Source organism: Parasteatoda tepidariorum, chromosome 4, assembly GCF_982258835.1.
Source record: "Parasteatoda tepidariorum strain Cologne lab strain chromosome 4, Ptep-v5.0, whole genome shotgun sequence".
Taxonomy (NCBI): domain Eukaryota; kingdom Metazoa; phylum Arthropoda; class Arachnida; order Araneae; family Theridiidae; genus Parasteatoda; species Parasteatoda tepidariorum.
In genome coordinates, this window is record NC_141758.1 from 25710426 (window position 1) to 25998783 (window position 288358).

Consider the following 288358-nt stretch of genomic DNA (forward strand, 5'->3'; position numbering starts at 1 on the left):
GTAAATGAAATTCAAAAATACTATATCGCGATACATCGCTATATCGCGATGCAAAACTGACGATGCATCACGATATATAATTTCTAACATCGCCCAGTCCTAGTCATGATTCATTAAATTTTGATTTTTTTTCCTTGCCTAATTATTAATTTATGACAATGTGTGTACTCGTTTTTTTACTTAAATTTCATCAAGGATTTTAAAAATATACATTATGGTTGAACTTTATGAAATGCCCTGTTTAAGTTGAAACCTTTTATTGTTTTTAAATGAAATTATTATGACAACCAGTTTCGACAACAATGACTGGAGTAGGATGATTTGAATGCAGTCATCCAACTCCATCCAAACTCAAATATGTTATGCAGTTTAAGTAATGATATTTAAGAGCTTTAAATCTGACACTCAAAAAAAAAAAAAAAAAATCGGGATATTACTGAAAAATGTGATTGGAGTGCGTGATTTTCATTTTATTTCATAATCGTCGTTCAACAGCCGACCCAATTTCGGGTGTACTGTTACCAATGTTCAACAACGTCGCCTTGTAATTTTGTACCCAATCCAGAAGACCAGGGAACTCTTGGATCAAGTTTTGGGGAAAATTTTTTTATTGAAACTAACTCGCGTTTGCGTTACACGAAGAAAAAAAACACGAAATCCCATAATCCGTCTACCGTGGAGGATATTCTGCATCAGCACTGTAGTAGGTGCGAGCCGGGTGCGGAATTCGTATCGACCAGCCATTATTGGGATTCGAATCTGGTTCACCTCATTCGGAGGCGAATACTTTTTCCCTTGGTTCCATCTTCACTGAGTATTAACTCTACAGGATGTTCCAATTTTATTGATTGGTACCAATTTTATTGTTTTGTCTAAATTTAGTCATCTTCAAAATGTAAATAGCAATTCAAGCGTAATTTATGGAAATAAACGGGTTTTTTCTCTTAATCCGCAATGATTAATGAGAAGCAAACCATGAGGGTTGATCAGCAACGTAAGCAAGGGGCGGAACTTTCCAGTTTTTAATTATAAAATTACAAAACTACGGAGTTGAACATTAGTGGTTGTAAACCCAAAAATTGGGTGAGCTGTTCTACGACGGATATAAAATAAAATAAAATCTATCTATTATGGGCCTGGATAGTAGGGCACTGAACCCATGCCCAAGAGTTCGTGGGTTCATCCACAGCCGGCCGAAGACTGCCCGTGTAGTAAATGGTGACTGATGCAAGTTAAATCTATCGAGTTGCAAAGTCCTCCATGTTCCTATAACAAATCAATATCTCTGAGGGTACTGAAACAAAAATTTCCTTGTCTTCTGAATTTGTTCAAAATTACAAGGTTACAGAGTTGAACATTAGGAGTCGTAAACCTAAAATTGGGTCGGTTATTCAACGACGGTTATAAAATAAAATTTATATTTTAAATAAGGCGGGTGAAAAAGTCTTTCTCACAGTTCAAATAAGGGGGAAAATCAAAACTGTTACTCATTGCATGATTTGAAACCAAAAGTAGATTACAAGACAGGATGTGAATATTACAGTGCAAGAGCGTTTAGTTTAGAATAGTAAATTAAGAAAAGGACTTCGACAAAGGAATAACATAAAAAGATTAGTTGAAGCGTTTTATGTTACACACGCACACACATAAATATAGGGAGGGGGAGAGACTCCCCCCACTCTATAGGCACTGCCGCGGTCATAATTTTACTGCTTATAATCTTAGCTTAACTATACGCTGAAGGAAAAAAACGTAGCTTTAACTTAAACTAAACTCAGTGGCGCGACAGCCCCTAGGGGGCCAGGCCTACTGGGCCCATCTCAATTTTCTTGACATTGGGCTCTGGGGTGCAGGAGCAGATGTTCCAGTTAGGTGGTCAGCCGAACGCGGAAATCCCAGTGTTTAGTTCCCAAGCATGCTTGGTACTCATTTGTCTACCCACTTAAGGGATGAAAGGCTGAGTCAACCTTGCCCGGCCTGAGGATCGAACCCAGGACCTGTGGCACGGGAGCGCGAAGCACTACCACTCAGCCACCGGGCGTCTAGCTTTAACTTACGATAATTTAAAATCTGTTCTCCTATTTATATCCAATTATGTTAGAGGCCATGTGTCCTTTTCGCTCGCACTCACTTGTTTTTTCCTATATTTTAAAAACATGAATGTAATTATAAATGGATGCAGAATTTAACAGAATATTTATAGTTTGTCTAAGCTAAGAACTCCCCCCGCCACATGGTCTGAGACCGTCTGCTGCTATGGATACAAGAATAGCGTATTTCAGGGAAGGTAGCTAGCCGACCGGCCTGTGGAAGGGTTAGGGAACTGCCCTTGCACCAGAAAGGTTCTGGGATCGAATCCCGGGCAAGTCATGGATGTTCTTTTCTTCTCTGTACTATCTGTCCTTACTGTGGGAGCAACGTTGGCCCACCTAATATGGTGCCCTGTTAATGTCCGAATTGACGAAAAATGTTAACACAGGCGGGCATTGGGGGGGGGGGAGGGAAGGTAGCTTCTCTTCACTCTAGGGCTAACACGATAGACCGAAAAAAAAGTCCTCTTACTCTCGCCGAATCTTAGCCAAAATCTGTCCTAAGCAATGACCCCACACCCCTTGAAATAGTTAGACCTCGTTACCATAGTCACCGCCAAGGGTCTTGACAAATGGCTAGGCGAGTTTTTACTTTAGACAAACTATACGTTAACTAGTTCATTAAACATTTTTTTAGAAAAAATTGCACGTTGAGACATAAAGGTTTGCCACCCCTGGACTAAACCATCCGACAGAGAGCAATGAAATTTGGCATACTAATAGTTCGTCGCACGAAGGTTACTGTTGACATTAAAACATTCTATTACAAACCGTTCGAGTGAAAAACGGATTGGAACTTTCTTGCGTTATGTCCACTTAATTGCATGTCGGATAATCGAATAACCCGCTTACACGAATGGAACCAAATCATTTTGTATGCAACTAATGTTAAATTTCCCCGTTTAAACTGACATTCTTTGTTTTTTGTCCCAGCCTAATTGCATAAAGAAAAGGTACTGAAATGAAAAAAAAATTTTATTTTGGAGAAATGCTTCACTAACTAAAATGAAATTTTCGTTTTTCAGTTAAGATAAGGATACAATAGGTGGTCACTTAAAAAGGGTCCTGTTCATTAGTTGGTCTAAACAGGTGTTAAGGGTAAAATTGAAAAAAAAAAAAATCAAATCTTGCTGCTAGTTATACATTGAAGTGAGCGACGAGTGTTTTACATCTCATTGACTTATAGTTTGTTTACGGTAAGAACTCCCCCCGCCACTAAATCTGAGGCCGTCTGCTGCTAAGGAAACAAGAATAGCGCATTTCAGGGAGGGTAGCTTCTCTTTACTTTAGGACAGTGTTTCCCAAACTTATGACTTTTGTGTACCTTTTCTAAATTTTTCGTAACGCTCTGTACCATTAATAAAAAAATGAGTGCATTTTTTACTATAAAAAAATTGCACAAAAGTTAAAAATCACAACTGGCTGTTGACACCACTAATTATTAATTGCTAACTCCGTAAATTTTCATGGCTAGCTTTGTTTTTAAATAAGTTTGTTTGAAATTTTCGTTTATTGCAAGATATTTCGCATAAGGACGCGTACCCTCGCTAAACTGTTCCCGTATCCCTGGGAGTACGCGAACCACGCTTTGGGAAACTCTGCCTTAGGGCAATATGAAGAAAAAGATTCCCTTTTTCTCTTCCACCCGAGACAAAATATATCCTAAATAGTGACCCACACCCCTATTTGAAATAGCTATACCTTGTTACCATAGTCACCCCCACGGGTCCAGACGAATAGGGGAGTTCTTACTTTAGACAAATTGTACTTACTTCACATCATTTAGAATTTTAAAAAGGCACAGAGTGATTTGTTTTGTAGTCAAGATTTGTGGTCCCCTCCTGGTGCACTATTAGCTTTCATAAGAAATAATTTCAAAAACGTAACACATCAGTATACAGTGTGTCTTTCTCTTAAGTAAGAATAATTATTGCTTAATCCAGAGAATAACTCTGAGAATGGTTGCAAGTTCAGCGAGAAAAGGATGGACCTGAATTAATCGGGGGTGGGGGGGGGGACAATGAATCTGGGAAACGATATACTTAAAAAAATTCCAAACTAAAATAGCTCATTAATTTGGAAATTCTCAAGACGAGGTTAGAAAAAAAAATAATCTGAATATGCGTTTGAAAGGAATAATTGCGTTTGAAAGGAATACGCAATTATTCATGAAAGTCTTAATAGAAACTGAAAATCTAATTTTGATAAATTGACGAATTAAACGAGTATAAAAATAGTCTTGAATTATAGATTTTTTCGGAAGGGATCAAATAATATTTTAGTACCTATATATTATACTATTCACTAATATTGATTTATTTTTATATAACTTTAAATGCCATTTATATTTTATGATACTAACACAGATACTATTAATCAAAATTGTTTATTGATCATAAAACTAAGTTTATTTAATCAAAACACTATACTTTGCATTAAATACCATTAAAAATAAAATTTCGCAGAAATTTAGGATAGAATATTGCACTATCCTTTTAATCGAATAACCCGCTCAATTGCATAGATTTCGCTGGAACTGATGATATTTTTTTAAGCGGGGTTGACTGGTTAAGCCTTAGCCGTTGTTTCCTCAAAAATCTTAAAGATAACATCATTGATACTTTATAGCTCTATTTAATAACAATAAAAAAGAGTTATTGCTTGTACTTTATTTAGTTTTTTTTTCGCTATGTCATAATTTCAATCAACAACAGTTTCGCAATTGACTGATTGTTGACACGTTCTCAGCAGATCACCGAAGTCGAGCATCACTGGCCGCTGTCAGCGTGCGGGTGAAAAACTACTTGGATCAATCTGTGAAGGGACCGAGGGTGTGAGGTATTGGTTCTCGCTAAAATGTTATACGTAAGTACTTGACTTCACGCGCATGTCGTCGGTCTATCGAAGCGAAGGGAGCCTCACCTGTGCAGAGTTCAAAATTGTGATGGCATGTCTTCAGATGATTGTCAGGAATGTTTTCCAGACCGTTACCAATAGCCCATTGAGCAGCTTTAGTGCGACGTAAACAACAACAATGGAAAAAAAATTTACGTGGTAGCACTATGTCACCAAATTATCTCTAAAGTTATCTGAAATCACGTATTTAATTTGTCACGTCTGTCAAAATGTGTTTCGGTATAAGTAAATAATTTAAAAACAGCGGTAATTAAAATAAAATAAAAATTCTTTTGCAATGAAAGGCAAAATTAATGGGAAAGTGGTACTAATTTGCTTAGGAAAAACGTAGAAAATTACTTCAGTGTTATTAACCGCTGTTCCTCTTTTCTTTTTCTTTGACCTTTTAATTCCTAGTAAGAATATATATATTTTTTTGGTATTCTCTCTTTAAAAATAAGAAGATACAGCTGATAAAAAATATTTGATCAAACAGCTGATAAAAAATATTTGTTAGATTACGGAATTATAGATTTTACTGAAATATAAAATTCAAAATAATTAGTTTGGAAAAATCTTTTTTTGATTCATATTCAAAAATGTATTAATGATTTTGTAAATTAAAGAAGTTTCAATTATAAATAACTGCTTTGCTAAGATTTAAATAACTGCATATTAGTTAAATTGTTTGAAAGTGAGCCGCGTTTGAAATATTTGACTTTTTATGCAGAAAAAAACATGGTGTTTCACGTTATATTTCATCTCACCAAATATTAAAATTCTTAATTTATTTCTCACTTATCCTGACATGAATAAATACAAAGAAATAATGAAAAAAAAATATATTTAATGAAAATTCTGAGTCAAAGTGTTAATGCTGACACTCAGTTCATTTAAGTAATGTAATAGATGCATATTGAAATACTAAAAAGTAAGCCATTATGTTACAAAAAGCAACATTTATGGAGTTCAGGTACTTATTCGTTTAGATTAATCGTAAACAAGCGCCATACTATTATTGCCGCCAATGATGCTTAATTAATATAGGTAATTCCTTTTATATAAATGAAAAATATTACTTATTTACAAAAATTTCAAGTTAATGGTAAATTTCGATATTATGCCTAGTAATGCTGAATACAGTTAATCTTAATTTTAATGGGCTGAACTACAAAAAACAGGTTTTGTTATGTTTTTGCTTATTAATTTTGCCAGTATATACCGTTCAGTTTTGTCCACGATTTCATTGGGTTGTTCAGTACCGAGATATTGTTTTTTTAATTTTATTAATCCTGTTCGAAGAGTGAATATTCAGCTAGTTGAAAATAAAAAAAAGTTGAATTACAGTTATAAAAATTAGTTCGTTAAAAGTAAGTTAACTAACGCTTTTCGTTTCCCAAAACTCTGGTTTTTTTCTCAGGTCAAGAGCTAGCTCTTGTTCAATACTTATCAATATTTTAGTCAAATGACTTCTAAACGTACTATTGGACGTATTTTCAAAATTTTAATTAAATATAGTAGCATTAAATTCTAACTTGAGATTAATTTAAATTGAAATAGTTGCAGCGTTAAAGTAGTAGCACCTTGGATACATATGTACTATAAAATAGTATCTTTCTCTTGATATACATCTTCAAGAAAGAATAAATAAATGAGATATATTTTCTTTTGAATATATTTATTTTTAGTGGTAAGAGTACAGCATATGTAAAAAGTATAAAATAGGAAAAAAAAATTTTATTCAAGTTGGATCTGAGAATTTGAAGCACGTATATTTGTTTTTATTCTTACACAATAGACAGAATATGGTAGCTAGCTTGACTCTATGAAGGTGCTTGCAGATGCAATCATATAAGGTCTATGACCACTACTAGTGGCATCATCCTGAGAAAAAAAGCAGTTAAGTCTTTCTTTATAACTATTGCATAGCTGCCAACCTTAGGAATCAAAAATTAGGAACACTATATGCGACAAAATTATATGCACTAATTACGAGAGTAAGATAAAAATGTAACTATTAAATCATAACATTAATAGACATATAGTTAAATATGTAAATTAGTAAAACAAAACTATAAATGCTATCTTTTGTGGGAAACTTATAATATTAATATTTTATAATTAGGAATACCGGTATAATATATTAAAAACAAACATTACCTATTAATATATAATTATTTATCTGCACTGCATAAAACACAGGTAATTTATCTGCATAAAACACAGTTAACAATTATTTATCTGCATAAAACACAGGTAAATAATAATCTACATCATAAACAAATATTTCTGATGCAAGTGTTTAAATACTACAAAAAAAAAAATCCAAAAATAATAATTTAGTGAAATAATCAGCAACAGACAGCTATTGGAAAAATATTTTCCAATAAAAAGCTACTAATTACTAATTACTTTAGCACAATAATCACAGGATGCGTGCTTTTGGCGATCAGAAAAAAGGATTGGTTTAAAATCAAAAATTTTATGAAAATCCAGATTTTTTATAAAAATATCAGATTGGATTTAAAGATCAGGAACAAATCCCAAAAAATTCTGAATGGTTGGCAGCTACGCTATGGTCTGCTTAGTCAGCTGTAAAATAAAAGCATTTTTCTAGATAAAAAAATAGAAATCATGTTACCTTAAAATTCTACAGTGGATCAGAATCCAATCAAAGACTTCAGTTATATTAATAACTGACAACCGTGCCAGAAAATAAAGAGCTTAATTATTTTTATGAATTTTAAAAATATACAATTATATTTAATACATATAGCAAAATCAATGACTGAAATGTTATCTTGTTACGGTACAGAGATATTCTTCAAACTAAATGAGAATCTGCATAAACCATTGTAGAAAATCGAGTCCTGGTAAACATATCTCACAGAAAAGCTTTAAGCAGACAATGCTGTGAGACTATTCCCCGGGACAAACATGAATCATCAGTAGAATCCAGGCAAAAGCTAGAAGAGAACAAGTTGATTCAAGCTTCAAATTAATATTGTAATCAAGATACCTTTTTAAGATTTCAACCAATGGTTAAGTATATAGATAAAAGCACAACTCTTCTAGATAAAAGCACAACTCTTCAACTTGTGAATCTAATAAAGGATTGCATACATTAGTTTGAATCAATTTGAATTACAGAGTGAAAGAACATTTAGCACAGAAGTATACGTTTTAAGTTATAAGCACAGATTAACAGAAAAAAAATAATAATTATTAAACCTGGCATATCCATCTTTTTCCATGCATATGGCATACTTGCGACACTTTCAGAGTGGTCTCACAACTCTTTTGGGTGGAAGCATCACTCAAACTCATACTCGGGGATTTGACACATATGTCACTTTAAAATCAAGACATAAAAAAGGAGTGTAAATTATTGCAACGTTAGGTTTGTTGCTCGATTTTTTCTTTTAAATTCTTTTTGCAGATCCCCAATTTAGTCTACTTACATCTGAAAGAGAGGGGAAGTGTCTGATTAATATTATTTAATATTTCTATTGCAGCATCAATAAGGGTTTACACATAAAGACTAATGGCTTTAAGAACAAGACAATCACAGGACATCACAGCATTTAATAGTTAGTCACAGGACAGATTTTTTTATAATTTCTTTACACAACATAAATGACCCCACAGCCAATTGTTCAGTTGGTGTGTGCACTGTTGAGTAACTGTTTACCCTAGAGACAGCCACGTAGGCTTCTTAAAGGCACGAGTTCATGATGGATCATGGAATGTGCATGTTGTGTTATCCCCACGCTGACTTTTATTGATGAGCCAGTACATGTTGATGTGTTTGTCTATTGTTCAGGTTTGATTGCACTGCTCCCAGTTTTTTAGTATCTAATCATCTAAATTCTGTCGACATCACCAGTTCTTTAATGAATATTATTTTCTAAACTTTTTTCAAGAATAAAAAATAAAATCATAAATTAATTTTCTAAACTTATTAGTATCTAGATCAAACATTAAATTAGTTTTTATTTAGAATGCAATAAATGCCACTGATAAAAACAAAAGTAATAAATATTTTTGAAATAATCAAATTAAAAAAATATATATTATTAATTTTATTAATAAAATGAGGAATATGCTAACTGGAAGGGCACCGTCTTTTTCTTAACCAGGGTTTGATTAAAGACAAATACTGATAAACATTAAAAGATCATTTAATTCATTCTGACTTTAATTATTTTATTACCACTGTAATAATTTATAAACAGTGCTGTACTAACAGTAAACAATCCATACTCTGACAATACAGTTGGGGAAAAAAACTCTGGTAAATGCCACTGTTAATAATATACAATTCTCTGAATAATCAAAACAAAAAACATTATAGTAATAATACAGAAAGATACTAACTGAGACACTCGTATTAGCTTCTGTTGAGTCTACATCTCATTTAAGCTAACAAAGAATAGAATTAGATTAATCTCCGTGCAATCGGAAATTTTTTATAATCTCTTTTAGTGTTGAACAATATACCCATTGCTATTTTGAAATAGCAATGGGCATTATTCATTAGCGTTATTAGCATTATTCATTTAGTATATTTTACCAAAGGCGTTTAAAGTGGAAGAGAATTTATAATTCAGGGACAATGCTCTAAACAATCTTCCCTCTGTCCTTTAAGGGTAGAACCAGAATCATTGAGAGAGAGAACTAGTCATAAAATATTCTATTGCATCTAAACATTTTTCTGCATTGTGTAAAGTAGCACAGATAAGAATATTAGAAAAAAAAACACTCTCTACTGAATACATTCTGAATATTTTTCTTTACAGTATCATAGTACTAAATCTGTTCAAGTACTGTCAGGGATCTGTCCAGACATTTTGTGAAAGGTCCGTATTTGCAAAATTGAGAAAAAATTACTCGTAATTTGTGAATATAAAATAAACGTTAAGTCACATTCTTTCAACCAGGGTCCTGCTTTTGTGAATTTGTGCAAATAGGGTCTGTTATTGCAAAAAAAAAACTTTTTCAAGGAGTTCCCAACATTGTAAAATTATAATTAAAATTTAAAAAATAAACAGCAATTGCTGCTACTAAATTAGCGATGCAACATACAAATATTTGGTATTTTGCCTATACCGCTGAACGCAGAATATTCATTTCGGACGAATAAAGGAAGAAGCGTCTGCCGAAGACAAAATTTATTTCGTTTACATCTGACATTCTCCCCCCTCTCCTGGGAAGGGTTTATTCGATTAACAAAACAATAATGAAGATAAACGAATTTGTGAAGGGCCTGAGTAAAAGATAAATTATTTTGTGAAATGTCCGTTTTTATGAGAAGATATTTTGTGAATAGTTTGTTAACGGACCCAAATTTCTTCTAAACATATTTCTGACCATGACTACTCTTTCTTATTTGTATGGGATGAGTTCTGGTTATCTGGCTAAATGTCAAGACAAGATTACAATATTTTCATATAATTAGTATATAAATACACTTCCTTTTTTTAGCATTCTTCAAAGATGCTTGCCAGTTGAATATGGCCCAGGCAGTTTAAATGTATGTGATCTTAACCAATACATTCATCCACAGATAAAGCTGATTCACAGAACATTAGCCCAAGTAAAATTCACAAAGTTTTAATTACTTCATCTTCATTGAATTGCTTTACAGTGACATTTTCAATATCAACAAAATGTGGATGCATATGCTGATCTTTTAGCAAGAGAAATTTCTAAACTCTTCGTTCGAGAAAAACAACTCAGGAATATTTCTGTATTGTGATCCGCCGCGACAACTACAATCGCCATGGTGTTCAACAGATTTTAAACTTGCAAATTTAATAACAAACAAATAAAAAAAAATACATGTCGACAGTTGCTCGGGGGTGGTTACGAGTTATACCTTCCGAGTTCTCTTCACTTTTTTTTAGACTGGCGGCTGGCTGCCCTGAATTATTCTTCCACAGATCACTAAACAAAATCTCCCCAATAACCCCACAAATTTTATTAACCACAAAAGCCAGTTTTTTAAAGTTGGGCATTGTACCCAATTGCACATCATTAGTTCCTTTATTTTTAAAAAAAGCAAAATAAATTATTTTTTTATAGCACAACCATAAGTAATATTAAAAAATAAATAAATCAGTATCTGAATTAGAATAGTAACACAAGATACAAACAATGCCAACAAATGGTTTAGATACATAATCATTGAATATGTAAATAAATTACTTTTTAACTTACCAACATGAATTAAGACAAAAACACTATCGTTCCTTCACAACTGCATACTTAATTTGTCCACACCGATTCCAGGGTGTGCAAACATCGATATCCCATTTTCATTCAGCATTTAAGTAATTAGCTAAATACTTCTCCAGGGAATCACCTAATAAAAAAAAAATAACAAAGTATTTTATTAGTTTGTATTTTATGAAGAGAAAGAAGAAATATGAAAGGTTTGCTTTACATTGTCCATTTATACGTAAACTGTCAAAAATCTTAGGATAATGAAAAAAATACAATTATAGATATAGTTTGAGAAGTTAAATAATTGAAAAAATTCAATTTCATATTAATATCCAATAAAGATAACTTAAATTTAAGATAACTTGCTAATCTGAATTATCTTCTAATTTAGTATAGTATTTGTATTATTTATTTTAAATAAAACAAATTATTGAGTACAAATTGATTTGCACATAAATGTGATACACCTACAGAATAAAATTTTTTATTGAAAGTATGCATGCTCATAATTTATTCAATAGTTAAGACAACCTAAAAGAATAATAATGAATGCAGTAACTGTGAATGAAAATGATAAATATTATCTAATTTTGTTCCATTTCTCTCAGAATTTGTTTTTAGATTAGTTTACAATAAAATTGAAACAAATTATTTTAGACATGATCAAAAACTCTTCACTATTTTTAAGAAAATTCAATATTAAACTTTCTATATAAAATAAATTTTAATTAGCAATATATTTCCTAGAAAAAAAAGATACCTCTGTATTATGTCACTAAAATAAACATAAATCAAGTAATTTAACTAAATGAAATTTCATTACTAAGCTGCTTCACACATTTTCGACAGATCAAACAAAGGATTTCTAAGGAAGCAGAGAAAAACTTTGATAAATGAATTTTTTTATAACGATTTTCTTAAAATACATACATTTTACAAACTATTTACTTCAAAATCAAAAGCGTGGTATTCACAGATATTTAATAAAATTCATTAATCTTTCTTAAATTTCATGTAATTTTTTTAATATACTGCTATGAAACGTACACTAATATTATAAATCTTTAATTAATAAGAATTACCTGTAATTAAAACTTTCATGATGATAAAATATGAAATCCCGCGCAGTCTAATACAGAAAATGGCTTCCTCTAACAATAGCTTTTGTTTAAACAACGCCAATTGCTTTGGCGAAAAAGTTTGTAGGGTCAATCAATGTAGGGTTATAAAAAGATTGATGGATAAAAGCTAGCGTCAAGCTCACTCCGCCCAGTTACCAATTCCTAAATTGACCAAATATCGAATATTTTCAAGCTTTATTTTCACTAGATATAATTTACGCACTTCCAACCACCATAGAAAGAGAATTAGAGACTGATTGGTGAAATGGATGCCCTTGTGAAAAACTCTCCAATCAGCGATCGGAGAAAGCGACACCGGTTTTATAGAATCTATAATATACAATACTTAGAATGGGTAGAAAGAAGTATTAAAAAACGTAAATAAATATTTATTGCGTAAAAAGTTCAAACTTCAAATTTTATTGAACAAGCAGAGCCAGTTGCTGTTATAACTTTTCGTAAATAATTCAGTCTCCTTATGCTTTCTGGCAAGATTCCTATAGATTTTGTTTCCCCTACTTTTTGTGATCCTCGTCATGAACAATGTATTAAAAAAGATATAGGTTACATTATGGACAACTTCTGGTGTTTAAAAATTGCTAAATCACCGAACAAGGAATCATATGCTCCTTTTTTATTTTTTGAACGAGATAAACATCATCCTAATGTCCGCATTCGCTTTCAACTGCAATTTATTAATCTGGATACAAAGGAAGTATGCTCAACGGAAGGCAAACGTGTATGTAAAAAAGAGGTTAATTTCAAATTGAAAACTCAAAAGATGTTTTCCGGTAAATGTACACTATGTGTTAAGGGGGAGTTAGAGGTTCATTTATTGCAATTTTCACAAATTCAACCAGCACCCCAATTCCAAAATTTGCCAGTACCCCAAGCATTGAATACATTATCGCACGATTTCAAGAATCTGTTTTGCAACCAGAAATTTTCAGATTTAGTCATAGAATGTGGTCCTGACGAATTTCCTGCTCATAAAAATATTCTTATTGTCAGATCTTCTCTTTTTTCTGAAATATTACTGAAAAATCCCCAAAAAGCCAGACTTAATATTAGTAACATGGACCCTACTGTTTTTAGAGATGTTTTACTTTATATTTACTCTGGTAAGACTCCACATTTCACTTTCCAATCAGCATGTGACCTTCTTGGTGCTGCTACTAAATATGGAATGAAGGATTTAGAAACGATTTGCGTTGATTTCATTAATCGTTCATTTACACTAGAAAATGTTTTTGGTTTATTTTGTAAGCATGAAATGGCACAGTGTTATGCTTCAGACTTTATTGTTAAAAATATCGAATTTATTGAAAATTCTGAACAATGGAAAATCTTTAAACAAGAGAAGCCAGACATAGCAACAAATTTTCTTAATTTAAAAAAAGAACAGATAAATGATGTCTTTCCTGTTTTGTCTGAAATAAAATAGAAGTATTTGACAATACTCTTTATAGAAATGATGTAGATTAAATATTTTCTACACGCCGTCTACACTACTATAAATTTTATATTGATAAACTTTGAAGATATTTTATATTCTTTTGATATAGTTGGTATTTTACATGCCATCTTAGAGTTCATAAATAAATTTACTACATCAATAACTGTTTAAGAAAAAAATTTTAAATCTTGCATTGAAATTTTTTGAAATAACTGGAAAAACATGACTTTTCTGCTTTGTCTGAAAAAATTAAATTAATGGGAACTCATTTTGTGGAAATGCAACGGATTAAACTTTTCAACAAGCTACGTGAGATTTATAAATTTTGTGTTAATTACTTTTTAGAGATATTCTACATTCTTTTAAAATTGTTATTTTAAATGCCTTTTTGGACTTGGAATTCATAAATAGATTAACTATATCAATAACTGTTTAAAATATATATATGAAATTTATTTAAAGCAACTAGAAAATTATGTCTTTTCTGTTTTGTCTAAAAAATATATTTACAATTTATTTTGTAGAAATGATTCAGGACAAATTGAAGTTGTGTAAATATTATAAATCTCATATTTGTAAATTTTGCAGATATTTTGCATTTTTTTGAAGTGGCTGTTAATTTTCATGCCTTTTTGGATTTAAATTTCGTAAATAAATTTAATATGATTTAGTTAAACTTGTTTAGTATTGTTTGAATGAATTAATTGTCGAATTCAACAAGACACGATTTATGATAATTCTGTTTTTATTATAGCATATGTTTTTGATTTTTTAAAAACCCTTCTTTAAAAAAAAGACAGATATTGAACTTGTATTTTGTTTGAAGATATTGTATCTTATATTTTCATTAATTTTCATGTTAATTAGTGTCCCTACAAGTCGTTACATCAACACCACTTCTTAGATTAATCTTTTCATGTACCTTGTTATTTGGTTAAAAGGTTATTTCATAAACAATGATGTTTTGTCTGTATTAAATTTTGGTTAAAATTCCAGTTGTTATTACTTAAAACATTATAAACAATTTTAACATACACAAATTATTTCAATTTTTCCATTATTACTTTCTTTTTTCAAAATTTGCACTAGTAAATAAAGTAATTGTCTGCAAAATTCTGTATCTGTAATATTTTTAGATTTTCATTTTTATTTCGTTTAAACTTTCATTCATATATTAAATTTACACATTATTCATTTTTCGAAATGGAAGTTCCAGTTTAGTCACACATGAAAAATTCATTTTTTATTCCATTTTTGAATACATAATCAATGTACAATGAAATCTCCAGGAAGGACCACCTCTATTTACGATAACTTTTGGGAGACACGTAATTTTTCTCATAGAATTTGTGTTGAAGAAAACTTTTAAAAGAGACCATTAAAACCTCTCCCAGCAACCGGGAAATCACCTGCACCAAATGCAGAGAAGGTCAAATAAGTAAACATGAAAAAATATAAACACAAAAAATTTAGCAAAACAAATAAGTAGATTAAAATGTAGTCAAATTATTTGTGAAAGGCTCTTATTTAGATAGCTCTTTTTGACGATACAACCTCGTGTTGCAAACAGAGTGCACTAAAGACGATGCTATCAATGATTCACTTCAGCTATCAATGATTCACATCTCTACACAAACCTCTTCTCACCTTTTAAAGCTAAATATTTTATAATAATATAAAATTAAATGCAAACTTAAACAAAAAACATAATTGTTTATTTATTTAAAATAACTTTATCATTCATAATTGGTAAATTTGTTTTTGCACATAATTATATTAATTGGGATTATTTTTAATGACGCTAAATTTTATTCATGGATCCATCTTTTCATGACACCAACAGAAGTGGCATTTCCGCCCCTAGAAAAGGACACTAACTAAAATTAAAATCATTTGCGAAAAATCATGTACCTTCGATAACAATTTTGAAGTCAATAACGGTAACCTCATAGAGCAACCACCTTCCATCATTTTATTGTGGGAGAGAGTGGTTAGAAAATTCCCTTTAAAAGCTAATACACTTTGACTTAAGTGTATCTATCTCTTAAAACTTTTGTGGCTGTTTAAAAAATTGCAAAATAAAATTTCGAAATTGCTGTTGACTTGATGTTTTTTTTCTTCCCCCATATGATATGATTCATAACGCATATAAAGGAGAATTTTTCCCAGTTCTTTTCGTTGAACTCAAAATTCAATGAGAGATCATTATAAAAGAGATATTTAAATGAAATTGAGAGAACTAGTTCTGAAATGTATTGGTTCCACAGTGAACTGACTGTAAAGCACGATTCAAAGACAGCGGGTGCTTGACCACTTTGATCAGCCTGTGAAGAGACAGAGGTGCACGGTATTGCTCTTTGTTGAACCATTCTACCATAAAGTGCTCGACTGCTCCCGCAGGTCGTCGGGCTACCAAAGCGGAGGTAACTATCACCTAAGCAGTGGATTGTGATGGCAAGTCCGATCATTTTCAAGGAGGTTCTGAACATAGCCAATAACTCATTATGCATCTCTAGAACGACGTAACTACTACTTTTACTTTACTAAAATAGCAGTCTGCTATTCATCTTTCTATACTGAAACCAAGCGTCTCATTCAAAGCCTTTTAATGTAATAATAAATCTTCTATATTATCAGTAATTCATAACATTAACCTGAAACAAGGAAATCATATTATATCATATGTTAATAAAAGATCCCTAGCATATTTTTCTTATACTACAGCTCCGCAGTTGAAGAAATTAGTGAGACAAAATTCTAAGTGTAATTGAAAAAAAAAAATGGTCAAGAATTTTCGGCAAAGTTCTAATTTTAACTTAACAATATTAATTTATTCTGCCGGCCAGAATAGTCTGGTTGGCAAGGAACGTTTGTGAGAACGGGAGTTCGAATCCAGCCGGCTGAAGATTCCCCGTGTAGTAAATGGTGATTGGTGCACGTAAAATCTATCAGGTCGCAAAGTCTTCCATGTTCCCATAACAAATCAATGCCTCTGGTGGTATTGATTTGGAGATTGATCGTTCTCTAGTTCAGATCAAAATTACGATATGTGGTTGAATGAGTGGGGCCGTCCTGTAAACGAGTATGTCGTACGGATGTTGCAAAAGTTGAATTTTTGGCCATAGATGGCAGCACTAGAAAACAAGAGCAGTTGCTCCCCCGCTGCCTCAATGGCCGACGACAACAACAACTTATTTTGGCCAATTCTTTTAATTCTACAGATCTTATAGATGACAATCTTTGAGTATTTTCGGAGTGAAAGAAGAATTAAAGTGCATCGTATTTATTTATAACCAGCGTTGAACTGCCGACCTAATTCTGTGTTTATGACTATCAATGTTCAGCTCCGTAGCCTTGTCATTTTGAACCCAACCCAGAAGACAAGGGAGCTCTTGGATTAAGCATTGGGACAAAGTAGCCATGGAAAACCACGAAAACGTCCCACGGTTAGTCTGATGACAAGGGTACTCTAACCTATGATCCGTCTACCCCTGATGATATTTTGAGTCAGCACAGTTATGGGTTTGAGCCTGAAGTTGAATTCAGATCAATCAGCCACCGCCGGTATTCGTACACCTCATTGGGAGGCGAATGCTCTATCCCTTGAGACTCTTTCAAGTGCATTTGGTAATAAGCAGTCAACATGCGAGTGGGAAAAAATTTTGCAGCAGACTAAAAAGCCATGGGGTTAAGAAATATGTAATAGACGACCCTTACGGAAAATTCGAGGTATTTTTCAAAGGTAAGAAGGAGGTTGTTATTTAAATATGCCGTTAAGTTGAAAAGGGTGTAAATGTGCTCCTCAAAATTTACCTCAAATATACCTTAAATATACTTCCAGTGGGATATATGTATCAACCTGAGGTGTTTCATCTTATATCTGTGGAGAGGTAGATAAGATGTTTCGTTTTCAACCTACTTATCAACTTGAAGTATACTTTTTTACACTCGTGGAAGTATTTACTCAATAACCTAAGGTGTTTCATTTAACACTTCAGGTCATTTTTGATCCATCTCAAGTGTATTTTTTTGACAGTTGGAAAGGTAATTTTTTACTAACGTGAGGTGTTTTATATTCTACCTCACGTTATTATACTTCAACCTCGAGTATATATTTCTATGCTTGTAGAGGCATTTTTTTTTTTTTTTATCAATTTAAGGTGCGTCATTTTGCACATCAAGTTATTATACATCAACCTCAAGTGTATTTTTCGGCCGTTGGGTAGATTGTTTTTTATGAACGTGAGGTGTTCGATGTTCTATTTTAAGTTATTATTTTTCAACCTTAAGGGTGGATTTATATTGTTTTTGAGGTATTTATTTATCTACCTGGGGTATTCCATTTTATTCTTCCGTTTATAATAAATCAACTTCAAGTGTACTTTTTGACACTTTAGAAAGGTTATTTTTTATTAACGTGAGATGTTCCATGTTCTTCATTAGGAGTTCAAGTATAAAGTTTTGTATTTTTAGAGGTATTCATTTATCAACCTAAGATGCAACATTTTACACTTCAGGATTTTATAGTTCAATATAAAGTTGCTTTTTTTAATTCTTGCAAAGGTAATAAATCACAAACATCAGGTGTCATACGGTCCGTTTAGTTTTTTTTTTTAAATTTTGAACGTCAATATTATTAATATTATATAAAGAATAAAGTTTATACCTTTCCTTTTTTTTTCACTAGTAGAGATCGTCATTCTTCAACCTGAAGTTTGTAATATCGATATTTCACCTTCGGAAGTAATTGATTATTTTGTTAAGTTATAAAATGAAGTTTCAAATACATAATTCTTCTGTGATTTTAATAGATTCAATTAACTTATCTTGAAATGACACTTATCCGAATTCCACAGCTAAAAAAATTATTTGTGGGAACTCACATTTTTATAAGGTAGATGTCAAAGGTGCTTGAATTTTTAAAGCTATAAAACTGCGAATTTAAATAATTAGACAGCTGTATATTCAAAATACTTTTATTTAAAACTAAAATTTCAGTTTTATTACAAACCAACAAAATTATTTTTAATATTAATTCTGTCCCTCTGTTGAAACTTGGAAGTATTGGAACCTAAAAGAGAAAAATAATAACAAAAATGAAAATCATATTTACAATAATAGCGGCAGGTTTTAAAATGTTAGAAATTGTTTTTTTCATGATTTAAATTGACTGGAGGAAATTAATTTTTTTTCTTCAGATAAATGGAGTTCCACTTCTGTCATTTCTATTCAATCCTTGTAACTAAAAGCATTTAAAAAGTGTGACAGGTAACACGAAATAAAGTACATCGAAGACAGTACTACCACTAACAAACTTTATAGAAATTCAAATATATAATTCCAATCTTAATAGGAAATTTTAACACCTTTTATTTTCTCATAATTGAACCTACATCTTTCATTACGGTACTTATAAGTTTAATAATTAGATTTTCTTTCTTTTTTCTTTCAAACCTTAATAAAAACTCAATAAGATTGGACAATAATTTTAAACTTTTTGTCAGAAAAAGTCACTTTTTGTCAGTTTCGCAAAAAATAGTTATTTTAATCAATGCAATCGTGAATCAACAATAATTTAATAACATAAAATTTTAAAGTTAGGTACCAATTTTTATGCATTTCTTACACCCAGTCGAATAAAACTAACCACAAGCTGATAAGGAGCATTTGTTTTAAAGTTGTGAGCAATTTTATGAGAGGAAAATGTCTAAAGAAAATGATTTGAAGTAATGCTTTTAAAAGAGGTCGAGTAAAAGATTTCCTGTGTAACTTATAATACCGAGCAGAATAAAATTAAATGTTAGTGGCTACCATATATGGCAACGTTACTTTTAAAAAGTAACGAGTAAAAGTACAAGTATTTTTAAAAAAAGTAACGAGTGAAAAGTAAAAAGTTCTTATTTTAAAAAGTAACGAGTAAAAAGTACAAGTACTAAACAAAAAAAGTAACGATTTAAAAGTACATTTCTAGGAAATCGAAAATTCAAAGTAACCTAAAATTTTATTGAATAATATTCTTATGTTCGTTAATGTTTTTGCAAAATTGTTGTTATTTATTTAATTATTTTTAATTTTGAAAGTTATGGATATTAATTTATTTTTAAATTTGGAAGAATATCATAATATAATTTTATAATATAATCGTATAATATAATTTTAAAATCAAACTTTTTATGGATTTGCACGAAAAAGAAATTTTATCTATTGATTTTAATTTTTAGTTTATTATTTTTATTTATTTAAATTACCATTGATTTAAAATTGTTTTACTCTTTAGAAAATATAAACAAAGCAAACACGGGGTTTCAGATAGCTTTGTGATCTTTGAGCTAGTAAAAAATAATTGAATGTACAGTATAAGTTGAAACAGAAGGTATTTATTCACAGCTTTTTTCTTTTTTTTTCTTTTAAGAAAGCTTACCGAGTTTTAGAAAAAAGAAAAAAGTAACGATTTCATTCGATATTTCCGTTACAAATACTTTTAATTTTTTCCCTAAAAAAGTAACGAAAGTACAAGTAAAAGTACTAAATTTAAAAAGTAACGAAGTACAAGCAAAAGTACGTACTTTTTACTTGTACCAGCGGTACAAGTAACGAAAGTAAAAGTACTGCCATATATGGTGGCTACAATCATTTGCTTAAATAATAAAACATATCTCTTAGGGTGAAATTAAAAAATAAATTATGTAATTTTCAAACAATAAATGCTTTTATTTGCCATTGATTTTATTCGATTCAGAATTAAAATGACATAAGAAAAAATACTGACTTATTTCTACAAAATTTAAGATTTCTGAAATTTGCTAATTTAAGTAATGAACTATACGCAGCTGAATAAAACCTCGGAACCTTGAAACAAATTATCATATAAATTTGAAATCGGGTTTTATTTAATTATGCTTAGTATTCGAATTGGTCATAACAATCTGCTTATAAAATAATAAGCATGGGTAAATTGCGAAAAAGTAATATGTAGTGAAAAATAACAGTTTGTGATCAAACATAAAAAAGTGAGCTAGTACAGTTACTAGTTCTGAACTATCAAATATCAGACAAACTATTGTTATCAACAATTACATAAATTCAGTAGTTTAGTATGAGAGATTACGTTTTATTCTTGGTATAAATTCTGAACTATTTCCCAGGAAAAGGTAAGTAGCAACTTCATCCTCTTTGCTGAACATGTGCTATATACAGCCTAGATCATCTCAGCAATATCCCGGTACTACTTGTGGATAAGCTCTGTATTACTAATAATTCGCATGTTAATCAAATTTAGAATGCAGTGTTATTATACATATTTTCACTCAGAAACATCAATATAAACTTTGCATATACATAAAATTGTCCAAGCAAACGATCACCATATAGCTGTAGTAGAATTTCAAAGCAAAATAGCTATTTTAAAAATTTTCACTTTTTAATGATTTATTTATAAGAGAATTTGTGGACATTTTATTCAATTAATCAGCTTGCATAGTGCTAAGGTAAAACATATACATTTAATCTAAATAGAATAATAGTTATATTTGAATAAATGGCAAACAATAAAATATACTGTGCGTAACCTGTTCGAACGATTCACTGATAACGTTAACCTATGCAACGACGAGAAACATTCCAATTGTTCTCCCTTATTGCTAAGCCTACAACAATAACTTCTAAGAATATCTTCCGACATTAATTATTTAAACCATCTGGACGCGTCTTTAAAACAAAAATAATTAAATTTAAGTTTGAAAATTGAATTATGTTTGATTAAAAGTGATAAAACTAAATCAATAAACGTCCTTACCGAGTTTCTCAAAGACTTTCGATTGTCAACACACATGCCATTTCGCTGGCCCACACGGAGCTCTGGGAAGTGAACTAGTTAATATGAGATGTATTTTGAACAACCTCAAAATAAGCTTAGGTATAAATATAATGACTTCATACATCTCAATAAATACTTCACTCTTTTTAGTTGAAATAAGGTAAATTCTTTTATACCTCATAAATACATCTTTTGTTACAAGTGTCAGAAAGACAACATGGTATACCTTAGAAATCACCTCATCAGTCTGGTTGATATGAATTGAATTTAAAACAACCTCAAAATAAGCTTATATATGAATAAAATGACTTTATATACCTCAATAAATACCTCACTCTTTTTAATTTAAATGACGTACATTTTTTATACCTCATAAATACCTTTTTTTGTTATAATCTGTAAGAAAAACAGCCTGTATACCTTGAAAATTACCTCAATCAGCCTGGTAACTGGTTGATTTGAAGTGAATTTTAAACAACCTCAAACTGAGCTGAATTGTATGTAAAACAACCTCGTACACCTCAATTGCAACCTTTATGAGGTATAATTTTTATGATTGTTTTCTCAGCAAACTCAAATATACCTCATTTATATCTCAAAACAACCTCAAATATATCTTAAATTTACGTAAGAGGGCAGATTTAATGCAAACTAAAACTTCCATGACGTTGTCATTTGAAATGGGGATTAACAGATTTTGCCAACTGAAAGCTTCAGAACAAGAAATAAAAGTTAGGTATATTCTTTATTTTTCCTTGTCAAGCGTATAAGCATGGTCATTTACTAATATTTACTAATATTTTTAATTACTATATATTTTTGAAAGCTGGCAAGTTGCCTTTCTAATGTACTTGCAAGCAATTAATCAATCACTCCTATTAATCATAAAAGATGCAAAGAATAATAAAAAAAGTATTAGCTTGTGTTAAAACTAATTTAGTTTAAAATTCGTACTTAAAAAGTATACGTACGCCATACGCTATCGTTCAAGTCATCCATGCTAATTCAAAAAAGAAATCCTTTCGGAACTAATAAAATCAAAAATAATAAATTATATAAAACAAAAACTGCAATATTGACGAGAAAAATTATGTTTTGTGATAAAAGGTTCGTGAAAGATGATCAGAATCAGATTTTTGGGCATTTCTCAATAAGTTCGGATTATTATTTCCGAGGATAATGAATAAAGTATACTTCAAAGTTTTTAAACAATTCATTCACGTATCCATTTTCTGGTATAACACTTTTTAATTTTGATTTTCTTAGCTTTGCAATTGAAGCCTTAATTAATTTTAAATCTATTTTTATTCATTTTTTTTATTTTTCATATAAAACAGCTTTCTCATAAGTAACTAAAAAAATCTGATAGTACTTGTTGTTACGAATATTTTTGGATGGATATGACATTTTTGGAATTCTCAAAGTGATAAAAAAAAACTTTAATGATTCATAAAACTACGTATATAATGTACTATAATTTAAGTAAGATAATTTTTGGTCGCATTTCGACTATTTCTGCTTTTGGTCAAAAGACTTTCCGAATTCGCGAATCTCTCAAATTTTTTAGTTTGCATGCAAAATATGTACTTAGAAAATTCGGATTATGTGTTAGAAACCAGTTGCCATCTAGTTAACCGACAGAGATCTTAGGAGTTTTCCTTTCCGTGCAACGCAGATGTGAGTTAATTACTTCATAAATTCTAACAAAAGGCAAGTTTCCTTGATATAAGAGTTTCCTTGTCTTCTGGGTTGGGTTTAATATTACAAAACAAAACAGTTGAATATTGATAGCTGCAAATACGATATGATTAAGCTGCTCCTTGCTAGTGCTAAAAAGATAAATTCAAAATGTCTGGCTCAGTCTGTAACATATATAATACAATGGAAGAATAATTTAATAAATAAATACTTTTGACCTTTTATAATCGTATTTTTCTATAATGCCATCTTGTTTTGTCAAAAAAGAAAATCTTTAAATAGAAAATAATGGATAAAATTTAAAAAATTAATTAACCTGACATAACTAAAAATTTCAACCTTAGATAAATTTAGCTACAATAACTATGTGATTTCCAGTTTATGATGGTTCCAGATGGAGAGAAAGTAAGGGAAGGAACTGCACTTAACGAATGTAAAAAATAAATTAGTAAATTTAGAACTGAAATCACATAAAAAATAAAAAAATTCATTATACAATCTTCGAAGCTAATTAAATGGTTTTTCTAATCTGGATTTATTAAGAAAGTAACTGTTTAAAACTATTTAAAAGGGAGAATCGTGTATATATATAACTTTTTTTTTTTTTTTTCGCAGACGATCAATGTTACGTTTTTGACCATAAATTATCATTGCTATCATTAATTATTTATTTAACGATACGCGATATCATTATCGTTAATTTTTTAAATAGCGTATGTTACTTTTTTTTTCTTGTTTCCGCTAACAATAAAACATAATTATTTAATAATCATCTTCCGCTAGAAATAAAACAAAATTATTTATCGTCTTCCGTTAGAAATGAAACAAAATTACTTATCGTCTCCCTCTAAAAAGAAAACATAATTATTTAATAATCGTTTTCAGCTTAAAATGAAACATAATTATTTCAGAGGGGGTTCATTAAATCAGAGGGGGTTAGAAAACCCCTTTACTTTATTTTCTCCTCAATGAATTGTCATATTTTTGAAGTTCACGTTTACCTCAACTGATGGCGCTGCGATCGTCGCACAAGTTGTGTTTACCTGCCAACTTGTCGAAATCGAAAAAGAAAAAACGCGGCAAGCAGCGCGGTACATTGACACTCTCGGGTCTTGACCGTGGTCAGTTTGACAGGTGAACATATAAACATAAACCCCTTGCCGTTAGATCGGAGGGTGAAAAATAAGTTTTCCAACCCCCGTTATGTAATAAAAGCGAGTTACAATTTAATATAAATCTGTTCTATCTTCTGATTGGAGCGTCTAGCCTCGGGCTATGTTGGGGCGAAACCTGCAAATATCGTTGAATTCCTTACTTTACGCTGTCTAAACACAATCTACCTGATGCATCGGTCTTGTTTCAGGTGAGTAATTCAGAACGTTTTATTTTGAATTTAAATTGTTAAATTTAAACTTTTCTTTAATTGTGTTGAATTAGTTACTATAGTTGAATGATTACAGATGTTATTCTTATAAGGAGGGTATAAAAACAGATTTCATTCATTATTTAAATTGAGAGTTTTTGTTTTTAAATTGTGCGGCAAACTGTTTGGGCGGTGCCACTGCGCGTGAAAAAATGTGTTTTTTGTTGAAAGTAGGGTTACATTTTATGAAATTTAGAGTGATTTGCGTTAATCAGCTTCATGGAGTAAATAAAAATTTCTAAAAATAAAGGTTTGATTTTTTTTCTTTTCTTTTTTTAAAGTTTAATTTCTAGTCCTCATTTTATGACCTTATTATTTACTTCCACTTTGTTGTTATAGCTGAAAATTAAAACTGTATTTGATTGAAAATAACTGACTTTGGTTTAATAATCGTTTTGAACGATTTGAGTTTAAATATTTTTAAAATTTTTCTTTCGATCAAACCATGTGGAGTAAACCGCCCCGAGAAGTTTTCATCATACAATTCGCGGAAGGGCACCACAGTGTTTTGCGTTTCTTTGTTATTATTATGATAATTTTGTTTATAATCTACATTCAGTTTTAAATGCAAATGAAATTATTAAATTCTTCAAACTTTTTGTCATCCGATATTTTGCAAAATATGAATAAAATAAGGATCATTTAAAATTGATACAACAATTTAATTTTTAATTTATACAATAATAGTACAGTCAAACCTCGTTAATTCGACACTCTCTGGACCTCTGAAAAACTGAAGAATTAAGCGGAGTGACGAATAAACCGGAGTTGCATCGTTTTTCAAAAAATTGGGAAAATACCCATAAATTAACATAATTGACTGACATATTATCTAAAAATACAACTTTAGGTAAGGTATATTTCATATTACCTTACCTAAAAATACATACCGAAGCGCTTTGGTAACAATTTTGTTAAATTTAACTATAAAATATGATTTTATAATGTGTGATAAAATTTGGTAAATGGGGTGAAATATGATAATTTTATCATATTTCAAACCATTTACTGTCTTAAATTTTCTTTTCAGTTTTGTATTTTTTAATAAATGTGTGGTGATAAAAACTACAGTTTTTAAAACCAGAATTTCTGGTTAACCTCCTCATTATTAATATCATCTCATAATCAATATCATTATTATTATCATCTGGTTAACCGCTTCATTATTAACATATACCGCCTGATTGTTAATATCATATCTATATTATTTTCACCTCATTATTAATATCATTATTATTATTATTATCTTGTTAACCGCCTTATATATATGAATGTAAAAATTAACAAATGAATAATTTAAACACCGTATATTTTGCTTTTTATTACCAAAATTATAGCTTTTTTCACCAGAAATGTTATCACCGTGCAGAACAGTAATTTTACCAGAATTTTTTTTTCATTGTGTATATGGTAACTATGGTAAAAGTGAATGCAATAAATAATTTTTAATTGCATATTTATATTTAAGTTTGTTATGTTGAAAAATTAAGATAAATAAAAAAAAAAGAGCCAACTTTATCGGTTTTTAAAAAGTTGTGAATTTTTCTAACAGATTCATCTTATGAGTCCAATTTAAGTGGGTATATATAATACGTTTCGTGTATCTTGTTTTACAGTAAAATAGTTCAATAAAATTTTTTTCAATAAAGCTTCTTACAGAGACATAATGCAATAGAGAATTTTTTTACAAATTCAATGGAAAATGTCAATCGATTCCACAATAGGAAATTAATAATAATAGAATAAATCTTTGAAAACACTTGGGCATTGTATATCCAGTAAAATTTCCGGAAAATATATATTCCTACTATAAAATTTACCAGTTAATAGTTTTTTCAATGAAAGAAATATTTTGCTTATTAGAAATAAGGAAAATGTTCTTAACTTAATGCACTAAAAACGTAACTAAATATTTTATGAAAATACTTCTTGACAGTGTTTTTATATTATAAGTATTTTATTGTTGTTCAAGGTGTTGGTAAATGCTTCATAATTCGGCGCAGTATTTTAATTTTTTTAAACCAGTTTTGATAATAAAAAAAAATTTGTTTTAAATAAATCTTTTGATGATAAAATAAAATCTTTTTGCAACCTACAATTAAAATTTAGTTGATTTTATTTTCGCTACCAGAATCTTTTCTAAACCTTAAGTTGTTTTAAAAATTGAAAATCTAATTTCGCACATTATTTAAATAATAGACTACCTAGTGCTTGATAATTATAAAGACTTTAGTACCCTGTGTTTAATAAGTTTAAAAAATTTTCATGACATTATCTTTTTTAAATTTTTGGAACATGAGGATTTTTAAAAACTGTACTTTATGTTTTTAGTTTTTATTTTAAAAAATGACTTATTTATGTATGATAAAATATTTAGGAAACAAAATCGAACTTTCTCAGGAAATTAATGTTGGTAACCGTTGAAGACATTAAAAGGTTACACTTTGTAAAAAATTCCGGATCAATTGACTGTAAAAAGCACCGGCACTCAAGGTGCCGGTACTTTTTACTTGGAAGATGTTACAGATAATATGATATACCATAATTTTTACAGTAATAATTATCGTAAAATCATTGAATTATTCTAATTAAATGAATATTACTTTACAAACTACGGTATGGTATTTTATGTTAAAAGTGAATTTTACGGATGATGCTCCTTAAGTGCAGGTACTTTACCGTAATTTGATCTGGGATTTTTTACAGTGTATATCAAGATTTTTTATTGTTTTTAAATTCCATGGAAAACTGCTCTTTATCGTAATAAAATGTTTTTTTTTAAAAAAGGAAAAATCTATTCAAATCTATTGTCTTGTCAATTTCCATGGTACACGATAAATAATATTTGATCTCTTTCTACCTTTTCATTCTGAATTCTTTTAAGTTCACATCTGTTCTCAAATCTGAACATCTACACTTGCCGAGCATTTTTATGACGAATTATTAATCGAACTACTCTGTTGTTAATTGAACATAGTTAACTAATTGTTGAATTTTATAATCAAAACACAGAGAATCTTTTCGAAAGTTATTCAATTTGTTATATTTTTAATTTGCTAACTTTATTATATGCATATTTTAAAATGTGAAAAAGGAATTTTTGCTACACTGTAAAAAATTCCGAATTAAACTACTTTAAAAAGTTACGGTACTCAAGGTACGGATACTTTTTACAGCAAAATCCATTTTTACTGTGTAACAAAACAAAAAAAATAATAAACCGTAATTTTTGCAGTGATAAGTAGCGCATAATCACTGAATATCTCTAATTAAATAAATGTTACCATATTAACCTGCGTTATGTAATATTTTATGAAGAAAAAAAAGGATTTTAGGTAAAAATGAATTTTAGAAATGATGCGCTCATAGTGCCGGTACCTTATACTGTAATTTGATCTTGAGTTTATTTCGGTGTGGAAGCTTTTTGATGGCGATGACTTATTATATTTTAAAAACAAAATTTCTTTTAAAGAAATTCGCCAATGGAAGAACGTGAAATTTAAGATAATAGTTAAGTAAAACAACTAAAAATTTAAAGTAATAATTGAATAATCCAGTATTCGAAAATGTTAATTTCAAATTGGTACAATTTTCCACTAGTAATGGCTTTGTAGCCTCTTAATTGCCAAAGCAAAAAATTTAAAAAAGTACATTAAAAACATTTAGATTAAATTTTTTACAACAGAGAAAAAATTTAAATTTTCTTTGAGTGAAATATCTTAAAATGACAGTATTTTTTTATTTAAATAATCATTTATTTATTTATTTATATTTGTACAAAAACGGAAGGTTTATCTGATTAACAGTTTATCTGGGTTAAATAGTTTATCAGAAGGTTAAACAGTTTATCCGGAATACTGCAGTAAGGAAAATAGTTTAAAAGGATAAATTTTTATATATTAAGTAATTAACGGTTAATATCAGCCTCAGGTTTTAAAATAAGGTTTAACTTTAGTTTAATCAATAATTTAGCTTAACGTTGAACCGAAATATCGATACCCTGAATCATAATCAGTTGCTAATTTACTGATGCCAATTCAAATTACACAGTGTTTTTATTTAAGTTTAATTAAAGCATAGTAATAACAAGTTACAGTATAAACAGGTACCATATTAAGGTTGCCAGAAATTTTAAGAATATTATGGTTCAAATCGTTCGGAAATTTTTAACTCTGCTGGTAAAAAATGTTTAAAAATTTTACAGAAACGATAAATTACAGTCATTCGTGGAGAAAGTTTTTTATTGCATTCTTCGAAAAGAAATTATGTTTTAACTAAGTATTCGAATTTTCCTAAAAAGATCATGGAAAAATAAATTTTAATTTATAATATTAATTAATAAAACTTTCATTTAATAATATTAAAGTGACATTGAAAAATATATTTCATTATCACTTATCTCCTATATAACTTGATTTTAAGATTTAGTTTAAAGCAACGGTAATTCAATTTCACTGTTGCCATTTAGAAAAAAAAAACAACGTAATTTGAAAGAAAACCATGTTGGCAATCGACGTGCAAATCGAATCAATGAGAAATGTGAATTTAGGAGAAGCGTTACGAATGAAGGAGAGGGATATTTTTGCCAATCGCAAGACACTTTTTCTTATCAACTCTATTGCGAGTTGATCTCTCATGAAAAAGATACTGTTTATTTGCACTCTATTATTTTAAGATTCATATAAAGAGTAAATGTGTATCATAGTTTTAAGTTATAGTATTTATACATGTATAAATTAAGTTATGTCATACATTTAATAATTAGGAGAATTCCTCTAAGATTAAATGGTTAAAATTGCTAAGTGTAATTCTATTATTATTTTATCATTCATGTGAAGAATATTTTAAATGTATTTTAATTTCAATATATTTTATTTATAATGAATTACATTTTAACAGATATTCGATAAATCTTACAATTTCTTTAAATTTAAAAGTTATTAATTGTCCTTATATGTCCTATTTAAAATATATATTGATGCCATTATTTTACGACTAATATGTCAGGTGAAAGTACATTTTAGTATTTATTTATATATTATACTTATAATGAATTAAATCAGGTCTAACATTTGATAAGGTGGAGAAATTCTCTAAAATTGGAAGCGATTATACAAATTTAATATTATTTAGTTTGATGCAATTCTCTTAAAGTCGACATAAGGAATAAAGATGTATTTTTGTTTTAATTCATTGTATCCACGTATTGTGATAGTTGTTTGATAAGTTAAAAAATTCTCTAAAGCTAAAGCGTTATAACATAATAACTAAATTCCAGGGGAAAGAAAAATGATTGATGTTTAACAGTTCGTAATTCTTCCACGTTGAAAGATTGCAGCAATTGCTGATTGTTTCAAGTAGAACTTGCTGAGACAGTGACTGAATGAAATTCTGTTTAAGGGATTGGGTTGTTCGGAAAGTAATTTCGTTTTTTTCCCAAAAAAGGACTTACGCTAGTTAAAGCTGATTAAGACACAACAATTGCGTTAATTTTTGCAAGCCGTCGAAGAACAACTCGTGAGATTGCTGAGAGATTAAATTTATCGAATTCAACAGTTCATGATCATTTCAAAATCCTAAGGTCGAACATTATGCCTCAAAGCTCGACATTATGGGTTCCTTATTTTATAACCGTCGTTGAACAGCCAACCTAATTTTGGGTTTACCACTACTTATGTTCAACTCCGTAGCCTTGCGATTTTGAACCCAATCCAGAAGATAGGGGAATTCCAGCATCAAATATTGGGAGACATTTTGCCTTCGTGGAGGACGTTTGGCTGACACTAACCCGCAAATGCGCGTTATATGGAGAGGAAAACCACCCACGGTTAGCCTCATGACGAGGGGACTGCATCCCATGATCCATCTACCACTGAGGATATTTTACGTCAGCACTGTGGTCAGTGCAAACCAGGTGCGGAATTTGCATCGAGCAGCCATCGCTGAGATTCGAACCCTGTTCACCCCATTGGAAGGTAAACGCTCTGTCTCCTGAGCTACCGCGGCTCATCGGTTCTTTCCGTTCGAATGGAAAGAAATTTGTGCCGTCGTGTAGACGTTTGTGATTTGCCTCTCAAACGCCAAGAAAATTATCAATTTTTGAAGTTTATCATCACTAGGGACGAGAGATCAGTTCTCTACAATATTTGTTTGTGTCTCTACACATTTTTTTAACATGGTAAAACCTTTACTTTAAATAAACAAGTCTAAACGCACATGGAAAAAAATTTTTTTTCAGCAAGAATAAACATTTTATGTTCCTTAAATCCTGCTACTGCCAGAGAGATGGCAAAGATGGATTTATTTGTTGTAAGTTTCATAAATATATATGAATGTTTTATCTACTAGCTTATGCTGCATGTGGGTTATGCAATTGAGTATCTATAATTTCATAATGGCAATTCAAGATATCTTTATTAGTAGCATTCGATTCACGTTTGGTACATTATTATTTAAGGAGTGGCTATCTTTAAATCAGTGTCGAAGAGCTGTTGGAAAATGAAATGATTTCACAATGTAAAATAAATTACTCCAGTTTGGAAATTTTAAGATATTTCTTGATGCATGATCATGTCACACGCTTTCATTCAGGATTTAATTAAAATATATCATCTTTTTTTCCTGCGATTAAAAATAAATAATGTATAAAAATGTCCTTTTTTTCTGTGATGACAAATAAATAAGTGTAATAATATCCCTTTGTTCTGAGATGACAAAAAAATAAAGTATAAGTATGCCCTTTTTTCTTTGATGCCAAGTAAATAAGGTATAATGCCATTTTATTGTGTGATGAGAAATAAATAGTATAGAGCCGCGATGGCTCAGGGGATAGAGCGTTTGCTTTCTAATGAGGTAAACCGGGTTCGAATCCCAGCCGATACGAATTCCGCATCCGGCTTGCACCAACCACAGTACTGACGTGAAATATCCTCAGTGGTAGACGGATCATGGTTTAGAGTCCCCTTGCCGTCAGGCTAACCGTGGGAGGTTCTCGTGGTCTTCCTCTCCATGTTACGCAAATGCCGGTTAGCTCCATCAAAAAGTCCTCCACGGAGGCAAATTTCTCTCAATGCTCGATCCAGGAGTTCCCTTGTCTTCTGGATTGGGTGCAAAGTTACAAGGCTGCAGAGTTGAACATTAGTAGTCGTAAACCCATAAAATTGGGTCGGCTGTTCAACGACGGTTATAAAATTATAAATTAAATAGTATAGCATAAATATAATAGCTTTTATTATAATATTCACAGTTAAGAATGCCAGTTATAAATAGTTTCTTATATAAAAATATAATTATTCATCACCCTTTTTTTAGTATATGTATCATAACTTCTTAATCAATTTACTACTTCTTTTTCAATTAAATTTGAAATGCAGAAAACATTTTATGTAACAAACATTGCATAAATTTTTTATCCAATTTTGTTTGATGCCTGTTACATAAGATAATATTAAGAATCTATTAGGGTGCGGAAATTATATCGCCCGGCAGAATCGAGTCATGTAAGAATTTCCCTTGGACATTTATTTTTAACCATTCAACGCTCGACTTGGCATGTGAATATTTAATCAGAAATACCATAAATACCAAGTAAGCGTTTTCTAAAGTTTTGACGAAAATTGCGGACACATTAGTGTTTAAATATACATTCACCTTCTTATACGTTTGAATTGAGTTTAAGCATTATTGATTAAAATCAAACACATGTTTTTACAAGTTTTTTTTTAATATTGTGTTTTAAGCACGTTAGGTTTAAATTATTGTTTCAAATTTTAGTACGTATATTGTTATAAATTCATTCGTGAAAGCCTAAAAAAAAGTTAAATGATCACAGCTTGTATGTCGGATTCATGCGCTCAAAGCTTTGTATACAGTAGACCATCTGTTCGCGATCTTCTATTTAAACACACAACTTTTTGTTTGATGGAATGAGTAAATATAATTATTTTATTGTTTTATTACATTAACATTTGCCTAAAATAAATTGTAGCTCGGACCTCGAATTTTTTTTATTTTTATTTTAAAAAAAGGCTTTACAGAGTGCATTAAAATTTTTCGTTTGAACTTTAGTTAATGATTATGGGTTTAATATGTTAGAATTGCATTTACAAGCATCAAAATTATTACTTCTTTTTTACCTTAATTATTTTTTATTTTAATAATTTTTACCTTAATAACAGAAATATAACATAAATATTTTAAAAATTAAAATGCATTATATCTGACGTTAGTAACTGTAACTTAACGCAGTTATTAAAATCACAATTTTTTTTTTAAATCGAAGATGTAATGATTGACAGAATATAAATTTTTTTTTATTTCCTTCGAAACTTTAACCGTGAGTTGTTATTAAAACAATCATAAAAATTGAAAGATAAATGTGTTTTAATAAAATTAAGTTTTTTATTACAATTACAATGAGACAATTACTAGTTAATTGATTAATTAAAATTTTAATCAAATTTTATTAAACTAATTCTTATTGAAGATTATAGGGTTAAAATGATAAAATTGATTGTTAACTCATCTAATTTATAACATGCATTTTAAGAAAGTAACTGCAAAATCGGGGGCTGACTTTCATTTATGATAGTATTACATTTTATTTATTATTTTTTAATTAATTTTTTCTTTAGTGTATCAAGCTAATATTTTTTTTTTCGCACATTGAAGCACGTATTTTTTACGAGCAAGACCAGTTACGGCTTAGCATACATTTATAAAACATTAATTGAATATTATGAATAATGTGATTGAGTTCCTATATTACGGACAAACCCATAAAATATTTATTTCAAAATATATAAAAATTCACAGGGAAAAAAATTCAAGGCATTATACAAAGTCATATAGTTAAAACTAGAACAGTATAGTAAAACTTTAAATTTTTTATTTATTTTCGAGCATATTTTTTAACATTATTTTCTTCGAATTTGAAATAATACTGTCAAAAAATTTAACGGTTTTTTCCAGGTAATTTTACATTCGAATTTTTTTCTTCGAATAAAGGAATTATTATACAAATAAAATGTTTAAATCTTTGTATTCTATTTTTAAAATGTTTGAATTGTTGTATTCTAAAGAGTTAAAATGCATAAATCGTAGTTCTTTTAGTCTAGATAGTGCAGGATAATATAGAAATTTCAATACCACAATAAATCGTCATGAAATATAAATATTCAATGATAGATTGTAATATTTCGAATTTTATTTATTTACAGTATTTGTTGCCTAGTGCTAACTGGACATTAAATATTGTAATAAATAAAATTTGAAATATAACAATATATCACGAATTACGAATATTACAATTATTACAATATATTGCGAAATATTACAATAGATTACGAATTTATTGTCTAGTGTTAACTTTGCAATAAATTCGATCGCCAACTAAGCATAATCTTCTTTTCTTCTTTCAAAATTTTCCTAAATAATTTTAATCATAAAATTATTTTTTTTTCAAAATTTTCCTAAATAATTTTAATTATAAGATAATTTTTTTTTCAAAATTTTCCTAAATAATTTTAATTATAAAATTAAATTTTTTTCTCAAAATTTTCCTAAATAATTTTAATCATAAAATTAATATTTTTTTCAAAATTGTCCTAAATAATTTTAATCATAAAATTAATAAGAACTATCAGTGAAGCTAACAACCACATGATAATATCGTATCCTATAGTTAGCGCGATATTATCGTTATCCATATTAATCACTATGTTATCGTGTATTATATATATCGTTGATAGAAATGATCGTCATTTTGTGAACTCGATTTCCATCAGAATACATGAATAAATCTTGGACATAAATTTAAATTTTTTATTCTCATAATATATGGGGAGATTATATATTAAATTATCGTAATCACGATATTAAAAGTTATCGATCAATTGTTACGTTTCCCAGCTTTATTTTCGATTTTTTTTCTTTTTTAAATCAATGTATGCTCCAAAATTGAAAAAATAAATTACTGTTGTTGAAATGATGAAACTCTTCTGAAATAGAACAACAAAAGTTCATAATTTTGCGAACTCTCTGAAAACAGTCTCTCTTTTTTTATTAACTATTGGATATAAATCTCATTTCCTGTGTTGATTTAACCTTGACATGCTCTCGGCTTTAGTCAACCGAGTAGGTAGGTTCAGAGTCGTTGAAAATTTATTTTTTCAAAATTTCTATTCGGTAACTATTTTTTTTAATAAAAAAAAGTAAAAGAAGAAGAGGAAAGTAAGAAAGACAAAGGAACATTAAATGCCATTTAAAATGCGATTGCTTTATAAAACAAGACATATATTTGTTTTATAACTAATTTTATGATCGGCAATGCACTCTCTTAATTTCAACTTAAATTAATTTGAATTACTTTTCCAATTACTGCTCATTACTTTCGATGTCGAAATAGGAAAGTAGACAATTTTTTTTTCTTAATTGAGATATTGTTATCTCTGATACTTTTCTCTTTTTTTTTTATCCTGCAAGGTTATCTGCTGAAAATAAATATGAATATACAATTTCTCATTCCAATTGATCTAGGATTATTTATTCTTTTCTGAAGTCTTATTTGCAAAACTTTCACAAAATATTTCTGTGATAATATTAAGACCTCTTCAATTTCTTAAATAATATGGAGATGTTTTTAATACTTTTTAAAGATTTGCTTATGTAGAAAAAAATTCTGGTAAAGTTACTGTAATATTACCATACACTAAAAAAAACATGATTCTGGTTAATAAAACAAACTATACGGTATTTAAACATTCTGTTGGTAATTTTTCCATTCATGTGATAACGGTTTACTAGAAATTTAGGTTTAAAATCATGGTCCTTATTAATGCATATTTAGTAAAAAATATAAAACTGAAAAGTAAATTTAACACTGAATAACTGAATAAATGTTTATGTTATGGTTCTATAAGGCATCATGAAAAATTATCAAATTTTATCACAAATTATAAGACAATGTTTTGTTGTGAATTTTACCAAAATCATTACCAAAGCTCTTCTGTAAAATTTCCCTTGCTTTTTGGTGTTCCCATAGAACCAGAAACATTATTAAATTTACCAGATTCCATTAGATTTAACTATAGTTTTTTTCTCAATGCGATATCAGAATTTAATAAAACAAAGTAACGCCGGAAAATATAAATATTTAACGATATACACAACATATTTTTAGGTTAAATGTGTTTTTTTATATATATTAAAGAATATTTCCGTTACCTAACAAAAAAAAATTATCTTGAACAATATAGATAATTGTCGTACTTGGACCCGATCATTATTAATAATTATCGCGATATTATCAACAATATTCTGGTTACCCAACTGAAAAAAAGTTATCTTGAACAAATTTGATAATTATCGTATTCGATAACAATTGTTATTAATAATTAATGCGATATATTGATAGTTATTTCAATATTTATCGCAATATTATTGGATACAATACTTATCATAAGGTATTACTTCACCATCTGTGAACCACCATAAATGCGAGCTGTAAAGAGATAGCTCGTTCATAATAAGTGTAATCATCTTGTGGTTTAAAACTATAAAAAAACAGGTTCTCTATAAAAAAAAAATAATAAAATAACTAAGTAAATTTTAATAAAATCTCTTGTTGTTTAAACGTCAAAAACTAGTTTTCATTTTTATTCTCAGATAATGATATGTCTATCAAGGACATTTAAGACTGAAAATAAGTACACAAATAATTTCTTTCACTGTCAATTAAATATGCATTTACAATTAGTAAGTTATGATTTATTAATTAAACAAATTTTATGTGCATAATTTAAACGAATTTAAAATATATAATTCGAATTTAATATACAATATTTTTTTATTAAATGATTTATTGTTTTTAAGGTAGCAATTTAAAACAAGAACGAAATTTACTTTTTTAAACAAATTTTATAGTTACTGTAACTTGTGTTTATTTATTTTGAATAAAATTGTTTTAAGATTGAGAGTAATTTTTTTTACATTATGAATGATGTAGTTTTTTTTTCGTGTAATTTTTCAAAACAGTTAACAGAGCTCTGCAGTATATGACTCTGTTTTAATATAGTAATACATTTATAATTAATTTCAAAATTCTCTTTTATGAATTCAAATATAAATTAACTAAGAAAGTGATCTTGAAATGTTAATTAGTTGCCTAGAAAATTGGAGTTACTTTAAATATTTTGTCACATTTTGATTCTTTAACAATTTTACCCTTCTTCTTCATTAGATATCAAAGTATCTATATATATATTTCTCTTACACGGCGACAAAAAAAAGCCTCATTACAACTCCCCGAATTGCAACGCTAGAAAATAGACCAATGATTGCCGGTAAAAATGTCACATGCCAAATCTAGCTAAGATGGCTCAACATATAGCGCTTTTAAAAACGGAAACTGAAATGACCAGGGAGAGCATAAGCTAGGCAGAAGTCTTTGTCGATAGATCTCTATTTTAGTTTTTTGTCGAAAGCGTTTTTTTTTTCACGAATTTATGTATTACGAATTTATTTGACAATTTTTTATTTATATCACGAATTTATTTGTTTTACTAGAATTTATTTGTTTATGCAGGTTTTTCCATTGCAATTTACTTATTTCAATTTTTAATAGACTTAATTATAACCGAAATTTTAACCTTTTTAAAGAGATATCAGTTTTAGAAATTTTATCTTAAGATTTTATACTATAGCACATTTCTAATAGATTTAATGAATTACATGTCATTTATTTGAATTCAAATTTATTTTAAGGACTCAGTATTTACTAAAAAGATGTAATTTTTTTTAGAAAAAAAAGTTGTTATATGGATTTGAATGATTGTTTTGAATTCTTAGAATTTTGTGCATTTGCAATGTACCTTAGTTAGTAGCGAGCGAAGCGAGCTTGGTTCGCGAAGCAAACCATATAACATTGCGTAGCAATTTTCGGGGGTTGGCGAGCGTTAGCGAGCAGAGGGCGCAGCCCACTAGTATCACTCTAATACCTCTTTACGTCCTCAAATATTGGAATGAACATGCCCTCCAATCATAGCATTTTTTGTTATAAAAGTGTGTGCTGTGTATGAAAACAAATAACGCCACAAGCGTCCTAAGTTCTCTCACAAAATTCCCGATACTGTAAAAAAAAAATTATTTCTCATTGTAAATACAACAGCTATGAAAGTTCATATTTGTATGAATTGTATTTTAAGGATTTTATAAATAACATAAAATTTATACGAGCTTTTTAAGAACAAATTTCTTAAAAAGTTCTTTGTAAAATACAATAGTTTACATTGTTCTAAAATAACAGGCAACAGTCTGCCTCTCCAATTAACCGTAAAGTTTACAATTAGGAATATTTTTTTTTGCCTTTACGGTCTTGAAACCTTTTACAACTGGTGCGGTTAACAAACCGTAAATACAAAACTATTCGTTATTCTAACTACTTACAACTAGCACGATTTCTAAATCGTGAAAATGAAATTTAACTGGTCATTGGAGTTAGGTTGCGGTTGAGTTGTGTTTTGTCAAATGAACCGTGTGATGTGGCTTAATTAGTTTATCTAGTGGTGCCACCTACTGTATTAAATAGGAAATACCAGACTTTTATGAGATGATTAGCTCTATGGTGCTACGGGAATGAGTGTTTCTTATTCTCATAGTTAAAGGATTGGGAAGCGTAAGAAACTGGAAACTCTTCATGTGTTGAGAAAGAGGGAGAAATATTACTGGGTCAACCAGGGATTCGAACTCACAACGCCCTACGATATTGATAGATTTACCCTCTCAAAAAATTGTACGTTCCCAGCTGCAGGGAATTCAGTGACATTCTAAGGTGAGCCCAGTTGGCGCGGATAAAATTCTGGTTGTTGAACCGTATTACGTGAAAACAATCAATAAATTATTTTTCTCACAGTTGTCAGTTTGAATACTATCTTTTTTTACGGTTATTTGACTGTTTTGGTTGAATGTGGCAAAATAACAATTAAATAAATCATTATTTGAACATTTTTTTTGAAGAATTTCTTGCAGGGTTATAAAGCGTTTTGATTAAGGACAAATATAATTATAAGATTATAATTTCGGAAGAAAAAAAACGAGTGGTTGTATCAAACTTTATTCTGTATTCTAAATTAATAAGCCTTGAAAGGTAGAATCACATTAAATCTTCAAGAGCTTTTAAAAGAAAATATAATTTATTATCTTCTTATTTTATTCATCTATGTTTTCCGATAATTGCAATCTAATGAGATTGAAAAATTTTAAATACGGCTGGCATTTACTACGCTTATATTCTTGCGATTTAATTTCTGTTAGAGATTTACAAATATTAAATATTTTACAATCGAAAAATTCTAGTTAAACATTGAACTATAATTTCGGTACCTTGAACCATGATATCATTTAACCAAGCTTAGATGGTTTAATTTGCCCGATTATAGTGTCCAATTGGGCCGGGATAGCCTGGTCGGTAGGACGCTGGGCCCATGTCCGAGAATTCGTGGGTTCGAACCCAGCCGGCCGAAGACTCTTCGTGTAGTAAAGTGACTGATGCACGTTAATTACGATCTGTAAATGAATGAATGGATCCGCCCCATAAACGGGTGCGACGTATGGTGTGGCAGAAGTCGAATTCTTGGCCATAGATGGCGCCACTGGAAAATAAGAGCAATCGCACCCCCTCTGCCTAAACAGGCATACGTCAACAACAACAAAGTGTCCAATTCGGTCCCATGTTAAAGTCATTGCAAATGTGCTCGATATTTTAGTTCTAAATGGAACTAAATTTTTAACATTACATTTAATATTATATTATGCCACGAATAGAAGTATAGAAATGGTGTGCTAAAAAAAAATTTCTTTTTAATTTTTTTTAATAATTATCACCATTTGTATAAATTTAGAAAGCCCTGCTGTAAGTGATAATATTACCTTTATACGCTTTTAGTAGTCTATCTCATTTCCCTTTGAAAAAAAATGTGCTTAATCAATTCAAGCTATTTAATATTGAAAAAAGTTATTTTAAGGTTTTTTTTATTTACATTTATTAAACTTGTTATATTTTTTAAAGGACTTTAATGAAAAATATCTCTATTTTTTAAGTAAAATTATGTATTTGTCTGAAATATAATATAAAATTGTGTTATCGTTATTATTTAATAATATAATTATATCATTGAATAATAACAATGTATGTAAATTATTTAAAATTGTAAAGATCTATTTATTTTATAAGAAATCGATCGATTACTTAAATCATTAAAAATATAGAAGTTTAAAATAAAAATTTTAACAAAAAATATTTATCTCAGTAAAAATCAAAGGGATATTTTACATAATTTAGCAAATTCAAACTAGCATTTTGTTTATCAATATCAAATACTCGCAAATTATAATAAATTACACTTATATACATGATAAACTAAGAAACGCTAAACATTGTTGTATGAAATTTTAACTTACATTATTAAGATATTTTATTAATTGCAAAAATTTCTTTTTCTCGCTTAGTAATAAGTTATATAGAATTCATTTAATAACTTATAATGACAGAGTTATGATAACGATAAAAACTTTTGAGACTGAAAGTTTGAATCAGGCCATGGTTTTTCCCATGACGAAAAGTGCTTTTGGTCGAACTCAGATCGCGTGAATATTTAGTATAATATTTCTTTGTTTGGTTGGGCGCGTTTCGAAAAAAAGCGGTTTTTTCTCTCATGATTCATAACTTTCGGAATATATTTTTATTACATCGTGTGTTTTGATGAGAGTAAAATCATAATTCTAGAAACCTAATTCAATTGAACAGGAAAAAAATTGACTTGCGTTTTGAAATCAAATTTCTAAACTATTTGAACTTTCTAACTTATTTAAATATTAGTACTTAAAATTAGAGAAACGTGTATTTCAAATAAACAAGTTTAGAATTAAATTTTTTGGCTGGGATAGCTGGTTGGCAGAGCGCTGGACTCACGTTTGTTAGAACGTGAGTTCGAATCCAGTCGGCCGAAGACTCCCTGTTTTAAGTGATGCACATTAAATCTGTCGGGTCAGAAGGTCCTCCATGTTCCCATAACAAATCAATACCTCTGGGGGTACTGAAATGGAGATTGATAGTTCTCTAGTTTACATCAAAATTACGATCTATAGACAAATGAATGGATCCGTCCTACAAACAGGTGTGACGCATGAGCGTGGCAGAAGTCAAATTCTTGGCCATAGATGGCGCCACTGAAAAACCAGAACAATCGCACCACCTCTGACTTAATACCCGACGGCAACAACAGCAAAATTAAGTTTTTAACTTATGATATTCACTTTAGACTACTCCAGAACTCAACCGAAAATAAAAATAAAATTTGTGCATTTTTGTGTTGTGTATCGAATTTTCGCCACTGTGCTGTTATTTCTCAATGAATTGTACTTCGTATTCAGGAGTCTGTCCAGGGCCTGATTACCGAAAAGGCACAGGAAGCAAGTGCTTCCCCTGTAAAATTCTAGGGGGCCCCCAAATGACTGAAATTAAGGGCCCAATTTCTTATTTTTTGCAAAAGCAGAAAATAATAATTAAGGAAGTAAGAAAAAAATTGGCGTTAAAAAAAGAGACTAATCTTGCAAAGAACCTTTCGTATAACAACAAGAAATTTTATAATTTAATTTAGTGAAATATTTAAATTTTTTTAACATATGTGCTAGCTACTCCCTCATGTTTTTGTTACTATAAAGCACGTAAAGAAGGGTCCAACATGATTGCATAAGATCTCTGTATTCCTTTCTAAGGTTCTTATAGTTTTCACATGGTTCTTGTCTCTTTAAAATGTATTGTTTATGGGCGAAAAATATCAAAAGTTTCTTTTGCTCAAGTTAGGGGGAGGGCCCAAAATCCAACTATGCTTCCCCTATTTTCAGAGGTTAATCGGGCCCTGAGTTTGTCCAGAAATTTTGTGAAAGGTCCGTTTTAGTAAAATTGTGAAAAAAATGACTCGTAATTTGTGAATATAAAATAAACGTTAGGTCACATTCTTTAAACCAGGGTCCGCTTTTGTGAATTTGTGCAAATAGGGTCCGTTATTGCAAAAAACTTTTTAAAGGAGTTTTTTAATTGTAAAGACATACGAGATTATGCTCAACACTGTAAAATTATAATTAAAAAAAATTACATTTTAAAAAATATACAGCAATTGTTGCTTCTAAATTAGAGATGCAACATACAAATATTTGGTATTTAGCCTATACTGCTGAACACAGAATATTCATTTCGGACGAATAAAGGAAGGAGCTTCTGCCGAAAACAAAACTTAGTTCGTTTTCATTTGTCTTTCTCTCCCCCCCCCCCTTCCTGGGAAGGATTTATTCGATTAACAAAACAATAATGAAGATAAACAAATTTGTGAAGGATCCGATTAAAAGATAAATTATTTTGTGAAGGGTCTGTTTTTAAGTTAAAATATTTTGTGAAGGGTCCGTTTTTATGAAAAGATATTTTGTGAAGCGGACCCAAATTTCTTCTAAACAAACCCCTGGTATAGTATATACTATTAGACATAGAATGAAAGTTTCCTGTTTTATTTAAGTGTTTAGTGTTTGTAACAAGCATGAGTGTATGTTTAATGATTTTAACTTTATTTTTTTCATCTTGATATTTTATCCAAATAATTTACCACCGTCAGTTATAGTTTGTCTATAGATGGAAATCTCGTCTGCAGTCCATGACCGTCTGCTGCTATGGGAACTTTAAATAGCAAATTCAAAGAGGGGAACTTCTCTCTCTACAATTCCTATCTCTTTGCCGACCAGCTCCAAATTATTGACCTAACCCCTTAAACATTGACCTAACACCCCAACTTGATACAGTAAAACCATGTAGCTTTAGTCTGCACCACTGATACAGACGAATAGCTAGAGGAGTTCTTTCTAACATCTTATAATAACTCAGCTTTTGTACAAAAATTCTATTTCTTTTCATATTATTGCAATTTTTAATAACCAGTAGGATAAGACAATGACCCTCATTGTCAATATCGTCTTGCACTGTAAAAAATTTAATATCTAATTACAGTAAAAAATACCGGTACTCAAAGTGCTGATACTTTTTACTATAAACTGTATTTTCCCCGGAACATGTCACGGGACAAAAATTTGAAATACCGAAATTATACCGAATTACGGTATAATATTTTACGGTAAAAATGGATTTTACGACTGATGTATCCAAATTGCCGATTTTTTACCTTAATATGATCTGAAATTTCTTTGATTGTTAGTGAATCAAATGCACCTTTCATTATCTGGGGAGGAAAATTATAAAAGTCTGCGATGATCGGTATGACAGTAACATGACGTTTTTCTGTGATCTGTCTACACCAGGGATTTCCAACTTACATGAGGCCGGGGGGGCACAATTAAAAACACAAATCAAATGACGGGCCGCAGCTTTATCAAAATTTTACGTAGGACTCTGTTATGTTTGAAGGAACTTTAAATATTACTGTTAGATTTTTACCAAAATGTACAAAACAAAAGTATTGAAATACAAATTAAAATGAGAAGTAGATTTTTAAATTTTTTTTATTGTTATTAATAATATTTTTTAAAATATTAAATGAATAATAAAAATTCTGGCTACAATAACTTTAATGTGCACCTATGTATTAAACAATTAATGTGCAACAGATATCTAATTGTTAAGAAATAAAACTTTAAAAAGGTTGGCAATTAAAACTTACATAGTAGCACACAAAATATTCAATGAGAAAATTGAGGTTTGACTGCTGCAACCACCAGAGAATAGATATTTACATTTTAAATTTATGTGTGTGTAAATATTTTTGTCCAAAATGAGTGGTTTCAAAAATTTAAATCGGAGAATTTCTTCGATAAAATTTCTGATACACACATTCTAAATTATATTCACAAAATACAAGAAAGTTAAATTAAAAAAACAACATACACGATTATTTTTGTATTTAAATAAATATTATCTTGGATGTAAAACTTGAGAAATAAATTTCTTTGCACCGTTGGTATGTTTAATTTCACAGAAACGAAGAAATTAGTTTTTAATTAACGAGAAAAGTATTTTAAACCCATATAGATTTTTAGCGCAAAAAAATAACTAATATATTTTAGTTCGCGGGTCTAAAAAAAAGGCCTCGTGGGCCGGATGCGGCCCCCGGGCCGCCAGTTGGAAACCCCTGGTGTACACTATGATCAGTTTATTTCGCATACTGCTTTTTAAACAGAGAGACCATTTTTCTTGAAACAGCATTAAACAAAATGGAAATATAAAAAATGGGGAAAATATGTTTTTTTTTAAAGGGAAATGTTAAAAATGGAAACATATACTAGTAATCATAAATATAATAATGATGCAACATGTGAATAATAAATAAAGAGATGACCAGGAAAATAAAATAAAATGATGGACTCAAAAACCGAACGAATATACGTTATTAACGAATAGGATTAAGATGTCGCTTTAACTTCATTTGTCAGAGTTTAGAACATCTGGCCACCCAACTTCAGTCGTAAAGAAAAATGTCGTTTTATCTGTCCTATTCGTTTTGAAAAGTAAATTAATGTATTAAGCTACTATTTTATGAGGCTTAAGTTCTATAAATATACATAGTTAATATCATTCAAAAGTCCTGAGTATTATTTCAATACTCTTCTAAATCTCCGTTGGTGGCGAGCTATGTTAAATTTCTTCAAGGGCATTCTTGTTGCCAATCCTTGGTTTAAAATGTTTACAAGAAAAATGCTCCGTTTATAAAGTGCAATCTCTTTGGCAATTACAGCTATTATTGTAAAGCAATTTTTTTTTCTTCTCAAGAGCATTTAATGATCTTCTGTACAACGTTGGTTTAATAAGGTCTTTCATCAGATAAAGATGGAACAGAGACTGCGAATTGCTGACAATCTCATCAAAATGCTCGCTTGATATTCTTGCAAATGAGCGAGGGCTTCGTATAAATGAGCTTTAAGTTAATTGGTTGCCGCATAAAGTGAATCTGAAAGTAAAAACGAAATAGTGTTTCACGTTCGGTTAATGTGCAGGTGGTTTTTGAGTGAGGTGGCTGGAATGAGATTATGTTATGCAACCCATATCATTACAGCGCTAGTGCGGGAGATAAATGTTTTGTTTTTAAAGATTCTTCATTCTTATGATAAATAGATTACATGTTGTATACACTTAATGTACTTAAGAGGATGCCATATCGTGGGAGAAATCTTCCATGGCAAATTCTCCCTCCTCTACATAACTAATTTAAAATATATAGAAAAAGTGAGTTTAGTTACATTTAGAATAAATGACGTTTCATATGCTGAGAAAATTTCTAAATATCAAAATTTAAAGAAATTATTTAGGATTAGAATTGGATTATTTAGGATTAGGATTGGTTTATTTATTGGATTATTTAGGATAAGGATTGGATCATTTAGGATAAGGATTGTATTATTTAGGATAAGGATTGGATCATTTAGGATTAGGATTGGATTATTTAGGATAAGGATTGGATTATTTAGGATTAGGATTGGATTATTTAGGATAAGGATTGTATTATTTAGGATAAGGATTGGATCATTTAGGATTAGGATTGGATTATTTAGGATAAGGATTGGATTATTTAGGATTAGGATTGGATTATTTAGGATTAGGATTGGATTATTTAGGATTAGGATTGGATATTTTAGGATTACACAGTGGGGAAGTTATCCTGCAATAATTTGTCTGCATTTTGATATTTTGAAGTCATTTTTTTTTCAGTATTTGTAACTTTTTTATTCTAAGTTAAACTGAACTCACTATCTCTCTTAATTTTAAATTTTAATATACTCATGAATGTAAAATAGAATTTGCCATGAAAAGTTTTTCCCGAGTTATACTGTTTTCTCAACTATGCCATATGGTAATTTTTGTCGTTGTATAGAATTACTTGCTTGCATTCTTCAATTTGATTTTAAATGTAAATATTTGTTTATGTCATATTTCAGTTTTATATCTATATTTCCCTAGACGTTGGGTCGGTGGCAATTCGTTTTAGAAAATAGGTTGACAATAAGTAAAGAGGAAAAATTTCGAAAAATGTCCAATATTTTTTTGTTTTAAACAATATTTAAAATTTTTGATTTCTGTTTGGTTTTCTCAAATGGCTTATAATCCTTTTCCGCGTTATTAATGTATAATGCAATAAATATACTATGAAATAATTTCATACCCTTTTTTTATTGAAATATTTCTTTAAAAGGTTTTTTTTTTAAAAAAAAAAAACCTTTTTTGTTTACAAACTGCGCTGTACGAAATTCCGGATTAAATTATGGTAAAAAGTACCGCATTCATAGTGCCAAAACTTTTTACTGTCAAATCCATGTTTACCGGAACTTGATACAGAACAAAAAATCCGACATACAGCAATTTGTTTAGTAATAATTACCATGAAATCATTGAATCACTCGATTTAAATATTACGGTATAAAAAATCTAATAAATCTAATAAAAAATATTTTGCGGTAAAAATGGAGTTATCGGATGATGCAACATAATTTATACCGTAATTTGATCCGGAATTATTTACAGTGCATGCAGCAATAGCATAGCACTATAAATCTCAGAACGTAAAGTATAATTTTTATATACAAAACTGCGTAAACAAATAATAGAATGAAAAATAAATCCCAATTATATTGCACTAACTCTTCTGCGATGAGGCACTACTTCATCAACATAAAAGTGCTTTCAAACAACATTTATCTATACGAGGCACAAAATACAGGAAACTTACTAATGAAATTGGAGGAACACAATGCCAGTGACTCACTTTTAAAACTATCCCCGAATTTATATGTCATGATTATGCCTTGTATGCATCCATAATCCTATAGACGTAAAATGTGCATGTATGGGTATAAACGTGACTGAACCTTCTTCCACTATTAATGCCCGAGACAAAAGTGCCATAAAATAACCACTCATTCAGGGAGATAAGAGTCAAATAATAAAAATGGCTAAATAAAGTATACGGAGGCATTAGTTTATTAATACTCTGACAGATTTTATTGGGCGGAGAAAATTAGGTTAATAATATTTATTTATAAGATTCTATCTTATATTTCAATATGAGGATTTCTTTGAATCTCTTTATGAAATTTTAGTGCGTATTATTTGTTTTATGCATAAAGTGATTGAATTTATAGAATTTCGCATTTTACGGGTATAAACGAGAACAATAATTTGACTTAAAGTGTTATGTTGTGTTAAATATTTAAACTTGCGTAAAATAATTAAACTCTCATTCTTATATTTTAATTAATTATCTCCTTAAAATACTTAAAAATTTCACCCTCTCTCTCTCTTATAATTTGATAACATGATTTCTCAGAATCATTTTATATTCAAAGAAATTATAAGATTTAATTGTTTTTGTGCATGAAATAATCGAATAAAAAGAATTGTTTATTTTACTGGCATAAAATATAATTTAACTTAATAGAATTTATTTAACTTAACATAATTTAACTTAATTTGTATTTAATATTTAAATAAATGCTTTGGTGAAAAAGAATCTATCACAAGAGTTTCACTTAAGTTATTTAACATATTAGTAGAAAGTTATTTAACTTACAAATGTTAAATAGCTATTATTTATCCATATATAACTACTACTTAAAAGTAAAAAAAAAATATTAAACAGAACGATAATCAAAATCAACAGTAAGAAATTCTTTTCTAAAATATTTTAGAATTCTTTATGTTTCGGAAATGCAAACAGTTATTATAAACTTCAGAAAGCTTAAATTATATTACAAAAAGCGAAATTATATCTCAGAAAATATCCATTTAGGTAAATATTAGCAACACGATGTTTGAATATTGGAGGACATTTGGGCAATATTCATAAGTAGCAATCGTGAAAATAAAATTGCAGAAAAAATTTTGACTATTAAAAAGTTTTCTTCTAGATTTCACCCGAGAAAAATACATGAAATAAATCTTTAAAAGTATTATTTTTTTCCAGCTTAATAAAAAATATTTCATCAAAAGTTAGATTTGTTTATTAATGTTTGAATTGTAAATGTTAATTATAATTATTTAACTTAACAATTTAATTATTAATAAACAAATTATGCTTTCATTAATATTCAAAGGGCAAAATTTGCTTTTTCCGTTACATTTAATTCACTAGTATGCTAAAACTGAAAAAAAAACACACTACTATTTTATTCGTAAATTTGAGAAATAAATATTTTCATAATTATTATTCTCAGAAATAATAATATTATACTTAGAAAGGGGACTAAGTTGAAATCATGTTCTGAAAAAAATGTTTAAAACAGCTTAGAATGGAATAGAACAAGTTTTAACTTTGTAAGAAACTATTAGAAGAAGCAGTTTTTGAGGGCATACAATTTCAAAAAAATTTATTCAAAGCTAATATTGAATATCAGCATCATAAACCATTACGATTGTGCTGATTCGCTGTAACCGTAACAAGGCATTAAATTGAATCATATTTATAATCAAGTTGAACTAAAACATAGTGTAATGTAAGTTAAGAAGTTCGATTATGTGGTTTAACTTCGCACCATATTGAGGTAGCTGATAATTCGAACTATAGTATGGTTCAACGCTCTCCAAAATGTACAACATTGCATGAAAGAGTTTTTCAAGGATATGTTTTAAATGTCTAACTAATTTTTATACTCTTTCGACAGTTTTTTATTTTGTGAAGAAGCGTTAACAAAAATTTAAATGCAATAATACTTGTAGGTTTGTTTATTTTAACTTATTTTACGAACTTTTAAACACATCCAACAAAGCCCTTCAACCACTACCTTAAAACCAACGCTGATCAGAAGAGTTAGGCTTAAGATTTGCTGAGCAAACCTTTTACTTAAGGAGATTGCTAACAAGCATGTCGAAAAAAGAAAAAAAATTCCATAAAATATTTCTTAAACTACTCTGTTTTAGCACAAAAATATAAAACGCCAACGCCCAGTTCTATTTTCTTTACAAAACTAAAGCAAATGGTGACGTTTCAAGGAAATTTCTTTTATTCACCGGCCGAAAATTTCAAAACCGAATACTTAACTGCGACTATATTTGTTTATGACACCTACGTTTGCGTGGACGAGTACGGAAGCAATTTCTTTCTCTCTTCTACGGAATATGTCACGTTTGGAACAATGGTCCGTATAATGTCTCTCAATGAAGGTTTTGATGTGAAAGAAGAATTGCTTCAGAACCCGTGAACGGTTGACGATTTGATGGAATTTATTAATAATCGATACTGAGCGCCATTTTTTAGATTATAATATCGTTTGGTGATACGAACATCTATTTTTATAGGTTTTATTGAACTAACAATAAATTTATGCGTTATTTGGCTTTACGATGAATTTTGTTTAGGAATAATGATCTATACGTGCTTAAGCTAAAATTGTTTTTGTTAATGTAAATAATATTTTATTTATCTCTAAGTTAAAAAACTAAGGGTAAGTGATGACAATTCGATAGAATTTATTAAGAACTGATATTAAGTGTCTTTCTTTCATTACAATATCATTAGGAGATGGGAACATGTGTAATGAGTTTTATTGAAATGGCAAATAAGTTATGCGTCACTTGGGTTTTTAATAAATTTTGCTTGGGAATTAAGAAATTTACGTGTTTTAGCTAAAAATAATTTTGTTACTAGAAACACATTTTTATCTCTCAGGTAGAAAATTAAGAATATATACGGATATTTCGATGAAATTTTTTAATAACCGATATTAAGCGACATTTTTTAAAATTATAGTATCATTTGATGATGAGATCATGTGTTACAGGGTTTATTTAAATGAAAAAACTGTTTTGCATCATTTTATCTTTTTAATGAATTTTGTTTTGGAATAATAAGCTTTACGCGTTTCGGCTAAAAACAATTTTATTACTGTAATCGCATTTTTTTTTCACCTCTAAGAAGGAAAAGTTAGAATATATGCGGACAGCTTGATGAAATTTATTAAGAATCGATATGGAGCGACATTTTTTTTTATGACAATATCATTTGGTAATAGGAAAATGTGTTATAGGTTTTGATGAAAATGCAAAAAAAAAAATCCTGCGTTATTTGGCTTTTTGATGAATTTTGTTTAGGAAGCATGAACTTGTATGTGTTTTAGTAGAACATATTTTTGTTACTGAAAACACATTTTTTTCATCTCTAAGGTAGGAAATTAGGAATATGATAGACTTTAAAATGAAGAATTTTCCCCGCACACAAAATCTCAATTGAAGAATTTTCAGCAAGCATTGATTAACTATTGTAACTAGTTTCAACCTTTCATCGCCACCTCATTTTGGAAAATTTATTTAAAATATCAGGGATTTTTCTTAAAATGTTTAATTTTTATAAAACTCTATACTGATTCATACCGCAGGAATGAGTTAGATGAAAAGCCAAAAAAGCTGAAATCCAAAAATGTTATATGCGAAAACACTTTTAAATTATTGAAAAAATGCCTGAAATTTAAAAAAGAAAAAAAATGTGTATAGGAAACATTTATCCTCAGAATGTCATCATTGTTTTAATAAAAGTCTCAATGCAAGATTTTACTTAAATTGCGTGAATATGAATCACAATGTGTGCATTTTAAATCACCTGAATATGAATCTCGACATTTAATTTGAAAATCACGTAAATAAGAATCTCGATGTTTAATTTTAAAATCACGTTAATAAGAATCTGTATGTTTGATTTTAAAATCGCGTGAATACGAATCTCGATGTCTGATTTTAACATCCAACGCCGATTTCAGTTAGTTTCCATCATATCATTTCTAGTTTATGTTAATGATAGTTTATATTTATATGAATGCAGTAATTGCTTACATGTATGGAATGCTTCGCAATATGTAACAGGGTGCGTAGCGTTTGTAAAAAGTACTTAAAGGTGCTTTTTGGGGGATTTCGTTTTTAAAAGCTTCTAAAGGTGCTTTTTTCAGCTGGCGTTTTTAAAAAGTGCTTTTTCCGAATAATTTTTTTCTTTCCCTTCAGTGATATCTGGTGGATCCCATGAATTTCACGAAAAATGGGGAGTTTGCTACGTAATCATTCACGCAGACCCTCATGTCGTACCCATGTTATGACTTGCGCTTGCGCGCACACTTGAAACCGAAACCAGAGTGCTCCAATTCGGATAGAGAATATCAGATCCTTATGAAATGTTTTTCTTTTTAATTTATTTTAATTTTATTCTTGTTTATTTTATTTTACTTCTTACACTTTTTTTGACGTAGGGGGTAAGGGTACTTTTGTTCTGAGTTCAGGGTCAAGTTGAATTCACTCGGTGATGTGGGAAAGTACTGATTGTTTCGATTTAAGCCCGTTTCTTTTTGGGTTTTTTTTTAACGCTAAAACTGTTTATAAAAGTTTGTTTTTCAATAATATCCTTGATTGAATATTAATTTTTTGAGTGCTTGAAAATTTTTGTGAAGTGCTTGAAAAGTTTTTAAAAAGTGCTTATTTTTGATTCAAAGATTTGGCTACGCACCCTGTGTAATTAGTACATATTATATATTGCGAAGAATACAAAGGTTGTAGTTTTTTTTTTCAATAACTCTCGACCAATGTTGCCTTATATTCGATGTTTAAAGGTGATTCTTTTATCTGTTCCAGCTGCGCAAATAAAACCTTAAAAAAATTACATTATTTAATGTAACTCTCATCCCAAAAACATTGTTAATATTCAGGCAAAAAGAACAAATGCGACTGTGCTCGCTTAGATAAAGATAAATGAAGATATACTTTTGTCTAGTATGAAAATCTTGTAATACAACTTTCGTCATATGATTTTGGTATTTAATTACGACACTTATAGAAAAGATAACCAGTCATTACAAGTCGTAGTAGATTAGGAAAGATTGAAATTATTTCCGACTTTTTAATTACTATCAGACATCTTATTTTCCACCATTATTTGAACTGGTTTCCATTAGTGGTTGGTTTTTAGATTTCTATCTGCCATTTGAAAGCTGAAGAGTACAGGTTTCTTTTGAAGTAACCGATTTGATATATCATCCATAATAGTGCGTCACTAAGTAGAAAATAGTAGGGATTCCTAGAAGATAAAAGAGATTTACTTTAGTTATGATGTTTGCTAGATAGGGTTTTTTGTTTTGCTATTGGCTTTCGTTTTTCAAATTATTTCTTATAAGTATCGCAGTCCAGTACGATATACATTTGTTGCAATATTTTCTATTTGCTTTTTTATCATCTAAAGAACCTTGTTTTAATGTTATAGAAAACTATTATATTATCTAAAATTCTTGTTCAAAATAATTGTTTTTTAATAGCAGGTACTAATGATTTTTTTTTTGCAGTTTGTTAACCACATGTCACGCGCAAGAATATTAAACATAATTTTGATTTAAGACCATTTATCAATATGAATAAAGATATTTGTATTTATTAACATTTGCACAATTGTATATTAAGTATAAATACACCATTGCAAAAAAAATTTTTATTAAAATATTAATTAAATTGCTTACATTATGTTAACGATAAATTACGTCACCAATCAAAGTATGATTTATGTTTTTACGTATTAAGGTTCACATATTGGTGTATAAAGTTTTTTTTCTTCTTCTTTTTCCTTAAATGATCCTTAAAATTAATTTTAATTTTGCAGTTTTGTTATTTGCAGACAAAGGAGGATGCAACAATTAGACATTAAATCCATGCCATTTGCGTGGCAATTACACAATTTATTTTGTTATACGGCTCAAAGTTTTTATTAATACGTTTAAAACTATTTTTATTCATTCAAATGTAATAAAATATTTTTTAATCAAAGTTAAAAATTTTCAAAAAGTGCTTTTTTTTACTAAAATATTAACTAATTTGCATGTGTCACGTGTTACGTATTTGCTACGTACAATCGAATTACAGGTTTATGTCTCATGATTCAATTCTAACCCTTTTTTGTCTGTAAAAATACTTCTTTTTATTCAAACAATAGGAATAATTTAAAGAGATCACATTCAATCCTTATTATTAACAAGATAACAAAATAACAATTGTTTAAAAGAATCAGTGCAAATACATTACTAAAAATGTGCTTCTTTAAACGAAATGCTTTTGCGTCTTAGCTATAAATTGATTCGATATGCACATGAAAATGTGTGTGAAAAGTTAACTATCGAATAAAAAGCGAAAAATAAGGAAATGGACTATAAAAGTGAAAAAGTAAATAAGAAAATAAAACTAAATGCGCTGTAAAAATTTTTAGTTTATCGCAACACCAAGCATGGGGGCAACTATACGCTTTTTACAGTAAAATTTTTTACAGCTCTTATAACATCTCACCTTCTGAGTGAGATTTTTTTTCTTCACATTAACAGCTTTAAAAAGCTTAGATATAACCTTAACACCATACATTCCTCTATATATGGTGTTAAAGTGGTCATGCCCCACTTTCAAGCGAAGACATAATTTTAATTTCAATTATACAATCAAAAAATATATAAATACGTTGAATGTCACGCTAATTTTGCATGGCTTGCCTGTCTGGTCACAACGGTAAATAACTACAATCTAAATTTGCAAATATTGACAGATTTTGCTAGTTTTTTTAAAAGGTTTAGCATGACGTAGCTGAGAAAGTGGTGAATTATATAAGCTTACGAATTATTTAGAAATAGTGGTGGATAAAAATCTACTAAATTGAATTTATTAAACCAAGAATCACAATTAACAAACTACCACTTGAAAATATTTATTCTCTGTCCGGAGCAACTTGGCATCTCTGTGTATATAAATAAAACTATTTTTGTGTGTTCTATATTGAATTAATTTTTTCAAACTATTTTAGTAACGAAAATAATATTAAAAAATTAAAAATTTACTCGAATTATGTGTTTCTAATAATCTTGGCTTCACCGGTCACTGTTGACCCCCGTGGCGCTACAAACAAACTAAGTACCGGTCACCGGTGACCCCCACGGCATTCAACGTGTTAAAATCATCTATTATTTAAGCAGCGAAAACATCACCTATTTTACAACGCGTGAAATTTAAAGCTACAACTTAAAACATCTCACCTTCTGTGTGAGATATTTTTTTACATTCTTTTTTGCATTAACAGCTTTATAAAGCTTAGATATCACCTTAACACCATGCATGCATCTATTAACAATGGAATACCGAAGGGGAAAAAAAGAGCATTAAAAGTCTATTACTAATAGCTTAATGAACAGTTATTCAGCTGTCTCTATAATTAAATATGAACAATTTGTAACTTGATCATCATTACTTAAACGGCAAAATATAGAGAGAAAAAATATGTTGAAAGAAAATCACCTTTATTATGTCAGGTTTCGAGACATATTACAGAATTATTATTCTTTGTATTGTCAGTGAACCTTTTTAGCTGTAAGTAATACCATTATTATGGAAACGTGATAAATAACGTGATATTGTTGTAACAAGTCAACGTCTATTTTTTTTTTTTTTTTTTTGATTCACTAAGAAGGATATTCACAAACTGAATAGTTTTAAGTTATATTTTCAAATATTAAAAACTCGTCTTATATTTTCTTTTTATTTCATTTATAACAGCTGTATGTTTTAAAATTTTTAATTATTTTATTTATTTCGTCTCTCCAGTTTTAATTAATTCGTATATCTTAATTTAATTTTTTTTGTCTTATAAAATACATACAATGAGTTTAATTAGCACAAAAAAACTTAGTATTTTTTGTTTTTCTCTATAAAAAAAGTTAGCTATCAGGGGTCTGTTCAGAAGAAATTTGGGTCCGCTAACGGACCCTTCACAAAATATCTTCTCATAAAAACGGATCCTTCACAAAATATTTTAACTTAAAAACGGACCGTTCACAAAATGATTTTTCTTTTAATCGGACCCTTCTCAAATTTGTTTATCTTCATTATTATTTTGTTAATCGAATAAACCCTTTCCAGGGCAGAAAACAAGAAAGATGGATGTAAACGAATTAAGTTTTGTCTTCGGCAGACGATTCTTCCATTATTCGTCCGAAATTAATATTCTGCGTTCAGCAGTATATTAATTTCGCTAAATAGGCTAAATACCAAATATTTTTATGTTGCATCTCTTATTTAGAAGCAGCAGTTGTTGTTTATTTTTTAAAATTTAATTTTTTTAATTAAAATTTTACAGTGTTGAGCATAATCTTGTATGTCTTTACAATTTAAAAACTCCTTGAAAAAGTTTTTTTTTTTTTTTGCAATAACGGACCCTATTTGCTCAAATTCATAAAAGCGGACCCTGGTTGAAAGAATGTGAGTAATTTTTTCACAATTTCACGAAAAACGGACCTTTCACAAAATGTTTGGGCAGACCCCTGGCTATATTGCTCTCTAGTTAAATATTGCAACCAAAAAAATAATAATAAATGTTTTAAAAAATTAAAGAAAATAATAAATGTTTTTCAATAATGAATCTGACATTTTTATGGTCCTTTAAGTAGCATTTGACAACTCAACATACAGTTTGAGATAAAAACATTATAACTTATTATAAAGCTTAAAGTTTTTGTATAAGTATAAATAAATCTATTTTTTTATAGATTAACATATATACAACAACATATATATAACAGAGATATTTTAAGCGTCAGTGACATCGTTACAAAATGTGTTTTTTTTCCCTTTCAAATGAGAAGAAAAACATTAGTTAATTTGCATTTATCATGTGTGAAACTTACTGTGGAATTGCCATGCTCCTAAAATTACCTGCAATCACGTAAAAATCTGCATTTTTTGATAATTACCTTAAAAATATATTTCTTAAATTTATTATAAGAATCTAACAATGTTACAAACTTGTTATAAAGGTTAAAGTTTTCGTATGAGTATAAATAAGCCTATTTTTTTTATAGATTAACAACCAGTACAAAGATATTTCAGACATTAGACACATGTTTACTAAATCTGTTTTTTTTTCTCATTTGAGAAAAAAAATCATTAATTTGCATTTGTCATGTGTGGAACTGCCATACTCTTAACATTACCTACAATTACTTACAATCTGGTTTTATTTATAATTATCTGAAAAATATAGTTCTTAAATTTATTAGAAGAATCTAATGATGAAGAAAAAATCCTAATGGAAATTTTCTTCATTAATATATGAAAGATTTATTATGAAACTATAACTTGCAATAAGTGAAAGTGGAAATTAGTGTTTTATTAATTTAAAAACTATAAGATCATATATTTCTTACAGATTAATACTTTAAGCTTTTCCTGATTGATAATTATCATAAAACTGAAATTAATAATATGTATAAAAATTTAAATTATGGAAAAAATGGCTTTTAATGTAATTTCGAAAGATGACTTATTATATGTTTATTACATTAAAATTATATTTATGAAAATGGTAAACAAATTTGTAGCCTGTCATAGTTTCGCCGTAAATAATTGTAATTGATCTTTGTTATTATTTATATCGTGCTTTTATGTGTAGGTGTTATTAATTATGTAACAAAGGAAATTCACGACTAAACCTCAGAAATAAAACTCACAAAATATTATTTTCTTAAGCTTTTCAGTTCTTAAAAATGTTTAAAACTTCTATATCAACTATTGAATTTAAAACCAATTTTTAAGAAATTGTTTAATATTAATAAAAACTGCTTATTATATTTATATAAAAAACAAAAAAAAAATATTACGAAAAGAATTGAAATATTCATATGCATGTGCTATATTATATTTTGAGAACAAAAATAGTACATTTTTAAAAATTATAATTGTAAGAGGAAATTTGATTTCGACATATGCTAATCAATATGAATTATGACTTTTAAAACTAAGTTAGTTAATTTTCAGTTTCATTAAAATGATGGTTATTATTGAAACTTGTTAAATTTATAAAATATGTATTGAATAATATAACAGTAATTTTTCTTTTTGTCAAATTACACGTTAAATTATTCGTTTAGTAGACACATTTAGTATTTTTTAAAGGTAAATCGAAAAGTTTTCTGGGAACAAAGTCTGTTGCAATTAAATTATTAATCTAAATTAATAAAATTAGCTTAAAAGAAAGTTTAATATTCCAAAAAAATACAATAGAATAAAAAATGATTTTTTGATCTAAATAATTAGCACATTATTTGTTACATAAAAATTACATTTGCCTTTTGTTTGTTTTAAAAAGTCCTTATAAAATCTTATTTTAGCTATAATATATTATTCAGTACAATTTGTTTAAAATATGATATAATGCATGTAAAAACTAAGTCAAACTGCTTTACTTTTTGATTCGTAAATACATAAGTATTTGGAGTAATCATATATTGTGATTCAATGCTTACAGAAACAACACAAAAACCTACAAAATCTCACCATTTTCATCTAAAAATGGAATAAAAAGTCATTTCAATTCTTGTCATTCCCTCAATAATTTATAAAGTAGTATTCTAAACTGGATAGTCAAGTTTTTTGTCTTTTGTATGACGCGCTTGCCGCACACATACTTTACAAGGCACGTGCTGTTTTTATAGAAACCAGAATAGAAAGCGAGAGTACATTTCGCGTGCCTAGTTAATCTCGACTCCTGGGGCGATATGGATTAAAAAAGACTGAGTTTGATAGATGTAATCAACCTCTCTCTACTCTACCCTCTGGGTTCATACGACCCCACTAGATAGAAACCTTGAACCCACAGCATCAATTCTTTATATTACCCATTATAATTGGCTTATTCTGAATTGAAAGTTAACAACGGAAATAATATACAAATGTATGTTACCCCATACCTGCCAAGTCTCCTATTTTTAAAGAAGACTTCTGTATTTTGCGACTATCTTTTGTTTACCCGTACATTCTCAAATTTATCCGTATTTGCTGAAGAAATTTTAAAAAAAATATTTCTTTAATAAAATATCCGCTGATGTCAAAAATAAAATTAAAAAATCTTCTAAAATCTTTAATTGATATTTTTTGCTTATTATTTGAAAATATGAGCAAAAAAATCTTCTTCAGATTAGGATATATATATATATATATATATATATATATATATATATATATATATATATATATATATATATATATATATATATATATATATATATATATATATATATATATATATTTACTTCGCTAAATATAAGTCCTTACATTATTTCTAATCTTGACTTACATGATTATGCATGATGTATCAAAACTAAAAATGTGGCTAGTAAAATCTCCGTTATTTTATTTTTCCAATGTTTTTAGGTATGTTACCCTATAACGAGGAAGGCATATTGTAAGGAATCCGCTGTTACTCTATTTTTTTTTCCAAGTCTCATTTGCGTTGCGAATATTAAAGTTACAGAAATTGTAGGTTTATAACAAGTCAAAAATTCTTTGATATCCGCTTCTGCGGCTTTTTTTTTCCCTTCCTTTTTCTTAAAAAAATAAATAAATTTTCTACTTCTTAAGTGAGGAATATTATACAAAAAGCAACAAAATGGAAGCTATTTTCATTATTTTTTCGTTGGTATTATTTATAGAATGAGAAAATTAGCGTAATTTCACATATTTCTTACCAGTAATCTCAAACCTTTACGTTTACAAAATAAACATGCATGGGTGACAGACGGCCAAGATATCTTCCACTTTACGGAATAAAAACTATCCCGATAATTTTAGGTAACTTGTCTCACTCTTCAAAAAAATATCCTTTTCGTTGATCACGTACTAATAATGGAAAAGTCACTTTCAGTCTTTGATATTTTTTTCAAATTCTTCAAAATATACTTAGAGAGTTATTTTAACTTATCAAATATTTAAGTCATGAAATTTCTCATACTTATCAATAAGGTTTAAATCTTACAGACTTTTGAGGAACCCGCAACAAATTATAAATGAAAAAGAGTGTTTTTGAACACCTCTGCCGGAAAATATAGCTATAGGCTTGTAACTTGTATAGATTACTTTGGTTATTCAACGCAATAACTGCATAAAATTTTGTAATCCTAAGTTTCAATATTCATAGAAAAATGGACATTTTTGTTCAAAAAAAATTATTTTTTTGCTTAACATTTTCTTATTATAACTGTAAAAATATTCTATAAAATGAAACAAAATTTCTGACGCAATTTTTAATTAGTAGGAATATCTTCATTTTAAAATTTGAGAATGATATAATTTAAATGTTCCAAAATTTCGTATCATATTTAAAATAGTCAATTCGTGAATTTTCAGTTCCAGTGTAATTTTATAAAAAGGAATATAACTATACCCGAAGGCTAATTATTATTCTTTAAGTCAATAATATTTCCTACATGTGTATGTTTTAGGTATTCAAAAACTTATGTCAAGCATTGAAAAGAATGTAAAGTGAACTAAATTATATTTTGAAGTTTTTATTTTATATTTCCAAAAAATATATTTGAGTAATTAAACTTTTGTAATGAATCAAACAATGATAACCTTATTTTCTTATGTGTAAATTTTTAATTTAACTTAGATAGTTCTCAAAGTGTCTTTATTCCTGATTTCCTGCACTAACATTGTCCTTATTCCTGATTTCCTGCACTAATATTGTCCTTATTCCTGATTTCCTGCACTAACATTGCTCTTATTCCTGATTTCCTGCACTAACATCAGCATGAAGTTTACTAGGTCAATGTGGGTAAGAATCATAATAAGTGACGTAAAAAGCAAAATTTTAAAAAAAAAGTGGCTTTTCTACGTGGGTAATTTTTTAAATGTACTCGTTAAGTATAATTCAATAGTTTTAAAATAATCAAATTTCATTAACGATTTTTTTTATGATTTAGTGTTTATAGATACTTCATGCAATAAAAAACATAATTAATTTTAACATTTAATTTTTGTTCAAAATATTTATTGGTTCCATACAGTTTTTTTTCTCATTACTTTTTTAAATTATAAGAGACACAAATTTATAAGCATTTCATGCAATCATTTTTATTTATTTTCTTACTTATTATTTAAATGCATTCAGTAACAAATTCTATTATGTCACGCACCTATATTTATTCAATATTTCTTTGGTATAGTGATTATTAATCAGGAGTTATGGTCATCGGAAAAATAACACACGATTTGACCCATGCCCCTAAATCCGTATAGGGTTATCTCAACGATCAACCCTTCCGTGTCACGATCATACGATATTGTTCCTGAAGCCTAACTACATTTTGATATTGAATCAAATGGGATAATGATAAAAGTTAAGAAAGTTTATATATTTATTTACCTTATTCATCAGTATTCAGTTTCTTTATCTTGAATCATTCTAAGTACCTTATTTTAACTTGTCAAGTGAAAACAATGTGCAGAAATAGTATAAGTGGTTACATTGTGACTATTTTAAAGAGATTATAATCTAAAATTCCAAATCATCCTTTAAAATTGTCTAGAACTATCATTTTTTATTATTTAAAATGTAATGGCTTTCTTCATAAACTACAAATTTGAATTAAAAATATATTATTTCGTAATTGGATTTTACCCTGATATTATGTCAACATGTTTTTCTTTTACATCACTACGATGTTATAATGTTTTGTTTTGTACCACTACTTTGTCATAATTTAACTTTGTAACTATAGTATGCCATAATTTTTAATGCATCATTAATATATCCTACTGATTTATTTTACATCACTCTTGTGTCGTAATTTCACTTTGTAAGAATGGTATACAATAATTTTTAATGCATTATTAGCATGACATTTGTGACATAATGTTTAATTTTGCATCATTACTATGTCATAATTTGACTTTGTAACGATAGAATACCATAATTTTTTATTCATCATTAGTATATCCTAATGATTTATTTTACATCATTATTATGTCATAATTTGACTTTGTAAGAATAGTATACAATAATTTTTAATGCATTATTAGCATGACATAATGTTTAATTTTGCATCATTACTATGTCATAATTTGACGTTATAACGATAGAATACCATAATTTTTTATTTATATCCTAATGATTTATTTTACATCATTGTTATGTCATAATTTGACTTTGTAAGAATAGTATACAATAATTTTTAATGCATTATTAGCATGGCATAATGTTTAATTTTGCATCATTACTATGTCATAATTTGACGTTGTAACGATAGAATACCATAATTTTTATTCATCAGTAGTATTTCATAGTGATTAATTTTGCATTATTACTATGTCATAATTTTACTTTGTAACGATAGTATGCCATAATTTTTAATGCATCAGTAGTATGTCATAATGATTAATTTTGCATCATTGTTATGCCATTATTTGAATTTTTATCTGTTTAATTTAACTGTTTACCATGACTGTTACGATATGACTACTTTAATACTCATATTATGATTATCTTAGATCCAACGCAACCATTTTAATTTTAATATCAATATCTATAAACTTTGGTGTTATAATTGAGGTTGCGAATATAATAATGTTTAGTTTATTCTTCATATTCAGATATAAATTTTTGTTGTAGACGTAAGCATAGTTTTTTTAATGATAACCAATTACTAAAATAAGCTTTACTTTAATTTCTTCTAATTAATTACAGATGTTTGAGTTCCAGTTTGCGAAATGGCGTGCAGTTAATTGAGACCAATATGTTGTTACCTCATTTAAAGTGTTGTATTGGGCCTCTTAGCAACTTGGGTGGCTTCCAACTTGAGTACAATTTGAACACCCAAGCCTAGTCTTAGTCATCTGATCAGTTTTGGATGTTCTGCTAAAATCCCAACTTTAATTGCAGCTTTCTAGTTCTCAATTAATGGATTTGTTCCATCGACGCCTCTTCACCTCTTGGCGGAGTTGGCATAAAACCTTTTGTCATGATTTTGGTAGGATTTAGATTAAGGGGCACTTTAAAGGATGCCTCACTTACAGGATCTACCCATTATTTTCTTGTTCGGAGGGGATGAGCAGGAGCCTTCAGGAGTAACCTATATTCATGATTCACTAAAACTTATGATTTTTGCCTAATGGAATTCATACCAAAAATAAAGGATGCAATGTTACAAATTTAGATAAAATTTCATTTTTATTATAAACATAAGGATCATGTATTTTCAATGATATTTAATATATTTACATTCGTAAACTGGAATAGAATCTCCCTTAATCGGACCCCTCGGGATATCATAACCCCTCGGGATATCACACGCTAATTTCAAAATTAAATACCTCACTTACAGGATCTATCCCAGGGCTCGAAAAAACTCAGAAATTTTACCCGTCCCCGAGGACGGCTCGTCCAACAATGCACCCGTCCTCCGTTGAAATTAACCCGTCGCTTTTAAATAAATAAAAAAATAAATTTCTCCAATTTATTACAAACATTTATATAAATTGCACAATGAATTAGTCGTTACTAGGATTACATTATACAGTAATAAAAGAAATACTAGGTTACTAATAGTAACCAGTATTTCTTTTATGAAATAACTTAAATGACAAGGGTCAAGTTATCTGGAATGTCAAGTTATCCGAGGGTACTGCGTTTTTTAAATGAATCAAATATGACGTTTGCCAGTTCCACAATCAAGCCAATGATTTACAGAGGTTTCTGAACAGAAATCTGAAAGGGGTTTTCCATTTAGGTAGATGTTCATAATTGTTTTTAAAGCTTCTTGTTTAAGACCAGTACGTATTGTGCTTGTGCTTTTTTGTAAGTTTATTGCTGCAAAGCCCCTTTCAACCGTTGCAGTACTCCCAGACAGAGAAAACATCAATATATGCGCAGTATGTTGCTGTATTGTGGGTCATTTTGCTGCCTTGTAGCTTACAAGACTCTTGTAACATAACAAAAATTTAAAATGTATCACGAACATTAACGGGAAAATGGCCGTCCGCGCGGACGTCGGATTCGAGAAATTCGTTGTCCGCGGAAAATTTTTGACCGTCGAGGACGGGCGGACGGGCTGTTTTTCGAGCCCTGATCTATCCATTATTTTCTTGTTTGGAGTTGATGGACAGCAGCCTTCAGGAGTAACCTATATTCCTGATTCATTAAAACTCAAGATTTTGTCTCATGGAATTTATACTAAAAATGGGGGATGCAATGTTACAAATTTAAATAAAATTTCATATTTACTATAAAAATAAGAGTCGTGTATTTTCAATGATATTTATTATATTTTGAGTCATAAACTAGAATAGAATTTCCCTTTATACACGAACTTATACACTAGTTTCAAAATTAAATGCCTAAAATTTAAACCTAATTCAACTAAACGAATTATTTTATACAATGCAAGAATAACCTTGCGCAGTTGCTCCCAAAATGGGGAATACGTTCTTTTTAAAAAGACGCCATACGACGGGAGAAACTTTTCGTCGCCAATTCTCTTTCACACCTCCATATAACTAATTTGAAATTTAATGTATATAAAAAGTGAGTTCAGGCAAACCTAGAGTGAGCCATGAAGTTTTTGAGTACTGAAAAGAAATTTAAAAAAAAATCAAAATGGAAATAAATTATGTGAAGATAACTTAAGATTGCACAATCGAGAAGTTTTCTTCCAATAATTTGTTCGCATTTTGATATTCTGAAATTTGTTTCAGGAATTCAAACTTCTAGGCTTGCTTGGACTCAATTTTTCTACAGTTTAAATTTTAAAATAGTTTTGAAGGTGTGAGAGAATTTGCCACGAAAATTTTCTCACGTGGCATGGCGTCCTCTTAAGCGATACCCCAGAACCGAAGCTAACCGTAAAATCTGTGCTATTAAAAATAAAGAACGTATATTCAGCATTTCTTTCTTTTAAAAAAATGAATTTTTTTATGAATTTGTCATTAATAAAACACCCCTTGTTAAAAATATTATAATAAGTCTCAATTTTATTTAAATATATTAGTATCTATATATATATTTCTCTTACACGGCGACAAAAAAAAAAAACCTCATTACAACTCCCCGAATGGCAACGCTAGAAAATCGACCAATGATTGCCGCTAAAAATGTCACATGCCAAATCTAGCTGAGATGGCTCAACATATAGCGCTTTTAAAAACGGAAACTGAAATAACCAGAGAGAGCATAAGCTAGGCAGAAGTGAGTAGTCTTTGTCGATAGATCTCTATTTTAGTATTTTGTCGAAAGCGCTTTTTTTCACGAATTTATATATTACGAATTTATTTGATGATTTTTGATTTATATCACGCATTTATTTGTTTTGCTAGAATTTATTTGTTTATGCAGGTTTTTCCATTGCAATTCACTTATTTCAATTTTTAATAGACTTAATTATAGCCAAAATTTTAACCTTTTTAAAGAGATATCAGTTTTAGAAATTTTATCTTAAGATTTTATACTATAGCACATTTCTAATAGGTTTAACAAATTACATGTCATTTATTTGAATTAAAATATATTTTAATGACTTAGTATTTACTAAAAAGGTGCAATTTAAAAAAAAAAAAAAAAAGTTGTTATATGGATTTGAATTATTGTTTTGAATTCTTCGAATTTTGTGCATTTGCAATGCACCTAAGTTAGTTGCGAGCGAAGCGAGCTTGGTTTGCGAAGCAAACCATATAAGATTGCGTAGCAATTTTCGGGTGTCGACAAGCGTTAGCGAGCAGGGGGAGCAGCCCACTAGTATATAAATAAAAACAATGCACTGTACAGTCAGTTTTTTTATATATTCACTAATCTTTGTTCTTATATATTTAACTTGAAACAAAAATGGGGATGATTTTATAACCATGTAGTTATTCATGTATCTTCTACAATTGTTTAAGCATTATTTGATTCCTAACTTTTAATATTATTTTTTTGTGTTGCGATAGCAACGATGTATATTTGAAACCATCTGAAATTAAATCAACAGATGGTTGCTGACAAGACCTAACTGAAAATTTTTTACCTTTTACTCATTAACACTTACAATTATACAATTGAATTCCTTTGATGCAAAAAATAAAGAATTAATATCATTCAGTGAATTAGGAGAGATATGACAACTCCATTCTTCTAGATTTTTTTCTATTGAAGGATGTAATATGAAATGGATAGAATATTCAAATAAGTAGAATACAAAAAATCTCCGTCAAATTTATTATTTTTTATTTAGTTTTTAAATGAATGTAATTTGCAAAATGTTTGTAATTTACAATTGGTGGAAAGTTTGTGATTTATAATTGGTCAAATGTTCGTAATTTACAATTGCTGAAATGTTTCAAATTTACAATTGGTGCAACTCTGGTTTACGAAATTTAAAATATTTATATTTGTTTTCATCCCTTTTATTTTATTTGTATTGCAGATTCTATTACCTCAGCAGTTTTAATGGTGCTAGATGATCTTTTATCCAAATTTTATCCAGTATTATTCCAATTAAGGTGAGTAATTTAATTATAAATTAAAATATAATAAATTATTCTGAATTTTATTGTAAGTTAAAATCCAATTAGTAATGATAAACAGTAAATATTTAAAAAAATATATGTTTCATGAATTGCAAGTATCTTGCGTTATATATGAATTTAATCCTTATTTAGAAGTAACTCAATCAATTTCATGACACAGAATCCATTTCAAAGTTTATAAATCAAGTAAAAAATGCTAAAAATATCACTATGTTTAATAAGAACATAGTTCAGTATAGCATAGTTGCAAAATTAATAATTTTCTTCCAAATTGAATTAATTTATTGTATGAGCAAAAATGAAAAAAAAAAATCTGCTTGATAGTTTTCCCTAAATTATTCAACTACGTTTATAGCGAATGTAAAATATCATTCAATTAACATAATATAATGGCATGAAATATTCGAATTATTTAAATCTTAAAGAATATTTAACGCGAAGAAACATTTTTAATAAAGTCAATTTTCATTAAAGTCATTTTTCTACTTGATGAACGCGAATAATGTTTCAAAGACCTAAAAGTGGGTAGTGAATCTTAGATTAAGAAGAAATGGTCTAATATGATTCAAGAAACCAACACACATTTCAGTTTTCAAAGTAACTTCTGTTTCTAAATCCATACAGAAGCAACATGTAATTAAAAGTCGTAAACTTTTATGTTCCAGCTGATACATCTTGCTATATTTTTATTTACTTATAGAAGTAATATGAATGTTCCAAGCAACATTTCACTTGTAGTTGTGAGATACAGCTTCACAAATTGTTGGTCTCATTTAGTATTTTGTATTCACAAATATGTATACTGAAATTCTTGTACAATAAAATTGTCTACAATAGTGACTTTTCAGCATTGGAAAGCAAATATTTCCAATTCATTTTATACTAAAGTAGACTAATTATGAAAACAAAACCTGAAATATAATTAATTAAATAATGGTTTTTTTTAAACTTATAGCTATAACTAAGTTATAATGACTATAACTATCTTTAAGCAATTTTTCATTTCATGAATTTCAACCAACGCCAATTTAAGAATTACAAAGTTGTCAGAGTGCAAACTCTCGAGTTTCAAATTGTTCCACCTTCTGTCCGATTAAGTGGATTGCCGCATGGCCTACACGGTTTTCAGTTTGTTTTAGGCAGACTTTCTACCTTAGGGACTCCATTTGGAATACATATTACGCGTGGGTATTGCTGTTCTTAGCACTCTCTTAATATTTTCAATGTATTTCAATTATTTTGTTATTCACCAGAGAGCTGTTGTTCTCTGTATGATTGCAAGACACCGAATCTATTCATTTTGAAACTCACATGGTAAGATTAAATTATTTCTAATGTTTGTAGCATTGTATGTTTAGCATGTTTATCAACAGATTGGTTATTCTCTTCTATAGTTTTTATTTAACCTTTATCGAAAATTTCATATGATTTTAAAGTTTTGAAGTATTTCTTACTTTTCTCTAGTTGGTGTATTAATCCATGGGCTAATTAATACAAGTGATTGCTTAAGAGGACGCTATACTTTTACTCTGTTTCAATGCTATATCTTGCAAAAAAAATTTAACTTTTTTATTATTAGTCAGTTTACCATAATTTTAAAACACAGAGCTGTCAAATTAAGTTTAATTATTATTGCGTTTAAAATTTTTTAATTCAGTTTCTTTTTTTAGGATTTTAAATCAGAAATTTAATTGCAATTTAAATTAAAATAAAAGTTGTTTGAAATTTCCTATTTGGTATTTTCTAATAATTAATTTAGATTTTATAAAATTTTGTCTTAATTAAAACAAACGAAAATTTATTAATGTGTTCAATCTTTTGAATTCAAATTCAAAGCAAATAACATTAGCATTTTGATGAAAAAATATATACAAAATTTTAGAAAAATAGTTTTGAAAAATCAATACACGGAATTTTAAAGAAAGTTAGCATTTTTAACAAATTCTTGCCTATAAAAATTTTGACTCTAAAGTACAATGAAAGAATTGTAAAATTTTGTTATAATTAAAGCAATAAGCTATATATAAATGTTTCTATTCATTCAAAAGTTAACTATTAATTCAAATGAGCGAAAAATAATATTATGATTTTGATGATAAACTGTATGAAACTTTATTTGTTGTTAATTTTTCCATTAAAATCTTCAAAGCAAAATTGACTTTTTTAACAAATGGTTATCTAAATGATTGTTTCCCAAGTACCGCTTCACTGACCAGTGCCGGTAGCAACTTAATATTTGCATTAAAAATAAGATAATTTTTTTAAATATTTAATGAGGTTTAGGCTCAAGTATTTTTCATTGTAAAGAGTTTACGAATGATCTGAAACAATCTGATCAAAAAATTGTTTAAGTTCCACAATTTTGTGTACATAAAAATTAAGCTAATAATCCAAATTTCTAACCTTACTTGTCAGCGATAAAACCATGAATTCAGCTGAATAAATAAGATTATGATAGTAAAATATACAAAGCTCTATTTGTTGTTAAATTTTTCATCATAAGGGTTAAGTAAAATTGGCATTTGTAAAAAATCTAAATAATTGTGATTCTAAAGAATTATAAAATTCTGTATTAATTAAAACAAAGAGAAACATATAAATTTTTCGCCGTCGATTGAAATTCGTCAGAAAATATTAACAACCAAAGCTATGATTTTGTTTATAAAAATCTTTTAGCGTTTTTAATTTATAATTATCTTTAAGTTTAGTAAAAAAGTAGTAAACAAGAAATATAAATGGTCTTTTTTGTATCTTGAAAATATGTGATAAATCCTAAAAGTTTCCTTGGAACTTGATAAATTTGGTTTAATATAATATGCATAATTTTCAAGTGCGAACTCTATTTCGAATTTGTTAGCTTAAAATAGCAAGAACTTGTCATAGAAGACTAAAAAGTAGAAAACGATAATTATTTTCATTAACTATTTTTCTATACGCATCTAAATGGTGTTTTAACCGTGAAAAATAGCATCGAAACTTGGATTGCTTATAGTTTCCTAAGTACTGTTTAGCTTTTGAAAACAATTTAATTACCTACACAGTTATCGTGTCCAAACATACAATTGGTTTGTTTAACGGTGTTGCCATTCTCTTGGAACTAAAAGGCTTTTACCTATCACCGGCAAAACTCATTCATCTTCACTTCAGCTTTCAGATGGTGTCTCTATTATGCAGGCATAAATCTTCATTAACTTTGTGTTAAACAAAAGCTCAATATCGAAATGAGTCAAGCATAAAATAGCGTGCAATTTTTCTTTATTAAGAATCCCTGTGTTAGTTGAATTAAAGCTATGGGGAAGAGTATGGATCGCGACCTTATGATTCTAAATGAGATTGAAAAACTTGATTAAGTTGATTTCCTGGGGTCCTAATATTCTCTTGAGTTACACAAGCATTATTTTTTGAACATCGAGTAACGGGACTTATAAACTTTTATCTTTGGGAAAGAATACTAATTTTAGAATAACGGGACTTGTAAACTTTTATCTTCGGAAAAAAATACTAATTTTAGAATAACGGGGCTTGTAAACTTTTATCTTCGGGAAAGAATACTAATTTTAGAATAACGGGACTTGTAAACTTTTATCTTCGGGAAAGAATACTAATTTCAGAATAACGGGACTTGTAAACTTTTATCTTCGGAAAAAAATACTAATTTTAGAATAACGGGGCTTTAAAATTTTATTTACAGGAACTTATAATGGTTATTAAATAACAGATCTTGTAAATTGTTAGTGCATCAGGTTTCCTTGAAACTCTCGCCAAGAAGAGAAAAGAATTCTCTGAGTATACCTCAAACTGTAAGCTAATCTATAATTTCAAGCTGCATACTGTTTTAACATAAAAACATAAAGACTTAAACGTACAAATATCTTAAACAGTAAAAAAATGAATAAACTTCTTTTTTTTTAAAAAAAAAAAGAAATTCCTATTCTGGCAAGCCTTTTTTTGCCAAGATGAAAATTAAAAAAATTAATGAGCAGCTTTAAATTTTACGAGACATAGCTATGCAAATTTGGTCGTAATTTTTCAAGTTCTAGAAAAGTTATATAGCAAATGATTTTTATTTTTTAAACACATAAAGATTATCTCCATATTGATTTTGGTCTAAATTTTCTTATTTAGCACATAAGGTGCTGATAATTATGTGCCAAACTGAACCTAATTGTCATGAATAACTGCTTCACACTCAAAAGTATTCTGCTTTTTTCAAATTGAAATACGGAGAATAATATAAACGCATTTTTTGTTTTTATTAAATAAAAAATATTTTATAAAATATTTTTTGAATCATTTTATTTATTGAGATACATAATATTGAAGAAAAATTACTTAAATTTAAGTTTCAAGGTTGAAAGTATTTTAAAACCTTTTAAAGGCTTTTAAATACTTACAATGTTTAAAAATTAAAACTCTTACAGTTTTACAAACGACATTAATTTTTTTCTCATAAAAATCTGTTCCATTGAATTATTCAATTTTCAAATTTAAGATAAGTCATCTTGAAACTTATTCAAATTTTTTGTCTGCAAGTTAACATAAAAAGCAGCATTAAATTTGACTTATGTTTAAATAACTGCCTTAAATAGTCAAACTAATTTTATCTAATTTTTCCTTTTATGAAATTCCATATTCTAGGACTGTGGGGTTTTTATTTTTGTTGTAGTTTAAGTAGTAAACTACATTTGAGAAAACGAAAATATTCGAAAAAATTTTATTTTATTTTACGTTATTCCAACAATTTTTTTCAACTATTTCATTTGTGTAGTTAATTATCTTTTTGTTGTCTGAAAAACTAATTTCAAGGTTACAAATAAATAAAGAATACAGTACATTTAATAAATGTGATAGAGTCTCGTGTATGATGAGAAATTAGATGGAATGTTATGTATTGATATTTGAAAGCAGACTAAGAGTTAGTATTAATAATTGAAAGTTTTAATATTAAATGGATTTGTTGTAGTCATGTATATGAGTAGTTGAATAATTTTTTGTATTTAGTTTAATATTTTAACACTTAGTAAGACATTAATATTTTAGTAAAATATTTCAACAAGAAAGTTTTTTTTACAAATGTATTAAATCTCTTATCATATAACAATATGATCTCCAATTTTAAAAATATGTTGTTTTTTTTAAAAATTAAATTATAAAATGATTATTGCCCGGAAAAATTTCATGAAAGGTTACAAATTGAGTATAATGTAAAAAATTGCAATTATAGGATTACAAAATAATTATAATCCGGAAAACTTATAAAATGTTACAAAATTATTATGATGCGGAAAATTCTGGTTATTAAAGGAAATGTGAAAAATTCTTAAAATAGGTTAAAAAATTATAACAATGTAAAAAAATTCTTGTAAAAAAAGGTTACATTTAAAACAATATAGGAATATATATTGTATAGGAATATTAAAACTATATACGCTTATAAATATTTTTACTAAACTTTTCATAATCTACATTTCTGGTTTCAATGCAAAGGGTTATGTTTTCAAAGGGGAAAATTTTCTAAAAGCAATCGATTAGATTCACTTGCCAAGACTGACAGCCCAAGGACATTAGGAAAAAAAAACGTTTTTTATCCAATTTAGAAAACCTTTCTTAAGAAACTGGATAACAATTCAGAAGATGTATCCTTTCTCGCTAAGATATTGGCTTCCCATTTTGTCTCATTCTTTGATTTATTTCGTTTCACATTGCCCTACTTAACGATATTGATGTGCTCTTTAACAAATTTATCGCATCCCCTACCCCCCAAAAAACTATTTTTTAAAATACGCAGATTTGTCCGGCTAAAAGAACAGGAAAGAATTATGTGACAAATATTTCAATACCTATTCTCGGTATTATGATTTTCATTTTTTTAAAGAAAAAAATATTTTACTTATAGCGTATTAATTTTACATCTGCATCCGAATTACAAAAGCAAAATAAAATGTCAATAATTATAATCAGGTGAATACGTTTTATAATTAATTTCTGGATTTATTATAATCAAATTAATAATAAGTTATAAATAAATTACGTCTTTCAATACTGATGTTATGTTTTAAAAATGATTTTTTTACAAATGTATTAAACATCTAAAGAAAAAAATATTTTACTTATAGCGTATTAATTTTACATCTGCATCCGAATTACAAAAGCAAAATAACATGTCAATAATTATAATCAAGTGAATACGTTTTATAATTAATTTCTGATTTTATTATAATTAAATTAATAATCAGTTATAACTAAATTACGTCTTTCAATACTCATGTTATATTTTAAAAAAGATTTTTTTGACAAATGTATTAAACAACTGTCTGATTATGTAACATGATCTTTCATTTTAAAAGCATTTTTAAAAAAAAAAAAAAAAAAAAATTATAAGATGATTATAAGGCGGAAAAATCATATGAAAGGTTTCAAGATGATTATAATGCAGAAAATTGCAATGCAAAATAATTATCATGCTGAAAACTATCAAAAAAAGTTACAAAATTATTATCATGAGGAAAATTCTTTTAAAAAGTTATAAAAATGCGAAAAATTCTAAAACAAGCTATTAATATTATATAGAAAGTATAGACATTATATACACGGCGAAAAAAATTTTGCTGAAATTAACGTACAGCATTGTAATGACATTTCTGATAAAAAAAAATTTTTTTTTTCAGGTTAATAAACCAAAATATACGGCATTTAAATCATTCGTAATTTTTTCGTTCATGTACGGCATATCCGAAATTCTGGTTTTCAAACTCATAGCTCTTATAAGACATTTAGTAAAAATTATGAACTTAAAATGTGGATTCAATCGAATAAATGGTTTTTATTCCATTGTCAAAGGTGATAAAATTACCAATTTTTTCCGCATTTAACAAATTTTATCACGTCCTGTAAAATAATATTTTACAATGAAATTTACCGAAATCATTACCAAAGCGCTTCGGTAAAGATTACAGAGCTTTTTGGTGCTCTCATAGAGCCAAACACACGATAAATTTTAACATATTCTGGTCGTTTTGACCATGCTTTTTTTTTTCTCTCTGTGTGCTCATTTCCAATAAAAAGTCTAAAATGATTTGAATATTTTATACTTCGCTAAAAATTCAAGACATTCTATTCATAACTACGGTACTCTTTAATGCCAGCATTTTATATTTTACCGGTAATATAAGCACGCAATAAGAATATGAGGGATTCGAAAAATCTAATTTTGTAGTGAAAAAATTTTCTGACCCACACTTTCACCTAACTTACCAGAATTTCCTCTTTTATTCTTATTACCATACATACATAGTTAACTCTTTCTTCTTTATGAAACCTTTGTATAATTCCAGGTATTCGCCTATTCCGGGAAGCGGTACTTTTTTTCTTTTTCTTTTATGATCATTTTTCAGCAAGGCGATGTAAATTGTGGCAAATTAATGTGTTTATCCAGCGTAATCTTGCGTGTTCTTTTGTAATAGGATGGTATAATTGTTTGGTACCCAAAACCTTTTCCGGAAGTCGACACTTACTCGTTGGGGCGCATTTCCGATGAAAACGTCACTATTAGAAATCGCGTTCAGTGTTATTTCGACAACATATACTGCTTTTGTTATCAATTCTTTATTGTTTGCCGAGTTTTTGATGGAATAACAGAAACATAAATACTCAATTTTTATTGACGGCACGATAAAATGTTAATATTTGGTTAGCAAGAAAGTAATTTCGGTTTTTTTGTGTGTGAAATAAAAATCAATTTTTTTCTAACTAACTTTAATGAGTCAAATATATTCACTTCTGTTCGATGACCTTTTGCTATCTTTCTTGTAACTTCATGATACCACGCTCATAGAACTTCTGGTCCTTATCAGCAAAAAACTCAACCAGTTGCGGTTTGAGATCATCATTTACTAAAATATTTACCATTTTAAAAGTTTTATAAATTTCTAAAGAAATGATGGTGCAAGGTGGAGGCTATATGGGAAATCGCAAATGAATCGTGTTCCACCATGACAATACGGAGCCTCACACTTATTTAGCAACACGTTCGAAATTATTGGAGCTTGGTTGGGAGATGATGTCACATCCCCATAAAGCTCCAACCTTGCATCATTGAATTATCATATAATTTTAGATTTACCAAACTTTTTGAATAATAAAAATTTCATTAGTGACGATGACCTCAAGTCGTACTTGGTAGAGTTTTTTGTTGATAAGCACCAGAAGTTCTGTAACCGCGGGATCAGGAAGATAGCAAAAGATCATCAAATAGAATTTGACTCATTGAATTTCACTTTTGTATGGAAAAGAAAATTGAGTTTTATTTCTCACTGGAAAACCAAAATTACTTTTTTCCCAGTCCAATACTTTACTGATTCTTAATAAGTACAGCCTGTCTTTTTTAAAACTTTTACTGAAAATACTTGCGTTTAATTAAAAATTAACACATAAATAGGCATTGACACTCAAATCCTTATTGTCACTTATGATCAGAAACTTTAATATTTTTCAGACTGAAATACAATTAATTTAATTCTGCTTAGACAATTAGTTGTGCAATTGTCTGATGCTAATTGCTTACATTTTCAAGTCTGGCAAAGCTTAGCTACTATTTCACACCAAATGCAAGTCATTTCATCTCAACGAATTTAATAAATGTTTTCTGCAACTATATGATTTTCTCGAATCCCCGCACTTAATATACCCCTTTAGAATACCTTTCATAAAATGACACATTAGGGGTCACCAATTAATAAGGCAGAATATTTTTTATATCGGCAATTCAAAGTGGCAGATGGAATTTTTGTTGCAGTGAGTTAATCAACTACACGCATTCAGTATTCAAATAGCAATAAAAATGAATCGATTGTATTTCAGTCGTACATACAATAGCTTTTAAAGTATCTGATAAATAATACTCTGTAGCAAAATATTCTTCATATCGACAATTCAAAATAGCAGATGGAATTTTTGTTGTAGTCAGTTAATCTACTGCACGCATTGAGTGTTTAGTAATAAAAATGAATTGATTATATTTATGTAGTAGGGTACATACAATAGCTCTCTAATCCTACTGAATATACTGTCTGGTAATAATGAAGGTTGATTTCATTAATCTAGGAAGAAAAAAAAAGGAAAATAGGGAGACATGATAAATATAGGGTCAACAAAAATCTCGTTGACAAAAATTCTAAAAGTAGCTTAAAGATACTTTTGTAAGGAGAAAGATAATTTGAAAACTGTTCGATCATGCTTATTTATTTATAAACAGATTAATGTTGTAAGAAAGAAATAAGGGGAAGGTGTTTTTTTCGAACTTTTTTGCATTAACGTCGGAAATAAAATAAAAATATTATAAATGTTTTAAAAAAAATCACAATAACGGAAAGCTAGCAATTTTTAACTCTTATTAGCTTACAATTGCTGTATCTTTAATCGATTCAGTGAATAATCGATTTAATATCAATCGATTCAGATTCCTTTAGAAAATGAACTAAAAGTATTCACTCTTCCAAGAAGAAACTAACGCTTTTGAGCCAGGCTTTTTCTCTGCAGTTTTTGATTGGATCAACGCTTTTGGTCTGGTTTGCGGGTATAGAAATATTCTGCTGTAACCGGATCAATTTCGTTCGTAACGCTGAATCAGTAATTGCAGAGATTTTGCATAGTGTGTGTCTTACATTGACCGTAACGCTAACTTTATTTTCTTCCCCTCAGCAATACTGAAATTTGTTGAAAAAATTTCGGGCATGTGTTGCAAAGCTCAAATAGCGTTAAAGTTAAGAGAAACGTAAACTCCTATTAAAATCTCTAATATTAAAGCATTTTGACGGTATAACTATAAAACTTATCGAACTTATACTGGATTTAAGTAGATTCTGGACTTTTTTTTTTCATTTTGATGCTGGAAAACTAATTTTTATGTGCTATGCACTATACTTAAAAAGACAAGCTTAACAAATTAAGAATATATTAATATTATTATGCATAATTATTTGCATTTATACAAAAAAAAATTCTAAAATATTTAAAACGTTAAATTTGTCTGTCTAATACATGCTTCTTTAAACTATCTTTCTTAATTACGTTACTTTGTTTACGTTTTGATCAATAAAGAAAATTATTGAAGGATTTTTGGTTTAATGACCTTATGCCAAGATTTTCTAAATTCATGCTGGCATAAAAAATAAAAAAACTCGTGTCCCACGAATGAACAAAATCCGCAACATCGTGACCTTCCATGGAACTTAATTATTGAAAGATTCTCTGCGTGACTGCGAAAGCTGAGCTTGCAGATTCGGGGCGTGTCCTGTCTCAAATGGAATATATTTTCCCAACCATCTTTAAAAAAGCTGTTGATGATTGGCCATTAATCCATGATTTCTTGAAAACTATTTTTATTTATTTAGCCCTGATAAGATATCATCTTTGGCTGTCGAAGACTTAATCGTCTGACATGACTGATTAAGAACTTCTACGTATTTCGTGTTGAAGTTTAATCCAGAATAGCTACCGAACTGAATAAAACTCATGTTCGATTGTGAAGTTAAGCACACCACGTGGGGAAAGATAGTGTGAAAAGGAAGCTTATCTTATGTTTTGGTCTGATATCTTATAAATTGCTCTTTTATGCTCATAATGCTAGAGTGTGGTAATAAGTTAATGATAAGCTGATATAAGTAATAACTTCTGTTCCGGTTATTCTGATAAGTAATATTTATTTTTAGCAGTTAGTAATTGCTTTCTCAATTATTTGGTAAAATAAAAGTGAATCTAACGGGCGTTGCCAAGTTGGCGAAATTCTAACCAATTGGCACACCCGTAACTAGTGTTAAATGAAGATTCCATTGCAACAAAATTTTGTAAAACAGCATCTTAATTTAACTTTTAGCAAAATATATTCAACAAGGAACCATAATATCAGCTCCTTGCACCATAGTATTCAGCAAAACTTTACCGCAATCTTAATCAGGTGTAAAACTGAGCTATGTTTACGTTCAACTCAAAAGCATATTAAAGTTGCAACGACATTGGACTATATTATATTTTAAAACGTTTCGAAATTTCAAACAGTGTATGTTTGCCTTACTTTTTTTAAAGTGATAGCCTCAATTCTTTCTTTTTTTTTCACTTATTCATTTACTTGATTTTTATAATTTTTTTAAGTAATGTTTTAATTATTATCATTGAAATATACATAAGAATATAGACTAAAAATGAAATAAAGTTCTACCTCAAAAGGCTGTTGTTGGCTAAAGGGGTAGTGGCAGATGATGCACTAACGTTCTTGACCAACAACATGATGGCGTGGCAATAGGGTTAACATTGCGAACCAACCTCTTTTACTCATATCCCCATATATTTAGAAAATGTAATAAGATTAAGAAAATCTGTTTGCTTCACCAAATTCAGCGCAAAAAATTATTAGATAAGTGCACACATTTACTATCCAGATTCAAAAATAATTAAAGCTTGCTAAATAGCTTAATTTGAGTCAGAATCAGATTAAGTTTAAACCTAAACATTTAATCTTAGACTTAGTTATCTTCTTTATTTAACCCTATTTGCTAAAATAAAAGATGTATTCAAAAATATGCAGTAGTAGTTGCTGTTGTGGTTACTAATGCCACTTGCCAACGAGCAAGCCTGCTTGGTGAAACCAAGCGCATTTAATACAGATGGTGCGTTTCCTGTTTTCAGTGGTGCCATCTATAGCCGAGAATACGACTTCAGCCACACACACGCCTTAGCCCGTTTTCAGGGCTGACCCATTCATACATCCATTTATTTATCCACAAATCGTAATTTTGATCTGAACCAGAAAACGATCAATCTCTGATTCCGGACCCCCAGAGGTTTTCATCTATGCAGTAGTAGCATTTTATTTTATAATTTATAACCGTCGTTGAGCAGCCAAACAATTTTTTGTTAACAATTACTAATGTACAACTCAGTAGTCTTATAATTTTGAACCCAATCCAGAAGGCAAGAATCAGCATTGGGAGAAGTTTTGCCCTCGTGGCGGACTTTTTGATGCAACTAACCAGCATTTGCGTTCCATGGAGAGGAAAACCTCCTACGGTTAACCTGACGGCAAGGGAACTCTAACCCATCCGGTAGTAGTACTTTATTTGCGTAGAACTAGACCTAAACAATGGGTTATTGGCGACGGAACAGTTTAACGAAGACCGATAGCGTGTTTCTCGGGATCTCTTCGCAAACTATTTAAAGTGGTCACCCACCCGCTCACTGACCTCAACCTGTAATCCTTTACTTCGGTGATCTATGGGTACCGAGTCTTACAATCAGTCCTCGGTGGGACTCAAAAAAATATAACTTTATAATTAAAGTTATGTAGAGTGTTTATGAATGTCGATGAACTACATAATTAATCACTCATTCATTTTCGCATTTTTGAAGATTAGAGTGTAATATATTTTCACTAAGAGTAAGAAATGTGACACAAACTGATGCTTACCTACTTTATAAATCATTTATATTTGCCTTGATGTATGCTTAAATGCAATTTCTATGCACAGCTGATAGATCCATTCTTTGTGCTCCCTGTCGGTTTTCTTTAACTCAAAACATCAAACTGCATTCGTTATTCTGGAAAAAGTTCGAATGTCTTCAATTGTCGCATTTTTCCCGAGACTTTATTGTGTTTTCTGACAGAAACAATGATATTATGTAAATGAAATATGAAAAAGATCCGAAATAAATAATTCGGAAGCCGTGCTTGATATTGTACGATTTATAAGTCAATTTTAGCGTTTCTTTCCGGAAATAAACTTAATTTAATCGTCATTTTAACATATTGTAAATGCGTCTTTATTTCAAACTAAATTATTGTCACCGTGAAGTACTTACCAATTACAATTAAATAAATTAGTATTTCTTACTACACAATCAGTAGTTGTTACATTTTTAAACAATTTTATGTAACAAACTTATTTTTGATTTAGAGAACCTAAAATTGTCTTAATTTATTTATTTAAATACAGTGAATAATTTAATGTATATTAACACCAAATATGGTGACAGCTATCTTACACCAGGGTGGTGAAGTGTAACACTTTAGAGAGCTCTCGGTTTTTAATGCTTCCCCAAACCAGGTGAATAGAACATTCACCTGGTTTACATGGCTTGGTCTAAAATGGGAACACTAAATTCAGCAACACTAAAATTTATAATTACAGTAAAATAAGATACACACATGAGTCAGTAAAGTTTTTTTACGATACAATTTGAAATAAGAATAATCAATTTAGGATACATACATATACACTAATTCTTAAAATAAAATTAGTTAAACAGAACATATGTTCAGTACTTGCCATTAGACAAAAACAAATTAGTTAGACAAATATAACACGCTGCACAGTGGTTCTGAAGTGGATAAAAATTATGCATTATCAAATTATTTAAAACAATTGACAGAGACTTAAAAATTAAAATATAAATATTCTTGTTATTTAACTAAAAACATACATATTTTAACGCTGAACATTTGTATATGCTGATAAATATCAGCATTGAAAGCCACAACAAACTCGCGCCAACTCGTAATCGATTATAAACATTCTACAGATGATATAAAAAGTGCTCCAACATTGGTGTTTTCGGCAACGAAAATATTCAACGTTTGGTGTAAAGGCGTTTGCGCTTGGTGTAAATTTTTTCCATTGTAAGTGTTTTAGATTTAACTAAACTTTTTAGATTGTACATGAAAGCTCAATTTGGTGTTAACTTTTTTAAAACAAATTCGTTTTTTTCGTCACTGAATTCGAAGAAATATTACACCACAGTTTTTATTATAACAACATATCAACAACATAATTATAATCATTATTGACCATGATAAATATCAAAAACGATGAAGTCGCTAAGTATTATAAGTCGTGATAATTTTCTAAGACGATAAACTTTGAATACGATTATTTCACGAACATTACCCGTAACGATAATTATCAAATATTATGTTCTCATAAACCTTGATGAATTCAATTTTCCGAAATAAATTTATGAGCAAATATAAATTATCTTTGAATTAAAAAATAAATTATCGCGATTTATCGTGAAATATCAATATATCCTGATTATAAATCAAATTTGAAATATCCACACTAAAAATTACAAATAAATTCAAAGTGAAAAGATACTTTTTAATGAGACTGCAGACAAAAAAAATGCAAAATGCTTAACTTTGATGAGTCATATATCATTTTTAAACTTAATGGCTCGTATCTTTGCGTGTTGAATCTTCATCAGCCATTGTACATGTACTGATCAAATGTTTAAGTACATTTTTAACTTCGGTCGATAGATATGATAATCTCCAAAACAGTTACCAACATTACATTAAGAGTTTGCTTTGTTTTGGGATATCGTTGAAAGTACAACAGTTTTATTTCGAATTTATAACGGATTTTAATTATTCAAGATTAATAGAAGTTATCTCTGACTTCTACACTAAATGATGCCTTAAAGCAGTGTTTCCCAAACTTTTGACTTTTGTGTTCCCCTTCTAAATTTTTCGTAACGCTGTGTACCACTAATAAAAAAATGAATGTATTTTTTACTATAAAAAATTACACTAAAGTTAAAAATCACAACTGGCTCTTGAAACAACTAATTATTAACTGTTAATTCTGCAAAAACTAGCCAATTGAAAAATACGTAATCGTAGATTTTAATTTCTAGCTTTGTTTTTTTAAAAAAATTTGAAATTTTCGTTTGTAGCAAGATATTTCGCACAAGAACGCGTACCCCCGCTAAACTGTTCCCGTACCCCTGGGGGTACGCGTACCACACTTTGGGAAACACTGCCTTAAAGGAATAAGGCTACAAATAAATGAAATGTTGTTGTTGTGTTGTTCTTGTTTCTAATCACCAGCAAGTCTGTTGGGTGAAACCTGTAGAATTTAAGGCAGAAAGTGCGTTTCTTCGTTTAAAGAGGCGTCATCTATGACCAAGAATATTCTTTCAGCCACACACACGTCTCAGCCCGTTTATAAGGCGGACCCATTCATACATCCATTCATTCCACAGATCGTAATTTTGACCTGAACCGGAGATTGATCAATCTCCTATTCAGTACCCCCAGAGGTATGATTTGTTATGGGAAGATGGAGGACTTTGTCACCAGATAGATTTAACGTGCGCCAGTAATCATTCACTACATGGATAGTTTTGGCCGACGGGAATCGAACTCATTTCCTCTTGGACATGGGCCCAACGCCCTACCGACCAAGCCATCCTGTCCACAATTAATAACATTATTAATTAATAAATGAATTAAATATTATTAATTAATAAAGGAATTAAATTTACAAATGAATTAAGAGAAATAATTATGCTTTGCGACAGAAAAATATAAACTTTTGTTACAAAAAGTTTGCTTGAATGTTATTTTAAATATTTTAGTTAATTTATTTTTCTTTTTTGCTAAAATAGGAGTCAATTTAGGCATCATTTCTTAACTCTCACGAACGCTTATAAAGAAATGAATAAACTGCATACCTTTTCTGAAACAAAACATTCAGTTTGATAAATTGTTATTCCTCATTTCAAAATTGAAACATTTATCACTTGAAGTTGTGGAAAGAGTTTCTATAATAAATTTAGGCAAACACCCCGTTGCGCTTTATTTCGATCGAGAAACCCTTTATTCGATTGAATTTTCATCGCCAAAGGATACTTAAAGCTTCATCTATTTTTCCTTATTTTGAAACTGGACCTCAAAACAAATTTAACTGCGAATAGTTTTCGGAATAAAGTTATTTTTTATTTTATATGTTGAAATTCTATGCATCAAGTGTGAAATGTTTTAGCATTAGTTAGTTGTTCGTGAGGAAATTTCTAGGTAAAACTCATCGAAACAGTTTGCGCTAAAAAGATACTTCTTTCAAAGTATCCTTTCAATATTTATCCTTAAATCAAATCAAAACAAATAAGGGTCACGTTAAAGGGATTTCCCTTCGCTTATATTTTAAGGGCAATTATTCGAACACAATTTCTTTATTTTCTGAGTAACTAATTGATACTTTTTATTTTATTTAATACATTGAAATGTGTACCATTGAATCTCTGGAATTACAGTTTTTACAGATATAGTTTCTAAATGTTTTTCGAAGCTTGAACTTTATTTGTTTAAAAGTCAATTGTGTGTACATACCTTACACCTTACATATAAACATTTTATTTTATTTTATAACCGGCATTAAACTGTCAACCAAATTCTAAGTTTACGACTGTCATTATTCAACTCCGTAGCCTAGTAATCTTGAACCCAATCCAGAAGACAAGGAAACTGCTGAGAAAGCAGTGAGACAAGCTAGCCTTCTTGGAGAACTTTTCCCCGCATTTGCATTACAAGGAAAGAAAAACCTCGAAAAAATCCCGTGGTTTCTCCGACGGCAAGGTTATTCTAACAACGACTGCCAATGTTCAACTCAGCTCCGTATCCTTGTAATTTTGAACCCATCCAGAAGACGAGGGAACTCCTGAATAACGTATTGGAAGAAATTTGACTTCCAGGAGGACTTTTTGATAAAGTTAATCAGAATTTGCGCTTCATAGAGAGGAAAACAACGAAGATCTCCCATGGTTAGCTTGATAGCAAGGAGCCTTTAATCCATGATTAGTCTAATACTAAATATATTTTACGTCAGCACTGTGGTAAGTGCGAGCCGGCAGCAGAATTCGTGTCAACCAATCACCGCTGGAATACGAACCAAGTCACCTCATTAGGAGGCAAACGCTGCATCCCCTGAGCCAGCAGGGCTCATTGATAAAAATTTTTATGAATCTGAAAAGAAAAAAGAAAGAAAGAAATATTACGATTTGACAAAATGACATTTACACAACAATAAAGCAATTTTGAGTGTTAGAGCCTGGGAAGTGAGTTTTTTATAACCCAGTCCATTATTAAACTCTACTAGGCACGTGCAATCCGTGTGTCCTCAAGGTATTTATGCATTGGTAATCCTTACATTAAAACATTCTTTTCTCTTGTACAGATGTCATTCCATTAAATCAAAACAAGAAGTGATCAATATTGCTGATTGATGATCAATCTTACCAGCTTCACAACTGAAAACGAAGTTGGGTGTGTTTTTCATCGAGTCTTACGCCCATGTTTTTTTAAGCAATTTTTCTTCTCGGTTGATATTACAGATTCCCCTTTATCTATTGATTATCTTCCATTACTGGGACTAATAATTTATAAATTTATATTTGTACAGCCTGAGGACATTGTTCTTCTTTTTTAAAATCAGTTGCAATTAATCAGTTATTGAAGGATGATTGTGGTTGCCAAAACTGGTGCCTTAATAAATAATAACGCTTAATAAATAATGTGAAGTGCTATCCCATAAACATAAACATGAAGTTTATTTATCATATTTAAACATGTGGATGATGTTAATTTTAATAACTTCATTGAAAAAAAAATAGCCTGAAATTATTATCCATTTTAATTTAATATCGGGTTATAATTCTTTTTTGGTGCTTTTGGCTTGCTTTTTTCAACAATGGCTGAGGACTAATAAAAAAAAATTTCAAAATTAGTCAACTTGAAAATCATACCTCTTCTGTCATAGTTTTTTATTTGATGAAATAAAATTATTTGACCGGTGTCCCTTTTATATATTTTTTTCTGAAGCTCTAATTACAAGCAAAAATTTTGGTATTTTTCAATTGTAAAAAATAGTCGAATAGTTACTAAAAAATTCTGTTAGATTATCGGAATTATATTTGTACTAAAATATAAAATCCAAAAAAAAAGTAGGTAGAAATTTTTTTTTAAATATATATTTAAAAATTCCATCAATAATTGATTTTGTAAATTACGTAAATTTAAATTATGATTAACTATTTCTCTTAGATCTAAATAACTGCAAATAAGTGCATGTTTGAAAAAATATTGTTTGTAATAGCCGTGTTTGGAAAGAAAAAGACTCCTGTGTTTCATACTGTATTTCATAACCATAAACTATTAAAATACTAAATATAATATTTTTCACTCTTTTTGACCTAAATTAGAAAAAAAATTAAAAAAGTAATTAATTAAAATAAAGAATAAATTATAGAATAAGGAAAAAAAGTATGAAATGTGTTTAATAAAAATTCTGCATCTAAGTATTGCGGTGGTCTATTGTTAATTTTTAATAGATTTATTAGCTAATAGATAAACAGTAACTAACAGATTTTTTTTAAATAAACAGTAATTATCATATCATTTAAAAATGGTACACACATATTTTTTTCTCATAAATATCTTGAGAATTTAAATGTTAGGGGAAGAATTATGCTGTTTTTTTTTTAACTTTTTTATTATCAGTTGTAAATGTATGTTCTTCTTTATTGTGGTTGAATAATTCACCCATTTTTTTGTTGTTACAATTTATAATGCAACAATTTGTACCATATTTTATTTATAATACAATATTTGCATTTGATTTCTCTACTATATTGTAAATATATAAAGTAATATCTAATAACCATAGGTATACATTTTAACGCCGTTAGAAAAAAAAATGTTTTACTTAAAATTTAACTTCCGAAAGCTTTGGTATCTTAGCAGCTATTTAAAATATCGGGATTAAAACTATGATTTTTACAAAAGTATTCCAAAAAAAACCCATCAAATTTACGTTCCGAATACATTAATTTATTTATATTATATTCAATAACATTCAAAATTTTTGTTCTGAGAAGTTGACTAATTTTTCAAATTTTCAAGAAAATTACCTGAAATTAAAATGCAGAAATGTCTTTGCCCTTCAAGCCTTTAAATTTTCATCATAATCAAAATTGAAAACGTCATAAAACCAGAGAATAATATTCAAAAAGGATTTTAAAAAATATATTGCCTGTGAATACCGTTAATTACGAGACAAATAAATTATTTACAGGCAAATACCATTATAACTTTCATGCTGATGACGGTTAAAGACAGTAGTCTCTTCTTTGTTTAGTAATAATTGTTATAGAGGTACGTCGTAACATTTTGTCAAAATACCATCACGCGATATCATCAAAATTTCAATCAAAAGACTTTTATATGTTTTCACTACAGCGCGAGAATCTCGCATGTTTTTTTTTCTTTTCTCGTATTAAAAAATGATTTCCGCGAGAAATTCGCGCATTCTATAAACCAATTCCAAAATTCGCGAATTTCTTGCATTTTGAAAAAAATTTCTCATTGCGCCATTTAAAATGAAATCCGTTTCACTTTTCTTCCTGGATCTTTCATTATTTTCAACATCTGCCCCATTATCTAGCTTTCCTATTTACCAGTATTGTTCAGAACCTTTAAGAACAACAGAACACCATCCCTCGGAACCTCTTTCAGAAGGCAACCACGTGTTCTCTGCAACCACGTGTTTACCGTAGGTAAGGTTTCTCCATGTAAGAAGTTCAAATTTTTGCTCATTAATGTAAGATGGACAAATACCTTGTAAAGGCAATATCTTCTACTCCGAAACGGACAAATGAAAATGAAACAAATGTGGGTAGAAACGATCAAAACGAAACAAACACGCATTTGAGCAACCTAATGAGAATAGCTGATGGAAAAGTAGATGTAGAACATTTTCCATATGATGATGCAAAAAAATATTCAATGCTTTAAAAATTAGAAGATGTTAAAAATGTATTATAATTAAAGAAATGATTTTTTTTCAAGCCTCTTTGCGTTTTTTTAGATATCTCACTTAACTTTTTGAAATCTCACCCTGTTTTTGAGAAAGGGTGAGAAATTCTCACCCCTTTTATTTCTGCGATGAAAACAAAGGTGATTTTACGAATCTAATTTTTCGCTAATTTATCCATAGAAATTGGGTTATCAATAATAAATCTTTAAGCTTGTGGGGCGAAACTAACACGCATTTAACTTTTATCGACGAAGTCAACCTTCTTCTATGAAAAGGTACCCCACCATAGAACCATAACTTTTATCGACAAAGTCAACCTTCTTCTATGAAAAGGTACCCCACCATAGAACCATAGCTTTTATCGACAAAGTCAACCTTCTTCTATGAAAAGGTACCCCACCATAGAACCATAGCTTTTATCGACAAAGTCAACCTTCTTCTATGAAAAGGTACCCCACCATAGAACCATAGCTTTTATCGACAAAGTCAACCTTCTTCTATGAAAAGGTACCCCACCATAGAACCATAGCTTTTATCGACAAAGTCAACCTTCTTCTATGAAAAGGTACCCCACCATAGAACCATAGCTTTTATCGACAAAGTCAACCTTCTTCTATGAAAAGGTACCCCACCATAGAACCATAGCTTTTATCGACAAAGTCAACCTTCTTCTATGAAAAGGTACCCCACCATAGAACCATAGCTTTTATCGACAAAGTCAACCTTCTTCTATGAAAAGGTACCCCACCATAGAACCATAGCTTTTATCGACAAAGTCAACCTTCTTCTATGAAAAGGTACCCCACCATAGAACCATAGCTTTTATCGACAAAGTCAACCTTCTTCTATGAAAAGGTACCCCACCATAGAACCATAGCTTTTATCGACAAAGTCAACCTTCTTCTATGAAAAGGTACCCCACCATAGAACCATAGCTTTTATCGACAAAGTCAACCTTCTTCTATGAAAAGGTACCCCACCATAGAACCATAGCTTTTATCGACAAAGTCAACCTTCTTCTATGAAAAGGTACCCCACCATAGAACCATAGCTTTTATCGACAAAGTCAACCTTCTTCTATGAAAAGGTACCCCACCATAGAACCATAGCTTTTATCGACAAAGTCAACCTTCTTCTATGAAAAGGTACCCCACCATAGAACCATAGCTTTTATCGACAAAGTCAACCTTCTTCTATGAAAAGGTACCCCACCATAGAACCATAGCTTTTATCGACAAAGTCAACCTTCTTCTATGAAAAGGTACCCCACCATAGAACCATAGCTTTTATCGACAAAGTCAACCTTCTTCTATGAAAAGGTACCCCACCATAGAACCATAGCTTTTATCGACAAAGTCAACCTTCTTCTATGAAAAGGTACCCCACCATAGAACCATAGCTTTTATCGACAAAGTCAACCTTCTTCTATGAAAAGGTACCCCACCATAGAACCATAGCTTTTATCGACAAAGTCAACCTTCTTCTATGAAAAGGTACCCCACCATAGAACCATAGCTTTTATCGACAAAGTCAACCTTCTTCTATGAAAAGGTACCCCACCATAGAACCATAGCTTTTATCGACAAAGTCAACCTTCTTCTATGAAAAGGTACCCCACCATAGAACCATAGCTTTTATCGACAAAGTCAACCTTCTTCTATGAAAAGGTACCCCACCATAGAACCATAGCTTTTATCGACAAAGTCAACCTTCTTCTATGAAAAGGTACCCCACCATAGAACCATAGCTTTTATCGACAAAGTCAACCTTCTTCTATGAAAAGGTACCCCACCATAGAACCATAGCTTTTATCGACAAAGTCAACCTTCTTCTATGAAAAGGTACCCCACCATAGAACCATAGCTTTTATCGACAAAGTCAACCTTCTTCTATGAAAAGGTACCCCACCATAGAACCATAGCTTTTATCGACAAAGTCAACCTTCTTCTATGAAAAGGTACCCCACCATAGAACCATAGCTTTTATCGACAAAGTCAACCTTCTTCTATGAAAAGGTACCCCACCATAGAACCATAACTTTTATCGACAAAGTCAACCTTCTTCTATGAAAAGGTACCCCACCATAGAACCATAACTTTTATCGACAAAGTCAACCTTCTTCTATGAAAAGGTACCCCACCATAGAACCATAACTTTTATCGACAAAGTCAACCTTCTTCTATGAAAAGGTACCCCACCATAGAACCATAGCTTTTATCGACAAAGTCAACCTTCTTCTATGAAAAGGTACCCCACCATAGAACCATAGCTTTTATCGACAAAGTCAACCTTCTTCTATGAAAAGGTACCCCACCATAGAACCATAGCTTTTATCGACAAAGTCAACCTTCTTCTATGAAAAGGTACCCCACCATAGAACCATAACTTTTATCGACAAAGTCAACCTTCTTCTATGAAAAGGTACCCCACCATAGAACCATAACTTTTATCGACAAAGTCAACCTTCTTCTATGAAAAGGTACCCCACCATAGAACCATAACTTTTATCGACAAAGTCAACCTTCTTCTATGAAAAGGTACCCCACCATAGAACCATAACTTTTATCGACAAAGTCAACCTTCTTCTATGAAAAGGTACCCCACCATAGAACCATAACTTTTATCGACAAAGTCAACCTTCTTCTATGAAAAGGTACCCCACCATAGAACCATAACTTTTATCGACAAAGTCAACCTTCTTCTATGAAAAGGTACCCCACCATAGAACCATAACTTTTATCGACAAAGTCAACCTTCTTCTATGAAAAGGTACCCCACCATAGAACCATAACTTTTATCGACAAAGTCAACCTTCTTCTATGAAAAGGTACCCCACCATAGAACCATAACTTTTATCGACAAAGTCAACCTTCTTCTATGAAAAGGTACCCCACCATAGAACCATAACTTTTATCGACAAAGTCAACCTTCTTCTATGAAAAGGTACCCCACCATAGAACCATAACTTTTATCGACAAAGTCAACCTTCTTCTATGAAAAGGTACCCCACCATAGAACCATAACTTTTATCGACAAAGTCAACCTTCTTCTATGAAAAGGTACCCCACCATAGAACCATAACTTTTATCGACAAAGTCAACCTTCTTCTATGAAAAGGTACCCCACCATAGAACCATAACTTTTATCGACAAAGTCAACCTTCTTCTATGAAAAGGTACCCCACCATAGAACCATAACTTTTATCGACAAAGTCAACCTTCTTCTATGAAAAGGTACCCCACCATAGAACCATAACTTTTATCGACAAAGTCAACCTTCTTCTATGAAAAGGTACCCCACCATAGAACCATAACTTTTATCGACAAAGTCAACCTTCTTCTATGAAAAGGTACCCCACCATAGAACCATAACTTTTATCGACAAAGTCAACCTTCTTCTATGAAAAGGTACCCCACCATAGAACCATAACTTTTATCGACAAAGTCAACCTTCTTCTATGAAAAGGTACCCCACCATAGAACCATAACTTTTATCGACAAAGTCAACCTTCTTCTATGAAAAGGTACCCCACCATAGAACCATAACTTTTATCGACAAAGTCAACCTTCTTCTATGAAAAGGTACCCCACCATAGAACCATAACTTTTATCGACAAAGTCAACCTTCTTCTATGAAAAGGTACCCCACCATAGAACCATAACTTTTATCGACAAAGTCAACCTTCTTCTATGAAAAGGTACCCCACCATAGAACCATAACTTTTATCGACAAAGTCAACCTTCTTCTATGAAAAGGTACCCCACCATAGAACCATAACTTTTATCGACAAAGTCAACCTTCTTCTATGAAAAGGTACCCCACCATAGAACCATAACTTTTATCGACAAAGTCAACCTTCTTCTATGAAAAGGTACCCCACCATAGAACCATAACTTTTATCGACAAAGTCAACCTTCTTCTATGAAAAGGTACCCCACCATAGAACCATAACTTTTATCGACAAAGTCAACCTTCTTCTATGAAAAGGTACCCCACCATAGAACCATAACTTTTATCGACAAAGTCAACCTTCTTCTATGAAAAGGTACCCCACCATAGAACCATAACTTTTATCGACAAAGTCAACCTTCTTCTATGAAAAGGTACCCCACCATAGAACCATAACTTTTATCGACAAAGTCAACCTTCTTCTATGAAAAGGTACCCCACCATAGAACCATAACTTTTATCGACAAAGTCAACCTTCTTCTATGAAAAGGTACCCCACCATAGAACCATAACTTTTATCGACAAAGTCAACCTTCTTCTATGAAAAGGTACCCCACCATAGAACCATAACTTTTATCGACAAAGTCAACCTTCTTCTATGAAAAGGTACCCCACCATAGAACCATAACTTTTATCGACAAAGTCAACCTTCTTCTATGAAAAGGTACCCCACCATAGAACCATAACTTTTATCGACAAAGTCAACCTTCTTCTATGAAAAGGTACCCCACCATAGAACCATAACTTTTATCGACAAAGTCAACCTTCTTCTATGAAAAGGTACCCCACCATAGAACCATAACTTTTATCGACAAAGTCAACCTTCTTCTATGAAAAGGTACCCCACCATAGAACCATAACTTTTATCGACAAAGTCAACCTTCTTCTATGAAAAGGTACCCCACCATAGAACCATAACTTTTATCGACAAAGTCAACCTTCTTCTATGAAAAGGTACCCCACCATAGAACCATAACTTTTATCGACAAAGTCAACCTTCTTCTATGAAAAGGTACCCCACCATAGAACCATAACTTTTATCGACAAAGTCAACCTTCTTCTATGAAAAGGTACCCCACCATAGAACCATAACTTTTATCGACAAAGTCAACCTTCTTCTATGAAAAGGTACCCCACCATAGAACCATAACTTTTATCGACAAAGTCAACCTTCTTCTATGAAAAGGTACCCCACCATAGAACCATAACTTTTATCGACAAAGTCAACCTTCTTCTATGAAAAGGTACCCCACCATAGAACCATAACTTTTATCGACAAAGTCAACCTTCTTCTATGAAAAGGTACCCCACCATAGAACCATAACTTTTATCGACAAAGTCAACCTTCTTCTATGAAAAGGTACCCCACCATAGAACCATAACTTTTATCGACAAAGTCAACCTTCTTCTATGAAAAGGTACCCCACCATAGAACCATAACTTTTATCGACAAAGTCAACCTTCTTCTATGAAAAGGTACCCCACCATAGAACCATAACTTTTATCGACAAAGTCAACCTTCTTCTATGAAAAGGTACCCCACCATAGAACCATAACTTTTATCGACAAAGTCAACCTTCTTCTATGAAAAGGTACCCCACCATAGAACCATAACTTTTATCGACAAAGTCAACCTTCTTCTATGAAAAGGTACCCCACCATAGAACCATAACTTTTATCGACAAAGTCAACCTTCTTCTATGAAAAGGTACCCCACCATAGAACCATAACTTTTATCGACAAAGTCAACCTTCTTCTATGAAAAGGTACCCCACCATAGAACCATAACTTTTATCGACAAAGTCAACCTTCTTCTATGAAAAGGTACCCCACCATAGAACCATAACTTTTATCGACAAAGTCAACCTTCTTCTATGAAAAGGTACCCCACCATAGAACCATAACTTTTATCGACAAAGTCAACCTTCTTCTATGAAAAGGTACCCCACCATAGAACCATAACTTTTATCGACAAAGTCAACCTTCTTCTATGAAAAGGTACCCCACCATAGAACCATAACTTTTATCGACAAAGTCAACCTTCTTCTATGAAAAGGTACCCCACCATAGAACCATAACTTTTATCGACAAAGTCAACCTTCTTCTATGAAAAGGTACCCCACCATAGAACCATAACTTTTATCGACAAAGTCAACCTTCTTCTATGAAAAGGTACCCCACCATAGAACCATAACTTTTATCGACAAAGTCAACCTTCTTCTATGAAAAGGTACCCCACCATAGAACCATAACTTTTATCGACAAAGTCAACCTTCTTCTATGAAAAGGTACCCCACCATAGAACCATAACTTTTATCGACAAAGTCAACCTTCTTCTATGAAAAGGTACCCCACCATAGAACCATAACTTTTATCGACAAAGTCAACCTTCTTCTATGAAAAGGTACCCCACCATAGAACCATAACTTTTATCGACAAAGTCAACCTTCTTCTATGAAAAGGTACCCCACCATAGAACCATAACTTTTATCGACAAAGTCAACCTTCTTCTATGAAAAGGTACCCCACCATAGAACCATAACTTTTATCGACAAAGTCAACCTTCTTCTATGAAAAGGTACCCCACCATAGAACCATAACTTTTATCGACAAAGTCAACCTTCTTCTATGAAAAGGTACCCCACCATAGAACCATAACTTTTATCGACAAAGTCAACCTTCTTCTATGAAAAGGTACCCCACCATAGAACCATAACTTTTATCGACAAAGTCAACCTTCTTCTATGAAAAGGTACCCCACCATAGAACCATAACTTTTATCGACAAAGTCAACCTTCTTCTATGAAAAGGTACCCCACCATAGAACCATAACTTTTATCGACAAAGTCAACCTTCTTCTATGAAAAGGTACCCCACCATAGAACCATAACTTTTATCGACAAAGTCAACCTTCTTCTATGAAAAGGTACCCCACCATAGAACCATAACTTTTATCGACAAAGTCAACCTTCTTCTATGAAAAGGTACCCCACCATAGAACCATAACTTTTATCGACAAAGTCAACCTTCTTCTATGAAAAGGTACCCCACCATAGAACCATAACTTTTATCGACAAAGTCAACCTTCTTCTATGAAAAGGTACCCCACCATAGAACCATAACTTTTATCGACAAAGTCAACCTTCTTCTATGAAAAGGTACCCCACCATAGAACCATAACTTTTATCGACAAAGTCAACCTTCTTCTATGAAAAGGTACCCCACCATAGAACCATAACTTTTATCGACAAAGTCAACCTTCTTCTATGAAAAGGTACCCCACCATAGAACCATAACTTTTATCGACAAAGTCAACCTTCTTCTATGAAAAGGTACCCCACCATAGAACCATAACTTTTATCGACAAAGTCAACCTTCTTCTATGAAAAGGTACCCCACCATAGAACCATAACTTTTATCGACAAAGTCAACCTTCTTCTATGAAAAGGTACCCCACCATAGAACCATAACTTTTATCGACAAAGTCAACCTTCTTCTATGAAAAGGTACCCCACCATAGAACCATAACTTTTATCGACAAAGTCAACCTTCTTCTATGAAAAGGTACCCCACCATAGAACCATAACTTTTATCGACAAAGTCAACCTTCTTCTATGAAAAGGTACCCCACCATAGAACCATAACTTTTATCGACAAAGTCAACCTTCTTCTATGAAAAGGTACCCCACCATAGAACCATAACTTTTATCGACAAAGTCAACCTTCTTCTATGAAAAGGTACCCCACCATAGAACCATAACTTTTATCGACAAAGTCAACCTTCTTCTATGAAAAGGTACCCCACCATAGAACCATAACTTTTATCGACAAAGTCAACCTTCTTCTATGAAAAGGTACCCCACCATAGAACCATAACTTTTATCGACAAAGTCAACCTTCTTCTATGAAAAGGTACCCCACCATAGAACCATAACTTTTATCGACAAAGTCAACCTTCTTCTATGAAAAGGTACCCCACCATAGAACCATAACTTTTATCGACAAAGTCAACCTTCTTCTATGAAAAGGTACCCCACCATAGAACCATAACTTTTATCGACAAAGTCAACCTTCTTCTATGAAAAGGTACCCCACCATAGAACCATAACTTTTATCGACAAAGTCAACCTTCTTCTATGAAAAGGTACCCCACCATAGAACCATAACTTTTATCGACAAAGTCAACCTTCTTCTATGAAAAGGTACCCCACCATAGAACCATAACTTTTATCGACAAAGTCAACCTTCTTCTATGAAAAGGTACCCCACCATAGAACCATAACTTTTATCGACAAAGTCAACCTTCTTCTATGAAAAGGTACCCCACCATAGAATCGAGTTAACATGTCTTATATGCTAGTGAATTGTAATTGTAATTTTGTAGCCTATTTGTATTGTTGTTTTTGTTTTGTATTGTAATTGTAATACCCTACAAGCTATTACTTAATATTTTCTACGAATCTTTTATTAAAAGTATTTTTATTTGTCAAAATTAGCACTATAATATTTCAATTGTTCAAATAACTGATATAAAAAAACATACAACTCCTCTTATCAAGTTCGCTCTTATAAAGAAGGAAGTGGTATATAACGCCCTTATATCTACCTTTTTTTTCTCCATTGGTACTGCTGTTAATTCATGTGTAACCAACCATTGTTCCTATTCCCACAAACTGAGATCTCTTTTTTGGAATTTATTTTCATACTAGACTTCATTTAAAACGGTTTAATAAGCGGACGATAACAAAATAAACGATGTTAACAGATATTGATGAGTATTTTCATGCCTTTACGCTCAAAAAGCATTGTACTTTTTCTTAATGGGTGACTCATTATGAACTGATTACGACAGGTTTATTACTTTGCTGAAGCTTTTTAATTATTTCAACCATTCTCGAATATTAAGAGCATATTTAAATTTATTATTTGGAAAATATGAATTCAAATAGAGACACCGGGCGTTCCAATGATGCTTATAATTTGATTTCTGAGCTTGTAGTGGGAAAAAGTTATTGGACATGTAAACATATTATTGTTTTATTTAACTATAAACAACTTTTATTTATTTGACCAAGTCTTGTTTAAATTTTGAAGATGGCAGTCGATGAAAATGCTTGTTTTTAAATGATTTTAGAGTAGACAAAAGTTCCAAGTACATATGGCAACCAACAGTGGACGTATCGCTTACGGCAGCGGATCGCTTACGGCAGCAAATCTAAACACGAAGAGTATGACGCTGCTTTGATGCGGTCGTTTTAATTAAAAGCTGAGGATTTATACCACCAATCGGAAGTTTGCAAACTTAAAATAATTTTTTTTTCTTATTACAATGCTTTAAAAAAGTAATAATCATGCTTTAAAAAATAATATGTTTACATATTCAATAATAATAATAATAACTTGTCCCGCAGTGGACTGACCGTTAAGACACGGTTCCCTGCAGATCACCGAAGTCAAGCATCACTGGCTGTATTCGGTATACAGGTGGGTAACCACTTGGATCAGTTTGCGAAGGGTCCGAGGGTGTGCGGTATTGGTCCTCGTTAAAATATGACTTTTAATGACTTTTTAATACCTAACTCTTCTAAGATATTAAATTTAAATTTCAGAATTTTTATTATATAACAGAATAATATACAAAAGCATTTGAACTTGAAAATGTGAGCAGAACCAGAACAATTCGAAAATGTGGCTTATTATACTGACCAAAGACTTTCCGTTGGTTCGTCATTAACTTGACGGTTTAAAAAATCTCTTTAGTATATCAGTTTAATAAAAACTTCACTACAATAGTAGTAATTATTTTAAATGTCTTTACATACAGCCATTTGTGTTGTTAAGTTAAAGCATATGTTACTGTAATGTTTTTTAAATATATAAATTCTATAAAATGCCTGGCATTTTATATAAAATATGGAATTATTATGTGCTATACCCAATCATTCAATAAAATGCTTAGACATTTTCAAGAATAACAAATGCTCTTAAGCAAAGTAAGAAATATGAGAATTATTATAAACTATACCTAATCCTTCAATAGAATACCTAGACATTTTCACAAATGATAAATGCTTTTGACGCTAAGTATGAAATATGAGAATTATTATATACTATACCTAATCATAATTCTCATATGGAATCCCTAGACATTTTCAAGAATGACAAACGCTCTTTAGACAAAGTATGAAATATGAGAATTATTACATACTTTGACTAATTGCATTGAGTGCTTGTAGGTTTTCATTAGTCTTTTAATAGAATGCCTAATGTGTGGAATGTTAATTATTTCATACTTTTCCTGTTAGTCATTAATCTTCTACGGAATGCATAAGAAACGTGTGAAATAATAATTTCTATTAAGACTCTATTGAATATTGAATTTTATGCAATAACGATAACACAAACACTCAGTTTTGAGAAAGATATTGATATTTTTGTTTGATTTCTTTTAGGTCAAAATGCTTCCTGAATTTGTTTCTTTCTTGCTATTTATTATAACATCAGTTTCTTGCCAATCTTCATATGATATGTATCCTCAATTTCCTGGCGAATTCCGTCTCAACAAAAATAAAAATGAACCGTAAGTATAAATCTACTTAAATATGAATTTTATCATATAAATTTTAAACTTTAGCAATGAGTTTTATTGTTGAATTGAATTTTATCAAGAAATCAGGGCGAAATATTTAAATATTTAAATTTTGAAATGCGAAATTTTTAGTGGTAAAATTTAACAGTTATTTTCTAACCAGTGTTGAAAAAGCGGTCATATAAGATTTGCTGCCATCTCATAATTCCACTCTGTGGTCTTGTAATTGTGAAACAGTTAGTTTAAACAAAAGAACTTCTGGATCTAGCAACTGTTATAATTTGCCATTGTTGAGGACATTTTGTGTAAAAGTAATCCGCTTTTATTACATAGCGAGCGAAACTACGAATGCAAGCTTAGCGGTAAATACACTCTAACTCATGCTCCTTCTGTCACTGTTTTTTTTTTATTCTAATTACTTTCGTCAATACTGTGATCGGTGCTACCCTGCAAAAGAGTATATGAAATGACCAACTGTAGTCAGGTTTTTAACCTGTCTCACCTGTGTATAATCAATGAACAGTTGAGCCAATTTTAGGTTTACAATCATCAATGTTCAAATCAGTAACCTTGCAAATATGATGACGACCTAGAAAACAAGGGAAATTCTGGATCAGGCATTGAAATGAATCAATCTTCGTTTTTGTTGAAATTCCCCTGCATTTATGTTACATGGGGAGAAAAAACCTCCCACGGTTACCCAAATAGCTAGGGGGCTCTTACCCATGATCCGTCTACCACAGAGGACATTTAACGCCAACATCGTGGTCGGTTTGAGTCGAAAGCAGCATTTGTGCAGCTCAGCCATAGCTGGGATGCGAACCTGAGTCATCTCATTGGGAAGCGAGCGCTTTATCTTTTGCGCTACAGTGGCTTGTGCCGCCTCACTGTTTTATCCATTCCGACTTCTTTTGCAGTTCTCATTTATGTTGTCTGAATTCGTTTTCACCTCTTGGCTCCCGCAATGAATGGATCGTAAGACACCGTTCCCACTAGAACACCGAAGTCAAACATAACTGGCAATAGTAAGTAAGCGAGCGAGTGGGTGACCACTTTGATCAAACTGCGAAGGAACCATGGGTGTAGTGCGTTTGTCCTCGTTAAACTATTCTACCGTAAAGTGCTTTACTGCACTGTAAAAATTACGGTAAGAATGTATCGACAATTTGGATGCATCATTCGTAAAATCCATTTTTGCCATAAAAATATTGTACCATAATTTTATTTAATATATATTTAAGTATAATATTTATTTCAATAGAACGATTCTGTTATTTTACAGTAATTATTATTATAAAAAGCACGGTATATCAGATTTTTGTTCCGTTAAAAGTGGATCTTACGGTAAAATGTACCATCACCCTGAGTGCCGGTACTTTTTTTACCGTGATTTGGTACGGAATTTTTTACAGAGCGTCGGGCTACCAAAAAGGGGGAGCCTTCCCCTCTAAAGAGGATCAAAATTGTGTTTGCATTGACCGCCCTTTGGAATGTTTACCAGACATATAGCTCGTTGTGCAGATATGGTGTGACGTAAATAAATTACTGCAACTACGTTCTTACCACGTGACTCCAGCAGATTTAGAATTTATTTTGAATGGTTTAATTTGATTCCTCCAAATTACTAGATAAAAGCAAAGATGTCAAAAAGAAAATCCTATGCTTTGCGTTGCAAAAGTACCTGCGAATCATAAGCCCAAATAAAAATGTACAGAAGGTAGAAAACTACCCTTTATTGTATTTCATTGCATTATTGTATTCCCCGAAGGCTATGCCCTACCACTGAATATAAACATCAGTGTTATATTTCGAAGATAATAAATGACTTGTTCAAACGTTTTAATAGCCTGGTTGTCGATATTTCATGCTTATAGAATATTGTAAAAGCTTTTCATGAGATTATCCGTACGTGCTCAGAAGAATCCCTTGCAAAATGACCAATGAGTGCAGGTTAATGAGTAGTTTTTACATCAATTAATTATTAGTTGGTGTACATTTACCACTGCGGTTGATTCTTAGTTCCCAGGGATAATTAGTATTTTGTTCAAGATTTTTCTTTGACTGCGATATCATAATTCTTACTAATGACTCTATGAAATCAACTTTATTCTGGGCTCTTTAAACATTTGCATGTTGGGTTTATAGCAGTCTACGTCATCTTTTGTCACTAATTTACATTAAGATATCCTATAATGTTAAAATAAAAATCGTCTGTTTTTTTGTTTTAAAACTGCTTTTAAAATATTAAATTGGAAAATTTTGTTACCGTATTTTCTGTTATTTTTTTAATGAAATAAGATGTAACACGACTATTTTTAGATCTCTATATATAATATACATCACTAATTTTCGATGTAAAATACATTCATATCGTTTTTCATTTAAAAAGTGAATAAATAGTTAGAATCTATTTTAACAATGTAAGAAAAAGTTTCAAGAGAACTTCAATGTTTAAATAAAAGAAAGACATTTTCTTTTTAAAAAGTTGATCGAGTTGAAAGTTTGAAAACTGTTATTGTTTAACATAAAGTCTCAAATTAAACGTAGCACACCAAAAGTGACTTTTCGTGTGTTTTTAGACTAGAATTTTATCAATATGAGCTATGAAGACTCTTATTATAATGGGTAAATTAAAAACTTTGAATTTTCATATAAAACTTATTGACTTTTTCTATCGGGAAAGAAATTCCTCGATTTATTGGAAAATATTACCTTCCTTTACTTTGTGTAGAATATAAAAAATTATTACATAATTTAAAAACTATATTTTATTCTTTTGTTTTTGATTCAGATTAAGTAAATTCGTTTCATTTCAGCAAATTATATTGCTTCAAAGAACAGTTTTATACAATTAAGATTTAAAATTCGTTGTAATTCTTCTATATTTTGAAAATCCTGAACAAGGCAGCTACATTCTTACTTCTTCAGTTCGAATTAGCATTATAATAAGAATGAACAAAGCTTTCACAAGAATATCTTCTTTTGGGTGCAACGTCAAACTAACTAAACACAATAGATTAACATCGTGATTCGCGTAGTTAAAGTAAATTTGTTTTGTATACATAAAGATCAAGAACAATGCATGTTTTTGCAGAAAGTTGTAATGAATATTACGTAAAACATGTTAAACAATAAACAAATAGTTATAAACCTTAACGTGGAGCGAGAGTAGGAGAAAGATAAAAGTATGCCCTTTATTAATAATTGTATTAGGCTCGCTAACTATTTCAACAAAAGAATAAACTTTTTGGTGATAAACAATATTTTGTTTAAAATTAATTATCTATTTATTTATATAATTTATTAGCTATAGTCAAATTTATGGCTTTAGGTAAAAATTGGCTTGACAGGATTCTCTTTAACGTCAAAATAAATGAAATAAAGTTTAAAATAAAAGTACCACATTTAATGACTTAAACTTTTATTCCAATTCAGTTCATTGATAAATATTTATTTCCATAGAAATCCAATTTCTGTTCTTATTCCTATAATGGCAGCAATACACTAAAATATTTTGTTCTGGAAACTCAATATAAATATTCCGACATCTGTGATTTACGCATTCTTTAAACATTGACAGCTGCTTGAAAATTCTTCTGGTTAATGCTCAATATTCCAAGTAGCAACTAAACTTGGTCAACCATAGGACCAAAACGCGAACATCTTAGCCAAATCTCAACCAAATGCTTGCAAAAAATTGTCTAAGTATTCAAATGTTTTACAGCCATTACTAAGCCTGTACAGATATGTCCCGATGCGTCCTACATTTATTTGTTACCTTTTAATTTAGATAGCTTCCCATAGTGAACTGATCGTAAGTCACAGTTCCCAGTAGAACACAGAAGTCCAGCATCACTGGCTGCCGATACTGGCTCAACTTCGAGCGCAGGTCATTAGGCTACTAAATTGGGGGAGCTATCCCCTCCGCAGAGGATAAAAACTGTGATAGCATGTCTTCGGATAATCCTCAGGAATGTTTCCCGGACAGTTGCCTATAGCCCATTGTGCAGCTCTTGTGCGAAGTAAATAAACAACTAATATTACTACTCAATTTAAGTAGGACCTATATTTGCTCTATCTAGATCCATTGGAGCAAAATCTAGATAGCCAAATCTTCGTCCTATATGTTTCTTGTTCTTGTGGTGCCTTTGTTGAGCCAATTTCGGTCCCTACTATGGGCAAGATAAATTTTTTACTTGGACTTAAAATTTAAATTCAATAAATGTTCTATTGTTTTATAAGTCGTTTACTTAATTAAAGGACATAATTTGCTTTGTCCTTAAAAATGGCCCGTCTAGGGCAAGTTTATTGAGTGACAATTTTGAGCCCTACTAGGACCAAGCTCAATTTGTTACTAGGACTCAAAATTAAAGTTATTTTCTTTTTATAAGTCGTTTAATTTAACTCCCACGACACATTTTGTCATGGTCTCTAAAATGGTCAGTCCAGGGCAAGTTTTTCGAGTGACAGTACGTGACAATTTTGAGCTCTACTAGGCCTAAGATAAATTTGTTGCTAGGGTTCAAAATTCAAATTCAAATATTGTTCAATTTTTTAAATTAACTTATTTTATTTAATTAATTTTTTATTTTCAATTTTTTTAATTATTTAACTTCCAGGACATATTTTGTCATGGCTTCTAAAATGGTCCGTCCAGGACAAGTTTATCGAGTGACAGTGAGTGTGTTTCACACAATGTTCCCGATAACAGTTAGAGCTTCTATCCAGCGAGATGGAGTTGAACTTGCGACTGCTCTGCAAGAAGTGAAGCAAGACATGCCTGAAACTCTCTTACTAAAAGTAAGTTTTGATATAATTTCATGCGAGAACTAATTCAAAGCATCCAAAATGTCTCGATTTATAGATCTAGAGAAGAATTTTTATGAATTGGATCTTAATCACCTGTTGAATTCGATTTCAGGTTCCTACTACAAGTGTTCAAGGCTCATACAATCTCAGGGTTGAGGGCAATGTGAATGGGGTCCTTGGTGGTACAGCTTTCATTAACGAAACAAGGCTGACTTTTTCTCAGAGGTCGATGACAATATTTATACAAACTGATCGACCAGTCTATAAACAAGGACAAACAGGTAACTATGTGTACTAGAAAGTATTAGGAATCCATATTCATTTCAGTTTTGCTATATGAGTTTAAAATTGTCATCTTAGTTATTTATACCATAATCTTCAACTACTATTTCAAAATTTAAACTAAAAGAGGCATGATGCAGAATAAAAATTTGTTTCGTGCACATATAAGTAACTGAACTAAACACATACAAGGGGATTTAAAATAACATGAACAAAATGAACCAAAGCAGGCATATTAACACATCGGCTGATAAGTTTCCGGTCTGACATACAGATGGCACCCTAAATGCAGAGTTAGTATTTTGTTTAGCAAGTCCTAACCTTCAAATAAAAAGGTGTCAAAATTTTACAACGATCTGCCGATTGATTTTAAAGTTACAGTGATTTTAATCGAAAAGCAATTTATATTATTGAAACAATGGATAAAAAAGAATTTCATGTTCTTATTAAGGATTGTTATTTAATGGGAAAAAACACGGTAGCAACTAAAGCTTGGCTCGATAAGTGTTATCCGGGTTCTTCACCAGGAAAATCGACCATTATTGACTGGTTTGCTGATTTTAAACGTGATCGCACAAATGTTGAAGATGCGCCACGCTCTGGATGCCCTAAAGATGTGGTTAATCCGGAAAACATAATAAAAGTCCACAAAATTGTTATAGAAAACTGCAAGGTGAAGTTGCATGACATAGCTGATACTCTAAATATATCAAAAAGAGCGTGTAGGCTTTATTTTGCACGACCATTTGTTCACGAGAAAGCTGTTTTCGAAGTGGGTGCCGCATGTGCTAACGGTTGACCAAAAATAACAACGAATTGATGATTCCGAGAGCTGTTTAACGTTGTGTCAGACACCCCTATTCACCCGCACCCACCCTATTCACCAGATTTGGCTCCTATGGACTTCTACTTGTTTGCAGACTTGAAAAAAATGCTCTCGGGTAAGAGATTCAGCACGAATGAGGAAGTGATTGCCGAAAAAACGTCTATTTTTAAGGGCAAAGATGGTTCTTTTTTTAAGAAAGGTATAGAGATGTTAAAGAGGCGATGGAGTGATTGTATATCTCTTAAAGGAGACTATGTTGATGAATAAATTTGAATTTTACTAAAAAAGTTGTGTTTACTTCAATAGACCGGGAACTTATCAGCCGATATGTTAAAATAATCAAAAATCACATAGAATGAACATGGAGTCGTAAACGCAATCCAGAGTCACTAAAGAAGGTTGCAAACTATATGTAAAATTACAAGGACAATTTGCAAAAATAGTTTTATATTAATGTATTTATACAATATTACAACGCATATTATATATTTACAAATTGTGAGATCAATACTACTGCAGGAGATATTAAAAACTTGCTCAGAAGACGTTTGGAAATTCACATTGCATTGACGTTAGTGGCACTGGATAGCGTTTGTGACCCCATGTTTCTATGTGATTTTCCCCCATATAATCTTTCCCTTTCATTTTGTCCTCTTTATTTTGAATTACTCATAGTAATTTTAGATCAAAGGCAAAAAACTTAAAACTTTTTTTTCTATGCTCATGGCCGCATCTAATTTTTTTCTCCAAAAAAAGATATGTATAATTTGGACAATATCAAATTAGAGTTTACATAAAAGTATTTAAAATATATTCACTAGCGACGATTTTATCATAGCAACAATACATATCTTAGTGGCCTCGTAATAAAATAATATATGTCTGTAATGTTTGACTTTTAATGGTGAACAGTACAAATATATAGTGCGTCAGTTTTGATAGGCTAATTATGTAAGAATGCATTATGTAAGAAATACAAAATGGATAAAAAAAAGTCCCTTTTTTTACTTAAAAAAAATATTGAATTTAGTTAAATACATTTTAATATTTAAATTGTTCTTTAACGACGTTTTAAGAGTGATTACATCAGATTTAAAATATTATTTTAAGGAAAGTTGTTCGATAGCTTTAAATAGTGATTCTTGTATTGAATTCCTGCATCGAATTTGAACAATAAAGATTTTAAAATCGACATATCATTCCTTTCTATCATATGGTGAAGTAGTTTTCTTAAATAAGTCGTTAATTTTGTTGTTAATGTTTTTCATTCAGGCTGTGGCATTTGACAATCTAACAATACAACTTTCATAGCCCATTAACTAACATACGCTTTACATTTGAAGACTGTTTTCTCGCTTTAAATGTCATTAAAGATATCAGTAGCTATATTCAGTTTTTTTTTTCGTTATTTTTCTGAGAGTAATTTTTGTTAAAAATGATTTTTTTTTTGTTTCAGTTCGTTTTCGAGCTCTTCCAATTACGACAGATTTGAAAGCATTTCCAGATGCAGTTGACTTGGTCATGTTAGATCCCAGAAGGACCATAGTTCGGCGATGGCTCTCAAGACAAACCAATCTTGGTACGTATGGCATACTTATTTGTTTGTACAAATGTATTGGCATTTTGAGCTCAATCTAAAGTATCGTTAGATTTAATTAAAATTCTCCAATTGTTTTTAATTATATTTTATGAAATTTATACATTATCTGGTGTTATCTCAAAACTCGATCTATGGATTCCTCATCCTCAAATTCTTACGGAAAGAAATTTGCGACATTGTGTTGACGTCTGTGATTTGCCTCTCAAACGTCAAGAAACATTTTTCAAGTGCTTCATATCTGGGAAAGCGAAATAGATTGTTTACTGCAATGTTCCGCAAGCAAAGACTTTGCAAACTCTTTGCATAGTCACAATAGCAAAAGACTTTGAACCAGAATGGACAATGGCTCAATTAAACATTTCTTTTTTTCCCAATACCCACCCGATTGACACTTGTCATTCAGTAAGGTGAATTTTTTGACCATTCTTTCAGGGGCACCATATTAGGTGGACCAACGTTGTTCCTACAGTAAGGATGGATAGTACAGCAAATGATAGAACATCCATGCCTTATTTGAGATTCGAACCCAGGACTTTTCTAATGCGAGGTTAGCCATCACCTCCTACATCAAAAAGCTTCCACACGGTTTTTCATAAGTAGTCTGCGCAGACTATTTAAAAAATGAGCCGGTTTTGCGCATGAACCCAAAATCTATTATAAAAGTTGCTGAGCGAAATTTATCATATATATTTGAGAGTTGAATCTGTAGTGGTAGACAAGTAAATAAGACAAGTCAATCATATTCATAAATTAAACAAATTTTTAGACATATATTCTCTACCACTTTTTTATTTTTACTAGATTTTCTATTAAAAGGCACTTTCGTAAACTGGTTTACCTTTATAGTGGTCTGATCGGACTACCTATAAAAAACCGTGTGGAGGCTTTCTGTGCTAGGAGGCATTGGGTTAGCTCCCTGACTACCACCAGTCCTGTCGGCTCAATCGTTTTTTGAGGCATATTTCTTCACAATAAGAAAATAACCTTTCAATTTCATAAAAAAAAATCGAAATTATTTTACTTTTAATGGAGACCTATTACATAGATATTTTTGCTCTAACTGTATGAGTTACACAGCTGTCTTGAATGAGTTAATGTATTTTATATTATCAAGAATATTTGCTGATATTTCTTTTTCATTATCGAATTATAGGAGCTGTAAGCTTGGAATATCCATTATCAGAACAACCTGTGTATGGCAAATGGACGCTACAAGTTATTGCTCAGGTAAACAGCAATTATGATAAATTAAGAATGTTCTTTAAACACTAAAATGGTATTTAGTTTTGGAATATATTTGTGTAACATAAGGAAAAAAACATGATTTATGTTTCAATTATGTCGTTTCGAACTTCTAAAATGAAACTGATTTTTTAAAAATTTGAAAGAGGTGCAATTTTTCATATTGCCTGAAGATTGTAAAATGTCAAAGTCATTAAAACTAAATTCTCAATTTCGAATTTAAAAAAAACTGTGATATTATGTGCTGAGATTCTGCAGTCGCTTTCAATATTGCCATGGAAAGTATAAAAATATATGAATATTTTTAAAAATTAAAAAGCCGGAAAACAAAATAAGGAAAAGACATAATCTCGTCATCAGCTCACACGATTATATCTGCAAAAAAGAGTGCTTTCTAAAATTGTATTAATATAGCCAAATACACTCTATAACAAAAAAATCGACGCACCAAGAAGTAATCATCCAATTGCTTTGAAATTTCGTATGCATGAATGTTTTGAACAGATATGGCTGGAATGATGCCGACTGGGGACGTATAGTATTTAGCGACGAATCCCACTTCCAACTGCGTCCTGACGATCATCGAAGGAGACGCACAGGGCAAAGGGGGGATCCTGCCTTCATCATTGCACGCCACACCGACCCTCAACAAGGCATTATGGTCTGGGGTGGCATTTCCTTTGACAGCCGGACCCCTTTGGTCGTCATTAGAGGTACACTTACTGCACAGCGGTACGTCGACGACATCCTAAGATCTGTTTTGCTACCGTTCTTTTTGCAGAACCCTGGGCTAGTTTTTCAGCAGGTCAATGCCAGACCACATACGGCACGTGTTTCTAAGAACTGTCTACAAGCTTGTAAAACTCTTCCTTGGCCTGCCAGATCACCAGATCTCTCTCCCATCGAGCATGTCTGGGATATGATGGAAAGGCGATTGCATCTGGCTCGGAATGTTGATGACCTCGTTCGACAATTGGATCGAATTTGGCAGGAAATACCGCAAGAGACCATCCGGGAGCTTTATCGGTCTATGCCACGCCGTGTGGCTGCTTGTATCTAGGCTAGAGGCGGGTCAACACCTTATTGAACTTGTTACTGTAACTCTGCAATAAATTATTCAATTGTTCTGAAATTTTAATCATTTACTATTCTGCACATTGTCTTCCTATCCACCAATTTTCGTTTCAATCGGACAACTCCTTCTTGGTGCGTCGATTTTTTTGTTACAGTGTATATCAATACAATAGTGTGAGTATTATTATTATTAATTCTATTACTTATTATTTTTCTTAATTTTCTTCGTTAATCTCTTTTTTCTTTTATCCTTTTTGTATTTATTGTGTGTTGTTTTCGAATAAGCTTCTGTTCTTTCTATATCAAACCGGATCTGATTCTCTGGTCAAAAACCAAAAGCCTAAAGGCAAATGTCTAAAAATAGACATTCTTTTTTTAAATTTAGCTTTAAATCAATTTCCCTATAAGGGGTATTTTTAAAACATTCACTTCTCTTCGATTAGTTTCAAACTTATTTATTTTTAATTTTCTAGGGACAAGTTGAAGAACATAATTTCTTGGTTGAGGAATATTGTAAGTAATACTAGTTTCAATCTAGCTCCAAAGTATCTTTTAAAAAGCACGAATAATTATCTCTAATTTCTTTCAATTTACTTCTATTTAAATGCAAAAATTAAAAAAAGTTTATTTTCAGATCAAACGAGATTTGAAGTAAATGTCACAATGCCTTCTTTCTTTACTGATACAGAACCATTCGTTTATGGAACGGTAGAAGCCAAGTTAGTATTATTTCATTTTTTACGTTTCTCCAGTAGATAAAAATATATGAGGCGAGGCTATTAATTAATGGAACTGTTCCAAAAAATATTTTATTAATAAAGTATTCAATTGTAATGTTTTCTCATCGATGATTTTCTCATCTGTTTGTGAATGAGTTTACATTTCAACTATTGAAAGCATTGCAAGAATTCATCATGTGATATTATTTCATGAGCTCTGTCTCCACAACAAGAGAAATTTATTAAATATTACTTTTTAAATCGGTCTTTATTTTGGAGTATATGAAAATTCCAGATGAGATATAGAATTGTGATGATTTGATGTTGGGGCAAGTAATGTCAAGATTCATAATAATTTTAAGACTTGAGTAACATAGGTTTGTGACTTACTGCAGCATGTTACCAAATGCTGTTCTGCGGAACAGCATTTGGTTCTAAGGTTTCATAAAGGGTTTAAGTGGGTTCAAGAATTAAGATTTTTTTTAAATGATTTTGAAATTATAATTATATAGTATATTTTCGATATCTCAAAGTTGAAGAGACGCTAAAAAAAATTCGAACTAGCGAGTTTTTAAAATAGCAAGTTCGGAACTAAGTATGTTCTGAAAAATAAAAAAATGTATCCTGAAACATTGCTCTAAAAAGTAACGTCATGAAACATAAGAATAACTACCATAAATCTATATGATGTGTTCAGTTTTTTATTATCGAAAAAAAAAATTAGTTTTTTCTCATTTCAAGACATTGTTTGCACTTTACGCAAGAATTATTATTAAGTAAATATTATCAATTCCAAAGTGCACCGTTTTGGTCATTGATTTTTGGGTCGTTGCTAAGCAAAGATTATTGGAAACCTAGAATTGAATTGAAAAAGAAGTAAAAATGAATAAATGTGTAAAATAATAGCCTACTTATGAAATTGCCATACCTGTTTTTGCATGATCAATCAGTGGTAACAGTTTTATATAATAACGTTTTGTAACACTTTTGTATAATATATAATAATATATTTTTACTTTGATATAATCACTCTTTATAGAATTTTTATACCACATAATGGTACATTTGGGCTATATATTTTATTTTATAATCGTCGTTGGACCACCGACTCAATTTTGTGGGTTTATGGCTACTAATGTTCAACTCCGTAATCTTGTAATTTTGAACCCAATCCAGAAGACAGAGGATCTCCTGGATCAAGTATTGGGAGAAATTTTCTTTCGTGGAGGACTCTTTGAAGAAACTAACCCGCATTTACGTTACATGGAGGGGGAAATCACGAAAACCTCCCACGGTTAGCCTGGCGACAAGAGGACTCTCACCCGGTATCCGTTTTTCCACTGAGGCTATTTTACATCAGCACTGTGGTCGGTACAACCCGGATGCTTAATTCATATCGATCGGCCATTTTATTTTATTTTATAACCGTCGTTGAACAGCCAAACCAATTTCATGGGTTTACGACTACTTACGTTGAACTCCGTAGCCTTGTAATTTTGAACCAATCCAGAAGACAAGGAAACTCCTGGATCAGTACCCCCAGAGGTATTGATTTGTTGTGGGAACATGGAGGACTTTGAGACTCGACAGATTTAACGTGCATCAGTCACCATTTACTACACGGGGAGTCTTCGGCCGGCGAGGATTGAACCCACGACCTTTTGGATATGGGCCCAGAGCCCTACCGACCAGGCTATCGATCGGCCATTGCTGGGATTCGAACAAGGTGATTGCTGTATCCCCTGAGCCATGACGGCTCATTCAGACTATTTATTTATAATTGTCGTTGAACACAGGGCTCGAAAAACAGCCCCTCCGCCCGTCCTCGACGGTCAAAAATTCTCCGCGGACAACGAATTTCTCGAATCCGACGTCCGCGCTAGCGGCCATTTTCCCGTTAATGTTCGTGATACATTTTCAATTTTTGTTATCTTACAAGAGTCTTGTAAGTTACAAGGCAGCAAAATGACCCACAATACAGCAACATACTGCGCATATATTGATGTTTTCTCTGTCTGGGAGTACTGCAGCTGTTGAAAGGGACTTTGCAGCAATAAACTTACAAAAAAAAACACAATGCGTACTGGTCTTAAACAAGAAGCTTTAAAAGCAATTTTGAACATCTACCTAAATGGAAAACCTCTTTCAGATTTCTGTTCAGAAACCTCTGTAAATTATTGGCTTGATTGTGGAACTGGCAAACGTCATATTTGATTCATTTAAAAAACGCAGTACCCTCGGATAACTTGACATTCCAGATAACTTGACCCTTGTCATTTAAATTATTTCATAAAAGAAATACTAGGTTACTATTAGTAACCTAGTATTTCCTTTATTACTGTATAATGTAATCCTAGTAACGACTAATTCATTGTGCAATTTATATAAATGTTTGTAATAAATAGGAGAAAATTATATTTTTATTTATTTAAAAGCGACGGGTTAGTTTGAACGGAGGACGGGTGCATTATTGGACAAGCCGACCTCGGGGACGGGTAAAATTTCTGAGTTTTTTCGAGCCCTGGTTGAACAGCCGACTAAATGTTCGGACTATATAGGGGAAAGTGGGGTAAGACAGGGTAGCTAAGATTCAAAAGCTTGTTAAAGCTAAAGTGTTTGAAGTTAAACTGTCTAATTGTCTCGCCATTTCTTTAATCAAGATATTTAATCAAATAATTAATTGTTTAGTTGTGTATAATGTATCAATCCTGAAAAGTCATTGATATACTTCTTTTTGTAAATAATTTTTTTTATTCAAAATACTCAAATCACCTTCAAGCCCCACTAGTGGAATAAGACCAAGTACTCATGCTAACTCTATCGGAAATTTAGAAACACTGGAATTTTCGTGAAAAAGTAGCCGATATTTCTATTCTACATGATAATTTTTTGAAAAATTATTCATGCTTTTTACGTTGTCTTAGCCGTACTCAATGGGGGGGGGGGGGCAGTTATCCAGGGACCCAGAACTGCTGGGGAGAGGCAAGAATTTCTTACAAAAATATAGTTCTTATAATCAGCTTCTTTTTAAAGAAAATTGCTGAGAATTTCGCTATATCTATAGAAAAACTACAATTTTGTTTAAAGTGTCATAAAAAATTCTACGAAATATAAAATAAGGCTTTTTGTACTTTATGGAATTAAGCTGCCATATTTTTTGTCCTGGAGTCCATGAAACCTTTTTTTAGCCTTAGACCATCTTCTTCCCTTGCACTGTAGCTTTCGTGGGCCCAGCATAGACTGAGACTCACATCAGAAAAGGTGAGGCAAAACCGTGTAGTACCCGTTTTACCCCAAAAGCAGAGGTTATTGAAACTTAACAGAACTATTGAACTAAATCCTTATTGTTTGTTAAGGTATGAATCTCTAAGAAACTTGTATTACGCTGATCTAAAATGAATTTTCGTTACTGTAATGACCAATATCTAAGGCTAGTTTAAAAACAAAAGAACATTAAAGAATTGATATAGTAAATTAAACTGATCCGCGCAGACACCGTAAATTAATCAATAACAGCACGTCACAGTTGTGTATCCTTTTTGACTAGTAAACCGTATTCTAGAGTTTGTCCGCTAAAAACCAGAATTTATTCCGACACAATTGAGGTACCCGGTCACACCCCACTCTCACCTTTATCATAAGAGATTTTAACTTTTATATGAAAACCAGAATTTATTTCGACCTAAAAACTAGAAAAACCTAAAAGCCAGAATTTATTTCGACACAATTGAGGTACCCGGTCACACCCCACTCTCACCTTTATCGTAAGAGATTTTAACTTTTATATGAAAACCAGAATTTATTTCGACCTAAAAACTAGAAAAAGCTATAAGCCAGAATTTATTTCGACACAATTGAGGTACCCGGTCACACCCCACTCTCACCTTTAGCATAAGAGATTTTAACTTTTATATGAAAACCAGAATTTATTTCGACCTAAAAACTAGAAAAACCTAAAAACCAGAATTTATTTCGACACAATTGAGGTACCCGGTCTCACCTCACTCTCACCTGTAGCATAAGAGATTTCAACTTTTATATAATCACATTTTGTAGAACTTTATATAAAATAACGTATCTGAATTTCTAGAATATATTTAAACTTTTATATAATCAAGTTCTGTAACGTCTCTTTTTATTTGATAGTTATACAAGTGGTGTTCCTGTTATTGGAAATTTGACATTAGTCGCTTCGATTGAATCCCTAAAATCCACCAGTAAGAGAGTTGCTTCAATTCAACAGTATTGGAGACGTGTAAGTATCATCACCAAAATGTTTGATCGAAATGTATCGCATTCATGCAAAATTATTACAGAGAATACTTAAAAAACTTTTACACTAACATAATGATCCAGTAATTACAGCAAAATGCGATGTATTTCTAGAATTCTTATTAAAAATATTCTTGTAAAATTCTTATATAACGGTATTTTTCATAAAAATAATTTTATCTCTATATTTATTCATAAAAAAAATTTTTATTTATATATTTTTTTATTAGTTCGAAGGTAAAACAGATTTCAAGTTTGACATGAGAGAATTTTCTGAGCTTGAACCACAACTGGATAAATCGAAGATCGTCGTCACCGCCCACGTTGGAGAGAGGTACTTGGATCTGATTGAAAAAGGTTTTGCAGAAGCCATCGTTTTCAGCTCTCGGATCAAAATTGACTTCCTGGGTGATGATCCACAGATCTTTAAACCTGGAATGCCTTACAAAGTCTTTGTAAGTAATCGATTTCTATTATGGTCTAAAAATATACAGCATTCTTTAAAATTAATTGCTTTAACGATAACTTTAGAATGGATTTAAGTTTCTGATTTTACTATGACATCATATAGTAATCTTGCTCCTCATTCCCCTACAGAAAAATATTATTTACTTTGTCTCATACGGGGAATTTTTGTGTTTGTTCTTAACGATGGAGTAAAAATTGTCAGCTTCAGTTTTACTGGATGTTTCTATAAATGAATTTTTCTTTGCTTTTTTATTTAATTACAACTTACGTTTTTCGTTCGTTTTGTTTCAAAGGTCGCCGCCTATTATCAAGATGGTTCAGGTATTCCCCCTGAACGCCTCATGAAACAACGAATGCAAATAACTCCTATCATCGAATTCTATAATGGAGGATCTCGTCGTCTGAGTACCCGATTTGAAAAAATGTCCACTCTTCATCCGGGAGTTTGGGAAGTTGGAATTGATTTAGAAAATGAATTTATTTCCAAAGAAGATATGAAAAATATAAAGTTGATGGTTTTAGAGGTATTTATTTGTTTATCATAGCATTTATTTCATTATATACCTTTCTCATTTTCTGCTTCCCTCCCCCTAAATTATGCATATCAAATTATTGTATGTTAATGTCGGAAAATATATATTTCTAAAAAAGTTTTCTCTATTGCTTTCTTACTTATATCTTTCTCAATTTATGCTTTCCCCCCCCCAAATTATGCATATCAGATTATTGTATATTAATGTAGGAAAATACATAGTTCTAAAAAAGTTTTCTCGATTCCTTTCTCACTTATACCTTTCTCATTTTCTGTTTCCCCCCCCCCCCCAAATTATGCATATCTAATTATTGTATATTAATGTAGGAAAATACATAGTTCTAAAAAAGTTTTCTCTATTCCTTTCTCACTTATACCTTTCTCATTTTCTGCTTTTTTCCCCTGAATTATGCATATCTAATTATTGTATATTAATGTAGAAAAATATATAGCTCTAAAAGAGTTTTCTCTATTTTTTAAAGAAGATTTTTTTATGCGCTAAAAATTTTTTAAAAAAATGTTTCAAAATGACTTTGCAGAAATGATCATAAAAAGCTAAATTAATTTTTTTTTTAAATTACTCATACCATTTCATGAGTCACATTAGTATTCGTATTTTCAAGATAAGATTTCCCCTTACTACAATGTGACGCAAAATTCATGGATACCCCTTTTGTATTTGGATAAAGAAGTCTAGAGAATCACTATTAAGGAGTGCGGGACTAAAGCAACATTACATGCTTAACTGCCAGTCAAAAGAAAAGATAGTCAGGTCTTGGAAATTACTTGGATGTTATGGAATTTTAAGCATCTTTTATAAACATATGGTCAATCGCAAGGGCAAATTTTGCTCTATTTTCTTTGTTTTAAAAGATTAACGTCTTATTTATGTTATATTAACTTAAAAATAATATATTATTCACTTTTATAGATCATTAACATTTAACTTTCTTTTTCGAAATTGGATTTATATAAACATTAGTTATTTAATAAGTATTCAAAAAATATATACAGCAGGGATATTGGAACAACTTATATTTAATTTAGATTAACAGAATTGACAGTAATATAAATACATTTGCAAAATATACAGCATGGAGTTATAATCGTTTTCCGATGTAACGTGATAGGAAAACTGTGTTTTTTTTCGTCTTGAAATTCGTGTGAAAATTCGTGTTAAGCGTATTCGTTTTAATAAGGCGATAAGTAATCAATTATTATTATTTCTATAAAATACACAACATTCTCCAAAATTATTTGCTTATATTTTGTTCGAACGATATCTTTAGAATAGATAGCTTTAGAATAGACACATTTGCAATAGATAGTTTTGTTGTGTTTGAAATGATAAGGATTTGTCAATGTTAAATTAATTGCAGAAATAATTTTTTATAAAGATAAGTGAAAATTCGAGTTAATGTAAAAGACGTCTCACGTCTTAAGAGAAAATTCGAGTTCGACGTATTCGTTTTAATAAGGCGATAAGTAATCGATTATTATTATTTCTATAAAATACACAACATTCTCCAAAATTATTTGCTTATATTTTGTTCGAACGATATCTTTAGAATAGATAGCTTTAGAATAGACACATTTGCAATAGATAGTTTTGTTGTGTTTGAAATGATAAGGATTTGTCAATGTTAAATTAATTGCAGAAATAATTTTTTATAAAGATAAGTGAAAATTCGAGTTAATGTAAAAGACGTCTCACGTCTTAAGAGAAAATTCGAGTTCGACGTATTCGTTTTAATAAGGCGATAAGTAATCGATTATTATTATTTCTATAAAATACACAACATTCTCCAAAATTATTTGCTTATATTTTGTTCGAACGATATCTTTAGAATAGATAGCTTTAGAATAGACACATTTGCAATAGATAGTTTTGTTGTGTTTGAAATGATAAGGATTTGTCAATGTTAAATTAATTGCAGAAATAATTTTTTATAAAGATAAGTGAAAATTCGAGTTAATGTAAAAGACGTCTCACGTCTTAAGAGAAAATTCGAGTTCGACGTATTCGTTTTAATAAGGCGATAAGTAATCGATTATTATTATTTCTATAAAATACACAACATTCTCCAAAATTATTTGCTTATATTTTGTTCGAACGATATCTTTAGAATAGATAGCTTTAGAATAGACACATTTGCAATAGATAGTTTTGTTGTGTTTGAAATGATAAGGATTTGTCAATGTTAAATTAATTGCAGAAATAATTTTTTATAAAGATAAGTGAAAATTCGAGTTAATGTAAAAGACGTCTCACGTCTTAAGAGAAAATTCGAGTTCGACGTATTCGTTTTAATAAGGCGATAAGTAATCGATTATTATTATTTCTATAAAATACACAACATTCTCCAAAATTATTTGCTTATATTTTGTTCGAACGATATCTTTAGAATAGATAGCTTTAGAATAGACACATTTGCAATAGATAGTTTTGTTGTGTTTGAAATGATAAGGATTTGTCAATGTTAAATTAATTGCAGAAATAATTTTTTATAAAGATAAGTGAAAATTCGAGTTAATGTAAAAGACGTCTCACGTCTTAAGAGAAAATTCGAGTTCGACGTATTCGTTTTAATAAGGCGATAAGTAATCGATTATTATTATTTCTGAAATTACACAACATTCTTCGAAATTATTTGCTTGTATTTTGTTTGAACGATATCTTTAAAGTAGGTAACTTTATAATTGATAGCTTTAGAATAGATAACTTTAGATAGCTTTAGAATAGACAGCTTTAGAATCAATAGTTTTGTTGTGTTTGAAATGATAAACATTTGTTGATATTAAATTAATTGCAGAAATAATTCCTTATAGGGATATTTCTTCGATGATCTTACGGGAGAGCAAGCAAAAGCTCATTTGAAAGTGTATGCATCGTATTCTGTTAGTAATAGACATCTTCGCATATCCACAAGTACTCGTCAACCAAAGGTAACCAGTTTTAAAGATTTTATCAGATTATGTTTTTTTAATGCCATGTATCTCATGAATTTTTAACTTTTTTTTTCTTTTAGGTGGGAGAATACATCATTTTTCACGTTCGTGCAAATTATTTCGTTGAATCCTTTTCTTATGTTGTAAGTATTAGAGTCAATACTTTTTAATTTATAAGATTCTATTGTAATATTTTAAACATTTATATTGTTTGGAATAACTTTTTTTGAAATTTAATGTTGTTTGTAATTAAGGGTATAGACAAAATATACTTGGAAAATCAGTTTATTAATTTGGAAGTGTTTAAAATCGTGTGATTTTTCATACATATCAATGAAGTTTAAAGATTTTTGAGGTTTGAGGGGCCGTCAATAAATTACAAACGGAAAAAAAATTTGAACACTCTATGCTAAAAAATGTAGCAATAAAGTTTTAATTTATTACTAGTATTTTGATAATTATATGCAATAATTGCACAAAATTTCGTAAACTTAGCTTAAATATTTACAGAGATATGGACATTTTTATTAAAAAAAATGAATTTCCTTGTCTTACGTTATTTTGCTATAACTTTGAAAATATTAAATAAAATTTTTGGAACAATTTAAAATTGATCGCAAAATTATTGCTTTGAAATTTGAGAAAAATTCCTTGAAAACTACGCAGGATATGAGTAGTTAACGTAGTCTTTATACTGCGTATGACCGGGAAAAAATTTAAGAGCTTTTTTTCTTAATTTTGCAGGGAATCGTATTTGGCAGCTAATTAACAAAGTTCGATTTGAATGTGTCAAAAATTTAAAATGTTTTGAGCAATTTTATAAATAGTTTTCTTACTTTTTAAAAGAAAGCTCTTAATTATAAGATGTTTTCCACAAAAATTATTTCGTATTATTAAACGATATTTATTAACAAATGATAACACCCTTCTAATGATGGTAAGTACAACAACAATAACATATAATTGTTTTTTATGAATTGATGTACATGAAAATAATTTATTTTAAAAAAAAAACATTTGTATAATTTTCATCTAGGTTGTATCGAAGGGAATCATTCTTTCAGCTGGCCAAGAAACGATGACATCGAGCATAAAAACATTCGCCATTTCTCTCTCCCCTCAGATGGCACCCACGTCGACTGTCGTCATTTACAGTGTCGCCAGAGAAGGGGAAGTTATTCTAGACAGTCTCACATTCCCTGTTGACGGAATAAAAAGAAATAATGTAAATATCGTTTTAATGCAGCTTTCGTTCTTGAATACTTTTTTTAGTTTTTGAATAATTAATAAAATTGATTTATAATGTTGCCGTGAATGACCGAAATCAAGAGAATGTCGACTTTCACTGGTGAATGTCAACAATCATATAGTCGCTTTGGTGAATGTCTGAAATATTCGCTATATCCAAATTGATATTATCATACTTATTCGATATTTTAATATACGCTGAGAATAGATTAGGAGAAACATCAGTGGTCAGAGCACCGGTTAAATGCATACTAGACAGTGGCACTTGACCTTAAAATGACATTGATGTAGGGCATACCGGGCTGTGATATAGTGCGGCTTTCAGGAGAACTCCTCCAGACGCCAGTCTCGCGTCGTGGCGGGTACTATGGCAACGAGGAAAGGCCACTTCGAATAAGGGTGTGAGGTGAATAGTTTTGTCTTAATATTAGGGTAGGTCGTGGTGAGTAAACCAATCGACACCTACTTTCCTACATTTCACCCCCATTAGAAATGTGCTCTCGCTTGTCACCATAGCGGCAGACAGCCCCAGACTTTTAGTCTGGAGGAGTTCTCCTCAAAGCCGCATTATACTTACAGGGGTCTGTTGGGAAGAAATTTGGGTCCGTTAACGGACCTTTCACAAAATATCTTTTCATAAAAACGGACCCTTCACGAAATATTTTAACTTAATAACGGACCCTTCACGAAATATTTTAACTTAATAACGGACCCTTCACAAATTTGTTTATGTTCATTATTATTTTGTTAATCGAATAAACCCTCGGCAGACGCTTCTTCCTTTATTAGTCGGAAATGAATATTCTTCGTTCTTCAGTATAGGGTTCATGCCAAATATTTATATGTTGCATCGCTAATTTAGTAGCTGCAATTACTGTTTATTTTCTAAAATTAAATTTTCTTAATTATAATTTTACAGTGTTGAGCATAATCTTGTATGTCTTTACAATTTAAAAACTCCTTGAGAAAGTTTTTTTGCAATAACGGACCCTATTTACACAAATTCACAAAAGCGGACCCTGGTTGAAAGAATGTGACTTAACGTTTATTTTATATTCACAAATTGCGAGTCATTTTTTCACAATTTTACAAAAACGGGCCTTTCACAAAATGTCTGGACAGACCCCTGACTTAACTAGACCTAGTATATATTTCGGACATTTACCAAAGAGACTATATGATTGTCAACATCCACCGGTAGAAGTCAGCAACCATCAATTTCGGTCATTCTCAGTAACATATACAATTAATATTATACAGATTTTACACAATTATGGCATCATTTTTTATTTTTTTCAGTTTACTGTGACACTGAATAATCTAAAAGATAAGTCTTTGGATACCGTAGAAGTGGTTGTGTTTGGTAGACCTTCGTCCTACGTTGGTCTGGCTGCAATCGACAAAGCTCTTTATGATATGAAAGGAGGAAACGAATTCAGCCATGTTGAGGTAAGACGTGAATTTCACAACGCATATTTCTATCTCATTATTGAACTTAAGAGGCCTCTACCCTCGTCATCTTGAATTTTAGGTTTAAGTTTTTAATTGGTATTTTTTTATAAATATATTTTTCAGTATTTAAACTTTAAATAATACAGTATTAAGCGCTTTGGTGGCGCTGTCAGTTAACGCTGTTTTTCGAAGCTCTGTCGCCAAGGAAAATGAAAAAAAGCCGAAGTTTAAGCGCCTTACACTTGAAGCAATGCGATGACTCTAAACTATATATGTAATCTTGCCGTGAATAATTATCTGGGATTTAGAACAGACAAATAACTTAAGTATTTTAAAAGTCATTATTATTTTTTTAAAAAACAAATTGCCAATTTGGAGACGTTTTTCTAACTAGATGAAAATTATCAAAATCACTGCCTAATTCTCAGTTTTTGCAAATTTTTATGACCCAAATAATGCTGCACTGGAGTAAGTTTTTAAATGTTAAAAAAATTAGACCACAAATGCTTTTCATTTTCACAAAGCTGTTGCTTTTCTCCATATTGAAGTTTTGCGCCATTTTCAAAATACGCGTTGGCAGCTGTGGCTTTAGATAGGCTAAGCTTGACCAAGCAGTCATGAGCAACAGTTACAAACTCACAGCAGTTATAAAAATTGCATATCGCAATGGATGTATGAATGGGTCCACCCTATAAGCAAGTGTGACACATGGGTGTGGCAGAAGTCAAATTCTTGACCATAGATGGCGCCACTGGAAAATAAGAACAATCGCACCCATTGCCTTAAATGGCCCACGACAACAACAAGTACTTGGTCATGATTGGGTAAAGATGATATAGTATTATTAAAGCGACGATAACTTTCAAAAAAGGCCAGGAAATAAAGGGATCGCTTCATTAAATTAGAATAAATAAATCTTGATAAATTTTAGATCTTCTATGAATTTTTCCTCAAAACTTTAAAACAATAAAGTAATTCGATTTGTGGTTTTGAGTAAGTCATTTAAAACTACACGTTTCTCAGTTTTTAGATTTTTTTTAGAATCTGATCTTATTATAGTTTAAATTGATGAAAACCGATTTGGATGACACTAAAAAAATTTTTAATTGAATAAAAAACAAAGATACTTATCAAAAATCTAAAAACAGGCAACTGTTCAACTGCCTATCAAATACATTGGCACAATTTTACCAGAAAAATAAATCGAAAATCTAAAGTACCACACGCTTTTTATCTGAAATTGTGATTGGATGGTGGCCTTGTATTCGACATGTATCGAAAGATACTGCCAAATGGAATAAATGTTTGTCATCAGTTTATTTTTTAAAATTAAATAAAAAGGATTGAGACCATATTTAGAATTTTCCCCCACTTCTTCCTTTTATTTAGTACTGAAACTTCCTTTCATTAAGTACTGAATTCTGTACTGATATTTACTGATAATTATTTGATTTTTTAAATAAAGGAAATGTAAAGTAATTTAACCGATAACTCGTATTCTATTTAAAGGTTCTAAGGAAAATGAGTCTTTTTGACGAGGGGTTTAATAGTACCCTTACACATGTATGGTTATCTAAAGAGGGAAATTTGGATAGCGTTGTTCATTACCCAGCCTCTTCCTATGGGATAGACGCATATTCAACTCTACAGGTAATTCAATTTTCAATATATTTTCTTAAATTTTATTTTGTAATGCTGAATATCGAGTATGAAGTCCAATTTCGCTTAAAAGTATGCTAATAAATGCAACACAAGGTGTAAGTTACATATCTTAAAATGTTAGAGAGCAGATCGCTATCTCGAAAAAGATATCTGATTTGATTTAAACTGTACCAAATGCAAATTTTATTCAGGAAGAAGCCAAAACATTACAATTGAAATAATTTCATCGGTCTCAAATAAATAAAGTGTAGGTAAAACCTAAATGACTGCTTAATATCGTATTTATTGACTAAAACTCTTCTTATTTAACTTTTACTTTCGTAACTTGTATTTTTAACAACAACAACTAAAAACCTTTCAAAATATTTTTTTTAGATTATTTAGACAAAAAATCTGAAAGAGGAAGAAAAAAAATTTCATCAAACTCAAGTACGAGCTGTAGAAAAACTTCGAAGTCACTTTTCAATCAACCGAGCAAATATTTATAATTTTTAAAACGTATTTTTATACGAGGCGCTTGATTTCAACATGTTCTCAATGTACTTCTTTCGAAACTAAAGCACCAACTTTCATGCGGCTTTTACCAATTTTAAATTGGTCAATGAGAGCTGGTATGGTCTTGACAGGAAGCCATCTTTAACGATCAACTAATATTAAAAATTGTTGTGTTGAGAATTGTAAAAAACACAACGTAAACTGAGATTTGAAACTTATTCTGTCTCCCAATATAATCTTGCCTTTAAATAAGTTTTAACATAAAAGTTTGAGAACAGTGTTGATCTAGTTTAACGACTGGATAAATAAAAAAAAAAAAAGGAGTGCAAAAAAAATTTTAAATATCCCCAATATAAAAGGGTTACCTTAGTCGGTTCATTGGTGGGTGATCAAAGTTTGAAGCTCCGTGGTGGATAGTCTAGTCCAGAGGTCGCCAAAGTGGTCTATATAGACCCCCAGGGGTCTATTTTAAATTAGCGGGGGTCGATCTGAGCCAGGGGGTCGATCCAAAGCGGAAGGGTCGATTTGTCGAAGGATTATCAGTATTTTTCAGATATGTGACAATTAGAAATAAAAGAAGAAGACTTGGAAATATATACAGGTAATCTTCAAAAATTGAGCTACGATTTTAAACTGCGTTTTGTTGATTTGGAAAACATTGACATCCCTGATTGGATTATTGTGCCATTTTCTGCTCAATTTGAAAACGTGGATATCAACCTGCAAGTTGAGCTTGCTGAATTATTATGGGGATTTGAAGCAAGGACGCTTTTTGAAAATTTAACAATAAGCAAATTTTGGACAAATATAAATATAATGCAAAAATATGTAAAACTTTACGAAATAGCTCAGCCATTTATGATAGCATTTCCAAGTTCCTATATGGTTTCAGCCACGTAAATTCAATCTTGACTAAGAACAGAAATAAATTAAATGTGGAGTTTCGAGGGGATTTAAGATTAAAATTGACCAGTTTTGAACCTAATATAACGAACCTTGCAAAAAAAAAAAAAAAAAAAAACACTAGGCACACCCATGTCATTGATTAAGAAGCAATAAATCCGTAGTTACTTTACTTATTATTTCTACTTACTTATAGTTACTTATTATTTCATAAATATTAAGGTATTTATATTTCAACATTAATATATTTTTCATAAAACTATTGTTACACTATGTACTATTACTTTAATAAATGTTCAAAATCATAAAATAAATGTACAAACACAGTGTCTAATAGAGTTTTATTTTAATTAACAGAAAATTACTTTTATGGGGGTCGATGGAGATTTCGAAAAATTATGTAGGGGTCGATGATCAAAAAAGTTTGGCAACCCCTGGTCTAGTCGATTCTTGTATTACTTTCATTTCGCCTTAACCACCGTGGTGATGTAAAACAGTGGTAGATGTGTCATGGATTAGCCACTACCTTGGCAGCTTGCAAATTGATAAAAGTTTTTAAATAGTTTCCCTCTCCTTGTGACGTGGATGAGGATTAATTTCCTCAAAAAGACCTCCCGAAGGCGAGTTACCGTTAGTTTATTTAAGCTACCTTGTCTTCTGGGTAGGGTTGAAAGCTAAGAGAATACATAATAGAACAATAATAGCTGCAAACCCGATATTTGTTAGCTGTTCGACGGCAGCATTAAGATAAAAAGAAAGTTCATTTCATCCGAAAAATTCTTCATGATTTGATTTGGAATTGGCTCAGAAAATACCTAGCCTTGTGAGCATGTTCAAAATGTTCAATACTATGAAATTTGATTGGAAGAAAAATAATTAGGGTAAGAGGTTGCCAGATTCAATCCTCTTGCCTTGCAGATTACGGTAGAGGGTTCCGTTTTCTTCTTCTTCTTGCAATGTGGGTCCAATCGTTCAAAATTTGTTTCATTTTATTACATAGGTTTATTGCATACTTTAACAAAAACAAATTTTTTCCTGGTAGCTTTAGTATAATCTTTGTTTTCTGAATGCTCTAAAATGCTACTGCTCATACAAATACTGTAAATCAATTATGAAAATTTTGGTGGTAAAATAATAATAAAAATTGTGAAAGAAATCTGATTTGTTTTTTAAAAATAACAGATAGTAATTTTAGTTAAAATTCCATCAAATATTTCGATACTGGTCTTTTAACGTTGATTGTAAACGTGTAACAAAAAAAATCAGTTTATGTTTTTAAATAATAGCGTCTTATTGCTTATAAATTAATTATCATTCTTTTTTTACAGTATGCTGGCCTTGTTGTTTTTACCGATGCAAATGTTACCAGAAGATATGGTAATTTTTAATTTTTTTACTATAATCTGTATTCTTATTATTGAAAACTCGCATTTAAACATTTAATTCAATTTGTCCTAATTCTTTAGATTATTGTAACGAATCTCTTGGCTATCTAACGTGCCTGGATGGTTCGTGCTACAGGTATGATAAAAATTGTGATGGATTCAAAGATTGTCCTGACAACACAGATGAGAGCGGATGTAAGTTTAATGTTAACGTTACTATATTGCAACTTGTGAGATGTATTTCATTCATTCTCTAATAGTTAATTGTTAATCTCAGGTCCAGAAAAAGATGAGTTGAGACTTAAGGACTTTAAAATGAATAGAATCAATCGCATACAAAGGCTGTACGACAATGCTTGGTTGTGGCATGATTTCAACATTGGGTAAATGCAATTTTTTTTTTCAATCAGTCAACTTTTTCTTTGATTTCATTGATATGGTACGTTTCTGAGTCAGTAAATGTATTTTATCCTTTCCTTGCTTCTGGTACTATATAAAATATATTTTGATTTTTAGTACTATATGAGAATATTGTGGTTTATAAATATTTTCATTTCTGGTACTATATAAAAATATTTTGATTTATAAATATTTTGAATTCTGGTACTATGAGAATATTTTGATTTATAAATATTTTGAATTCTGGTACTATGAGAATATTTTGATTTATAAATATTTTGAATTCTGGTACTATGAGAATATTTTGATTTATAAATATTTTGAATTCTGGTACTATGAGAATATTTTGATTTATAAATATTTTGATTTTTGGTACTATATGAGATAAGTTGTTCTCAATCATTATTTGTTTTTTAAAAAAAATTGTATTCTTTATTGATTACAAAAATATATTAGTGAGACGTTATGAACGTAATCCAAGATGATGTTAAACATGCCAAAATATTTTTTTTACTGTTTTATTCAATATTTATCGCGTTCATTCATGAAATGTCGAAAAAAAATAAACTGCTGGAAAAACCTGTTTAAGATTTAACTATAATGTTGATATTGTAAATTGTAATACTCTGCAAATTTGCCATAAGCTACAAGGTATTTAAATGAACTGTATTTTCTTTCAAGTTGAATAATATTGGTGACATTTAACACTTTCAGATAGCACCACACATTTTTACGTATGTTTCGCATGACGAAGCTGCAACAGAGCAATCACTGTCAATACAAAGCTTGCAAGTCGTGGTGGCTCAGGGGATAGAGCATTCGCCTCCGACTCGCACCGACCACAGTGCTGGCGTAAAATTAGCCTTGATGGTAGACGGGTCATGGGTTAGAGTCCCCTTGCTGCCAGGCTAACCGTGGGAGGTTTTCTTGGCTTTCCACTCTATATAACGTAAATGCGGGTTAGTTCTATCAAAAAGTTCTCCGCGAAGGCCAAAATTTCTTCCAATATTTGATCAAGGAGTTCCCTTATCTTCTGGATTGGGTTCAAAATTACAAGGCCACAGAGTTGAACATTAGTAATAAACCCAAAATTGAGTCAGCTGTTCGACGGCGGTTGTAAAATACGGGAGAGAGTAAAATACGGTTGTAAAATACGGACGGGTTGTAAAATACTTCATTTAGAATGCTACGTAAAATTGCTAAATCTCTATATTATTATAAATTTAAGTTTACGAAGGATTAAATAACACAAAAAAAATTTTTCAATTTGTAGCAAATTTTATCAATATTATAGTTCAACGCCATCGAAAATATGCCGTGTTGTACATAATGTTCTGATGTATACGTTGCAGAATTTGCCACAGTTAAAATACATAAACAGATTTATGAATATTATTGTTTCATAAAATATTGTATCTTATCTCTTATATTTTGATCTTTAAATATATTTTTTAATTTAAATTTTACCACCTTTATTTTTTGTTATTAAAAAGATATTATTTGTTGTTTAAAGGTAAGTTCTAGGTAGTTAATATCATATAAACATTTCAAAAAAGCATTTTTTTTTAATAAATTTTTTGCTGATAACATTTTTTAATTCTTTTTAAAAATTGTTAAATGATGACAAGGATTTGAGCATTCAATGAAAAATATGTCAAAAAAGTGCTAAATACTAATATTAATTATAGGCTGAGTAATTATTTTGAATGGTATTAATTGAAAAGTATGTGAAGTTGAATGAATTTTTTTTCAGGCCTTTAGGATATTACATTTTCAATGTACCTGTTCCTGAGATTCCCACACGGTGGATGGTCAGTGCCTTTGGTATGAATAACGTTGATGGTTTCGGAATTCAAGACAAAGCTATTGAAGTATGTTCTTTCAAAATAGGTTTGCATTTTCGCATAAGATACCCTGTTCTGCAATCACCGTTCTTAATAAATATTTTTCGAATCCATTTCAAAAATTAAAACCTTTGTATTATTTGTCACAAATTATCAGTTAAATGAAAAATATAGAAAATTAAAGCTTTATCGTAATTTGACAAATGATTATCGAGATCAATGTGTACAAAGGAAGTAGTAAAAGTCCTAAAATAATGAATTTGGTCATCAAAGGAAACAGAAAAAAAAACTTTCACTAACAGATAATGAAAAAATAATTTAATTAAAAAAAAATTGTGATCCCGAAACGCGATTGCAGGTTACGCCTGGGCAAAATGGTTGTTGTCTAATTTTTTCTTACCCTCTTTATTTATAATTTTCACCTGATTTAGTATTGAAAACTATCCAGTTTGAATTGTAGGTTAGAATTTCTGATTCCTAATTAAAGCTATAAAAACAAAAATATTGTTCAAATGAGGAAATTCTCTTTTATTTTATTCACAACTCAAGAAGTATTTACGGGATCTCTCTGGTCCCATATCTCAAAAATAAACTCTCCAACTTAATGCATAACAAAATTTAAAGTGAGAAAAAGAATCCTAAAAAATTTATCAAACAGCAGCGGTCGCCATAGCAACGCATGCAATCACGACGCTTGCGCACTGTTTACTAATTACTCTTGAACACAGTTGAAAAGTCCAATGACGACCAAATAAGATACGCACGTCATCGAACCCAAAACAACACCCATTTTGCCAATGGGTAATACCTTTCAATTTCACTGATACAGATAAATATTTTTAATTCCACCTTGCTCTAATATTACATAGATAGTTTTCTTTTTTTATATCTCAGCTATTAATCTGCAGCCTCTATTATGAAAGTTTATTTGAAATAATGTTTGAAAAAGATTCAAAAATATATAATAAGGGTGGTGATTATGGATCAGCCTATGCTTTTGCTAACGCTTTTGGTCTTTTCTTTCTCAGTTTTCAAGTGTAAAGCCATTCTATATGAATGTTGAAATGCCTACAAAGAGTATGCAAGGTGAACAAATAGGCATTCGAATAAGTGTCTTCAACTACATGCTTTATGAAATCGAGGTAATTAATAAGTTTTTATTCTATTACTACAATATTTTCGAATTTTTTGTTATTAGTTCTATTATTTCCAATGATATTTCAAACATCGCATTATCCGATTCTGACTTTAATTCATAATTAATTAATAATCTGACTTATAATTGCAGGCTTTAATCGTGGTCGCGAACTCCCCTGATTACAAATTTGTTCACGTCGAATCTTTTGGAAGAGTGGATTCTTATGCTCCAAGGACAACTTCTGGAGAACAGCAGCATTTAGTTTGGGTTGGTTTTGAGTTTTTCTTTCTTTCTTTTGTGCATTATATATTTTTAGAACAATTTATTATAAAATTTCTCTCTTATATTTGTGCACCTTATCATTTATTTAATATTTTACTATTAATTGCAGCATGTTTAAAAATTTTCTTTATTCATTTTAGTATGAAACTTTTCAGTTTTGATTTGATCTTACACAATTGTTTCATTACTAGGTGACTAAAAACAGGATATAGCTAATAGCAGGATGTTTATTTTTGACACAAACGACACAGAGTAAAATACATTCGAGCTCCCAAAAACAATAATAGCATATTTTTTTAGATATACGTATTTGAGACACAATACCGTCAGTTTAACCTTCATGGGAATTTTTCGTGGTTTCCCTATCTAGTCAACCGAAGCACTCATAATTTTTCCTCAAAAATATTAGGCTTTCTTGAAAACGAACGCGAAAAGTATTCTTAACTTATAAGAAACTTCTTCAAAATTGCAAGAGTTCAATAAAGAAGATTCTAACCAGAAATCTGTTTTTGTTGTTTCGAATACCACTTGCCAAATACCATCAAGCCTGCCTAGTGAAACCAAGTTAATTTAAGGCAGAGAGGGCAATTCTTGTTTTTCAGTGGCGCCATCTATGACCAAGAATACGATTTCAGCCACACACGTTACAGCCCGTTTTAAAGGGCGTACGCAGATGGTAATTTTGACCTGGACTAGAGAACGATCAATCTCCAATTTAGTACCCCCAGAGATATTGATTATGTAAACTTGAATGTATTTTGAACCCGTCAGATGTAGCGTGCGCCAGTCTCCATTTAATACACTGGAAGTCTTCGGACGGTGGGGATCGAACTCATGACCTCTTGGACATGGGCCCAGCGCCCTACCAAGCAAGCTCTCCCGATTTAAATAAAAGGATGAAGAAGTCTATTTCAACAGACTTACAGAAATCTACTTATGTAGATAGGTTTTACATGAAATACAATAGCCAACTGAAGGATTTTTGATATCATTATTTTATTTTAATAATATAATTCTTATTTTTATGTGTTTTTTGTACAATATTGACAGTGCACGAATCATTAGTGGTAAGATAAGGAAATGTTGCAATAAGCAATTGAAGAACAAATGTTTCTTAAATTATGTGAATAAAAACTGCATATAAAAAATTGAACAAATGCATTCTTTGAATTATGTTAAGACATTTTTTCTTCTTCTTAGAGTAATTGGTAAAACAAAAATGACTTTTATCTATATTAACAAAAACTGCTTAATATAAAAGGTTTACTGCAATCCCCCTCTTAGTACATCTTTTTGAAATCCCTGTCAAAATCTAGACTGAAAAATACATACATTGCTGATTCCAAAATTATTAAAACTGTGGATATTAAAGAAAACGTTATCAAAGATTTGCAAATTATTGACAAGGAAGTCGCGATTGAAATCATCAAAACTTGTTTGATTGCCGGTTGACTATTAAAAAGATGTTAAAGAAGATCATCGCAAGGTATGTGCGCTCCTTGAATGTTATGGTTTTCGACCTTAATTGAAATGTTTCATGAAAAATCATGAGTTTCAGTGATAAATGCTAAAAAAAATCATGGAAACATCAGTTGGATTTTTAGTATTGAAGCCTTTTATCCTGTCACGCAAATAGAAAATCCCATATTGCGATTTGTCATCACATGATATAGTACAAATCATGCATCGTGATACATATTCATGCTGTTTTAAAAGCAGTCATCACGATCCGCATTTGCGTGATTTAAAAAAATCGCACATTGTGATCCATATTCGTGTGATTTAAAAAATCACACATTGCAGTTTGTATTCACGGGATTTAAGAAGCACAGATTGTGATTAGTGTTTGTGAGAATTAACATTTTTTTATATATTTAAAGTAATTTGATAATACATGTAATAATGTTGAAACTTTTGTTTCTTTGAAATTAAATTGACCTTTTGAATATAGCATATTTGAATTTGCCGGATTAAAAGATTTTAGCATCGCAAATGTTCTTTAAAGGCATCATTAAATATTCTTAAATCTATATTCCAATAATTGCTGCGCATTTCATTATTCCGTTCTTTTTCATTGCTTTTGTTTAAATTGGCAAAGCATTGCTCAGATAAAAAAAATATTATTTTTTAAAAAAAAGTCACACTCGTTTGGACATTTTTTTTACTAGATAGAATAATGTATTATCCTGTGTAATTTGTGGATAGTTATTGGTAGAATTCATGAAAAATTATGGAAAGTCGTGGATTTAAAAGCTCTAGATTTAGCAGATACCCTACAATGAGCATCCCCCCCCCCCACACACCCAATTTCTTTCAGCAATTAAACTGATTTTGATGTTTTTTTTATCTCTCCTTCCTCAATTCCAAAACGTCAGCACTTCATAACGTTTTTTTTGTTGTTATTTTTTCCTATTTTGGATATTAATTGAACCCTAAAGTTATCATGTTTTTATTTACTCCATATTTGGCAAGGTTTTCAAAATGCAATGATTATGTTTATATATCGTTTACTATCTTCAATATAAAAGACGTTTATTACAAAACACCTATATATTGGCAAAGTAAAATTTTGATTTTATTTATTATTATTCTTTTTAACAGATCAAGCCCGGAAAAGCAGTGGAAGTATATATGCCAATCGTACCCACCCGTTTAGGGGATATTGATGTAACCATCATGACAAAATCTCAAGTTGCCAAAGACATCATCACACGACGCATACACGTTGAGGTTTGTACGAGACTTTCGATTTATTAATTTATAATACTCCAAATCTATTATAAAAACTTTTGCTAAACAAAATAATTTTTATCTTCAGACTGTATGCTTAAAATCTCTGTATATTTTATGTTCTTCATTTACTATGAATAACTGTGATTTTTTTTTTTTTTTTTTTGAATTACATTTTTGATTATTATTATTTCTTTAATTAGGCTGATGGTATACCTCAGTATCGTCACACGACTGTCCAATTAGATTTGAGTCAGGGAGCTTATCTAATTAAATATCTGGATCTGAACATTACAGAAACGCCCATTGTTCCCTACAGGCAGGAAAGGTTGTACATGTTTGGATCCAACAGGGCTGAAGTTTCTGTTGTTGGTTAGTCTATGTCAATACTCTATCAATTGTTCCTGATATCCTTTCATTTCTTTAAGTGTTAAATGGTTTTTTTTTTCACCAAGCCTTTTCATATGTAATTCGTAACGTAATTAACAATGTAATTCGTCATGTTCGCTCACAGTATATATGTTGCGGTCAATGGAAATAGTCGGTTATTATTGTCGGGGGGTGTGGTTGAAGGAAGGGACATGAGGTGCAAATCATCCGCTAACTGCTTGTGATAGATTTGATCACCTTCCTAAATTACGCCGATGACTGGTACATCTTTTTTGAGAAAAGAAAAAACACAGGTTTTCGCAGACAAAAGTTCATCCATCTTTTTGTTTATTTTGGTTCTAAGAACATATTCATTTCCAATATACAGCTCATCAATTCACAAGAAAGTGAGTCCACCACGTGGATGCTGGGTCCTCCCTGTGTGCTCCAGGGAGTAAATAGGAATTTAATTTAACATATTGAAATAATTGTTTTCTTGTAGAATTACATGATGCATCAAATAAATAATTAGAAGATAAGGTTGCAGAAACTTATAACGGTAAAAATCAAAGATTAAACTCTAGAGCACACAGGGGGAGAAAAAATAAAAAGGATGTTGCTCTCGAAAAAGGCAACCACTTACTCGAGATCCACGGGGAATACTGGTCTATCTCCAAAAGATAGCGTCCCCTCTTCAGCGGTTGCGAGAATCTCTAAAGACGAGCTATGAGTCGAGCCCTAGAGATCCTGCAAAGGCAATGAAGAGGGCGCTCCTGTTGGAGACAGGCCAGTATGAAAAGTAAACATTGTGGTGATCCCACGATCACACCACAGTTATTAATACTTACCGGTCAATATTAATAATAACCAAATAAGCCGGTTGAAGTAAAGTTTGGTCAATGTCATTCTTTCGTGTTTTTATGGGGGATATTTCCATATTGTGATTTACCACGCCAACTACAACCGCCTCGCCAAGTCGCCAAATTGATTTTAGACTGAAAATGTTTAAAAAAAACTGTGATATTTGCCTGGGGGTGGCCTTCGAGATGGTCACTTTCTATGATGTTTTTTTTTTTTTTTTTTTTTTTAAAGTTTCTCGCAGATCACTGCCCGGAAGTAGCCAAGACTTGGAAAAAGAAAGCAAAGAAAGACTTGGCGATTATCATCGATTTGACCAGTTAGTATTAAGAATAACCGAATTTATCACTTTTACCGTACAAAGAGGCATACCCATGTTCCAATGCTATATAAACCGTTTAATCACATTGACCAAATTTCATTGGTTATTATTAATAATAACCGGCTAAAGTAAATAATTTGCGATATTTCTTACTTTAATGAAAAGAAGCAGTTATTATTAATATTGACCGGTTAGTTTTAATAATTACCAGATTGATTACTTTAACTGTAACATATACTATTTAAAACTCTTAATAAAAACTGAAATAAAACTAGTAGGGGTACAAATTTGCATTGAAAAGCACAGAAAAATAGCAAAGTTTTGGTCTTAAACCAAATTAATGTAGACTAGAACAAAGCATGGATTAAAATATTCAAAAACCTGATAATAGGAGAAGTGCTTCAGATAAATTATGGAATTACGGGGATTTTTATCATTATTATTCTGCTACGCAATCAACGTAAGCGACAAAAAATTTGAATTTCAGAATTTTTCGATTTTTTTATGGGATATTCCGATTAAAAAAAATTTCGCACAAATTCATTTTTGTTAGTTTTTTTGAAATTTTGTTTTAGAGTTTATATTAGTAAGGGAATTGAAATAGCTAACGAGACGCTTTTCAGGAAATTTATCGCAAATCACTTACATTGTTTTCTCAGTTGCACGGCAATAGTTCTTAGGCTGAAGTTCTTCAACAATAAATATTAATAAATTTCCAAATTTCAATTTTGTTTGATTTTATTTGGAGAATTCTCTACATTTTTTAATTATTAGAGATTGGTGAAAATTTTTTCTTAATTTTTGTATTTTTTTTTTCAGGGGATGTCACTGGCCCAGCCTTTCCCACAATGCCTGTCAACGCTAGTACATTGCTTCGCAAACCCTTTTGGTGTGGTGAACAAACCATGTTTAATTTCGCAGCGAATTTATATAATTTACTATATCTTAGATTGACCGGTCAGCGGCAACCTGACATTGAAAAGCAAGCTTTCAAATATCTGAATATGGGTAAGCAAAATCAATTTTTTTAATAACATAGTTATTATTTAGTTATAAGCTGCCCAGGATAAAATTAACTCAACCTTTTAAAATTCTTATATTGTTCATTTTTAGTACATGGACTACGCAAAAAAAATAAGACATGGACTGAAAAATATAAGACGTGATTTGTGCAAAAAATATAAGACATGGATTAGACAACAAAAAAAATATGTATATATTGCTAGTAAAGAAACAAAGCTCGAAAAAAAGTTTTAATGGACAAGTCTCTATACAGGGTGTCCCAAAACGACTGCATAAACTCTGCACAGCTAGATTCCTCGTTGGGAGTACATAAAAACTGCCCAAAGAAGCGTTCCTGTACGATCCATAGTTTACGAGAAAAATACGAAAAACAAGGTATGACGTCACTGCCGGTGCAAGAAAAAAACACTTTATTGGACTTATCAACCACGGTATTTGCATATCTTTCCAGACGATAATGTTTGAAATGTTAAAATCTTATATCTGCTTTAAATTGTGCATAGTATACTGTTGTTGATATGTTCAATAATGTGTTTTTTCTTGCACCGGCAGTGACGTCATACTTTGTTTTTCGTATTTTTCTCGTAAACTATGGATCGTACAAGGAACGCTTCTTTAGGCAGTTTTTATGTACTCCCAAACGAGGAATCTGGCTATGCAGAGTTAATGTGATCGTTTTGGGACACCCTGTATATTATTGACTTTTTTTCTTTCACACAAAAGTTGCCATCCACTGATTTGTAATGACGAACAAATATACGATGTTTCATTTTCGATTTGTCAAAATAAACTGGAACGTTGAATCTCTGCTACAAATTTTGTGTCAATTGAAAACAATGTACATTTATTCAATGCGTTTTTTTTTTCAATCTAAATAAAGAACAACAACATTTATTTGTTATAAATTATTAGTTGTAAAGTACACAAAATAAAAACCGGACCACCCTGAATAACTTTTGATCTAATGATTTGATCTTCTTGTTCTAAGACTTAATGATTTGAGGGGGGTGACCTCAAATATGCTAATTAGCTAGTGCAGACGATATTTTAAGTTACGAAATCAAACACAAAAAAGTACTTTCTCTAATTCTGGGTTCTGACCCCCAAAATATATAGGGTAGCCGCAATCTTTGAAGTATGATCCCAGTAGTTTGATCTGGAGAGCGGTCCAAAGTTTAGACCCCTTAATGTTAATTTTACTTTTTGCGTATTTCACCATATCTCGAGAAATCTTTGAGCTAATTAAAAAACTTTTGCATACAATTATAAAATTCGTTTTTATCCAAAGATAATTTTATGAAAAAAATATAACTTTTAGTAAATATTTATTATTTTCGATTATTTTATTTAATAATAGTCGAAAAACTTTTGGATTGTAGGGTATTCAAACTTTTACATCATTTTAAAGAATGCAATTTTAAATGGAAAAAACTTAAGCAAAAGTGGTCGAATAGTTCTTGAGAAATCGAATTTTAAACTTACAACTTTTTCGAAGTTTGATTTCCCAGGAAATATTCGATCGTTTTCAATGAAACTTTGTATTTCACCATTTAAAATTGCCTTTTTCAAAATGATGTAAGAATTTGTAGACCTTACAATTCAAAGTTTTTCCGACTATTATTAAATAAAATAATAAAAAATAATTAATATTTCTTAAAATAATATTTTGCATGAAATCATCTTTGGATGAGCGAATTTTATAATTCTGAGAAAAAAAAATTTCAATTTGCTTAAAGAGTTCTCGAGATAAGTAGAAATACACAAAAAGTAAAATTAACGTTAAGGGTTCCAAACTTTCGAACGCTCTCCTGACCAAACTGTTTTGACCATATTTCCTAGATTGCAACTACCCCCTATATATTGGGAATTAAAAATCCAAATCCGAGGAAAAAAAGTTGTTTATTCGGAGAAAGTGCGTTTTTGTGTCTGATTTTGTAACTAAAAATATTGTCTGCACTAATCAATTATCCTATTTGAGGTCACCCCCTCGAACCATTAAGATTGAGTTCTAGAACGCGATGCTCTGATCATTAGATCGAAAGTTATTTAGGATAGTCCGTTTTTTTATTTTGTGCACTGTACAACAGATTAAAACTTTGTACAATTGTTTTTATGTTAACTTTTCATGCTTTGAATGAAAACTGTTGTTCTAGTAGATCATCATTGACTTAAATGAGGATCCTATTAAGGGACCGTTCAAATATAACGCAATCATATTTTTTAGAGACCTTTAACCTTTCCCCACCTTCTCAACAAGAATGTCTTCTTCCATACTTACGTAAGGGAGTGTCAGCAAGAATGTCCCTTCTTTTTTTCCCTTGACTTCTATTTCAGCAATCTAATTTTTGGATAAAATTCAAATGTAAGGATAAAATTCAAACTTTGCGTAAAAAATTAAAAGCAAAAAAAAACTAATTCATTTCATAAAATTTTTAGTAGAACATTCTTTAAGATTCTTCCTTCTGTTGTCAAAATGTTTGACTTCTGCAACGTTGTTGAACAGCCAACCCAATTTTGGATTTACGATTATTAATGTTCAACTCCGTAGCAGTGTAATTTTGAATCAATCCAGAAGTCAAGGTAACTCTTGGATCATTACCCACAGAGGTATGATTTGTTATAGGAACGTGGAGAACTTTGTGACTGGACAGATTTAACGTGCATCAGTCACCATGTACTACACAGGGAGTCTTCGGCCGGCGGGGATCGTACCCACGAACTCTTAGACAATGGTCCAGTGCCCTACCAACCAGGCTATCCCGGCCCTTTTTTTTAATCATTTTAACTTTTTAAAAAATTGATAAGTAATGGTTTTAGTGTCTTTTGTTGACATTGTTTACGTAAACATTGCTCAAACTCTCATCACTTATTAGCAAAAATAATCAAATCTCAAACCTTTTGATTATTACCATAAATATGTTTAATACTTAAACTGAAAGCATTTGTAAAATGTCGTTCTTTCCATTTTGAAGGTTATCAAAGGCAACTGAGTTATCAATTGAGTGATGGTTCTTTTATTCCTTTCCGTTGGAACTCAAGACCCAGTGTATGGTAAGAATTTATTATCAATAATATTCTCTATTATTATCGTTATTCAGTTAAGTTGTAGTTGTAAGAAATGGCATCTTAATTCTTTTAGATTGAAAATAAAGAAAACTACCAAGCATATTGCCAGCACCTCGAGAGAGAAAAATAAATGTTTCTATAACAATGGATAATTAGTCAATATTTAAAACGAAAAACTGAGAAAAATTCACAAGAAAGTCAATATTTAAACAAATTGCAATTTAAAAAAAAAAAAAAAAAAACTTGTGTTAACCAGTAAAAATGGCTTTTTTTTTCAGCAGGCAACAGATCAGCTCACATGATATTTTTTATTCATAAAATTTTTCTTCAAGTTTAATAATTAATAATTCTCACACTACTTATCAAATATTAATTTTTTTATCGACGATCTATCTGTACACTTTCCTACACCCCATCGTTACAAATTTTTAAGTTAATTTTTGCACACTTTCACAAAATGCAACTTAAAGTGAAAAAAGTGAGCAAAAATTCTTTAAAAAAGCACTCAAAATCGTAATAACTTTCGACAAATTTGAATTTTGGAGAAAAAAAAATTGTGTTAAGTCAGGGTTCCCACGGTCCTTGAGAGTCCTTGAAAGTCCTTGAATTTTTTTTGTTGCTAAATTTAGGTCCTTGAAAGTGCTTGAAAAACGTCTTAGGTCCTTGAAAAACTTGATAGGTCATTGAATTTGTCCAATACTGCCGGCGGCCCTTTTTATAAAACACCCGCGGATCTTTCTCGTTCTTTCTGTTTTGTTCCCGAGCTCTCTCACGTGGTTTTTAACGCCACCGTTTCTAACCGGGCGTAGCGTCTTGGTGTCTGCCAAGCGCGCAGAGCACAGCAGACAATCAATGTGTTCGGGGCGAGACTCCACTTCATCTTCTGTCGCATATGCTTAGATCTTCTTTTTTCTTATCGAAACTGGAATACTCTCGAATTTTGTAACAATATGTACCTTGTAGTTTTCAATAAATTTGCTGTTTTACCATCCGCACTTGTCCTTACGTTTGCGTCATTTTAAAACTTTATTGTAAAGCGTATTCGCAAAGGCACGGCTTCGTATTTGTGTTATGTAGTTTAGACTAGTTAGCCTGGGAAGTACTATTTTAATCCCCAATGGATGGATAATCAAGCTTATAAAGAATGGATTTTATCGATGCCCGAAAAGAAGTTCAGAGCCAAGTGCCGATTATGCATGAAGGAGATCGATATCGCAAAAATGGAAGAATCTACTCTGAAATCACACATGAAAGAAAGGTAAAACAAAAAAGCAGCCTCATGCCCTGAGTTCTCTTTTTCCAAAGACATCAACATCTAATTCATCTGGTGTAAATACTCCTTCAACATCGTGTGCCCCAAGTGAAACAGAAACTTTAGTGGCCGAGGTAACATTGTCTTCTTATCTGGTCAAAAGGAATGTGTTTGATGCTGAAATTCTAATTATTCATGTAACTCCTGTGAAGGGATTAGTAAATTGTTCTCCAAAATGTTTGCTGATAGCTGTATAGCGAGACAATTTTTTTGTAGTGCCCCAAAGTGAGCCTATTTGGGCTCCTTTGGATTGGCACTATACTTCAAAGGGATTCTTATAAATGAGCTGAAGAATGTTGATTGCTACACTGTACTCTTTGATGAGACGTTAAATCAGTCTCTACAATCTAAGCAGATGGACATTATGGTAAGGAATTGATAATAAAGTTTGCACTAAGTATCTTACCTCCCAATTTATGGGTCATGGAACTGCAGAAAATATTTTGTCCTCTTTTTACAAATGCATGGATGATGGTTAAAAGCTCTCTAAAATACTTCAATTATCCATAGATGAACCCTATGTCAGTTGGAAATTCTATTAGAAGCTTCAGTGTGAATTAAAAGAGAAATATTCCCACCAGGTCATATTCATTGGCAGTTGTGGATTACACATAACGAATAATGCTTTTAAACATGGTGAAAATGGGATATGTTCCTTCTAATTTTTATTTTCAGAGAGAATTGTTGCTGCATAACATTTAGAGAAGGTTGTGTAAATTATGGATGAATAATTTCAGAAACGATGTTTAATAGAGGAGAGGAGGGGGTTATGGAATAGTCATGGAATATGGAATACCTAAGATTTAGCTCTGTCTTTCATGCAGCCTTCACATGGAAATACACAGGATTAAAGGATTTCACCATTAACACCTCATTACCATTAGTTATAGATTGTGCTGAAAATGATTTTGTGAATTAATATGTAAAACCAGTAGGGTTGTTTTTAAAAAAAATATAAATTTTAGTCCATAATACATATACTCTCTTCTCTCTATATAGGCAAAGCATTTAGGTATTATATTTGAAATTAATTATTGCCACAACAAGCATTGTTGCTTCTAGTAAAATAGAAGGGAATAATTTTTAAAATTGGTCTTATATTAAGGTCCTTGAAAATTTTGTTGAGGTCCTTGAAAAGTCCTGGAAAGTCCTTGAATTTCAATCTCATCATAGAGTGGGAACCCTGTAAGTTCATAAACAGTTATGGCCCAAATTTCAACTTGGCCAGTTTTTAATTTTGAATTTGCTATCTTCCTTCTTTTTAATTATTTCTTGTTCTACTTTAAATATGATGTTATTATTAAGATATCAATTTCCAGTTTTATTTTTACTATTATGAAAGTAAACATTCTTTATTATTAATGTTTAAATTTTTTAGTTTGACATTAAACTATTCATTTTAAATTGAAGTTAACATTAATTTAAAAAAATCTTATTTTATTGCATTCGACTATTTGACGAACTGTATTTTACTTTAAAAAAATAAGAATATATAATTATTATAATATATATATTATTAGAATATCAGGGGTCTGTCCAGACATTTTGTGAAAGGTCCGTTTTTCCTGAAATTGTGAAAAAATTACGCACATTCTTTCAACCAGGGTCCGCTTTTATGAATTTGTGCAAATAGGGTCCGGTTATGGCAAAAACTTTTTCAAGGAGTTTTTTAATTGTAAATAGATACAAGATTATGCTCAACACGGTAAAATGATAATTAAAAAATTAAATTTTCAAAAATAAACAGCAATTGCTGCTTCTAAATTAGAGATGAAACATACAAATATTTGGTATTTAGCCTATACTGCTGAACGCAAAATATTCATTTCGGACGAATAATGGAAGAATCGTCTGTGGAAGACAAAACTTAATTCGTTTACATCCATCTTTCTTATTTTCTGCACTGGGAAGGGTTTATTTGATTAACAAAACAATAATAAAGATTTACAAATTTGTGAAGGGTCCGATTAAAAGAAAAATCATTTTGTGAAGGGTCCGTTTTTATGAAAAGATATTTTGTGAAGGGTCCGTTAACGGACCCAAATTTCCTCTAAACAGACCCCTGAATATATATAATTAGGATTGTATGTTCCTTATAGGTTGACAGCGTTTTGTGCTAGAATCTTTCATAAAGCAACATTCCAGGAATGGGAACATTTTCTATTCATAGATCCTGATGTTATATCAAGAGCTGTAAATTGGTTGTTAGATCATCAGACACCAGAGGGAGCTTTTTATGAAACGGCCTCAACACTTTTTGATAGAAAAATGGATTCTGTTGTAAGTTTCATTATTTTTAATGTAAGCATTATTTTCCTTTCGAATGGATTTAACTCAATAAAAAATTCATTCAAATATTTAAACTTTATTTCTTTCTAAAAAAATATTCTTATATGCTAATTTTTTAATGCTTTCTGATTTTATAGGAAGTAGACGTAAGTATCTTTGGTATTATATACCCAATATATACTTTATGACATAAATATCCTTGTATTGAGAAATACAGTACAGAACCCGTTATCCGGAAATCAGAAAACCGGAACAAAATTCGATAAATTTTCTCGCCATTTTTTAAAAAAAATTGTTTTTTTCCTCGTAAGATTTTACGATTTTTCTTTCTTTTTTTAAAGATGTTTACCTTACCATCATTTTTGAAGTAATCATTAGTGTATTACTTCATCGTTTTTTCTTATTTTTAAGATTATTTCCAAATTTTTTTTTTTTAGTTGGGTTTAACAATAAAAAAAACGGCTTTTTGTAGCGATTCAGAAAACCGGAAAAATCAGTTATCCGGAATAGCGATGGTCCCGACCGTTCCGGATAATCGGTTCCCTACGTATTTGTTTTATTACATAAATATATTTTTCTATATTTAATTATAATACTTCCTATAATTAATTTTCAATGAATATCATTTATTTAACTATGTTACTTTAAGGTATAGTTTTGTTTAAATGATAATTTTTAATTAAGAAAAATTGGTGTGATTTAATTAATACCTCTTCAATGTAATTTATGTAATCAATTACAAATTATTAGTAAACTGAGCTATTTTTTTCAATGTGTTACTTCCTCTATATTGGGTTAAAATATTTTAGATAATTAGTCATTATTTTAATAATTGTTTTATTTTATTTTATTTTTGAACTTCTTCATAAAAATATTAAACGGCACCCTTCAGTTGTTTAATTAGAATTTGCATTCTAAATGTATCCCCCTGTTAATTCATTCAAGGAAAACTATGAAGCACAAACAATAACGTTTATTGTAAAAATAATAATTATTATGCTATATATATATTTTTTCCTATTATTATATGTCTATCAATATTTGGTTTTTAATTATACGTTTATTTGTCTTCTGTATTACAGTTGGATTCTTCGTATGGTGGGCCGCGTTACAGAAACATTTCTTTAACTGCTCACGTTTTGATTACTTTATCCGAACTGAAAGATCTGCAAGGAGTAAGTTTCAAATCTTCTTGTCAACAATATTTTCGATTTTATTTTTAAACATATATCAAGGAATTCGTGCAAGTGCAAAAACACTAGAAAATATTAAAACTATATTTTTAAAATGACTTTAAAATATTTCTTTTTCTGCAATTCCATCAATGAGAATTCTTTTAGTAAGTATCATTATAACTTAAATTTTTTAATTAATATATAAACTTTACTTAGCTTAAAATCATTCAAAAGTTTATTACTATAGTCGATAATTTTTTTTAATAAAAATGCTTTAAAGTTTATAAGTATTACAAACGATGTATTTTAAATAATATATAGTCATAGTTTTGTTGTTTAATTTTTATGTATTAATTTTATTATTTTCTTCCAAAATTTACATTTTTTATGATAAGGAGAAATACAAATACATGTAATTACAATAAAATTATTAAAAGAAATTGATGAATCACACATGTGATAATTTAAATGATTTTAAAGAATTGTATGTGGTCGCAAAGAATTGTATTATGATCGCATAGATTTTTAAGATCCTTGGGGAAAAAATTGTATTAAATAATTGGAAATAAAAACATCAAAAACTATTTGATTTTTTATAAAAACGCAAAGAGCAGTCGAAAGTCAATTATTAAAAACACCCTTATGATTTTACAGGCAATCAAACTGGCTTAGATGCTTTTACCGTTTCTTTCATTAGTGATTTGACAAATTTCGATGGTGAATTTTTTCCTTAAATACTAATTTTCGCCTCTTAATGTATAGATTTTTTATTTCATCTTTCTTTCTAAAAATATATATCAAGGGCAACTACAGTAAACTCTGTATATTAAAATGACCATTCACTGCATAACTTAGTTTAAATACGTGACACATTATTCTTTCAAAGAATGCTTTATTTACTTCTTTTGGTAACATCTTGTGACAGATAGGCATGCAGTTATGTTAGTTATCGAATTTGTATTGAACGTAAAATATATGTCTTCAGCATATTAATCTGCTTCATGTCACAGGATGTTGGGTCCAGAATATCCACTGCTAGACGGCAAGCCCAAAAGTATCTGGAGCGAGCTCTGCATCTAGTACGAGATTTACCAGATCCTTATGAACTTGCCATCTCAACCTATGCCTTAACTATGGCCAACAGTCCTGATGCTAATGAAGCACTCAACTTTCTGGATTCAAGAATGAGAGAAGAGAGTAAGTTTTATCTCTTCGTTATTATAATCAGGGGTCTGTCCAGACATTTTGTGAAAGGTCCGTTTTTGTAAAATTGTGAAAAAAATTACTCGTAATTTGTGAATATAAAATAAACGTTAAGTCACATTCTTTCAACCAGGGTCCGCTTTTACGAATTTGTGCAAATAGGGTCCGTTATTGCAGAAAAACTTTTTCAATAAGTTTTTAAATTGTTAAGACATACAAGATTATGCTCAACACTGTAAAACTATAATTAAAAAAATTAAATTTTAAAAAATAAACAGCAATTGCAGCTACTTAATTAGCGATGCAACATATAAATATTTGGTATTTGGCCTATACTGCTGAACGCGGAATATTAATTTCGGACGACTAAAGGAAGAAGCGTCTGCCGAAGACAAAATTTAATTCGTTTACATCTGTCTTTCTTCCCCCCCCCCCTTCCTGGAAAGGGTTCATTCGATTAACAAAACAATAATGAAAATAAACAAATTTGTGAAGAGTCCGTTTTTATGAAAAGATATTTTGTGAAGGGTCCGTTAACAGACCCAAATTTCTTCTAAACAGAAGCCTGATAATAGTGCAATAGTTAGCCACCAAGTGGCGGAAATCTATAGTACCTGCTAAAACTTTTTAGTTTTCTTTAAACGCAGGGCCCGCGCTAAGGATTTCAAATTATTACCCAAGCATTAAAAGTACTTGCCAATTTTCGAAAGTCTTCGACAAATGTTAAATTCTAATGAACACAAATGAAAAAAAATGTTAAATTTTTAATTTTAAATTTTAATGAAATAGAAATGAATGGGGGAAATGTTTTATCAGAAAAACTATTGCGCGTTTACTGTCTATGTATGGTAGATCAAAGTGCTCTTATTTTTTTCGCATATTAAGTCTCAATGCTTTTTATATTTTTGAATTAAAATTTAATTTTTTTCTGGGCCAGGATAGCCTGGTTGGTAGGTCGTTGGGCCCATGTCCAAGGAGTCATGTGTTCGATCCCCTCCGGATGAAGACTCGCCATGTACAAAATGTTGACTGGTGCTTGATAAATCTCTTGGGTAGGGCCAGGATAACCTGGTTGGTAAGGCGTTGGATTCTCGAGCTTGAATCCCGCCGGCTGAAGAATCTCCGTGTACTAAATGGTGACTGGTGTACGTTAAGTCTGTCGGGGTCACAAAATCCTCCAAGTTTCCATCACAAATCAATATCACTGGCGGTACTGAGTTGAATATTGGTAATCGTAAATTAAAAATTTAGGTCTGCTGTTCAACGACGGTTCTAAAAAAAAAATCTAGTAGGGTCACAAAGTCCACCAAGTTCTCATAATAAATCAATACCTCTAAAGGTACTGGATCTGATATTGATCGTGCTAGTTCAGGTCAAAATTACGATCTGCGGATGGATGGATGGTGTGTGAATGTGTGCTCCTTGTAAAACGGGCTGCTACGCATGTATGAAGCAGAAGTTGAATTCTTGACCATAGATGGCGCCACTGGAAAACAGGGAAAAGCCCTCCCCTCTTCCTTAAAATAGGTTTATTAGTATTGGCAAGTGTGGCTGGGTGGCGCAGTTGGTTTGTCGTCGGCCTTCTGAGCACAAGTTTGCGGGTTCGATCCCATAATTGAATTGAATCCCAGCTCATTGGAAATAAAAAAAAAAAGTATTGGCAAGTGGCATAAGACACCAACCATTCTTTTTTTCTCTACATTGCAGTTTAAGATAAAATTTTGATTAAAAAACGTCTTTTTAACAATGTTCCTTCGATGTTCTAGGTGGAATGCGTTATTGGGGTCGCGAAAGAGTGAAAGGACAAACAGTCAAAATCGAAAACACCCGTCCCTACATAATCTCTCGTCTACCAGATAAGTATGATGCTTCTAGTATAGAGGCCACTGGATACGGTCTCTTGGTACACGTTGAACGGAATGCTGTCATACAAAGGGAGATTGTTGAATGGTTGAACTCACAAAGACTGACAGTTGGTGGATGGGCTTCCACTCAGGTAAATAAGATTTTATTTTATTAACAACATTTAAAATAAACCTTTACAAAAACAAGTGGCTGATCTGAAAATCTTTGTTAATATCATAGATTTAATTAAAATAGTCATCATCATTATCATCATAGCTGGCCAGACAGCCCAATGTGGGCCAATGCCTTCCTCTGAATATTTCTCCATAACGACTTCCGATTTATCTTTGATCTCCAATTCTTTTCATTCATTGAAAGGAAATCAGATTCACAAAATCACAAAAATGAACTAGAAAAAGTTTAAAGGCAGCTTACTTTTTTTCATTTTTTATTTTTTTACACTGTAAATAAAGTTTTTTTTTTCCCTGAGCAATATCACGATAATACACATACTACGAAAAATATTATTACTTCAATACGGTAAACACCTATTAATTATAAAAAAAATTATAATTTTTTGTCAAATGTATTGTCTTTGTTTTCGTGCTGTAGACGGAGTTTATTTAGTTGTTTCTTCCCTATTAATATCAAATTCTGCGTTTTACTATCACTCCGTTGCAAGTTAAGAAAAGACCATTGCGTTATAGGATTTAAGTAATCATCCGCGACTGCAAATAGTTCCGTTTTATTTAGATATCAAATTATATAAATATGCTCTCAAAACAAAATTAAAAGTTCTTTAAAGTAAAACTCATCGGACAGAATCAATCGTGCTATTTTTTATAAGCATAAAAAAGGCCGTGCTACGTCGTTTCAAGAGTTGGCGATGTTGATATTCGCTTCGCTTGGAGCTTGGCGAACATTTAGCGTGCACTTTGATGTAAACAGGCTCTCTCCATTGGGATAATGGTTTTTTCTTAACTTGCAACAGCGTATAGCATTTGATTAGGCACACAAACACATGGGCAATAGTCGATTTATTGATCTACATAACATATTTTATTAATTATTGCTATTGTGCGATTCATGGCAAGTTCAGGCCTACCAACTACTACGCTTTTTGCAAAATATTTTATAGAGTAGAGACATTAAAAAAAACCAAAGCTTTTAGAATTTTTTGTAATTTTGCTAACATTTTAAAAGCCTCAATACGAAAGAGGTTGAACAAAGTGGCATTGCTTATGAACATTTAACTCATTTATATGTAATGGTGTGAAAAACAAGTTTAAATGAATAATAAATAATGCACATAAACAGCTAACACAAGAATAAATTTTTACTAGCGTAAGTTGGCAGCCCTGAAAGTTATCTGCGGAACTACATAATTTCTCTTTACTATTCTTTTATTGATAAACAAATTTTGAACTAGTAAAATAAAAGAATGTTTTTAAAACGCTTTCATGAAGAATGAAATTTCTATGAATAGTCGTGTGTTTTCTGACAGCTCCACTAAAATAATTTTCAAGAGGTTTAGGAAAAACTTTTTATTAAATATGCGTTGTGCTCGTAGAAACAGGGTTTCATTTAGGTCTTTATAACAGTAAATTAATCATTTATTAAAATTATCTTTACTAAATCCTTACCCAAAATAAACTAGTTCGACTGTAAAATAATAATACTGATGCCCATAGTACATGGTTGGCGTAATCAATCCATAACTAATTAAGACTCACTTGGTCTAATATATGTTTTATGCTATCTGTCTGCTTAACATTGTTTTAAATAAATACGTTATTAAAAACTAATTTTAGTATTCTATGGCTTATATTTAAATTATTTAGTATCAATCTTCTCATTTAGTTATGATTTATTGATGGGTTTAATGACATAAGCGTTTAATTTCGTTTTTATTAATAGTAAAAAATGAAACTATTAGACTTTTAATACATAACTTGAATGCAAGGATAGTTATCATCTATTAAGATAGTTATCATCTATTAGGATAGTTATCATCCATTAAGAGATTACTAATTAGTCATAATATAGAAAATAAAATAAATAATAAATCTCATTTTATATTGAAAAATGTAGTCTATTGCTATCTTCTAAATCGATATTTAATATAAATTCATAATTTTACCTTTTACATGATTTCACAATTTATTGAATAGTCACTGTGTTTTCGAACGTTAGGATTCTATAGTTGCAATGCAGGCATTAATAGAACATGCAATCCAGTCTCGTATACGTGATGTTGTTGATGTAACAGTTACCATCGAAGTACCATCAGTACCTGGCTTCGTGAAACAGTTGCACATAGGAGATGATAATCTATCAAAGCAACAGAAATTTGAAGTAAGTAAAGATTTCCAGGAGTGTTTTTTTTTTAATTTTTAAATTTAACATTATTAACGTCATTATTGTATTTCATTACAGATTGATAATGCTTGGGGCGTTGTTCTCGTGCGAGCTCAAGGATCGGGAGTTGCTTTAGTTCAATTGTCGATCCAGTACAATGTGGACTGGCCTCACTTACAAACACCTCCCCCAGTGGAAGCGTTCGCCCTCCAAGTGAGAGGTTACTACTACGGACGAAATAGCTCCCATATTGAAATCAGTTCATGTCAAAGGTATGCATGAGTTTTTTTTTTTTTTTTATTATTATTATTCAAATTAAGATTAGAAAATTAATACGCCGAAAAAAAAATCCCCACATTATAAAATCAGCTGTTTTTGAAAATCAAATCTGCAGGAATGGAATCTTTACAATACCGAAACATGCAAAAGCCATTTTTATCACCGATTTGCAAAATCGAATTTTTATTAGGCCTATATTTTAAAAATAAAAAACACTACTTTTTCTTGATTAAAAAATTAAAATTTTCATTTTTCTCAAGTTTTTTAACATTTATTCGCGATCTCAATGCTCGAATAGGCAACCTGGGGAAAACACCGGTTCTATGTCTTGACCCTTCCCCCTTCTCTCTCCACCTCTTCTCAGTTTTACGGTACTACGATAATTTCCCCTTTCTTAATATTTTTCGTGTTTAACTGCAAAAAAAAAAATTTTTTTTTTACTCCGATTCTATACTTTCCCTTTTCTTAATATTTTTCGTATTTATCTTCAAAGAAAATTTATTTCAACTTCCACGATGCTTTCTTTTAGAACTATATTTAATATAGTTCTCAGAGTACATAAATAGTTTCCGAACTTGAAATTTTTTAATCTATTTAAAAATCAAGAATGAAACTAACGTACTTCCTTCTCCTATGATTCTCCACACGCTAAGGGTGAAAGCATGTGAAATGTTGCCATAGGAAAAGAGTTCTGCTCTACGCCACCTGTAGCCCATTTCGATCGCCAACAGCATCTAAATAACAAATTTAAATAACAGCATCTAAATAATAACTTTTGTTCTTTAAGGTGGACTTACTTAGAAGAAAGTGAAAAGAGTGGTATGGCAGTACTGGAAGTCAGTATACCGACAGGATATGTCATTCAGCAACAAGACTTGGATACTTATGTACACTCCGGAAGAGTTAGGAATCTCAGAGAGGCTCGTTACGATGAGAGAAAAGTCTCTTTTTATTTTAACTATGTAAGTAACTGTTATTCACTTTTTGACATTTTCCTTTATTTTTTCAGCTAGCAATTAGCCAAATGTTGTCAAAAAAAAGTTTAAATAAGCCGTGTGCCTCATAAGGTTTACACATTTACATTTTCCCCTCTATTCTAAGTACTAACTGAAATTCAAGCATTCCCGCATCAAGGGGGTCATGGATGTTAAGGTGGCACAGTTTAGAGACCAATGGCAGGATTGAAGCAATATGTTTAGATGAACCATGGGGATAGAGCGTTCTCCATCCAATGAGGTGAACCGGGTTCGAATCCCAGCGATGACTGGTCGGTACGAATTCCGCAACCCGTTTGCACCGACCACAGTGCTGACGTAAAATATCCTTAATTGAAGACGAATCATGGGTTAGAGTCCCCTTGCCGTCGGGCTAAAAGTGAGAGGTTTTCGCGGTTTTCCTCGCCCTATTACGTAAATGTGGGTTAGTTCCATCAATAAGTCCTCCACGAAGGCAATCTCTCAATACTTGATCCAGGAGTTCCCTTTACTCCTGAATTAGGTTCAAAATTACAAGGCTACGGAGTTTAGTAGTCGTAAACCCAAAAATGGGTCGGCTGTTATAAACTGAAAAAGTATGTTTAGGATTGTGCTCATGCCGTTATAACTTCTATCTTAAGCTAGTAACCACCGACCTTAAGCTGAGTAGGTTCCAGAGTGTGTGGGAAAACGAGATATCGCCCATGTTATCCTTTATCTGTCAAAAGGTACGTCAAGGTTAACTGAGTTAGCATGATTTATATAATAGTGAATTGATGTTTAATAATTGTAGTGGTAGTTACGCCACAATACTTCTTCACCAGAATTTTATCAGGGATAGAATTCGATGAATGGATATGACTAGTTGCCGCATTTGTGAAATATCGTGAGAGCTGTATCAAGTTAACTGTTTTACTATTACACAACCATGGTTACGTTTTGATTCGAATCCGCTACCTCTGTTTTAAATAGCGTTTGGTGGGAAAACGAGATTGCTGTAAAAAATAATTTTAAAGAAATCACTATTATTCCTGGTATTTATTATATATGTTACCGACAAAGTATGAAATCCGGCATTATATATAATGCCGGATGCTATTTAAGCAAAGTATGAAATAAACGTCCTGATGAGGTTATATAAATGATGTGCATGTTACTGTGAATGACCGAAATCGGTGGTTGTTGACTTTCACCGATGAATGTTGACAATCACATAGTCGCTTTGGTGAATGTCCGAAATATTTATTACATCCGATTTGATATTTATTTATTCGTGGATATAATTACATTTATTCTATATTTTAATGCTTACTGACGATAGATTAGAAGAAACATAAGTGTTTGGAGGATCGGTCAAATGTATACCGGGCAGTGGCCCTCGACCTTAAAAAAAGATCAGTGTAGGGTATACAGGGCAAATGTATACCGGACAGTGATCCTTGACCTTAAAAAAACATCAGTGTAGGATATACCGGGAAATGGTTTTTTTAAGGTCAAGTGTCATTGCCCGGTATACCCTACACTGATGTTTTTTTAAGGTCAAGGGCCACTGCCCGGTATACCCTACACTGATGTTTCTTCTATTCTTATATATTGTCAGTAAGTATTAAAATATCGAATAAATGTAATTATATCCACGCTTAAATTAATATGAAATCGGATGTAATAAATATTTCGGACATTCACCAAAGCGATTTTGTGATTGTCAACATTCACTGGTGAAAGTCAACAACCACCGATTTCGGTCATTCACAGTAACATGCACATCATTTACATAATAACCTCATCAGGACGTTTATTTCATACTTTGCCTAGATAGCATCCGGCTTTATATAGAATGCCTAGACAAAGTATGTAATACTTCTCATATTTCATACTTTGCCGGTCACATATACGTATGTATTGTTACACATCCATGTGAAACCTAGTTTGCATTAATTGTGTTCTTTTAATTTGGCAAATTGCTAGCTACAAGACCATTATAACTATTATCTAATAAAATATTTAAATATCATGTTTCATTGGTAACTGTTTTCTTTTTTTTTCATAAAGCTTGATCAACATAGTACATGTGTGTCTTTCAAAATTCAGAGGTGGTACCCTGTTGCAAACATGACTAGATGGTTACCTGTGCGAGTATATGATTACTACGCACCAGGTGAGTAATTAAAATATATCTGCCAGTTATGTTATGTAGATGCCAGTTATGTTTAGAAAAAGAAATCAATTTATATCATTTATGTTAACACTAATTAAATTACAAATCGTAATCTTTCGATAAGCATTCATTTTTTAAAATCATTTCTGTTCAGTTTCAGTTTATTCAGATTTTCAGTTACTTTATTAAGGACTAGTTAGTTATTTTACTAAAGGCTAGTTTCAAGTGATACTATTTTATATATTAAAGCTTTTTTAACAGTGCGTCTATTTGGGGACGCGAGTAAAAATTAAAGTTTTCTATGAAGTCTATCTTTAACATATAATTTTTAATTTACATAAAAAAATACATCTACTTAAAAACAGTACGCAAAATGAAAAACGGACCACGCTGAATATCAATTCACATTCCACAACTCAATCTTAAAGTGAGGTCTGGGGTGTGACCTCAAATGCTAATGTATTAGTGTAGACGACAATTTAAGTTACGAAATCAGTCAATAAAACGTACTTTCTCTAGTACCTTTCTTTAGTACCTTTTTTTCGACGGGTACGGGGAGTAGCTGCAATCTGGGAAATATGGTCCCAATAATTTTGTCACGAAGGTTCTCCAAAATTTTGAACCCTTAATGTTTATTTATTATTTTTTTTTTTTTTTTTTTTTTTTTTTTTTTTTTTGCATATTGTGTCATATCTCGAGAACTTTTGAAGCGAATGGAACAATTATTGAACACTACTCTAAAATTTGTTTATCAAAAATTTTTTCTACGAAAGGAAATATTTTTAGTACATATTTATTATTTTATTCAATATTAATCGGAAAAATATTGTAAAGTAATCAGCTTTTTAAATAATTTTAAAGAATACAATATTAAATGACAAAATACAAAAATTGAGTGAATTCGGTCGAATAGTTTCTGAGATATCGAATTTTGAAAAAATCGTATTTTATTTCATTTTAGCAAGTATTTTAAAATGTATATATTAAGATCGGTATCGATTACCGAACCTTCTTTATTGCACCAATGAAATTAGTTGGCACACAAAATTTAAAAATAACGATATAACTCTGCCGGTTATGGCCCATTAAGTATAAACTTTTTAATTTATTGTTCTTGCCTATGTGACATTATTTTATTTACTTTTTATTGTTCTATTTCAGAGCGATTTAACGAAACGATGTTCGATGTATACAATTTGTTCGTGCTCAGCATCTGCCAAGTTTGTGGGTCTTATCAGTGCCCTTACTGTCCTATCTTCAGTTGGAGCAGCATCGTTGTTTCTAGTCCCATCATCCTTTTGGCGTCCATTTTCTCATGGTTCATCTTATACAGAAATATGTCCATTTAGGAAAATAAAATTACTTAGTTAATCGAACTGAAGTGAACAAATTATCAAAGAGATCGTTTTAGGATACTTCGTGGTAAATATTTAGGATCTGGACCTTATTAGACTGTGATAAGCTTTCCTAAAATTACTCATTGACATAATTTTATTAGTTTAGTTACCACGTGTGGCAACATTGTGAGAAGTTACTCATTTCTTGCTGTACAAGTTCATCAGAGATATTGGGTGTTTTCACAAATTCCAAAAAGAAAATCAAAAAAGTATAATACTTTTGCATAGGTTGTGTTTGTATATATGTTTAAAATTCTATCATGTGGGTTAAAGTTGTAAATATATTTTGTAGGTACGATGAATTTGCATTTATTTTATTGTTTCATTGTAATTATAGCACGATTTACAAATTTTGAACTGTGTTAAAAATTTGTTTTGCATTAGTTTTGTTTTAAAACTTGGAAAGAATATTGTTTTTTTTTTCTTTTTTAGCTGCAATTTTTCTTGCTATTTTTAACCCCTTAAACATTCACTTAAAAGTTAAGCACTTATTTTTTAATGTTTATTTATTTACAAAAGACTTGTCTGCAAAATTATAGACAGTTTAAGCAAATACAAGACAGTTGTGTAGGCTGAAAAACGTTTAAATTTTTTAAAGCCACTCGAATTTGGATCTGGTAAAAATACTGACTTTTTCTTTATTTGCGAACTGAGGTGAATAGACAAAGGGTGTTCTTTAGCGACAGCTATTTATATTCCTTTTAGGAGTCTTTGTAAAAAATGAAATTGAAAACTATGAGTCGACAAATTCAAAATTTAATATCTAAAAAAAATGTTTAAACATTTTGACTAATCATTAAGGCTGATCAAAATAAAAAAAGAAAAGAAATTTCAAATGTCAGAAGAAGTAAAAGGAGGTGAAATGTAGCTATTAGAAAAACTTTCAAGCTTCAAGGTGCAAACAAATTACTCTTCATATTTTTAATCTCACATTCCTCAGTTGTCATTGGTTAGATTTTGTTTAAGTTTTTGCATTTTTATCACTTATACATACTTGCTATTATATTAAGTGATTTAAAAATATAAAAGTGATTGTGATTATGATAGTGATTTCACTTATATTAATTTGGTGATTTTTGACAAGGATACTAAATATTAAGCGAGGTAATTACAGAACGCCTTGGATAAATATCAATCAAACGATGTAATTGTTATCTTCTAAATCTCTATGAATACAATAGTTTAAGTGACAGTTACAAATTCTTCAAACATTGAAGATAAAAAAAATTTTAATTAAGAAATAATGAATTTGATTTAATTTTAAATGTTATTAAGTTTCATACATACACGTTTTGTTTTTAGAATTTGAAAAAAAATCTATAATGCTATTGTGCTTATCAGTCTCAGAAGAGTGACCTTTTATTTGTTCATTTTATGTATTTTTATTTTATAAATCTCCTAGTCTTGTGTTCATCTAAAATCCATTTTAATATAAATAGAAGATAATAATTTGTTTTTTACAATTTATACCGGTGTATACAGCTGGACAGATCTGATTTGTATTTTTATTTTTGGAAAATGTGTTTAGTTTTATATTTTTTATGAATTATGTTTTGTTGGATGGTATATTTGTTTCATTTCTATTTTATGTGAAATGCTGTACTTAATGAAGTAAATTAAATCTTTAATAAATGCTTTTTATAACTTAAAATTTTTTTTATTACTTTTTCTTTCAAATATTAGAATGATTAAAAAAAATTTGATTCTTACTACTTTTTGGGCAGTTTAATGGCACGTAAATATCTAATTATTTAAGTTGAATGGATTTTGTTTCAAGATTAAAGTAGGAAAGAACACACAATAAAAATATGCTAAATATTGAAATTTATCTTTTTTCATGTCGGAAATAAAAATGACTAAATAATGTAAATTATAATTGAGTGTTTTTTAATAATATTTTGTCGTATTTACTGGTTTACAATCTTCTGATTTACGCATTTCTGAGCAAAAATCACATTTGCTGCCATTCTTTAAATTCTGAACCTCAGGAAGTTACGACAACAAAAAGTATCGATTCTAAGAGGGTTTTTTGTGTTTTTTATTTCCTTGTCTTTTACCATCATTTAAAAGAATGTAAAATGCAAGGGGGGGAAAAGAGAAAAAAAAACTCTCAGAATTTATACTTTTTGCCACCTTAACCTCCTGAGATCCGAGCTTTAAAGAATGACGGAAAATGTTAGTTTTATTTAGAAATGTGTAGATTAGAAGAAAGTAAACCCGCATATGCGATTTTTTTTTTTTTTTTTTTTTTTTTGCATTCTTTCAAATCATGGTACTTGGATCTTGGCTAAGGGGATAGAGTATCAATACACAAAAAGTATCAATTCTTAGAGGGTTTTTTTCCTTATCTTTTACCATCATTTAAAAGAATGCTAAACAAAGGGAGAAAATAGGAAAAAAAACTCTCGGAATTGATACTTTTTGCCACATTAACTTCCTAAAATCCAAGTTTTAAAGAATGGCAGAAAATACTATTTTTATTTAGAAATGTGCAGAATAGAAGACAGTAAACACGTAAATATGATAAAATATATTTTTAGCATTCTTTCAAATTTTGGAAGTTAGAGCCGCGGTGGGTCCCGCAGTGGACTGATCGTTAAGACACGGTTCCCAGCAAATCACCGAAGTCAAGCATCACTGGCTACGGTCAGTGTGCGGGTGGGTGACCACTTGGATTAGCCTGCGTAGGGACCGAGGGTGTGCGGTATGGGTCCTCGTTAAACTGTTCTATCGTAAAGTGCTCGACTTCGCGTGCAGGTCGTCGGGCTACCGAAGCGGGGGTGCCAGCCCCTCTGCAGAGGATCAAAATTGTGATGGCATGTCTTCGGATCATCCTCCGGGATGTTTCCCAGACCGTCGCCAATAGCCCATTGTGCAGCTCTAGTGCGACGTAAATGAACAATAACAAGAACTAGAGCCGCGATGGCTCAGGGATAAAGCTTTATCTACCTAATGAGATCTCCCAGATTCGAATTACAGCGAATTGATACAAATTCTGCTCCCAGCTTTTTCAGGGGCACCATATAATACTCACAGCTTTAATTAGTTTTTTAAAAAAATGATTTCTGTTAAATAATCTCTGCGAAGGATTTCTGTTCTTAGAATATTATATTAGAAAGGTAAAGGAATGAGTTCTCAAAAATTAATTGTGTGGAAATTTTACTACTAATTTTTTAGTTAGATCTTGAACTAAGGACGAAAGAAATTCATTTTCCAATTTTAACCTTTTGATAACTGAATCAAATTCTTAAGTGGTAAAATTGAAATGTTGAATACGTTTCGTGAAACTGGTCAGCAAATTTGAAAATTGAAGTCATGAAACTAAAATAATTTTTAAGGTTAAAGACTCAACAAATAATCGCCTGAAAGTTTATTGCGGTTGCAAATTATAGTCTAATTATCAGAGCAGTGTAAAAATTACAAAAACTTACGAAAATAAACTTTACAAAACTATGAAAAAAATGTATTTTATTCAAAAAACATACAAGTTTTTGCAGTAATAGTGACAATTTCAAATATCAAACAAATCACCTGCTTAACCTGAAATTAAATGTATTTATATTAATGAACACTCACAAGAAAGAAAAATACAATTTTTAAAAAACAATCTGTTGGGTACTTACGAGTTTAAGACCTGGAATAGTTGTCAATACCAAAGTTAACAAATTTTCTCGGATTATTACAGTTTTGGTTGAAAGTGTGCTCCAGCCAAGAAGTTTCTAAGACCTTCGTAACTGTTGATTGAGGATCATCAATGTGGCCTGAAACATTAAAATAAAACTGATGTAACTTTTGAAAATTTTTCTTCTAAAAGTTCAACATTACTTTGATATTGTTTCACACAGAGGTTCGTTTTGATTGGAGATGTATTAAACAGTACTCCGATCTTTCAGAAAATACAGTTATTTTTGTCTCGAATGACAGTGTAGAACACAAAACACTGGCTTTGAAGCCGCAGACAGTTCAATGAACTCACTAGAAACTCGCAGACCAGAACACTGTTGCCTGACACAAGCAGATTAATAATCTCTACTCTGCGAGGCACACTTTTATTTATATAGGCTAAGTGACGATGCCCCGAAACCTTCAACACAACTGTAGAAGAAAACTCGCACAACTTTTTAGTTGTTGGTCTTAGAGCAGTGATGGCTCAGGGGATAAAGCGTTCGCATTCCAATGAGAGGAACCGTGTTCGAATCCCAGCAATGGCTGGTCGGTAGGAATTCCAAATCCAGCTTGCACTGACCACAGTGCTGACGTGAAATATCTTCAGTTGTAGTCGGATCGTGGGTTAGAGGCCTCTTGTCTTTAGGCAAACGTGGGAGGTTCTCGTGGTCTTCCTCTCCATGTAGCGCAAAAGAGGATTAGTTCCATCAAAAAATCCTCCACGTTGGCAAATTTCTCCCAATACTTGATCCAGGAGTTTCTTTCTCTTCTGGATTAGCTTCAAACTTTCAAGGCTACGTAGGTGAATATTAGTAATCGTAAACCTGACGATTATAAACGATTAACGACGATTATAAAATAAAATATTGGTCCTACTGCTTTGAAACTCGAAATTTCCAGAACAATCATTTAGTTTGCCAAGATTAGCGCGTAATCAATATCTTGATCGAGGCAGAAATTTCTCTTGACAGAAATTTTCAATTCACTGAAGAATTTCTCGAGATATGAGAAATACCCAAAAAATTAAGTTAACCATAAAAAGGTCGGAACTTTGGACCCCTCTCCTGACCTAACTATTGTGACTATATTTCTCAGATTGCAGATACCTCCTTCATTTTTGAGGTCAAAAATACGAATCAGACTGGGAAAAAAGCAGGGCTATATTTATTCAGAGAAAATAAGTTTTTGTATCTGGTCTGTGAACTTAAAATATCGTCTACAGTAATTAATTAGCATATTTCAGATCGCCTTCTTGAACCATTAAGATTGAGTCTTAGAACATAAAGATCTGATCATAGATTATAAATTATTCATCGTGATCCGTTTTTTATTTTGCGCACTGCACATTGCAGAACAAAAATACAAGAAAAATTGTGGCGAATAAAATCATCGCCAAGTCGACATAAAAAATAATGCAACCCTAGACCGGCAGAACGTTTTTTGCAGTGTGGCGCCGTGCAGGTAAATAATAAAGTTTTGTTTTAATCCAAAAATGTGATGCTTTCTAAGAGCAAAATACTCGTTTGATTAAATCTTTAGACGATCTAATATGGATAAACAAATAATTGTTCCATAAAATCAACATTTTTCATTTAAAATTAGTTTAAATATTTATGTTAATATCAAAAGCCAAAGTGGGCCTTTGTTATATGAGTAAACTTTGAATTACACTAGATCTACAGCTGCTACATGCAATACTTCAAGTCAGTATATGGAAATCAAGTCTTATGATAATTGTTTAGAACTGAAATACTCACCAGTCCAACCTCTAATTTTGTTGGATGATGCAGCAATGAAACCAAGAGCTGTATATGTTTGGTTGCCATCGAATCTTCCAGCTGCCACCACTCCATTTTGTCCATCCCCATTGTGCGTGCCTAATAAATAAAGATAGTTATTTTATTTTTACAAACACAAGAAAAATGAAGTACTACAAATAATAAACGGAGCCTAATCAGAGGCATTTGTGACGTCAAACAGTCGAAATGGCACCAAATTTGATCATATTTGAATTTGTTCGGAGGTTATACTCCCGAGAAAAAAAATTCATAGTTTAAAGAAAGCAAAGCAAACAGTTTTATGTATAGAGTGCAGAAAAAAAATTGAACCACCGTGAATGACTTGATATTTTTTTTCCCAATGGCAGGCACTGAATTTGAATCTTTGCCTATACTATGCCAGAATTGTTGCTCATTTCGCGTTACCCAGTGGGCACCTGTGAACCAAAGTCGCGGAGGCGAGCAACATTGCCCACGCCACACTGCCACAAACCCGTTTATAGGGTGGACCACATTCACACATCATACACACACACAACAGAGGACAGCACAGAGAGAGAGAGAAACATCCATGCCCAGAGCGGGATCCCAACCCGCAGCCTATGGCTTCGCAGTCAGGCACGCTAACCGCTCGGCCACCAGGCCGGCGAATGACTTCATATAATGGTTGCAAAAAGTAAAAATAACATTAAGGGGTCCAAACATTAGAGCGCTCTCTTTACTAAACTATTGGGAGCATATTTCCCAGATTTCAGCTACCCATTATATTTCGTTAGTCAGAAATCTGAAGCCATCGAAAAATAAGTTATGTTTATTCAGAGTAAGTGCGTTTTTGTGTTTGATTTTGTATTTTTTTTTCCAATGCCCACCTGTGTTAACATCCGTCAGTTCAGGCATATACAGGGCGATTTTTGCTTGCCTCTCTTTCAGGGGTACCATATTAAGTGGGTCAACGTCGCTCCCACAGTGAGAACAGATAGTATGGAGAAGGAAAGAACATCCACGCCTTGCCCGGGATTCGAACCCAGAACCTTTCTGATGCAAGGACAGTTCCCTGCCCCCTACACAGGCCGGTTGGCTGATTTTGTATCTTAAAATATCGTCTATACTAATAAATTAGCATATCTGAGACTCACTCTTTCGAACCATTACTATTGAGTCCGTTCTAGAACGTGAAGATCAGATTATAGGATCAAGAGTTATTCAGGGTGGTCTATTTCTTATTTTGCTTACTATATAACAAACAATAGCAGTTGCGTTTTTACAATCATTTTTAAATTTTAGTTTGCAAATAATTTTTGGCTATGATTAAAGTCTGCAGGAAATTTGGGCTTCAAATATTATTTAATGCGTCGATCACTTAGAAAATTACTGTTTGAGAAATAAGAAACCAATGTAATGTAAGAAACATTACATCTTACATAATTAAGGTAAGAAACAAACTTTCTTTTCATATTATTTACCTTTCCAAGTGCCCTGCTCTTGAACCTCAGTAATGTCGAAAGAATCTCCAGAGTTAGATCTCCACTTTCCTTGAAGTCCTGAAAACAGAAGTCTCAATTTATTGAAATTATTGAAAATTGCATAAAATTTTAGTATAAAAACTGAATTTTTTCCATTTAAACCGTAAGTTAAATGAAAGCCAAAAAAAAAAAATCATGTTGGAGTTCATTTAACAATGAAAGATTTTAAATGCATTAGCTCTGCCTATAAATAGTGCCTTTTTATTTGAATTTACTGAGTCGTGTACATGTTGTCGTCATTGGTGAACTTATTATTTTGACTAAACTCAAAGGACGCATTGAAGAAAAAGGTCAATCTTGAAATACGTATTTAAAAAAAAATAATATTGTTAGAATGCGCTTTTAAGAAAAGAGGTCTAGCTTGATATTTTTGCTTGAAAAATGGACATGGCTCAAAATGAGCTCTAAAGAAAATTGAGTTATTTAAGGAAATGGAAATCGCACTTAATTTAAGATTTTATTTACTACTGTTATGAGTATTATATTTTTATTTGTAATATTGTATATCTGTGCTATATATTTATTAGTGAATTGCGATTATTCGTAATTTTTTAATAATAAATTAAGCAAAATCGATCTTATATGCGAATTTCTTCAAAAGTTACGTAGGTGTTACAAATTTGGTTCCCTGTTTAACGTTTTATTTACTAACCACCGTTGAACAGTTAACACAATTGTAAGTTGGCGACTATCAATCTTCAAGTCCGTGGCCTTGTAATTTTGAACACAAATTACAATTCCACGGAGTTGCCTCGTAATATGGAAAGGGGAACTCTTGGATCAAGCATTGGGACAAACAAGTTGTCAAGGAAGATTTTTTGATGAAACTAACCCACATTTGCTTTACATGGAGAGAAAAACCATGAAAACTCTCCAAGATCAGCCCACGAGGAGAGGATTCTAACTCATGATCCATCTACCACTGAGGATATTTTACGTCACCAATGTAGTTGAGCAGAATTCGTATAAACCAGCCACCGTTGTAACTTGAACCTGGGTAACCTCTCTGGAATGCGAACACTCTTCCCCTGAGCCACAGTAGCCTTGTTTAACATTGAAAAATCGCGTTGAAAAGGGCAAAGCTGTCGAGTATTTTTTGCAAACGTAAGCATTAAGCTTTGTTCGCTTAATTGTACGCGCTTTTCACTTATATCCATTCTTGTTTTTCAAATACTTGTATGAAGCTATGTCTATTTCTTTAACATTGCCTTTTCAGCTAAATCCAAAATAAAATAATTATCAGCATAATGTTAACGTAATTCGTACGATTGAAAATTACACTTGTAAAATTATATCTTAAAACTAAAACTTGAAGAAATTTATGGAACACTACACATAAAAGCTGCATAATTTAATAAAGTTACAAAAGTAACGCAAACTTATTGCCTTTATTTTGGCTCTTCTTAATGGTTTACTACTTACTGTTTTCGATAAGTTTAGTTAACACTAAACATACCAACACTGAACATACTCACTTTTTACAATAAAATGCAATATACAATGACCGGTCTTTTGACCTATTATAGTATGTTTAATGTTAAACACTAAGATTAAAGAACGTTAATTCAGAACAATAATTACCTGAAGATGATACAGAACCGTCTCTCACAGAGCTTTGAAGAACCTATGAAAGGAAATAATTAATGATAATAGAAAGCTGATTTTGAACTCGAACACAAATAACACTCATTTTTTGTTTCATTTACGCATGTACTTGATTTTACCTAATTCGAGAATGGAGATTCAAATTTTTAATCTTGATGTAAAAATTGCATAGTTTATCAAATAAATTATATTTTTAATTTGTTCTAATAGCGAGAAAATTTCTGTTACCATTAAATTTGTAACCAAAAATATTTAGGAGATTATCGTTTGGTATATTTATTTTTTCGTTTTATACAAAAAGATTGTGATTCGCGCACTTTTCAGAGATAAAAGGGAAAAGAAAAACGTCCTAAAAATGACAGTGCGTTTTTTTTTTTAATTTTCCCTGATTATTTTTTAATTTTGTTTTTACTGTGAGTAATAAGATAAATAAATTTAGAATTAAAAATATTTATAAAACTATGATTTGCTAAATTAGTTTTATCGTTTTAGACAAATAGCTTGCGACTCACTCAGTCAGTTTCAGAGAAAAAGAGGGAAAATGTCGTAAAAATGACATTAAATGTTCTTTTTTTTAAAAAAAATTTCTTGATTTTTGAGTTAATTTTTCTTTATTGTGATTGATGACACAATTTTTCAATAAGGTTAAAGTTAACCTACATATCAAATGTATAGATTTAATGTATTTAAATAAAATCTTAATGAGTTTTGAAACACGTTTTTTGCTAGTATATTGACAGCTAAATAAATATAACTGCCGATTAAATTAGTAATGTTTTATAACTGTTTCCTATTTATGCATGAACAAAAGAAATCATCTAAATCTCAACAAATAAATAAAAGAATACGCACTTTAAATTTCGACTAACGAATATGGGGAAAGGAGGGCGAATTTCCACATTCGATCCCCTCTAGGCGTCCCAGGAATTGAGGAAAACTAGATTTTAATTTGGTATCGCTAAACATGCATCTTTTGAAAGTATTTAACACGAGTATTTTAAGATATTTTAGCCAAGACTCATTTCTTGAAAAATTTCAACCGTTTCCATTCTTTTTGGACACCCTGTATAACGTTGATTAATGCTTATTAATCCATTAATTAATGCTTACTTGATTTGCCTCTTCTACTGCACTCTCTAATCTCCAAAATGTATCCTGGTTGATTCTGGTTGTCATCCATCTTTTTTTAACTGGTTGATAAGAACGTAAAACCCATGTTGTGAAGATTTTTTCCCTTCCATCACAAACAATACACTCTCCTGAAATTACAATTCGATCATTTTTATGACAAAATCCATTGCAAAATATCTAAAATAAATCATTATATTTAGATAGGTTATTCCGCAATGCCAGCCCATAATATGTATGTTTATAAGGATTGCCAAAATTGAGTTAATTCGCTAGCTAGCATTTAAACAAGTTATTAAGAAAAACTTTAAAGAAAACATACGATTCGTCAATATGGAAAGCAAATTCAAAAGCATTAAAGCTTCTTTTATTTTTATTTTATTTTATAACCGTCGTTGAACAGCAGAATCAATTTTGAGTTTACGACTACTAATGTTCAACTCCGCAGCCTTGTAATTTCAAATACAATCCAGAATTTATCGATGGAAAATAATGAAGTAAAAAAACACACAAATTAGTGATCGCAAACTAATATTGAAATGTATAAAAAACAATACGATAGCCCATTATCGAGGTCAATAAAGCAATAGAAGGGTTAAAACTATCAAAAAACAGCTTATTTGACAAATTGAACTTAAATAAGTTTCTTTTTTCTTCTTCTTATTCCTTTTTTTAGATCTGCCTTTCTGCTTCAACCACAAATAACATTGTTTTTAATTATTTTACTCCCTCCTTTGCACAAAATACAATCAAATCAACCGTATTCGGGATTTAAAATCGAACTGAGTTTCCAAAAACCAATTATTCATTATATGGTAATATACATGCTTCTTGTTTTTTAAACTAGTGAAGGAGATGTAATAATATAACAAGCACTTATTTTGCGATTAACTTTAAATCTGGAATGCATATAGAATTAGAAAAAATAATAATAATCTTACTTACCGACCCAAGCTGTCAGAGAAGCTCCTTTGTTCCAAAGTACGTTAAATCCAACAAGTTTTCCATTTTCAACTGTTTTTATCATACCTGTAAAAGTCATGTTAGTTTTTTTTTCCTATAATCGTCATAAAAGGAAAATAATTCATGAAGTTTATGATTACAATTATTTTATTTTAAAAAATAAAAATACAACAATTTGATAAAAATTGTTTTTAGATTTAAATGCATAGAAAAGTTCAAATTTTGCTAGGAGTTTATTTTTTAAATTTCTTTGCTATTTTATTAAACATATGAGGGGAAATAGATTTAAATATTTTCTTCATAGAAAGAAATTTTTTACAACATTTATCTTCAATATTTAAAACAAGCGAGTAGTGCTTATTACAAAATTTATGCATCATTGATGTCAATAATAGTAAGGAGAATTCTTGCATCTTCCCTGTAAAGAGTACATGTTCTCCATTAATTTTGCTTTCAAGTAGCTTATTTTTTATTTCTTATAGCTTATTTTTATAGTTTTTATTTTATTTATATTAGTGCCTATTACCAAAATTAGTTAAGCATTATTTTTTTTTTATTTTATGACCGCCGTTGAACAACCGACCCAATTTTTGGGTTTACGACTACTAATGTTCAACGCCATAACCTTGTAATTTTGAACCAATCCAGAAGACAAGGAAACTCCTGGATCGGTACCCCCAGAGGTATTGATTTGTTATGGGAATATGGAGGACTTTGAGACTCGACAGATTTAACGTGCATCAGTCACCATTTACTACACGGGGAATCTTCGACCGGCGGAGACCGAACCCACGAACTCTTGGACATGGGCCCGGCACCCCACTGACCAGGCTATCCAGTTAAGCATCATTGACGTCAATAATAGATTGTTAAAAAAAAAAATCGTTAAAATCGTCAATCTCGTAAACGAATAAGTATACCATTTCTTAATTAATTTTGTCTTTTGTGCATAACTTAATTACTTTACTGCAGTCAGTAACTATTACCAAAATTATCGTAGTAATATCGGCTTTTTTTTACATTTATCTTCATACGAATTAATACCATTTCTCCTTAATCTAGCTTTTCAGTATAGAGAATTTTTTTGAATTTCAAATTCCGTTGATTTTAAATTGCTTAGTTTTATAATAGAAAAAAAAATTGAGACTCATGGAGCATTTCGAATACACATAAATTCGTCAAAATTTCATTTTGAGAAAATAGCATTTTTTTAAATGTATTTAAAATAACGCTATTAGCTGTGTATAATATCTAAAAAATGACTAATTAAGCATTTATCTGTACTTTTATCTCCATTATTATGTTAAAATGGATGAAAATTCAACTTAATATGCGCCTATGAAAAGAAATACACAAACGTACTCAACAAGCATATTTACTTATTCAAAATTTAATGCAAATAAATTCACTAAAGTAAAAACTAAAGTAAAATAAAGTAAAGTAATCACTAAAGTAAAATAAGTTAGTAAGCATGAAATTAATTTATTTTAAAAAATATGAATGATATATCAAACGAAAAATGAAACATTGATTCAAATGTAAATGTAAAAACTAATTGTGTGCGAGTCAAATATAGAAAATTTTCTTAAAATCCTCCCGCACAATAGGAGGCTCCTTCTGATCTTACATAATTTTGATCATCACAAATTTTCTTGTATTTTGAATAATATAAAGCTCTTTTAGCTTAAAACGAAACTAAAAAAATCGGCTGCTTCAAGCTACCGACTTCTGTTTTCTGAATGTAAACAAGGGGGCGTGGCCTAATTAAAATCCTCATAACTCAGTAAAAAATGGTTCGATTTCCAAAATTTTTCTTTTGTTTGAAAGCTTATAACGTCTATTTTTTGAAATAATAAAAATCTCAAAATCGAAATTTTGGTCACTTTTTTTCAAATTTGAAGGTTCCCTGTACTTACCCGAAATTTTTGAAGATAATCTGGCAGCTCCTTGAGTGCTTTCAACAGCAGTATGGTAAGTTCCTGTGAAAACATCACCAGTGACACTCTCTATAGTCATATTTGAATTTAATTGATTTCTCCATGTCCCTGTCAAATCAGTGCACAATGCTGAAAAATAAAACAAGTTTTCAATAAAATGTTTTCAAAATTTAATCAATGGAACAAAATTAATCCAATGCAATATTTGATGCAGTTTGTAAAAAAAAAATTTCTTTAGAGGGAATTTAATCAATGTTTTCAAATGACAAATCTATTATATTTCAGTCAACCCTTTGATGCAGATAGGACATCGGTGTCTATTTCTTATGACGCTCTAATTACAAGTAAAAACATATTTTGGTGTATTTTGAATTATAAAAAAAGTCTAATAATTACTGAAAAATCTGTTAGATTATCGGAATTACATTTGTATTAAAATATAACATTAAAAAAAATTATTTAAAAAATTATCATTCATATTCAAATATTTATCCATTGATTTTGTAAGTTAAGAAAATTTTGATAACTGTTTTTCTTAGATCTAAATTACTGCAAATAAGTGTGAATTTGAAAAATTATCGATTGAAAGTGTACCATGTTTGGAAGGGTTTTACCTTTAACGCAGAAAAAGGCTCCAGTGTTTCACGCTATATTTCATAGAAATAAATTATTAAAATGTTATATGTAATATTTTTTTACCTACTTTGACTTAAATTAATACAAAACACTGAAAACAAAACTATTGAAAATTTGTTTAATAAAATTTCAGCATCCAAAGGTTTAAGTAAACAAGTAGGCAGGTTAGCATATAGTAGAAAGTTCTGCCGTATTCGAATTTTACCAAAAATGAAGTAAAAAAACATACACACTGAGATTCGCATCAAACTCTAAGCTTGAAAAAAAAACTTAACCAAAACTTGGCAAAGCATTTACAAGGAAGATGAGATTAAAAACTTTAGTTTTATTGCTGAAGAAAACAGAAAGGAGAGGAAAAATTTCCCAGATTGATAAGATTTTAATACTGTTAGTGTTAGTTTTTGTTGTACTTATTTATTGCTTAAATATTGAGTTGTGACCTCTAAAGTTTTTATTCCTACAACAAGTAGCTACGAAATGCTAAATATCAGGGTTTAAGAATCAGTTACCACACTAACCGAGGTTTCCTTTTAATTTAACTAATACTGATTAAGTTTATGAAATTTATACTAATTTTGAAACTATATCTACTTTACCCTACTATGGTGTAAAATGAATAGATAAAAACTTGTTCTTTTTTATGGATTACTGTAAGAAAGCAATCGAACAAAATTGATAAGTTTTGCTTCATATTTATTTTCCATGAATCCAATGTACATAAAATGCACTAAAATTTTCAGTAAATAATCTAAATAGTTTGATTTTATAAAAAAATCTTGACTTAATACCCAGTTTACCCCATCTAACCCTATTTTTTTGCAGAACCAATTACGGTGACAAACTTGAAGATTGAAAACGTCACTAATAAGTTTTAGTTTCATCAATCGAACATAGAGCATTTGAAACTTCTTTTCTAATTCCAATGGTGTTGTTAAAACAACGTGAAGAAGTGCCCGAGAGCCGAAACCCTCCAGAGCAGCAGCAACAACACTGTAGATTATTACATCGTTTGCTGATTAATTTTAATCTTTTTTTTTATTTCATGAACCAAACAAACAAATGAAGAAAAATTGCTGAGATTCCTTTTTAAAAGATCTCCTAACCTTTTTTAATAAAAAATTAAAAATCTGAATTAAGAGAACATCTCAAAGAACAAAAATTAAAGATTTTTTTTCTTTTACTTGATTACAATCAATACTGTACGGGGATTTATTCCATATTTTTAGTAACATTGAATAAAATTAAATTTAAATTCGAACATAATAATTTTTAGTATAATTTTAAAGAACCATATGTCTGTAAATTTTACTACATGTATGTTAGATTTCACTGAATTGTTACAATAGTAATGTCTTTCTTACTACGTTGCGATCGCGCACAAATTTTTATTTTTGAAGATAGGGCTGATTTACTACGTAAACTCTGCTACCGAGATGTACTGTAACAAACATAACATCAATTTGCTAACGGCGGTAATGCAAAACTAAATAAATTAAACATTAAATCGTTATATTTAGGATAATTACTTACAAAATACAAAATTTAAAAAAAAAACTAATATTACAAATCCCTTTTTTGCTTTTTCTACTTTCTCAAATAAATTTATGCAACTACTATTTACAGCTTGCTCAATAAATTACTTTACTTGCAATCAATTTATTACTTACCAATTGCTTGAGATGCACTCAGAATGAAAACAATAGCTCCAATTAATTTCATTGTAATTTTTCTGATGCACTTGACTAAAAGTTTATAGAAAGCAACCTGAAAACGTTATTTATACCAACTGAAATTTAAGAAGTGGCGCTGGTGTTTTTCGAACAACAGTTATTACGATTTCGTTGGGCAATAGTTACTTATGATAAACCATATTACTTTCACTTTCATTCATTTGACAGGAAATTTGTCAACAAAAAAGGTGACCTTAGGGCATAAGGCTATTAGGATGTCTTCTCAGAATGTCTCTTTTTAGTTCTTCAGGAAACTGATTACAAACTGTTGGAATAACATCCTATATCATTTGATATTTATGTCATTCATTTTAATAAGTTCCGTTCGAAAGTGAAAGTGCAGTAAAATTTTTACCCTTCGTGGCGTGATATCTAACAGGTTTTTTCATTTACGGTACATTAACAGCAATTTAAGATAAAAATTTATCTGTAAGCAAATATTTTGTATTCATTTTAAACTCTTTGAAATATATCTGTCATTTGCGTAAAAACCACAGGTGGATCAAAGTGATAATTTATAAACTAAGTAAACATAAACTGAAATGATTCTGGAAAATATAAAGATGATAGCCGATTATGCGTTGGCGACTGTCTTCTAATTGTTTCCAATATAAACATTAGTCCCTAAGACCCATTGTTTCTCAATTGCTGGGCCGCTAACCTATACGGGTCCATGGTCCAATATTTGTATTAAAATTAATATAAATTTTGCTTATATTTAAATAGGTTTAGATTTAAAATATTTTCAATGTAAAGATTATGTGAGTTATGTGAAACATAGTGGCCAAAATATTGTTAAAGTGCCACAAATTACAGACCTTACAGGTCCACGATAAACCAGCACTGACTTTATTGCTTTATTTAGAATTACATGCACTTGCAGGCTTGTTTGCTCAATTTAGGCTTATAAGCCTTTGTCAAGTAGAAGGAGAGATTGAACAATTCAGAGAAGGACATCACAAAGAATATATCTTGAGTTACAGCGGAATTTAAACCCGCCATCACGATATTGTCATATTTAATGATCGAGATATTGTCATATTTGATGATCACGATATTGTCATATTTGATGATCACGATATTGTCATATTTGATGATCGAGAAATTGTCATATATGATGATCACGATATTGTCATATTTTATGATCTCGATATTGTCATATTTGATGATTGCTATATTGTCATATTTGATGATGACGATATTTTCATATTTGATGCACCTATGTGTATTATCGGAAAACGTTTCAAACCCAGCGTTGTTCTACTTGCTGACGAATTTGGTGTCATGGTTTCTATAACCTAAAATTACTAATATACTTTTATATGTTTATAAAAATTTGTCATATATTTTTATGTAAAAATATTATGATATATTTTTATAAATAAATTGTATGGCCCATTTAATGATACTTGTAATAAATTATTTGAGTTCCTCATCGAAATTGTTAAAAGAAAATCATTATTCTAATTGTCATGCATTTCATTTGTGTTCAGATGAACATAGTTCACACAACAATCAACAAAGAACAATCATTAAGGAACAATACAACAATAATGGTTTATTTTCCTCAAAACTTCAAAAGTATTGACTAAAACGAAACGTACATTGTAAATTGTAATGCATTAATGATCATTAATATTTTTTTATTTTAAATATATATTTAATTTAATATATATTTATATTATAATAAAATATATATTTATTTTAAATATATATATATATATATATATATATATATATATAAATAAATAAATACAAGAAAACACTAAGAAAATTAAGAAAAACAATAAGTAACAATTCTGTTTTGCGGATATAATCGTGTGGGCTGAAGAAAAGATTATATCTTTTTTTTTTCGGCTTTTTTTCCGGTTTTTTAATTAACATTTCACTTTTTTTTTTTTTTTTGTTTTTTTTTTTTAAAAATAAAATTTTGTTTGTTGTTTTTTTTTTTTTTTTTTTACTTATTATTTCCCACCCCCTTTTTTTCATATGTCTATAATTTTTCTTTGTTTTATTCTTCATTTTGAACTTATATATATATATATATATATATATATATATACATGAGAATTCTGTCATATTTCTGAACACTGAAGTTAGCATCTTAAAATGGAACATTTCTACTAATATTAATTTAAATTTACTACCACTATTAGAAATTTCTAAGACCCATGAGAACCCTGTATATCAGAGATTTCCAACCTTTTTTTTTTCTTATGCTCCCTTTCACATTATAATTGGATACCTGCAAGTCATGGTAAGTAAATCATGGCAATAGTAGATTCAGAAAGTTCAACACAAAGCGTGACGTCTGTGTTCTTTAAATTAAACGTTTTTTTTCCCTCCAAGTTCTAGTGATTATTTTTCAAATCCAGGTAATTGTCTATTTCGTTATGATTCGCTTATTAACGAAAAGTTCTGACATAAAACTAAAGTTACTGTATATTTTGAAACCAAAATGTTCTGTATTTTTGTGGGAAATATCGACGTTTGAAAAGATCTAAACAATGATGAATGAGAATAAATTACGAGGGTTGGCGTGAGGAGGGGGTGGAGGCACCTAGTGCTATAAAAAGTTAAATTGAAAAGCAGTAGATTGTAACTTGGCAGTATTTAAAGAAAACTAGCAATGAAGAAAAATGCGCTTAAATAAATGAATATTTAAAGAATAATTGATATTCGGAAAACTGAATAATAAAAATAACTGAATAAAAAAAAAATGCACGACAGTCAGATATACGACAGATTCTGCGACATAAAAAAGGAAACATTATGAAATAATGGCAAATCTTATTTTTGTTATTTTTACTTACTTAATAAAAAATCTGAGGCGAAATGACTTCGTTTGATCAATTTTTGAAAATAAAAAACGATTTCTGGAATAATATCAAAAATGAAAAAAAATGCTGTTTCGTGAGACTTCTGTATGTGTTTTTAATACTATAATATCCATTTTCCAACTTATAAGCTAATAATAGAAAATCATTCTTACATGAATTATATTTCATTCCAGTTTTCAAACTCGCAGTTCCTTATTTGAAAAATAGTGCAAAACCTAATACAATCCTGAGAATATTATAAATACATTTATAATAAAAAATATAGTGCATGTAATATAGACTAGGTTTATTGTAAATGCTGCCCAGAATCGTATAGACGTAATTCGAAAATTTTGTAGGCCACTGAGTTAGTCTCAAGTTATGCTCACTTAGTTAGTTCCAAATATATATTTTTTATAAACTGATCTCATTCCAGACTTTTTGGAATATCCAGTCTTTGAGAATTTACGAAAAATCTATCGATCATTTTTTGAATTTGTGAAAATCAAAAACTCAGGTCTATCCAGAGTTTTCGTAAAAAGTGATGTTTTTGATCAACTCATTTTCTGAATCTAAACTTACCGTAGAATATGGTTCTTTTTGCCTGTTGTTGTAAATAGGTAAAAATAATATTCTGGTTCTGTGTGGAAGAAAAAAATCCTGTCTTCAAAAGAGTTTACAAATAGTAAATTAAAGCCCTCCTCTACTCTGATTCTGAAACGAGAAATATTGTGAAAGGTTCGTTTTGGCGGGAAAATATTTTGTGAAGGATCAGCATTTTTTCATCAGCAAAAAATCTGATTAAAAAATATCTGCTAACGGACCCAAAATTCTCCTAAAATAATCCCTGGTGTATGTTTATTTCCTATTTCCTGTTAGCAGTTTAAAGGTACCTAATTCTAGGATTTTCAATTAAAGTTCAAGAGTAAGCCAGTACAGAACTATAAAAAAGTAATAATAGTTATTACGAATTTAGTTCGCAATTATGCAAATTATTAAGAAAGTTGCGTCGGCAATCGTTAAGTGGAAGCAACATTTAAATGCAATTTCATTAAAATTATTCCATTCGTATTGTAACACATTTTTTCGAAAGAATCGTAGTTTTTGAAATATCACTTTTACGAAGTGATAACAGTGAAATTATCTTGTTAAATTTTGTACATAAATTTTCTAAAACTTCTATTTAATTTTTCAAAGTAAAAAATAATAAAAAGTCTGAAGAACCTTCCCTTTTGACGATGCTGCTATGTTTTTGAGTTTCTGTTATACGATTTTAAATTAATGATTAAGCGCAAATAATTTGTGACAGATCTCTGTTATACGTTTAAATTATAATCATAGAATCAAAGAGCAAATTAGTTGTGACATATCTCTGTTATACGATTTCAAATTATAATCATAGAATCAAAGAACAAATTAGTTGTGACATATCTCTGTTATACGATTTCAAATTATAATCATAGAATCAAAGAACAAATTAGTTGTGACATATCTCTGTTATACGATTTTAAATTGTAATCATAGAATCAAAGAACAAATTAGTTGTGGCATATCTCTGTTATACGATTTTAAATTATAATCATGGAATCAAGGAACAAATTAGTTGTGACACATCTCTGTTATACGATTTTAAATTAAAATCATATTACAAATTAGTTGTAGCATGCCATTTCATATTAATAACATAGCTCAAATTATTTGTGATATATATCTGTTAATGAAATTAATGGCAGAGCACAAATTGGTTATTTCTACCAAACATCCAGTTTCAAATTCAGTTGTTAGGCTAACGAAACAAAAAATGTAACAAAAAATATAGTATACAAAAATTTAGGCAATTGAATTAAATAAATTGAATTAAGTAACTTGAAATACATGATTCATACTACATATTTCAAAATAAAAGATATTTCATCATTAATATTTTATCATAAAAGATATTTCCTCATAAAAAATACTTCATAAAAAAAAATTTTATTAAATAAAGAAATAAAATACTCTATAAAAATTTTATTATTTTTTTACCTAATTTAAAAAAAATAAAGATTCGATATAGAATGCTTTTGTTAATTTTGGTACTAAAAAGTTACGTGCCCTCACTCGATATAAGTACGTAATAGAAGTTCCTGTTTCGCTTAAAATATTTTCCCTTTAAAAAAAAAATAATTAAAACTTAAAATTTTTAAATTTCATCAGAAATGATTTAGTGTAGTTGTTTTTTTATATGTATCAGACGGGTTTCTTTAATTTTAATTTTGAAAAAAAAGCTTTTACTGATCTTGCAGGTTGAGTTTAGTAACTTTATAACTTCTATCAAATTTGTATCACTAAACGAATGAAGTTATGAACTTTTTATTATTTTCAAAATAATATATTTTTAAATAATAGATAAAACTAAAACTTAATTTAGTAGAAGAACTTAGAAATAAAAATTTAGACGTTTTAAATCGAATTCACTCTAATTGTATCAAATTATTTTCGAATAAAAGAGGCTCGAGCTGACTTAAAAACGAAAGCTTTTTAATTGAAAACGCAACGAAAAACCAGCAGTTGGCGTATTGCAACAGATATTTTTACTTGAACTTGAACATAAACACACGGAGTGCCTTAAATGGATGCAGTACCTCTTGTCTGAGCTGAATTACAATTACATAATTATAATAAGCATAAAACTATATAATGTTTAAATTAAATGTTAAAATTTTTAATAAACTTAAGAAATTAGCTGCCAATTAAAGAATTTATATATTTGAAATATTTATTTAAAATAGGAAGCAAATTCCCAGAAAATTTATTATCATAAAAAATTTGTATTGATATAATTTTTATATTTAAGTAAAAGTTAAAAATGAAAAAATAATAGTAAATATATTTTTATTTTGGCTGCCCTATTTCTAACATCCATTTTATTTAATTCTTTTGAATGAACCTTTTTTAAAATGCGATTTGTTTATCCTTGACCTTGTAAGCATTCTAGATTAAGCAATTCTACTTAGCTTGAGAACTAACTTACTTCCATTCATCTCGCCAACACTTTCATCTGACAGCTGAAAACATTTTTATCATGGATATAATATTTTTAAAAAAATACGCTGCTCTCGTGGATATTTGAGTGGGAGTATGTTGTCTACACAACGCCAAATAAATCTATAATAATAAAATGAAAAGTTAGTGTATATCTCTCTCTTATAACTCCAGAACCGTGTGATCTATCATCCTGAAATTTGGACAGTTGGTATAAAAAGTAATTTTTGTCCTGATTCTAAAAACTGTTAAAAAAAATTTCATTTCAGAAATTTAAAAACTGAAATATTCTAATTGGATTAGAGCTAGCGCCTTTGATATAAATGAAATTGCAGACGATTTTCAAGATAGCTCAATGATGATTGCTTTCTGGCTCTCAACAACCAAAAAAGGAATTTATTGCGTGTTGTTAGATATTTAATTGAGTACTTGCAACTCGAGAAGAAGTTAAATGATTATACCTAACCATGTAATTTAAATCTGCGTAAAACCTTCTGAATTACCAATGCAACGATTTATCTACGAAGATGTCACTTACATGTATTCAATTATTTTTTATTCCATTCTTTTTTATTTCTAGATGTAAAAGTTTTTTTTCCTAATCCTTTTTTAATCACTTTGGTATAATGCGTTGAACTGAAAATGCTCATTAAAAATGTCTAATTAATGAAAATTTCCTCGACAACTTTTCCAGAACTGAATTGAAATTCGAGGTCATTGAAGAAAGAAGTTCAAGTCTAATAACCCTTATACGTGTAGTTTTTCAAAAAATATGTATTTTTTACCAGCTTTCTATTGTGATTTGGGGACCTGAAAATGACCACGAAAAATATCTAATTAATGAAATCCTCCCCTACTTTACAATTAAAGAATTGAAATTATCATCATAAAATACAAAGTTTAATACTTTGCGCATTAAACTAAGTTTAATACCTGCATGTGTATTACATTTTAATCCTTTTTCATCTATCTACTAGTATAATTTGAACTCATTAAAATTATCGAAATAATGAAAATTATCCTGCAATTTTTCTAATAAAGAATCGAAAATTGAGGTTGCGATGGAAAAAAGTACAAGTGCCATATAAATCTCAATATGAAATGCTTATTTTTCCTTCTTTTTTTACAAATGAAAGTTACAAAACGTTAAATCTATGAAGAAATTAAACCTCGTCATTTAAGGTTGAAATAGAAGAGAGAAACAAAGAGATAATTTGTTGTTAAAGTTTTTTAGTTCCTTGTTAAAATTATTGTTCCAGTTTTCATGAGCATTATTCAAGGATATGATCGCATATGCCTTCAAGTAATCCGCATCTGATGTGCGTCATGCTAATAATTTTCAAAGCAGCATTATTTTCCACAAACTATTGAATTCAAATATATATATATATATATATATATATATATATATATATAGAAAAAAAGCGAGGAAAAAAATTAAAAATTATTTTAAAAAAACATTAATTATAATCCAGGGAAAAAAGGGATATAATCTCTTCATCAGCTCACACGATTATATCCACAAAAAAGTGTGCTTTCTAATATTGTGTATGTATTGTATATAATGATAATTCCTGGATCAAGTATTGAGGGAAATTTGCCTTCAAGGGGGACTTTTTGATGGAACTTACCCGCATTTGCATTACATGGGGAGAAAAGCCACGAAAACCTGTCACGGTTAGCCTTACAGAAAGGGGACTTTAACCCATGATCCGTCTACGACTGAGGATATTTTACATCAGCATTGTGGCCTGTGCAACCCGGCTGCGGAATTCGTATCGACCAATGTGCTTTATTTTATAATTGTCGTTGAACAGCAGAATCAACTGAGGGTTTACGATAACCAATGTTCAACTCCGTAGCCTTGAACCCAATCCAGAAGACAAAGGAACTCCTGTATCAAGTATTGGGAGAAATTTGCCTTCGTGGAGGACTTTTTGATGCAACTAACCCGTATTCGCGTTACATGGAGAAGAAAACCACTAAAATCACCCACGGTTATCCTGACAGCAAAGGGACTCTAACCGATGATTATCATTGAGGATGTTTTACGTCAGCACTGTGGTTGGTGCAAGCCGAGTGCGGAATTCGTATCGACCAGACATAGCTAGGACTCGAACTCTTTTCACCTTATTGGGAGGCTAACGCTCTATCCTCTAAGCCACCACGGTTCTAAGAAAAGTTTCTACGCTCCCTTGGGTCTACTCGAACCACTAAACTTTCGGTTAACAGCCGAATTTATTTTCTGTACATTTATTCCTAATTCATTATTTTCAATACATCTATTCATTAATGTGTTAAAAGAAACTTTTATTGAAATAGTTTTAGTTTATTGAAGATAAGGTAATATTCCCCTATCGTAATCTCTCACACCAACCATAATCGAAAAGGAGTCAAATGTATTTTAAGCTTGCAATTTAAAAAAAGAAGAAAAAAAATGTTAATGTTTGCCTTGGGGTGGCCACGAGTTATGCCCTTTGAGTTGGTCTCCTTATATAATTTTTTAATTTAGTATCTCGCTGGTTGCTGCCCGGAAGTTGCCATGACTTGGCGATTATTCTGCTGCAGATCACGATACTGAAATCATTCGAAGATATATTTGATAGAAAAGCATTTAGCTTAAGAAAATATTGAATATTTTCTGAAAATAACATTGTTGTCAATAAATAACTATATAATAAAGTCTTAGATTTCATGGTTAGTTTCTAATTTCAGTTCATACTAATTTAAAACTATCCACATAACTACTGGTCATTTAAAAACTCCATAAAGCAATTAAAAGCTCTCTTTTTTGTTCCTATTTGTTCTGTTTTCGTTAAACATAGTAATATATTGATAAATTTCATATATTCTAAATAATATATTGCAAGTGACATATTAGTTAATTTCAACAAAAAAAATTACAACAGACTAAAATATATCATTATGGTAATGAAATATTTTTTTATTTTTCTTTGCTTAGGCTCGTAACAGTTTAAATCTCATTTCAAAATGCGCTTTCAAACAGTCAATCTTTTCATTAATTTTAATTTATACTTTTATTCTGACTATTTGGTTTTTAAACTTAATGCAACATGATTAAAGTGACAGCAAAAGATATGCTTTAATCTTCAAATTACGTATATGCATAAGAATAAAATACAACAGGATAATTGTGGAACTCTGTTGATCATAAATGGATTTCTAGTAAATACCCGATTGGCGACATTATTGACTCATATGAGAACTACAAATAAGCAAATTCCATAGATAATCAACAAAATGGTCAAAACATGTCATCTGTGTAAGTATTTAAGTACCTCTTTCAAGAAATGTTTTTTAAAAATATTTTTCGGTGATAAAAGAAAAGACAAAATATCCTTAGAATAAAATCTTTCAAAAACAAAATGTTTGGAGGGATTAGAAATTATTTGTACTAAGTACTGTATATGATCATTTTAAGAAATAATGTTCTAAAGACTTTTGAGAGGGTCGAAGTTGTCTTGACATTCCTAATAAAAATATGTTCTGATTTATTCTTTTTACTTAATTTTTTTTCTGTTATAGGGCTCTATTATGGTCATATATGGCAGTACTTTTACTTTCGTTACTTGTACCACCGGTACAAGTAAAAAGTACGTACTTTTACTTGTACTTCGTTACTTTTTAAATTTAGTACTTTTACTTGTACTTTCGTTACTTTTTTAGGGAAAAAGTACAAGTATTTGTAACGGAAATGTCGAATGAAATCGTTACTTTTTTCTGAAACTCGGTAAGCTTTCTAAAAAAAAATTTTAAAAAATTGAAGAAAATTTTTTTTAATTAAATTTAAAAAAAATGCTTTGGTTTTTTTTTATTTATAAAATTAATGTGCAATATATATGCATTCACAGCTAACTTCGTGTTTAAATACCTTGACCTTTTAAAATTGTCATTCCTGAAAGGGAAAAGACGACTCTTTTGATCTTTTTTTGACTACAACTATCATTGAGAGTGGAGTGTTCTCCAGAATTGTGTGTCCAGAACAGTCATTATCCATCTTCTGAAAATTGCCTGTGATAAAGGATGACATGAAAAGCATAGGTTTTGAATACGGGTGGTTTTCATCTCAAAAAGTTTCAGAATGGTAAAAGTGCGCTTTGAAATTCTGTAAACCAAATATAATGAATGCACACGATTTTAAGAAAAATGGTTGGAAGAAAAAGCTAGGGAGGAAGCTACAAAAAAATTGGAAAGAATTGTTCAAGCTGAACACCCTGCTATAACTCATAACGTAACAGGAAAAAAAACCAGGGATTTTAAATTTTCTAAAGCTGAAAACATCATGCCAATCACCAGCGACAGAAAAATTTATGGCATACATGAGCTAAAATGTCGAAATGGAAAGCATATCAATTTTGATTCGATATCCAATCGTAAAAAAATTATATTTGAAATATAATACTGCAGTACCTTCTAGTGCTCCCGTGGAGTGCTTATTAAGCATGGCTAAGCACGTTCTGAGAAATTCTCGCAGTAGACTCAGTGACACCACTTTCGAAATGCAATTATTTTGCAAAATGAATAAAAATATTAATTAGCAAGTTATTTTCACTCATTTTCGAGTTTTATGCATTTATTTTATACATTTTAAATAAAAAATGTTGGATTTTGTTACTACGTTTTTCAATTTTCTTTTTGAACTCACTAATAATACAAATTTAAATAAATGAATTTTTGTCTGAATGCATTTTTTACTAAATACATTTTTACCTAGTACATATTTTACTAAAATTATGTTTATGCTCGACCTTGTCAAACAACGCCCAGTCAAATCTTTAAGAACTTCAGAACTATTTGTGCTATTGAAAACAATTATAATTACTATTTTAACTCTTGAAAATTCGAAGGTATTAATTTAGCCGCTGATACTAAAATTCGTTTACAAATTTTAATTATTCCGGTAGACAGAAATGTTCGGAAAATGATTTTCTCGCATGACTTCAGCATTAGCCATTGTTAAAAATAAAACTGTAGACTGTTCTGTTTCAACTTATACTGCACATTCAATTATTTTTTACTAGCTCAAGGATCACAAAGCTATCTGAAACCCCGTGTTTGCTTTGTTTATGTTTGTGTTTTTAAAACGCGTTTCCATAGAGTAAAACAATTTTAAATCAATTATAATTTAGAAAAATAAAAATAATAAACTAAAAATTAAAATCAATAGATAAAATTTCTTTTTCGTGCAAATCCATAAAAAGTTTGATATTAAAATTATATTTGATTTTAAAATTATATTATACAATTATATAATAAAATTATATTACAATATTCGTCTGAATTTGAAAATAAATGAATGTCAATAACTTTCAAAATAGAAAATAATTAAATAAATAACAACAATTTTGCAAAAACATTAAAGAACATAAGAATATTATTCAATAAAATTTTAGGTTACTTTGAATTTTCGATTTCCTAGAAATGTACTTTTAAATCGTTACTTTTTTTGTTTAGTACTTGTACTTTTACTTGTACTTTCCGTTCCATTTTCCTCAATTTTTTATAACATATGCTATTTTTTATTACTATTACATTGACTACAGAGCAAAATATCATTTGATATACTAAAAAAAAATTAATTTCCTGGTTAATAGTTTTTTTAGTATGTTCTTCATAATATCTTCATTAACTATTTCATATTATTACCGATAAATTATTTCTCACTTCATATTCAGAAACGTATTATCAACAACTAAATGAGTAACATGAGATACGTGAAAAATAATGTTTTGTGAACAATACTTTATACCTAATTGCCTGAATAGTAATTTTAATAAATGGATGAATAAATTCATTGTCATGTTATTTTTTAAATTGTTTTTATTCTATATTTAGAATGATAAAATATCAAGTTTTGAGAGTCTAATGATCATTACTGAATTCTGAAACCATTTATTGAACTTCTCCTGACAGGTTTTATAAATTTTCCTGCAGGCTATATTTAACATGCGGTAAACATATTGCATGTTAGAATTTATTTAGTTATTCAGTTAATATTATTAAATGTTTCTGCATTTAAAATCATATAGAATATATTAATTTAAGAGTTTCTTTCAGATAATATCTTGCAATAATTTTTATTCTTGTTTTGTTAATTTTTGCTTCTTAAAGAATGAAAGTTAGGCACTTTTTATTGCTATTTTTTTTTCGTGAAGTGAAACTTATAGACTAAATTCCTTTTCAGTTTAAATATTTTAATGCAGAAGAAATAGTAGAGATGAAAAAGAGGAAATCGTAATAGGAAATAACAATTAACAAAACAGCAAGTGAAATAAATATTTAGTTAAATAAACAGCCTACTTTATGAATAAGACTGTAAGGTATAAAGGAGAAAAGCAATTTTTTTTGTTTCTGGTTAATTAAAACTAATGTTCAACCGATAAAATGTTTAAGTTTTTAAGTTATTAAACATTTTATCAGTTAAACGTGCAATAGATGATAACCAATGAAAAGGAATTCTACCATCAGTTTGTATGCTTCATAAATTGCATCTTTATAATAAATATTCCCAAAGATAATGTAATGACATTTATTTATGGCTTTCATATTGTTTAGTTTACGTTTAAAAACACTTATTAGCAGTTTTAAATTAGTGAAAAAAAGCTGATTACAAACGATGCATTAAAGGCTTATTAACAATAATTTTAAAATATGAGCAGTAATAGAACAGGAATACAATTTTGTATTTAATTGAAATCATTGAAGAAATCCTTGCAATGAATGCTTGTAATAAAAAAATCACACTAATATGTCATGTATTGCTTTGATTTTTTTTTTGTTTTTTTTTTTGAACAAAAACATTTCTTTGTAAACAGGTTGGTGTAAATATGAATAATAAAAGCAAGAAATTTGAAGAAATCTGAAGGAAAAAAATTCTTTTTTTTATTCCCATTTCAAAAAGTAAACAAATATTCTCAATGTGCAAACTGTAAACGGTCAAACATCTACTGTGGGATTTGAGTATGGAATTCTAGGTGCAGGCTCCCAGTATTTCCTACCTTGTTTTATTATATTTGCATTCACTGTGGGAAATACGCAAAGCTCCGCCTTTTGTGTATGGAAGGTGTTTTCTACACTAGGGAACGCTGCAAGCTCGGGACTGCCTAAATTTCCGGGTTACTGTTTCAGTTGTATTTTAAAGCCATTTGGCATCATTGTGTTTTGAGATTCTTGCAAACAATGTATTTGATTACTTATTACTTATGTTTAAAATGCTAACAATACTTGTGTTTACAATACTAGAAGTGTTAACACTAACGTAAGATGGTGCACAGCTTGTAACACGAACAAACAGTAATGAACAAATGGAAAGAGGCCAAAAAAGCGAGTTATTCAAAATCCAGCAACCATGTCACCTTTTTTAATAATAAATAACAAAATAACTAAAACACATTTTCACTCCAAACTCCCCAGAATTACATAATAACAATAATATCTTATGAAAGACGGCAGATTTGAGCTCAGAAATTATCTACTTTATTTCTTTTATTGAAAACAAAATTATCCGTTTGAAAACATCGCCTATCAGAATAACATGTAGTAAGCAGCTGCAAACTTTTTAACCGGAACTAGAGTAGATCCCGAGCTCGAGATTGTTATTGTTTACATTTCTATTCGCGATCGCAACGCTCGAGTACGCCGTTTAGCGGGAGCCTGTAAATATCAGACATTAATTTATCACGTTTTCATTTAGTTCCATCAAAATCATTGACTGAATCAGATGCCATTTTTTAGCAGCAAATAAGAAACAAAATTTCCCTAAGGAAAAGGCCGAAGAACTTGAAAAAAATCTCCAGAATATTAGTAAATCTTTCAGGAACAGAACACGCCGAACATTTGAAGAAAAATTCCTCAATAATTTTTAATTTCTATTATCAACAAACTTGCAACTGATGACTTCCGATTTCGGATACTGTTACAGATGTGTGTATTAAGGTAAAATGCATTTCTTTTGTCTTCAATTCATTACGAATTAAAGTGAAGTCAACATTGCTTTCGTCATTCCAGTGAATAAATATGAATTCAGAACATACAGAATTGTAATAGTTATAGCATATTCTTCTTCGTTATAGAATAGTATATATTTCTGTATCCATATGGATGGGTGGTCTAATGTAAACAATAACAAGCGTCCTTAAACCGGAAGAAATTTAGAAAATTTCCGCTGTATCCCTCCGCTTATGTTATGACTACGAGGCGATGTATAAATAAGCCTAATATTCTATGCAGGGCCGGGATAGCCTGGTCGGTAGGGCGCTGGGCACATATCCAAGAGGTCGTGGGTTCAATCCTCGCCGGCCGAAGACTCCCCGTGTAGTAAATGGTGACTGATGCACGTTAAATCTGTCGAGTCTCAAAGTCCTCCATGTTCCCACAACAAATCAATACCTCTGGGGGTGCTGATCCAGAAGTTTCCTTGTCTTCTGGATTGGTTCAAAATTACAAGGCTACGGAGTTGAACGTAAGTAGTCGTAAACCCATGAAATTAGGTCGGCTGTTCAACGACGGTTATAAAATAAAATGAAATATTCTATGCAGTTTTGTTATTGTAATTTGGATTCAAATCTAAACATAATTGTACCATTCATAAGAGCTTTCAGAAATGTATTGATTCTCAGAGATCGTAAGGGCAAAAAAAATTTTGGAAAGTTAATATCTCATTGTGAATAATTCTTAAGGTTTGCCATGTTTTGTATTTTATCCCTTATTTGGCTACATTTGAACAAAATGTCGCCAAAAATATCTTTAAAAATATCTTTTTAAGTTAACCTAATTGGAAAATATTAAAATGATTATAATATTAATATGATAATGCTGAAGTTTAAAGGCTGAAAAAAACATGAACTCGGTACATGTTAAATATTGCAAAAGATATGATGCAATAATATGATGGCGCGTTTTTTCAATCTGCGGCGTAAAAATATATCGGAAGCAGTAACCCGGGAGTCTTGAAAGAGCAATTTTACCACTAGCGCCACCACCCTTAGCTTTACACGATCACCAATCCATAATTCGGAAAACAACAATAAAAAATTATCCAAGTTACTTCAAAAAGTGCCATTTGTGCTGATTCTTAATTAATTTTAATCGTTTTCTTGGTAAGTATTTTTTAGTTTTGAAAGAATAAGTTCAACTAGAATTCAGCTATTCTGTTTTTAGCTACATATTCAAATTCATATCAATTATAAAATTTTGCTGTGTAGTATGTTATCTAAAAGTAATGAAGGGATAAACTGTATCTTTTATTTGAGAATAAAGTTTTCAAACAAGGAATTATAAATCAGGAAATAAATCAAGGAATTCTCCGGGAATTATAAATCAGGTAAGTGCAATGATTTTTACAATAAAAAATTTGCTTGTAAATATTTTTTTTTCTTTTGATGATGGTTCTCTACAGAATGGTTTTTTATGTCTGATTAAGAACTATAAGAATAATAAAGAAAGAAACAATATGAAAGTTTTTATTTCAATGTAAAGAATTCTTAAAATCGTTTTTTTATCCTAAGAATTCTTTATTTTCCGTTTTTTAGTTTATAGTTTTTGATAAAAATTGTTCTCAAAATACTTTTTTTGAAAAATTAAATGGTATAGCATTATGTGTTTATGTATATTTCTTGTATATTCCAATGTTTGAAGTAATATGATTCAGAAAAGCATGGAATAAAAATTCGGTACTTACGTATTAACGCCACCGCCGCTACAGATTTGGTGGTTTTTAAGTGCCGCCAATCTACACTTAAAATTTTTGCGACAATTCATAAAATAAAACACTTTATTTAAAATCAAAATAGTTAATCGGATTTCGGTGGGAAATGAGCCGATATAGAGTTTAGCATAGATTCAAAACAATCATATCGCCATTTGAACTCTGTTAAATAAGATTCCAAATGAAATAACATTTCCAGAACGTACGTTTACCCAGATAAAGTTTTATGTTGTGGGAATTGGTACATTTTCGTTTTTTCGGTAAAATATTTCCCTCCTGAAAAAATAAAATTGCATCTTGTTTTGTTTTTGGCAAATCCCAAAGACGAATTTTCTTAGCACTAAAAATGGCGACAAAAAAGAATTGTTTTTTTGATTTTGTTTCGTCAGTATTCTTTATTTTACGTTTCTTAGTTTCTAAATAATGATTTTTATTGAAACTTGAAATTTTTTGATAAAAATTGTTGTCAAAAAACTTTGTTTACAAAATTAAATTTCATAAAATTATGAGGCTTATGTATACAAAAGTATACATAAGCCTCATTTTAATTTTCGAAGTAATATGATTCTTAAAACTATAGAATGTAAAGTTTAAATGGGCCTTTCATGTTATATCATTAAATTTAATAATACTATTTCTCGGGCATTAGGTTTTAACTCTTATAAGAATATACATATTTTTTTTCTGTTAATGTACAAATATTTTTCCGATGTGTTTTGGATATTCCTTCTCTAATAAAAAGAGATACCATTTTGTTTTCGTTTGCATAAGAAAGAATATCAAGCATTTTTCTTTTTTAAATTTAATTAACCACAATAAAGAAGGAACGTTGCAATGCTACGTGCTACATTAACGACGTCTCTAGAGTAAGTTCAAGTTCATATAGAAATCGCAGGTATTAGTCTCATACAACAACGCCCCCTATAGTTCGTTGCGATCGCGAATTGAAAACACCATCCATTGTCAAGTGTGCTTCTTATTATCTCTCGGCTTTCGTGCCTACTTTGCAGTTCTTATAGATTTTTTATTTTTGTTGGCAACAGCCAACCTAGTTTCAGTTTTCGTATCGTCTACAGCCGATCGGTAAAACCTGTCAAAATGTCAAACAAGAATGGAAGAAATGCGCTTTCAGAAATTAATAATGAAATTTTGACTGTGTACGAATATTGCTTAGCTGCTGGTCTCACTCATGATGAGATAGTTGAGAAGGCAAAGCCATTAATTTTGCCCGTACAAAAATTAGAATGGAAAAGAAAGTTTCTGATGCTACTTAAGATTGGCATATGCTGTCTTGCCATTTCATACACATTGAGTTCTGACACAGTTTCGAGATCTTTTTTGACGAATACGAGATATTTTATGTTTAAGGTAATAATTGCTGAGTTTAATAAATTCTGATATATGCCTTAAAAATTTTATAAAAATAATCACCTAAACCGGTTTTAATAATAATAATAATAAATCGTACACATTATAAATATATTACCAACTTTTTTTCTTGCAACAAAAATCTTCATATTAATTACTATACTGTTTTTTTTTTCACACACACACATATATATATATAACGGAATGAAAAAAATATATACTGAGAAATTTTTTTTTGCTACTATTTTATTGAAGTTAACAAATGACTCACTGAAAATAGTTATTAAAGTGTTATAATTGAAAAAGTTACAGAATGTTTCGTTATTTTTTAATTGTAGTATATTAAGTCACACGATTAACATAAAATTTTAGTTTTATAAACATTCATAATATTAATTTTAAAAATTAAAATCATAGATGTTTTTTTCAGAAAGATATTTATTTCAGTTTTATTTTTTGTAGATTTTACCATTTTGGGACTGGACTGAATTATATTCTGAAAATTGTTTATTGGAAAATCCATTCTATTCAAATGAAGAAGTACTTATCTTTGATTGCAAGGTACTGTAATAAAAATTTGCAATTTTGAATCTATGAATTATTAAAAATATTTAAAAATAGATATTTGATCATAACTGTTTAACTTTATTTATTTTCCTTAATTTAAATATTTTCTTATATAATTTTCTTAATCTTCATATTCCCTTAATATTTTCTTATTGTATCATAGACTTCATTAATTTTCACATAAAAGAATTAATAAAATGTTTCCACTATTGATCAACTTCAAAGTGGTCTTTGTTAATTTTTGTCACACTTTTCCACACAATTTCATTTTTAATGAAAACACTAAAGTATTTTAACCAATTTCTTCATTAGTGCCATTTTTAACTTTATACTGGTAATAATTCATTCATAAATTAAATATGTTGTTGTTTTTAATGCTACTTGCCAACCAGCAAGCCCACTTGGTGAAACCAAGTAAATTTAAGACAGAGGGTGTGTTTGTATTTCAGTGGTGCCATCTATGGGCAAGAATACAATTTCAGACACACACACTTCACAGCCCATTTATAGGGTGAACCCATTCATACATCCACTATTTGTAATTTTTACCTGAACCAAACAACCATCAACCTCTAATTCAGTACCCCCAGAGGTATTGATTTGTTATGGGAACATGCAGGATTTCATGACCCAATAAGTTTAACTTGCACCATTTACTATACAGGGAGTCTTCAGCCTGATGGGGATCGAACTCACGACCTCTTGGACATGGGTCTAACCAGCCTACTCCCGCCACAATTATAATAAAGCAAGATGTGTCTTTAGAGTATATTCAATATTTTGCCATTTTTTTCTTAATATTTTAGGTATGTGAAGATGTTTTTGATGTGGACTATTTAAATCGGACTTCACCCGAAGAGATCTCACAATATTACATGCAAAGAAATATTCCAGTTATTGTAAGAGATGCAATGTTTGATTGGTCTGTCATGCAAGATTCTTTCAATATTTTAAATATGACTGAGGTAAGATTAAAAACTTTTGGTTGAATGATTTTTAATTCTAACTAGACAGTATAGTAAACAAGGGTCAAAGTATTTACTTATATATTTTATTTTTGAAGAACTTTTTAAACAGAATTAAATTTAAAAGGGGTTTAATTTTTTTATGTTTAGTGTACTTTAGGTGTTTTTAATAGATCCTGATGTAAAAGTTATTTATTAATATTAGTTCTTTAAAGATATTAAAATAGGGGTGATGATAACAATTATGACTCAAGACTTTTTATTTCAAAAACATGTGATACAATAGGGAGAAAACGCATTTTCCTCCCTATAATAAATCATTTTTATTATTTTGTCTTAAGTAACTTCCCTAATACATATCTATAAATCCTTCAATAATGTTGATTTCATTCTGTAAATTAGGCAAAATATTGAGATTAAAATGTACTTAGCATAGTTTGTTATTTCTGATTTCCTGATTACAAAAAATTTATAGTGAAATGCTGAGAATTTTTTTTTAAATTGAGTTAATATTGCTTAGTATTACAATTACTACAAATAGAGTTCTTGAGAGAAAAAATAAACTGAAAGATAATCTAAAGGGTTTTTTTCCAATTTGGTGGTTGTTTTCTTTGTTTAATTTCCCAAAAAGTAGAGGCTGACAAAATTTTGGTCTCTAATTTACACTAATATTGCAATTCTATCATATGAAAAAAATATATGAATTTTAGTGAGCAATAAGATTTTAATTAAGATTTAATTAAAATACCAAAAATCTCAAACTGAATCGAAAATATAAAGGTAAACATAGATATGATACATTTACTTTTAAACATATGATGTTAATTAAAGCCTGTTTTACATAACATTCACATATATTATTGTAAAGTTTTTAGAGTGCATTAGTTTAATTAAATGTGTAAACTCTGTGAATAGTGTTAAATAAAGTCTTTAAAACAAAAAAATATTATAAAAACTATGCAAGAAATATGATAATTAAATATTTTTATAGGGTTTTTATCATCTGGATGAAGATGTTTGCATGTTTCAGTCTAACTTAAATGTTGAGAATCATCACATGCTTTTTCAAAAACTACTAAGTCAAGATCTTCAAAAGTGGTATGCACATTGGTAAGATCAGCTATTTATAATGAAAATCATCGTAACAAAACTTTTAATATTATTTTAATTTAATTTTACTATATATATATATATATATATATATATAACTCCAGCACATCTATTCTTTCATCTAAATACTAGATGCATCACTAAAAAGACTCTATTATTATAAAATAAAGTGGGCCATCTAATTAATTTTAAATGAAATTAACTTTGAATTATTCAGAAAACTTTAAATAAAAAATTATTAAGTACATACAATGACTTCTAGTTAACGGAACTCTTTTTAAGTGTCGGATCTGAAGTTAGTAAATTCAATTTTGTGGTTTCCGTCATTAAGTAATGGTAATTATGTACTATTAAAAACGCTTAGTGTCTAGATTGAATTGAACCAATTTCTTTATATTTATACATTTTCTTGGCTATTACAGAGATGCCAACTGCTCTGGATACGCCAAAATAATTTAAAAAAAAGGGTAAATAACTACAAAGCAAATTTTGCAAATATTTGAATATTTTTGCTTGCTTTTTAAAAGGTATAGCATGACATAAGTAGTATAAACTGGTGAATTCTATAAGCCTATGAATTATTTAGAAATAGTGGTTGATTAAAATCTACTAAATTGAATTTATTAAACCAAGAATCACAATTGATAAACTACCACTTTAAAAAATATATTTGCTGTCCGGAGCAAGTTGGCATCGCTGCTATTACACCAAAGTAGTTTTTTTTTCTTTTTCTATAAGTTTTCAGTCTGCAATAGATGTGTTGTTGCAAGACGTGGGTTAAATTAAAATTTTTAGAATACATTTTTGAATGGGGACAACATAGTTGTTTAAATTGAACAAGGACCAGGTGTGCATGTCACATCAGTCCTAAACTGTGTGGAAAAAATGAAATGAAGGATAGTTTTTTTTAATATTTTATTCAGCTCTTACCTTTAAATTTGTATATGTGGACATCCCTTATCATGCTTTACAATTGGTATTATTGTTTCTAAGGATGAAAATAATAAACTTCATAAATTAAAGAAAGGTTTTGGAAAGAAGAAAAATAAAGAATTAACCTTAATCAACAATTGTAGAAAATTCTTTTCATGGCAGGTTAAATAAATAAAGGTTGCAGACCGCAAAATTGAGACTTCTGATTTGATTTAAGATATGTTGTAACATTTTAATAGACCAATAAAAGCCTATGTCACGGTATCTATCTCAAATCAGAAAAACAAATATTATGGTTTATATTCAATTTCATCAATTTAGAACAATAATTAATATTCCATCAGTATAAATTTTACAGATTAATTGTTAGTTACGCGTAATTTCAAATATATTCCTCTTTTTTTTTTTCAGTATGTGTTAAGTACTATAGATTGTTTAAACCATATAACACATTTAATTAATAAAATCATGAACTGTATTTAGAAACCTTTATAAAAGCATCTTTTTTTTTCAATTAAGATAATCTAAGATATTATTTTAGGGGAATTTACAAGTATATTAGCTTAATGAATAATTTACACAAAAAATTAAACATGGTAAGAGCTACTAAAGAATTAAAACTTAAATGCAAGTATGGATATAACTTTTTACAACTACAATGTTTTTAAAAATCCTATTTTTTAAACAGTAAAACTAAAAATTAATTTTATCTACCATATTTTGATAGGGCAAAAATGTTTAAAACTATTTTCCAAACATTGCATGACGAGCTGAATATTTCTCCATCTTTACATACTAGTCATTTGATCCTCCTACTAGTGTAAAAAAATATCTTTGTTTACCCCTGCGATTATATATATATATTAATCAATAATTTGAATGTTTAACCACAATAAAATTTACTTATTCTTAATTACATTTTTTCTCATAAAGGGAAAACTGTGAAAAATCTACTCAGAAATTTGTTCGGAAATTTTATGCAAGACCATATTTTCTGCCAGGAGTTGTGCAGATGACAGAAGCAAATTGGATTCTTATGTCTTCCAACTATATTGGAAGGAAATATAAAAAAGTAAGTATATTTTTCTGCTTTTCAAAAAAGATCACAAAATTTGTTCTTTTTATCAAAAACATTTTTTTAAAATCATATGTCAAATAAGACTGTTCCTCATCTTCTAATATTAAAAGTAATTTTAATAATTTCAAATTCGTAACATTTAATCAATGCATTTTTATGTTTTGATAACTAACAAAAAAAATTTATTTACACAAATATATACATAAATGTAAAATAGAGTAATTAATCAACAGGTTTCAGTTTCTTTTTCTTCTTCTTCATTGAACTTTTAGTTGAATGAGCATCAGAATTATCAGTTTTTTTCAACTTTTTCTTTTCACGAGAAGGCTCATTTTCACCTTTTCTTTTCAGGAAAGTTTTATTATCCCTATAAAATAAATATCGTGAGCAAATATTTTTTTAACAAGCGCACTTTTAAATTTAATTCAACCATAAATTATTTACATAATGAGCAAGGTATTATGTATCACAGATTTCATTAATTCCATAGTTATCCATTTATACTGGCTAAACTAATTTAATAATGGCTTTTATGATCAATGCAGCCAGGCTAACTACAGGTTATTATGAAAATTGAGAAGTTAATTAACTTTACTGATTATCTAGTCTACAAATGTGATTTTGCTTACATAGTCATATGTTACATAGTTTACATAGATTTTTTTTAATTGGAATTAAATTAGTTTATAGAAGTGAGTCTCAACCACACAGATAAGCAAATAATGTATGTGTTTAATTATGAGTGTCTCTTAATGACATATGAGCAATGATCAGAATAAAAAATACTCATTGTTTTAACTCATTTTAGATTGATGTGATGCCTTCTGTCACAGTTATGTGGGTGGCTCAAATCAGAGGTTATAATAATATTCAGTTCCTACCTAAAAACCCTTGTCATACTACATGCAATGTAATTGAAGATACACTTGAAGAAGGAGAAATCGGTGAGTAGAAAATGCAACATGTAGTATATTTTTTTTATTTTATCTTTACTGTATTCTTATTTGTAAAATAGTGTTACAGAAACATTATTAAGCAACAAATTTAATAACTATGATAGAATATTACATATTTTAGTATGAAATAATCAAGCAGATAACAGATATGATAGGTAGACTTTGGATTCAAAACAAAGGATTATCAGAAAAACTATTTTAACTTTCATAAAATCAATCAAATGTGAAATATTAAATGTGATAAGTCTTTTTTATTTCTAAAATAGCATTAATAGTGCTCATAATATATGAAGATCAAGGGGAAAGAACGGTTTAGGTCCATCTTTCAGAAAAAAGTCCAATCCTCCTCAATAATAGTTTTCTCTTAGAATCAGTTTTCATGGACATTTACTATTCTTTTCTTTTGATCTTCATACATAATGCTATTTTTCTGTAACTATTGAAATTTACAATCAATCATGCTCTGTAATTTTTTATAATTTTTGTTCTGCTGGAAATCGTAATAAATAAAATAATACAAGGCGAAAAAAGCACAATAAACATGAAATATACTAAAAAAAAAAATATTAAATCAGTTCCTTTGGGTTAGTTTAGGAAACCCATAAGTTAAACTGCTTTTCAATTTTGAAATAGCAAATGAAAAAGGTAGATAATTTGATATATTTTTAGAAATATCTAAAGTCAAAATGCGTGCAAATGCAAAATTTTAAGAAATGTTAGGTGCACAGATTATGAAAATTGGATTTTTTTTTATTTCCTTAAAGTTAGTATAATGTTTTATTTACTGTTGGGATTCAAAGTCTCAATGAGAAAATGTTATATTTTATTTATGGTTTCAACAACCTCTACAGAATAAATAGATCTTGAAAACTTTAAGTTGTTAACTCTATGCAAATATTGATTTATGGCAACTTTTCCCATTAAAATTTTTGTTAGATGTGACACTAAAAATTTTGGTTCAGCTGAACTTCAATTTCTAAAAATAATTTTTTCCCTTTATTTATTGCAAAAAATAATTAAAAATAAAATTTATATATATTTTTTTCATGATGATCATTAAAGCAAATCAACATAAGAAAATTTTGAGTGCTATCATTATTAATATTGCTTTATGAGTTTACACTTTCACTACAATTTTATGCCCAATTCAAAATTAATTTAATACATAATTTATATCTCATTCAACACATTTTCAGCCTTTCTTACTCATAACAAAGTTTTTAATAACATAAAACAACAATGTTCATTTAAATGTAAGATAGATATTTTATATTAAAAATTAACAGTAATAGATTATTTTTTTGGGAGAGGGGAAGATTACAAAGTTTGAAAAAATGCAAGTAATCTAGTTTAACACGTTTAGAATAAATGAATGTTTTGAATGATATAAAATTTTTTGTATTTTATTTTAGCTTTATTCAGCCCAACAGTGTGGAACTTTTCATATTTACCAGGAGAAGGTACTGAAAATTTAGCAATTGCAGTTGGAGGGTTAGCAATATGATATGAAACAACGGTAGAAATTACTGAATCTTGTCTGGTGGTTAAATGAAATGCCAAATATTAACTGTCTGTACGAAATAATAAATGGGTTTTAAAATGCCTGAAGTATGTTGTTGATGAATTACAGGTATTATATTCTTAAAAAACTTTCTCTTTTCAACTTAGAATAAACTACAGTTCTGAAAAAAAAAAATGGATAAAGTTTAATATGAGGGCATACAAACTGAAATTATTAAAACAGATCACAACAAGTAAAGAAACAAGACTTTTCTTCTTCGTAAGTAGAAATATTTGAGGAAAACGTTTATCTATTGTAACATTGCATTATTAATTATGCTTTTAAAAGCAGAGTTCTGGTAAATTTGAACAAAAATTTTCATTCCAAATATTGTTATTTTATTGAATAACATAAAGAAAACCAAACTATTTTTTTTGGCAAGCAACCCCAACTATCTGGAACAGAGTGTACTAGAAAGTGTTTTTTGTAACACACAGTTGGCGAAATGTGTTCATTTTTAAAAGCTACTGCTATGTGTAAAGAGTTTAAAAAGTTCAATCTGTTTAAATAACAAAGTGCACAGATTATACCCCCTCCTTATGCATACCTGCCAACTCTTCCAGATTTTCCGGAAGATTTTATTTTCATATTTAAAGTGGTAGCAATACTCGTGTTATTCCAATTAACTTTTTGAATTATAATGATAATTATAAATGAGTTTGACCACCACTACATATAAATAATTACAATAAATATATAAAAGCATAATAATCCTTGTGCAATCGAATTTCAACGGGATCAAAATATAAATATATTTTTGAGTCAGATTGTTTTTCGTTTATTGTTTTACAACCACTCTGAAAATCCATTCTCGGAAAGAGTAAAAGTTGGCAGGTATGCTTATGTCTATTTATGAAAACCATGACTGAATTAAAATTAGATACTCCAAGAATAATATTCAGCCTCATATAAACATATGATTTAGAGTTAAATTAAAAAAAAATTGAAATAAAAAATATTGTCAGCAGAATTTTGCTCTTTCATTGAAATAAAATTTTATATGAAATACTATTGAAAAACTCTAAAACTGATTAGAGCAATTTAGACAAGGCTGAAACAGTGGAAATAGTTCCTAAGTGCCTAAAAATGATGAATAATCTACCATATTTATTGCACAATGTGCCTTTCCATGCTAAGAAATAATAGAGTTGTTACACAGATTTACTTTCTAAGTTAAGTGTTTGAGAACAAAAATTTAAGTATAAGTATATTTTATTAAATGAAAAAATGTCAATATTAAAACAGAATATAATAATTACCTCTTTTTACCAACTTTCCCAATATCATAGGCAGTGGAAGTGGATATTTTTTCCCTTTTTATCGGTCTTACAATATCATTTTTCTTCTTCCTGCAATTAATATCAATCCAATTTAAAATCACAATATTTAGATAAAAACTCTTAAGCCTACTAGTTAGAAAGATTTAAAACTAAGACATTTCAGCAAACTTATGGTTATGAAAATTTAAATTAAAAAGAAGCAAATATTAAAAAAAATATGTTTATAACCTTTAAAATAATACCTAAAAATAAAAAATTCATGATTCTTATGGGTTATACTGATATTGTAAATATTTAATAATGTTAGAAGTTTATACTAATAATACTATACTTACTTTTTAGTTTTTAGACTCATGATATATGATGGTACTTCACATCCAGCATTTTTAATCACTTGAGCAATACTGAAAAATCATATTAATTAAACTTTAGATTCTACAACTTCAATAAGTTTACTGAGAAATTTTGAAATATGTATGTAATATAATAAATAACTTCAATAAAAAAAAATCTATCTCTTTCTATACATAATAAATGTATGTTTGAACTATCATTGGAATAAAAGTTTTAAAGAAAGGGAAGTTTCAGAACAACACAGAATCCAAAATTTTATTCAAATGATTTTGCAAAGTGTGAGAATATACAAATTCAAATTTAATTACATAGATTAATATAAGTTTATTCATTAATAATATAAATATAGCTGCCTACGTAATCAGGAAAATATCCAGTTAATTTTACGAATTATAAATTTCATGATATAATAAACAAAATATTTTTCATAATAAACAAAAATTAATTAAATAATAAACAAAATATTTTACATGTAAGGAATTTTATTGTCATCAAAATACAAGAACTTTATTGCACTAATATCTATAAGTGGTCTGCAATATTTTCCATTTAAGAACAACATTAAATGAACTTGAAATGTTTTTTTTCTTTCAATGTTAACTTATTTTGAATAGTAATAGACATTTATTTTTGAGAGTTGCATTTTTTAATTAATTTAAAAAAGGAGTTCTAGATAAAAATAAACAGAAAAGTTTAGAATAAAAAAAAAGGAAAGCTTTAAATTGATTACTATAAATGAGGTTCGCTTCATTATATATGAGTAATACTTATTTAAATATTCACACAAGCAATCAATTGTGTAAAAATTCTATTTCAATAGGGATTTTTTTCTCAGGAAACTAACTCAATTTTAGGGAATTTTCTAAAATGAACAAAACTCAGATGAGTTACTAGTAAACCAAGACAAACTGGCAAAATCCAGTAGTCTACTGGTAAATTCAATAAGGTTGGTAGCTATGAATAAATTTTAAGATTAATAATATAGATTTTATTAGGAATAAGAAAACCAATAATAATTTATTTTGATTTTGTTTGTAATCTTACTAAAAAAAATTAATAACCAAATAAAAATTTACTTATTCAGTAATACTTGGGGGCTGTATTCTAATTATTAACTTAAATTTATTTAATTTAAAACTGAATTTCATAAATTATCCAGTCATTAGCATCCAATGAGACTCAATATTGATTGAACATAAAGTTTGATAATACAGGTAATGAAAGTAATGAAGGTAGCCATGCTGTGCCTAACTCAATATTAAAATTTAAAAATTATTGATATAACTCTTCATAATAAAACCAAACAATACTAGAAACTATCTGGTACAAATAGGAGAAAAATCACTTCAGTCTTGTGGAATGAGTGTTTACCTTAAGAAGATAAGGTAAACACTCATTAAAGAATAATTAAAAAAAACTATGAAAAAAACTAAATTGGAAATATTTTAAAAGTACATAAAATGAATCAGTAAAATAATGAAAACTTTTTAATTCGATTTTGAAGAATTTTAGAATTTACATAGTGAAAAAAAAATTAGAACCTTTTCAAATTTTCAACATCATCTGTGGTGAAAAAAGTTATAGCTTTTCCTTCTTCTCCAGCTCTTCCAGTACGTCCTGTTGTAGAGAAAAATAAATAAAAAAATATTTCAAATTTACAAAAAAGATTCACTCAGTAAAAGATAAAGTAAAAATAGCAATGAGATCTGATAGTAGGCGGGATTGAATTAACTTAAACATAAAAAAAAAAAAAAAAATTACACATTAAATTAACTATTTAGATTTTTAAAAAACATTGACTGTTTCATTAAAAAAAAAAAAACCAAACTTAAATTATTACCTAAAAATACAACATGAATGTTGAGATTTGTAACACATAGTGTTAATTAGTCTTTAATAATAATGTGTAATTTTAGTATTAAAAGTATTTATTATTATTTTTAAAGAAAAAAAAAATAGTAACAGCTATTTAGCTGCCAAATATACTGGTATATAGCCAAATCAGTATTGGGGAGCACAGACCTATTCCAATGATTTTAAAATGAGTAAAATAAGAAAAAGTCTTATTTTATGTTTAACTTCCTTTAGCATTTTATTTTTATCTTTACTTACAAAAAATGCCACAAAAATAAATTTTACAAAAATCTTTGCAAAAAAAAGGACAAAGTTTAATTTTTTAATAAAGTAAATAAATCTATTAACAAATAAATTAATTTTGATCACTTAAAAACCTGTATTTATATTTCTTATTTATTGCTCTAAACAAAAAAAAACAGATCTCTAGATTCCAGATAATTTAACAAAATGACACATAGAAGATACTTAAAATTCATGAAATTGGATTTTTATTGTAAAATTACCTATCCTATGAATATATGCTATAGCTGTAGCTGGGAAATCATAATTGATAACTAGATTAACTCCTTTGAAATCAATTCCTCTTGCCATTAACTCAGTACAAATCAGGACCCAAATTTTACTGGATTCAAACTTTTCAACAACAGAATCTCTTTCATCTTGTGGAAGATCAGCATGTATAACTCCAACTCGTTGACAATAATAAACAACTTCAGAATAGAGTTCCTTGGCTCGCTCTTTGCTTTGTACAAAGATGAGTGCGGGAGGCATGAACCCCTAAAAAAATTATATGCAAATAATAAAATATTAAGAAAAAAGTAATTCAGTTTCTAAGTTTTGAAATGGCATTTCACTGACATTATATTAACTTTCTGACAATTTAAAGACATATGTAGAAAAAATTATCTGAAAATTTTTTTTTCAACATGCATTTTTTTTTTTAAGTACTTAACCTATACCTGCAAAACATTGGAGAAATAAAATAGTGAGATTTTACGAGCAACATTTTTTAGGTTACAAGCAAAGTTTTGATACATCACGCATAATCATGTAAGTCAAAAAGAGAAATTCAAAATAGGAAATTATATAAGCACTTACATTCAGCAATGTCAAAAATATGTATATAAATCTTTATCTAAAGATTTTTTCCATATCATTATTAATAATTACTTAAACTATTAACACTCAACATACTGCAGTACTGGCAATAGCACTATCTGTTGAGGAATAAGAGAAGTATTTTTGCCATCAGCAGATATTTTATCATCAAAATTTTACTTTTTTTAAAATTTTTTCAACAAATATGGAGAAATTTGAGAATATATAGGTAAAGAGGAAATAGTCTTAAAATACAGGAATCTTCATTAAAAAAACAGGAGACTTAGCATGGATGTTAACTGCTTTTGTTTTTGTACATGAAAGACAGTCACTTTTATGCCGTAACATTTATAAAATTAAAAAAGAGTAAAAGATTTTTTTAATCTAATTCATTTTTTCTCCCAATCAATACATAAAAGAATATATATATATATATATATATATATATATATATATATATATATATACATACAGTGAAACCTCCAGTTACGGACACTCCTGCAAAACAGACGCCTCTCAATACGGACATATTTTTTAATTCCCCGGGAATCTTCTATGAATAAACCATTACGTACATTCTCCGCAAAGTGGACACTCCCGTAACCGGACAGTCATTTTGGTCCTGAAACGTTGTTTTTTATCTCTATAAACCGGACACTACTTTTTCTAAATAAATTGCAAGCTAAAAAAAATGCAACTCTTCACCATTTTTAAAGCATGTAAATAAAACTTTTTGCCTTAAATATTGTTAATCTATTTCACCACCGAAAAATCAATCTTTCTCCTGTCACCTTGCCTTATCTTTGTAAAGAAAGGAGAGAAAATGGTACTGCACTCCTGAAATAATTCTGACATCGTCATCTTTTTATCTGGACCACACAGGTAATGAGACCCCTTTAAGTTGAAATGACTTCTCTCAGTGCTTCTTCCCCATTGAAAATTTCTTTAATTTTCTTATTAATTTGAAGACTGTATTTAACACAACTGGAGTAAAAAAAAAAGAGAACAGAAGTATAATCTTTGAGGTGTTTATATAAATGAAACATTTATTCAGACACTTGATAGCTGCTCAATTGTGAATCTCCATAGGTCCTCATGACTTACAGGTATGCATTACTTTTTTTTCTGTGAATCATGGGAGGTTTATTTTCCAAGAAAGTATTAACCATGTTCCCTATCAAATGATAAGTAGGTGTAAGGGGATGTGAACCTAATAATTGAAACGGAGTGAGGACAGAAAGCTCCTATTTGGTATCATATGTCTAACTTGAGTATCTATGCAAATAGGAAAATTATATTTATTTATCTGTAGCTACATCCAGAATTATGTATTTATATCAAACTTCTTTATATATTCTTTTTTATCTTTCTTATTGTTTAAATAAATATTCTTGTAGATATTTACAGTATCCTTGTAGATATTATTTAATTATTTCTACATCTTTGAGAGTATTCCAAAAACAATTTACGGTGTTAAATTTCGTTATTAGGATACCCTTCCCGTAAACGGACAACTCTCAAAAACGGACAAATTTTTTGGTCCCAAGAATGACCGCTTAACGGAGGCTTCACTGTATATATATTGAAATAAACTACATATTCCTCCAGTTTTGCATTTTTCAAATTGTCATCGCGTCAAAAACTGTGACATCTATGGCAATAACGATTGATGATAAAACATGGATTTATGATGAAATCTCAAGAATCGGAATCATCAAAGAGGAGTTAGTTATTTGTATGTTTTGAGATTCACATGTCTTAATAAATAATATTGCATTAAAAATAGCAAGATTTTAAAAATTATGCAAAAATTTGTAGAGATAATTGCCGAACAATTTATTAGAATAATTGCATTAAATAGTGAATACTCAGGTGCACAATTTGACTTATGATAATATTGGGATTTTCAGAAATCATGTGGAAATCAACAGCAATAACCTTTAAAAAAAAAAGCTATTGAAACGTCGCAAGGATTTACTGCAAATCAAGTGTGTCATAAAGTCATTTTTCAAAGGCATAATTCAAATTTTGCGTATCATAATAATGTAGGAATTTCAAAAAGTATGACGAAATCAATTGCATTAACTGCAAAAAAGAGAGGATGAAATGGGGATTTACGATGGTATCAAGTGTGTTGAAACATAAAAATTAAAAAGCATGATTTAAAATTTTCATACCGTAATATCACATTAAAAATTAATTCTATCTAATTATAGCCAAATAAAAAAGTAGGCAAATTTATCACGTTGGTTGAATGATTCTTCAGTTACAAATCTAAATTTGCAACTCCTTAAAATCCAAATTTAAAAGAAAAAATTTTCCTAGCAAATGGGCCTAAACATTTTTGACATTTCGGAATAACTTTTTGGATTATCTATTTTATACTTTTGTGTTTGCCTCAGTAGTTTCTTAGTTTTAGCCAAATTTATTTTTCTTTTCTAGTCTCATGTTCTCAAAGTTTATCTGAAGTTGCGTACTTCTCTAACAAATCTGCTTGAAAAAAGTTGTTATCCCACATGAATGAGAAAAACAGACAGTGCTGATAAAGGTGGAATAAATGTCTCGTTAGTGAGATTTTGTATAAGTAATGAAATTTATATTTTAGATTAGCAGATCTCCAAGGAAATTTTGTCAGAATATTAATAATCAATTCGTGGAAGTCCTTGAATCAATGGTATTTAGATTTGCAGAAGAATCACATGCCTGGTTTTGATAATGGTTGAACTCAATAGAATGTTTTGATCCTTAAATTTGAGAGAATGTTCATAACATTTTAATACAAAATTTATTTTACTGATCACTCAGAAAATTTTAAGAAATTTCCATTAACTGAAAAAGCTTTTTACCACACCATTTTTTTACGCAACACAGATTTCATTGTAAATAAAAATTCTTTTGAACAATAATACTTAAATAATAACGTAATAAAAAATTCTTAAATTATCATACCCCCTTCAAAATGTCTTTCAGAGCAACAAGTTTGCCACCCTCAGATCCAGTGAATTTGAGTTCTTGTTTTATAGTTTCCACTGCAGTGTTCCTACAAGTATACAGGAATAATTATACATTTATATAGTTTTAAATTAATACAGCATAAATAAAATAATTTTAATAAATTATTTTAAATAAAAGAAACAAAAATAATAAGTAATTGAGTATGATTTCCTACTACATGCAGGATAATAAGCTTCACAGTAATTTAAGACAAGATTAATTTACTTATTAAGTGAAGTCTTACTTAAATTTCTTTTCTAAAGAACACATTAGAGCTTATTCAAAAAGGAAAAAGGCAGCAAAAATTTTAACTTTTAATTTTTGGATTTAATTTGAAAATATATACACTGGTTATCATAAATTAAGGAAAATTCACAAAAATCGCGATAACTCAAGAAATTACACATGGAATTTTATGAAACTTACCCACAATATACAACACATAGTAAGGTATTAAACAACATAAAAAGAAATTATCAGACATTAATAGTAGTATAGAAATTAGCACATGTATAAAATAAACAAATTGGAAGTATCGGTTTGCAATAGAAAAAGTACCTTTAATATGGAATATGATTGCCTCTAGAAGCAATACAGCACAAACAGCGATGTGTGATGCTTTCAATTATGCGGTCTATCAGTTCAATAGGAAGTGAGAGCCATTGCTCTTGTAAAGCAGTTGCAAGCGTGGCAAGGGTCTGAGGGGGCGGATTGATGGCAGATACACGCCTCCCTAGAGCATCCCAAACGTGCTCGATAGGATTCAAGTCCGGGGATCGAGCTGGCCACTCCATGCGAGTAATTGTTTCCTGTTGAAGATAATCATCAACAATGCGAGCTCTGTGTGGTCTTGCATTATCGTCCTGTAACAGGAAGCAATCACCAATTGCCCCGGCATATGGGCGCACATAAGCATCAAGGATGTTGTCTCGATAAACCTGAGCATTCACGGTTCCCCTTGGAAAGACATGGAGGTATGTGCGCCCTCCTAAAGATATGCCTCCCCAAACACAGACACTGCCTCTTCCGTATGCATCTCTTTCACGGATGTTTGATGGATGATAACGGGTCCCAGGTTCTCTCCATATCAAATAACGTCTACTGTCACTTTCTAGACTAAACCTGGACTCATCCGTAAAGAGAACAGGCCTCCATTGATCTGACGTCCAGTGGACATGTTGTCGGGCCCACTGCAAACGGTCTCTCCTATGGCGTGATGTGAGCGGCACGCAAATGGCTGGTCGTCTCGCATACAGACCACCTTCGTGGAGCCTTCTGCGCACAGTTGACGTTGACACCAACCTTCCGGTGGCTGCAGCAAGAGAGGATCTAAGATGTGTCGGAGTAGCGGTTCTATTCCTGCGTGCACTTAATGTCAAATATCGGTCATCGGCACTGGTCGTAACAGTTGGCCGTCCTTGACTGAACCTCCTAGATGCCGAATCTGTGGTTTGAAATTGCCTCCAAAGTCTATGAACCACAGATGGACTCACATTTAGCCATCTGGCCACTTCTGATTGACTCTGCCCTGCCTCTAGTCTCCCGATGGCTCTCCATCGTAGTTCTTCAGGCAAATGATGCCTAGAGGTCATTATTACGAATTGGCTATCTCAGATTTTCAATGTCGCAATCACAGTAAAATTTGTGTGCTTTCTCTCAAACTTGGACTTTTATGCTCCAGGCAGATGACGTAAGCCGAGTGCAGCGCCACTAATTTGCATATTGCAATTTTACTCAGCTACTCTTAGTGGACAACATATGCAAATTTTGCACGGTTTGGCTTACTTTTGAAAGAGTTATCGCTATTTTTGTGATTTTTCCTTAATTTATGATAACCAGTGTATAAATAAAATATTTTTATTTTATTATACTTTTTGAAAAACGAAGGAGAAAAAAACCAAAGAAGAATTTTAAAAAACTTACTTGGATCCAACTGCAACACAAACAAGGCTATCCAGGTTCAATTTGCACCACTCTTCAACCTCATGGCTAAAAGTAGCACTGTACATAGCTCTCTTTAATTCTGCAGAGTCACATGCATTATAAATGGTTGCTAGTTGATCTCGAAATCCCTTTTCACCAGTCTCAAACAATTTGTCACATTCGTCCACAACTAACCACTGAACCCTTTGAAATATAATCTCCATTAAAAATTCAGAAATTGTAAAACAAAAAGTAAATTATGGATATAATAATTTTAAGAGTAGACTAAGTAACTCCTTAAAATCTGAATATGTAATAAAAAGGAGTTCTCGATAGGAATAAAAAAGGGCAAGGTGATTCCTAACAGAAAAGGGCACTTTGAGTTTTGAAAGGGCACTCACTTATCATCATGAAAATTTAATAACTGAATTTGATGATCAGCAATTTTTGAGTTACCGTTTTATCTGTATATTTCAAAAAATATTTTTCACTCATTATCTAAAGAGAAAAATTTGTAGTTTATAAATAATAATTAAAGGCGTGCTTAAAGGCTATCTTTGTACATGCATTTTTTTGCTTCAAAAAACAAGAAACAAAAATTTTTTTTTGATAAACAGCTTAAAAGATATTTTCTATAATTTACACCGAAAATTATTTTAAAAAATTATCCAAAAATATTTTTATTTAGAAAAATAGTTTTAAAATTTAAAATCACTAAAAAAATTTATTAATATTCCCCCTTCACTAAAATAAGAGACCATTGAGAATAATCCTAAACCATTTGAGAATAATCCTAAAAAAGTAAATATTTGTGATAGGAATCAGAATTAAACCTATGAACACGAATAATTGCACCAGTGTGTAATTATTATTTAGAAACACTGAATAAATTTTTTTCAAAACGGAATCTGAATAAAAAGCTTAAGGGATTTTTTCTATAATTCATACTGAAAATTATTAGAAAATAAACATTTATAAGTGCATTAAAAAAATTATTTATTTAAAAAATAATTTTAAAATTTAAAATCAATTAAAAATTTATTAATATAACCCTTTGAAAAAAGAAAAGCTTATAAAAATTTAACTAGTTAAGAATAATCCTAACAAAGTAAATAATAGCAATAGTAATCAGAATTAAACCTATAAACACAGATAATTTTTTTGTGTAATTATTATTTTAACAGTTAATTAATTTTTTTTACAAATAAAATATGAATAAAAAGGCAGTGTTTTAAGGGATGGCAACTTATTTTCATAAAAGGGCAAAGAGGATGCAGTTACAAATATTAAAGGACAGGCAGGACGGGCAGTCTTTCTAAAAATGCTTAGGGAGAACACAGAGTAAAATGCATGCTGTATATACAGTAAAAAGAATATAAATAAAATTTAAAAATAACATCTCAGTGTATTTAAATTAATTCATCTCCGAAAAATGGTCTTTACCTTGAATTATTCAAAGATCCTTTAGAAACTAACCTTGTTTTATAATTGAATGAAAGACTAAATGACAGATAAATTTAAGCTAACTAATTTATTTACAGCATAATCAAGATTCATAAAAATATTTATCACAAAATATTTTTTTAAAAATAGTAGTTATCTGGAATTAAAAAATAACAAATTGAACCTACTTGTTTAAGCTGATAACAGGAGGATCATTTTGAAGTAAATATATCAGTCTGTTAGGTGTAGAAATTAGAATATCTGTAAGAAAAACCAAAAATCTTTACTTAAACATTGAAATAATAACAATACTTAACTTTCTAAATGAAAATTATTCATAACTCAGAGTATTTGCTTCCTGTTAACTTCACACTCATAGATAATCAAAGATATATTACATAATTATAAATCCTCAAAAAATTTATTTTGGGATCTTTAATTAATAAAAATTATCTAAGGAAAAAAGAAGGAACACTTGCATGCTTTTATTTACTGCTTAGTCTTCTTAAAGGAAACTGTATTTAATGCAAAAAAGGTCATAATAATAAATAAATAAATGAAATTAATCTGAATTTTTTTAATTTGCTGGGAACTCATTGGAAAATTTTCACCAAAAAATTTTAACAGTAACAAGTAATAAGAATTTCTTAATCTAAGGGAATCTGAGAAGAAATATATTGTCACATACCATGCTTTTTCAAATACTTTGGACGTTCTTTAACAGAATTGACATCTTCAATAATTAAGGATCTCAGACCTGTGCCCTCAGATAATTTTATACAAAAGGAATGTATCTGTTTAGCTAGTTCTCTAGTAGGTGCTAATACAACAGCTCTGATTCCTCCCTTTACAGGACCCTGAAAGGGAAAAATATTATAATTTAAAAAAACTACCATTAAAAATAAACTATAAAAGCATAAATTAGTGATATAAAATATTGCATCTTTAAATTATTCTCCTTTAAAATTAATTGAAATAAATACATTTTAAGATTTGACTTCTATGTGAAAAACTGAATATTTCTCTATCTCTTAGAATGTTAGTAAACCATTCACATATAAAGGATCAAGCAATTGAAGAGAACAATTAAAAGATTTCTTTGTAAAAGTCTTAACTATTATTGAAAATTAGAGCTCTTTGCAAGAAACATTATAATATATATATATATACAGTGAAACCTCCGTTAAGCGGACATTTATGGGATCAAAAAATTTGTCCGTTTACGGGAAGGGTACCCTAATAACGAAATTTAACACCGTAAATTGTTTTTAGAATATTCTCAAAGATGTAGAAATAATTAAATAATATCTATAACGATACTGTAAATATCTACAAGAATATTTATTTAAACAATAAGAAAGATAAAAAAGAATATATAACGAAGTTTGATATAAATACATAATTCTGGATGTAGCTACAGATAAATAAATATAATTTTCCTATTAGCATAGATACTCAAGTTAGACATATGATACCAAATAAGAGCGTACTGTCCTCAGTCCGTTTCAATTATTAGGTTCACATCCCCTTACACCTACTTATCCTTTGATAGGGAACATGGTTAATACCTTCTTGGAAAATAAACCTCCCATGATTCACAGAAAAAAAAGTAATGCATACCTGCAAATCATGAGAACCTATGGAGATGATTATTCACAATTGATCAGCTATCGAATTTCTGAATAAATGTTTCATTTATATAAACACCTCAAAGATTATACTTCTGTTCTCTTTCTTTTACCCCAGTAGTGTTAAATACAGTCTTCAAATTGATAAGAAAATTAAAGAAATTTTCAATGGGGAAGAAGCATTGAGAGAAGTCATTTCAACTTGAGGGGTCTCATAACCTGTGTGGTCCACATGAAAAGATCAAAAGATGCCGATGTCAGAATTATTTCAGGAGTGCAGTACCATTTTCTCTCCTTTCTTTACAAAGATAAGGCAAAGTGACGGGAGAAAGATTGATTTTTCGGTGGTGAAATAGCTTAACAATATTTTTAGTTATGGATAAGGCAAAAAGTTTTATTTACATGCTTTAAAAATGGTGAAAAGTTGCATTTTTTTATCTTGCAATTTATTTTGAAAAAGTAGTGTCCGGTTTGGAGAGATAAAAAACAACGATTCAGGACCAAAATGACAGTCCGCGCCCGGTTACGGGAGTGTCCGCTTTGTGGAGAATGTTCGTAATGGTTTATTCATAGAAGATTCCCGGGGAATTAAAAATATGTCCGTATTGAGAGGCGTCCGTTTTGCAGGAGTGTCCATAACAGGAGGTTTCACTGTATATATATATATATATAAGTTTTAATAAAAAGTACCTATTAGTTATGCTATAACTAAAACAATTTGATATTTTAATTAAACGTTTACAATTATTGGGTATGTAATTATTACAAACCAATCCCTGTATAAATTAAATGAGCTTGAACATAGTTTTGTTGAAGCTAATCTCATAGTTTTGTAAAAACAAAAACCCACTTAGTCGGATATCAAATGAAGAATAAATCAATCTAGATCAGGAAACATTAAAAAAAAAATCAATTATTTTAAAATGCTCTTCATTGTTTATTTATAGAAACTAAAAATTTAGTAAGATCCAAAAGTACTTGCATATATATAAACATAAAATAAAATTGCATAATTGAAGTATGTTTACTAAACAGCATATTGTTTTAAATACTGCTAATTAAAAATCATCTTTTCAAACTATCACTCTACTTTCATCCATATTTAGTCTCTTTTTTTTCTTTTTTTCTTCCTAATCTGAACATCAAATAGTAATTTATATACATTTCCCTCCCATTATTTCTGGGGATAAAACTTTTATTATCAATCAAATCAAACTTTAAAAAAAATAATAATAATCACATTTATGACTTAATAATATCACGTTCAAAATCACAGCATGACTTAAATCTACAATCATTATTAAAAAAAACAGGAGACTTTTTTTTTCTTTTTAAGGATTTAACTTTCTTAAAAATCAACAAATTCCTTTTTTTAAAAATAAATATAAAAAAATAAAAAGAGAGAGTCGATTTATTAAAGATTTTTATAAATTGAAAAAGGATATGATTTGAGCTTCTGGCTATATTATTGCAGTTCTTATTTTGGAAAGGCTGTGATGCAGGTATCTATTTTATCCCATCTCCGAACATTTTACTTTCATAATAATTTATTATTAGAAGAAAATAACAAAACAAGAGGGTATAACTCATTGTGAACATTTTTTATTATTATTAGATTTACCTTATTATTCTTTTTATTAAAAAGAATCAGATTCGCAAAATAAATATTGTCCCAGAGTCTAACTGAATTTGGGTGTAAGACTTTCTTTCAAAACACACAATTAGTTACCTTCAGATTATGAATCAATGGAATGAGGAATGCTGCAGTTTTGCCAGATCCAGTTGGAGCACAAGCAAGTAGTTGACGATTCTAAAATATAAGCATACCATTGAAAATACAACAGAAATAAGAATTGACATTTAAGAAATGATATCAATGCCTTTAAAAAAAAAAATTCAGCAGCAACTTACATGTATCATTAAAGGTACAGCCTGCATTTGAATTGGAGTAGGTTTTGAATAATTCAGCTTCATAATATTTTCCAATAGTAGAGGAGAAACATCATAATCAGAGATTAGTTGATCAAATGCTTCCATGGGATCTGGAACATCATCACCCACAACATATATTTTATTAACTCGACGGAAATGAGTAACCTGAAGATAGAGAAGAAATTTGAAGAAAAATATATGACATTCTTAAAAATATTTATTTTAGCTGATGCTTTTCAATTCCTGTAAGTGTAAGAAATTTTTCCAAGGTCAGAACTTGGAAAAATTCCTTACACTTACAAGAAATAGAAACGAAGTGCAACTTATATTGGTCAACTTCTCAAGAAGGAAGGATCATTGTTTCTCTTATGATACCCAATATCATATTATTCTTATGAGTACCATGCTATTCACACATTTCCTTTATATTATGAATCAAAGTAAAGATAAATGTAATTAAATTTTTCTTAATTATGCATATTTCTCATACATGTTTAAAATTATAAAATGAACTACAATATCACATTATCTACATATTTCTTTTATATTATGAATCAAAGTAAAGATAAATGTAATTACATTTTTCTTAATATGCATATTTCTCATACATCTTTAAAATTACAAAATGAACTACAATACCACCTTATTTACATTAGATATTTCTATTATATTATTAATCAAAGCAAAGATAAATGTAATGAAATTTTTCTTAATATGCATATTTTTCATGTATCTTTAAAATGAGATTACAAAATAAACTACAACTTGTTAAATTTGATATGAAATAATTAGTTTTTCTTAAAAAAAAAAGATCTGTATATTTTGTTAGTTATGCATGATAATTATTTTTAATAAATAATTATTTAAAATATCAAAACACAAGAACAAATATGCTAGAAAAATTATATTTCATCCATTTCAATCCTTCAAAATTTATTTTGTTATGCTTGTAAACTTATTTGTTATGAAAGCTTTTCACTGTTTTGCACATGGTCAACTCAATATGCTTAGTAATGTAATTGTCCTGCTGAAACTCACAGGTTTTTGAATGCTATGTCCTTTTACCCTTCATTTGTACCACAAAAAATAACACAAAATTTTTTTTGTTGAGGTTTTAAGCTCTGCTGTTATGACGTATTATTATTAACTAAGCATTGGAGAGTTTTAATGATTTTCCCCAAATTTTTTAAACAAATTTTTTTTGATAATATTCCAAATATTCCTGTACTAGTAGAATCACCAATGAATTTATGATTTTCTATGTTGGTTTTATTGCGCAAATAAAGCCAAAATAGAAAAAATAAAAAAAGCATAACAAATTACCTCTTCTTTCCTAATTTTTATCAACTGCATTGCAGACAATCTTTTCTTTTCTTTTTTCTTAACAGGTTTTTCAGTTTTTTCTTTATCAGTTTCTTCTTCTTCATCTGATGAACTATCACTGGAATCTAGAAAATATCATTACTTATATTGTTGTCTAAATGATAAAACTTATTAATAATAGAAAAAACTAATTGGCTCAAACAATACACTTTTCGAGTTTATATTATTGGTAATTTGAACTTAGATTTGTTCTAAATAAATTTAATAAACAGAACAAAAAAATTAAAATCTCCTATTCAATCCCTTAACTAAATAAACAGAACAAACATAGTTAAATGAATAAAATCTAATGACTTAGTCCCTAGTCCCTGATTTAGTCAAATCTAATGATTTGAGGACCCTTAAAGCATCTCAACAATACTTTGTAGACTTAGAAGTGATCACCTTAAGCAAAAGCAAATAAGATTTAAAAATGGAAGAAAAAATTTTCCACCATGTAAATCAGTAACATTTTAGGATCTCCAGAATACATTCTGGTCTGCCTTAACAATACTGAGGGGTATCTATTCCTAAACACATCAATGGTTGCCTCAAATGATATGAAACTTTTGCAATTTCAAGGACCTGGATTAGAACTAAGAGTTGGGACTATGGTAGCAAGTACCACTACTAAACTATTAATGTTTTAGTTAGAACTATCATAATATTTTTTGTTTAAGCAGGACATTCTACACTTGAAATTAAGAAAACAATATAAAACATTTTTGTTTGGCAACTTACTTAAAACATCCATTAACTTTATTTTTGAAGTACTAAAAAAATTAGTACATTAGTTTTAAACTGAAGAATCATACAATAATGAATCTCAGATTACTTTTGAAATTGTTTATTTATTTAAAACATTTAAATGATAAGATTTGATTATTTTGTGTCAGAGAGAGGTATAACATTTTTACAGCATATCTAAGAATTGAGAAAAAGGTTTTAACAAGATAAAATGAAAATTAACCTGATGAACTAATTTCTTTTTCTTGCCTTCTTTTTTCTTCAATGCCACCATTTTGGCTTGCATTCAATTCCTCAAACTTCTTCTTCTTATTCCGCTTAGCATTCTATAAGTAATACAAAAATTATAATTCGATAAAATGAATCTTGAATGTTTCAAGTAAAATCAACAGCTATTTTTAAATAAATGATTTAAATCAAACTTTACTAAAGAGATAAATTATACACAAATTTAAAAAAAAATTTAATAAAATTTCCACATATTTTTCATGTTTCTTGTCATTTTAATGAAAATAATCAAATAAAAAATATAGAACAAAATATGAATAAAAATTTTGCAATTTTTAAGGCAAGACAATTAGTAAAACACTTCTTCCTGCAATGACATCCAAATAATTTATAGTATTTAAAATAATTTTATATTTAAAAATAAATAAAATAAGAAATACTTGAATGATAATGAAGGTATGTAAGATGATTTTTGATTGCAAAACTGCTTAACAAATTAAATTTGTTTAAATTATCAGGGATCTGCCTAGGTTTTTCTGAGAGGTACCTATTTTGTGAAAATTTAGACATAATTTGGGAAAAATTAAAAATTATATAGAAAAATCAACACAAAAATATGGATTTATCGTTTCTTAAGGGATACAAAAATAAAATTTTAAGAAAAAGTATTTTGTGAAACTATCATTTTTCATAAAATTGAATTTGTGAAACTACCGTTTTTCCTAAAGTTGAATTTGTGAAGGTACCGCTAAACGGTAGTAAATTAGGCCTGGGCAGACCCCTGATTATGTTTCAAATTTATACCTGCTTGCACCAGAATAAAGAGTTTTTGAACTTTAAAAAAAAAAAAAAGAAATTTTAAATGTACATAGCGGTTTGTCAGGAAGTCAATACAAGTTAAATCCTTTGAGTAAATTTTCATTTGTGAAGCTTTTCAATTTTAGTTTTTAATACGTCATTGGTTGGTTGTCACTAAAATCTATAAACCTTTTTACTGTAGGTACAGATACCAAAATATTCCCAAGTGAAAAGAAAAGAATCACAAAACTCCTGAAAATTAATCTTTCTAAATTAATAATTTCCTAAAATTAACCTTATAAAATTGTTTAACAAATTATTACAATATAATAACTAACTTTCACAATATTAACTGATCTAGGAAATCTTTTAAATCACGGTCTCAGAAAGCATGCACAATGACCAATTAGCAAGAGAGTCAGTGTTAATTTTATGGCAAAAATATGCAACTGTGAGAGCATCTCTTATTTTGGTGATGTTTAATGCTCATACAGAAAAAACAGTGAAAATGACTAAAAAGAGAGATTCTATTAATATTAAGAATCGAAATAATAGGAAAATTGAAAATATTAAAAGCAGCATAAGCTCCAAGGAGCACCCAATTCCACGCTATAAATCTAAAAGGAATTAAAATATCAATTGAAAAAACGCTTTGGGTAAAATATTTTTCAAAATACACTGAAAATAAGAATCAACAATAAACTAGTAGCGTTAGAGTTTTTAGATTGTGAATTTATGGAGTTTAAATATAAAAAGATTTTTTTACTAGTTTCGGGTGATCGTAACCAAAATTCTCTACTAACAGACGAAGCATTTTGAAAATAACATAAACATTATTTTATCCATTATACATAAGCATGGTAATTCATATGTTAAATTAAAAGTGTCAACAGATTATCATAAGCTAATTTTGGTTTATTGCAGATTTCATGGTACAAAAAGAGAATATATTTCAACACGTGTTTTAATGGAACTATTAAACGCAAAAGACTTTAATATTTCTTAAGTTTATTCGAACCTTTAATTTGTTCTCTCTTCGACGAGGTTTGCATGGATCGAAACTTGTTCCGAAAGCGACAATTTTAAATAATTCAAGACTTCTTTCCATATTAAGTTTAAAATTTCCCTAATATTCACTTCCAATCAGATTGAGCTTTGTTTGTTTACATTAGTATAAATGAATTGTTGCCATATCATACTAAATGCAGTTTAAAAAAATTTAAAAAAAGAATTTTTAATACAACAGACGGGCAGAATTAAATAAGCGGAACAGGTTTGTTAGAAATGTAAATAAACAAATTATAGTTTCATGTTCTTAAGTTCAGATTTATGGTTCATTTTTTAATTAAAGCGAATGAGTAATTTTATTTGAATTTTCAAAAAGTATCCTTTGTTTGAAATATTTATAATAATTCCCCCTAATCTTAATAAGTAAGTACTCTCGTTGAGTTTTCACTGACTTTTTGTCATACTTTCTTTTTCTATAGAAATGCTAATTTGTGTATCTGTATCTTTTATTTTTTTTTAATGAAATGAGTTTCATAATTTTAGATTTACGTCTAAAATAGATGTAGTGTATTTTCCCTGATAAGTTTATTGCATTTTTCCGATACGTTGAAATGACCTGTTGTATTTTAAAATGCCTGATAACAATAACAACAACAAATATTTATTGAGTTTTCTTATTATTTGGCAGTCAATAAACTTTTAAAGAAAATTTTGAGACTTTCCCCTCATCCCTTTCTCTTTTCTCTACCTTTTAAAATACTGGGAATATTTTCATATTATATCGTGATCTACCGGACAATAATCGTCATGATGTAGGAATATCCCCCAAAATACTAATTTCTTTAAGTGTAGACTTTTACAAACATGACATTATTATAGGCTAACATCACATTGGTACGTATCCATTTTTCCTACTCAGGTAAATTCAGTTATTTTATTATTTAATTAATCAAATAAAAGAAGTTGAAAAAAAAACGAATAAATGTACTGTTTTTTATTGGCAACATTGTCACCTACACCAGAAAATGGAGAAATACTGTAGCATTTTTCAAGGAAATTTTTTAAATTATTTTATCATTTCAAACAGAAGATTTTCATATTGGTGCCTACCACAAGAGTTGCTAAATTTAGAGACAATTGTATGGGTATTTTTTTAAAAATTAGTTTAATAATTTTAGATTTGCATTTAAAATACGCCTGAAATATACGCCTTTGTCGCCTGCATCAGCAAAATGGATAAGTACCATAGCATTTTGCAGGGAAAGTGTTTTAAGTTATTTCATCATATCAAAGAAAATATTTTCACATTGGTACCTACTACAAAAAGTTGCTAAATTTTGAAGACAACTGGGCAATGGCACATGAGAAACTAAACAATATCACAGAAGGGTACCAACTTAAAGGGTTTCCTAAGGAAAAACTTTTTGCATTTTTTTTTCTTTTAATTTTTGCAAGTTAAAAAACCTTTCGGCTTGGGCAAAGTTAGTTGGTACAGATAGGTACTCATACAAAAACATCCCTGTATCAAAAATTATAAATTAGTTTTATAACCAATAAAGATATCAAATATTTCACTGCAATTTAATACAATCCATTCTTCTAGATTTTTCCTTATGGATGTGTCAAAATGTTCTCAACACATTACAAGCTGTGACAAACAAAATCATTGTAGTAATTACTGCTACAGAGTGCTGGAACTTTATAGTGGAATTGGTGGTATGAGATATGCTTTGGAAGGTAGATTTAAATCATTTTTTTCTCTTTATTCAGAAGGGCAATTTGTAGTTTTCTATATTTTTCTAAAATTCGCTTTAAGTAATCGTTTGTTAAATAGTCATTATAAACTCCACTTAAACTTAATTATTTTTAAAATGTATAGAAATAAGACAAAAATAAAGTTGGAAAATCTAATAAAATTCTTAGAATACAGTGATTGAATGCGAAATCTCTGGATTTCCTAGAAATGCTGTTCAAGAATGATGTCTAAATATATATATATATATATATATATATATATATATATACACACACACAGTGTCTGTCCAGACCGAATTTACTACCATTTAACGGTACCTTCACAAATTCAACTTTAGGAAAAACGGTAGTTTCACAAATTTAATTTTAGGAAAAACGGTAGTTTCACAAAATACTTTTTCTTAAAATTTTATTTTTGTATTCCTTAAGAAATGATAAATCCATATTCTTGCCATATTTTTGTGTTGGATTTTTAAATATAATTTTAAATTTTTCACAAATTATGTCTAAATTTTCACAAAATAGGTACCTCTCAGAAAAACCTAGACAGACTCCTGATATATATATATATATATATGTGTGTATATATATATATATATATATATATATATATATATATATATATATATATATATATATATATATATATATATATATATATATATATAAAAGCTACTTTCTTTTAGGCTTTTTGTTATTTTTAAATATTCTTATTATCTTTGTCAATTTGTGTTAATATTTTTATATATAAAATTTTGAGTCTTCATCTGGACTTGGGTTTGGAGCTCCCAACTATTGAAATATGAATTTCATTAACTTTTAAGTAGAAAACAAAGCTAACTAACGTTACAACATAATAAATACATTTATAGTTCGATGCAAAAATGTATAATTTGTAATAATAGCATAGAAAAATGTTAATTATTACTTATTGAATTAAATTTAAATATGTTTAGGCTAAAAATGCAATTCTAAAATTTGGTGAATTTAGCAAGTAGGTAGAAGGCATTCAGGTTTTAGTGTGCCTACATTACTAGAAAAACTGTGTTGTAAATATATTACTTCAGTTTTTTTGTGAACAGATTTCCCATGTTTGCATTTGGCTTGCATAGAAATATATTTCAGAGATTTCTTTTTTTTATTTCATAAACATCGTTGAACAGCCGACTCAGTTTTTTAGTTTACGAATTATAAATGTAAAAAAAAAATCTAAAAGTAATTTTTAAGAAGAAAAATAAAATAACTAGCATAAAAATAAATTCATGGTTTTAGATAAAAAGGTAAAATTCTATGTAATAACAAAGAAAATGTTAATTATTGAATTAAATTTAATTATATTCATACATCATGCAACATGTTCATACAAAAATGCAACATAACATATATTTTGTATATTTCTAGCGTCACAATTATTGTTTGATGTTGTTGCTGCTGTAGATATGAATCCTGTTGTCAATGAAATTTATCGTCATAATTTTGGCATAAAAGGTCATTATCAAAGAAATTTAAAATCATTTACAGTAAAAGAAATAGATGATATGAAAATAGATATCATAACAATGAGTCCACCATGTCAGCCATTCACAAGGTAAATTAAAGGTGTTGTTTGCTTATTGGTGTCATCTTTTTTTTGCTTCAATTATTTTTCAATAATAATGACTATAAAAAAAACACTGAGGCTGTATATAAATTGATTATTAATAATAATGATTAAATTATGTTTTTTTATTAAAAGAAAATGGTGTGGGGATGAAGAAAATTATTTAAACGTTGAAATATATTTTTTAAATGATTTTCATGAATAAAGTTGTTCTGTTTGTTATAATAAAAAAATTTAATTTTTACTGTCTAAACTAAAAATTTTGTTAATATTTTAAATGTAGCTTTTTTATGAGACATTTTATAAAAGATGTATATTCTTTATTTTATAATTAACTTTAAAATTAATGTACTGATTAAAATCTGCTTCGATTTTGTTATAATAACAATGTTTTCAATAAAATCAAATCAGAGACAAATTTAAAAATTTTATGTTCTTTGCTTTAGTAAAAATTTGATTTTAAACTCCAAATAACTTAGCTTTAATTAAATCTTACTTTGACTGGGAAATATTTCCTATTCTAATGAAAATGAAGTGTTTTACAATATAAATTCTCAATATAAAATTTAAAAAAAGACAGCGATTTAAATTAATTCATTATTTATTTCAATTTAGAAAAGAAAGAAGAAACTGTTTTATTCTAAAATATAGATTTATAAAGTTTTTATATTAAAATTTAAAGTTCTTTGTTTTATGATTTGTTTTAAAAGAGTAATAGAATGCTCTGGTGTGAGATCCAGATATTGATCAATATCATTTAAATTAACTAATTATTTTGGTGAAGGTACTTAATAATTATTGCACCAGATAGTTACATTAATTCTTTATTCATACATTTTATAAAGTGGCCACAGTTTTCGTTTATCAATTTTATCTTAATCATATTTTTTGTAATATTGCTTTACCAAAGTAATTTACATACTGGTGTTAATTTCCAGGGTTGGATTAAAGAAAGATGTAGAGGATGCTAGAAGTGATTCTTTTTTACATATCATGAAAATTCTTGTTCAGTAAGTTGGTTGTTATTTTAAGTAAATTTTGTTGTTCAAACTTTTTATTATTATTTTTTAAAATTTTATAACTTTATTTAAAATAATATCTTTTTAGCATGTTTATTTGCTTGTGATTATTCATTACATACTTGCTTGTGTCATACAAGTAGAGAGTCAGTTATAAATTTGATTTTTTAATGTTTACTATTTTAAAGAGCCTGAAACAACTGTTTTGCATGTATTTTGCAAAGCAGTGTAGATAACTTTTTATTACATCAAAATTTTTTTTCATTTTTTCTCTAGAAAAGAAATGGGTCAAATTGAAAATGAACTGTATCTTTTGTCTTACTATCCCTGGTTGACTAAACTTAAACCGCTGTTACTTTTTAGCTAATCATTGGACTTATAAATCTGTTAATTTTTATATATTTTTATTTATATCAGACAAAGTAGTGTAGCTTAAGAGAAACAATCTAAAATTTTAATAAGTAGTAGTGGTGTTTTTTGCATTATTTGAGGATGTAAAAGTGTTAAAGATATAGAAATAGAATAAGTACAATTTACACATAAATAGTAAAGTTTGGATTTTTTAAAATTTTTATGAAGTAAATGAGACATCAATATCATACCTAGATTTTAGTAAAATTGATCTCTTAGGGATTACAATGAAACATGAAAATTTTATCAGTACAAACTGTTTTATAAAATTAACAAAAAACTAAGCAAAACTTATAATTTCATTTTATAATTTTCTATATGTACATCTATGCGAGAATTCACACTTGGTAACATAACTTTTTATTACATCAAGCCTTTTTTTTTTCATTTTTTCTCTCGGAAATAAATGGATCAAAATTGATAATGAAGTGTATAATTTGCCTTATTATCCTTGGTTAACCAGTGTTATGTTTTAGCTAATCATAGGACTCATTAACAAATTAAAATCTGTTGCATTTTTTTATATCAGACAAAGTAGTGTAGCTTAAGAGAAACAATCTAAAATTTTAATAAGTAGTAGTGGTGTTTTTTGCATTGTTTGAGGATGCAAAAGTGTTGAAGATATAGAAATAGAATTAGTACAATTTACACGTAAATAATGAAGTCAGGATGTTTTAAAATTTTTATGAAGTAAATTTGTAAAATAATATAATACATTCAAGTCATACCTAGATTTTAGTTAACTTGGTCTCTTAGGTGTTACAATAAAACTGAAACTTTTATCAGTACAAATTGCTTTCTGAAATTAACAAACAACTAAACAAAAACTTATAATTTTCTGTATGTGTGTCTATGCAAGAATTCCAACTTGGTAACATTGTTAAGAGTTTTTCATTCATTACAGATTGCAGAGAAAACCCTCTTATATAATTCTAGAGAATGTTAAAGGTTTTGAAGATTCAGAAGCAAGAAATGTTTTAATAAAAACTTTGGAACAATGCAACTACAGGTATCAAGAATTTTTATTGTCACCCATAGGTTTTGGTGTTCCTAATTCAAGACTTCGTTATTACATGACTGCTAAGTTGGAATCTCAGCCAATTACAACTACTGATGTAAAGGTATGTTTTTCTATGTATCTGTGGTTGAATATTTTTCTTTAAATGAACTAATTCTTACAACAAATAGCAAAATAAATAATAATGAAAAACATTTAAAATTTTACAATAAATGGTAATTTTTGCATTATCTTAGACAAAGAAGAGGAGGATTGCTCCAATTTACATCTGCATATTCCAGGTGTTTAAAAGCATCATAATCATGAACTATTAAGCACTTAGAAATTTAATTGTACAGAATAGTGTCACCTCTATTTATGATCTTTACTCTTTTTTAAATTTTTTTTTTAACATTTTTTTCCCTGTTTTTTATTATTATTATTATTATTTGGAAATTTTGCCAATCTCCTTTCTCTGAATTATTCTTCAATGTCTTTTTTTTTTTAGTTAGTTTAATTTTTATGTCCTCTATAATTATTTATCTATCACATTTGACTATACATTTTATTAAAGACTATGAAATAATGAACATTTTTAATATTAACTGATGGATTTTAAAGCATAAACCATATTTCTTACCCAATAGAATTTTATAATGAAGAGAGGGAATAAATAAAGCAGAAGTATAATAAGAAGTATAAGAAATAAAGTAGAGTCATAAGTTTAAAGTTAGTTATTTTTTTATTAAATAGGTTATAATTAATCAATAATACTTCTTATGCTGTAAGATTTTTTAAGAGAGGAATCTTTTGGACTATGATAAATAAAGCAAAAAGTGGTGTAATAAGTTTAAATTTAGCTAGTTTTAGTAAATAAGTTAAACAAAGTTTCTTACTCAGTAGGATTTTATAATTATGAAAGGATTCTTTTTGTTTATTATAAAGCAGAAAATAGTGTAATAAGTTTAAATAAAAAAATTACTAGCTACAATTATTTAAATCTTATTAACAGGTTTCCTTGAGTTATAGAATTATAAAACATCTTATTGTATTCACTTGGTAAGAGTATTGGGCGTGATGCTTGCAGTTGTATTTATTATATTTACTACAGTTATGTGATATGTTAGTTTTTATCCCTCTATAAAGCTTTTTTTATAGAAAAGGATTATTTAATTTTTTTTGGGGGGGAGGGGGTTTAAGCAAGGTAAGGCAATATAAATAAATAAACTTGGCTTCATACGAAAGATGCTGTATAATTGAAGACATTACTGAGTTTTTCTAATTGTGTGTAAGTTAAAAAATATATAACACATTCTAACTTGAATTCATGTTTTAGTGTAGAAAATGTAGTTATGGAATAATTAATATACACCAAATTTCCTCTTAACATGTTAGTTTTATTTCAAACAACTTGAATTAGTTATTACTATGAGTATTTAAGCATATTGTAACTTTAAGAAGTCATTATTTAAATTTAAATTATCAATTATTTTATATATTTAGGCATTTAAAAATAAAGTGTTTGTTATTATACTTTACAGATATTCAACATCATTCCACATTCAAATTACAATTGGAAATCTCATTGTTTAAAATGCATTCACAGTACTTATAATATGTGTAGTTTAAAACATCATCTAGAAGAAAATAGTCCTGATTATTTTAAACCTTATCTTGTACCTGATCATGTTCTTCTAAAACATTGGACAGTTTTAGATATTGTTGATGAAACTAGTAACACCTGCTGTTGTTTTACCAAAGCGTAAGTTGAAAGTTGTAAGATGTCTAAACTTACAATGTCTCTTTTTGAACCCAGTTAATAATATGTACTTCAGTAGAAAGTATGGAATATGTGGCCTTAATTCCTTTGTCTCTTCTTTAACCTTCTTAATACTTTCAATAAAAAAAAATAAAAAAAAAAAAAAACAGATTTTACCTTTTCTTAAAAATTTTTAAGCTTGTAAAAGACAATGTAGTTATTGACTGTTATGAAAGAATGTGTTGGTAATATTTTAATAGAAATACAACTCAACTACAATATAGTTCCTTCCCGTTAGATTTTTTTATCAGTGAACAAATAAAATATTGCAGAATTTTTCAAATAGAAATGTTGAGTAACATAACTGCATTTTGATCCAAAATACTTTGTTTCATTTTAAAGGACATCTTATTTTATTATCAACATAGATAAAAGCTAAAGTGATTTTTACTATAAAAAGTACTCTAAATGCTATAATGGGCTTCTGTTCTACCCAAAAACCTTTACCTCAATCCAAAATCTATGCTGGAAATTTTTTTAATTTTTATTTAATCTCTTCTATAAAACATCTAAAAATAAATCAAACTAATTTTATGACCAAAAATCATCTGCAATAAAAATGTTTTTCACAAATTTATTGTCTTTGCTTTAATAATTCAAAGAAAAGGTATTTGAGTAATAATAATAATGAATTGTTGTAATACATAGTTTTCTTATAATTACTAACAATGTATGCTACAAATTAGAGTTCTGTTTTAAAATAGCTATTGTAAATGACCTTGTATTCACTGTAAGTTGTAGTTAAAATTGCACTATTTAAACGTTCAAATGTATTAAATTGATGAAAAAATTTTTGAAGAAAAATATTCAAATTGTCCATTTTCCATCAAATTGTCTGTGTTTCTAAATATTTACTTCTCTTTTAGATATAGTCATTATGCTCAAGGAACTGGATCTATATTTGTCCCAATAACAGATTCTTTAAAGGTACTTTTTTCGAGATTTTTATGCATATCATTTTTTAACAATACATTCAAAACCATGATTGAAAAAATTAAAGAGAATGTTGTATTTAAAGTTTTGTAAACAAGAAAAATAGTTACAATGATCATTCAACAATAACTATTTATTTCTTAGTGATCTGCAAATTTAAACTTATGACTACGCAATTTATTACTTAATTATTTTTTAAATAGTTTCTTTTATTCCTCAAATCTTATTTCTGTATTATTTATTTGCCGGTTTAATCCACCAGCTTCAGTGTTGAAATTCAAAACTTTGTGCATTCTTACTTAAAATTAATTATTAGCTTTGGAAGATCCGCCCTTTTAACTAAACCGTGTTTGTTACAATATGATTTAAATTAGAAAAAAATTATGTTTAATTTTGGGCATTTAAGTTTATTAAGCTTTATCTTAAAATTTTTACCAATATATTCAGATAATTATGCAATGAGATTTGTCTATCTGGTCTAACTTAGGGGAAAGGTGTACCAGATAAGCAAAAAGCCAGATTGGTAGGAGTTGCTTTTTCTACCCTTACTCCTACATACGGGGTATGTGTTTCATTTTAGATTTTCAAGTCCATGACTTTCCATGAATAATTTCACGAATTTTTCATGACTTACCAAAGTTACTATGTTCTCTCACACAAACAACAATAAATTTAAAAAAGCATTATAATAATATTAATTATATTTGTAATTCTAATTTTCCAACGCTGTTGTTCTCTGAAGTTAAATTATTAGATAATTCTGAAATTCATATTTCTCTTTTAGAAATATGAAATAATTTTGAAAATATTATACTGTATTGTTTTAAAATTTTATGTTATCTAAATGTGAAACTAGTGTTATTAATTTTGAAACAGTGAAATTAATTTATTATTACAAAATTGCTTGTGATCAACTACTTTCATCACATGAAATTTTTGGTACAATAAATGCTTAAAATTTATTTGCAGGTGACTGAAATTTTTAAGCAGGTTGCTTGTGTTGATGACAACAATTCTAAATTAGAATTACTGAGAAATTTGGGACTTCGATATTTTACTCCCAAAGAAATATCCAATATCATGTGCTTCCCAGATTCTTTTAGTAAGTTCTGAACAATTATATTTTATTTTTAATGTAATTATAAATTCTATTTTGCTATTAACTGATTTAAAAATTCATAAAACTAAGAAATATTTTATTGAGTTAAGAGTTTTTTTCTTTAATTATGAAAGGGGGAATTTGTAAGTTTAAGTTTTGCTAAGCAGAATATTCTACAATCAGAAATAATAATTTTGAGTTAGACGAAAGGGAAATTAGTAAATATTTAAATAATGCAGTGATGAGTGTTATAAAATTTTTGGTTTTTCAAATATAGGGGGGAGGGAATGCAATAAAATGATCTTATTGTGTATTATAAAGTAAATTTTTCTCAAGTTTTAAATTTTCTTGATTAAAATAATAAAATTAATTCCACCTTACTTTGTTTGAAAACTTTGTTTTTTTTTCTAAATAAATAACAAAATGTTGCATTATTAAATATGACGGTAGGTTTCTCACAGGCTAATGAAATGTTCAAACAATAATTCATAGTCAAACAAGTATTATATTTTACTCATAAAGAATGATATAGTTTAATAATAAAGCAATTTTTTAACAGTCTTTTCTTTCATTTACTTTGTATAAATGTTTGGTTGCAAAACTGTTTGCAGCTTAGTTACGTTTAAATGAAAGGAAAATACTTTCTTTGAGTGAAAAAAAAAATCTTTCTGTTTAGTTAAAGAGTTGACCTAAGAAATCCATTATATAAATCGTAATTTTTATCAAAAACAAACAAAACAAAAAATCATAATTTTTACACCACTTCTAAGCATGACCTTTATCCATACCTTTGAGAAAAATATATTAACATTTTGTTTTATTTACTACATAATTTTAAAATATTTTTCTAGAAATTCAATTCATTAAATAGTACTTGAATAAATTTAGTTTACAAGAGGTTGACTTTTTTTGTTTTCTAACCTAAGCTTATCAATAGAGTGATAATTTAACTACCTGATGATACTTATAGTAATTCAATACACTGGTGAAAAAAATTAAGAGAATTTGCAGATTTGGTTGATTATCTCTAAAACTACTGAACAGATTTTAAAAAAAATTCGCCATGTACATACATTGATGCAATACAGAACAAATAACTATTCAACAATTGTAATACACACACATGATAGTGCATAACACTCGTTGGGGTCGGAAGGCATGAAATTGCCAGAAGAGAATTCAGGCCAAATGCCACAGGAAATTATAAACTGCGTTATTTCAAGTATGAAATCACGCTGCGAGGCCTGTATATCCCCCTTATTAACCCATTTTGTTTATTCTACAGCTGATATTTCATACCTTCCGACTGCAATGAGTGTTACGCACAGTCATGAGTGTGTATTACAACTGTTGAATGGTTACTTGTTTTGTATTGTATCAATGTATGTACATAGCGAATTTCATTAAAATCTGTCCAGTAGTTCTAGAGATAATCGACCAAGTCTGCAAATTCTCTTAATTTCTTACACCAGTGTATAATTATGTTTAAAACACAATCAAAAACATATTGGACAATTTTACTTTCTAAAATTCTTAGAATTTGGATCCAACATTATTAGTTAATGTTTATTAAAAACGTACTGAAATTAAAATTCAGTAAAAAAGCTTATCATAAATTTTAATTTTCTGATCTGATTCCTATTTTTTTTATTTTTGTTTTGAATAACTCAAAATTTTAACATTTTTATGCATTGAAATATATTAATTGTTCTTTCAGACTTTCCTTCTTCTATAACACTGAGACAGAAGTATAAATCATTAGGAAACAGTCTAAATGTGTTTGTTGTTACTTGCTTGATACAATCATTACTTAAAGATGAAATATTTTCCAAGTGAGAATTGATTATATTATTAATTACAAAATTACAAGGGGTGGACAAAATAATGGAAATACTTAAAGAATCATAACTTTAGAAATGTTTAAATCATGGGACTTATCATACTTGCCAATGAAATGTAAAGCTTTGGGACCGACAATAAATTACAAATGGAAAATAGTATTTTTGAACAACCTATGCCAAAAAATGTAGCAATAAAATTGTAACTTGTAGCAGTTATTTTGGTTATTATATGATTTTTGCTACAACTTTAAAAATATTTAATAAAATTAAACAAAATTTTTAGTGTAATTTAAAATTAGTTACTGTTATTTCTCTTAACATGAGACACAAAACACATATTAACGCAGTGGACTGATATTTTATTTGCACATTGAATTCACACACTTGCCTCTTTCGAGGTTGGTAATACACACACTAGTTCTCTCGTTTTTTACACAGAGGGCGTTGCTCACTTACAAAACTGAACATACCGCCCCACATTGCACTGGTTCAACCAGGCAATCATTGTTATATTCAAAAATATAAATCACTAAATACAATTAACATTGTAATATAAAAGACATTGAGATATAAAACTAAAGCTAATTTTTCATTTACACAATTACTCTATGGGAAGAATACAAATGTCACGAACATTTCTTTGAAGTAGTTTGCCATTAGGTAAACTTAACTTCACTACTCTTATTTTTCTGTCATGGCCAGGCATCACCTCAACAATCCGTCCTACTAACCATTGTGTAGATGGTAAATTCTCCTCCTTTATCAAACACAGGGTTCCTATTTCTACATTATTCTTTTCAAATTTCCATTTATTACGTTCCTGTAAATTATTAAGGTAGTCTCTTTTCCACAACTTCCATATTCTCTGACTATACTTATTAATCTTTTGCCAGTTAGAAAGCCTATTCTCAGTTATATCTATTAGTTGGGGTTCAGCGAGTGAGGTGATGGGCCTACCTATCAAGAAATGACCAGGTGATAGAGTTTCAAATTCATCAAACTCCGGTGAAAGTGGAGTGAGAGGTCTGGAGTTCAAAACACCTTCGATTTCAGTCAAAATTGTTAAGAATTCTTCCAAAGTCAAATTTTGATTGCCGATTACTCTTTTTAGGTGGAACTTAAACGACTTCACACCAGCCTCCCAAATTCCCCCAAAGTTTGGTGACCTTGGTGGGATAAATTTCCAATCAATCCCTTCATTAGTAAAATAACTGGCTAACGTCTCATCTGGGCAATTTATCATTTTCCTTCACTTTTTAATCTCAATGTTAGCACCGATAAATGTTTTTGCATTATCGGTCATGATTTTTGAACACTTGCCCCGTCTCCCAAAAAAACGTTTTAGACTGGCAATGAACGATTGAGACGTTAAATCAGTTACAAAATCTAAGTGTATTGCCTTGGTACACAAGCAAATATGAACAGCAACATAAACCTTATTTGTGACCCCTTTTCTCTGGTTTTTGAACTTAATAGAAAATGGGCCACAAAAATCAATTCCCGTGATGTTAAATGGATAATTAGGTCTTGTACGCTCCTTTGGTAGATCAGCCATTATTTGATTACTCATAACAGGTTTGTTTTTAAAACATGTGATACAACTATGTACAATTTTCCTACAATTATTTCTACCGTTAAGAGGCCAGAACTTTTGTCGAACTTGATATAATAATGCTTGTGGTCCCAAGTGCAAATATTTTAAATGACAATATCTCAAAATCATGGTGGTTAAAGAATTCTTACCCGGTAAAATGATGGGGAACTTAGAATTAACAGGCAAGTCAGACAGAGATAATCTACCACCAACTCTCATCAGCTTATTTTCATCTAGAAAAATACACAAGGAAGACAACTTACTGTTCCTCGGAATAGGCTTACCCTTTTCCAAGCTTTTGATTTCCTCTGGGAACTCACTTCGTTGTAAACATTTTATCAACCAAATTTCAGCTGCATTTACTTCACTTACTAACAAGGGACCAATTTTTCTTGCATCTGGATTTTTACAATTGTAAATGAATCTGAAAAGAAAACTCACAACACGTAAAATAGTTATATAGTTATTGCTTAAATCAAGTAAATCATTTATAAAATTATTAGTATGGATATTAAGCACAGACGGAAAGTCCTCAAAGTCTCCAGTGGTGGAGTTTCTCAGTTCTGAATAGTACTCATTGTGTTTCTCACTACAATTTATAGTTCGATTTGGATAGTCATTTTCGGCAAGAAACATCGGACCATGAAACCATAAGTTGTTATGCAGAAGTTTATCAGGATCAACACCTCGTGAAACTAAGTCTGCAGGATTTTCATCAGTTGGTACATGTCTCCATCGCTGATTAGGAAATAATTCTTGTATTGTGGCCACTCTGTTTTGAACAAAGGTTTTTAAATCTATGGGTTCTTTTTGAAGCCACGCTAAACTATCATAGAGTCTGTCCAAAGGTATATTTCAACCGTTTCTAACTTTAACGCAGCAACCACTCGTTTCACAAGTTTTGACAGAAGAACAGCAGCACATAACTCAAGTCTTGGGATAGTCAGACTTTTTATAGGCGCAACTCTTGATTTGCTCGTTATCAAACTAACCAAAGTCTCATTCATTGAATTTTTAGATTTACAGTAGACTGCTGCACCATAACATTGCTGAGATGCATCAGCGAAGCCATGGATTTCTACACTTTTTGGAATAGTGATGAAGATGCGTCTTGGAATCTCTATATTGTTGATGCTCTCTAAAGACACTAGAAATTGATGCCACTCTCGATATTCTTCATCTGGTAAAGAGTCATTCCAGTCCATTTTGATTCTCCACAAACGCTGAAGGAAAATCTTTGCCTTTGCTATTACCGGTGCCATTAGACCAATCGGATCGAAGAGCTTGGCAATAGTGGACAAAACGTCACGTTTTGTGTAAGAATTCTCCAAGCATACCTTTACTCTGAATAGAAAACAATCTAAAATTGGTTTCCAGGATACACCTAAAGTTTTTGTCTCTATTAACGTTGCAAAATTATAATCACATTCAGAATCTGGTGCCAGTTTCACGTGATTGGCGCAGAGCTTGTGTAGTGTCATGTCAGCACTTTGCAAAATCCCTTTTAATTGTTGCTTGAGCTCAATTGCCTCCTCTAATGTGTCTGCACCGCACAAACAGTCATCCATGTAAAAATTATTTTGCAGGACGGGAGCAGCCATGGGGAAATTGGTTTGTTCGTCAACTGAGAGCTGTTTAAGCGTTCTTTGCGCTAAGTAAGATGCGCTTACCGTGCCGTAAGTAACGGTAGATAGTTCGTATATTTTTGGCGGTTCATCTTCATTTTCACACCACACGATTCTCTGAAGATTACACTGATTTGGATTGATTAAAATTGTTCGATACATCATTTTGATATCAGCAGTAAAGGCATATGCATATGTGCGGAACCTTAGCATTTGAGTATATAAGTCCTCCTGAATCACTCCTCCGTTATACTGAATATCATTAAGGGATATTCCCTTATCAGTTACTGAAGAACAATTAAATACAACACGAAGTTTTGTCGTGGACTTTTCTGGACGATAGATTCCATGATGTGTAGCATAATATGTTACCTCTGGTTCAATTTCTCTAGTAACCTCTCTCATGTGTCCTAGTTTCTCATATTCTTTTAAGAAATCACGATATAAATTTAAATAAATTTCATCTTTAGCTAAGCGATTCCACAGCGATCTGAGACGTTTGAGGGCTATATCTTTTGAGTTTCCTAAACATGAGGGATCTTCTTTTAGGGGCATTGAAACAACATATTTCCCTTCCCTAGTTCTAAAATGAGTATCCGCAAAGTGTTTCTCGCAAATTAAGTTTTCTTTACTCTTTGTTATTGTTTCCTCGACATTTTCTATTTGCCAGAATTTTTCTAGTGTTTTATTTAAGTCCTCATCACGAATCAAACCGCAGTGAACCTTTGGTTCATTTATTGAATCTAAATTTCCGGTCACTATATACCCAAATACGCTATTGACCAAAAGCAATTGCGAATTTTTAATTTTAATTCTTTCCGACTTTATCAACTCATAAAATATATTTGCACCCAATAATAAATCTATTTTTCCCGGAATATTAAAAGTGTCATCTGCTAATTCCACGAAATTTGAAAAATCGACATTTATATTTAAAGTTTTATTCGGAATAAATTCTGTGATTTTTTTAACTATGAGCATATCTAATTCTCTTTCAAAAGATTTGTTTTTATTTGAAATCGCCACTTTAACACACCCATTTACCATCATAGAAGTATCGTTTAAACAAGAAATCAATGTATTTATTTTTTCACTCTTAAGTTGCAATTTATTAGCACATTCATTTGAAATTAGACAGGTTTCACTACCCGAATCCAGTAACGCTCTACACATCTGCCATTCCGAATATTTATCCCTTACGAGGATTAATGCCGTACTTAATAAGCATTTGTTTTTAAAACACGCGGTCGCCACTATTTGAGTAGTGTCTTCTCTCGGAACGAATGATTCAGCACTTACATTAAACGCGGTTGTTTGTGATTTATTTTGATCATTAATTGGCGCCATATTGGGAGTGGCGGAATTGTTTTTAATTTCCCTCGGATAATGTAAAAGTTTGTGATGAGCCTTTTTACATAGAAAGCAGTTTCTCATTCTGCATATATTAACTTCACATCTGGGGGAAAAACACTTAAACATAGTCTATTATTTTTTACAAACTCTACTCTATCGTGCACAGACATTCTTTTGAATTGGGGGCAAAATTGCAAAGCATGAGACTCATTGTTTTTACATAATACACAGTTATCATTTTTTATTTCAGATAAAAATACATTTGTTGCTCCTCTCTGTACACTCGAATTATTAACTCTATTTTGTTTATTAAATTCGTAACGCTTAGTATTTCCACTGAAAGATTTCGAAAATGTTTCATTTTTGCTTTTGCCTTTCGAAGATAAATAAATATCACACTCACGCCCCAATTCATGTGGTTTAAAATACTTTTCTCCCTGTTTTACACTAATATGAGTCATCAATTCTCTATCGAGAGTACTCATTATTTTATCCGATACTATTAACTCACAGACGGATTTAAAATCATTTACATTACGTAATTGACAATAATATTCAAACGTCGCACTTAGCCTTGACGCAAATTGTACATAATTCTCTGAACTTATTTTTTGTGCTCTTTGGAATTTATTTAAGCATTCTTGAGGTGTAGGGGAAAATTCTTTTAGCACTAAATCTTTGAGTTTATCGTAATTAGTTAACTCTTCTTCGGAAATGTGAACCATTAAATTGTTAGCTCTCTCACCTAAAATATTTAAAAGAATTTCACATTTAAATTGCTCGGGAACCTCTTTTGTTTTAAATGCTTTTTCCAACGACTGAAAAAATAAATTATAAGATTCAACTCGTGAGGGTACAGGTATAGTTAAGGTTTTTACCGATTTTAGTAAAGTTTCGATATTAATATTATTGGGATTCTCAGAAACACTTTCTTTTGCGATTACGGAATTATGCGGTAACTCTTTTTGAACATTAGCTAGCGCTAATTGTTTTTCTAATTGCGCTAATTTAATTCGCTCAAGTTCTAATTTAGATTCACTATCGGCTAATTTAATTCGCTCAAATTCTAATTTAGATTCACTATCGGACTTTTTATTTTTTACTTCCTCTATAGCATAATCCAGTGCGCATTTAAATAGCTCTTGATCTGTTTTATACACTTCGCTGTTTTCAATTAAAGTTTTTAAATCGGCAATTTTTGCACCCTCCGGTACATTTAAGTTTAATTCTTCTGCGACGAGTCTTAATTCGTCTTTTTTTAATTTAGTCAAAGACATGTTTATAGTTTAATTCACTTAAATATAAATTTAACTTTCACCTACCTTCTCAGATCGCTGTTAGACGCACTTAAGTTTCGGTTTAGATTCTCGATCGTACACGTACACTTTTCACTGAATCTTTTGCACTAATTTTAGCTTAATTTTCACAAAATTCTCTCGTCCATAGATCGCTTACCCGCTCAGGCTCGGGTAAGGACCATGTTATTTCTCTTAACATGAGACACAAAACACATATTAACGCAGTGGACTGATATTTTATTTGCACATTGAATTCACACACTTGCCTCTTTCGAGGTTGGTAATTAATACACACACTAGTTCTCTCGTTTTTTACACAGAGGGCGTTGCTCACTTACAAAACTGAACAGTTACAAAATTACTGCTTTACAATTTGAGAAAAATTCGTTTAAAATTGTGCAAGATATTAGTAATTTTAGTAGTTCTTTTATACCGCGCCCGCAAGGGAAAATTGTGAATTTTTTTTCTTCTTAATTTTGTAGGAAATCGTATTGTGCAACTAATAAAAAAAAATCTTATTTTAATACCTTAATTTAAAAGCCATTTTCTAAGTATATTTTATACTTTTTTAAAAAAACTCAAAATGATAAGGTGTTTTCCACAAATTTCATTTTGAACTATTAAATAAGATTTATTAAAAATGACGCTAGCATTGTTTGGGATTATCCCTATAAAGTGTCTTTTCTTTCCTTTAACAATCATATTTCTGTATATAAACATTTATTGTAAGGCATTATCATTTGTTATTTAATTTTGTCCTTTGATACAAAATTATATTTGTGGAAAACCCCTTATCATTTTGAGTTTCTTTTAAGTTTTCTTGAGAAATATGAGAAACTGTATTAGTAAAGAAGTGTTTCCATTATTTTGTCCACCCCCTGTATATGACTTTATATCTTGTTTAATCATTTAAGCTTGTTACAATAATTTGAAAAATTGTGTAATAAGGTGATAATTATGTAATAGGGTGGTATTGATGTTTTTATTTACAATATATTATAATATAAAAGTAAATTTTTTCACACCCTTGAAAACATTTATTGTTCATTTGATCTTAATTATTTAATTCAGAAATGTTTAATCAGTTTTCATTAGTATAAAATTAGAATATATATATAAATACAAGAAAACACAAAGAAAGTTAAGAAAAACAATAAGATATATATATATATTAAGAAGATTCTGCAAAAGGGTTTTTTACATGAATGTTGTCATGCTTGGAAGGGAATAAAATGCATAGTTAAAATTTTAAGTATCTGTTTTGATTCTGAACTGCTGCCATGCGACATGTAACCAGGTGATTTGGAGTAAAACGAAGTGTGACACTTTATGATGAGGACGAGGGGGACAAAAATACAGAAAAAAGGGATATTTTTTAAGGGTGACCCCATATAAATATATGGTTATCTTATAATTAATTGCTGTCTGAGGAAGCACAAACTTCTGATGCTTAAAAGAAACTGGATTTAAATTGCTAGAAATTTTATTTCCAGTAATATTTTTATTTCATTTTTAAATGCATATTTGTGCACTTTATTCATTTTTTAAAATCACTATGCAGTTAAAAAAGTTATTTTTAAGAAAAGTCCCAAATGCTACCAAATGAACAAATTTTCATAATCGATTGTTATGAAAATTATTTTTACACTTTTAATAAGGAATTGTGTCATTTTAAAATTAACCCAATTTGTAATTTTGTTTTAGAAATTATGATAATGAGAATGAAGCCAGTGAAAAAGGATAGGGATACTTGTGTGTATATATGAATATGTAAATAAATCTTTTAAGTTAATCTTGGTCTTTATTTTAAAAAAAACAATTATTGACTCCATAAAGAGATTTAGTAATTAGGAAATGTAGGATAGGATGAAGAATATGGGCTTTTAATACAATTGTATTAAAAGATGTAACAAACATTGTATTCTTCAAAATGTTTGTTTAATTATATGTTCAATTTATATATTGAATTTATTTAATGAAACATAATGTCACCATTTATTGAAATGGCAGATAGTCTAGCTTTTTATGTTTCGTTTGATGTCTTAGATATAAACAGATTTTTAGCACAAGAAAATTAATTAACTAGTAATCAAAGATACTTATATAAATGTCTTTAAAAAAATGGACTCAGAAAACTTTTTTTTTAAAAAGAGATTTTTATTCTGATTTTATTTTTTTTCTTCCAAAACAGTAACATATGAAAAAAAAATTAAAAACAACAAACATATTCAAAATAAAACACCCTAGGTTAATACAATTCATTTATTGATAAAAACATGACAATAATGTACAGCATTTGCATGAGTAGAATTTATAATGGAATATTTTGTTGATTAATAGGTTGAAAGTTCTGTTGTTAAAAAATCATTGATAATACAATTCTAAATTCATGCCATCATGGATTTCATCTTAAAAAAGGTTAAGGACACAAAGTAAATTTTTTATAAAATGTTTCTTAAAATTTAAAATAATGGTTACTTCAAAAATAAAGTTTCTACATAGTAGGTTATTATTTAATTAATGCTCTTGCATTAGTAAAAAAAATACATGAAAAAAATTTTATAACATAAATTAAAACATTTTTGTTAAATTTTCTAATTGTTTCAATTAATTTTCTAAAAATGTGACACTTTGGAATCATTCAAGAGTTTTAAAATCATAAAATATGCAATATATTTCTTAAAAACTTCACAGAAATATTTTAGTTTTAAAAAGAACAGAAATATTTGAGCAGCTCATAACCTAATTATTTGAATTATCTGGAAAATATAAGGTAAAATTTTCAAACTATATAATACTTTTAAGTGAAAATTCTAATATTGGCTTAAAATAACAGACTTTTTAAAAAATAAAGGGTGCACAACCTGAGCTTTTGAACACAATGAAATTATTTTTGCAAAATAAAAAAAAATTTGAAAATTTTGAATCGGACATTTGAGTCATAACTTATTGATGAGCACAATTTACACAGATTCTAATGTAAATCTATGTTGTTTCTTGATCGGTTTTTCAAGGTCTTGCTAAGAAATACGGCATGGTTTTAAAAATCCCCATATTTTTATTATAATGCGCAAATATCAAATTTGAGTAATCACTTTTCAACTTGTTTTTATTTTGGCCAATTTTCATTCTAAATTTAATTGCCGTTTCGACAATTTTTTTGGCACTTATGTCAAGTAGTTTTATAAATCCCGAGACATTTTTAAAAACCTTGAATAGAGTAAAAATTTGCCGTCATATCAGATGTCGGAGTTCAAATTCCAGTGTTTGAATTTTATCTCTCGATTTCTGTATTTAAAAAGTGGTTAGCATGTTTTATTGGGTTTATTAATTATTATTTTTAATTTAAAATATTTTCTTAAAAAAAAATTTATTTTTTAAAAACAAAAAAATTGACAGATATTTAATTTTTTTTATTTTTTAATTAACAAACATGGATTATTTTGAAAAATTTAGTAATTTAACTTTTTAAACTAACTTAATTTTTTACTTTAATAAATAATTTAAGTTTTTATTAAATTTAATTATAAAAATGCAAACAAATTAAAGTATACTATTATGCTTGTTATACTTTGCTGCTTGAAAAAAAAAATTATTACTTAACATCATTTCAGTGAAAAAACAAATTTAGTTGGTAATACAGTAAAACAATTACAAGTAAAAAAATGATTGATATTTATAGGAGTATAGCATTGAACAAAAGTTGTATACAAATATATGCGATTTAAATGAAGAGTACATTGAAAAATATTTATCAAACCAATATACAAACAATAAATTAAATATAAATTTATTAAAAAAAATTAAAAGTTAAAATAAATTATAAATTGAATAAAACATATAGACAATTATCCACGTTTTTGAACCTATAACTTCTGCGATAAAAGGTAGAAAGCCTAACTGTTGTGAAACAAATCCACATGAGCTGGAAAAGTAAACTTTAATGGAGTATATTTTCCCCCAGGTGCCGAAACAGCAACGAATTTTAATCTATTCAATGTTTTCAACCATACTCTTTAATTCATGATTAATTTCATTTTAATAGGAATTTTCGATGTAAACATCTCATAGAAGAGAAATTTTTTTTTTCTTTTTTGGCAAGCTATTAATTTTAGCTGTAAAGGAAACATTTTTAAGCAAAAATTCATTCATAGAATAACATCAAAGGATACAATCTTCCAATGTAATATTATCCTTAAAAATTGTGTACCTGTAAAATATTAAAAAAAAAATTATTAATAATGTTAAAATATTTTTAATGAAGCAGGTATGTAAAAGTTATGTAAATTAAACAATGATAATCATTTTTTACAGTGAATAAATAGTGAGCTATGTAAGTAAAATAATGCAATCATTTCTTACCATTTTTTCAGAACAATTTTATCCCATCTTGTTCCAGTTTGGGCAGCAATCAATTTCTTTAGATCTCCAATGGTATCACTACCACTAAAAATTATATGTTAAGGACAAAATTTTTGAAACGTACCTAAGCATAAAACTATTTCTGTATACCTTTATCAAAAATTTTATTAACAGATACAAAATATATTTTATATAATTCAAAATTGTAAATATTTTGGGTTAAAAACTGCAGTCATATTTTTCTTGATAAAGGAGATTATTTTCAATAAGTAAATTGTAAAATGACATTTAATTGATTTTTAAAATCAAAATTTATATTTTTTAATACAATAAGCTTTAATATACAGTAGAACACTAATTAATCAACTTCTAGAACAGAAATAAGTATAAGTCAGAAAATTAGAGTAGTTCGAGAAATAAGCAGGGGTGCATTTAAACACATCAATATTAAATTAAGAGTAGAAATATTTAAATAGGGTAACTAAAATACTTTGCATTACTTTGTGGCAAAGAAATTAAGTCTAGCGATGTCCAATAAGGTGCAAAAAAGTACAGCATTTCAAAACTATTGTATATAAAAGATAATGTCAGTTAGAAAAATTAGCAGTATGTAAGTCACCTGAATGTGAATCGATAAAAAAAAATTAACTGTTGGTTTTTACACTAAATTAAATTTAAAAAATTCCCAACTCTGATTTGTTTTCATGTAGTTTACAAATAGCACATCAACAATCACATTAACATGATTTATGTATCATATTCATATTTATGTGATTAATGATTGAATGGTGCAAAGTGCTGTTACAATACTGTCATCAAGGTCTCGTAACGCAACTCATATTCACAAGAGCACAAAAATTATATTTCCCAACATTGTTGTGAGATGTTAAAATTTAAATCAGACAAAAATTTTTTCGCTTTACAGGCCAGAAAATAAATTTTAATATATTTATATTAAAATACAAGTGTTAATGTAGATATAATGTAAATACTATTTGTTTTGAAACAATATTTAAATGCATACGTTTTTATTAATATCCATTAAAAAAAAAAACATTTTGAAACACAAAAATTTTGTTTGACAATATTGACAAACATGGCCCAGCGGAGAAAATAAAAATTTAGAAATTTTTCTAGTCATCTTAGAATTCAAAAAATTTATTCAATAATTATCACAAGTCAAAGGAATTATTAGACTTCAATGTGCATTTAAACAACTTGCATATCAATGTTCATATGTAAGCATTTTATGTATCTTATATGATCACTAGTAGGAAGAATTACAAATATATAAGAGTTAAAATATTTTGAATTCAGTCACAAATTCCTCACTTGTTAAAAGTGTCAGTGAGACTAATCTAAATTTAATTACTAAACAAACACGTTGGCCCCATTGAGAAAAAAAAAAGTTACTTAATTAAATTAGTTCAATTTTTTTTTTAAAAAAAAGAACCAATAAATGTCCTTAAAAAATTGAAAAATTATACTTTTCAAAAACTGTCAACCTTTTTTGTAATCACAATCAAAATCCTAGCAACTATACAATGCAACAGTGGTTGGTATTTCTTTATATTTAATAATATATATATATATATTGATAAATTTAAGACCAAATTTATTTAATTCATATATTATTTTGACCTCTAGACTTTATATGAAACAAGGTCTAGTTTTTCAAAAATTTTAATGTGTTGAATGAAAAAAAAAATTTTTCCCCATTAAAACATGCCCTTTTTCTCAGCATTAACCCTAAAAAAATTTTTTTTTTTTTTTTTTGTTCTTGATATATAGTCTACATTTTCACAGTTTATTTTTTTTAGACATAAAAAATTCTATTTTTTTTTTTTTTTTTTTACATCTTAGAACAATTTTTGAAAAAAGTTTGTTAAATTATAAAATTTCATGCCAAAAAAGTTTTTTTAATTCAAAAAACCCTTATGTTAAAGAATTCCGTAAGAGTAGAAAATTAAAAGAAAAAAGTTTTTAGATTTAATTTTGCGATTTCTCAAAAAAAAAAAAAAAAAAGTACCATTTAAAATTGACTCAAGATATGAACAATCAATTAAAAATAAAATTCTACTTCATCCACAGTCAGTTGAGTAAAATAAGTTTGAAGCTTTGATTTAGTTTAAAATATTGACTAGTACTCAAAACATTTTAAAACCTTATGGGTGATTCCACGGAAAGTAAGACAAATTGGATGATTTTTTTTTCTTCACATTAAATTAACATATTCTTGATTATTTTTCAGTAAAAAGTACAAAGAAAACAAAACTGGAAAGATTTTTTTATATTTCTTTGGAGTTTTTATGGTAAATAATCTAGAAAATGTTTTTTTTTAACCAAAAATTTATGAATTTTAATGCTTTGTTGAAGTATTTTTTTAATAATAAGTATTCTTTTTTCAAATAATACTAAACAAATTGTAAAAAAAATATGTACTACTCTAAAAAAAAAAAGGTCAAAGGTTCTTTGAAGTGTAACAAGCGTAACCAAAAACTTATAAAAGTTAATCTTAAATTAGAATTTTTTTTTAAATCAAAAACATCCATACAGATGAGCTGCTTACCTGTATTGATATAATGGCCAACAGTTTGAAACTAATTGAAAAAGTTTATTTTAAATATTACTTATTATTTTACGAATTGAAAAACAGTTTGCCTTTTAAATACCAACAGTACCTACCTCTATTTTGAAAGAAATTCAAATTTTGACTTTTTTAATATCGTGAAAAACTATATTCTATGAACCTAATGGTGACCATGTAAAATATAATAACGTGAAAATATTATCAGCAATGATAGTCATTTCATATAAAGTTTAATGGTTCTCCAAAATAAAACTTCTTTTGTTGTTACTTAAATGAGATAACAAAAGCATTGAAAATTAAGGAATATTCTTTATTTAATTACTAAGCAGTTTGATACAACAGTTACGTTAGTGATAAGCCTGAACATTAACAGCTGCTGCATAAGCTGAGAGAGCTTTAACAACTGTTTGTGTTTCTAACAATAGTCTTAATTCTTTTATCCATTCATTCGCTACAATCCTAGCCTCTCCTTTTAACTGATTGGCGTACCTCAAAGCTTGCTCAAGATTATCACTTTGTAAGGAATAAGAGATTCTGGAAAGAATATCATACGTATCCCATTCCCTTGGATCAACAGCCACCTTTCCCTCAAGCTCAGCTGCAGGTATGGAAACTTCATCTATAATTAGACAAGACTGCAAATAAGACAAAAAATAACGATATAAAGAATCATTGTTTTCATCGATCATTGCTACTTTTCGGCAAACTTTTTTCACATCAAAAAACTTCTGCTTTAAAATGCCAGGAGAACATACACCACGAGATAAGGCTTCATTAGGTATTCCTGCCAATACAGTACTAACATACACATTACTTTCATCCGCAGAAAGCTTTATAGAAGCAATATCTTCTTCCAAAGGATTCAAGTTGCTATTATTTGAAGAAATCTTGTTACTCATGGACTGGCAAGATAACCATAATGATTCAGCTTTTCTGGACTCAGCATCTAAATCTGTTTTAGCTTTTAAAAATGCTAATATTTTTTTCAACCTCGCCATCAATCCAGACATATCAGATGCAATAGCACCTTTCGTGTGTAGTAGTCTTTCTTCCAAATCTAAAGAATATTTTCGTTCAATTTCTTGCTCATGTACTTTCAACAGTTTTTGTATATGGTCACTATGTGCCGCTGCTTGGATATGAAGTAGCTTCCTAAGTTCAGATTCAAAATTTTCTTTAAGTGATGACACTCTTTTCAAAACAGCTATTTCAATCTCAATATTTCTTTTTTCTAATTCTGCTCCAATTTTGTCCTCGATTAGAGAATTTTCATTCAATATTTGTTTTCTCACTGCCTCACCAAGTCTTACCTCTTCAGTGACCTGTTGCTTAGCAAGTTGCTTCTGTAATTGCTCAATCTTTTGATGAGCTTCAACAATCAAGGCATTCAAATCACTCTCATCAATAGTTTTTTTATCGCTTAATCCATGGGTATAGTAAGGTAACTTTTGAAATTTCTGCCGAAACTCTTCTATACATTTATTCACAAGCATCTGATACTCAGAAGTAGATTTGATTTCATTTTCAACAGATTTTATTTTAGTTTCAGAATTATTTAGTTCTTTCACAATTTTCTTAACAGTATCATCACACATATTAATTAATGGGTGTTTAGGATCTTCAAGGGCAACATTTTTTGCAATAGATTTAAGCTTTTCAATCAAAGCTTTGGTATTTGATGCCTTTTCTTCAGCCCTTTCAATAGCAGCATTTCTATCACAAGTTGCCTGATAAGCTTGTTTCCAAGCAATATTACTATCAGGATCACCAGATAAGGCTGCACACAATGACTTCATATATTTTCTAATTTCTTCGACAGCATCTTCATATGCTAATATCGTTTCACTACAACTTGATTCCAATTGTTTTACCATACCATTAACGAAACTTTCATTGAATACAAACTTTGAAGCTTGCTTTTCAGACAATGAGACATTCAGCTCAACTGGCTCTACTTCTAATTTATTTACATCACTATTTACAGTTCCGTCTTTTACATGCGTTTTAAAATCTACCCCAAATTTCTGAGATGAGCCAGCAGCATCTTCTGGTTCATCTTTTAAAAAATTGGACAACTCTTTATTCTCTAGGGATGTTTCAGGTGCCAGGCTTTTAGATTCATAAAAATCCGGCAAGAGCTCATATATTTTATTAATATATGGAATATATCTTTCAAAAACACTTTTTAGTGCAGAATCATATTTACTGTACACAACAGCTGACACCAATCCTGTACAAGCAGCAGCAGTTACTATAGCTACCTTTCGAGATTTACTATATAATTCATTTGAATGATTGCGGAAAAAAACTTTGTTGTGAATTTTAGACTTAACAGCCACTTGTTTCAATGACCGCCACATCTGCAACAGCCTGCAAATAAAAACGGATTTTTAATGGTCCTGAGTTCATAGTAGGACTACAGAAATGAGGCTAGAAACTGTTAGTAACAGGTAGTCAGTTTAATGATACCAAGGGCTAATAACTAATCATGATAAGCATAAACTTAAAATATATGTACTTAGACCTGAAATGCTTTAGAATAAATATTTAAAAAAAAATGAATTAGCTGTCTTAATCAAAGTTGCAATTAGTTTTTACTTTGTTAAATAATCAGAGCACTAGTCTTGACTGTCCGAAACTTCCAGTTAGTAGTTTTTTCCTCATATTATTAAGAAAGTAGCAACAGGGAAATTTCAGGACATAAATTCAAAGGTTTGTAGGTAAAAGAACAAAAAGACTACATTATCAGTAGATCATATATATTTCAAAAGCGAAGAAATTAAAATTGTAACCGATTAGGTTAGTTTAATAAACAATGCCCTATAGATGAGATGCATGCTTGAAACAAACTTTAAGTAAAGACTAATTTTAAGCTTGCTTGGCTATATAATTTACAAGGTCTATTTTCTTTACTTTAAATAAACCCTCCTAAAGTTTTGAACACAATAGGAACTAAAACAGACTCAAATTGTAGTTGATTTCCAGAAATTAAAGATATTAAAATTAAAATATAATAATATTTCCTAAATTTTTTGAACAACAAGTGATAAATATACATATTAGTTTAAGTTTAAAAGTACAACATCATATGATATTTACACATTAGAAAAATTATGAGACTAATATTAGATAACAATTGCTGTGATGAAGTTATGAAACAGCAAAACAACTTGCCTGACTATCAACATCAGTTTAATTTCATCAATATTGTCAATCATGACTGAATTAAATACAGACTAAAACTTAACAAAGCTATTAAATAAATAAATTATTAAACATTTATACTACTACTATCTAATACATTTAATACCATTTATTTTTATCTTCATGTCATAAAACAAGGGGTGTCAACCTTTTTTAGAAGGCAAATTTTTGATAACCAATTCTGCAAAAATACATTTAAAAAGGATACTTGCACTTGATACGAACTTTCTTCCCTAATCGGTCATTGCAAGTTACTTCAATCATTGTGAAAAGTTTTATGTAAAGTAAAAGAAACTAAAAAAAAAATTAATAAATGAAATGCATTTTTCAAAAGACAATTATTTTAAATTATAAATTACTTGATACAAAACATTTATATTTTAAAATAAAAATTTTCCTGAACATCTAAGAGAATTAAAAAATTTTAAGCATCCTGGTCCTCTAACAACCATAACTACTACTAGTATATTAATACATGGCATAAATAATATGTATATTTCATGTTTGTATGACAGGATTCATTCCTAATTTTTTTAAAAATTTCCCGATTATTTATAGGATATTTCTGATAAAAATCCCCTAAAAAGAATATTCTTTATAGAACAAAAAAACGTATTTACAAAGAATTAATTTTTAATTGCATAAAAGTTAATTCAACATATTATTAGGCATTAACAAAATGTGTTCCAGATTGCATCATTATAAGAAGTGTTACACATTTCATCTATCAGAAAACCTATTCCTTGTAAATAAAAACATTAACTTTAATCATTCGGGAAACATAAAAACTGCACAGTTAAATATAAAAGCTTTATATTCAAAAAATATATCTTAAAATTAGGCTTGGGAAAAAAATATCTTCCTACTAAACTTACTTATCTTCTATAAAATATAAGAATATTGTGCTAAACTTAGTTTTTATATTAATATAACGGCTAAATCGTCTAAAAGACGTAACTTTAACTCTTTTAAGTTACAAACAAAACAAATATTTCCTACACAACAGATTCAAGAAATGCTTTCTAATTTTATTTATTGTTATTTTTTCCGACTTCAAGAAAGTAATAAGCTTAAAGATACCTAGTTCTGCACAATTCTAGATCGCCATATAATGGTAAACACTTCAACTTCTACTTCCCCCTTAGAGCAATAAATTTAATTGAAAATGATTCAATTTTTACTTGAATTACTTTTTTACATTTTTTTCTTATGTGCTTAATCAAGTTTACCTTCTTTTTCAACTCTGCATAATGTTATGATTATTTAATTTCTTTAACTGTAACCACAGTTTGCATAGCAACAACATCTTTTTTTTTTGTTTACATTGGTTACCAAATTAAATACTATTTAGAGTGACTGGTTGTTGTAGTAAATTTGTAGTATTTTTTAGTGATCAATTTGTAAGAGCTTTATAGCTAAATATTAGGAAATAAGAAGAAACGTCCATGGGTATTAGAATTAATTTCTTCCCAGTTATCCTAATATTTCTTATAAAAATAATAATAAAACTTTTTTTTGAAAAAATCTGTATACATATTTTTATTTCAAACTTCTGGAAGAGGAAATGACATCCTCTTACAATTTTTTTTTCCCTCTCATCTTGTACTTAATTTCACAGCTTTTTTTTTTATTACTTTTTAACATTTTTTATTGATTTTAAATTTTTCATATTCAAATAGAATTAAAAAAAAAACATGTACGTATGTCTATGCTTCATTATAAAGGTTTTTTACTTAGCACTAAAGTATGTAAGACTTTAAACTAAATCGGAAAAACTTTTCTTTAAAGTGGTTTTAATGTTGAAATTTTAAACCATAAAAATAGAAGTGTATTTTACATTTCTACAAGTTATTTGTAGAATTGCTATTTTTTAAAGAAAGCAAGCAAAAGATTTTGGAATATTTAGCATTTCTCTAATGAAAAATTTTCTACCACTCTGATGAATATTTTTTGAATGACTAATTTCCAACACTGGACAAGTAAGAAAACTATATTTGCCTGGAAAGCGCAATTAAAGTTTAAGGATTCGAACATCGTGCGTACTAATTTCTTTAAAAACATGAAGAAAATAAAATATTGATTTCTGAAAAAGTTTATCGTGGGAGAATTTATTTACAATCGAACTTGACAAACAAACTTTTAAAAATAAATTTTTAAAAAAAGTTTTTAAATAAAATTTAAAAAGAGGGAAAGATTTCCTTTCCTTTCGTACTTTTCCCGTTTGCAATTATGTAAAAACAAGAAAATACCCAATTCTTCTCCCGCATGAAAACCAGGCAAATATAACAGCAGACGAGAAATAGTATTATCTTTTAGAGCTCATTTATTTCTTTTTCTAAAACTTTATAAAACTAAAAAGATTTTTTTTTAAAAAATTAAAAAAAATTTTAATTTCGAATTGAATGCTATTTTTGGTTTTCATAATAAAAGAATGATTTGAAAATAATATGAGTGAAATAATATGAATAATTAAGTTTTATTACTACAGCTTAATGCCCATTCAACTTAAGAGAACAAAAAAAAAAAAAAAAAAAAAAAAAAAAAAAAAATTCAAATAATCAATGAATTGGTTTCAATTGATACAAAATTTAATATTTTTTTGTAACATTATGAGAAAATTTTTTAAATTTCTAACTATTTATAGGGGAGGCATAACCCAGCATCTCCGGTGCAAACGCCGCACATGTCAGATTCCTTTTAATAATTCGTATTCTTTGAATATCTATGTACTGTGCTCAAAAAATAAAATTTTAAACTAGGGCTCTGATTATTTAACGAAGTAAAAACTAAATGTAACTTCGACTAAGGTAGCTAATTCACTTCTTTCAATTAAAAAAAAAAAAAAAAAAAATACTAATTCCAAAGTATTTCAGGTCAAAGAACAGTGCACATAAAAAAAATGAACCATCCTGATTAAATTTTGATCTAATGAACGGATCTTCACGTTTTAGGACTCAATCTTAAAAGTTCGAGGGGATTGCCTTAAATATATTTAAGGCAATCCCCTCGAACTTTTAAGATTGAGTGATATTTTGATATTTTAAGTTACGAAATCAGGCACAAAAACGTATTTTCTCTGAATAAACATACCTTTTTATCGATGGATTCGGATTTCTGACCCTCAAAAAATAATCTGGGGAATAGGGTAACAATAGTTAGGACTCTTTAATGTTAATTTTATTTTTGGCGTATTTCGCTATATTTCGAGAGCTTTTTAAGCATATTGAAAAAATTTTGCACACAATTAAAAAATTCGTTAACTTAGCGAATTATAAAATTCGTTATTCAGCGAGTTTCTTGCAAATTTTCTTAATAAACTGCTTATTTCCGGACCATCTGAGATAAATTATCCTCATAACAAAAGAACATTCACGAAACTATTCAAATATTTACAAATTTGCAACAATATTTTGCAGCTCTTCCACTCGTACAAAACAAAACTGCGACAGCAATGTTTTGCATTAGTTGTAATGCAAAGCACCGAGTTTTTTGCTTCCTTACTATTTAAACTCATAAAAATTCTTTCAGCTGAGAAACCTCATAAGAAAACTATGGTAAAGCTGAAGCAAATCGGAAGTAAAAGCTCTAGTTCAAAGACGAAATTTATGAGATCAAAAGACCAAGATCAAAGTCTCAGATCTAAACCTGAAACAGAGAGCAGCCTTAAAGAATTATCAGAACTTGAAAAGGAACTGTTTACAATAAAAATAAATGAACTGGAGGAAAGATTGGTTCGGTAAATAGCACTTTGTTTTCTTAATGCACAATCCATACTTTTTCTTTAAATCACAGTTTGCATTTTTTGAAGCACAATATTGATTTTTATGTAACGACGAAACTTCTTTCTATCAGTTTGATTCAGAAGTCGCAATAAAGACTGATTTTTTTAAAAAAAAAAACATGGTTAAAAACTTATTTAAATAAATCATACCAATGCCAGCTAATGTGTCAAAAACATTATGTTGTCACATTTATTAAAATTTCTTTAAAAATAACGCTTAAAATTATAAAACTTTATTAAAACCTATACTCGTTTTGGTGTCTATCCTTTGTACATTGATTTGATAATTTTTTATTATTATTATTATCGCATTGAGCGCAACTAAAATTCGTGGTGGACGTACGGAATACCTTGCAGTTCCACTTTCCGACTAGTTAGAGGGCTCAAATTTATACTGCAACAACCTGACACATGACAATGGATATTTCAATCTTTTCTTGACCGCTACTCGCAGAATTTACTCGTTTTATCACCACTAAAAATTTAGACCTCTATTAAATTAGCTAGAACAGCGGTTTGCAAACTTTTTGCGCCGAAGAACCCTTTAACTTAGAAATTTTTTTCTACGGAACTGCAGTCCTACGATGCTTAATTTTTATAGTATTTCGAATAATTTCATCTTCAAAAATCTTGGACATATGTGTTTTGCAAACCATATTTTTCTTAATTTATTAAAATAACTATTCAATTATAAACGCTAGTTTCTCGAGATTTTATTTATTCATTTTAATCTTCATTCCTCATTTTATCTTTAATGATTTTGGACTTGTGTGTTTTACAAACCTTATTCTTTAAAATGAAATACTATTAATTAAAATTTTAGTTTCTTGAGCCATTTTATCATTATCGATCTTGAAACACTTTGTTTCGTAAACCATATTCTTCTCAAGTGGATAAATAACATGAAAAAAAAATAAAGATATAAAAATATGCTCGCTTTGACGCAACTTGAGATTAACTCCAGTTGACGAAAAAAAAAAAGAAAAAAAAAAGGGAAGTGGGAGCAAAATTCATGTTTTAATGTGAGATTCTCTGTTAACCCTTCCAGGATCATTAAATTTTGATTAAATTTTTGTCAGGTAAGACATTAGCAAGGGCGACCTTAGACATGCGACTTACTTAAGCTCTTTGTTGTTAACAGAAAAGCGATTACTTAACAAAAAAAATTGTGGAAGTGGGTGCAAAATTCATGTCTTAAATGAACGATTTTCAGTTAACCCTTTCCGGAACAACAAATTTCGATTAAAATTTTAGTCACGTAGGACATTAGTAAGGACAGCCTTAGACATTCTAAGTGAAGAGCCCTAAATTCGCCCAATTTAAAATATATAGCGATTAAGAAATCTCTTGATGAAGTAACTCAAGAGTACTGAAAACCATAAACCAATAATATAAACAAGTAGTCTTTATTACTTGTAAATTAAGAAATTTTGCGTTTTTAGAATCGCGCTTAAATCTTATTAAATGAAATGTGTAAAAGAGAGACGAAAATTTTCAAGTCAAGAAGTTCTGTCGATGAAATTCCGAACGTTACAGGAGAAACTTATTAATAGGGCGAACTCCAAGTACAAGGATTGTGGTACGGATCTCTAAATAGGAACAGTGCACTAATGATGTCGGTTTTTTAGTAACACACCTGTTGTTGTTGTTAATTTACGTCGCACTAGAGCTGCACAATGGGCTATTGGCGACGGTCTGGGAAACATCCCGGAGGATGATCCGAAGACATGCCATCACAATTTTGATCCTCTGCGGAGGGGATGGCACCCCCGCTTCGGTAGCCCGACGACCTGCGCGCGAAGTCGAGCACTTTACGGTAGCACAGTTTAACGAGGACCCATACCGCACACCCTCGGTCCCTACGCAGACTGATCCAAGTGGTCACCCACCCGCACACAGACCGCAGCCAGTGATGCTTGACTTCGGTGATCTGCTGGGAACCGTGTCTTATCGATCAGTCCACTGCGGGACGTAACACACCTGTCAGGATTTGACATGAAATCGTCGAAAGTCAACACATAAATTAATGATAAAGGAAGACGAAACTTTCTTGAAAAATTGATAATTTTAAGTTTGTCCCCCAGATTAACTAAAATTTTAGAGATTTTCAGCCCGATTTTGGAAGATGCAGTCAGTAATCGGGAGTCTCCAAAAAATGCGGGGAAGTTGGCAAGTCTGCCCTTTTGTCCGATTACTACAGTATTTTCGTTAGATGCCCCCCCCCCCCCCCGCTTATTCATTAGTCACGTCGTGATATTTTTTCAGTAATTATCGTATCACTTCCAGAAAATTTCTATTTTCCTGAAATTTTTTTTACTTAATTATTTATGAAAAATAAAAAAATTTAGGAAATCTTTCAGCAAAAATAATTTCTGTTAAAATAATTTTTAAGAGAATTATTATTATTTTTTTAAATTGAAAATAGAAATTGTAGGACAGAATTTCGATTTTTTTTCTTCCCCCAAGGGGGATTTTCAACATCAGGATGAAATGAGGCACTCATGACTGCATCCAAAACCAGCACACATTACTGACAGTTTTTATATAGAATCTATATTCTATTTTTTCAAAACCAAGCTATCTTTTTACCCCCTAAAGACAAGAAGAATTTTTCTCCAGTTGTAGTAATTGACCCTGAGGCACAAGGAACGAAATTAAAAAAATTAAATCAGTTATGAAGATTTTCATCATTTGTTCTTACTTGAATAGAGTAGAGGGGGATTGAAATCCTTTAGCAAGTTGAGGCAACACAGTTTTCACCTTAGTAAATATGATCATTTAATCCGTTCTTCCTAGGCATTATCATAAATAATTCCTTTGTTGCATGGGTATTTAACAATGTGAAAAGATAAGTAACTTTGCCTACATAGAGTGGTGCGTATTTAAACAGATATATTTTACTTACTTATGCATTTTCAATTGTTATCTAGTTGCTAAGTAGACAAGTAAGGAAACCTTTTTTACTATTTTTTAAGCTGAATTAAATAATAATAAACCAGAGTCGATAGGAAAAATAGTTCAGAAGTTATGAGGGTTTTGCTCATACAATTTAATAGTAAAATTAATCTGACTTACTTGTCTCAAAAATTAGTACTTTCTGCATAAATAAAAAAAACCTTTAATTTCTGCTCTATAAGTCCGACTAGCTTATGTTGGGTTTTATTTGATTCAGCATAAAAATAAATAATTCTCCACTTATCTACAGATAGCAATACCAGATGCATAAAAAAAGTATAAGACAAATATTGCAATTTTTGCACATAAAACACTTGACTGTGTGTGACACAAACTGAGACTATGTGTTTTATCATAGCAAGCTTGATCTAATTCCATTTAGTGCAAAAATATCTCATTTGTCTAAATATCAGTTTTTTACCACTTCTGGCTCGAAGCCATTCTGTTATTTTGAGGCATTTTCATGCGAGGCCACACGAGACCTCCATAAACAAGTTCCAATAGGTCCGTTCTTTTCAATATTTACCCCAATATATCATTGAATAGTTCCCTTCTGTTCTTGATTGCATTCAAAATTACAAGGTTATGGAGTAGGAGTTTTTCATGGTTTTTCTATCCATATAATGCAAATGTTGGTTAGTTCCACCAAAAAAGACCTCCATGAAGACAAATTTCTCTCAATACTTAATCCAGGAGTTCCCTTGTTTACTGGATTAGGTTCAAAATTACAAGAATACTGAGTTAAACATCAGTAGTTGTAAACTGAAAATTAGATCGGCTGTTCAACGACAGCTATAAAATAAAATAATGAGAAATTCAAAGTGTTTAAAGATCACCAAAAAATTACATTGATAATCTTTACTACGTGTTTAAAAAACAAAAAACCTTTTAAAACTGTATTACATAAGCTCGCTCTGTATGCTGCAAATAAAGTCTGGAAAATTTGGATAAATGAGGAAAATTCAAGGATTTTAGTTTAAAGGCCATCAATCTCAAGGTTTATCTTTATAATGGATATTGGAGTAAATCAGATAATTAAAAAGTTTTCAATTAGAATTCACTAGCAAGCATAGAAGCACCTGCTATATTTAATTTTCATTGCATATTAAATCCAACACAGATCACACTGGATATACTTTCTTATCTACTTCTGAAAAACAAATTTTTTTAGATTTATTGTTTTCAATCTTAAAATATAAAGTATTCAATTTTCTCACACTAAGTTCCAAGCAGATTTTGTTTAAAATAAATACACAATGGTAGCTATAATAAATCACACATCCAAATCATATTTTACCAAAACTTATCGGCTTCTTTTTCATTATTACGGTCTAATAGTTAGTTACTATGACAAAGGAAATATTTAATTAAATTAGACTTTTGTGAGAATGTTTTATTATGAAGATTGCATGAAACAAATTAATAACCACTATCAAAAATATTAAGTTATTTTTTTTAATTACAATAATCTGTAAAAAATTTTCACACATAATGCATGAAAAACTTCTACACAGAATGAACAAAAAAAAATTTATTTATCACAACCTTTTAATGTGAATGTTTTGTTACATAGATTGTACGAATAAGGCTGCTTCATAGAATGAAAATGGTATTGCATGAAGTAGCTATTGTCTGGGAATTTGTGTATGACTTACTGAATAAATAACATCATGCAGAAGTATGAACACAATAGTTTTTATATTAAATGAAATCTGAAGGCAGATGATTTTGTACATTTTATGATGAACAGTAATCTGTTCTCAAGTATGAACACGGGAGTGTTCATTTAGTAAAGTTTTCTGTGAAAATGCTTTATCACACATACTGCATGAATAAGGTTTCTCTCCAGTATGGACAAGGTAATGTCTATTTAAATCAGATTTTCTGGCAAAAGTTTTTTCACACACAGTACATGAATTAGATTTCTCACCACTATGAACAAGGTTATGTCTATTTAAGTCAGATTTCCGTGAGAATCTTTTATCACACATACCACACAAATAAGGTTTTTCTTCACTATGAACAAGAGAATGTTCAGTTAAACCACGTTTTCGTGAGAATGTTTTATCACAGAGACTGCATGAATATGGCTTCTCACCAGTATGAACAACATAATGTGCTTTTAGAGTATACTTCATGGAGAATGTTCTATTACACATACTGCATGAGTAAGGCTTTTCTTCATTATGGACAAGAGAGTGTGTATTTAAATATGCTTTCCGTGAGAATGTCTTGTCACATACATTGCACGAATAAGGTTTGTCTTCACTGTGGACAAAAAAGTGTTGAACTAAATCAGATTCCCGCGAGAATGATTTATCACATACACTGCACGGATAAGGTTTTTCTTCACTATGCACAAGAGAGTGTCTGTTCAAAGAAAATTTATGTGAGAATATCTTACCACATATGCTACATAAATAAGGTGTTTCCTTATTATGAACAAGGGAATGATTCTTTAAACTTTGTTTGTGTCTAAATGTTTTATCACATACATTGCATGAATAAGGTTTAGCTTCACTATGGATAAGAGAGTGTATATTCAAAACAGATTTTCGTGAGAATGTTTTATTGCATAAACTGCATGAAAAACGTTTTCCCCTACTATGAACAAGAAAGTGTTCAGTTAATTCTTGTTTCTGTTTGAATGTTTTTTCACATATACAACATGAATAAGGTTTTTCTTCACAATGAAGAAGAGAGTGTTCAATTACATTATGCTTCTGTTTAAATGCTTTATCACACATATTGCTCGAATATGGGTTTACTCCAATATGAACAACAAAATGCCCTTTTAAAATATTTTTTAAAGAGAAAATTTTAGCACACACACTGCATGAATAATGTTTTCTTTCACTTTGAACAAGCGAGTGCGAATTTAAATAAGATTTATGTGAAAATATTTTATCACATACACTGCATGAATAAGTTTTTTTAATTTATCACAATAGATAAACAAAATATGATTACTACTAAAATATAATTTCAGTGATAATGTTTTAACACACACACCACACGGATAAGGTTTTTCTTAACTGTGAACAAGAAAGAGTTGAATTAAATATAATTTCAGAGAGAATATTTCATCACATACAATGCATGAAGAAATTTTTATTCACAGTGAACAAGAAAGTGGTCATATAAACTTCGTTTATGCTTAAATGCTTTACTACGTACACTGCATGAATAAGATTTTTTTTTACTATGTACAAGAGAATGTTGTTTTAAATTACGTTTTTGTGAGAATGCTTTATCACATGACTGCATGAATATGGCTTCTTTCCAGTATGAACAATACAATGTTGGTTTAATTTATATTTTGTAGGGTATGTTTTATCACATACACTGCATGAATATGGCTTCTCCCCTGTATGAACAATACAATGTTCTTTTAATCTATTTTTCGTGTAGAAGGCTTTATCACACACACTGCATGAATAAGGTTTTTCTCCACTATGAACAAGAGAGTGTCTGTTTAAATTACTTTTATAAGAGAATGTTTTATCACACACACTACATAAAAAAGGTTCTTGTTCAGTATGCGATAAATAACGTTTCTTTAAATAACAATTATCTATATAAGATTCATCACACATAATCCTTCCTCAATGGCACGACAGCCCATACACACATAATGGTTGAAGGATAATTACGAATGTGTACATGAGAATGTTTTGATATGGGAATGATTTAGTACGGGAAATATGTCCTCGTAGTAAAGTTATAGCAGAATTTTCGACAAAAAAATACACATGGAATATGTGTGCACTAATCAGGAATAAAAATAAATACAGGTAAAAATTATAAAATTAGGCGAAAGAAATTTCTTTTATTTATTGATGGATTCGACAGTTCTGCTGTTCTAGTACGTTTTATGCTCTCTATTTCTGTCGAATGAAGCAGTCTTTCCGAAACCTGATGGCTTGCGAAAAAATGCGAATTCTTCTCACATCTTCTTGCGGAGGGTATGGGTTTGCGTTTTTATTTTTAAATTTAAATTACGATTTTGATCCGAGTGTGAGTGATGATTTCGCTTTTAATAATCATTTCTTCAATCTACTAGCAGTTCATTAGCAGCGTGGTAATCAACTGTTAGCAGCTGCTAACAATTATTTCGAGTTAGCAATGTTTTGAATTAGCCGTTTTGCATTGCCGTATTCATGCATTATGAGTGAAAAAGCTTATACTGATGACTGTGATTTAAAGAAACGGGATATTTTGCATACTGGACAAAAACCATATTCATGCAATGTATGTGATAAAACATTCTCTCAGAAAGCTAATTTAATCAGGCACTCTCTTGTTCACAGTGGAGAAAAGCCTTTTTCTTGCAACCTGTGTGTTAAAACTTTTTCTCGGAGAAATAATTTAAACAGACACTCTCTAGTTCATAGGGAAGTAAAACCATATTCATGCAGTCTTTGTGATAAAACTTTTACTTGGAAAACTAATTTAAAAGAACATTATCTCGTTCATACTAGAGAAAAACCATATTCATGCAGTGTGTGTGATAAAGCTTTCTCTTTTAAGCAAAGTTTAAATAGACATTACGTTGTTCATACTGGTGAGAAACCATATTCATGTAGTGTTTGTGATAGAACATTTTCACGGAAATCAGATTTAAATCGACACTGTGTTGCTCATACCGGAGAAAAATCTTATTCATGCAGTGTGTGTGATAAAGCATTCTCACGAAAAACTGGTTTAAATGAACACTCACTTATTCATGTTTGAAAATGTCCTTATTTAGGCTACATGATTAATTTCTTATACATAGCTCTAATTTATGTAGCTCATATTTATTATTTAGCTCATAATCTTTGCTTGAGTAGATAGAAAAATGTTTTCTATGTGATATATTCATATATGATAAAACGCTTAAACAGAAAAGAAGATTGAAGCAACACTTGCTTGTTCATAGTGGAGAAAAATCTTTTTCACGTACGGTGTGTGATAAAAACTTTTCAAGGCAAACTAATTAAATGGAGAATTATATGAAACACACTGGTGGAAAACTTCATTCGTGTAATGCGTGTGATAAAACTTTCTTATTGAAATCATATTTAAATCAGCATTCTGTTTTTCAGAAAGGAGAAACGCCATATGCATACACTATTTGTGATAAAAGATTCTTAAGAAAGACTTCTACAAAATATCACTTCCTGTTCATAAAGATAAAAAACCTTATTCATGCAGAGATAAAACCTTCTTACGTAAATCGAATTTAAGTTATCCCTATTTTATTCATGCTAGTGAGAAAACACATTCATGTAGCATGTGTAATAAAACATTTAAACAAAGATAAACATTCTTTTTTTCATAGAGAGAAGCGACAATTATGCAGGCTGTGTAATAAACATTTTCACATAAATCTGATTTAAATAAACATTCTATATTTCATAGTGGAAAAAAACCTTATTCATGCAGGCAGTGTGTTAAAACTTTCTCTTTAAAATTCACTTTAAATAAACATCTTTCTGTTATTCATATGAGAAAGAAACCTTATAAGTGCAGTGTGTGTAATAAAATATTCTAAAAAAATACATTTTAGAAACTTATTATATCATTCATACTAAAGAGAAAATTTTTTCATGTAATATGTGTAATAAAACATTCCTGCAAAAATCAGGTTTAAAATGACACTACCTTGTTCATACTGGAGGAAAACCTTATTCATGTGATGTATGTGATAAATCATTTGCACCGAGATGTAATATAAAGAAACACTGTTTGTTCATACTGGAGAAAAACCTTATTCATGCAATATGTGTGAGAAATCGTTTAAAAGCAGATATACTTTGAATATGCATTGTCTTGTTCATAGTAGAAATAAAACCTTATTCATGTTGTGTCTGTGAAAAGTCTTTTAAATGGAAATATAATTTAAATAAACACTCTTATTCATACTTGAGAAATACTGTAGTTCATACTGTGTGTAAGAAAATTTTTTAGCAAATACACATAAATATTGCTTAGGTAAATGTTCATTTTGAAAAAAACACTTAAACCCATAGTGCGCATTGAAACGCTCTCACCAAAATATTCTTCACATACATTAGGGGTGCACATATGTGGCCTGCGGCAGCAATCTGAACAAAAAATTTAAAATTTTTTTTTGAAAAAAAAATATATGAAACATTTGAAATGTAAGTTTTTAACGCACCCAATTTTAAGGTAGTTTTTTATCATTATTTTTCGATGGTTAACGCTACGGATTTGAAAATTCCAATATTTTAAATACATCATTATTACGATGCACAAATTTTAGTTATCACTTTTGACGCTCTTTGTGTGTGATGATATTATAGTAAATAAAATGACTTTTTCGTTAGATAAACAAATGCTAAAAGGTTTTTTTTTGCCCTTCTAATTTTGATTGATTAAATAACACGGAGGTTATAGGTTCGATTTTCATCTGTCATTTAAGATGACGATCATATGCATTCATGTCATGGTCTGCCTGTTACTTTTCATTTTCTGTTCTTGCGTGGATCATGATGAAAAAGTACTCATTCTTTCTTTGCGTTACTTGTTTGTGAGAGTATGTCTACCTGTTTAATTATGTTTTTAAAATAAATTTATTATTATAGAAACTACGTTTTTTTATTCTGCGACAATCTTGGATGTTATTTTCGGTGGTTCTTGCTACCTGTTTTCACATAGTTTCTGAAATAGCGAATTTGGAAAGTTATGAAATGATTTATTTGTTTAAACTTTATAGAAAATCTAAATGTTTGATTCTTTTTTTGACAGTCATTGCTGCCCATTTCTGTATGATTTTTAAAATTTTGATATTTTAGCACGAAATTATTATGAATCGCGCGTAAAGAATCACTCATTTAGATAATCATTTTTTTTTACATGGTTTATTTGTGCCGATTTTATCGCAAATCAAATTATTTTTCAATCTTTATTTTGGTAATTATTGATACTCAAGTCTCGATATTTTTAAACGCTGTTGCAATACTTCGAATCCAGCATTTAAGTACATCACTTTTTGATATGCTTTATTTATGCTGATTTTATCCTAAATATAAAGTGACTTTGATAGTTTTTTTTTTTGGTAGTTATTACTATGCTTTTCCCTTGATTAAAAAAATTCTGATATTTTTAATACGATAGTTTGAAAGCACGTGAGTTTTGAATCACACATTAAAATATTTACTTTTTACGTGCTCTATTTGTGCGGATTTTAACAAATAAAATTCATAAATTTAACATAAAACAAATTATAAAATAATATCATTTATTGCAATAAGCAGTTTTTCGAACCTGTTTTTTTTTCTATCCTGTTATTGCTGCAGTTTTACTTGTGATTTTGAATATCCTGATATTTTAACTCAATATTACAGCTTGTGAAATTTGATTCCGATTTAAAATTTTTTGTAACTTAAAAAGTAATTACATATCTTAGCAAAATAAGCCCTAAAAACTTTTTTTAAATCAAAGTATTTATTTTGATAACTAGAATATTATTTTTTTTTAAAAATTTAATTCTATGAACAAATTTTTTAACGTTAAAATTTATGTTTAAATGGACTTTTGTATTATGTAATATGATAAAAAAACATAAATTTTCCCATAGTTTTTAATTATTTCAATTTATCTAAAAAAATTTCTGATAAATTGATTCTGATTCTTCTTTTTTCCCCTAAGTAATCAGCTCTGCAGTTTCTAATTTTAAACATTTAAAAGTATTTAATTTTATGCAAATATATTACAAGGTTAACTGACAAAAAGAATTTAGTGCCTAGAATAATGATGTTTATATAACAATTACTACCTACAATTGCTGTCAACATGTCTGTCTGTCACCATGCTTTGTCCATTACCAATACTCATGAAATTAATGGAACAAATTCGTTTTCTTTTGTAGGAAAACTCAGTTATGCGAATTCTTGGCTGACGAGAAGGCAACATTTGAATATGAAAGTAAAAATCTGAAATTGCGTAAGAAGGAAAGCATGGGTTTGCTAAATAAAGCATATCAAGAATTTTGCCTTGAACTACATCTTCTGGATCATGAATTAAAAATCCTTGAGGATGGATATTCTATGTCTGAACAGAAGGAAAAGGAAGATCTTGAAGCAATCAAAAGACTTAATGCACTGTCTTCTTTGGAGATGGAACTAGGTATAGTCTGTGTAAAAAACTCCCCATACCATTTATCTGGATCAGTGGTGGTGACTATGGTCACGAGGTTTAATTATTTTAAATCGGGATGTTGGGTTAATATTTAATAAAAATTTCGGCTCGGGTAGTCGAGAGAAGAAAAAAAAAGCAGTGTAGAGAGAAGCTCCCCTCTGTTAAATACAAATGCGCTATTTTTTGTTTCTATAGTAGCAGAAGGCCTTAGACTTTGTGGCGATAGGCGTTCTTTCGAAGGACATACTTTATAAGTTTTATTCAAATGCTGTCAGCTTTTGGAAAATATAAAATATTGGTCTGACCAGTACTCATTGAACTGCTCAGCGACCAATCAAATTATATTCGGTTCCGTAGATTCTACAAGTACGTGTGTCACATGTACTCGGTGTGTCTTAGCGGAATCGAGAATCAAACCCTGGCCTCTTTAGACTGGAGTCTGATACTCTAACCACTGAGCTACCACGGCCCGGTACACAATAAAATTCTATCGGTAACTTGGGTAGCTAACGAGGGATCAATCAATTGATAACTATAGAGTGATGACCATATCACCAAAATGTCAAGGCCATCACATAACAAACATATGGATTTAAATTTTTTTTTGATAACTGATTTTATTTAACGTTAATTTCTAACTTTTATTTATCTAATCTTTATTGCTCTAAATTATTTTAGTCAAACCATTCTAAACTTATGTTTTAACTTGTGAATATTTTTTCCTTTTCTTATATTATTTTATCTTATCTCATTTATATTGAATTTTTTGCTATGTAATTCAATTTATGTTTTAATTGTTAATAAAAACAGTTACAATTGTTAATAAAAAAGGTTAGTTAAGGATAGTTTACTCATCCAAAAATTTTTTTTTTCCTTTTTTACATCTAATATTTTGACTTTTCCGAAAATTATCAACCCTTACTTTTTTTTTGAGAAATATTATTTCTTACTCATTTTATATTTTATTTTTTTTACATTGTAGTTGAAAGGTTGGAAGAGGCTAAAAGAAGCGTAAATGAAATTGATGAGCTTGAATCAAAACTTCGACAATTACATCATCAAATTAATCAGAGAAATGATCACTTTAATGCCAAAGTCACTCTCTTGAGTTCAGACTTTATGGATTTTATTAGAAAGTATAATTTTTGTTTATATTCATTTAAGATAATAACTAGAAATATGTATGAATGTAAAAAGTGAACATAGAAAAAGAAAACTATAAATTATATAGTAAAAAGCTCTTATTTTAAGCTAAAGCTATATTGAAAAGTTTTTGTGATGTTTATGAATTTGTTATTATTTTATGATAAGATTTTAACTAAACTATGGAATGTTTCTACATAACCTCCCTCAGAATCCCATTTTATGAATATTTTTTATTACTTTTTGCTTAATTTTTTTTCTCCAGAGTTAATGCGCTTTACAAAGTTAGTGTTAACTAAAGAGATTTATTAAGGCAATTTCCGATTTATCTTTACGTTTTAGTTTTAAGTAATGAGGTATGCCATGACTGTTCAAAAATGCATGGCATCCAGGGGTCCCTCAAAATTATAGTGGTATATAAATTTTTGTCATAAAATGTATTTCATGTGTTGAAAAAGAAAACAATCCTGATCACCACAATTATTCAATAGCTCAAATACATATAAAGAGTAAAAATGTTAAAAGTGGTAAAATCTCAATTAAATTTTTTCTTACTTAATTATTGAATCGCAACGACCATCATGGCTTACATTGTGTTGTTGTTACTAATGCAGGGCTGATTGTGCTCCGGAAAAAATCCGGATTTCCGAATTTTTCATTAACAGTGATCCGGAAGTTTCCGGAGATCAAATTTTCAAAGGTGGAACTTAAAAACACAGTTTATTTTATTTGTTTGTAAGGGACAGCCAGAGAGATACTTTACAAGCTTATATTCATAATTAATATTCATTTTTTATCAGTAAATAGTTGTTATAATCATAAACTCAAAAAAGAAAGACATATTTGTAAATTTTAATTACTTCTCCAGGTCATCATAGGTATGTGTAAATGGTATAGGTATGTGTAAAATTTTAAATATATTTTAAGTAAACTAAGAAATATTGAGAAAAAGGAAAAAAAAGCCTTGTTTAAATTTTTTTCAATTTAAACTGTTTTTTTTTAAACTCAGGAAATTTTCCGGAATTTTGACTTCGGCTCACAATCACCCCTGCTAATGCCATTTGCCAATATCTGCAAGCCTGCTAAGAGTAACCAAGCGAATTTTCAAGGCAAAGGGTGCGTTTCTTGTTTTTCAGTAGTGCCATCAATGTCCAAGAATATGACTTCAGCCACACACACGTCACAACCCATTTTACTGGGAGAACCCATTCATACACGCACAGATTGTAATTTTGACCTGAACATGAGAACGATCTATCTCCAATTCAGTACCCCCAGAGGTATTGATTTGTTATGGGAACTTAAAGGACTTTGTGAGCCTGATATATTTAAGGTGCGCCAATCACTATTTAATACACTGGGATTCTTCGTCTACGGGATTCGAACTCTCACGAATGCGAGCCCAATGTCGTACCAACAAGGTTATCCCTGCTTTCACTTACATAGTAAATTATTCATATTTAAACCGAAATATTTATTTGCAATGACCTTCAATAGTAAACTGCAAGAATGTGCTAGAAAAAGTTAAAAATTTTAATTACATTTAATAGATATTTGCTTTTTATGAATTACCACTTTTTAAATTTTTTAGTCGCCTCATGGCATGCCTGACCAGATGTCTTGATGATAAGTGAATTACCACTGTAACAGTTTTGCAGGACAGTTGGATGCCCTTAAAATAATTTTAAAAACTACCAAAAATTCTGGAAATGTATAGATATATATAAAAAAAAAAAAGATAAATGTATTATTTGTCAGATTTCATACTTTTTATAAGTAAGCAAATAGAATTTTCTTTACAGGCAAACTTGTGTATTTTTAAACATTCGATTTTTGTTTTAAAGAAAGAAAGCAATTAGCTTATTATTCTAGACTTCTTTAAATAAAATAAACTATAAAGAAAAATAATACTAAAATTACGGACTCAAAAAAAGAGGGGAGAAATAAAAAAGCGAATGGGTAGGTCTCAGTGTCTAAGAGTTCTTACGGTTTTTACAAATTTATAATAGAAGTAATGAATTTACTTTGGTAAATTCTAGTAGAATTTTTTTTCATGGGATGCCATTTTAACATTTAGAAAACTGGCAGCTAAAAATTTGCACAGGGATGGATATATTTAAAAATTTGCAAGAACAGGAGCATTTTAAAAGATATTTACAGATTCATTGTAGAAGTGTCCATATACTGTGCTGAACCCTAATATTATTTCGTATTCAATGTTATTAAATCGAATTTCGTTTTAAATAATTATGATACACTGATAAAAAGGAAATCTAAAATAAACAATAGGAGAAAAGTCACTTTAGCATAATTCCAGTTTCCGAAACTCCCCTGGAGGAAGATATACAACAGTGTTCCATAATCACTGCCTTTAATATGTACTTTTAAAATTGTCAAAAATGAACTAAAAACAGTACAGATTATAGCAAATGTAAGTTAAGATTTAAGCGTAGAAAAAAAAGAATATTTTCGAAATCCAACAAATCTCTGCAGAAGACAGGAAACTAAAAACATGTTTGATTGTCTTATGAAACTTGAAGATTTTTCTAATATGTTTTACAGCTGCTACCTTTTTTCCTACAGACAATAAAAACAGGTTTTAATGTCCTCATTCACACTTATCAAGTGCAGACACTAAGGGACATGTATTCTCATAAGGCTTTATAGAAGCATCTGTTTTTAAAAATAATTTTCCAAAATTGCTGGGCAAATGCATGAGAATTTTTACAGGTTGAGCAAATGAACTGAATGACGCAAGAAATCTTTTTCTTTGGTAATTTTTTTAAAACTGATTTGCATTCATTGACTCATATTTCCTCACACATGGTTCGTATGCAACCTGCAAAAATTGAAAGACAGCTGAAAATTTCCTAGTCTTCACTTTAGAATAAAAAATTCGAATCCCTCCAGCCTTCGGATTTAGATGAATTTGCCTTTCAAGTTACATTAGACAATCGAATTCGTTTTGTGTTTTTCATCCCCTTTTTTTGTAACAAATTGTTAGATTTCAATTGTATTTTTCCCTTGCTTATTTATTATTAATTTGTGAGTCTAAACTGGTATAGGTTTTTGACTCTATTATTAAGAAGCCTGGTCATAGAATTTATTGACTTAATTTGCAGTACAATCTTTAAAAATTCAAATTTTTTTAATGTTGTGTTTTGGTATTCTCATATTATTTCTTATTGTGTTATATCACATTATTCTATTCTCATATTCGCAAAAATGCAACAGAAATATATTTTTTTGAGTAAAAATTACTAATTTTTTTAAATATATACGTATATATATATATATATATTTTTTTTAGTTAGATTTCAAAAAATAAAACCTGTCCCTTATCTTTCATAAAGTTAATAAATAAATAACTTGTTTTTTTTTTTTTTGTTTTTTTTTTACACTTTTGTGCTTTTAAATTTTTTTCTTACTTTCTCTCAGTAATTTTTTAGCCATTTTCCCAACTCATTCCTTAATCTATGATGAAAAATAATCTGTAGCACAAATAAATAAAAAAACTAGTTTTTTTTAAATACTTTTGTGCTTTTTAAATATTTTTCTTACTTCCTCTCAATAATTTTTTTAATCTATTTTCTCGATTCATCCCTAAACCTAAGATGAAAAATACTCTGCAGCGCCCACTGCTGTGTTTGGAAGGTTTCTGATATCTCGTTGACAAGAAAACTTACATAGTGATTATAAAATATCCAGTATATAAATCGCACATTTTTTCCCCTCATTGCAGACTGGAAGAAAAGTTGAATACCATGGTCGAAAATACCATTAAAGACAAAGAACTGAAACTACATTTACTGCCATTGCCTTACCAAGCACTGTTTATGAGTGGACAGCTGGGAAAGACTTGGTGTGATTCTGTACTGAAATCTTGTGAGAATATCTTGCAACAAAACGCAGACATAAAAATGAATTTGAATGCGACGGAAAAAGAAAGCCAGAAAATTTATGAAGACATTTCCAAATCCTTGTTTTCAATTGTGACATCACAGCAAGTAAAATATTTTCTCTACCTTATTTAAATTAGTACATTGAAAACTGTTCAAAATTTAATCCATTTATGCCAGCTTCAGTTTGTTTTAATTCTGCACTACCATTGCAAAAGCACAATATTTTGTAGTGATGTAGATAATGGACTTAGAGTAATATAATGTTTTTTCTAGTGTTGGCTTCCACTTTTCTAATTACAATATATGCTAGTCAGTGCGTCATTCTTAAAACTCAAGAACCGTTTGTTCTATCATCCTGAAATTAGAATAGCGACTAGTGGTAATTCTAGCTCTCGGTCCTAAAAATCAATCGAATTTTTGTTAGATCGTTTAGGAAAGACGCTAAAAAAAATTTGTTTTTTTTCTCCAATTGTTTTAGCATCAGCCATTGTTAAATTAAACTGTAGAGGATTGCTTTTTCCCCATCCATATGATAATTTCAGTGATGTTTGTTAGCTTACAACTCTGTTTGGTAAAAAAAAAAGTTAATTTCATCTTCTTAAATGTTAATTGTTTTTGATTCATTATGTAAGACAAGCTCAATGATTAATTTGACCTCATTTAAGGGTTACGTCAATGAATTAATATTTCTAAAGTTATTTAAAACTACCTGTTTTGTTTATAGTTGAGCTTTTGAAAGGTGGTTCTCTGTAAAACAAAATCGCGGTGCTATTATTGACTCCAGTGATGCTCAATTATATTTGGTTATAGGTCTTGCTGTGATTATATATCTATATATTATTTATATACGCTGCCATTCTTTTTGGAAACGCACTTTTTACATCAATGCAATATTAAGGGTAAGCATGAAAGAAATATGATTACGATTGCAGGGTTCTCATTTGATTCAGAAAAAAAAGTTAATAGTATTCAGTATTTAATTAAGGAAGAGCTGTTAGCAGTTGTAAATATAGATATTTGCTGTTAATTGCCAAAATTGCAGTCAGTGATTCCTTTCATTTAAGCAGTATTGTTTCTCATAACCTTGACGTCAATTAGCCAAATGTATTGCCAAGTGTCAGGTTGCTTTATTCTTTTTAAGAAACCCTTTTAAAGTTCAGAGGTCTGGTAATATTGGTGGCCACAAATGTAATAAACGATTGGGGTTTGTCTTATCTTTATGAACACCATCACATTTTTCTAATCCTGATGAATACCCTGATGATTAAATAGATTTCTGTTATAATACGTAATTTTGGATAAATTTGGTCGAATTCCAGATGCTTTTTTTATGTTTTTAATTTATTTATTTTTAGATTCGACAGCTTAATTCTCTTCAGCAGAAGTCTGCATTATTGAAAACTCTAGAGCAAAAAACCGTAGAGCCTTCAAATGTTTTGCTTGAAAATGAAATGCATTCAAAATATATGGATCATCTTAGTAGCTTGGTAAGACTTGATCTCGCAAATTTTTTAATGCAAAAAAGTTTATTAAAACTAATTCAACAAATTGAAAGATTATCTTTTTTTCATAAAAGCAATAATTATTTTCTCATAAAAGAAGAACTATGTACTAAGCAAAGCCTATTTATCACTTTACAACATAACAGTTTGCGGTGTGTGTTAGATGCAAGGGTGTAGCGAAGCCGGAACGCACCAATGTTTAAATCGGGACTCGAGAAGATATCAATACTTTTAATAAGAATATTCTTCTTTTATTAGAATTTTTTTAAAGGTTTTTCATTAAAGCTTAATATGAAAGAAAATATGATAAGTGAATTTTGAACTATCTATGTTACTGAAATCTTTTCATAATGAAATCGATTGGTCAATTCGCCATGCAGAAGATTTTCATTTTTGCTCTTGTGTAAAATAAGAAATTTTTAATCGTTGTTATAAGTTCAGATTCACATTATAATGGCTTTTATTTAAACATGAAGTTAAAACATATTATAAATTTATTAAAATCCTTTTTTTAATAAATAAAATTCTCACAGGTGAAAACAATCTATTCTGAGAACAGTTATGTACGATTATTTTACTTGCCATGGTTTTACAGGGCATTTCGTGATGTTAACTTACATAAAAATTTGCATAATGCAGGTAGTGAAAGTTGAAGGTAAAGGGGTGTTTAAAATGAATAATTTTCCTTAACATAGAATTCTATTGGAATGATGCTTTGTCACTAAAATGAATAATGTGCATAATAGCTCCAGATATGAGTGAGAATTGAATTAATTCTTTTAACACTTGAAGGCACATGTGGCAATGCATGCCACCTTTTAACACTTAAATGGCACATGTGACCACTAGCAAAGCATGACACCTTTTTCGGTCCATTGCAGCTTCTCTTTAGCCAGTATACTCCTCTAGCAAGGCGACAGGCTAGCTTTGGCCACCGTCTCATTCTTTTAACATCCGGGGTCTAGGTTATGGCGGTGGGTCTGATGGCGGTATTTGGAGAATGGGTTCAGTCCACTTTCACTTGAAAAAAAAAAAAAAATAAATAAATAGTTTTACAGAAACTCCAGTTTCAAAACCAGCAGTCACAGTATGATGTAAAATTGTGCAAATTAATAATTTTCATCAGCAGGTCACAATAAAAATGGAATATTATTAACATTAATCTATATCAAAGAAGTTCAATACCTGTTAATATTTTTATTACTAAAGGTTTCAATAGTAATAGGTATTTCCATACAAATTGAAAATACAATTCAATTCTACTGGAAATTGCATTGCAATAGTGACCAAAGGCTATTAATTATTTTTTTACAAGTGATTATCTTTTAAAAATATTTAAAAAGATCAACAGCAATTTAAATAGTAGTTTTTCTCCCCAATTACTTAGAGAAATCAAATTTTCTTCATAATCAATCACATATAAATGATTGATACAACTTTCGAATACATAATTTTAACAATGCTTGTTAATTTTTTATAACAATTGCTTTTAATGATTTACTTACTTTCTCAGGCTACTCACCTAGAAAAAGAAACAGGTGATTTACTTAAGAATCTCAGAGAGGTGGAGTGTACAATTGTACAACATGAGATGTCAGATTATGAAGCAAGGAAAGACTTTCACATGATGCGTATAATAATGCAGGCAAAAGATGCTATCATTAAGGAGCTTTGAATAAGGAAGGATGACAAGGAGCAAATGACATAATATATCTGTGTGTGTCCAATCGATAGTACAAACTTAGTAAAAAAATGGCTAACTTTGATTGAACATTTTCCAGAAGTTAAAATATCAATGCAACTTTTTATATATGGGTTCCTGTTTGGCTTTGTGAAAAATAATAGCAGTTAACAAAAGGAGACAAACTTCAAATATTTAATATATTTGTAACAAACACTATACATTATTTTGTTTGTGTGTGTATATATATATATGTTTCATAATTAAAGAGTGATTTTACCCCTGTCTTGTCTGCAATCTAAAAATGCTAAATTTCAGTATTTTTTGTATCATTATTTAGATGTATATAATATTAGTACAGTACAGAACCCGTTATCCAGAAATCAGAAAACCAAAAAACCGGGACAAAATTCGATAAACTTTTCTGCCATTTAAAAAAAAAAACTTTTTTTCCTCAGAAGATTTCAGGATTTTTCTTTCTTTTTTTAAAGATGTTTACCTTACCATCATTTTGGAAATAATCATTAGTGTATTACTTCATTGTTTTTTCTTCTTTTTAAGATTATTTCCAAATATTTTTTTTTAGTTGAGTTTGACAATAAAAAAAACGGCTTTTTGTAGCAATTCAGAAAACCGGAAAAATCAGTTATCCGGAATAACGATGGTCCCGATCGTTCCGGATAATCCGTTCCCTACTGTATTAAGTTTCATGAAAAACTTTTTTTTTTTCAATCCATTAAATCAATATATATTTTAATATAGTATTTAAGACAACATGTCATATATATGTTTTATTAACAATAATTAAAATGAACCGGGAAAAAATGTAATAATGAAAAGAAAGATGAAATGGATTGCACATAAAATAACAAAATTAAATACTAAGGTTTGTAATATATGCGAGATGATCTAATGAGATTTTTGTCAAAGAAGATACCACGAGTCGTAGTTGAAACAGTTTATCGGATAAATTTGTTTCAGAAGTATTGAAGGAAGGATCAATTATTTGAAATATGCACAGCATAAAATTTTTTGAATTACCAATATACACGACAGTCAGAAAAGTAGCGTTGTGCAACGGTCTTATCGGACAGAATAGCTAGGTTTAGAAAAACACGTTTTAACAAAGTGCATTAACAAGTGTTGATATAGAGATCGCAAATGATGTGACCTGCCTCTTTTGGGATATAGGAATAGACAGTGTCTATCACTCGGGAAGCAGATTCATTCCAATGACATTAGATCCATGACATTAGATTATGATGTCATTGAATATCATTCATTCAATATTAAACATATGTGTTTAATATTGAATGTTTGTTGTTTCTTCTTAATACATGTTTCTTCTTAATACATCTTGGCAGTATTTGCATTCTGACTGATAATCTTGTACCAGTAAATTTTCAATGCGAGATGAAACTCTCAGCCTTCCTGAATAACCATTAACAGCATCCCTGTGGATTTTTGAACACTCCTGCACTTTTAATCTTTGAGACACACATTTTTCCAGTCAAATTCTTTGCTACATAGTGCTTGTTCAGATTTACTTAACAATTTGTATAATAAAGCATTTTTTCTGGGTGATATCAGCCAATCTCTAGAAACAGATTCGTTGTTCTGTTTCTTCCTATAAAAATGCTGGCTGGATACTTTTCTTTCTGTTAAACCAATTGTTCTCATGAATTTATTTATCAACTCAATATTTTGCTTCGGTTTATCAACAGAAAAATATTTTGTTTAAGAATTTCTCACTTTTTTGTTGGCTTCATCACTTAGAGCTTTTTTCTTTCTTTTTGCGCAACCAGATTGATAAGTAGTTTTCATCATTTCAAAACTATCAAGAAAATCAAAATTTTCATATTGTAAAAACGTGTAAATCAAACAGTTTTCAGCATCAAAGATTGTAGCTCTCGCCTACAATTTTATTTATTTGTTAGGAATAAGATTATCGCTCTTGTGGACACCAATCATTTATCAGGGTGCGTAGCCAAATTAATTAACAAAAATAAGCACCCTTTAATCACTTTTCAAGCACTCAAAAAATATTTTTAAGCACTTTAAGAAATATAATTAGGCAGGGTTGGAAAGTTGTTGACAATTGACGATTTTATCTTGATTTAACCATCATGTCCAAAAAAAAAAAAAAACCTTTTGGTTTGTTTTTAACAATGAAATTTTGAAACATGTCAAACGAATGGCATTTTCATACGCTACGGACTGACAATACACCGAAATAGATTGGGGTTGAATTAATTGTGAAAACGCTGAATAGAACAATGTGAACTGTCTTTTTGCATAATTCGTAGCGGAAATCAACATGCTAAGGGAAAATTATTGAAAAGGGAAAATTAAGCACTTTTTAAAAACACCCAATGAAACAAGCACCTTTAATGGCTTTTAAAAATCGAAAATAAGCACCTTTAAACACTTTTTAAAAACGCTATGCATATAAGAGACTTTGCGATGGTGCATTCTTGTTATATTCGTTCAGTTTATATAAAAATTACACCAAATAAAAATTCAGCTGTAGTTTCGAATTTGATTAGTGCAATGTTTACATGAGTTAGGTTGCATCATGATATAAAGAAAATTTGAAATAAAAAACTACATCTTTTGAGAAAAGCTGTTTCTTTCGGCATTTAAAAAAAATAGTAACATATTGGACTTTTTACTAATTTTGAGGCTCCTAGGCGATAATCAGGCCCTGGATAGAAGCTGTTAGAATATTATGTGAGAATATATTTTTAACACAATCTTCACCTTGTCAGTAAATTATTCTAATGGACAGTTACAGCATCTCTTAAATTTATTTATTTTCAATCCTAATTTATTGGAAATTCTCACCTGAATCTGATTATTTTCCCCCCAAACGTTTATTTAATTATTAAACATTTAAATTACACAAAAAGGCCTCCGTAGGTGATACAATCGAAAATGTTCCCTGATTAGTTATGATGTGCCATGTGCTGAATGAAAGCTTGCTGCTTTCATCCGCTAAGGCTTTTCCAATGCTCTTTCAGTTTTAATCTCACTTAAATCATATGAACATCCTTTGAATATTAATAGTAAAATTTTTTGGAGTTAAATTTTTGGCTTAGTGCAAAATGGAAGCAAGATTTTTAAAACTTCAAACTGTTTATTTATTACTACAATAGTTGAAAAAATATTTATGGAGAGCTTCACAGCGAATCAGCATTTCTTTTCGGCTGAAATCAGTGGCAATCAATTATAGAAAATATTATTCTATTCCACTTATTTTTAAGTTAAAATAATGCTCAATTACAGCCTAATTACTTAAAATTAAAATCAGTCCCAGATTGGATAGAAATAGTATACATTTAGATATGGGGAGATGATCTTATTATTCGATATTGCATCATAAAAATCAATGTTTTCATAAATATGTACCATTGAAAAATATCTTTTCATCATACTTACACTATGTGCCACTATGCAAAAATTCAGAGAATGTAATTTAATTTTACTTATCTTATGCAAGAGTTGAATTATTTTCTTTTTAAGTAAATATTTCCTGATGCAGTTTATTTCTTCTTTTTTTTTTTACTATATTAAATGCACATTACTGCTATCTATTCTCAATACTATTCTTTGAGTAAATAGGAATTTTACTATGGCTAGAAAACTATTTTTATTTTTAAATTTATAAATTTTAATTCTTTCTGCAATATTAGTATTTACAAAGTACGATTATTGTTAACTTTTCTCCTTATTTCTGCAAGCTATTTCTCAGTCCTTGAAAAGCAGAGTTCTTAAATAGCAAAGTTAATGCATTATACATTTTTAATAACAAAAAGTTTCATTAAAATAGGCGAAGTATTCGGAATTGTCAAAAACGAGAGATTCAAGAATTTAGTCTGCTGAATTATATCAGCCCATCATCATCGCCACAGTCTATGTGCTTATACTTAAAATTTCATTTAAAGTAATGCAATTTAGCAAAAAATTTCAGCAAATATCATTAAGCTAGACGTTTTTATTTCACTAAAGCTAAAGAAATTTTAAAAAAAAATTTGAATAAATCCTAATATAATTTTTTAATGCAAAATAAAAAGAAATTCTAATGCCCATTTTTTACTATTTATTAAATAGACAGTAATGTTGATAACTTTTCTTGACATTTTTCTTTTTTGAGTAAGTAGGAATTTTGCTTTAGCGAAAAATTATTTTTATTTGTATTTATAAAATTTAATTCCTGTTTCTGTAATGTAAAACCAAATAAATTTTCAACATTATAATTAACAACATATTAATTGGCTTGACATAGATTAATGCCATTAAAATAAGGTTAATAAAATATATTTGAATACATTAATTTCGTTTTTTCTTTTCATTGTCTTGTTTTTAAAAAACTCATTTAAAAGCTTTGCAAAGCTCAAATTTTTTTTTTTCTTTTTTAAATGCTTCTGCTATGCAGAAGATAAACTCCTGCATTAAATTCAAGCTAGAATAAATAAATAAAAAGAGGTTTTATGTCTAGAGTGCATTTTAAGTGTTCATTCTAGATTCTAGAGTGCATTTTAAGTGTTCATTCTAGATCTTAAAAAAAGCAGGGCACTATTTCACCCTACAAAAAGGGCACCTATCACACACTTCATAAATATTTGCATCACTTTTCAGACATCCAAAATATAAAAAGTTTTTAATTTTATCATTAAAAAAAATCTTATTTTTTTTAAACATAAAATTCCAATTAAAAATAATTCATCAGCTAAATTTGCACATTCTATAAATTAGTTTTAAAATAAGAGTGATTTCTGAATTTTGAAAATGTTGCATGTCGTAATAATAATTTATTAAGCATATCAGGATTTTGAAAACAATGTCAAAATAAATGAAAAAACGTTTTGCTTTTTAATTTCTAAAAATTATTGGGAAGTAATTGAAATAACTGCTGGAAATTAATATGGACTATGATAGAATCGTTGCGAATCAAGCACGTGAAAAACTGATTACTAAAATATGAAAAAGCTGCCAAAAAAAAATATCCTTAAACAATGTTGATTTACAATACTTCAATCTAAATTGAGAATGCCAAAAAGTGACTCCCTAAATTAAAAAACTAGCTTGTTCTAATAACATTGAATAAAAATTATCAGAATAAGAAAAAACAAGTAGAAATTGCAAGAAACGACGTCAATTAAAATGGAATCGTCGAAAATCGAACGACTTAAAAAGTGATAACTAAAATTCGAAATTTAAATGTCCCATAAAATCTTACAAAAATATCAGAGAAAAAATATAAAAATCATATGCAAAAGGCTGATAAAAATATAAATAACTGCCAAAATAACTATTAGGTTTTTCGCAGTTGGTGCCGATACATTATCTAGTATTATAGACTCGATACGAATGACCTAATATCATCCGATGATGGGAAATTATAATGGAATTCTCAGGAATCGAACGTCGTAATAGCATCCTATTAATAATATAGGAATTTGAAATATCACCTGAAAGGGGCTGATAAAATGATAAATAACTGCCGAAAAATCTATCAAAAATGTCATGAAATCATGATAGAATCTTGTATCAAATAGTGATAATGCAAATTTGTACCTCGTGACAACATTGTATTAAAAATATCGAACTTGAAAATCCAAGTTAAAAATGCCGAAAACAAAATTAATCATTAAAAAATGAAAAAATATGAAGGAATCGGCAAAAATCGAGAGCATTAAATAGTGATAACTCTTATTTGAACATCATATTGCATTATAAATATCGAATTTTTTGAAACCATGTTGATAAAATGATACCTAACTGACAAAAAACCTATCATAAAACAATGAAAAATTGTGATAGAATCATCACGAATCGAACACATCAAAAGGCAACAAAGTAAAATTTCGAGCGTAGTGAAATTACCATAAAATCATCACGAATCGAACCTATCAAATAGAGATAACTCCAACTGTAGACGCAATAACATTGTATTAAGAATATCGAATTTTGTAAAAAAAACATGTGAAAAGGGCCTAAGAAATGATAATAGCTTCTGAAAGAATTATTATCAAATGATGTGAACTTATGATGTAATCGCCACGATTCGAACATTTCAAAAGATCAAGTTCAAAATGCGCTGGTCGTAATGACATATTAAACACATCAGAATTTGAAAATCATAGCGGAATGGTCGAAAAAATTATTAATTACAGCCAAAACACAATTTATTTCTACCGAAAATACAATCAGAAAACCATGCGGATTATTGACCAAAAAATCTGCGCAAATAGGCCGTTCTCACACTTTAATACATCGGGACGCGTATTCAGATTCTTAGGGCATGCGGGGCGGAATTTTTTATTCAAAAGGCAAACAGGACGGCCCTCCTCACCTAGAATGAACTCTGAGAAATCTAAAATTATTCTATATAATAATTTGATTTAATATTTATTTCATAAATCTTCAAATTGAATTTTAAATATACTTTAAAATTAAGATTAACATGGTTAAAAAAATATGAAAGAACAAAAATATTTTTTATTTTTCATGCATCATTTTAATAAGCAATATCAGGCATCAATAACTCATTCTAACCCTTCTTTTACTGATCTAAATAATCTTAAATATTCAGAACTAGAAAATTTCATCAACTATTAACAATTTTTCAGTAGATACCATTGAAATACTATATAAATACATTATATTAAACCCACATTTTTATTCAGCTACATTAGAGCAGAATTTATTCTACATATCTTTATTTACACACTGTTATTTACTAGCCGTAATGTAAAGACTTCCACAGTACAGCAATTGTAAAGGAGTAGTAGACGGGCACAGGTGACGTCAGTTCGTGAATAATCACGTTTCAGAGGAAAACAAAAGTGTTTTTTGCTTAAAAATAACTTAATAATTAGCATTCACAGAAGAGTATACTAGTAATTTCTGGAAGTTTTGAGGGATTCTGAATGAAAAAAGATTCTGAGGGATTCTGAATGTCCATTCTGCACAAAGATTTCATATTTTAGCATTACAAATCTAATTATAGGAAATTTTATGACGACTAAATAGTACCACTTTAATACAAGTTTAAATTAACTTCTTAAAAATTCTGTTTAATTGAACTTATAATTCATATTTGTGGCATGAATAAAAAAGAATGCTTATTTAAACGACTTAAAGGTAAGAATATTTTATTATACACACTGCAGCAATTACAATATAAATAGGATTATTTTAGCACTTATTTTAATCGGTTTAAGATTTATCATTCACACTTTATAAAATGATGATCAATTATGTGCTCATTTAAACTACGCTTCATTGAACTTATAATTCATATTTGTGGCATGAATAATAAAAGAATGCATTTTAACGAGTTAAAGGTAAGAATATTTTATTATACACACTGGAGCAATTACAATATAAATTGGATTATTTTAGCACTTATTTTAATGGGTATAAGATTTATCATTCACACTTTATGAAATGATGATCAATTATGTGCTCATTTAAACTACGCTTTGTAGCAAAGCCTATATTACACATTTTGCATGAAAAAGGCCAATCATCGCCATTAACAAGATGTCTATTTAAATTATGTTTCACTTGTAATGTTTTAGCACACTTACTGAGGGAAGGTTTGGCTCTAGTATGAATGCGAGAGTGTCTAACTAAACTAAATTTCTTAGAAAATGATTTATTACACACACTACATGAAAAAGGGCTCTCACCAGTATGAACAAAACTATGTATCTTTAACGAACTTAATTGGTTGTACGCTTTATCACATAAATTGCACGAATAACGCTTCTCCTCAGCATGGTCTAGAGAGTGCCTATTTAAATAAGACTTAGTTTTGAATGTTTTATCACATAAACTACATGAATAAGGCTTCTCATCACTGTGAATGAAAATTAAATGACTATTCAAATCAGATTTCCTTGAGAAAGATTTATCACATACACTGCATGAATATGGCTTTTTATCACTGTGGACAATAGAGTGATTCTTTAAACCATTTAAACCAGCAAATGTTTTATGACATACACTACATGAATAAGGCTTCTTATTAGTGTGAAGGATAGAATGATTAGTCAAAGAAGATTTATGTGAGAATGATTTATCACACACACTGCATGAATATGGCTTTTCTCCACTATGAATATCAGAGGGTTGCTTTGATCTCCTTTTCTGAGAAAAGGATTTATCACTGTTTGAATTGGGTTTTTCTGTAGTTTGAACAACAGGTTGCTCATTTACAGTTTTGTAATCACTGCTGTTAACCACAAACACTGCAACTATGTTTCTGCTTGCAAACATTTTATCATACACTCAACTTGAATTGTTTTTTCTACACTGCACAGAGAAGAGATTAATTTAACTATCTCCCAACCGGAGTGATTTGTTTATAGCACGAACAAAGTATCGTTCAACAATGAAATAGGTAGTGTTTTACTACGGATAAAGCTTGTAATATAAATAAGGGAAGAAAAATGGGATAAGAAAAAACACACAAATAAAAGTAAGAAAATAGTAATATTTGGCCACACAACGATTGTAGAAAAGTGCGACGAGCTCTTTGGGTTAGGTTATAGCTCTGTGTTTCTCTTAATGAAGCTTATGATTGAGGCTAGATAGCTAGCAGAAAATTCAGTAAAAAGTCAGAAACGGTTTGTGGCTCGGAAGAATTTTGAAGAGTTCGATGCTGTTGTTGTTCATTTACGCCACACTAGAGCTGCACAATGGGCTATTGGCAACGGTCTGGGAAACATCCCTGAGGATAATCCGAAGACACGCCATCAAAACTTTGATTCCCTGCAAATTTTGATTCAAAATTTTGATTCCCCCTGAGGGGATGGCACCCCCGCTCCGATAGCCCAACGACCTGCACGAGAAGTCGAGCACTTCACGGTAGAACAGTTTAACGAGGACCAATACCGCACACCCTCGGTCCCTATGCAGAGAGTTCGTTGCGAACATTCTGGAATGAAGAACATTCCAGGAGGTTCTAGGTTCTGATTAGTAGACGGTAATCCTGAGGTCCATCAAGATGAGGGAGGGAAAGGAAGTATTTGAACCCTTCCATACACTGATTAAGGAAGGCTTGAAGATCTTGAGGTGATAAAAGTTTTGAAATAATACGTTTTCATTTACCCGTATCTAGTACAGTTGGGAACCGATTATCCGGAATGGTCGGGACCATCGCTATTCCGGAAAACTGATTTTTCCGGTTTTCTGAATCGCTACAAAAAGTCGTTTTTTTTATTGTTAAACCCAACTAAAAAAAAATGGAAATAATCTTAAAAATAAGAAAAAAACGATGAAGTAATACACTAATGATTATTTCCAAAATGATGGTAAGGTAAACATCTTTAAAAAAAGAAAGAAAAATCGTAAAATCTTATGAAGAAAAATTTTTTTTTTTTTAAATGGCGATAAAATTTATCGAATTTCGTTCCGGTTTTTTGGTTTTCCGGTTTTCTGATTTCCGGATAACGGGTTCTGTACTGTATCAAGTATGGCGGTTGCCATAGGTGCCTTATTTCTAAAAGGAGCAAAATCGATCAACGTCTACGACTTTTTTTTCTTAACAATTTCATGAAATTTTTAATTTTGTTTTTTTTAGTAGGGACAGAAGTAAAAATAGTATGCAATATTTAACCTGTTCATGTGAGCTCGAAAAGAAGACATCATCAAGATCTTTTAAGGAACTCTTTTTGTAACTGGGGGAGTGAAGTATAAAAGGGAACCGCTAATCGTAAAAACAATGTAGGTAACGAGCGTTAAACAATTTTATCCTCCCACTGTTTCTTATAATTTCGTTTGCAAACTCTTAGACCGCCGTAGTTAGGGATAATAGGAGGGCCAAGGTTTCCCGCGCTTTTGTAAAACTCGAAAAGTGCAGGGAATCTCCTAAGGTTGTTACATTAGATTCAGGATTAAAAAAAAAGGGGGGGGGGAGAAAGAAAAACATTCTACATACAAACTCTTTTTAAACAACCTGCCTGTTCTGCGTGATAACAAATTATACACGTTTCTGCATTCATTCACGAGACACTTTTTTTACCTTGGTGCTTTCTATTGGCGATCGAAATTGGCTAAAGATGGCGTAGAGCAGAACTCTTTATCTATGACAACACTTTGCATGCTTTCACCATTATAATGGTGAAAGCATGCAAACGCATATAGCATATAGCCTAACGCTATAGCGTGTGGAGAGTCATAGAAGAAGAAAGTACGTTAGTCTCTGTCTTGATCAATCAAAATTTTCATATAGATGAAATATCATATGACAATTTTCATATAGATTAAAATCTTTTAAGTTGGAAAACTATATGGAATTGAAAACTTCATTAAACGTAGCTCTAAAAGAAAGCATCATGGAAATTTTAAAAAAACAATTTTTATTCATTAAAAACGAAAAATATCAAGAAAAGGAAAATTTTCGTAGTACATTCCAAGGCATGGAACCGGTCTTTTCCCCCGATTGCGCATTCGATCATTGCGATTGTCTATAGCTTATTTCAAGACTTGCTTTGGTGCAATGGGAAATAGAGAGGTAATTAAAAAACATATTTATTTTTTAAACCACATGATGAACATCCAAAAACAATTTACAATCTCTTCAAAACAAACACCAGTCTCGTTCCGTTCTGAAATAAAATTCACGCGTGACGTTTTTTGATATTGTCATTGCGTGCTTTCCTCATTTCATTATTTTCCATTCTTCGTTAGATTTTATTCTTGTAAGTCCTGACAATATGCATACAACATGAACAAATTCAAAATTTTAAATATTTTATTTTTTGCAGTAATATTTTTACAATAATTAATTTTTTCTTCTTTTTTTTTTTGCTAGTATGTTCAGAGCTGTTAATGAACTTTTTTTTTTAAGTGCAGGTGGTTTCGCCAAAAGAAGCTAGATTATTTAGAGTTCTACAGCCGATAAAAAATTTGATTTTTATATAGATTAAATTCTTTTAAGTTGGAAAACTATATGGTACTGAAAACTACATTAGACATAGTTCTAAAAGAAAGCACCATGGAAATTTATAAAAAATAGTTTTATTAATGAAAAATATTAAGAAAAAGAAAAATATCTTAGTAAATTCCTCTACAACTGAAAAGAGGAGAAGAGAAAAGGGCCGAAGGCATTGAATCTGTCTTCTCGCCAGATCGTATTGTAGCGTATCTACCACTACAACTACAATTCACTAGTATATAAGACATATTAACTCGCTTTGGTGGGGTACCTTTTCATAGATGACGGTTGAAATGGTCTGTAACTACTCTCCCCTCATTGGTGACCCGGACGTGATGTAAACACGCCTATCTTGGCAAACACGCTCACTGCGATTTGAACATGCCTATTTCGATGGATGGACCACATTGAACAGTTGACTTGGCTACTTGTGACTGCGACACTATCCACCTCCTCGCACTGTTGCTACTCAGTCTCGTCTCGATCACACACAACGTCGGCTTGCCTACACTCGACTGCTAACAGCAACACGGGAGCGACTACGACCGTGAAGTTAATAAATCTCTCAATTTCAGCACTCAAAAAGTACGGTGATCTTAATACAGCTCTCCCGGCTTCTCACAAAACAGCAATGAATAAACTAGTGGTATTAGTTTGAGGCACGTGGGGTACAACGTGCCCAAAAAGAAGAAAATAAGTTTTAAATAAAATAATGTGAAATCACCAGCTAGCCATAATATTTAAGTTTAATTTAATATTTAAAGAAAAATAATAATAATTTAATAATTAGTAATAGACACAAAAATGGAAGAGTACGGCACATCGCCAGCGACATTCACTAAGCCATATGTAATGCAGACTGTGAGGGAAGAAATGTTTTTCTCCCTGCATACCAGGGTTGCCACAGTCAAGTCCTCCGCCAAATGGCGGTCTTATCTTAAGCGTTACTGTCCATTTGGCGGTGCCGCCGCAAGTTCATCGAATTCTATTACAGATATAATTCTGGTGGGGGAGTACTGTAACGTATCTACCACTACAAATCACTAGTATATAACACACGTTAACTCGATTTTATAGTAGGGTACCTTTTTATAGTTGACGGTTGACAATTTTCGAAAGCCTCCCCCCCATTATTAGAGCGTTGCGATCGCCTGTTTAAGCAACACAGAATTCAAGTTAAATTAAAAATACTTAATATTCAAGAATACATTCACATACCTGCCAACTTTTAATCCTTTCCATTATAATTTTTCCCAGTGGTATTAAAACTTCAATTTTAAGCAAACAAATACGTTGTATTTGAAAAAAACTTAAGTTGGCAACCATGATAGTAACGCATATTAATATATGTGCTTAATTTTTGTAAGAATAATGGTGATCAAAATCATTTAAAAATTAAGTTTATAAAAGAAAAAAATAGTGTATATTTACTACCACTTTAAATATGAAAATAAAATCTTCCGGAAAATCCGGAAGAGTTGGCAGGTATGAATCACGATAAATAATAAAAGAATTAAATAATAATAAATAGCCTTTTCTTTTCTGCTGTTATTTTACGACCGTTTCGGCAAGCACCAAATGTTAATTATAAAATCGTTATTTAAAGAATAATGCATAGTTTTAAATAAATATAATTAATATCTTTAACTTTTTGATACATTTCCAGAGATGCCAACTTGCTCCGGAGAGCAGATATATATTTTAAAGTGGTAGTTTACCAATTGCGATTCCTGGTTTAATAAATTCAATTTAACAGATTTTTATGCATCATTATTTCCAAACAATTCGTAATTCACCACTTTATAGTACTTATGTTATGCTATACCTTTTGAAAGCAAGCAAAAACAGTCAAATATTTGCGAAATTTACTTTGTAGTCATTTACCGTTTTTTAAATTATTTTGGCGTGTCCGGAGCAGTTGGCATCTTTGCATTTCAATAAAAAAAATTTTAATTTTAGAAAATTTCTTAAGCAGTTCATATTTAACTTTCACCCAAATCCTTCTCAAAAAGTATTTAAACCACATATTTAATTTAAAAGGAATTTAAAATTTTCTAAAATGTAGTTTGTCATTGCTTCACAATAAGTCGAAGGTGTAATAGAAAGAATTTAAATTATCTACAAGAAAGGACAAAATGTAAGCTCATTATTCAATACTGAAAATTACAGAAAATTCCCCCCCCCCCTCTATTTACTGTACTATGTATTTCATGTTTTCTACTAAAAAAAAAAAAAATATAGCACAAACTAAACGTAAATTTTTTTGAGGAAAACAGAATTTTTTTTTCAGGTATAAACAATCAGAAAATAGACAGTTTATTACTTAATCCTTAAGCGTTAAGCCCTTGGGTAAAATTGAGCGGAAAATTCTCTCCTGCGTACTACTCTGCCATTGAACATATATGGCAACGTTACTTTTAAAAAGTAACGAGTAAAAGTACAAGTATTTTTAAAAAAAGTAACGAGTAAAAAGTAAAAAGTTCTTATTTTGAAAAGTAACGAGTAAAAAGTACAAGTAAAAGTACAAGTACTAAACAAAAAAAGTAACGATTTAAAAGTACATTTATAGGAAATCGAAAATTCAAAGTAACCTAAAATTTTATTGATAATATTATGTTCTTTAATGTTTTTGCAAAATTGTTGTTATTTATTTAATTATTTTTAATTTTGAAAGTTATGGATCTTAATTTATTTTTGAATTCGGAAGAATATTATAATATAATTTTATAATATAATCGTATAATATGATTTTAAAATAAAATATAATTTTAATATCAAACTTTTTATGGATTTACACGAAAAAGAAATTTTATCTATTGATTTTAATTTTTAGTTTATTATTTTTATTTATTTAAATTACCATTGATTTAAAATTGCTTTACTCTTTAGAAACGCGTTTTAAAAGCACAAACATAAACAAACCAAACACGGGGCTTCAGACAGCTTTGTGATCTTTGAACTAGTAAAAAATAATTGAATGTGCAGTATAAGTTGAAACAGGCGGTATTTAAACACGAAGTTGGCTGTGAATGCATATTTATTGCACATTAATTTTATAAATTAAAAAAACATAAGCATTTTTTTTAATTTAATTTTTTTTTTTTTTTTAGAAAGCTTACCGAGTTTTAGAAAAAAGTAACGATTTAATTCGATATTTCCGTTACAAATACTTGTACTTTTTCCCTCAAAAAGTAACGAAAGTACAAGTAAAAGTACTAAATTTAAAAAGTAACGAAGTACAAGTAAAAGTACGTACTTTTTACTTGTACCGACGGTACAAGTAACGAAAGTAAAAGTACTGCCATATATGCCATTGAATAACAAGGGGGAAACCATTTTTTTTGATACAGAAAAGCTTGCATCTAAAAGTTCGGAAAAAGCCGAAACTAACACTCTGAGGGTTAATGCAAATTTAAGGCATTTCTTCGATAATAGATGTAAACTGCCTTGATAGTTTAATATTATTTCATTGTCAAAATTATAATGATTTATGTTGCAAAAAATTAATAAGTAAATTATGATATCAGCGAATTTGGAAGTAAAACCGTAAAAATTGTACTAAATAAATTTCAATTTCTCTCGTTGAATTTTGTTAAATATTTAAATATAAAACTTACTGAGACTGTAGATACATTTCAAAACAAATATTTAATTTTTGTTTTGGAGGAAACAAAAATAAATCGTAAACAATTAATGATACCAAATGAATAAAAAAAAGATTTGGAATATTTTTGTTGTTGTTGTTGCAGTTCATTTATGTCGCACTAGAGCTGCACAATGGGCTATTGGCGACGGTCTGGGAAACATTCCTGAGAATGATCCGAAGACATGCCATCATGATTTTGATCCTCTGCAGAGGGGATGGCACCCCTGCTTCGGTAGCCCGACGACCAGCACATGAAGTCGAGCACTTTATGGTAGAACAGTTTGACGAGGACCCATATCGCACAGCCTCGGTCCCTTACTCAGTTAATCCAAGTGGTCACCCACCCGCGCACTGACCGCAGTCAGTGATGCTTGACTTCGATGATCTGATGGGAACCGTGTCTTAACGATTAGCCCACTGCGGGACTAGAATATTTTTAATGACACTTTGTTTTTTTATTTTTATCTTGCAAATAGTTAAATATCTTACTATTGGAGGTATTTATCCACCAATTATGGACGAGCGTTAACGCTCATAAACAGGATATTTGATTCCTATGATTCATCGAAAAGTCTCACATAGTGTGCAAGGATCTCGTCATTGTACCGCTGACATGTCAGAGTACTTCTATCGAACACACGAAGTTTGGTACATTCCCGCAATGGACTGATCGTTAAGACACGGTTCCCAGCAGATCAGCGAAGTCAAGCATCACTGGCTGGTGCGGGTGTGATGACCACTTGGATCAGTCTGCGTAGGAACCGAGGGTGTGCGGTATTGGTCCCCGTTAAACTGTTCTACCGTAAAATGCTCGACTTCGCGTTCAGGCTACCGAAGCGGGGGAGCCCTCCCCTCTGCAGAGGATCAAAATTGCGATGGTATGTCTTCGGATCATACTCAGGGATGTTTTCCAGATCGTCGCCAATCAGGGCCGTCTTAATAGCATGCAGGGCCCCGGCAATAAAATGTTTTGGGCCTCTATAACGGGTCATTCTGCTTAAAATCGAACTAAGAATCTTTACATAATATAAGGCATTTTTTAGCATATGCAATAATTTGAACAAATTTAAATACATTTTGATTTAAATTTGCTTTTAGTTGACCCAAAAAAAAAAAAAAACTGAATTCATATAAAAAATTTCATTGGAACGTTAAAAAATAGATTTCGGTTGCCTTTTTAAGTTTCCCTGGTGATAAACTATTCAAATTATTGTTGTCAATCACTATTTGTAGAGAGAAAAACAAAATACACACTTTATACAATATAAAATATTTATTTTAAAAAATATACAAGGTAATTTTGTTTAGTCTTAGCTTTTTTTAATGCAATTTCTAAAAAGTAAGATTCTCAAGGGGCACTGCCCGGGTGCCACGCGATCACAACACCACTGCGTGGCAGAGGTGTTCGCGAAGATCTTAGCTGTCAAGACGATACTGTCGCCAATAACCCATTCTGCAGCTCTAGTGCAACGTAAATGAACAACAACAACAACAAGTTCGATAGGCCCGTCTACCATGGTATCTGTCAGGACCATCAGACTATCTCAAACATAGTGGTGTCCTTTTCGACAATTTTAGGATGCTGATATTGACTCCCGGGTTCTTCCCAGATTGGAACACGCCTGTAGTCGCTGTCCAGATTGAATCACGACTCATCACTGAAGAAAACCTCCCATCAATCATCTTCTGTCCAAGACAGGTGTTCTCGGCTCAATGCCAGATTGTCCCTTTCTTGTGATTAACAATCAAAGGGATTTAGGCTGCAGGTTGCCTGGCGTACATGCACGCCACCTGCATTAACCCTTTTGAAGGCCGTGGTAAGTATGCTTACCACCACGTTTTACCACTTTTAATTTAGGTTTCCATTTTTCAATAACTTCAGGTTTCTTGAAGTGAGTTTGAATAAAATTGGTAATCATTTGTCACTTTTGAAAAACGTATAAAAGTTATAAAATACATAATTCCTTTTGTAGTTTGTAGCATTTAAGGAATTTATTTTATAAATAAAGAAAAATAAAAGTCAGTAAGTTCCTAATAGGTCATGTTAAATATATTTACCACCAAAAAAAAAGGCATTTTTATAAACTAAATGAGTTTTCTTTCTTAAAATCAATTACTGTTCTTAAAACAATTTCAATTCCAAAAATACTTTAATTTACCTTTACTAGAAATAAAGGGCCCATTAAAGGGTTAAATTTCTAGTCTACTGTTATCCATGACAAGAATGTTTATGTTACGTACAAGTTGAGAGATAGTTGTGTCGTTGTGGTGGACCTGACTTGAAATCTCAAATAAGGGACTTGAGGCGCCGTTGTTACTCTCTTGCTGCCTTGACCATGTCGGCGAACCACTGTTCCAGTTTCTGTGAACTGTTTCCCCTCGAAACCCTGAGATTCTTGCCACAGGTAGTCTGTGATTCACCCACTTCAAGTCTTCTAACAATCCGCCATCTTGTGGTATCGTCTAGTCGATGACGACTGGCCATACTAACGATGAAAATAAAGGATTTCGCTAAGCTACGATGCTTCAAAACGTTCTTACGCTACAAGTTTCGGTGAGCAAATGAAGTAGTACCTCTATACTAAAACGCGATCACACCACCACTGCGTGGCAGAGGTGTTCGCGAAGATCTTAGCTGTCATTTGATACCTTATTTGTGGATATGCTTGCTTATTTTAGTTCTTAAAAAAATAAATAAAAATCTTTCTTCGTTTCAATTGCATTTATCAGTGTAGTTCCACTATTTTTTATTTCATATGTTGCTTTATTTTCGTATAACAATAAAAAAAAGAAAGAAGAAAAAAAAAAAAAAACTATGAAATCTTGGGAAAAAAATTCGATTAAAAAAATTGCTTATTAAAACCTTTATAAATCATCAATTATCACCATTATCAACAATCACCATTATCTGCAAGAAAAATAAAATTTTAATTTGAACTCTGCTATTTAGCAAAACGTTAATGGAATTACGTGGAAGTTACAATTATATTTAATTGTTAGAATTATTAATTGTTTTTTATGAAATATTTTAAAATTTTCCTTCACTTTTTTTTTAATAAAACCTGAATATTTCCTTCACGTTTCTTTAATGATTTTCGTTAAAAAGCCCTAATATTCTTAGAAATAAAATGTAAGTTTCTTGTTCAGTTCTTAAAATCTTAACAAAAGCGAAAATTTTCAACCAAAAGCATGCGCCAATTTTATTTTTAAAAAAATCTAAGGCACATAGATTTTGCTGACTAAAACATTTACAAAACCTTCAGATATTGCTGTACGGCAATACCAAGTATGACCTCTTTCAAAATTCTTCCTCCGACAAGAGTGGTGAGGGCTCAGAGGATAGAACGTTCGCCTTCCAATGAGGTGTCCCTGGTTCGAATCCCAGCGATGGCTGGTTGAAACAAATTCCGCTTTCGACTTGCACCGACCACAGTACTGACGTAAAAGATCCTCAGTAGTAGAGTGATCGTAAGTTAGAGTTCCCTTGCCGTCAGACTAACTGTGTGAGGTTTTCGTGGGTTTCCTCTCCATGTAAAGCAAATGTGCATCAGTTCCAACAAAAAGTCCTCCACGAAGGCAAAATTACTCCTAATACTTGATCCAGGAGTTTCCTCGTCTTTTGAATTGGGTTTAAAATTACAAGTCTACAGAGTTGAACATTAGTAGCCGTAAACCACAAAAATTGGCTCGGCTATTCAACTTCGGATATAATAATAATTAAAAAAAGACCATCTCAAAATCAAGGATCTACTTACTGACTTTACAATATCCTTTTTCAAACCTGCATATTTCCTAATCGAAAACTCTATGCGTCCTTTTCTTTGTATTTCCTTAACAAAACCTTTAAAAATTAGAATTTAAGTAAAGGTTTTGTGCTGATTTTTTTTACTTAGATTTAATTTTGTAGACAATATTTTCTTTCAAAATTTACTTAAATACCCAAAAATATTGCGCAAATGTATTGTGCGTCAAAAAGAATTTTACATAAGTGAATAACATAATCGAAATACACCAATGTCACAGAAAAAAAATTTTATTTAAGGAAAAGGAGAAAAAAAAATCAGCGGAAGCCGCGGCATAAATTACTGAAAATAATATATTTCATTATTATTATTTATTATTATTTTTTTTTTTTGTATCAGTCGCTGACAGGTGATAAAATTATCAAATTTTGATTCTTTATCTACCTGTTTCAAATCACCTTGCAGAATTTTAGAATGAAGTTACCTTTTACTGTGACACAGATATGCATTATTTAATCGCTCTGGTTTTTCTTTTGCATTTAACAATAGCATGTAAGTAAATGTTTATGATTATAAAAATATAAACCAGCGTTTTATTATACAATTTTAGGTAATACAGCGATTCAAGCTATCTTTTAATTATTTGATTTGAGATCTAAATTTCGACCAAATTTAACGAAAGCAATTTTTTTAATTAAAAATTCTTGCACCTGAAGAAGATTTATTCTAAAGTAGATTTGTGTGTCTAATTAGTTCGGTTTGTCTAATTGAGAACCATTTCTGCTAGTCCAGAAATTTGGACTAAGGGCGCAAGGGACAATTTTAGACTCCAAACTTAAAATTCGTTCGAAAATTTCTATTAATCCATGCGGGATAAGAATTTCCTCACAAGATAATTAATTACTCAAAGCTATAAATTAAGCTGCAGACGATTCTGTATAACATCAGTGACTGGGCAACTTTATATAATGTGATTAGAGTGTGTTTTTTATTTTAAAATCACATATTCCAAAAGACGCAGTTATTGTTTATAATCACCTGATATTCATAACAATAATAATGATATTAATAACCATTGCAAGATACATTCCATATATTTCCTATACCAGCGGTAGAAGTGGGTGAACAAGAAGTGAAGAGATGGTTATGACTTTGGTGGGAAGAGCGCCACCCTTTCAAAATTTTATTAAATATTTACAAACATTATAAAACAAGATAATCTTGTTTTAATAAAATCAATTTAGTTGATTTTTATTCGCCACTGCTTCTAACAATTCGTAGGCTTATATGATTCGTTTGATTAGTTTGATGATTAGTTTGTAGTTATATACCGATTGGCCATACGGGCAAGCCATGTAAAATTAGCATGGCATTCACCGTGTTAAGCGTAGTCTTGCAGTCTTTCTGTATTCTTGATTGAATTTTCCAACTCGTGAGAATACTGAGTAAAACGCTTTGAATTTGAAAACAAGTTATATGGTTATTATATTTGCTCACATATGGTGCCAGTATGGAAACTGTGGTTGGTGCCAGTAGCCGAGCGATGGTGTTGTTGAAAAGGAGTGGCATTCATAGTTCGGGATCTCCGAGCCGTCAGCGTTAAATAACGTTCTTCATTGGGCGTTGTTGCATGTTCTACACCCTTGCCCTGATCTTCGGTCTGTATTTCCAGTCTCCAAAAAATCGGTTCCAGTTCCTGGAAATCACCTTTTGTGAAAATCCAATGACTTCTGCACTTGTGCCCCCTCTAACTGATCAACAACTCTCCGAACTTCTAATTCGATTCTCATAGAAAAAACGCGCTTACATGTCGATCATTCTTTTCCTCTTTGAATTACATTACAAGCCAATATCATTACAATCACAAGTCAAATCAAATTCACTGCCGCTAAGGCTCCTATACTATCAGAGCTGACCTATCAAGCAATATTGGAGCCAACAAGTTCGCAAGTTAACGTTATGTTCGTATTAGTTATGTTATTACAGAGATGCCAGCTGCGCCGGATGCGTATTGACAAAACATACCGTAGATTGTAAAGGGGTTGGCGAAAATTTCTATCGGCGTTGAAGGAGCGTCTCGCAAATCGCCAAACAGCTGTGTGCTTATGTTTTTGTTTTGTTCACGTGTCTATCATTCACCAAGTTATATATGGGTGTGACATTTCAGAGTTTCAAATAAGCTGATCTTCATTAGATTCTTCTGCATTAAATGAAATATAAAGCGTATTTTTTTGTTCCGACATAATCGTTTGTATTTAACATAATTGTGTTTATTAGCGTTTTTTAGAAGGTCGTAATAAAACTAAGATAAAAAAAATTATATATTATTACCTCCATATCTGTATTTTCATAACTTTCATTAAATGTATACGCGTATTTCGAGTAGTGAACTTCTTTACCTACTCATCCACTAATTAAAATTAATAATTTCACAATAACCTCTAATCCTTAATAATGAAATGATTATTACAATAAAGTTTGTTTACTTAAAAGATTAAAAAAAAAATATTGTTCAGCAGTGACTTTGTTACTAATTCTATATTCATTAATTAAACTTAATGGTTCTGCTCGATAACCATTTACAATTTTTTTTAAATTTTATTTAATTTTTAGTTATTATGGAATTCCTTAAATATTTTTCGACGTAGAGATTATTTAGCAATAATGCGAAAAGCTGAAATTTATAAATGTATAATATTTATAAATGTTTAAGAGAATTATTAGCAGCTATTTTGTACTAATTATTTTAGTTGAAATGTTCATTATACACAGTTTTATAAAAATAATCGTAAAATTCATTGAACGATGGAGTATTACATTTTAAAATGTAAGTAGAATTCAATAATCATTTCATTTTATAATTGTAAAACGGTAGATAAGTAACTTCGTCATAAAGTTTTACATGATACGAGAATATTATGCTATTGCTTTATAATGAAAGAACAACATTTTAAGTTCTAAACTTTTTGTGGAAAAGAAAAAAAAAAACGAAATTTTTTTCCTGTCATCGGTGTTAGCGATTAGAGAGTGTTTTATCGTATAAATGTTAAGTCAGTACTGTTCCATTTTGAATAAAAATGCATTTTGCTCCGGAAAAAAATTACTTGAATTTGTCAATAGAAATTCCCTAATTATTGTAGCAAGAACTTTTAAATTTCTAATCAAACTTTCCTCTATTATAATTTTGTGCATATAATTATTATTAATAATATAAATGACTATTAAAAGGAATTAATTTAGAATGTTCAATTTTAATAAATTAACTGCTTACGCAATCAGATTAATAACTTTTTTAATAATTTACAAATGGAGAAAAAGTCTTTTACAGTTTAAAAGTGAAAAGAAAAATAAAGTTGAGTTTAATTTTATAAAGTAAGCATAACTCGAAGGAGGTTGAAGTAAGGGCATTAAAATCAAAATTTCAAAAGAAAAAAAAAATCACGTTTTAGTGTACAGTGAGCAATAAACGAAAAATCTAAAACTAACTTTTGATCTAATGATCAGATGTTTACGTTCTAGGACTCAAACTTTAGATTTAGAATTTCCTTAATTCCCTACCACTATTGTAGATATTCACTTTTCACCTAACTTGTAAAATTATAAAGTTTAGAATTTCTTACAGAATCACTCAGGCGAAGTTATTGTGTTTTATTTAAATATTATTTAGAAGGAATTTTTCTAAAAGTATTTCTTTTAAAGTTTTTATCAAACTTTTGTTTTTTATTTATCTATAGTTATTGAAAGTTAGGTTGATGATTTTTAAGTTGAAATGAATGCCGCCCTGCTTTGCATATTTCAAATATTATTTCTAAAGAAATGTATAACTTAACATTAAACACCCAGGACCTTACAATTGTAAATCAAACAATCACTACATTTATTTATTAAAAAACACTCTTATGACCTGATAATAAATTGATCTAAATCTTAAATGTGAGTTTTATAACATATAATTTATTTAAACTCAGCACATACATCTAACCTCTGTTGTCGCCAATGTCTCAATTTTAAAATATAGTTTTTCTTTTATAAATTTTCTGATATTTTCATATGAAAGGATAGTATTAAGTTCGAGAATTAAAAATTTGTGCCCAAAAAAGTTGTTAAAAATTATAATTATTATTAATAGTATATGACAACAGGAAGTTTTTAATTGATGGTTGAAATATTTTTTAATTATGCTATTCTTTAATTATTTTATTTTTTAATTATATTTTTAATTACCAAACTCATATAACAGTATTTAGGAATCTATAAATTTACGTTATGTATGATAGTTGCAGAATAACCTGTACGCAATATATGTAAATAAAATATATTTTTAAAATTGTGCATTTTCTATCAATTGCATTTATTATTCTTAGATTGAAAAGGTATCAAGTTATCTATGACCTCCATAATGAATGAAGTATTTACCGACTTTTATATATATTAAGGAATTGAATCAATTTTTCACAAAGTTTAAAATCTCATCTCATTGCAAAAAAAAGTTATTTCATAAAATTATGCAAAAAAGTAATTTAATATATATATTTTTTTTTATAATGAATGCTTCTAGTAATGAAACAAACGCTTTCAAACTTTATTTTAAAAATATTGATTATTTCGTTTACAAGAAACTATTACTTTAAAGCGTGATAACATTCTTGAATACTCTATTTTTTTTCTAGTAAATAATATGTCTTTGTTAATTTCTAAAAAAATAATATTTATAAAAAAGCTTACATTATTCTTTTATAGAGAATATTGATTTAATAGAAAATATCACTAAAATAAAACAGGTTATGTTTTCTTACAATAAAAGTTAAATAGAATTAATTCTTCAAAATAGCGTTTCAATAAAACATAGTATTAAAATGTTACGTTATTTTTTGTGATTGGTTCATTAATAAATTATTTTTATTTCTTCGCAAACACAATTCTTGTAAAAAAAATTAAAAAATTGAATCTGTTTGATCAAAAAACTAGATCGTTTTATAAAATATAAATTATAGCGTTTAATAAAATATGAATACAGTGTATTTGTAAAGTGATCCTGACAATAAAAAGATTTTTTTCTTTTTTAATTCTCTTCTAAAAAGAATTAATCAGTTATTTTTATTCATCATGGCTAGTCGAGGAGGAGAAAAAGAATATCGAATTACACTATTTAGGTTAGTAATTTCGTTCTCCCACCACATTTACGCGTAATCCATCGCCAAGTTTATTATCTACGGTATGTTTTGTCAATACGCGCGCCGGACACGCCAAAATAATTTAAAAAACGGTAAATAACTACAAAGTAAATTTTTCAAATAGTTGACAATATTTGCTTGCTTTTAAAAATGTAAAGCATGTATTAAGTACTATAAAGTGGTGAATTATATAAGTCTACGCATTGTTTAGAAATAGTGGTGGATTAAAGTCTACTAAATCAAACTTATTAAATCAAGAATTACAATTAATAAACTACCACTTGAAAATATTTATTCGCTGTGCTTATGTTAGCTCTTTGCTCCAACAATAAATGATAATTCGGCCTGTCTAATTCAGGGGCTCTAACTGCCGCTGAAGCTTCGTCTCTGACGTCAAACTCAATATTTGCATTCTTTAATGTTTAAAAATAAGAAAAAAGGCATTTGTGACTCTCTTCTTCCATTTTATACAGAAACAAATTGCTTATACCGTTATTTTATTCTAGACTTACAATATCCATTAATTGTTTTGAGCAGTGTATGTATTTAATTAATATATATAAATACATGCTAATAATATATATTATTAATCAATATATGAAGCTAGGTTATTATGGGACAACCTGCATATTTCAAGCCCATTTAAAAGTAAATTTAGTGAGAAGAATGTCCATGAAACAAACTTATTAACCCATCAATTAATAATTTCATTAATTACTCATTGACTTAACGAACTCATTAACTCTTATCATAACTTTTCAAATATAGGATGCTGTTAATAAATATTACGATGTTAACAGGAAAGAATTACTAAACAGTAAGTGTCTACAAACTTTAACTGAAAACTAAAAACTATCAAGAAAATGCTATGTAAGGATTTGAATTTTATGAAATCTAGAAATTTTTTAAAAATATGCTTATTTTCGAAAACAAAGAAGGAAAAAGGAATGTGAGTAATGATACTGTAAGATACTAAACACCTTTTATCTGGAAGAAAAAAACTCTTAAAATTACAAAGATATTTAAATTTCTTTTAAAAAGAACATTTACGTAAACATAAGTTTAGAATTATCATTCCGCTTACATTTGTGAGCAAGAAGCGCGATAGGGAAGATTCAATTTTACAAAATATACTTAGGTAACGACACCAAAACCATTATTGAAAAGTAATAAATGGAATAGTTACGTTTCAATGCTTTTTGCTTTACAGAATGAATTTTTAAGAAACTCGAACCATTTTATCTTCTTTATTTTAATTTTATTAAATTTCCTCAATTATATATATATATATATATACAGGGTGGTCCCGAATTCATGGTACAAACTTTAATGGTAGGTACAGGACATTGTAACAATGATTTATTGTATAGGAATGTATAGTCGCAAGTGACGCGGTGAGGCGTAAACAGAAGAAATAACGGCCGAAAGGAAAAACAAAGATTTTATTAAAAGCGTTGTTGACAAGTGTCATGTTTACAGTAAGTGTTCAAAATTGCGTCCACCAGAAGCGATACATGCTTGACAGCGTCGGTGGAGCGATTGGCGTACACGCTCAAAGATGCCTGGTATTTCACGCGCACCTGCAGCAGCTACAGATAAGCGAGCGACGAGATCCTCATCTGAGTCAACTGGAGTCTTATAAACAAGATGCTTTAGATGTCCCCATAAAAAGTAATCGAAGCTCGTTAAATCGGAAAATCGGGGTGGCCAAGGGATTGGTCCACCACGCCCAATCCATCGAGCACCAAACGTGGCATTCAGGTAATTCAGTACATCGATGCTGAAGTGTGCTGGCGCCCCATCGTGCTGAAACCACATGCGGTTACGAATGGCAATCGGAACATCATGCAGCAGTTGTGGTAACACTTCTTTCAGAAAAATAAGATAGCTTCCTAAGAAATCCGGCTGCAACGTACATTGCTGCATCACCCACAGGCAGAAGTTCTCGCGGAGGGGATAATCTGCCGGATTCAATGCTTGTACTTTCTGAAAATGGAAGGGGTGTAAGCGATTTTCGTTTAACACTCTGCATACAGTCTGATGACTCTCACCTACGTCACGCGCAACAGTTCTTGTGCTTGACTCGGGTCTATCAGCCACAATGTTCAAGATGCTTTCTTCCAGCCTTGGAGTGCGTACAGCTCTTAATCGACCAGCGTCATGTCTGTTGACGTCGAACGCACCTGTTTCACAAAGTTGACGATGTAACCGTTGAAAAATTCTATGATCCGGCATTCGTCGATCAGGATACTCCGCGCGATACATTCGTCACGCAGCTCTGCCGTTACCATTTGCACGGCCGTACATGTAATGCATGTCTGCTTTTTCTGCATACGTAAAGTCACCCTTCGTCTACGGCAGCACAATTGTGAATGGCGCTTTTCCCTACTGCGATGCATCATTTTCAACGGCGGCTGGACATCTACTGCCCTCTACCGGCAATAATACCAACCGATCACTCCATTTTTCTTTCCTTTTATTTCCCATGTTTACGCCTCACCGCGTCACTTGCGACTATACATTCCTATACAATAAATCATTGTTACAATGTCCTGTACCTACCATTAAAGTTTGTACCATGAATTCGGGACCACCCTGTATATGATCCTTATTAATCTAAACTTTTAAAAGAATTTATCAAGTACATCTTAAATTAAAAAAATGACAAGTGTTAATATAAAAAATATCAAAGTTTAATTTTTACACAGTACCAGTTTATTAACTAAAATGTTTTTTATAAAAAATTCAAATCTTTTTTGATTTAAGTATTATGAGTAATTATGAAATACATATTTCTAAGTATTCACTAGTTGAAAATTATGCTGGTGAATGTGATGAATGAAAAGAAGCATTATGCAACTAATAAGAAGTTGTAGGCTATCGGGCTAATTTTTTATCATTAAAATAATATGGAAACCCCTGATGTCTCATCAAAAACTTTTAAACTTTGAGTAAGCTGATCAGCACTCTTTTAACTTAGGCAAAGTATCTGAAAGAGCTTTCGAAAACCCACCTCTTTACTTTTCTAATTATTTTTAAAAAAATATTTCTGTTCTCAGAACAATAAATTGGAAATGAAAAGATGGAGCACACGTTTTTAAATATTATTTCAGTATAGAAATTTACTACTTATTTTTTCTCAGGCCTTTAATCACCATTATTCAGTGGGAAGAAAAACTGGTAGCTTAATTATTTGTTTTTTTATATTTTTCCTTATGATGCAAAGACATTTGTATTTAGAGATATATCTTAGACCTTATATTTTGATTTTAAGTTATGCATTCGCAATATTTTTTCAAAAGTAAAGTATTACTCACATCAGAGATTATCAACTTAGTTTGATCCTCTCCGATGCAGTGTAACTAGTCCGGTAATACTAATTAATTCAAGGCAGTGGCGTACCTAGAACTTTTGCCGCCCGGGGCGATCTCCAGTTTGCCGCCCTTTCTATTATAAGTCAATCAAATAGTGGTTTTTATAAATTAATACACATAAATAAATTATTAAGTCATTTAATCAATATTAATTAATACACAGAGTAAATTTTTTAGACATATTTGTATGCACTCGTAAACATGTTTATATAATATCTACTCTTCTAGCTTTCATACTAGAAAAATCGTGTATAATGCTCTCAAAATTTATATTATTTGTAATTTCTTGTTCTATTGACAATATTGCAAGATTTTGTAGTCTTAATTGACTCATTGTAGAACGAAGATAATTTTTTATCAACTTCAATTTTGAGAAGCTTCTTTCGCAACTAGCGACACTGATTGAAATTGTTAAAAAAATTCTTAACAAAATTACAGTGTTGGGAACAGAATTTTCCAACCTATACTGCTGAATAAATTTTGGCAGATCAAGAGGGCCCTTCTCCCCGTTTTTCCAATGTTTTGCCTCTTCTTTTAGTGTAGGTACAGCCATAAAAACCTGGATCCTTTTTCTTTCAATATGGAACTGTTCTTTATCAATGTCAATCAAGTCATTTATTTGACATTCAAATTCTTCATTTAGAAGGTTACACGGTATTATACACGAATATTTTCTTACAAGGCCATGCAACTGATCGAAGCGTTCTTTTATTTCCTTTATAATTCTGTCCATAGATGAAAACATTTCTCTTCGTACTTCTTCTTCTAAGGATAGCCCCACGTCTCGCGAATTTTCCCCACTCATATTTTTTCTCCTTCTAACTCGACGCTCAGTCGATATCTCCAACTCTTCACAAATTATTTTGGCTGCTATAACAGCGTTTTGTACTAGCGTATCTCTTTGTTCCATGAAATGTGTTTGCAAAGAATTTAGTTTTATATGGCATTGGTGGACATTTAACCCTTTTATTTGCAGGTATTTTTGAGCGTTATTAATTTCCAAAAGGACGGGTTCCCATAAATGAAGGTAACATAGAAAAGAAAAGATTGCATAGAATTGAGTAATACTCCAGCATCTGATCTCGTTTTACTAGTTTCTTCTTCAGATGTCAATTTTTCCAAAGCGCTTAAAATGTAAAAAATATGTTTTTTTACTATAGTTACAGCGGCAACTCTAGCCCTCCAGCGAGTTTCTACACTGCGTTTAACACCTTGACCAGTGACAGAAAGTGAAACATTCCATCTATGAGTGGAAGAAGAAAACAACGAAAACAACTGTTCGATAGTTCCAAAAAATGTGATGGAATTGATAGCTGTAGAAGCTGCGTGTTAACATGCCAGGTTTAAAGAATGATTTGTACATGCTACAAATTCTGCATTTGGATTTATTTCTTTAGTACGAGTTTGAACACCGCTGTGCTTTCCTGCCATGACGGCAGCATTATCGTAAGCCTGTCCTCTGCAATTTTTATATCTAAACCGTCATTTTCTAATTTCGTTAAAATCATATCTGTGATTTCACCAGCAGTTTTTCCTTTAGTTTCTACAAAGTCAATAAACGATTCTACAACTTTAACTTCACTACCATCAATAACTACATATCTAATAATTTGACTGGTTTGATCTTTGTGTGAAATGTCAGGAGTGCTGTCAAATATAATACAAAAGCATTTAGCCTGCTTTATTTGATCCATAATTGTTTTTCTGACTGCGCCTCCCAATAGCTCTATGAATTCGTTCGGGATCTTCGGCGACAAATAAGAGATACTATATTTATTACCCATCTTAATTTTTACTACGTGTTCTCGTAATACTGGGTCGTACTTAGCCAATAAGTCAGCAAGCTCAAGAAAATTTCCTCTATTTTCCATTGAATCGATGTTTTCCTGATGAACACTTTCACGATGTCCTCGAAACGCCAAACTTTGTTTTGCTAAGAATCTAATTATATCAAGTATTCTTGTTAGAATTTCCTTCCATTTTTTATTTCTTTATCAATATTCTGTTGTTGTAGTTTGTCAATAGTTGCGCCACGTCCAAGTCTTATTTCTAATTCCTTCCATTTGGAATATGATCGAATGTGCAGTGGACTCACCTCATGTTGACTAATTTTGGGATTAAGTTTCCACCATTTGTTAAAACCATTTTCCGTATTAAAACCTGCTTGACAAATATTATCAAACAGTTTGCAGCAGAAACAATAAATACTTTTCTTCGATGGTGAATATACCATCCACGATCTTAAGAGCTTTTCGCCATTAGGCAAAATTTCAAAAAACCAGTCCTGACTCAGTTTTCTTGTTTCACCTTTGGCTTTGATTGTATTATTAGGACGTTTTACTCCTTCGCTGAAGTCGGCGTCCAAATTTTGAATTGCAAAGGGACCTTGACGTACCAGAAATACTCTTGTATTGTCGTCAATTTTGTTAGGCCATAATCCAATATCTTTCATAGAAATAGACGGAATAATTTGTGCAGCAGATTCTTCATCAGAACTTGATGAACTTTCTACTTCTTCGCCAGTGTGTGAAGCAGGTCTTTCCTCTTGAACAACATTGGAAAATGTTTTTTCGCCTTCGAGGGCTGCTTCTTCGCCCGTATTTGAGGCAACAATACTAAAAGAACTAGAAGTTGACTTATGGGAGATATATTTGAGTAGTGCTCCAGTATTTTTAGACTGTATTTCCTCCCTTCTCTTCCTTTTCTTTCTAAATGACGCACCACTTTCTTTTACTCGTTTCATCCTAGGGATATATAATAAAAATATAACTTGTCGAAATATTATGTATATTATGTATAGAAAACGGCAAAGTCATTTTACTACTCTGAATAGCATTTAGAATAACATCTATATCTATAATACGTAATATAATATACTTACCTATAATAAACTCTCCAAATGCACTGGCACCCTAATAATTTGTTTCACTCTTCACTGTTAAAAGATTGAATCGCGAATGAACAAAATGGTTTATAAGCAATTTATCATTCCAAATACAATTCTTCAAAACGGACTGAGTATATTTATCTATTTGCGATTCCTGAAATTGTAACTTCGTCAGTATTTTTGTTTTGTCTCGTTTAGATTTTGTTGTTTGAAAAAGATAGTTCTTATGCCGGCGCCCTAATGCTTTGCAGACTTAGCAGACCGGCGGTCTGCTAGGTCTTCCGCCTTCCCGCCTAGACCGCCTTCCGCCGGCCCTGCTTTTCAAAAGAAAAATCGATGATTTAAAAAAAATATTGATATATCACTTCAAAGTAATCATATAAACTTTTCAAAAGAAATGACATTTATAAACTGATATCAAAAAATTTTAGTTAGGAAAAATTGCCGAACAAAATCGTAAAGATCCTTTTACGAATTCAACGAATTTTAATGAATACAATAAAGTAAAATTATTATCTTGTTCTTGAATTAGAATTCAAAATTTACACTAAAATGCATTTATATACACCGAGGAATAATATTCGAAGTCATATAGTTAATCATAATTTATATAAACCAAATATTAAACTTATAATAATCATAATAATCATTTATTATTCAAGAAAGAAAATAAATATGAAATGAATAAGTTGCTTTTTACAACTACCAGCGGGAGACCGAGCTCCGCTCGGAGAAAACAGGTATCGAAGCTAACTCGAAGATTTAAATTTTCAATTGTGATTTATCAAAACAATACATGCCATAAGAAAATTTGTGTAACCATTGGTGAAAAGATAACCGGTTAAAGTGCACCATTGTAAACTATCTAAACAAAGTTAGAGTTTGGAAAGGGAACTATTCTATACAAAGGTAAAGTTTGAAAAGTCATAGGAAATAAAATGTAATTGATAACAAAAAATTATACAATTAAAGAAATGGTACAAAGTGAGCAGTGTAAAGACTGAAGTGTGTTGAAGTTCAATATTTTTGACAAATTTATTTTGAAAAACCAAACATATATACATACTTAAGAAACATATTATAAACCTATAACAGCATAAACATAATAAACATTAATCATCGATTGTGAAGTCTTCCATGTTGTCCAGGTAGTTTCTTGTCGGAGAGGCAGGTGCGGCTGGTGAGTTTCTCTTGTTCAGGACTTCCTTCCATACGACGTTTCGGGTGTGGGTTGGATTCTCAGGAAGCAGCAGGACCTTAAACGCACTTTGACGCTTGATTCTTGAAAACGCGACGTAGAGCATTCCGTGCACGAAGACCGTCGTGAGGAGAAGCACGCCGACGAATTCGAATGTTTGGCCTTGTGACTTGTGTATCGTAATGGCGAATGCTGGAGTAACTGGGAATTGGTGCCGTTGCATAGTTGCGCCAAGCTGTGATTTGCTGGAGTCGAGCGTGATCCTTGGAAGGTGTACTTGTCGGCCTGCGTGTTCATCGGTGATGATCTTAGCCTTGTTGCTGTTGTTTCAAAGTTCGGTGACAATCAATCGTGTTCCGTTGCACATTCCTTCAGAGACGTCCAAGTTTCGGAGAAGCATGATGATGGCGTTCTTCTTGAGCTTCAGATTGTGTGGAGGCAAGTCGGCGATGTTGATCGAGTTCAGGAATTCAGGCGCGAATTGAATTCCCCCTTCATGTTGATCCTTTACCGAGTCGAAACTTGTGTATGTCTTCTCTTCGCCTGGAAGCATAGTGATAATCTGCTCGTTGATCTTGTCCTTATCGTCGTTCAAAGGTGCAAGAATAGCGCGATTCTTCATTGCTTCGTAGTTCCCACTTCTGAGGCATGGTCCGAAGATTTCATCGGATGAGGTTACCACCAGAGCGAATTTCTTCTGGGACTTCTATTTCGCCGAGTTCATTCACTTCGAGTTCCCCGTCGCCGAGCTTTAGCAGGTATTTCGCGAATTCTTCTTCTTCGGGATCAACGCGCATGTTCAATGTTCCTCGTATTATCAGCTCTACGGAGTCTTTCATTACGGCGGCGTTGTTCCTCTAGGCGAATGTTGCGGCCCCTCATTGTTTCGTTTTTTCGTCTGCGTCTTTCATAATCGCGGTATTTTACTCGTTGAGATGCATTAAGTTCCATCAATATATCCGACATTCGTTCCTTGCTACGCTGCTTGACTGCTCTTGTCGGGCGCAACGGCGTTATCATCGGGTCTTGGATATTCAAAGCGTGCATATTGGTCGAAGAT

At 29.9% G+C, this 288358-nt stretch overlaps 11 protein-coding genes and 1 long non-coding RNA gene across 19 annotated transcripts in view; 6 read left to right on the top strand and 6 right to left on the bottom strand.

Moving 5' to 3' along the window:
* Nucleotides 1-7398: 7398 nt before the first annotated feature.
* LOC147810816 (uncharacterized) lies at nt 7399-12446 on the bottom strand. The gene is made up of 3 exons (XR_015432970.1): nt 12293-12446; nt 8217-11349; nt 7399-7951 (listed from the first exon to the last, which is right to left on the bottom strand). It is a non-coding gene; the product is annotated as an uncharacterized LOC147810816 (long non-coding RNA).
* Nucleotides 12447-17438: 4992 nt separating this feature from the next.
* On the top strand, nt 17439-149644 carry Mcr (macroglobulin complement-related). 2 transcript variants are annotated; one of them, XM_087160811.1, is made up of 36 exons: nt 17439-17529; nt 64994-65069; nt 94918-95045; nt 99674-99854; nt 99976-100144; nt 102428-102550; nt 103725-103798; nt 105361-105400; nt 105522-105606; nt 109753-109861; nt 110109-110333; nt 110640-110870; nt 113708-113824; nt 113908-113970; nt 114864-115052; nt 116375-116524; nt 118037-118177; nt 120916-120964; nt 121054-121167; nt 121250-121355; nt 123125-123242; nt 124244-124357; nt 124504-124620; nt 127237-127365; nt 127569-127737; nt 129734-129922; nt 132910-132988; nt 136415-136595; nt 137687-137779; nt 138790-138976; nt 140749-140978; nt 143021-143182; nt 143264-143457; nt 144252-144426; nt 146491-146596; nt 147758-149644. In XM_087160811.1, the coding sequence occupies exons 3-36, from the start codon at nt 94924-94926 to the stop codon at nt 147943-147945; spliced, it is 4719 nt and encodes a 1572-aa protein (XP_087016937.1). In that variant the 5' UTR covers nt 17439-17529; nt 64994-65069; nt 94918-94923; the 3' UTR covers nt 147946-149644. The 2 variants fall into 2 exon arrangements, with proteins under 2 accessions (XP_087016937.1, XP_087016938.1); XM_087160812.1 differs by lacking the exon at nt 17439-17529 and adding an exon at nt 24321-24664.
* A 1800-nt stretch (nt 149645-151444) lies between these two features.
* On the bottom strand, nt 151445-163210 carry LOC107449661 (uncharacterized). Its single transcript, XM_016065263.4, has 9 exons — nt 162897-163210; nt 160573-160722; nt 158639-158722; nt 157676-157824; nt 156542-156584; nt 154901-154978; nt 153417-153536; nt 151617-151754; nt 151445-151533 (listed from the first exon to the last, which is right to left on the bottom strand). Exons 1-8 carry the CDS (start codon nt 162946-162948, stop codon nt 151621-151623), a joined length of 810 nt encoding a protein of 269 aa, XP_015920749.3. The 5' UTR covers nt 162949-163210; the 3' UTR covers nt 151445-151533; nt 151617-151620.
* Nucleotides 163211-179570: 16360 nt separating this feature from the next.
* LOC107449656 (uncharacterized) lies at nt 179571-187193 on the top strand. Of its 2 annotated transcripts, XM_087160816.1 has the most exons (8): nt 179571-179897; nt 180360-180458; nt 181271-181429; nt 182421-182539; nt 184406-184544; nt 185359-185494; nt 186919-187022; nt 187175-187193. In XM_087160816.1, the coding sequence occupies exons 1-7, from the start codon at nt 179628-179630 to the stop codon at nt 187008-187010; spliced, it is 1014 nt and encodes a 337-aa protein (XP_087016942.1). In that variant the 5' UTR covers nt 179571-179627; the 3' UTR covers nt 187011-187022; nt 187175-187193. The 2 variants fall into 2 exon arrangements, with proteins under 2 accessions (XP_087016942.1, XP_015920738.2); XM_016065252.4 differs by lacking the exon at nt 187175-187193 and having other exon boundaries at nt 179572-179897; nt 186919-187114.
* ais (DExD-box helicase 52) lies at nt 184702-205905 on the bottom strand. The gene is made up of 14 exons (XM_043054766.3): nt 205730-205905; nt 203909-204011; nt 202900-203024; nt 201556-201741; nt 201374-201454; nt 198705-198873; nt 198205-198277; nt 196574-196777; nt 194606-194696; nt 191062-191335; nt 190243-190318; nt 188683-188751; nt 188327-188416; nt 184702-184917 (listed from the first exon to the last, which is right to left on the bottom strand). Exons 1-14 carry the CDS (start codon nt 205817-205819, stop codon nt 184773-184775), a joined length of 1776 nt encoding a protein of 591 aa, XP_042910700.2. The 5' UTR covers nt 205820-205905; the 3' UTR covers nt 184702-184772.
* A 68-nt stretch (nt 205906-205973) lies between these two features.
* Mt2 (tRNA (cytosine(38)-C(5))-methyltransferase) lies at nt 205974-224855 on the top strand. Of its 3 annotated transcripts, none has more exons than XM_087160813.1 (10): nt 205974-206142; nt 207323-207456; nt 208876-209062; nt 210013-210084; nt 211409-211625; nt 213043-213263; nt 214187-214247; nt 215223-215355; nt 217070-217184; nt 224768-224855. In XM_087160813.1, exons 2-10 carry the CDS (start codon nt 207333-207335, stop codon nt 224805-224807), a joined length of 1170 nt encoding a protein of 389 aa, XP_087016939.1. In that variant the 5' UTR covers nt 205974-206142; nt 207323-207332; the 3' UTR covers nt 224808-224855. The 3 variants fall into 3 exon arrangements, with proteins under 3 accessions (XP_087016939.1, XP_087016941.1, XP_087016940.1); XM_087160814.1 differs by lacking the exon at nt 205974-206142 and adding an exon at nt 206595-206613; XM_087160815.1 differs by lacking the exon at nt 207323-207456 and having other exon boundaries at nt 205989-206142.
* A 456-nt stretch (nt 224856-225311) lies between these two features.
* Nucleotides 225312-234300, bottom strand: ubl (Ubiquitin-like protein 5). Of its 2 annotated transcripts, XM_087160817.1 has the most exons (5): nt 234095-234300; nt 233428-233513; nt 227426-227509; nt 227236-227273; nt 225312-225471 (listed from the first exon to the last, which is right to left on the bottom strand). In XM_087160817.1, the coding sequence occupies exons 2-5, from the start codon at nt 233481-233483 to the stop codon at nt 225428-225430; spliced, it is 222 nt and encodes a 73-aa protein (XP_087016943.1). In that variant the 5' UTR covers nt 233484-233513; nt 234095-234300; the 3' UTR covers nt 225312-225427. The 2 variants fall into 2 exon arrangements, with proteins under 2 accessions (XP_087016943.1, XP_015920736.3); XM_016065250.4 differs by lacking the exons at nt 225312-225471; nt 227236-227273; nt 227426-227509; nt 233428-233513 and adding an exon at nt 230305-232385 and having other exon boundaries at nt 234095-234297.
* Nucleotides 234301-234535: 235 nt separating this feature from the next.
* On the top strand, nt 234536-256613 carry LOC107449659 (uncharacterized). 3 transcript variants are annotated; one of them, XM_043054764.3, is made up of 7 exons: nt 234536-234668; nt 236748-236955; nt 247832-248088; nt 249083-249236; nt 252986-253250; nt 254501-254632; nt 256161-256613. In XM_043054764.3, the coding sequence occupies exons 1-7, from the start codon at nt 234665-234667 to the stop codon at nt 256320-256322; spliced, it is 1182 nt and encodes a 393-aa protein (XP_042910698.2). In that variant the 5' UTR covers nt 234536-234664; the 3' UTR covers nt 256323-256613. The 3 variants fall into 3 exon arrangements, with proteins under 3 accessions (XP_042910698.2, XP_087016944.1, XP_087016945.1); XM_087160818.1 differs by lacking the exons at nt 234536-234668; nt 236748-236955 and adding an exon at nt 243807-243920; XM_087160819.1 differs by lacking the exons at nt 234536-234668; nt 236748-236955 and adding an exon at nt 244110-244206.
* Nucleotides 241472-243832, bottom strand: LOC107449660 (uncharacterized). Its single transcript, XM_016065262.5, has one exon. It carries the CDS (start codon nt 242700-242702, stop codon nt 241716-241718), a length of 987 nt encoding a protein of 328 aa, XP_015920748.2. The 5' UTR covers nt 242703-243832; the 3' UTR covers nt 241472-241715.
* On the top strand, nt 244123-245808 carry LOC147810817 (uncharacterized). Its single transcript, XM_087160820.1, has one exon. The coding sequence runs from the start codon at nt 244123-244125 to the stop codon at nt 244687-244689; it is 567 nt and encodes a 188-aa protein (XP_087016946.1). The 3' UTR covers nt 244690-245808.
* Nucleotides 256614-263671: 7058 nt separating the features above from the next.
* LOC107449663 (uncharacterized) lies at nt 263672-265041 on the bottom strand. Its single transcript, XM_016065264.4, has one exon. The coding sequence runs from the start codon at nt 264612-264614 to the stop codon at nt 263763-263765; it is 852 nt and encodes a 283-aa protein (XP_015920750.3). The 5' UTR covers nt 264615-265041; the 3' UTR covers nt 263672-263762.
* A 10067-nt stretch (nt 265042-275108) lies between these two features.
* The window catches only part of LOC107452978 (uncharacterized), a 31330-nt gene continuing 18080 nt past the window's right edge, over nt 275109-288358 (top strand). Inside the window, exon 1 of the mRNA XM_087160821.1 lies at nt 275109-275217. Within this exon, the coding sequence (XP_087016947.1) occupies nt 275169-275217 (49 nt within the window). The 5' untranslated portion in view covers nt 275109-275168. The remainder of the gene's footprint in view (nt 275218-288358) is intronic.

Bases quoted from the DNA above. Each gene is read 5' to 3' on its own strand.
- Mcr (XM_087160811.1), top strand. From the start codon at position 94,924: ATGCTTCCTGAATTTGTTTCTTTCTTGCTATTTATTATAACATCAGTT. The intron at 137,780-138,789 runs GTAAGTTTCAAA...TTCATGTCACAG, and splicing joins AACTGAAAGATCTGCAAGGA to GATGTTGGGTCCAGAATATC. The intron at 143,183-143,263 runs GTAAGTAAAGAT...ATTTCATTACAG, and splicing joins CAAAGCAACAGAAATTTGAA to ATTGATAATGCTTGGGGCGT.
- LOC107449659 (XM_043054764.3), top strand. The intron at 236,956-247,831 runs GTAAATAGCACT...TTTCTTTTGTAG, and splicing joins CTGGAGGAAAGATTGGTTCG to GAAAACTCAGTTATGCGAAT. The intron at 248,089-249,082 runs GTATAGTCTGTG...TTTACATTGTAG, and splicing joins TTCTTTGGAGATGGAACTAG to TTGAAAGGTTGGAAGAGGCT.
- LOC107449656 (XM_087160816.1), top strand. From the start codon at position 179,628: ATGTCAAACAAGAATGGAAGAAATGCGCTTTCAGAAATTAATAATGAA. The intron at 180,459-181,270 runs GTACTGTAATAA...TTAATATTTTAG, and splicing joins TACTTATCTTTGATTGCAAG to GTATGTGAAGATGTTTTTGA. The intron at 185,495-186,918 runs GTGAGTAGAAAA...ATTTTATTTTAG, and splicing joins ACTTGAAGAAGGAGAAATCG to CTTTATTCAGCCCAACAGTG.
- ubl (XM_016065250.4), bottom strand. From the start codon at position 232,375: ATGTGGCGGTCATTGAAACAAGTGGCTGTTAAGTCTAAAATTCACAAC.
- LOC147810817 (XM_087160820.1), top strand. From the start codon at position 244,123: ATGAGTGAAAAAGCTTATACTGATGACTGTGATTTAAAGAAACGGGAT.
- LOC107449660 (XM_016065262.5), bottom strand. From the start codon at position 242,702: ATGTGTGATAAAGCATTTAAACAGAAGCATAATGTAATTGAACACTCT.
- LOC107449661 (XM_016065263.4), bottom strand. From the start codon at position 162,948: ATGAAATTAATTGGAGCTATTGTTTTCATTCTGAGTGCATCTCAAGCA. The intron at 157,825-158,638 runs GTAAGTAAGATT...TTGTAATTTCAG, and splicing joins TTCTCTGACAGCTTGGGTCG to GAGAGTGTATTGTTTGTGAT. The intron at 151,755-153,416 runs GTGAGTATTTCA...TTAATGTTTCAG, and splicing joins CAAAATTAGAGGTTGGACTG to GCCACATTGATGATCCTCAA.
- LOC107449663 (XM_016065264.4), bottom strand. From the start codon at position 264,614: ATGTTTGCAAGCAGAAACATAGTTGCAGTGTTTGTGGTTAACAGCAGT.
- ais (XM_043054766.3), bottom strand. From the start codon at position 205,819: ATGGAAAGAAGTCTTGAATTATTTAAAATTGTCGCTTTCGGAACAAGT. The intron at 191,336-194,605 runs GTATGATAATTT...TAATTTTTTTAG, and splicing joins TGAAAGACATTTTGAAGGGG to GGGTTCATGCCTCCCGCACT. The intron at 184,918-188,326 runs GTAATTATTATA...TTTATTTTATAG, and splicing joins GGGAAAGTTGGTAAAAAGAG to GGATAATAAAACTTTCCTGA.
- Mt2 (XM_087160813.1), top strand. From the start codon at position 207,333: ATGGATGTGTCAAAATGTTCTCAACACATTACAAGCTGTGACAAACAA. The intron at 211,626-213,042 runs GTATGTTTTTCT...TATACTTTACAG, and splicing joins TTACAACTACTGATGTAAAG to ATATTCAACATCATTCCACA. The intron at 213,264-214,186 runs GTAAGTTGAAAG...CTTCTCTTTTAG, and splicing joins TGCTGTTGTTTTACCAAAGC to ATATAGTCATTATGCTCAAG.